The sequence below is a fragment of the Pseudophryne corroboree genome, unplaced genomic scaffold, assembly GCF_028390025.1.
Source record: "Pseudophryne corroboree isolate aPseCor3 unplaced genomic scaffold, aPseCor3.hap2 scaffold_946, whole genome shotgun sequence".
Lineage (NCBI taxonomy): Eukaryota > Metazoa > Chordata > Amphibia > Anura > Myobatrachidae > Pseudophryne > Pseudophryne corroboree.
In genome coordinates, this window is record NW_026970526.1 from 1 (window position 1) to 235396 (window position 235396).

At 42.0% G+C, this 235396-nt stretch overlaps 100 non-coding genes and 13 pseudogenes across 100 annotated transcripts; 52 read left to right on the forward strand and 61 right to left on the reverse strand.

The window, feature by feature from the left end:
* The first annotated feature begins 32657 nt into the window (after positions 1–32657).
* LOC135048226 (U1 spliceosomal RNA) lies at positions 32658–32836 on the forward strand (annotated as a pseudogene).
* A 14969-nt stretch (positions 32837–47805) lies between these two features.
* LOC135048227 (U1 spliceosomal RNA) lies at positions 47806–47984 on the forward strand (annotated as a pseudogene).
* A 76018-nt stretch (positions 47985–124002) lies between these two features.
* LOC135048241 (U5 spliceosomal RNA) lies at positions 124003–124118 on the reverse strand. Its single transcript, XR_010240161.1, has one exon. It is a non-coding gene; the product is annotated as a U5 spliceosomal RNA (small nuclear RNA).
* A 275-nt stretch (positions 124119–124393) lies between these two features.
* On the reverse strand, positions 124394–124509 carry LOC135048237 (U5 spliceosomal RNA). Its single transcript, XR_010240158.1, has one exon. It is a non-coding gene; the product is annotated as a U5 spliceosomal RNA (small nuclear RNA).
* A 274-nt stretch (positions 124510–124783) lies between these two features.
* LOC135048240 (U5 spliceosomal RNA) lies at positions 124784–124899 on the reverse strand. The gene has a single exon (XR_010240160.1). It is a non-coding gene; the product is annotated as a U5 spliceosomal RNA (small nuclear RNA).
* Positions 124900–125185: 286 nt separating this feature from the next.
* LOC135048231 (U5 spliceosomal RNA) lies at positions 125186–125301 on the reverse strand. The gene has a single exon (XR_010240152.1). It is a non-coding gene; the product is annotated as a U5 spliceosomal RNA (small nuclear RNA).
* Positions 125302–125571: 270 nt separating this feature from the next.
* On the reverse strand, positions 125572–125687 carry LOC135048232 (U5 spliceosomal RNA). The gene has a single exon (XR_010240153.1). It is a non-coding gene; the product is annotated as a U5 spliceosomal RNA (small nuclear RNA).
* Positions 125688–125831: 144 nt separating this feature from the next.
* On the forward strand, positions 125832–125994 carry LOC135048192 (U1 spliceosomal RNA). Its single transcript, XR_010240127.1, has one exon. It is a non-coding gene; the product is annotated as a U1 spliceosomal RNA (small nuclear RNA).
* A 671-nt stretch (positions 125995–126665) lies between these two features.
* Positions 126666–126829, forward strand: LOC135048260 (U1 spliceosomal RNA). The gene has a single exon (XR_010240179.1). It is a non-coding gene; the product is annotated as a U1 spliceosomal RNA (small nuclear RNA).
* Positions 126830–126981: 152 nt separating this feature from the next.
* LOC135048225 (U1 spliceosomal RNA) lies at positions 126982–127144 on the forward strand. Its single transcript, XR_010240151.1, has one exon. It is a non-coding gene; the product is annotated as a U1 spliceosomal RNA (small nuclear RNA).
* Positions 127145–127815: 671 nt separating this feature from the next.
* Positions 127816–127979, forward strand: LOC135048266 (U1 spliceosomal RNA). The gene has a single exon (XR_010240185.1). It is a non-coding gene; the product is annotated as a U1 spliceosomal RNA (small nuclear RNA).
* Positions 127980–139063: 11084 nt separating this feature from the next.
* Positions 139064–139242, reverse strand: LOC135048230 (U1 spliceosomal RNA; annotated as a pseudogene).
* Positions 139243–143015: 3773 nt separating this feature from the next.
* Positions 143016–143179, forward strand: LOC135048257 (U1 spliceosomal RNA). Its single transcript, XR_010240176.1, has one exon. It is a non-coding gene; the product is annotated as a U1 spliceosomal RNA (small nuclear RNA).
* A 152-nt stretch (positions 143180–143331) lies between these two features.
* LOC135048196 (U1 spliceosomal RNA) lies at positions 143332–143494 on the forward strand. Its single transcript, XR_010240131.1, has one exon. It is a non-coding gene; the product is annotated as a U1 spliceosomal RNA (small nuclear RNA).
* A 671-nt stretch (positions 143495–144165) lies between these two features.
* On the forward strand, positions 144166–144329 carry LOC135048285 (U1 spliceosomal RNA). Its single transcript, XR_010240203.1, has one exon. It is a non-coding gene; the product is annotated as a U1 spliceosomal RNA (small nuclear RNA).
* A 152-nt stretch (positions 144330–144481) lies between these two features.
* LOC135048204 (U1 spliceosomal RNA) lies at positions 144482–144645 on the forward strand. Its single transcript, XR_010240138.1, has one exon. It is a non-coding gene; the product is annotated as a U1 spliceosomal RNA (small nuclear RNA).
* Positions 144646–145315: 670 nt separating this feature from the next.
* Positions 145316–145479, forward strand: LOC135048282 (U1 spliceosomal RNA). Its single transcript, XR_010240200.1, has one exon. It is a non-coding gene; the product is annotated as a U1 spliceosomal RNA (small nuclear RNA).
* A 152-nt stretch (positions 145480–145631) lies between these two features.
* Positions 145632–145795, forward strand: LOC135048220 (U1 spliceosomal RNA). The gene has a single exon (XR_010240146.1). It is a non-coding gene; the product is annotated as a U1 spliceosomal RNA (small nuclear RNA).
* A 2424-nt stretch (positions 145796–148219) lies between these two features.
* Positions 148220–148383, forward strand: LOC135048209 (U1 spliceosomal RNA). Its single transcript, XR_010240142.1, has one exon. It is a non-coding gene; the product is annotated as a U1 spliceosomal RNA (small nuclear RNA).
* A 152-nt stretch (positions 148384–148535) lies between these two features.
* On the forward strand, positions 148536–148698 carry LOC135048169 (U1 spliceosomal RNA). Its single transcript, XR_010240106.1, has one exon. It is a non-coding gene; the product is annotated as a U1 spliceosomal RNA (small nuclear RNA).
* A 674-nt stretch (positions 148699–149372) lies between these two features.
* LOC135048265 (U1 spliceosomal RNA) lies at positions 149373–149536 on the forward strand. The gene has a single exon (XR_010240184.1). It is a non-coding gene; the product is annotated as a U1 spliceosomal RNA (small nuclear RNA).
* A 152-nt stretch (positions 149537–149688) lies between these two features.
* On the forward strand, positions 149689–149851 carry LOC135048270 (U1 spliceosomal RNA). Its single transcript, XR_010240189.1, has one exon. It is a non-coding gene; the product is annotated as a U1 spliceosomal RNA (small nuclear RNA).
* A 152-nt stretch (positions 149852–150003) lies between these two features.
* LOC135048175 (U1 spliceosomal RNA) lies at positions 150004–150166 on the forward strand. Its single transcript, XR_010240112.1, has one exon. It is a non-coding gene; the product is annotated as a U1 spliceosomal RNA (small nuclear RNA).
* A 674-nt stretch (positions 150167–150840) lies between these two features.
* On the forward strand, positions 150841–151004 carry LOC135048222 (U1 spliceosomal RNA). Its single transcript, XR_010240148.1, has one exon. It is a non-coding gene; the product is annotated as a U1 spliceosomal RNA (small nuclear RNA).
* Positions 151005–151156: 152 nt separating this feature from the next.
* LOC135048170 (U1 spliceosomal RNA) lies at positions 151157–151319 on the forward strand. Its single transcript, XR_010240107.1, has one exon. It is a non-coding gene; the product is annotated as a U1 spliceosomal RNA (small nuclear RNA).
* Positions 151320–151993: 674 nt separating this feature from the next.
* On the forward strand, positions 151994–152157 carry LOC135048252 (U1 spliceosomal RNA). Its single transcript, XR_010240172.1, has one exon. It is a non-coding gene; the product is annotated as a U1 spliceosomal RNA (small nuclear RNA).
* Positions 152158–152309: 152 nt separating this feature from the next.
* On the forward strand, positions 152310–152472 carry LOC135048176 (U1 spliceosomal RNA). The gene has a single exon (XR_010240113.1). It is a non-coding gene; the product is annotated as a U1 spliceosomal RNA (small nuclear RNA).
* Positions 152473–153146: 674 nt separating this feature from the next.
* On the forward strand, positions 153147–153310 carry LOC135048284 (U1 spliceosomal RNA). The gene has a single exon (XR_010240202.1). It is a non-coding gene; the product is annotated as a U1 spliceosomal RNA (small nuclear RNA).
* Positions 153311–153462: 152 nt separating this feature from the next.
* On the forward strand, positions 153463–153626 carry LOC135048205 (U1 spliceosomal RNA). The gene has a single exon (XR_010240139.1). It is a non-coding gene; the product is annotated as a U1 spliceosomal RNA (small nuclear RNA).
* Positions 153627–154296: 670 nt separating this feature from the next.
* Positions 154297–154460, forward strand: LOC135048174 (U1 spliceosomal RNA). The gene has a single exon (XR_010240111.1). It is a non-coding gene; the product is annotated as a U1 spliceosomal RNA (small nuclear RNA).
* A 152-nt stretch (positions 154461–154612) lies between these two features.
* On the forward strand, positions 154613–154776 carry LOC135048221 (U1 spliceosomal RNA). Its single transcript, XR_010240147.1, has one exon. It is a non-coding gene; the product is annotated as a U1 spliceosomal RNA (small nuclear RNA).
* A 2424-nt stretch (positions 154777–157200) lies between these two features.
* LOC135048253 (U1 spliceosomal RNA) lies at positions 157201–157364 on the forward strand. Its single transcript, XR_010240173.1, has one exon. It is a non-coding gene; the product is annotated as a U1 spliceosomal RNA (small nuclear RNA).
* A 152-nt stretch (positions 157365–157516) lies between these two features.
* On the forward strand, positions 157517–157679 carry LOC135048177 (U1 spliceosomal RNA). Its single transcript, XR_010240114.1, has one exon. It is a non-coding gene; the product is annotated as a U1 spliceosomal RNA (small nuclear RNA).
* Positions 157680–158353: 674 nt separating this feature from the next.
* Positions 158354–158517, forward strand: LOC135048233 (U1 spliceosomal RNA). The gene has a single exon (XR_010240154.1). It is a non-coding gene; the product is annotated as a U1 spliceosomal RNA (small nuclear RNA).
* A 152-nt stretch (positions 158518–158669) lies between these two features.
* LOC135048207 (U1 spliceosomal RNA) lies at positions 158670–158805 on the forward strand (annotated as a pseudogene).
* Positions 158806–159640: 835 nt separating this feature from the next.
* LOC135048206 (U1 spliceosomal RNA) lies at positions 159641–159804 on the forward strand. The gene has a single exon (XR_010240141.1). It is a non-coding gene; the product is annotated as a U1 spliceosomal RNA (small nuclear RNA).
* Positions 159805–160474: 670 nt separating this feature from the next.
* Positions 160475–160638, forward strand: LOC135048186 (U1 spliceosomal RNA). The gene has a single exon (XR_010240121.1). It is a non-coding gene; the product is annotated as a U1 spliceosomal RNA (small nuclear RNA).
* A 152-nt stretch (positions 160639–160790) lies between these two features.
* LOC135048223 (U1 spliceosomal RNA) lies at positions 160791–160954 on the forward strand. The gene has a single exon (XR_010240149.1). It is a non-coding gene; the product is annotated as a U1 spliceosomal RNA (small nuclear RNA).
* A 2424-nt stretch (positions 160955–163378) lies between these two features.
* LOC135048243 (U1 spliceosomal RNA) lies at positions 163379–163542 on the forward strand. Its single transcript, XR_010240163.1, has one exon. It is a non-coding gene; the product is annotated as a U1 spliceosomal RNA (small nuclear RNA).
* Positions 163543–163694: 152 nt separating this feature from the next.
* On the forward strand, positions 163695–163830 carry LOC135048184 (U1 spliceosomal RNA; annotated as a pseudogene).
* A 701-nt stretch (positions 163831–164531) lies between these two features.
* On the forward strand, positions 164532–164695 carry LOC135048254 (U1 spliceosomal RNA). The gene has a single exon (XR_010240174.1). It is a non-coding gene; the product is annotated as a U1 spliceosomal RNA (small nuclear RNA).
* Positions 164696–164847: 152 nt separating this feature from the next.
* LOC135048178 (U1 spliceosomal RNA) lies at positions 164848–165010 on the forward strand. Its single transcript, XR_010240115.1, has one exon. It is a non-coding gene; the product is annotated as a U1 spliceosomal RNA (small nuclear RNA).
* A 674-nt stretch (positions 165011–165684) lies between these two features.
* Positions 165685–165848, forward strand: LOC135048244 (U1 spliceosomal RNA). The gene has a single exon (XR_010240164.1). It is a non-coding gene; the product is annotated as a U1 spliceosomal RNA (small nuclear RNA).
* A 152-nt stretch (positions 165849–166000) lies between these two features.
* LOC135048208 (U1 spliceosomal RNA) lies at positions 166001–166136 on the forward strand (annotated as a pseudogene).
* A 701-nt stretch (positions 166137–166837) lies between these two features.
* Positions 166838–167001, forward strand: LOC135048274 (U1 spliceosomal RNA). Its single transcript, XR_010240192.1, has one exon. It is a non-coding gene; the product is annotated as a U1 spliceosomal RNA (small nuclear RNA).
* Positions 167002–167153: 152 nt separating this feature from the next.
* On the forward strand, positions 167154–167316 carry LOC135048188 (U1 spliceosomal RNA). The gene has a single exon (XR_010240123.1). It is a non-coding gene; the product is annotated as a U1 spliceosomal RNA (small nuclear RNA).
* A 674-nt stretch (positions 167317–167990) lies between these two features.
* On the forward strand, positions 167991–168154 carry LOC135048272 (U1 spliceosomal RNA). Its single transcript, XR_010240190.1, has one exon. It is a non-coding gene; the product is annotated as a U1 spliceosomal RNA (small nuclear RNA).
* Positions 168155–168305: 151 nt separating this feature from the next.
* Positions 168306–168468, forward strand: LOC135048286 (U1 spliceosomal RNA). Its single transcript, XR_010240204.1, has one exon. It is a non-coding gene; the product is annotated as a U1 spliceosomal RNA (small nuclear RNA).
* A 674-nt stretch (positions 168469–169142) lies between these two features.
* LOC135048256 (U1 spliceosomal RNA) lies at positions 169143–169306 on the forward strand. The gene has a single exon (XR_010240175.1). It is a non-coding gene; the product is annotated as a U1 spliceosomal RNA (small nuclear RNA).
* A 152-nt stretch (positions 169307–169458) lies between these two features.
* Positions 169459–169621, forward strand: LOC135048216 (U1 spliceosomal RNA). Its single transcript, XR_010240144.1, has one exon. It is a non-coding gene; the product is annotated as a U1 spliceosomal RNA (small nuclear RNA).
* Positions 169622–170449: 828 nt separating this feature from the next.
* LOC135048287 (U1 spliceosomal RNA) lies at positions 170450–170612 on the reverse strand. The gene has a single exon (XR_010240205.1). It is a non-coding gene; the product is annotated as a U1 spliceosomal RNA (small nuclear RNA).
* A 468-nt stretch (positions 170613–171080) lies between these two features.
* LOC135048187 (U1 spliceosomal RNA) lies at positions 171081–171243 on the forward strand. Its single transcript, XR_010240122.1, has one exon. It is a non-coding gene; the product is annotated as a U1 spliceosomal RNA (small nuclear RNA).
* An 821-nt stretch (positions 171244–172064) lies between these two features.
* On the reverse strand, positions 172065–172227 carry LOC135048179 (U1 spliceosomal RNA). The gene has a single exon (XR_010240116.1). It is a non-coding gene; the product is annotated as a U1 spliceosomal RNA (small nuclear RNA).
* Positions 172228–172379: 152 nt separating this feature from the next.
* On the reverse strand, positions 172380–172543 carry LOC135048259 (U1 spliceosomal RNA). Its single transcript, XR_010240178.1, has one exon. It is a non-coding gene; the product is annotated as a U1 spliceosomal RNA (small nuclear RNA).
* A 674-nt stretch (positions 172544–173217) lies between these two features.
* LOC135048171 (U1 spliceosomal RNA) lies at positions 173218–173380 on the reverse strand. Its single transcript, XR_010240108.1, has one exon. It is a non-coding gene; the product is annotated as a U1 spliceosomal RNA (small nuclear RNA).
* A 142-nt stretch (positions 173381–173522) lies between these two features.
* On the reverse strand, positions 173523–173686 carry LOC135048268 (U1 spliceosomal RNA). The gene has a single exon (XR_010240187.1). It is a non-coding gene; the product is annotated as a U1 spliceosomal RNA (small nuclear RNA).
* Positions 173687–174360: 674 nt separating this feature from the next.
* On the reverse strand, positions 174361–174523 carry LOC135048189 (U1 spliceosomal RNA). The gene has a single exon (XR_010240124.1). It is a non-coding gene; the product is annotated as a U1 spliceosomal RNA (small nuclear RNA).
* A 152-nt stretch (positions 174524–174675) lies between these two features.
* LOC135048275 (U1 spliceosomal RNA) lies at positions 174676–174839 on the reverse strand. The gene has a single exon (XR_010240193.1). It is a non-coding gene; the product is annotated as a U1 spliceosomal RNA (small nuclear RNA).
* Positions 174840–175513: 674 nt separating this feature from the next.
* LOC135048172 (U1 spliceosomal RNA) lies at positions 175514–175676 on the reverse strand. Its single transcript, XR_010240109.1, has one exon. It is a non-coding gene; the product is annotated as a U1 spliceosomal RNA (small nuclear RNA).
* A 152-nt stretch (positions 175677–175828) lies between these two features.
* Positions 175829–175992, reverse strand: LOC135048273 (U1 spliceosomal RNA). Its single transcript, XR_010240191.1, has one exon. It is a non-coding gene; the product is annotated as a U1 spliceosomal RNA (small nuclear RNA).
* A 698-nt stretch (positions 175993–176690) lies between these two features.
* Positions 176691–176826, reverse strand: LOC135048219 (U1 spliceosomal RNA; annotated as a pseudogene).
* Positions 176827–176978: 152 nt separating this feature from the next.
* On the reverse strand, positions 176979–177142 carry LOC135048276 (U1 spliceosomal RNA). Its single transcript, XR_010240194.1, has one exon. It is a non-coding gene; the product is annotated as a U1 spliceosomal RNA (small nuclear RNA).
* Positions 177143–177816: 674 nt separating this feature from the next.
* Positions 177817–177979, reverse strand: LOC135048200 (U1 spliceosomal RNA). Its single transcript, XR_010240135.1, has one exon. It is a non-coding gene; the product is annotated as a U1 spliceosomal RNA (small nuclear RNA).
* A 152-nt stretch (positions 177980–178131) lies between these two features.
* LOC135048246 (U1 spliceosomal RNA) lies at positions 178132–178295 on the reverse strand. The gene has a single exon (XR_010240166.1). It is a non-coding gene; the product is annotated as a U1 spliceosomal RNA (small nuclear RNA).
* A 674-nt stretch (positions 178296–178969) lies between these two features.
* On the reverse strand, positions 178970–179132 carry LOC135048183 (U1 spliceosomal RNA). Its single transcript, XR_010240120.1, has one exon. It is a non-coding gene; the product is annotated as a U1 spliceosomal RNA (small nuclear RNA).
* Positions 179133–179284: 152 nt separating this feature from the next.
* LOC135048261 (U1 spliceosomal RNA) lies at positions 179285–179448 on the reverse strand. The gene has a single exon (XR_010240180.1). It is a non-coding gene; the product is annotated as a U1 spliceosomal RNA (small nuclear RNA).
* A 698-nt stretch (positions 179449–180146) lies between these two features.
* LOC135048210 (U1 spliceosomal RNA) lies at positions 180147–180282 on the reverse strand (annotated as a pseudogene).
* A 152-nt stretch (positions 180283–180434) lies between these two features.
* Positions 180435–180598, reverse strand: LOC135048258 (U1 spliceosomal RNA). Its single transcript, XR_010240177.1, has one exon. It is a non-coding gene; the product is annotated as a U1 spliceosomal RNA (small nuclear RNA).
* Positions 180599–183838: 3240 nt separating this feature from the next.
* LOC135048168 (U1 spliceosomal RNA) lies at positions 183839–184002 on the reverse strand. Its single transcript, XR_010240105.1, has one exon. It is a non-coding gene; the product is annotated as a U1 spliceosomal RNA (small nuclear RNA).
* A 670-nt stretch (positions 184003–184672) lies between these two features.
* LOC135048173 (U1 spliceosomal RNA) lies at positions 184673–184835 on the reverse strand. The gene has a single exon (XR_010240110.1). It is a non-coding gene; the product is annotated as a U1 spliceosomal RNA (small nuclear RNA).
* Positions 184836–184977: 142 nt separating this feature from the next.
* On the reverse strand, positions 184978–185141 carry LOC135048269 (U1 spliceosomal RNA). Its single transcript, XR_010240188.1, has one exon. It is a non-coding gene; the product is annotated as a U1 spliceosomal RNA (small nuclear RNA).
* Positions 185142–185815: 674 nt separating this feature from the next.
* On the reverse strand, positions 185816–185978 carry LOC135048190 (U1 spliceosomal RNA). Its single transcript, XR_010240125.1, has one exon. It is a non-coding gene; the product is annotated as a U1 spliceosomal RNA (small nuclear RNA).
* Positions 185979–186130: 152 nt separating this feature from the next.
* LOC135048277 (U1 spliceosomal RNA) lies at positions 186131–186294 on the reverse strand. Its single transcript, XR_010240195.1, has one exon. It is a non-coding gene; the product is annotated as a U1 spliceosomal RNA (small nuclear RNA).
* Positions 186295–186968: 674 nt separating this feature from the next.
* Positions 186969–187131, reverse strand: LOC135048194 (U1 spliceosomal RNA). Its single transcript, XR_010240129.1, has one exon. It is a non-coding gene; the product is annotated as a U1 spliceosomal RNA (small nuclear RNA).
* Positions 187132–187283: 152 nt separating this feature from the next.
* LOC135048281 (U1 spliceosomal RNA) lies at positions 187284–187447 on the reverse strand. The gene has a single exon (XR_010240199.1). It is a non-coding gene; the product is annotated as a U1 spliceosomal RNA (small nuclear RNA).
* A 698-nt stretch (positions 187448–188145) lies between these two features.
* Positions 188146–188281, reverse strand: LOC135048217 (U1 spliceosomal RNA; annotated as a pseudogene).
* A 152-nt stretch (positions 188282–188433) lies between these two features.
* On the reverse strand, positions 188434–188597 carry LOC135048278 (U1 spliceosomal RNA). Its single transcript, XR_010240196.1, has one exon. It is a non-coding gene; the product is annotated as a U1 spliceosomal RNA (small nuclear RNA).
* Positions 188598–189271: 674 nt separating this feature from the next.
* Positions 189272–189434, reverse strand: LOC135048202 (U1 spliceosomal RNA). The gene has a single exon (XR_010240136.1). It is a non-coding gene; the product is annotated as a U1 spliceosomal RNA (small nuclear RNA).
* Positions 189435–189583: 149 nt separating this feature from the next.
* LOC135048249 (U1 spliceosomal RNA) lies at positions 189584–189747 on the reverse strand. Its single transcript, XR_010240169.1, has one exon. It is a non-coding gene; the product is annotated as a U1 spliceosomal RNA (small nuclear RNA).
* A 674-nt stretch (positions 189748–190421) lies between these two features.
* On the reverse strand, positions 190422–190584 carry LOC135048181 (U1 spliceosomal RNA). Its single transcript, XR_010240118.1, has one exon. It is a non-coding gene; the product is annotated as a U1 spliceosomal RNA (small nuclear RNA).
* Positions 190585–190736: 152 nt separating this feature from the next.
* LOC135048262 (U1 spliceosomal RNA) lies at positions 190737–190900 on the reverse strand. The gene has a single exon (XR_010240181.1). It is a non-coding gene; the product is annotated as a U1 spliceosomal RNA (small nuclear RNA).
* Positions 190901–191574: 674 nt separating this feature from the next.
* LOC135048191 (U1 spliceosomal RNA) lies at positions 191575–191737 on the reverse strand. Its single transcript, XR_010240126.1, has one exon. It is a non-coding gene; the product is annotated as a U1 spliceosomal RNA (small nuclear RNA).
* A 152-nt stretch (positions 191738–191889) lies between these two features.
* On the reverse strand, positions 191890–192053 carry LOC135048279 (U1 spliceosomal RNA). Its single transcript, XR_010240197.1, has one exon. It is a non-coding gene; the product is annotated as a U1 spliceosomal RNA (small nuclear RNA).
* Positions 192054–192727: 674 nt separating this feature from the next.
* On the reverse strand, positions 192728–192890 carry LOC135048195 (U1 spliceosomal RNA). The gene has a single exon (XR_010240130.1). It is a non-coding gene; the product is annotated as a U1 spliceosomal RNA (small nuclear RNA).
* A 152-nt stretch (positions 192891–193042) lies between these two features.
* LOC135048283 (U1 spliceosomal RNA) lies at positions 193043–193206 on the reverse strand. The gene has a single exon (XR_010240201.1). It is a non-coding gene; the product is annotated as a U1 spliceosomal RNA (small nuclear RNA).
* Positions 193207–193904: 698 nt separating this feature from the next.
* LOC135048211 (U1 spliceosomal RNA) lies at positions 193905–194040 on the reverse strand (annotated as a pseudogene).
* Positions 194041–194192: 152 nt separating this feature from the next.
* On the reverse strand, positions 194193–194356 carry LOC135048280 (U1 spliceosomal RNA). The gene has a single exon (XR_010240198.1). It is a non-coding gene; the product is annotated as a U1 spliceosomal RNA (small nuclear RNA).
* A 674-nt stretch (positions 194357–195030) lies between these two features.
* On the reverse strand, positions 195031–195193 carry LOC135048203 (U1 spliceosomal RNA). Its single transcript, XR_010240137.1, has one exon. It is a non-coding gene; the product is annotated as a U1 spliceosomal RNA (small nuclear RNA).
* Positions 195194–195345: 152 nt separating this feature from the next.
* LOC135048250 (U1 spliceosomal RNA) lies at positions 195346–195509 on the reverse strand. Its single transcript, XR_010240170.1, has one exon. It is a non-coding gene; the product is annotated as a U1 spliceosomal RNA (small nuclear RNA).
* Positions 195510–196183: 674 nt separating this feature from the next.
* LOC135048182 (U1 spliceosomal RNA) lies at positions 196184–196346 on the reverse strand. Its single transcript, XR_010240119.1, has one exon. It is a non-coding gene; the product is annotated as a U1 spliceosomal RNA (small nuclear RNA).
* A 152-nt stretch (positions 196347–196498) lies between these two features.
* Positions 196499–196662, reverse strand: LOC135048263 (U1 spliceosomal RNA). The gene has a single exon (XR_010240182.1). It is a non-coding gene; the product is annotated as a U1 spliceosomal RNA (small nuclear RNA).
* Positions 196663–197360: 698 nt separating this feature from the next.
* On the reverse strand, positions 197361–197496 carry LOC135048214 (U1 spliceosomal RNA; annotated as a pseudogene).
* A 152-nt stretch (positions 197497–197648) lies between these two features.
* LOC135048245 (U1 spliceosomal RNA) lies at positions 197649–197812 on the reverse strand. Its single transcript, XR_010240165.1, has one exon. It is a non-coding gene; the product is annotated as a U1 spliceosomal RNA (small nuclear RNA).
* Positions 197813–201052: 3240 nt separating this feature from the next.
* On the reverse strand, positions 201053–201216 carry LOC135048247 (U1 spliceosomal RNA). Its single transcript, XR_010240167.1, has one exon. It is a non-coding gene; the product is annotated as a U1 spliceosomal RNA (small nuclear RNA).
* A 671-nt stretch (positions 201217–201887) lies between these two features.
* Positions 201888–202050, reverse strand: LOC135048218 (U1 spliceosomal RNA). The gene has a single exon (XR_010240145.1). It is a non-coding gene; the product is annotated as a U1 spliceosomal RNA (small nuclear RNA).
* A 152-nt stretch (positions 202051–202202) lies between these two features.
* LOC135048248 (U1 spliceosomal RNA) lies at positions 202203–202366 on the reverse strand. Its single transcript, XR_010240168.1, has one exon. It is a non-coding gene; the product is annotated as a U1 spliceosomal RNA (small nuclear RNA).
* Positions 202367–203037: 671 nt separating this feature from the next.
* LOC135048215 (U1 spliceosomal RNA) lies at positions 203038–203200 on the reverse strand. Its single transcript, XR_010240143.1, has one exon. It is a non-coding gene; the product is annotated as a U1 spliceosomal RNA (small nuclear RNA).
* Positions 203201–203352: 152 nt separating this feature from the next.
* Positions 203353–203516, reverse strand: LOC135048264 (U1 spliceosomal RNA). The gene has a single exon (XR_010240183.1). It is a non-coding gene; the product is annotated as a U1 spliceosomal RNA (small nuclear RNA).
* Positions 203517–204187: 671 nt separating this feature from the next.
* On the reverse strand, positions 204188–204350 carry LOC135048193 (U1 spliceosomal RNA). The gene has a single exon (XR_010240128.1). It is a non-coding gene; the product is annotated as a U1 spliceosomal RNA (small nuclear RNA).
* Positions 204351–204494: 144 nt separating this feature from the next.
* LOC135048234 (U5 spliceosomal RNA) lies at positions 204495–204610 on the forward strand. Its single transcript, XR_010240155.1, has one exon. It is a non-coding gene; the product is annotated as a U5 spliceosomal RNA (small nuclear RNA).
* Positions 204611–204879: 269 nt separating this feature from the next.
* Positions 204880–204995, forward strand: LOC135048236 (U5 spliceosomal RNA). The gene has a single exon (XR_010240157.1). It is a non-coding gene; the product is annotated as a U5 spliceosomal RNA (small nuclear RNA).
* Positions 204996–205281: 286 nt separating this feature from the next.
* Positions 205282–205397, forward strand: LOC135048235 (U5 spliceosomal RNA). The gene has a single exon (XR_010240156.1). It is a non-coding gene; the product is annotated as a U5 spliceosomal RNA (small nuclear RNA).
* A 274-nt stretch (positions 205398–205671) lies between these two features.
* LOC135048238 (U5 spliceosomal RNA) lies at positions 205672–205787 on the forward strand. Its single transcript, XR_010240159.1, has one exon. It is a non-coding gene; the product is annotated as a U5 spliceosomal RNA (small nuclear RNA).
* A 275-nt stretch (positions 205788–206062) lies between these two features.
* LOC135048242 (U5 spliceosomal RNA) lies at positions 206063–206178 on the forward strand. The gene has a single exon (XR_010240162.1). It is a non-coding gene; the product is annotated as a U5 spliceosomal RNA (small nuclear RNA).
* A 4977-nt stretch (positions 206179–211155) lies between these two features.
* On the reverse strand, positions 211156–211319 carry LOC135048224 (U1 spliceosomal RNA). The gene has a single exon (XR_010240150.1). It is a non-coding gene; the product is annotated as a U1 spliceosomal RNA (small nuclear RNA).
* A 151-nt stretch (positions 211320–211470) lies between these two features.
* On the reverse strand, positions 211471–211634 carry LOC135048197 (U1 spliceosomal RNA). Its single transcript, XR_010240132.1, has one exon. It is a non-coding gene; the product is annotated as a U1 spliceosomal RNA (small nuclear RNA).
* Positions 211635–212304: 670 nt separating this feature from the next.
* Positions 212305–212468, reverse strand: LOC135048199 (U1 spliceosomal RNA). The gene has a single exon (XR_010240134.1). It is a non-coding gene; the product is annotated as a U1 spliceosomal RNA (small nuclear RNA).
* Positions 212469–212620: 152 nt separating this feature from the next.
* LOC135048267 (U1 spliceosomal RNA) lies at positions 212621–212784 on the reverse strand. The gene has a single exon (XR_010240186.1). It is a non-coding gene; the product is annotated as a U1 spliceosomal RNA (small nuclear RNA).
* Positions 212785–213455: 671 nt separating this feature from the next.
* Positions 213456–213618, reverse strand: LOC135048198 (U1 spliceosomal RNA). The gene has a single exon (XR_010240133.1). It is a non-coding gene; the product is annotated as a U1 spliceosomal RNA (small nuclear RNA).
* Positions 213619–213770: 152 nt separating this feature from the next.
* LOC135048251 (U1 spliceosomal RNA) lies at positions 213771–213934 on the reverse strand. The gene has a single exon (XR_010240171.1). It is a non-coding gene; the product is annotated as a U1 spliceosomal RNA (small nuclear RNA).
* Positions 213935–217695: 3761 nt separating this feature from the next.
* On the forward strand, positions 217696–217874 carry LOC135048229 (U1 spliceosomal RNA; annotated as a pseudogene).
* An 11739-nt stretch (positions 217875–229613) lies between these two features.
* On the forward strand, positions 229614–229776 carry LOC135048180 (U1 spliceosomal RNA). Its single transcript, XR_010240117.1, has one exon. It is a non-coding gene; the product is annotated as a U1 spliceosomal RNA (small nuclear RNA).
* A 2083-nt stretch (positions 229777–231859) lies between these two features.
* On the reverse strand, positions 231860–232038 carry LOC135048228 (U1 spliceosomal RNA; annotated as a pseudogene).
* Between the last annotated feature and the right edge of the window lie 3358 nt (positions 232039–235396).

Consider the following 235396-nt stretch of genomic DNA (forward strand, 5'->3'; position numbering starts at 1 on the left):
TTTAAAATTTTCATTCTAGTGTCTTTCGTTTGGGAGAAAAATGCAAAGGTACAATACAGCTTTTCCTTGCCGATATCTCTCTTTTGCAAAGAGCTAGGCATTGGAAAATTCAGGGCTATAACGTGTAGATGAAGCACTAACAGGAGGCTTTAAATTTTTCATTCTAGTGTCCTTCGTTTGGGAGAAAAATGCAAAGGTACAATACAGCTTTTCCTTGCCGATATCTCTCTTTTGCAAAGAGATAGGCATTGGAAAATTCAGGGCTATAACGTGTAGATGAAGCACTAACAGGAGGCTTTAAATTTTCATTCTAGTGTCTTTCGTTTGGGAGAAAAATGCAAAGGTACAATACAGCTTTTCCTTGCCGATATCTCTCTTTTGCAAAGAGATAGGCATTGGAAAATTCAGGGCTATAACGTGTAGATGAAGCACTAACAGGAGGCTTTAAATTTTTCATTCTAGTGTCCTTCGTTTGGGAGAAAAATGCAAAGGTACAATACAGCTTTTCCTTGCCGATATCTCTCTTTTGCAAAGAGATAGGCATTGGAAAATTCAGGGCTATAACGTGTAGATGAAGCACTAACAGGAGGCTTAAAATTTTCATTCTAGTGTCTTTCGTTTGGGAGAAAAATGCAAAAGTACAATGCAGCTTTTCCTTGCCGATATCTCTCTTTTGCAAAGAGATAGGCATTGGAAAATGCAGGGCTATAACGTGTAGATGAAGCACTAACAGGAGGCTTTAACATTTTCATTCTAGTGTACTTCGTTTGGGAGAAAAATGCAAAGGTACAATACAGCTTTTCCTTGCCGATATCTCTCTTTTGCAAAGAGATAGGCATTGGAAAATTCAGGGCTATAACGTGTAGATGAAGCACTAATAGGAGGTTATAAAATTTTCATTCTAGTGTCCTTCGTTTGGGAGAAAAATGCAAAGGTACAATACAGCTTTTCCTTGCCGATATCTCTCTTTTGCAAAGAGATAGGCATTGGAAAATTCAGGGCTATAACGTGTAGATGAAGCACTAACAGGAGGCTTTAAAATTTTCATTCTAGTGTCTTTCGTTTGGGAGAAAAATGCAAAGGTACAATACAGCTTTTTCTTGCCGATATCTCTCTTTTGCAAAGAGCTAGGCATTGGAAAATTCAGGGCTATAACGTGTAGATGAAGCACTAACAGGAGGCTTTAAAATTTTCATTCTAGTGTCTTTCGTTTGGGAGAAAAATGCAAAGGTACAATACAGCTTTTCCTTGCCGATATCTCTCTTTTGCAAAGAGATAGGCATTGGAAAATTCAGGGCTATAACGTGTATATGAAGCACTAACAGGAGGCTTTAAAATTTTCATTCTAGTGTCTTTCGTTTGGGAGAAAAATGCAAAGGTACAATACAGCTTTTCCTTGCCGATATCTCTCTTTTGCAAAGAGATAGGCATTGGAAAATTCAGGGCTATAACGTGTAGATGAAGCACTAACAGTAGACTAAAATTTTCATTCTAGTGTCTTTCGTTTGGGAGAAAAATGCAAAGGTACAATACAGCTTTTCCTTGCCAATATCTCTCTTTTGCAAAGAGCTAGGCATTGGAAAATTCAGGGCTATAACGTGTAGATGAAGCACTAACAGGAGGCTTTAAAATTTTCATTCTAGTGTCTTTCGTTCGGGAGAAAAATGCAAAGGTACAATACAGTTTTTCCTTGCCGATATCTCTCTTTTGCAAAGAGATAGGCATTGGAAAATTCAGGGCTATAACGTGTAGATGAAGCACTAACAGGAGGCTTTAAATTTTCATTCTAGTGTCCTTCGTTTGGGAGAAAAATGCAAAGGTACAATACAGCTTTTCCTTGCCAATATCTCTCTTTTGCAAAGAGCTAGGCATTGGAAAATTCAGGGCTATAACGTGTAGATGAAGCACTAACAGGAGGCTTTAAAATTTTCATTCTAGTGTCTTTCGTTTGGGAGAAAAATGCAAAGGTACAATACAGCATTTCCTTGCCGATATCTCTCTTTTGCAAAGAGATAGGCATTGGAAAATTCAGGGCTATTACGTGTAGATGAAGCACTAAAAGGAGGCTTTAAAATTTTCATTCTAGTGTCTTTCGTTTGGGAGAAAAATGTAAAAGTACAATGCAGCTTTTCCTTGCCGATATCTCTCTTTTGCAAAGAGATAGGCATTGGAAACGTGTAGATGAAGCACTAACAGGAGGCTTTAAAATTTTCATTCTAGTGTCTTTCGTTTGGGAGAAAAATGTAAAAGTACAATGCAGCTTTTCCTTGCCGATATCTCTCTTTTGCAAAGAGATAGGCATTGGAAAATTCAGGGCTATAACGTGTATATGAAGCACTAACAGGAGGCTTTAAATTTTTCATTCTAGTGTCTTTCGTTTGGGAGAAAAATGCAAAGGTACAATACAGCTTTTCCTTGCCGATATCTCTCTTTTGCTAAGAGATAGGCATTGGAAAATTCAGGGCTATAACGTGTAGATGAAGCACTAAAAGGAGGCTTTAAAATTTTCATTCTAGTGTCCTTCGTTTGGGAGAAAAATGCAAAGGTACAATACAGCTTTTCCTTGCCGATATCTCTCTTTTGCAAAGAGATAGGCATTGGAAAATTCAGGGCTATAACGTGTAGATGAAGCACTAATAGGAGGCTTTAAAATTTTCATTCTAGTGTCCTTCGTTTGGGAGAAAAATGCAAAGGTACAATACAGCTTTTCCTTGCCGATATCTCTCTTTTGCAAAGAGATAGGCATTGGAAAATTCAGGGCTATAACGTGTAGATGAAGCACTAACAGGAGGCTTTAAAATTTTCATTCTAGTGTCTTTCGTTTGGGAGAAAAATGCAAAGGTACAATACAGCTTTTCCTTGCCGATATCTCTCTTTTGCAAAGAGCTAGGCATTGGAAAATTCAGGGCTATAACGTGTAGATGAAGCACTAACAGGAGGCTTTAAAATTTTCATTCTAGTGTCTCTCGTTTGGGAGAAAAATGCAAAGGTACAATACAGCATTTCCTTGCCGATATCTCTCTTTTGCAAAGAGATAGGCATTGGAAAATTCAGGGCTATTACGTGTAGATGAAGCACTAAAAGGAGGCTTTAAAATTTTCATTCTAGTGTCTTTCGTTTGGGAGAAAAATGTAAAAGTACAATGCAGCTTTTCCTTGCCGATATCTCTCTTTTGCAAAGAGATAGGCATTGGAAAATTCAGGGCTATAACGTGTAGATGAAGCACTAATAGGAGGCTTTAAAATTTTCATTCTAGTGTCCTTCGTTTGGGAGAAAAATGCAAAGGTACAATACAGTTTTTCCTTGCCGATATCTCTCTTTTGCAAAGAGATAGGCATTGGAAAATTCAGGGCTATAACGTGTAGATGAAGCACTAACAGGAGGCTTTAAAATTTTCATTCTAGTGTCTTTCGTTTGGGAGAAAAATGCAAAGGTACAATACAGCTTTTCCTTGCCGATATCTCTCTTTTGCAAAGAGATAGGCATTTGAAAATTCAGGGCTATAACGTGTAGATGAAGCACTAACAGGAGGCTTTAAAATTTTCATTCTAGTGTCCTTCGTTTGGGAGAAAAATGCAAAGGTACAATACAGCTTTTCCTTGCCGATATCTCTCTTTTGCAAAGAGATAGGCATTGGAAAATTCAGGGCTATAACGTGTAGATGAAGCACTAATAGGAGGCTTTAAAATTTTCATTCTAGTGTCCTTCGTTTGGGAGAAACATGCAAAGGTACAATACAGCTTTTCCTTGCCGATATCTCTCTTTTGCAAAGAGATAGGCATTGGAAAGTTCAGGGCTATAACGTGTAGATGAAGCACTAACAGGAGGCTTTAAAATTTTCATTCTAGTGTCTTTCGTTTGGGAGAAAAATGCAAAGGTACAATACAGCTTTTCCTTGCCGATATCTCTCTTTTGCAAAGAGCTAGGCATTGGAAAATTCAGGGCTATAACGTGTAGATGAAGCACTAACAGGAGGCTTTAAAATTTTCATTCTAGTGTCTCTCGTTTGGGAGAAAAATGCAAAGGTACAATACAGCATTTCCTTGCCGATATCTCTCTTTTGCAAAGAGATAGGCATTGGAAAATTCAGGGCTATTACGTGTAGATGAAGCACTAAAAGGAGGCTTTAAAATTTTCATTCTAGTGTCTTTCGTTTGGGAGAAAAATGTAAAAGTACAATGCAGCTTTTCCTTGCCGATATCTCTCTTTTGCAAAGAGATAGGCATTGGAAAATTCAGGGCTATAACGTGTAGATGAAGCACTAATAGGAGGCTTTAAAATTTTCATTCTAGTGTCCTTCGTTTGGGAGAAAAATGCAAAGGTACAATACAGTTTTTCCTTGCCGATATCTCTCTTTTGCAAAGAGATAGGCATTGGAAAATTCAGGGCTATAACGTGTAGATGAAGCACTAACAGGAGGCTTTAAAATTTTCATTCTAGTGTCTTTCGTTTGGGAGAAAAATGCAAAGGTACAATACAGCTTTTCCTTGCCGATATCTCTCTTTTGCAAAGAGATAGGCATTTGAAAATTCAGGGCTATAACGTGTAGATGAAGCACTAACAGGAGGCTTTAAAATTTTCATTCTAGTGTCCTTCGTTTGGGAGAAAAATGCAAAGGTACAATACAGCTTTTCCTTGCCGATATCTCTCTTTTGCAAAGAGATAGGCATTGGAAAATTCAGGGCTATAACGTGTAGATGAAGCACTAATAGGAGGCTTTAAAATTTTCATTCTAGTGTCCTTCGTTTGGGAGAAACATGCAAAGGTACAATACAGCTTTTCCTTGCCGATATCTCTCTTTTGCAAAGAGATAGGCATTGGAAAGTTCAGGGCTATAACGTGTAGATGAAGCACTAACAGGAGGCTTTAAAATTTTCATTCTAGTGTCTTTCGTTTGGGAGAAAAATGCAAAGGTACAATACAGCTTTTCCTTGCCGATATCTCTCTTTTGCAAAGAGCTAGGCATTGGAAAATTCAGGGCTATAACGTGTAGATGAAGCACTAATAGGAGGCTTTAAAATTTTCATTCTAGTGTCTTTCGTTTGGGAGAAAAATGCAAAAGTACAATGCTGCTTTTCATTGCCGATATCTCTCTTTTGCAAAGAGATAGGCATTGGAAAATTCAGGGCTATAACGTGTAGATGAAGCACTAACAGGAGGCTTTAAAATTTTCATTCTAGTGTCCTTCGTTTGGGAGAAAAATGCAAAGGTACATTACAGCTTTTCCTTGCCAATATCTCTCTTTTGCAAAGAGCTAGGCATTGGAAAATTCAGGGCTATAACGTGTAGATGAAGCACCAACAGGAGGCTTTAAAATTTTCATTCTAGTGTCTTTCGTTTGGGAGAAAAATGCAAAGGTACAATACAGCATTTCCTTGCCGATATCTCTCTTTTGCAAAGAGATAGGCATTGGAAAATTCAGGGCTATTACGTGTAGATGAAGCACTAAAAGGAGGCTTTAAAATTTTCATTCTAGTGTCTTTCGTTTGGGAGAAAAATGTAAAAGTACAATGCAGCTTTTCCTTGCCGATATCTCTCTTTTGCAAAGAGATAGGCATTGGAAAATTCAGGGCTATAACGTGTAGATGAAGCACTAACAGGAGGCTTTAAAATTTTCATTCTAGTGTCTTTCGTTTGGGAGAAAAATGTAAAAGTACAATGCAGCTTTTCCTTGCCGATATCTCTCTTTTGCAAAGAGATAGGCATGAGAAAATTCAGGGCTATAAAGTGTATATGAAGCACTAACAGGAGGCTTTAAAATTTTCATTCTAGTGTCTTTCGTTTGGGAGAAAAATGCAAAGGTACAATACAGCTTTTCCTTGCCGATATCTCTCTTTTGCTAAGAGATAGGCATTGGAAAATTCAGGGCTATAACGTGTAGATGAAGCACTAACAGGAGGCTTTAAAATTTTCATTCTAGTGTCCTTCGTTTGGGAGAAAAATGCAAAGGTACAATACAGCTTTTCCTTGCCGATATCTCTCTTTTGCAAAGAGATAGGCATTGGAAAATTCAGGGCTATAACGTGTAGATGAAGCACTAATAGGAGGCTTTAAAATTTTCATTCTAGTGTCCTTCGTTTGGGAAAAAAATGCAAAGGTACAATACAGCTTTTCCTTGCCGATATCTCTCTTTTGCAAAGAGATAGGCATTGGAAAATTCAGGGCTATAACGTGTAGATGAAGCACTAACAGGAGGCTTTAAAATTTTCATTCTAGTGTCTTTCGTTTGGGAGAAAAATGCAAAGGTACAATACAGCTTTTCCTTGCCGATATCTCTCTTTTGCAAAGAGCTAGGCATTGGAAAATTCAGGGCTATAACGTGTAGATGAAGCACTAACAGGAGGCTTTAAAATTTTCATTCTAGTGTCTTTCGTTTGGGAGAAAAATGCAAAGGTACAATACAGTTTTTCCTTGCCGATATCTCTCTTTTGCAAAGAGATAGGCATTGGAAAATTCAGGGCTATAACGTGTAGATGAAGCACTAACAGGAGGCTTTAAAATTTTCATTCTAGTGTCCTTCGTTTGGGAGAAAAATGCAAAGGTACAATACAGCTTTTCCTTGCCAATATCTCTCTTTTGCAAAGAGCTAGGCATTGGAAAATTCAGGGCTATAACGTGTAGATGAAGCACTAACAGGAGGCTTTAAAATTTTCATTCTAGTGTCTTTCGTTTGGGAGAAAAATGCAAAGGTACAATACAGCATTTCCTTGCCGATATCTCTCTTTTGCAAAGAGATAGGCATTGGAAAATTCAGGGCTATAACGTGTAGATGAAGCACTAACAGGAGGCTTTAAAATTTTCATTCTAGTGTCTTTCGTTTGGGAGAAAAATGCAAAGGTACAATACAGCTTTTCCTTGCCAATATCTCTCTTTTGCAAAGAGCTAGGCATTGGAAAATTCAGGGCTATAACGTGTAGATGAAGCACTAACAGGAGGCTTTAAAATTTTCATTCTAGTGTCTTTCGTTTGGGAGAAAAATGCAAAGGTACAATACAGCTTTTCCTTGCCAATATCTCTCTTTTGCAAAGAGCTAGGCATTGGAAAATTCAGGGCTATAACGTGTAGATGAAGCACTAACAGGAGGCTTTAAAATTTTCATTCTAGTGTCTTTCGTTTGGGAGAAAAATGCAAAGGTACAATACAGTTTTTCCTTGCCGATATCTCTCTTTTGCAAAGAGATAGGCATTGGAAAATTCAGGGCTATAACGTGTAGATGAAGCACTAACAGGAGGCTTTAAAATTTTCATTCTAGTGTCCTTCGTTTGGGAGAAAAATGCAAAGGTACAATACAGCTTTTCCTTGCCAATATCTCTCTTTTGCAAAGAGCTAGGCATTGGACAATTCAGGGCTATAACGTGTAGATGAAGCACTAACAGGAGGCTTTAAAATTTTCATTCTAGTGTCTTTCGTTTGGGAGAAAAATGCAAAGGTACAATACAGCTTTTCCTTGCCGATATCTCTCTTTTGCAAAGAGCTAGGCATTGGAAAATTCAGGGCTATAACGTGTAGATGAAGCACTAACAGGAGGCTTTAAAATTTTCATTCTAGTGTCTTTCGATTGGGAGAAAAATGCAAAGGTACAATACAGCTTTTCCTTGCCAATATCTCTCTTTTGCAAAGAGCTAGGCATTGGAAAATTCAGGGCTATAACGTGTAGATGAAGCACTAACAGGAGGCTTTAAAATTTTCATTCTAGTGTCTTTCGTTTGGGAGAAAAATGCAAAGGTACAATACAGCTTTTCCTTGCCAATATCTCTCTTTTGCAAAGAGCTAGGCATTGGAAAATTCAGGGCTATAACGTGTAGATGAAGCACTAACAGGAGGCTTTAAAATTTTCATTCTAGTGTCTTTCGTTTGGGAGAAAAATGCAAAGGTACAATACAGTTTTTCCTTGCAGATATCTCTCTTTTGCAAATAGATAGGCATTGGAAAATTCACGGCTATAACGTGTAGATGAAGCACTAACAGGAGGCTTTAAAATTTTCATTCTAGTGTCCTTCATTTAGGAGAAAAATGCAAAGGTACAATACAGCTTTTCCTTGCCAATATCTCTCTTTTGCAAAGAGCTAGGCATTGGAAAATTCAGGGCTATACCGTGTAGATGAAGCACTAACAGGAGGCTTTTACATTTTCATTCTAGTGTCCTTCGTTTGGGAGAAAAATGCAAAGGTACAATACAGCTTTTCCTTGCCGATATCTCTCTTTTGCAAAGAGATAGGCATTGGAAAATTCAGGGCTATAACGTGTAGATGAAGCACTAATAGGAGACTTTAAAATTTTCATTCTAGTGTCCTTCGTTTGGGAGAAAAATGCAAAGGTACAATACAGCTTTTCCTTGCCGATATCTCTCTTTTGCAAAGAGATAGGCATTGGAAAATTCAGGGCTATAACGTGTAGATGAAGCACTAACAGGAGGCTTTAAAATTTTCATTCTAGTGTCTTTCGTTTGGTAGAAAAATGCAAAGGTACAATACAGCTTTTCCTTGCCGATATCTCTCTTTTGCAAAGAGCTAGGCATTGGAAAATTCAGGGCTATAACGTGTAGATGAAGCACTAACAGGAGGCTTTAAATTTTTCATTCTAGTGTCCTTCGTTTGGGAGAAAAATGCAAAGGTACAATACAGCTTTTCCTTGCCGATATCTCTCTTTTGCAAAGAGATAGGCATTGGAAAATTCAGGGCTATAACGTGTAGATGAAGCACTAACAGGAGGCTTTAAAATTTTCATTCTAGTGTCTTTCGTTTGGGAGAAAAATGCAAAGGTACAATACAGCTTTTCCTTGCCGATATCTCTCTTTTGCAAAGAGATAGGCATTGGAAAATTCAGGGCTATAACGTGTAGATGAAGCACTAACAGGAGGCTTTAAATTTTTCATTCTAGTGTCCTTCGTTTGGGAGAAAAATGCAAAGGTACAATACAGCTTTTCCTTGCCGATATCTCTCTTTTGCAAAGAGATAGGCATTGGAAAATTCAGGGCTATAACGTGTAGATGAAGCACTAACAGGAGGCTTTAAAATTTTCATTCTAGTGTCTTTCGTTTGGGAGAAAAATGCAAAAGTACAATGCAGCTTTTCCTTGCCGATATCTCTCTTTTGCAAAGAGATAGGCATTGGAAAATGCAGGGCTATAACGTGTAGATGAAGCACTAACAGGAGGCTTTAACATTTTCATTCTAGTGTACTTCGTTTGGGAGAAAAATGCAAAGGTACAATACAGCTTTTCCTTGCCGATATCTCTCTTTTGCAAAGAGATAGGCATTGGAAAATTCAGGGCTATAACGTGTAGATGAAGCACTAATAGGAGGTTATAAAATTTTCATTCTAGTGTCCTTCGTTTGGGAGAAAAATGCAAAGGTACAATACAGCTTTTCCTTGCCGATATCTCTCTTTTGCAAAGAGATAGGCATTGGAAAATTCAGGGCTATAACGTGTAGATGAAGCACTAACAGGAGGCTTTAAAATTTTCATTCTAGTGTCTTTCGTTTGGGAGAAAAATGCAAAGGTACAATACAGCTTTTTCTTGCCGATATCTCTCTTTTGCAAAGAGCTAGGCATTGGAAAATTCAGGGCTATAACGTGTAGATGAAGCACTAACAGGAGGCTTTAAAATTTTCATTCTAGTGTCTTTCGTTTGGGAGAAAAATGCAAAGGTACAATACAGCTTTTCCTTGCCGATATCTCTCTTTTGCAAAGAGATAGGCATTGGAAAATTCAGGGCTATAACGTGTATATGAAGCACTAACAGGAGGCTTTAAAATTTTCATTCTAGTGTCTTTCGTTTGGGAGAAAAATGCAAAGGTACAATACAGCTTTTCCTTGCCGATATCTCTCTTTTGCAAAGAGATAGGCATTGGAAAATTCAGGGCTATAACGTGTAGATGAAGCACTAACAGTAGACTAAAATTTTCATTCTAGTGTCTTTCGTTTGGGAGAAAAATGCAAAGGTACAATACAGCTTTTCCTTGCCAATATCTCTCTTTTGCAAAGAGCTAGGCATTGGAAAATTCAGGGCTATAACGTGTAGATGAAGCACTAACAGGAGGCTTTAAAATTTTCATTCTAGTGTCTTTCGTTCGGGAGAAAAATGCAAAGGTACAATACAGTTTTTCCTTGCCGATATCTCTCTTTTGCAAAGAGATAGGCATTGGAAAATTCAGGGCTATAACGTGTAGATGAAGCACTAACAGGAGGCTTTAAAATTTTCATTCTAGTGTCCTTCGTTTGGGAGAAAAATGCAAAGGTACAATACAGCTTTTCCTTGCCAATATCTCTCTTTTGCAAAGAGCTAGGCATTGGAAAATTCAGGGCTATAACGTGTAGATGAAGCACTAACAGGAGGCTTTAAAATTTTCATTCTAGTGTCTTTCGTTTGGGAGAAAAATGCAAAGGTACAATACAGCATTTCCTTGCCGATATCTCTCTTTTGCAAAGAGATAGGCATTGGAAAATTCAGGGCTATTACGTGTAGATGAAGCACTAAAAGGAGGCTTTAAAATTTTCATTCTAGTGTCTTTCGTTTGGGAGAAAAATGTAAAAGTACAATGCAGCTTTTCCTTGCCGATATCTCTCTTTTGCAAAGAGATAGGCATTGGAAACGTGTAGATGAAGCACTAACAGGAGGCTTTAAAATTTTCATTCTAGTGTCTTTCGTTTGGGAGAAAAATGTAAAAGTACAATGCAGCTTTTCCTTGCCGATATCTCTCTTTTGCAAAGAGATAGGCATTGGAAAATTCAGGGCTATAACGTGTATATGAAGCACTAACAGGAGGCTTTAAAATTTTCATTCTAGTGTCTTTCGTTTGGGAGAAAAATGCAAAGGTACAATACAGCTTTTCCTTGCCGATATCTCTCTTTTGCTAAGAGATAGGCATTGGAAAATTCAGGGCTATAACGTGTAGATGAAGCACTAAAAGGAGGCTTTAAAATTTTCATTCTAGTGTCCTTCGTTTGGGAGAAAAATGCAAAGGTACAATACAGCTTTTCCTTGCCGATATCTCTCTTTTGCAAAGAGATAGGCATTGGAAAATTCAGGGCTATAACGTGTAGATGAAGCACTAATAGGAGGCTTTAAAATTTTCATTCTAGTGTCCTTCGTTTGGGAGAAAAATGCAAAGGTACAATACAGCTTTTCCTTGCCGATATCTCTCTTTTGCAAAGAGATAGGCATTGGAAAATTCAGGGCTATAACGTGTAGATGAAGCACTAACAGGAGGCTTTAAAATTTTCATTCTAGTGTCTTTCGTTTGGGAGAAAAATGCAAAGGTACAATACAGCTTTTCCTTGCCGATATCTCTCTTTTGCAAAGAGCTAGGCATTGGAAAATTCAGGGCTATAACGTGTAGATGAAGCACTAACAGGAGGCTTTAAAATTTTCATTCTAGTGTCTCTCGTTTGGGAGAAAAATGCAAAGGTACAATACAGCATTTCCTTGCCGATATCTCTCTTTTGCAAAGAGATAGGCATTGGAAAATTCAGGGCTATTACGTGTAGATGAAGCACTAAAAGGAGGCTTTAAAATTTTCATTCTAGTGTCTTTCGTTTGGGAGAAAAATGTAAAAGTACAATGCAGCTTTTCCTTGCCGATATCTCTCTTTTGCAAAGAGATAGGCATTGGAAAATTCAGGGCTATAACGTGTAGATGAAGCACTAATAGGAGGCTTTAAAATTTTCATTCTAGTGTCCTTCGTTTGGGAGAAAAATGCAAAGGTACAATACAGTTTTTCCTTGCCGATATCTCTCTTTTGCAAAGAGATAGGCATTGGAAAATTCAGGGCTATAACGTGTAGATGAAGCACTAACAGGAGGCTTTAAAATTTTCATTCTAGTGTCTTTCGTTTGGGAGAAAAATGCAAAGGTACAATACAGCTTTTCCTTGCCGATATCTCTCTTTTGCAAAGAGATAGGCATTTGAAAATTCAGGGCTATAACGTGTAGATGAAGCACTAACAGGAGGCTTTAAAATTTTCATTCTAGTGTCCTTCGTTTGGGAGAAAAATGCAAAGGTACAATACAGCTTTTCCTTGCCGATATCTCTCTTTTGCAAAGAGATAGGCATTGGAAAATTCAGGGCTATAACGTGTAGATGAAGCACTAATAGGAGGCTTTAAAATTTTCATTCTAGTGTCCTTCGTTTGGGAGAAACATGCAAAGGTACAATACAGCTTTTCCTTGCCGATATCTCTCTTTTGCAAAGAGATAGGCATTGGAAAATTCAGGGCTATAACGTGTAGATGAAGCACTAACAGGAGGCTTTAAAATTTTCATTCTAGTGTCTTTCGTTTGGGAGAAAAATGCAAAGGTACAATACAGCTTTTCCTTGCCGATATCTCTCTTTTGCAAAGAGCTAGGCATTGGAAAATTCAGGGCTATAACGTGTAGATGAAGCACTAATAGGAGGCTTTAAAATTTTCATTCTAGTGTCTTTCGTTTGGGAGAAAAATGCAAAAGTACAATGCTGCTTTTCCTTGCCGATATCTCTCTTTTGCAAAGAGATAGGCATTGGAAAATTCAGGGCTATAACGTGTAGATGAAGCACTAACAGGAGGCTTTAAAATTTTCATTCTAGTGTCCTTCGTTTGGGAGAAAAATGCAAAGGTACATTACAGCTTTTCCTTGCCAATATCTCTCTTTTGCAAAGAGCTAGGCATTGGAAAATTCAGGGCTATAACGTGTAGATGAAGCACCAACAGGAGGCTTTAAAATTTTCATTCTAGTGTCTTTCGTTTGGGAGAAAAATGCAAAGGTACAATACAGCATTTCCTTGCCGATATCTCTCTTTTGCAAAGAGATAGGCATTGGAAAATTCAGGGCTATTACGTGTAGATGAAGCACTAAAAGGAGGCTTTAAAATTTTCATTCTAGTGTCTTTCGTTTGGGAGAAAAATGTAAAAGTACAATGCAGCTTTTCCTTGCCGATATCTCTCTTTTGCAAAGAGATAGGCATTGGAAAATTCAGGGCTATAACGTGTAGATGAAGCACTAACAGGAGGCTTTAAAATTTTCATTCTAGTGTCTTTCGTTTGGGAGAAAAATGTAAAAGTACAATGCAGCTTTTCCTTGCCGATATCTCTCTTTTGCAAAGAGATAGGCATGAGAAAATTCAGGGCTATAAAGTGTATATGAAGCACTAACAGGAGGCTTTAAAATTTTCATTCTAGTGTCTTTCGTTTGGGAGAAAAATGCAAAGGTACAATACAGCTTTTCCTTGCCGATATCTCTCTTTTGCTAAGAGATAGGCATTGGAAAATTCAGGGCTATAACGTGTAGATGAAGCACTAACAGGAGGCTTTAAAATTTTCATTCTAGTGTCCTTCGTTTGGGAGAAAAATGCAAAGGTACAATACAGCTTTTCCTTGCCGATATCTCTCTTTTGCAAAGAGATAGGCATTGGAAAATTCAGGGCTATAACGTGTAGATGAAGCACTAATAGGAGGCTTTAAAATTTTCATTCTAGTGTCCTTCGTTTGGGAGAAAAATGCAAAGGTACAATACAGCTTTTCCTTGCCGATATCTCTCTTTTGCAAAGAGATAGGCATTGGAAAATTCAGGGCTATAACGTGTAGATGAAGCACTAACAGGAGGCTTTAAAATTTTCATTCTAGTGTCTTTCGTTTGGGAGAAAAATGCAAAGGTACAATACAGCTTTTCCTTGCCGATATCTCTCTTTTGCAAAGAGCTAGGCATTGGAAAATTCAGGGCTATAACGTGTAGATGAAGCACTAACAGGAGGCTTTAAAATTTTCATTCTAGTGTCTTTCGTTTGGGAGAAAAATGCAAAGGTACAATACAGTTTTTCCTTGCCGATATCTCTCTTTTGCAAAGAGATAGGCATTGGAAAATTCAGGGCTATAACGTGTAGATGAAGCACTAACAGGAGGCTTTAAAATTTTCATTCTAGTGTCCTTCGTTTGGGAGAAAAATGCAAAGGTACAATACAGCTTTTCCTTGCCAATATCTCTCTTTTGCAAAGAGCTAGGCATTGGAAAATTCAGGGCTATAACGTGTAGATGAAGCACTAACAGGAGGCTTTAAAATTTTCATTCTAGTGTCTTTCGTTTGGGAGAAAAATGCAAAGGTACAATACAGCATTTCCTTGCCGATATCTCTCTTTTGCAAAGAGATAGGCATTGGAAAATTCAGGGCTATTACGTGTAGATGAAGCACTAAAAGGAGGCTTTAAAATTTTCATTCTAGTGTCTTTCGTTTGGGAGAAAAATGTAAAAGTACAATGCAGCTTTTCCTTGCCGATATCTCTCTTTTGCAAAGAGATAGGCATTGGAAAATTCAGGGCTATAACGTGTAGATGAAGCACTAACAGGAGGCTTTAAAATTTTCATTCTAGTGTCTTTCGTTTGGGAGAAAAATGTAAAAGTACAATGCAGCTTTTCCTTGCCGATATCTCTCTTTTGCAAAGAGATAGGCATTGGAAAATTCAGGGCTATAACGTGTATATGAAGCACTAACAGGAGGCTTTAAAATTTTCATTCTAGTGTCTTTCGTTTGGGAGAAAAATGCAAAGGTACAATACAGCTTTTCCTTGCCGATATCTCTCTTTTGCTAAGAGATAGGCATTGGAAAATTCAGGGCTATAACGTGTAGATGAAGCACTAAAAGGAGGCTTTAAAATTTTCATTCTAGTGTCCTTCGTTTGGGAGAAAAATGCAAAGGTACAATACAGCTTTTCCTTGCCGATATCTCTCTTTTGCAAAGAGATAGGCATTGGAAAATTCAGGGCTATAACGTGTAGATGAAGCACTAACAGGAGGCTTTAAAATTTTCATTCTAGTGTCTTTCGTTTGGGAGAAAAATGCAAAGGTACAATACAGCATTTCCTTGCCGATATCTCTCTTTTGCAAAGAGATAGGCATTGGAAAATTCAGGGGTATTACGTGTAGATGAAGCACTAAAAGGAGGCTTTAAAATTTTCATTCTAGTGTCTTTCGTTTGGGAGAAAAATGTAAAAGTACAATGCAGCTTTTCCTTGCCGATATCTCTCTTTTGCAAAGAGATAGGCATTGGAAAATTCAGGGCTATAACGTGTAGATGAAGCACTAACAGGAGGCTTTAAAATTTTCATTCTAGTGTCTTTCGTTTGGGAGAAAAATGTAAAAGTACAATGCAGCTTTTCCTTGCCGATATCTCTCTTTTGCAAAGAGATAGGCATTGGAAAATTCAGGGCTATAACGTGTATATGAAGCACTAACAGGAGGCTTTAAAATTTTCATTCTAGTGTCTTTCGTTTGGGAGAAAAATGCAAAGGTACAATACAGCTTTTCCTTGCCGATATCTCTCTTTTGCAAAGAGATAGGCATTGGAAAATTCAGGGCTATAACGTGTAGATGAAGCACTAACAGGAGGCTTTAAAATTTTCATTCTAGTGTCTTTCGTTTGGGAGAAAAATGCAAAGGTACAATACAGCTTTTCCTTGCCGATATCTCTCTTTTGCAAAGAGCTAGGCATTTGAAAATTCAGGGCTATAACGTGTAGATGAAGCACTAACAGTAGACTTTAAAATTTTCATTCTAGTGTCTTTCGTTTGGGAGAAAAATGCAAAGGTACAATACAGCTTTTCCTTGCCGATATCTCTCTTTTGCTAAGAGATAGGCATTGGAAAATTCAGGGCTATAACGTGTAGATGAAGCACTAAAAGGAGGCTTTAAAATTTTCATTCTAGTGTCCTTCGTTTGGGAGAAAAATGCAAAGGTACAATACAGCTTTTCCTTGCCGATATCTCTCTTTTGCAAAGAGATAGGCATTGGAAAATTCAGGGCTATTACGTGTAGATGAAGCACTAAAAGGAGGCTTTAAAATTTTCATTCTAGTGTCTTTCGTTTGGGAGAAAAATGTAAAAGTACAATGCAGCTTTTCCTTGCCGATATCTCTCTTTTGCAAAGAGATAGGCATTGGAAAATTCAGGGCTATAACGTGTAGATGAAGCACTAACAGGAGGCTTTAAAATTTTCATTCTAGTGTCTTTCGTTTGGGAGAAAAATGTAAAAGTACAATGCAGCTTTTCCTTGCCGATATCTCTCTTTTGCAAAGAGATAGGCATTGGAAAATTCAGGGCTATAACGTGTATATGAAGCACTAACAGGATGCTTTAAAATTTTCATTCTAGTGTCTTTCGTTTGGGAGAAAAATGCAAAGGTACAATACAGCTTTTCCTTGCCGATATCTCTCTTTTGCTAAGAGATAGGCATTGGAAAATTCAGGGCTATAACGTGTAGATGAAGCACTAAAAGGAGGCTTTAAAATTTTCATTCTAGTGTCCTTCGTTTGGGAGAAAAATGCAAAGGTACAATACAGCTTTTCCTTGCCGATATCTCTCTTTTGCAAAGAGATAGGCATTGGAAAATTCAGGGCTATAACGTGTAGATGAAGCACTAATAGGAGGCTTTAAAATTTTCATTCTAGTGTCCTTCGTTTGGGAGAAAAATGCAAAGGTACAATACAGCTTTTCCTTGCCGATATCTCTCTTTTGCAAAGAGATAGGCATTGGAAAATGCAGGGCTATAACGTGTAGATGAAGCACTAACAGGAGGCTTTAAAATTTTCATTCTAGTGTCTTTCGTTTGGGAGAAAAATGCAAAGGTACAATACAGCTTTTCCTTGCCGATATCTCTCTTTTGCAAAGAGCTAGGCATTGGAAAATTCAGGGCTATAACGTGTAGATGAAGCACTAACAGGAGGCTTTAAAATTTTCATTCTAGTGTCTTTCGTTTGGGATAAAAATGCAAAGGTACAATACTGTTTTCCTTGCCGATATCTCTCTTTTGCAAAGAGATAGGCATTGGAAAATTCAGGGCTATAACGTGTAGATGAAGCACTAACAGGAGGCTTTAAAATTTTCATTCTAGTGTCTTTCGTTTGGGAGAAAAATGCAAAGGTACAATACAGCTTTTCCTTGCCGATATCTCTCTTTTGCAAAGAGATAGGCATTTGAAAATTCAGGGCTATAACGTGTAGATGAAGCACTAACAGAAGGCTTTAAAATTTTCATTCTAGTGTCCTTCGTTTGGGAGAAAAATGCAAAGGTACAATACAGCTTTTCCTTGCCGATATCTCTCTTTTGCAAAGAGATAGGCATTGGAAAATTCAGGGCTATAACGTGTAGATGAAGCACTAATAGGAGGCTTTAAAATTTTCATTCTAGTGTCCTTCGTTTGGGAGAAACATGCAAAGGTACAATACAGCTTTTCCTTGCCGATATCTCTCTTTTGCAAAGAGATAGGCATTGGAAAATTCAGGGCTATAACGTGTAGATGAAGCACTAACAGGAGGCTTTAACATTTTCATTCTAGTGTCTTTCGTTTGGGAGAAAAATGCAAAGGTACAATACAGCTTTTCCTTGCCGATATCTCTCTTTTGCAAAGAGCTAGGCATTGGAAAATTCAGGACTATAACGTGTAGATGAAGCACTAATAGGAGGCTTTAAAATTTTCATTCTAGTGTCTTTCGTTTGGGAGAAAAATGCAAAAGTACAATGCTGCTTTTCCTTGCCGATATCTCTCTTTTGCAAAGAGATAGGCATTGGAAAATTCAGGGCTATTACGTGTAGATGAAGCACTAACAGGAGGCTTTAAAATTTTCATTCTAGTGTCCTTCGTTTGGGAGAAAAATGCAAAGGTACAATACAGCTTTTCCTTGCCAATATCTCTCTTTTGCAAAGAGCTAGGCATTGGAAAATTCAGGGCTATTACGTGTAGATGAAGCACTAACAGGAGGCTTTAAAATTTTCATTCTAGTGTCTTTCGTTTGGGAGAAAAATGCAAAGGTACAATACAGCATTTCCTTGCCGATATCTCTCTTTTGCAAAGAGATAGGCATTGGAAAATTCAGGGCTATTACGTGTAGATGAAGCACTAAAAGGAGGCTTTAAAATTTTCATTCTAGTGTCTTTCGTTTGGGAGAAAAATGTAAAAGTACAATGCAGCTTTTCCTTGCCGATATCTCTCTTTTGCAAAGAGATAGGCATTGGAAAATTCAGGGCTATAACGTGTAGATGAAGCACTAACAGGAGGCTTTAAAATTTTCATTCTAGTGTCTTTCGTTTGGGAGAAAAATGTAAAAGTACAATGCAGCTTTTCCTTGCCGATATCTCTCTTTTGCAAAGAGATAGGCATGAGAAAATTCAGGGCTATAACGTGTATATGAAGCACTAACAGGAGGCTTTAAAATTTTCATTCTAGTGTCTTTCGTTTGGGAGAAAAATGCAAAGGTACAATACAGCTTTTCCTTGCCGATATCTCTCTTTTGCTAAGAGATAGGCATTGGAAAATTCAGGGCTATAACGTGTAGATGAAGCACTAACAGGAGGCTTTAAAATTTTCATTCTAGTGTCCTTCGTTTGGGAGAAAAATGCAAAGGTACAATACAGCTTTTCCTTGCCGATATCTCTCTTTTGCAAAGAGATAGGCATTGGAAAATTCAGGGCTATAACGTGTAGATGAAGCACTAATAGGAGGCTTTAAAATTTTCATTCTAGTGTCCTTCGTTTGGGAGAAAAATGCAAAGGTACAATACAGCTTTTCCTTGCCGATATCTCTCTTTTGCAAAGAGATAGGCATTGGAAAATTCAGGGCTATAACGTGTAGATGAAGCACTAACAGGAGGCTTTAAAATTTTCATTCTAGTGTCTTTCGTTTGGGAGAAAAATGCAAAGGTACAATACAGCTTTTCCTTGCCGATATCTCTCTTTTGCAAAGAGCTAGGCATTGGAAAATTCAGGGCTATAACGTGTAGATGAAGCACTAACAGTAGACTTTAAAATTTTCATTCTAGTGTCTTTCGTTTGGGAGAAAAATGCAAAGGTACAATACAGCTTTTCCTTGCCGATATCTCTCTTTTGCAAAGAGCTAGGCATTGGAAAATTCAAGGCTATAACGTGTAGATGAAGCACTAACAGGAGGCTTTAAAATTTTCATTCTAGTGTCTTTCGTTTGGGAGAAAAATGCAAAGGTACAATACAGTTTTTCCTTGCCGATATCTCTCTTTTGCAAAGAGATAGGCATTGGAAAATTCAGGGCTATAACGTTTAGATGAAGCACTAACAGGAGGCTTTAAAATTTTCATTCTAGTGTCTTTCGTTTGGGAGAAAAATGCAAAGGTACAATACAGCTTTTCCTTGCCGATATCTCTCTTTTGCAAAGAGATAGGCATTTGAAAATTCAGGGCTATAACGTGTAGATGAAGCACTAACAGGAGGCTTTAAAATTTTCATTCTAGTGTCCTTCGTTTGGGAGAAAAATGCAAAGGTACATTACAGCTTTTCCTTGCCGATATCTCTCTTTTGCAAAGAGATAGGCATTGGAAAATTCAGGGCTATAACGTGTAGATGAAGCACTAACAGGAGGCTTTAAAATTTTCATTCTAGTGTCTTTCGTTTGGGAGAAAAATGCAAAGGTACAATACAGCTTTTCCTTGCCAATATCTCTTTTGCAAAGAGCTAGGCATTGGAAAATTCAGGGCTATAACGTGTAGATGAAGCACTAACAGGAGGCGAACATCCCCAAAGGGGAGTTCCTAAGATTAAAGAGGAACTGTTCGGATGAGGCAACCTACCGACACAAAAGTGAGGAGGTAGCGGCCCGTCTCAAGGAACGAGGCTACAGCAATAGATCCATTAAAAAGGCACGGAACTCCCTTTTGAAAACAACTAGGAATTCCCTCATCTTCCAAGAAAAGAAAGTGAAGGATCAAGATGACCTGAGATTTGTGGGAGACTTCTGTCAGGAGTGGAGACAACTTAAAGAAGGTATACAAAAACACTGGCATGTTCTGTTGTCTGACTCAGACCTAGCAACTAGCCTGGGAGACAAGGTCTCGATGAGCTGGAGAAGGTCACCCAACCTAAAGGACTATTGGGTACAAAGTCATTACCAACGACTCCCTTCCGTCTCTCCTTCAGTAAGAGGCACATACCCTTGTGGGACCTGCAGGGCCTGTGACTATATGAAGCCAACACAAGAAATCACAGACAAATTTGGTAACCAACACAGGATCTCCGATTACTTCAACTGCAAAACAACCAATGTGGTGTATTGCCTACAGTGCCTGTGTGGCAAAAGATATGTGGGAATAACCACACGGATGTTTAAACAACGGATTTTGGAACATGCAGGAACAATCCGAAACGTGGATAGGGATATGCAGAACTTCCGACAAATAACCACGGTGGCCAGACATTTTCATCTCCACCATAATGACAACACCCATCGAATGCAAGCTTTTGGCCTGGAAAAGGTCAAACTTGGAATCAGAGGGGGCGATGTAATGCAGGAACTACTCAAAAAGGAGAGCCAGTGGACCTACCTATTGGGAAGTTTAGCTCCATCAGGTCTCAACGAACACATAAACTATACGGTGTTCCTATGATGATTATTTACATGTGATATTGAGACACGCCATTTAGATCTCGATGGCGCCAATGTATGCGCTCTCTCTCTTTCTCTCTTTCCCCTTTCTTAACTCAACCTTTCCTTAGGCTCCAACAAATTCGTGCTACCCCGGCCTGCAAGACCTATTTTCATTACATGCTGTGTATCAGGCCACTTTTCATTAGATGTATCAACATAATAATTGCAATAGCAAATTAAATCACCAGTATATTTCAACAATATACAACTATTACCCCAATTTTTAACCTACTCCCCCCTTGGTGTCCTCCTTGACTCACCGTCCTTTCCCTTTCCTCCCCACTTTTCACCAGTTCTATTATTATCATTATTTTTATTTCTATAATTCTTACACATTCTGTACTCACTAGTATTCTTATTATTTGAATATACACACTCTTTAGACCGTTTTGAACAACAACTAGGTACACTTTTTGACATTACCTATCAAGGTAACATCTTTATCACCCACAAACATTTGTTTTGTGTTTTCTCACATGTGCACTTTTAATTTTGTGTTTAATGTCACTTTTTTCAATTTTGTCACTTTTATTCACATATTTTTCATCTCTGATACCACAACCATCAGGTCACAATTACATCTGCTCGATGATTTTTCGAGCAGACCTACACATAGAACCTAAATTAATCACCTGCAGTCAATTTCTACACAATCAGGTTTCATAACATTCACAATACAGAGCACCAACACTAATGATACACAACAACCAAACAAGCCTCCCCTGCACTGTAGTCACCCATTTCCCATTATTTAACCCTTTTTTTCCCCATTCTGTCATCCCTTCCCCCTCCCCTTCCAATTTTCCCTTCCCTCAATTACACCCCCCTTTTCTCCTCCCCCTTTTGTTTTCACTTCCCTCCCCCCCCCTCCCCCTTTCCCCCCTCTTTTTCCCCCCTCCCCCCCCCTCCCTTTTCCTCCCCCCCCCCCCTCCCCCGCTTTTTTCCCCCTGGTCCCTCCATACCCATTTCCCCCCCCCCCCTCCCAAACCCCCGCCCCCCCCACCCCCCTTTTATAAAAAAAAAAAAAATTATATTTATATTTATCTTTATAATCTCTAATCCTTAATTTTCATGTTTCATTTTTAATTTCTAATTTTATATTTATATTTATTCTTATTTTTACATTCTTTATATTTATTTTTATTTTACAGTTATATTTATTGTCTTATCTATACCTATCTCATACCCATTTACATTTATCATTATTATTACTATTATTTTCAAATTTATACTCATTTTTATTCTTATTTATTATTTTTTATTATTATCATTATTACTTTTATTTATTTTGCATTTTTCTCTCCTCCGTATTTCCCCAAATTTCAACTTCGTATTCATCAGTGCATAATTTTACTCTATACGGACTTTGGCGGGAAAGCCTAAACTTTAAGGTTATATTATCAAAGATGAATATTCGGCGAGGATAATGCACAATATTTCCATCTCCAGAACAAGATTTGTTCCTCTAAATAGAGTTTTATTTATTTATTATTTATCATAACCGTCTATTAATTAGTAAATTACAGTCACTTTTATCTTACTTACGACGATTGGGTCACCAACCTCTGTCACTGGCATATTTTGATTAACAGGTCGGTCATGTTTATATCTATTTTCATTATTTTTTATTATTATTTCCTATTATCCCTATTATGATTATTACTTTTATTTTGATATCACTATTATTATTAGTATTATCACAGGAGATATTTCCTCTTACTAATCAATTAATTTCTGCATTAAGAATGTCATAGCTTAAATCTCCTGAAACATATTGTCGATTCTAATTATGTTAAATGTATGTTTAGAAAACGCACATTGTCTTTAATCTTATTTTTCTGTTGGATTTTCAGCTTATATAACTGTGATTTGATTAACCATTATCCTCCATAAAAAAATTCTGTTTATTAATTAAACCGTTATTCGATATTTTTGATCTAACACACCATACGCTTTGAACATTACTTTAATTGATTCCATTGTGATCCACATATATTAACTTTCATTTATGGAGGTTTAATAGAATAAGCACTGCCTGGTGGATAGAATTGTTTAACAAAAATTATGCCATAATTAGTGGTCTACGTATATTAACTATTACTTATGGAGCTTCAATAGAATAAGCACAGCCAGGTGGATGGAAGCGCTGAACAAACCTATGCCATAATTAGGCAATTAAGAACTCAGGAAAGGGATTGGTTGATGATCCCCTTTTTAAATGCACCATCTGAACACCACCATAGGCTGCCAGGTGAGCAAGCCCAGGTGGTGAAACGTACGTCCAACTAACGGCCTCACGCACGGACTCCTCACTGCAGGAGGAGCCGTGACCAACAGCAGTCATTCAGAACGGCTGAGCGGCAATGATCCATCGAGTTCGGGGAGATCGCGAGTGGTAATGTACAATAACCTACGGGTCAGACTCACTCACCCGACACTCCCCACACACTCTCTCTCTTCCTGTCAACTTTCACTTTCACGGACAGACACCCGGTCTCCGGTGGCGCATCCGGACCCTGCAAGGCAAGTGGCAACAGGGTCCGCCTAACACCACATACGGCTTCTCAGGCTGCCGTCCGCTGCCTTTCTTTCCACGGCACAACCCACGATCCCACTCTCATCTGTCCTCCGCTCCAATGATGAGGTCAGACAGCAGATGGGATCAGTGAACTGGAGTGCCGACTATCCTTTGCCCTCAGAGTTACAGTCTCACACTTGACCAGTTACCTGCAGGTAATTTTGATAAAATAACAAGTACCAACGCATACAAAAACATGGCAATAAACAAGGCGCAATTATTGGGGATATAAACACCTGTGATTTTGTTTTAACTTGTGCCTATTAAGATAATATCAATTGTTACCTAGCAACAGCAATGTTTTTTATTAGGAGCAGGTCTGTTTTGTGCAATCTCATTGCACAATAAATGTTGTTAAATGATGCAGTGTTATTAACACAATTGTGATTTAGTCTATTACTGTGGGCCTTTTTATTTCATTTTCGGACTCTGGCTCAGACCCAAGTGGCGCATTTAGGACCCTGCAAGGCTCATAAGCATCAGGGCCCATCTAACACCACGTTGGGGTCTCTAGCCAGTGTGCCAGTTCTATCTTTTTTCTGTGACACAGTCGACGGTCCTACTCTCATCTTTCCTCCGCTCATGAATGAGGTTAGACAGCAGATGGGACTAGCAGACTAGAGTGTCACTATCTAATTTTCTACTATCCATGCCAGCATAATCTTGTTTTTTCTTTATTTGCATTTGTTACATACCTGACAAACAACACTAATGTGTCAGTTTTTCATTCAAGATACAAATGAATCATTTTGGAGACAGAATGTTGCAGTAAAACCCAATTGTAACTATGTATTCTCTAACAGACATGGATATTATTTTCTCTTTAACATGGAAGAGATGTTAAAACACAGATTTACTCTGTGAAATATGGGGAGAAGCTGATCTCACATACACAGCAGTATTTTTCTGCAAGGTGTAATTAATTATATCACCAATATCATCTCTGCTGCTCACAGGATATTTTTGATAGATTACTATCATTTTTTGTCATTAATTTCTGTGATTACTGCTGTTCATTGGATAAGTTTGATAGATTACTATCATTTTTCTTATCATCCATTGTTGAGCAAAATATACAAATAATTTTAAGATGATGATATTTGCTCTTTTTTGAATTATTCATATTTTTACCACTGTTTAAAAGGGGAATAAGTAATTGATACGTCTAATATACCCCTGTTATTTTATTTTAGTTGAGTATTGGATAAATAAAAGCTAAGTTTTAATTATAGACAGTTTTCATCTTTTTCACATCATTAATCATCAAAAGAGTGCTCCAAATATAGGAATTTCTTCTATTTGGTAAGATGTGGGCTCTTCCACACCCACCAAATCATTCTGTATCTGGTACACTATTCCTGGGAGCACCTCCAACGTCAGAATAGTTGCCCACTTGGGCTTGATATATTTTTTCTGTTTAGTTGGTTGTTTGAGATTTAGTCATTCAATTATAACCAGTCTGGTGCAGGGTAAACCAAGTTTTGCCACAAAAGTCAATACTGACAAAGGCTAATAATCATTCATCTAGAACGTTTCCTAGAAAAACTTTAAAAAGTCAATAATCTGGAGAATTTTTGTAAGAAACACATTGGTACTTTCCCATGATGAGTGAGTGCTTCAGGATTTCTTGCACTTACATGGGCTATTAACCAAAAGGTTGGTGGTTCAATCCCACCCAGGGATGTAATTGACCTTGTCATCAGATTTTGGTGATCTTTAAGTAGACAAGTCAAAATTTCAAACCCCCTCTTATGGTGTAGGGTACCTGGCCTTCTCTGACGTAATCAGAGTTAGATTTAATTAAGTGATTTTATAAAAAACAGCTAGGAAGCACAATTTAGCAGTGGGTTGCAGAGAAAAAAATAACATTTTAAACCTACCGGTAATTTTTTTTTCTCGTAGTCCGTAGAGGATGATGGGGACTCCGTAAGGACCATGGGGGATAGACGGGCTCCGCAGCAGACATGGGCACTTTAAGAAAGACTTTAGATCTGGGTGTGCACTGGCTCCTCCCTCTATGCCCCTCCTCCATACCTCAGTTAGAGAAACTGTGCCCAGAGGAGACGGACAGTACGAGGAAAGGATTTTTGTTAATCCAAGGTCAAGATTCATACCAGCCACACCAATCACACCGTATAACTTGTGATATACTACCCAGTTAACAGTATGAATCAAATCTAACTCTGATTACATCAGAGAAGGCCAGGTACCCTACACCATAGCAGGGGTTTTCGAAATTTTGACTTGTCTACTTAAAGATCAACAAAATCTGATAATAAGTTCAATTACATCCCTGGGTGGGATTGAACCACCAACCTTTTGGTTAATAGCCGTATACACTAACTGATTGCGCCACAGCGAAACTTTGCAAAAGTACATACTGACAAAGGCTAATAAGCATTCATCTAGAACGTTTCCTATAAAAACTTTAAATAGTCAATAATCTGGAGAGTTTTTGTAAGATGTTTCTTCCATCAACCAATGAAGAAACACATTGGTACTTTCCCATGATGAGTGAGTGCTTCAGGATCTCTTGCACTTACATGTGCAGCAGAGTACTGTAATGGAAGCATGCTGGGTCCATAACCCAGAGGTAGGCAGATTGAAACTATCCTCTGCTATATGACTTGTCTACTTAAATATTACCAAAATTTGATCACAAAGTCAATTACGTCCCTGGATGGGATTGAACCACCAACCTTTTGATTAATAGCTGAACACACTAACCGATTGCGCCACAGAGACACTTTGCAAAAAGTACATACTGACAAAGACTAATAAGCATTCATCTAGAACGTTTCCTAGAAAAACTTTAAAAAGTCAATAACCTGGAGAGTTTTTGTAAGATGTTTCTTCCAGCAACCAATGAAGAAACACATTGGTACTTTCCCATGATGAGTGAGTGCTTCAGGATCTCTTGCACTTACATGTGCAGCAGAGTACTGCAATGGAAGCATGCTGGGCCCATAACCCAGAGGTAGGCAGATTGATACTATCCTTTGCTATATGCATTTTTTTTGTTCATTAAAGTAATCCAAAACTGGGATTGATATTTTAGCTTTTATTTTTACTTAAAGTACAATAACTTTTACCATTTTAATTTGTTTTAATAGTATATTGACAGTGTTGTTTTCTTTCAAAAATCCAATTAATTTTCTTTACCCGATTATTAAAATGGTAAGTGACAAAAACAAACTACATTGTCACCAGAAGAGCAATACAAAATGTACAAGTGATATATTAAAATCATCTTTCCAGCTTGAATTTCAATGATGCATTGGGGCAACGATTTTGTGAGAAACATCTTCACCCTTAAATAAAGATTTTCTTAATTCCTTACCTGTGTGCTAATTAGATATCACCTTGTTTTCACATTAAACAGACTTCCACATGAGAAAGCAGCAAGGATGCAGTGGCGTTAATGTTTCCTGGTGTCAACCAGTATTATTTCAGTAGATATTGAAATGAGGATGCATCTTGCTGCCTTTCCAATGAAGCAAGTTTAATTTAGTAATAGGTGAAAAACCATCCCTACAAATATGTTAATCAGATACTTGGCTTTGTGGACACTTTTCAGAGAACAAATTAGTTAGCATAAAAATAAAGCCAGAAAATGAAGAGCTGTTTAATCACTCAATTGGATTTTTCTGCCAGCATATTTCTTTTTCTCTGCAACCCACTGCTAAATTGTGCTTCCAAGCTGTTTTTTTTATAAAATCACTGATTCAAATCTAACTCTGATTACATCAGAGTAGGCCAGGTACCCTACACCATAAGAAGGGGGTTTGAAATTTTGACTTGTCTACTTAAAGATCACCAAAATCTGATAACAAGGTCAATTACATCGCTGGGTGGGATTGAACCACCAACCCTTTGATTAATAACCAAACACACTAACCGATTGCGCCACAGAGACACTTTACAAACATACATACTGACAAAGGCTAATAAGCATTCATCTAGAACGTTTCCTAGAAAAACTTTAAAAAGTCAATAATCTGGAGAGTTTTTGTAAGATGTTTCTTCCATCAACCAACGAAGAAACACATTGGTACTTTCCCATGATGAGTGAGTGCTTCAGGATCTCTTGCACTTACATGTGCAGCAGAGTACTGCAATGGAAACATGCTGGGCCCATAACCCAGAGGTAGGCAGATTGAAACTATCCTCTGCTATATGCATTTTTTTTTGTTAATTAAAGTAATCCAAAACTGGGATTGATATTTTTGCTCTTTTATTTTTACTTAAAGTACAATAACTTTTACCATTTTATTTTGTTTTAATAGTATATTGACAGTATTGTTTTCTTTCAAAAATCCACTTAATTTTCTTTACCCTATTATTAAAATGGTAATTGACAAAAACAAACTACATTGTCACCAGAAGAGCAATACAAAATGTACAAGTGATATATTAAAATCATCTTTCCAGCTTGAATTTCAATGATGCATTGGGGCAACGATTTTGTGAGAAACACCTTCACCCTTAAATAAAGATTTTCTTAATTCCTTACCTGTGTGCTAATTAGATATCACCTTGTTTTCACATTAAACAGACTTCCACATGCGAAAGCAGCAAGGATGCAGTGGCGTTAATGTTTCCTGGTGTCAACCTGTATTATTTCAGTAGACATTGAAATGAGGATGCATCTTGCTGCCTTTCCAATGAAGCAAGTTTAATTCAGTAATAGGTGAAAAACCATTCCTACAAAGGTGTTAATCAGAGACTTGGCTTTGTGGACACTTTTCAGAGAGCAAATTTGTTAGCATAAACATAAAATCAGAAAATGAAGAGCTGTTTAAACAGCTACTGCCTGAGGGTCTCTTGACCTGGTGCAATACCTCTGTAGCTTTTTGTTGAGGCGGGACGCCATCATGTCTATCTGGAACAGTCCCCACCGACTTGCAATCTGTGCGAAGACTTCCTGATGGAGTCCCCACTCTCCTGGATGTAGGTCGTGTCTGCTGAGGAAGTCTGCTTCCCAGTTGTCCACTCCCGGAATGAACACTGCTGACAGTGCGCTTACATGATTCTCCACCCAGCGAAGAATTCTGGTGGCTTCCGCCATCGCCACTCTGCTCCTTGTGCCGCCTTGGCGGTTTACATGAACTACTGCGGTGACGTTGTCTGACTGGATCAGAACTGGTTGGTTGCGAAGTAAGGTCTCCGCTTGACATAGGGCGTTGTATATGGCCCTTAGCTCCAGGATGTTGATGTGAAGACAAGTCTCCTGACTTGACCAAAGACCTTGGAAATTTCTTCCCTGTGTGGCTGCTCCCCAACCTCGGAGGCTCGCGTTCGTGGTCACCAGGATCCAGTCCTGAATGCCGAACCTGCGGCCCTCTAGAAGGTGAGCACTCTGCAGCCACCACAGGAGAGATACCCTGGCCCTGGGGGACAGGGTGATCAACTGATGAATCTGTAGATGTGACCCGGACCACTTGTCCAGTAGGTCCCATTGCAAGATCCTCGCATGGAACCTGCCGAAGGGAATGGCCTCGTATGATGCCACCATCATTCCCAGGACTCGAGTGCAGTGATGCACTGACACCTGTTTTGGTTTCAATAGGTTCCTGACCAGAGTCATGAGTTCCTGGGCCTTTTCTATCGGAAGATAAACCCTTTTCTGGTCCGTATCCAGAATAATGCCCAAGCAAAGTCAGACGAGTCGTAGGAACCAACTGCGACTTCGGGATATTGAGAATCCAGCCGTTTTGCTGTAACACCTTCAATGAAAGTTATACGCTGTTCAGCAACTGCTCTCTTGATCTCGCTTTTATGAGGAGATCGTTCAAGTACGGGATAATTGTGACACCTTGCTTTCGCAGGAGCACCATAATTTCTGTCATTACCTTGGTGAAAATTCTCGGAGAAAATTCTGGAGAGACCAAACGGCAACGTCTGAAATTGGTAATGACAATACTGTACCGCAAATCTTAGGTACGCCTGATGAGGTGGATAAATGAGTACATGAAGGTATGCATCATTTATGTCCAGAGATATCATAAAATCCCCCCCTTCTAGGCTGGCGATGACCGCTCTTAGCGATTCCATCTTGAACTTGAACCTTTTCAAGTATAGGTTCAGGGATTTTAAATTTAATATGGGTCTGACCAAACCGTCCGGTTTTGGGACTACAAACAGGGTCGAATAATTTCCCTTTCCTTGTTGAAGCAGGGGAACCTTGACCACCACCTGTTGAAGATACAATTTGTGAATTGCATTTAACACTATCTCCCTTTCCTGGGGAGAAGATGGTAGGGCCGATTTGAAAAACCGGCGAGGAGGCACCTCTTCGAATTTCAGCTTGTAACCCTGAGAAACAATTTCTATTGCCTAGGGATCCACCTGCGAATGAACCCAGATGTGGCTGAAAACTCGAAGACGTGCCCCCAACTGGGCGGACTCCTTTAGCGGAGCCCCAGCGTCATGCGGTGGATTTTGTAGAGGCCGGGGAGGACTTCTGTTCCTGGGAACTAGCTGTGTTGTGCAGCTTCTTCCCTCTGCCCTTACCTCTGGCAAGAAAGGACGCACCTCGTACTTTCTTGTTTCTCTGTGATCGAAAGGACTGCATTTGATAATGTGGTGCTTTCTTAGGCTGTGAGGGAATATAAGGCAAAAAATTTGATTTACCAGCTGTAGCTGTGGAGACAAGGTCCGAGAGACCTTCCCCAAACAATTCCTCACCCCTGTAAGGTAAAACCTCCATATGCCTTTTTGAGTCGGCATCACCTGTCCATTGCCGGGTCCATAGGACTCGTCTAGCAGAAATCGACATAGCGTTTATTCTAGAACCCAGTAGACTAATGTCACTTTGAGCATCTCTCATATATAGGACAGCATCTTTTATATGCCCTATGGTCAATAACATAGCATCCTTATCTAGGGTCTCAATCTCTGCTGATAAGGTATCTGTCCATGCTGCCACCGCGCTACAACCTCGGCCGACGCAATTGCCGGTCTGAGTAAGGTACCAGAATGTGTGTAAATGGACTTTAGGGTAACCTCCTGCTTGCGGTCAGCAGGGTCCCTGATGGTAGCCGTATCCTGGGATGGCAGCGCTACCTTTTTGGATAAGCGTGTCAATGCTTTATCCACCCTAGGGGAGGATTCCCACCGTATCCTGTCCATTGGCGGGAAAGGATACGCCATAAGAATCCTTTTGGGAATCTGCAGCTTTTTGTCTGGAGATTCCCAAGCTTTTTCACATAATTCGTTCAACTCATGTGAGGGGGGAAAGGTTATCTCAGGTTTCTTTCCCTTATACATGTGTACCCTCGTGTCAGGGACAGGGGACTCTGTGATGTGCAAAACATCTTTTATTGCAATAATCATATATCGAATACATTTAGCCAATTTTGGTTGTAACTTTGCATCATCGTAGTCGACACTGGAGTCAGAATCCGTGTCGGTATCTGTGTCAACTATTTGGGATAGTGGGCGCTTTTGAGACCCCGAAGGTCCCTGCGACATAGGGACAGGCATGGGTTGACTCCCTGACTGTTCCCTAGCTTCAGCTTTGTCTAATCTCTTGTGTAATAAGTTTACATTAGCACTTAAAACATTCCACATATCCATCCAGTCAGGTGTCGGCGTTGTCGATGGAGACACCACATTAATTTGCTCCTGCTCCTCTCTAGGAGAGCCTTCTACCTCAGACATGTCGACACACGTGTACCGACACACCATACACTCAGGGAATCCTCTTATCTGAGGACAGTTCCCCAACAAGGCCCTTTGGAGAGACAGAGAGAGAAAGTATGCCAGCACACACCCCAGCGCTATATGACCCAGGAAAAAAACACAATCATTTTATGTTTACCCAGTAGCGCTGTATTTCCATATATATATGCGCCTAATTATGTGCCCTCTCTTCTTTAAGACCCTCTTTCTACCGTGGTATAAGCAGGGGAGAGTCCATGGAGCTTCCCCTCAGCGGTGCTGTGGAGAAAATGGCGCTGGTGAGTGCTGAGGGAGAAGCCCCACCCCCTCAGCGACGGGCTTCTGTCCCGCTCAAATATAGTAAAAAAATGGCGGGGGCTCTTATATATATATACAGTGCCTAGCTGCATATATATTTATTTTGCCAAAGAGAGGTCTATATTGCTGCCCAGGGCGTCCCCCCTGCGCCCTTCACCCTTACACTGACTGCCGTGTGTGAGGTGTATGGGAGCAATGGAGCACAGCTTTACTGCTGTGCGTTACCTCAGTGAAGATCATGAAGTCTTCCGCCGCCTCTGAAGTCTTCTTTTCTTCTCATACTCACCCGGCTTCTATCTTCCGGCTCTGCGAGGGGGACGGCGGCGCGGCTCTGGGACGGACGGCGAGGGTGAGACCTGCGTACCGATCCCTCTGGAGCTAATGCTGTACAGTAGCCTAAGAAGCAGAGCCTATCAACTCACAGAAGTAGGTGTGCATCTCTCCCCTCCGCCCCTCGATGCAGGGAGTCTGTTGCCAGCAGGCTCCCTGAAAATAAAAAAATCTAACAAATATACTTTCTGTCAGGAAACTCAGGAGAGCTCCCTGAAAAGCACCCAGTCTCCTCTGGGCACAGTAGTAAACTGAGGTCTGGAGGAGGGGCATAGAGGGAGGAGCCAGTGCACACCCAGATCTAAAGTCTTTCTTAAAGTGCCCATGTCTCCTGCGGAGCCCGTCTATCCCCCATGGTCCTTACGGAGTCCCCAGCATCCTCTAGGACGTAAGAGAAAAATTATGCTGGCAGAAAAATCCAATTGAGTGATTAAACAGCTCCAGAGCTGCTCTGTAAGGCAAGTAAAAGGGTGTGGGCCCTGCAGCACTACCTGTAGTTTGCATTGTGCATTGGAAGCCTAGTTTGCTGTCTGTTTCCACTTCTTTTTTCTTGAGCCCCTCCCGTCTATACCCTTGTGCACTATCCTGACTTCTCCTCCCGTCTGCTTACTTTGTGCCTTCCAATGCACAATGCAAACTACAGGTAGTGCTGCAGGGCCCACACCCTTTTACTTGCCTTACAGAGCAGCTCTTGAGCTGTTACAGTGCCCAGCTGCTGCAAGAAATCAGCGTGAATGCTTCAGGGGCTGGGGCATGGCCAACATGAGCCCCACACCGAAGGAGGGTGGGGGTGTTTAATGCGAACTAGGGGTCTCGCACAATGCGAACTACAGGTAGTGCTGCAGGGCCCACACCCTTTTACTTGCATTACAGAGCAGCTCTGGAGCTGTTACAGTGCCCAGCTGCTGCAAGAAATCAGCTTGAATCCTTCAGGGGCTGGGGCATAGCCAACATGAGCCCCACACCGACGGAGGGTGGAGGTGTTTAATGCGAACTAGGGGTCATCCAAGTGCCGCAAAAGGCCGCCATGCCCTGCACGCCCCTTTTCTCTTTTCATATGCAGACGAGGGTTGAAGCCAACTTTGACCCACTGCTTGGATGACATCGCCATATGCAAATCCATCTGCTGCAGGCCTTCCCCCAGGAATGCTTGCACTAGTTGTTGCATTTGGTTTGTTGTTTGGGGGTGCTTCAGTATTAGGCAGCCTTCTGCCCTCCCATGTTCATCTGAAAATATGTGTTCTCCCTGCAGTTGTTGTCCCCAGATGAGAGTTCCCTTGTGCTGCCTCAGTTGAATCTCCTTTACTTGACAGAGATGTGCCTGAGCAGCGGCCCTCCCCAGCCCTATCCCAAATCATACTTATTTTGCATAGGAGATACCATGGTCATGAAGACTGTTCTCCCAGGGTGCGGTTCATTCATTGCATTCTGGGTATGCTGACCCCTGTGATTTCCCCAAATGTGGGAAACTCGACTGCATTATTTAATGCGAACTAGGGGTCATCCAAGCACCGCAAAAGGCCGCCATGCCCTGCATACCCCTTTTCTCTTTTCATAAGCAGACGAGGTTTGAAGCCAACCTTGACCCACTGCTTGGATGACATCACTTGCTGCCTTTCCAATGAAGCAAGTTTAATTTAATAATAGGTGAAAAACCATCCCTACAAAGGTGATAATCAGATACTTGGCTTTGTGGACACTTTTCAGAGCACAAATTTGTTAGCATAAAAATAAAGCCAGAAAATGAAGAGCTGTTTAATCACTCAATTGGATTTTTCTGCCAGCATATTTCTTTTTCTCTGCAACCCACTGCTAAATTGTGCTTTGTGGCTGTTTTTTTTATAAAATCACTTAATCAAATCTAACTCTGATTACATCAGAGAAGGCCAGGTACCCTACACCATAAGAGGTGGTTTGAAATTTTTACTTGTCTACTTAAAGATCACCAAAATCTGATAACAAGGTCAATTACGTCCCTAGGTGGGATTGAACCACCAACCTTTTGGTTAACAACTGAACACGCTAACTGTTTGTGCCTCAGAGACACTTTGCGAAAGTACATACTGACAAAGGCTAATAAGCATTCATCTAGAACGTTTCCTAGAAAAACTTTAAAAAGTCAATAATCTGGAGAGTTTTTGTAAGATGTTTCTTCCATCAACCAATGAAGAAACACATTGGTACTTTCCCATGATGAGTGAGTGCTTCAGGATCTCTTGCACTTACATGTGCAGCAGAGTACTGTAATGGAAGCATGCTGGGTCCATAACCCAGAGGTAGGCAGATTGAAACTATCCTCTGCTATATGCATTGTTTTTTGTTAATTAAAGTAATCCAAAACTGGGATTGATATTTTTGCTCTTTTATTTTTACTTAAAGTACAATAACTTTTACCATTTTAATTTGTTTTAATAGTATATTGACAGTATTGTTTTCTTTCAAAAATCCACTTAATTTTCTTTACCCTATTATTAAAATGGTAATTGACAAAAACAAACTACATTGTCACCAGAAGAGCAGTACAAAATATACAAGTGATATATTAAAATCATCTTTCCAGCTTTAATTTCAATGATGCCTTGGTGCAACAATTTTGTGAGAAACATCTTCACCCATAAAGAAAGATTTTCTTAATTCCTTACCTGTGTGCTGATTAGATATCACCTTGTTTTCACATTAAACAGACTTCCCCTTGAGGAAGCAGCAAGGATGCAGTGACGTTTATGTTTCCTGGTGTCAACCTGTATTATTTCAGTAGACATTGAAATGAGGATGCATCTTGCTGCCTTTCCAATGAAGCAAGTTTAATTCAGTAATAGGTGAAAAACCATTCCTACTAAAGGTGTTAATCAGAGACTTGGCTTTGTGGACACTTTTCAGAGAGCAAATTTGTTAGCATAAACATAAAATCAGAAAATGAAGAGCTGTTTAATCACTCAATTGGACTTTTCTGCCAGCATAATTTTTTTTCTCTGCAACCCACTGCTAAATTGTGCTTCCTAGCTGTTTTTTATAAAATCACTTAATCAAATCTAACTCTGATTACATCAGAGAAGGCCGGGTACCCTACACCATAAGAGGGGGTTTGAAATTTTGACTTGTCTACTTAAAGATCACCAAAATCTGATAACAAGGTCAATTACGTCCCTGGGTGGGATTGAATCACCAACCTTTAGGTTAATAGCCATACACACTAACTGATTGCGCCATAGCGACACTTTGCGAAAGTACATACTGACAAAGGCTAATAAGCATTCATCTAGAACGTTTCCTAGAAAAACTTTAAAAAGTCAATAATCTGGAGAATTTTTGTAAGAAACACATTGGTACTTTCCCATGATGAGTGAGTGCTTCAGGATCTCTTGCACTTACATGGGCTATTAACCAAAAGGTTCCCACCCAGTGATGTAATTGACCTTGTGATCAGATTTTGGTGATCTTTAAGTAGACAAGTCAAAATTTCAAACCCCCTGTTATGGTGTAGGGTACCTGGCCTTCTCTGATGTAATCAGAGTTAGATTTGATTCAGTGATTTTATAAAAACAGCTAGGAAGCACAATTTAGCAGTGGGTTGCAGAGAAAAAGAAATATGCTGGCAAAAAAATCCAATTGAGTGATTAAACAGCTCTTCATTTTCTGGCTTTATTTTTATGCTAACAAATTTGTTCTCTGAAAAGTGTCCACAAAGCCAAGTCTCTGATTAACACCTTTGTAGGGATGGTTTTTCACCTATTACTAAATTAAACTTGCTTCATTGGAAAGGCAGCAAGATGCATCCTCATTTCAATGTCTACTGAAATAATACAGGTTGACACCAGGAAACATTAACGCCACTGCATCCTTGCTGCTTTCGCATGTGGAAGTCTGTTTAATGTGAAAACAAGGTGATATCTAATTAGCACACAGGTAAGGAATTAAGAAAATCTTTATTTAAGGGTGAAGGTGTTTCTCACAAAATCGTTGCCCCAATGCATCATTGAAATTCAAGCTGGAAAGATGATTTTAATATATCACTTGTACATTTTGTATTGCTCTTCTGGTGACAATGTCGTTTGTTTTTGTCAATTACCATTTTAATAATAGGGTAAAGAAAATTAAGTGGATTTTTGAAAGAAAACAATACTGTCAATATACTATTAAAACAAATTAAAATGGTAAAAGTTATTGTACTTTAAGTAAAAATAAAAGAGCAAAAATATCAATCCCAGTTTTGGATTACTTTAATTAACAAAAAAAAATGCATATAGCAGAGGATAGTTTCAATCTGCCTACCTCTGGGTTATGGGCCCAGCATTTTTCCATTGCAGTACTCTGCTGCACATGTAAGTGCAAGAGATCCTGAAGCACTCACTCATCATGGGAAAGTACCAATGTGTTTCTTCGTTGGTTGATGGAAGAAACATCTTACAAAAACTCTCCAGATTATTGACTTTTTAAAGTTTTTCTAGGAAACGTTCTAGATGAATGCTTATTAGCCTTTGTCAGTATGTACGTTTGTAAAGTGTCTCTGTGGCGCAATCTGTTAGTGTGTTTGGTTATTAATCAAAGGGTTGGTGGTTCAATCCCACCCAGGGATGTAATTGACCTTGTTATCAGATTTTGGTGATCTTTAAGTAGACAAGTCAAAATTTCAAACCCCCTTCTTATGGTGTAGGGTACCTGGCCTACTCTGATGTAATCAGAGTTAGATTTGAATAAGTGATTTTATAAAAAAAACAGCTAGGAAGCACAATTTAGCAGTGGGTTGCAGAGAAAAAGAAATATGCTGGCAGAAAAATCCAATTGAGTGATTAAACAGCTCTTCATTTTCTGGCTTTATTTTTATGCTAACGAATTTGTTCTCTGAAAAGTGTCCACAAAGCCAAGTATCTGATTAACATATTTGTAGGGATGGTTTTTCACCTATTACTAAATTAAACTTGCTTCATTGGAAAGGCAGCAAGATGCATCCTCATTTCAATATCTACTGAAATAATACAGGTTGACACCAGGAAACATTAACGCCACTGCATCATTGCTGCTTTCTCATGTGGAAGTCTGTTTAATGTGAAAACAAGGTGATATCTAATTAGCACACAGGTAAGGAATTAAGAAAATCTTTATTTAAGGGTGAAGATGTTTCTCACAAAATCGTTGCCCCAATGCATCATTGAAATTCAAGCTGGAAAGATGATTTTAATATATCACTTGTACATTTTGTATTGCTCTTCTGGTGACAATGTAGTTTGTTTTTGTCAATTACCATTTTAATAATCGGGTAAAGAAAATTAATTGGATTTTTGAAAGAAAACAATACTGTCAATATACTATTAAAACAAATTAAAATGGTAAAAGTTATTGTACTTTAAGTAAAAATAAAAGCTAAAATATCAATCCCAGTTTTGGATTACTTTAATGAACAAAAAAAAAATGCATATAGCAAAGGATAGTTTCAATCTGCCTACCTCTGGGTTATGGGCCCAGCATGCTTCCATTGCAGTACTCTGCTGCACATGTAAGTGCAAGAGATCCTGAAGCACTCACTCATCATGCGAAAGTACCAATGTGTTTCTTCATTGGTTGCTGGAAGAAACATCTTACAAAAACTCTCCAGATTATTGACTTTTTAAAGTTTTTCTAGGAAACGTTCTAGATGAATGCTTATTAGTCTTTGTCAGTATGTACTTTTCGCAAAGTGTCTCTGTGGCGCAATCGGTTAGTGTGTTCAGCTATTAATCAAAAGGTTAGTGGTTCAATCCCATCCAGGGACGTAATTGACCTTGTGATCAGATTTTGGTAATATTTAAGTAGACAAGTCAAAATTGCAAACCCCCTCTTATGGTGTAGGGTACCTGGCCTTCTCTGATGTAATCAGAGTTAGATTTCATTAAGTGATTTTATAAAAAAACAGCTAGGAAGCACAATTTAGCAGTGGGTTGCAGAGAAAAAGAAAAATGCTGGCAGAAAAATCCAATTGAGTGATTAAACAGCTCTTCATTTTCTGGCTTTATTTTTATGATAACAAATTTGTTCTCTGAAAAGTGTCCACAAAGCCAAGTATCTGATTAACATCTTTGTAGGGATGGTTTTTCACCTATTACTAAATTAAACTTGCTTCATTGGAAAGGCAGCAAGATGCATCCTCATTTCAATATCTACGGAAATAATACAGGTTGACACCAGGAAACATTAACGCCACTGCATCTTTGCTGTTTTCTCATGTGGAAGTCTGTTTAATGTGAAAACAAGGTGATATCTAATTAGCACACAGGTAAGGAATTAAGAACATCTTTATTTAAGGGTGAAGATGTTTCTCACAAAATCGTTGCCCCAATGCATCATTGAAATTCAAGCTGGAAAGATGATTTTAATATATCACTTGTACATTTTGTATTGCTCTTCTGGTGACAATGTAGTTTGTTTTTGTCAATTACCATTTTAATAATCGGGTAAAGAAAATTAATAGGATTTTTGAAAGAAAACAATACTGTCAATATACTATTAAAACAAATTAAAATGGTAAAAGTTATTGTACTTTAAGTAAAAATAAAAGAGCAAAAATATCAATCCCAGTTTTGGATTACTTTAATTAACAAAAAAAATGCATATAGCAGAGGATAGTTTCAATCTGCCTACCTCTGGGTTATGGACCCAGCATGCTTCCATTACAGTACTCTGCTGCACATGTAAGTGCAAGAGATCCTGAAGCACTCACTCATCATGGGAAAGTACCAATGTGTTTCTTCATTGGTTGATGGAAGAAACATCTTACAAAAACTCTCCACATTATTGACTTTTTAAAATGTTTCTAGGAATCGTTCTAGATGAATGCTTATTAGCCTTTGTCAGTATATTCTTTTGCAAAGTGTCGCTGTGGCGCAATCAGTTAGTGTGTAAGGCTATTAACCAAAAGGTTGGTGATTCAATCCCACCAAGGGACTTAATTGACCTTGTTATCAGATTTTGGTGATCTTTAAGTAGACAAGTCAAAATTTCAAACCCCCTATTATGGTGTAGGGTACCTGGCCTTCTCTAATGTAATCAGAGTTAGATTTGATTCAGTGATTTTATAAAAACAGCTAGGAAGAACAATTTAGCAGTGGGTTGCAGAGAAAAAGAAATATGCTGGCAGAAAAATCCAATTGAGTGATTAAACAGCTCTTCATTTTCTGGCTTTATTTTTATACTAACAAATTTGTTCTCTGAAAAGTGTCCACAAAGCCAAGTCTCTGATTAACACCTTTGTAGGGATGGTTTTTCACCTATTACTAAATTAAACTTGCTTCATTGGAAAGGCAGCAAGATGCATCTTCATTTCAATGTCTACTGAAATAATACAGGTTGACACCAGGAAACATTAACGCCACTGCATCCTTGCTGCTTTCGCATGTGGAAGTCTGTTTAATATGAAAACAAGGTGATATCTAATTAGCACACAGGTAAGGAATTAAGAAAATCTTTATTTAAGGGTGAAGATGTTTCTCACAAAATCGTTGCCCCAATGCATCATTGAAATTCAAGCTGGAAAGATGATTTTAATATATCACTTGTACATTTTGTATTGCTCTTCTGGTGACAATGTAGTTTGTTTTTGTCAATTACCATTTTAATAATCGGGTAAAGAAAATTAAGTGGATTTTTGAAAGAAAACAATACTGTCAATATACTATTAAAACAAATTAAAATGGTAAAAGTTATTGTACTTTAAGTAAAAATAAAAGAGCAAAAATATCAATCCCAGTTTTGGATTACTTTAATTAACAAAAAAAAATGCATATAGCAGAGGATAGTTTCAATCTGCCTACCTCTGGGTTATGGACCCAGCATGCTTCCATTACAGTACTCTGCTGCACATGTAAGTGCAAGAGGTCCTGAAGCACTCACTTATCATGGGAAAGTACCAATGTGTTTCTTCATTGGTTGATGGAAGAAACATCTTACAAAAACTCTCCACATTATTGACTTTTTAAAATGTTTCTAGGAATCGTTCTAGATGAATGCTTATTAGCCTTTGTCAGTATGTACTTTTGCAAAGTGTAGCTGTGGCGCAATCAGTTAGTGTGTAAGGCTATTAACCAAAAGGTTGGTTATTCAATCCCACCCAGGGACTTAATTGACCTTGTTATCAGATTTTGGTGATCTTTAAGTAGACAAGTCAAAATTTCAAACCCCCTGTTATGGTGTAGGGTACCTGGCCTTCTCTGATGTAATCAGAGTTAGATTTGATTCAGTGATTTTATAAAAACAGCTAGGAAGCACAATTTGGCAGTGGGTTGCAGAGAAAAAGAAATATGCTGGCAGAAAAATCCAATTGAGTGATTAAACAGCTCTTCATTTTCTGGCTTTATTTTTATGCTAACTAATTTGTTCTCTGAAAAGTGTCCACAAAGCCAAGTATCTGATTAACATATTTGTAGGGATGGTTTTTCACCTATTACTAAATTAAACTTGCTTCATTGGAAAGGCAGCAAGATGCATCCTCATTTCAATATCTACTGAAATAATACAGGTTGACACCAGGAAACATTAACGCCACTGCATCCTTGCTGCTTTCTCATGTGGAAGTCTGTTTAATGTGAAAACAAGGTGATATCTAATTAGCACACAGGTAAGGAATTAAGAAAATCTTTATTTAAGGGTGAAGATGTTTCTCACAAAATCGTTGCCCCAATGCATCATTGAAATTCAAGCTGGAAAGATGATTTTAATATATCACTTGTACATTTTGTATTGCTCTTATGGTGACAATGTAGTTTGTTTTTGTCAATTACCATTTTAATAATAGGGTAAAGAAAATTAAGTGGATTTTTGAAAGAAAACAATACTGTCAATATACTATTAAAACAAATTAAAATGGTAAAAGTTATTGTACTTTAAGTAAAAATAAAAGCTAAAATATCAATCCCAGTTTTGGATTACTTTAATGAACAAAAAAAAAATTCATATAGCAAAGGATAGTTTCAATCTGCCTACCTCTGGGTTATGGGCCCAGCATGCTTCCATTGCAGTACTCTGCTGCACATGTAAGTGCAAGAGATCCTGAAGCACTCACTCATCATGCGAAAGTACCAATGTGTTTCTTCATTGGTTGCTGGAAGAAACATCTTACAAAAACTCTCCAGATTATTGACTTTTTAAAGTTTTTCTAGGAAACGTTCTAGATGAATGCTTATTAGTCTTTGTCAGTATGTGCTTTTTGCAAAGTGTCTCTGTGGCGCAATCGGTTAGTGTGTTCAGCTATTTATCAAAAGGTTGGTGGTTCAATCCCACCCAGGGACGTAATTGACCTTGTGATCAGATTTTGGTGATATTTAAGTAGACAAGTCAAAATTGCAAACCCCCTCTTATGGTATAGGGTACCTGGCCTTCTCTGATGTAATCAGAGTTAGATTTGATTAAGTGATTTTATAAAAAAACAGCTAGGAAGCACAATTTAGCAGTGGGTTGCAGAGAAAAAGAAAAATGCTGGCAGAAAAATCCAATTGAGTGATTAAACAGCTCTTCATTTTCTGGCTTTATTTTTATGATTACAAATTTGTTCTCTGAAAAGTGTCCACAAAGCCAAGTATCTGATTAACATCTTTGTAGGGATGGTTTTTCACCTATTACTAAATTAAACTTGCTTCATTGGAAAGGCAGCAAGATGCATCCTCATTTCAATATCTACGGAAATAATACAGGTTGACACCAGGAAACATTAACGCCACTGCATATTTGCTGTTTTCGCATGTGAAAGTCTGTTTAATGTGAAAACAAGGTGATATCTAATTAGCACACAGGTAAGGAATTAAGAAAATCTTTATTTAAGGGTGAAGGTGTTTCTCACAAAATCGTTGCCCCAATGCATCATTGAAATTCAAGCTGGAAAGATGATTTTAATATATCACTTGTACATTTTGTATTGCTCTTCTGGTGACAATGTAGTTTGTTTTTGTCAATTACCATTTTAATAATAGGGTAAAGAAAATTAAGTGGATTTTTGAAAGAAAACAATACTGTCAATATACTATTAAAACAAATTAAAATGGTAAAAGTTATTGTACTTTAAGTAAAAATAAAAGAGCAAAAATATCAATCCCAGTTTTGGATTACTTTAATTAACAAAAAAAAATGCATATAGCAGAGGATAGTTTCAATCTGCCTACCTCTGGGTTATGGGCCCAGCATTTTTCCATTGCAGTACTCTGCTGCACATGTAAGTGCAAGAGCTCCTGAAGCACTCACTCATCATGGGAAAGTACCAATGTGTTTCTTCGTTGGTTGATGGAAGAAACATCTTACAAAAACTCTCCAGATTATTGACTTTTTAAAGTTTTTCTAGGAAACGTTCTAGATGAATGCTTATTAGCCTTTGTCAGTATGTACGTTTGTAAAGTGTCTCTGTGGCGCAATCTGTTAGTGTGTTTGGTTATTAATCAAAGGGTTGGTGGTTCAATCCCACACAGGGATGTAATTGACCTTGTTATCAGATTTTGGTGATCTTTAAGTAGACAAGTCAAAATTTCAAACCCCCTTCTTATGGTGTAGGGTACCTGGCCTACTCTGATGTAATCAGAGTTAGATTTGAATAAGTGATTTTATAAAAAAAACAGCTAGGAAGCACAATTTAGCAGTGGGTTGCAGAGAAAAAGAAATATGCTGGCAGAAAAATCCAATTGAGTGATTAAACAGCTCTTCATTTTCTGGCTTTATTTTTATGCTAACGAATTTGTTCTCTGAAAAGTGTCCACAAAGCCAAGTATCTGATTAACATATTTGTAGGGATGGTTTTTCACCTATTACTAAATTAAACTTGCTTCATTGGAAAGGCAGCAAGATGCATCCTCATTTCAATATCTACTGAAATAATACAGGTTGACACCAGGAAACATTAACGCCACTGCATCCTTGCTGCTTTCTCATGTTGAAGTCTGTTTAATGTGAAAACAAGGTGATATCTAATTAGCACACAGGTAAGGAATTAAGAAAATCTTTATTTAAGGGTGAAGATGTTTCTCACAAAATCGTTGCCCCAATGCATCATTGAAATTCAAGCTGGAAAGATGATTTTAATATATCCCTTGTACATTTTGTATTGCTCTTCTGGTGACAATGTAGTTTGTTTTTGTCAATTACCATTTTAATAATCGGGTAAAGAAAATTAATTGGATTTTTGAAAGAAAACAATACTGTCAATATACTATTAAAACAAATTAAAATGGTAAAAGTTATTGTACTTTATGTAAAAATAAAAGCTAAAATATCAATCCCAGTTTTGGATTACTTTAATGAACAAAAAAAAAAATGCATATAGCAAAGGATAGTTTCAATCTGCCTACCTCTGGGTTATGGGCCCAGCATGCTTCCATTGCAGTACTCTGCTGCACATGTAAGTGCAAGAGATCCTGAAGCACTCACTCATCATGCGAAAGTACCAATGTGTTTCTTCATTGGTTGCTGGAAGAAACATCTTACAAAAACTCTCCAGATTATTGACTTTTTAAAGTTTTTCTAGGAAACGTTCTAGATGAATGCTTATTAGTCTTTGTCAGTATGGACTTTTCGCAAAGTGTCTCTGTGGCGCAATCGGTTAGTGTGTTCAGCTATTAATCAAAAGGTTGGTGGTTCAATCCCATCCAGGGACGTAATTGACCTTGTGATCAGATTTTGGTAATATTTAAGTAGACAAGTCAAAATTGCAAACCCCCTCTTATGGTGTAGGGTACCTGGCCTTCTCTGATGTAATCAGAGTTAGATTTGATTCAGTGATTTTATAAAAATAATAATAATGCAATCTGTGCGAAGACTTCCTGATGGAGTCCCCACTCTCCTGGATGTAGGTCGTGTCTGCTTCCCAGTTGTCCACTCCCGGAATGAACACTGCTGACAGTGCGCTTACATGATTCTCCGCCCAGCGAAGAATTCTGGTGGCTTCCGCCATCGCCACTCTGCTCCTTGTGCCGCCTTGGCGGTTTACATGAACTACTGCGGTGACGTTGTCTGACTGGATCAGAACTGGTTGGTCGCGAAGTAAGGTCTCCGCTTGACATAGGGCGTTGTATATGGCCCTTAGCTCCAGGATGTTGATGTGAAGACAAGTCTCCTGACTTGACCAAAGACCTTGGAAATTTCTTCCCTGTGTGGCTGCTCCCCAACCTCGGAGGCTCGCGTTCGTGGTCACCAGGATCCAGTCCTGAATGCCGAACCTGCGGCCCTCTAGAAGGTGAGCACTCTGCAGCCACCACAGGAGAGATACCCTGGCCCTGGGGGACAGGGTGATCAACTGATGAATCTGTAGATGTGACCCGGACCACTTGTCCAGTAGGTCCCATTGCAAGATCCTCGCATGGAACCTGCCGAAGGGAATGGCCTCGTATGATGCCACCATCATTCCCAGGACTCGAGTGCAGTGATGCACTGACACCTGTTTTGGTTTCAATAGGTTCCTGACCAGAGTCATGAGTTCCTGGGCCTTTTCTATCGGAAGATAAACCCTTTTCTGGTCCGTATCCAGAATAATGCCCAAGCAAAGTCAGACGAGTCGTAGGAACCAACTGCGACTTCGGGATATTGAGAATCCAGCCGTTTTGCTGTAACACCTTCAATGAAAGTTATACGCTGTTCAGCAACTGCTCTCTTGATCTCGCTTTTATGAGGAGATCGTTCAAGTACGGGATAATTGTGACACCTTGCTTTCGCAGGAGCACCATAATTTCCGTCATTACCTTGGTGAAAATTCTCGGAGAAAATTCTGGAGAGACCAAACGGCAACGTCTGAAATTGGTAATGACAATACTGTACCGCAAATCTTAGGTACGCCTGATGAGGTGGATAAATGAGTACATGAAGGTATGCATCCTTTATGTCCAGAGATATCATAAAATCCCCCCCTTCTAGGCTGGCGATGACCGCTCTTAGCGATTCCATCTTGAACTTGAACCTTTTCAAGTATAGGTTCAGGGATTTTAAATTTAATATGGGTCTGACCAAACCGTCCGGTTTTGGGACTACAAACAGGGTCGAATAATTTCCCTTTCCTTGTTGAAGCAGGGGAACCTTGACCACCACCTGTTGAAGATACAATTTGTGAATTGCATTTAACACTATCTCCCTTTCCTGGGGAGAAGATGGTAGGGCCGATTTGAAAAACCGGCGAGGAGGCACCTCTTCGAATTTCAGCTTGTAACCCTGAGAAACAATTTCTATTGCCTAGGGATCCACCTGCGAATGAACCCAGATGTGGCTGAAAACAGGAAGACGTGCCCCCAACTGGGCGGACTCCTTTAGCGGAGCCCCAGCGTCATGCGGTGGATTTTGTAGAGGCCGGGGAGGACTTCTGTTCCTGGGAACTAGCTGTGTTGTGCAGCTTCTTCCCTCTGCCCTTACCTCTGGCAAGAAAGGACGCACCTCGTACTTTCTTGTTTCTCTGTGATCGAAAGGACTGCATTTGATAATGTGGTGCTTTCTTAGGCTGTGAGGGAATATAAGGCAAAAAATTTGATTTACCAGCTGTAGCTGTGGAGACAAGGTCCGAGAGACCTTCCCCAAACAATTCCTCACACCTGTAAGGTAAAACCTCCATATGCCTTTTTGAGTCGGCATCACCTGTCCATTGCCGGGTCCATAGGACTCGTCTAGCAGAAATCGACATAGCGTTTATTCTAGAACCCAGTAGACTAATGTCACTTTGAGCATCTCTCATATATAGGACAGCATCTTTTATATGCCCTATGGTCAATAACATAGCATCCTTATCTAGGGTCTCAATCTCTGCTGATAAGGTATCTGTCCATGCTGCCACCGCGCTACAACCTCGGCTGACGCAATTGCCGGTCTGAGTAAGGTACCAGAATGTGTGTAAATGGACTTTAGGGTAACCTCCTGCTTGCGGTCAGCAGGGTCCCTGATGGTAGCCGTATCCTGGGATGGCAGCGCTACCTTTTTGGATAAGCGTGTCAATGCTTTATCCACCCTAGGGGAGGATTCCCACCGTATCCTGTCCATTGGCGGGAAAGGATACGCCATAAGAATCCTTTTGGGAATCTGCAGCTTTTTGTCTGGAGATTCCCAAGCTTTTTCACATAATTCGTTCAACTCATGTGAGGGGGGAAAGGTTATCTCAGGTTTCTTTCCCTTATACATGTGTACCCTCGTGTCAGGGACAGGGGACTCTGTGATGTGCAAAACATCTTTTATTGCAATAATCATATATCGAATACATTTAGCCAATTTTGGTTGTAACTTTGCATCATCGTAGTCGACACTGGAGTCAGAATCTGTGTCGGTATCTGTGTCAACTATTTGGGATAGTGGGCGCTTTTGAGACCCCGAAGGTCCCTGCGACATAGGGACAGGCATGGGTTGACTCCCTGACTGTTCCCTAGCTTCAGCTTTGTCTAATCTCTTGTGTAATAAGTTTACATTAGCACTTAAAACATTCCACATATCCATCCAGTCAGGTGTCGGCGTTGTCGATGGAGACACCACATTAATTTGCTCCTGCTCCTCTCTAGGAGAGCCTTCTACCTCAGACATGTCGACACACGTGTACCGACACACCATACACTCAGGGAATCCTCTTATCTGAGGACAGTTCCCCAACAAGGCCCTTTGGAGAGACAGAGAGAGAAAGTATGCCAGCACACACCCCAGCGCTATATGACCCAGGAAAAAAACACAATCATTTTATGTTTACCCAGTAGCGCTGTATTTCCATATATATATGCGCCTAATTATGTGCCCCCTCTTCTTTAAGACCCTCTTTCTACCGTGGTATAAGCAGGGGAGAGTCCATGGAGCTTCCCCTCAGCGGTGCTGTGGAGAAAATGGCGCTGGGGAGTGCTGAGGGAGAAGCCCCACCCCCTCAGCGACGGGCTTCTGTCCCGCTCAAATAGCCCCCCCCATAAAAAAATGGCGGGGGCTCTTATATATATATACAGTGCCTAGCTGCATATATATTTATTTTGCCAAAGAGAGGTCTATATTGCTGCCCAGGGCGTCCCCCCTGCGCCCTTCACCCTTACACTGACTGCCGTGTGTGAGGTGTATGGGAGCAATGGAGCACAGCTTTACTGCTGTGCGTTACCTCAGTGAAGATCATGAAGTCTTCCGCCGCCTCTGAAGTCTTCTTTTCTTCTCATACTCACCCGGCTTCTATCTTCCGGCTCTGCGAGGGGGACGGCGGCGCGGCTCTGGGACGGACGGCGAGGGTGAGACCTGCGTACCGATCCCTCTGGAGCTAATGCTGTACAGTAGCCTAAGAAGCAGAGCCTATCAACTCACAGAAGTAGGTGTGCATCTCTCCCCTCCGCCCCTCGATGCAGGGAGTCTGTTGCCAGCAGGCTCCCTGAAAATAAAAAAATCTAACAAATATACTTTCTGTCAGGAAACTCAGGAGAGCTCCCTGAAAAGCACCCAGTCTCCTCTGGGCACAGTAGTAAACTGAGGTCTGGAGGAGGGGCATAGAGGGAGGAGCCAGTGCACACCCAGATCTAAAGTCTTTCTTAAAGTGCCCATGTCTCCTGCGGAGCCCGTCTATCCCCCATGGTCCTTACGGAGTCCCCAGCATCCTCTAGGACGTAAGAGAAAAATTATGCTGGCAGAAAAATCCAATTGAGTGATTAAACAGCTCCAGAGCTGCTCTGTAAGGCAAGTAAAAGGGTGTGGGCCCTGCAGCACTACCTGTAGTTTGCATTGTGCATTGGAAGCCTAGTTTGCTGTCTGTTTCCACTTCTTTTTTCTTGATCCCCTCCCGTCTATACCCTTGTGCACTATCCTGACTTCTCCTCCCGTCTGCTTACTTTGTGCCTTCCAATGCACAATGCAAACTACAGGTAGTGCTGCAGGGCCCACACCCTTTTACTTGCCTTACAGAGCAGCTCTTGAGCTGTTACAGTGCCCAGCTGCTGCAAGAAATCAGCGTGAATGCTTCAGGGGCTGGGGCATGGCCAACATGAGCCCCACACCGAAGGAGGGTGGGGGTGTTTAATGCGAACTAGGGGTCTTGCACAATGCGAACTACAGGTAGTGCTGCAGGGCCCACACCCTTTTACTTGCCTTACAGAGCAGCTCTGGAGCTGTTACAGTGCCCAGCTGCTGCAAGAAATCAGCTTGAATCCTTCAGGGGCTGGGGCATAGCCAACATGAGCCCCACACCGACAGAGGGTGGAGGTGTTTAATGCGAACTAGGGGTCATCCAAGTGCCGCAAAAGGCCGCCATGCCCTGCACGCCCCTTTTCTCTTTTCATATGCAGACGAGGGTTGAAGCCAACTTTGACCCACTGCTTGGATGACATCGCCATATGCAAATCCATCTGCTGCAGGCCTTCCCCCAGGAATGCTTGCACTAGTTGTTGCATTTGGTTTGTTGTTTGGGGGTGCTTCAGTATTAGGCAGCCTTCTGCCCTCCCATGTTCATCTGAAAATATGTGTTCTCCCTGCAGTTGTTGTCCCCAGATGAGAGTTCCCTTGTGCTGCCTCAGTTGAATCTCCTTTACTTGACAGAGATGTGCCTGAGCAGCGGCCCTCCCCAGCCCTATCCCAAATCATACTTATTTTGCATAGGAGATACCATGGTCATGAAGACTGTTCTCCCAGGGTGCGGTTCATTCATTGCATTCTGGGTATGCTGACCCCTGTGATTTCCCCAAATGTGGGAAACTCGACTGCATTATTTAATGCGAACTAGGGGTCATCCAAGCACCGCAAAAGGCCGCCATGCCCTGCATACCCCTTTTCTCTTTTCATAAGCAGACGAGGTTTGAAGCCAACCTTGACCCACTGCTTGGATGACATCACTTGCTGCCTTTCCAATGAAGCAAGTTTAATTTAATAATAGGTGAAAAACCATCCCTACAAAGGTGTTAATAAGATACTTGGCTTTGTGGACACTTTTCAGAGCACAAATTTGTTAGCATAAAAATAAAGCCAGAAAATGAAGAGCTGTTTAATCACTCAATTGGATTTTTCTGCCAGCATATTTCTTTTTCTCTGCAACCCACTGCTAAATTGTGCTTCGTGGCTGTTTTTTTTATAAAATCACTTAATCAAATCTAACTCTGATTACATCAGAGAAGGCCAGGTACCCTACACCATAACAGGGGTTTTCGAAATTTTGACTTGTCTACTTAAAGATCACCAAAATCTGATAACAAGGTCAATTACGTCCCTAGGTGGGATTGAACCACCAACCTTTTGGTTAACAACTGAACACGCTAACTGTTTGTGCCTCAGAGACACTTTGCGAAAGTACATACTGACAAAGGCTAATAAGCATTCATCTAGAACGTTTCCTAGAAAAACTTTAAAAAGTCAATAATCTGGAGAGTTTTTGTAAGATGTTTCTTCCATCAACCAACGAAGAAACACATTGGTACTTTCCCATGATGAGTGAGTGCTTCAGGATCTCTTGCACTTACATGTGCAGCAGAGTACTGCAATGGAAACATGCTGGGCCCATAACCCAGAGGTAGGCAGATTGAAACTATCCTCTGCTATATGCATTTTTTTTTGTTAATTAAAGTAATCCAAAACTGGGATTGATATTTTTGCTCTTTTATTTTTACTTAAAGTACAATAACTTTTACCATTTTAATTTGTTTTAATAGTATATTGACAGTATTGTTTTCTTTCAAAAATCCACTTAATTTTCTTTACCCTATTATTAAAATGGTAATTGACAAAAACAAACTACATTGTCACCAGAAGAGCAATACAAAATGTACAAGTGATATATTAAAATCATCTTTCCAGCTTGAATTTCAATGATGCATTGGGGCAACGATTTTGTGAGAAACACCTTCACCCTTAAATAAAGATTTTCTTAATTCCTTACCTGTGTGCTAATTAGATATCACCTTGTTTTCACATTAAACAGACTTCCACATGCGAAAGCAGCAAGGATGCAGTGGCGTTAATGTTTCCTGGTGTCAACCTGTATTATTTCAGTAGATATTGAAATGAGGATGCATCTTGCTGCCTTTCCAATGAAGCAAGTTTAATTTAGTAATAGGTGAAAAACCATCCCTACAAATATGTTAATCAGATACTTGGCTTTGTGGACACTTTTCAGAGAACAAATTAGTTAGCATAAAAATAAAGCCAGAAAATGAAGAGCTGTTTAATCACTCAATTGGATTTTTCTGCCAGCATATTTCTTTTTCTCTGCAACCCACTGCTAAATTGTGCTTCCTAGCTGTTTTTATAAAATCACTGAATCAAATCTAACTCTGATTACATCAGAGAAGGCCAGGTACCCTACACCATAACAGGGGGTTTGAAATTTTGACTTGTCTACTTAAAGATCACCAAAATCTGATAACAAGGTCAATTAAGTCCCTGGGTGGGATTGAACCACCAACCTTTTGGTTAACAGCCTTACACACTAACTGATTGCGCCACAGCGACACTTTGCAGAAGTACATACTGACAAAGGCTAATAAGCATTCATCTAGAACGATTCCTAGAAACATTTTAAAAAGTCAATAATGTGGAGAGTTTTTGTAAGATGTTTCTTCCATCAACCAATGAAGAAACACATTGGTACTTTCCCATGATGAGTGAGTGCTTCAGGATCTTTTGCACTTACATGTGCAGCAGAGAACTGTAATGGAAGCATGCTGGGTCCATAACCCAGAGGTAGGCAGATTGAAACTATCCTCTGCTATATGCATTTTTTTTTGTTAATTAAAGTAATCCAAAACTGGGATTGATATTTTTGCTCTTTTATTTTTACTTAAAGTACAATAACTTTTACCATTTTAATTTGTTTTAATAGTATATTGACAGTATTGTTTTCTTTCAAAAATCCAATTAATTTTCTTTACCCGATTATTAAAATGGTAATTGACAAAAACAAACTACATTGTCACCAGAAGAGCAATACAAAATGTACAAGTGATATATTAAAATCATCTTTCCAGCTTGAATTTCAATGATGCATTGGGGCAACGATTTTGTGAGAAACATCTTCACCCTTAAATAAAGATTTTCTTAATTCCTTACCTGTGTGCTAATTAGATATCACCTTGTTTTCACATTAAACAGACTTCCACATGAGAAAACAGCAAAGATGCAGTGGCGTTAATGTTTCCTGGTGTCAACCTGTATTATTTCCGTAGATATTGAAATGAGGATGCATCTTGCTGCCTTTCCAATGAAGCAAGTTTAATTTAGTAATAGGTGAAAAACCATCCCTACAAAGATGTTAATCAGATACTTGGCTTTGTGGACACTTTTCAGAGAACAAATTTGTAATCATAAAAATAAAGCCAGAAAATGAAGAGCTGTTTAATAACTCAATTGGATTTTTCTGCCAGCATTTTTCTTTTTCTCTGCAACCCACTGCTAAATTGTGCTTCCTAGCTGTTTTTTTATAAAATCACTTAATCAAATCTAACTCTGATTACATCAGAGAAGGCCAGGTACCCTATACCATAAGAGGGGGTTTGCAATTTTGACTTGTCTACTTAAATATCACCAAAATCTGATAACAAGGTCAATTAAGTCCCTGGGTGGGATTGAACCACCAACCTTTTGGTTAACAGCCTTACACACTAACTGATTGCGCCACAGCGACACTTTGCAAAAAGCACATACTGACAAAGACTAATAAGCATTCATCTAGAACGTTTCCTAGAAAAACTTTAAAAAGTCAATAATCTGGAGAGTTTTTGTAAGATGTTTCTTCCAGCAACCAATGAAGAAACACATTGGTACTTTCGCATGATGAGTGAGTGCTTCAGGATCTCTTGCACTTACATGTGCAGCAGAGTACTGCAATGGAAGCATGCTGGGCCCATAACCCAGAGGTAGGCAGATTGAAACTATCCTTTGCTATATGAATTTTTTTTTTTGTTCATTAAAGTAATCCAAAACTGGGATTGATATTTTAGCTTTTATTTTTACTTAAAGTACAATAACTTTTACCATTTTAATTTGTTTTAATAGTATATTGACAGTATTGTTTTCTTTCAAAAATCCACTTAATTTTCTTTACCCTATTATTAAAATGGTAATTGACAAAAACAAACTACATTGTCACCATAAGAGCAATACAAAATGTACAAGTGATATATTAAAATCATCTTTCCAGCTTGAATTTCAATGATGCATTGGGGCAACGATTTTGTGAGAAACATCTTCACCCTTAAATAAAGATTTTCTTAATTCCTTACCTGTGTGCTAATTAGATATCACCTTGTTTTCACATTAAACAGACTTCCACATGAGAAAGCAGCAAGGATGCAGTGGCGTTAATGTTTCCTGGTATCAACCTGTATTATTTCAGTAGATATTGAAATGAGGATGCATCTTGCTGCCTTTCCAATGAAGCAAGTTTAATTTAGTAATAGGTGAAAAACCATCCCTACAAATATGTTAATCAGATACTTGGCTTTGTGGACACTTTTCAGAGAACAAATTAGTTAGTATAAAAATAAAGCCAGAAAATGAAGAGCTGTTTAATCACTCAATTGGATTTTTCTGCCAGCATATTTCTTTTTCTCTGCAACCCACTGCCAAATTGTGCTTCCTAGCTGTTTTTATAAAATCACTGAATCAAATCTAACTCTGATTACATCAGAGAAGGCCAGGTACCCTACACCATAACAGGGGGTTTGAAATTTTGACTTGTCTACTTAAAGATCACCAAAATCTGATAACAAGGTCAATTAAGTCCCTGGGTGGGATTGAACAACCAACCTTTTGGTTAATAGCCTTACACACTAACTGATTGCGCCACAGCTACACTTTGCAAAAGTACATACTGACAAAGGCTAATAAGCATTCATCTAGAACGATTCCTAGAAACATTTTAAAAAGTCAATAATGTGGAGAGTTTTTGTAAGATGTTTCTTCCATCAACCAATGAAGAAACACATTGGTACTTTCCCATGATAAGTGAGTGCTTCAGGACCTCTTGCACTTACATGTGCAGCAGAGTACTGTAATGGAAGCATGCTGGGTCCATAACCCAGAGGTAGGCAGATTGAAACTATCCTCTGCTATATGCATTTTTTTTTGTTAATTAAAGTAATCCAAAACTGGGATTGATATTTTTGCTCTTTTATTTTTACTTAAAGTACAATAACTTTTACCATTTTAATTTGTTTTAAGAGTATATTGACAGTATTGTTTTCTTTCAAAAATCCACTTAATTTTCTTTACCCGATTATTAAAATGGTAATTGACAAAAACAAACTACATTGTCACCAGAAGAGCAATACAAAATGTACAAGTGATATATTAAAATCATCTTTCCAGCTTGAATTTCAATGATGCATTGGGGCAACGATTTTGTGAGAAACATCTTCACCCTTAAATAAAGATTTTCTTAATTCCTTACCTGTGTGCTAATTAGATATCACCTTGTTTTCACATTAAACAGACTTCCACATGAGAAAACAGCAAAGATGCAGTGGCGTTAATGTTTCCTGGTGTCAACCTGTATTATTTCCGTAGATATTGAAATGAGGATGCATCTTGCTGCCTTTCCAATGAAGCAAGTTTAATTTAGTAATAGGTGAAAAACCATCCCTACAAAGATGTTAATCAGATACTTGGCTTTGTGGACACTTTTCAGAGAACAAATTTGTAATCATAAAAATAAAGCCAGAAAATGAAGAGCTGTTTAATCACTTAATTGGATTTTTCTGCCAGCATTTTTCTTTTTCTCTGCAACCCACTGCTAAATTGTGCTTCCTAGCTGTTTTTTTATAAAATCACTTAATCAAATCTAACTCTGATTACATCAGAGAAGGCCAGGTACCCTACACCATAAGAGGGGGTTTGCAATTTTGACTTGTCTACTTAAATATTACCAAAATCTGATCACAAGGTCAATTACGTCCCTGGATGGGATTGAACCACCAACCTTTTGATTAATAGCTGAACACACTAACCGATTGCGCCACAGAGACACTTTGCGAAAAGTACATACTGACAAAGACTAATAAGCATTCATCTAGAACGTTTCCTAGAAAAACTTTAAAAAGTCAATAATCTGGAGAGTTTTTGTAAGATGTTTCTTCCAGCAACCAATGAAGAAACACATTGGTACTTTCGCATGATGAGTGAGTGCTTCAGGATCTCTTGCACTTACATGTGCAGCAGAGTACTGCAATGGAAGCATGCTGGGCCCATAACCCAGAGGTAGGCAGATTGAAACTATCCTTTGCTATATGCATTTTTTTTTGTTCATTAAAGTAATCCAAAACTGGGATTGATATTTTAGCTTTTATTTTTACTTAAAGTACAATAACTTTTACCATTTTAATTTGTTTTAATAGTATATTGACAGTATTGTTTTCTTTCAAAAATCCTATTAATTTTCTTTACCCGATTATTAAAATGGTAATTGACAAAAACAAACTACATTGTCACCAGAAGAGCAATACAAAATGTACAAGTGATATATTAAAATCATCTTTCCAGCTTGAATTTCAATGATGCATTGGGGCAACGATTTTGTGAGAAACATCTTCACCCTTAAATAAAGATTTTCTTAATTCCTTACCTGTGTGCTAATTAGATATCACCTTGTTTTCCAATGCCTAGCTCTTTGCAAAAGAGAGATATTGGCAAGGAAAAGCTGTATTGTACCTTTGCATTTTTCTCCCAAACGAAAGACACTAGAATGAAAATTTTAAAGCCTCCTGTTAGTGCTTCATCTGCACGTTATAGCCCTGCATTTTCCAATGCCTATCTCTTTGCAAAAGAGAGATATCGGCAAGGAAAAGCAGCATTGTACTTTTGCATTTTTCTCCCAAACGAAAGACACTAGAATGAAAATTTTAAAGCCTCCTGTTAGTGCTTCATCTACATGTTATAGCCCTGCATTTTCCAATGCCTATCTCTTTGCAAAAGAGAGATATCGGCAAGGAAAAGCAGCATTGTACTTTTGCATTTTTCTCCCAAACGAAAGACACTAGAATGAAAATTTTAAAGCCTCCTGTTAGTGCTTCATCTACACGTTATAGCCCTGAATTTTCCAATGCCTATCTCTTTGCAAAAGAGAGATATCGGCAAGGAAAAGCTGTATTGTACCTTTGCATTTTTCTCCCAAACGAAAGACACTAGAATGAAAATTTTAAAGCCTCCTGTTAGTGCTTCATCTACACGTTATAGCCCTGAATTTTCCAATGCCTATCTCTTTGCAAAAGAGAGATATCGGCAAGGAAAAGCTGTATTGTACCTTTGCATTTTTCTCCCAAACGAAAGACACTAGAATGAAAATTTTAAAGCCTCCTGTTAGTGCTTCATCTACACGTTATAGCCCTGAATTTTCCAATGCCTATCTTTTTGCAAAAGAGAGATATCGGCAAGGAAAAGCTGTATTGTACCTTTGCATTTTTCTCCCAAACGAAGGACACTAGAATGAAAATTTTAAAGCCTCCTATTAGTGCTTCATCTACACGTTATAGCCCTGAATTTTCCAATGCCTATCTCTTTGCAAAAGAGAGATATCGGCAAGGAAAAACTGTATTGTACCTTTGCATTTTTCTCCCAAACGAAAGACACTAGTATGAAAATGTTAAAGCCTCCTGTTAGTGCTTCATCTACACGTTATAGCCCTGAATTTTCCAATGCCTATCTCTTTGCAAAAGAGAGATATCGGCAAGGAAAAGCTGCATTGTACTTTTACATTTTTCTCCCAAACGAAAGACACTAGAAAGAAAATTTTAAAGCCTCCTTTTAGTGCTTCATCTACACGTAATAGCCCGGAATTTTCCAATGCCTATCTCTTTGCAAAAAGAGAGATATCGGCAAGGAAATGCTGTGTTGTACCTTTGCATTTTTCTCCCAAACGAAAGACACTAGAATGAAAATTTTAAAGTCTACTGTTAGTGCTTCATCTACACGTTATAGCCCTGAATTTTCCAATGCCTAGCTCTTTGCAAAAGAGAGATATCGGCAAGGAAAAGCTGTATTGTACCTTTGCATTTTTTCTCCCAAACGAAAGACACTAGAATGAAAATTTTAAAGCCTCCTGTTAGTGCTTCATCTACACGTTATAGCCCTGAATTTTCCAATGCCTATCTCTTTGCAAAAGAGAGATATCGGCAAGGAAAAGCTGTATTGTACCTTTGCATTTTTCTCCCAAACGAAGGACACTAGAATGAAAATTTTAAAGCCTCCTATTAGTGCTTCATCTACACGTTATAGCCCTGAATTTTCCAATGCCTATCTCTTTGCAAAAGAGAGATATCGGCAAGGAAAAGCTGTATTGTACCTTTGCATTTTTCTCCCAAACGAAGGACACTAGAATGAAAATTTTAAAGCCTCCTGTTAGTGCTTCATCTACACGTTATAGCCCTGAATTTTCCAATGCCTCTCTTAGCAAAAGAGAGATATCGGCAAGGAAAAGCTGTATTGTACCTTTGCATTTTTCTCCCAAACGAAAGACACTAGAATGAAAATTTTAAAGCCTCCTGTTAGTGCTTCATATACACGTTATAGCCCTGAATTTTCTCATGCCTATCTCTTTGCAAAAGAGAGATATCGGCAAGGAAAAGCTGTATTGTACCTTTGCATTTTTCTCCCAAACGAAAGACACTAGAATGAAAATTTTAAAGCCTCCTGTTAGTGCTTCATCTACACGTTATAGCCCTGAATTTTCCAATGCCTATCTCTTTGCAAAAGAGAGATATCGGCAAGGAAAAGCTGTATTGTACCTTTGCATTTTTCTCCCAAACGAAAGACACTAGAATGAAAATTTTAAAGCCTCCTGTTAGTGCTTCATCTACACGTTATAGCCCTGAATTTTCCAATGCCTATCTTTTTGCAAAAGAGAGATATCGGCAAGGAAAAGCTGTATTGTACCTTTGCATTTTTCTCCCAAACGAAGGACACTAGAATGAAAATTTTAAAGCCTCCTATTAGTGCTTCATCTACACGTTATAGCCCTGAATTTTCCAATGCCTATCTCTTTGCAAAAGAGAGATATCGGCAAGGAAAAACTGTATTGTACCTTTGCATTTTTCTCCCAAACGAAAGACACTAGAATGAAAATTTTAAAGCCTCCTGTTAGTGCATCATCTACACGTTATAGCCCTGAATTTTCCAATGCCTATCTCTTTGCAAAAGAGAGATATCGGCAAGGAAAAGCTGCATTGTACTTTTACATTTTTCTCCCAAACGAAAGACACTAGAATGAAAATTTTAAAGCCTCCTTTTAGTGCTTCATCTACACGTAATAGCCCTGAATTTTCCAATGCCTATCTCTTTGCAAAAGAGAGATATCGGCAAGGAAATGCTGTATTGTACCTTTGCATTTTTCTCCCAAAGGAAAGACACTAGAATGAAAATTTTAAAGCCTCCTGTTAGTGCTTCATCTACACGTTATAGCCCTGAATTTTCCAATGCCTATCTCTTTGCAAAAGAGAGATATCGGCAAGGAAAAGCTGTATTGTACCTTTGCATTTTTCTCCCAAACGAAAGACACTAGAATGAAAATTTTAAAGCCTCCTGTTAGTGCTTCATCTACACGTTATAGCCCTGAATTTTCCAATGCCTATCTTTTTGCAAAAGAGAGATATCGGCAAGGAAAAGCTGTATTGTACCTTTGCATTTTTCTCCCAAACGAAGGACACTAGAATGAAAATTTTAAAGCCTCCTATTAGTGCTTCATCTACACGTTATAGCCCTGAATTTTCCAATGCCTATCTCTTTGCAAAAGAGAGATATCGGCAAGGAAAAACTGTATTGTACCTTTGCATTTTTCTCCCAAACGAAAGACACTAGAATGAAAATTTTAAAGCCTCCTGTTAGTGCTTCATCTACACGTTATAGCCCTGAATTTTCCAATGCCTATCTCTTTGCAAAAGAGAGATATCGGCAAGGAAAAGCTGCATTGTACTTTTTACATTTTTCTCCCAAACGAAAGACACTAGAATGAAAATTTTAAAGCCTCCTTTTAGTGCTTCATCTACACGTAATAGCCCTGAATTTTCCAATGCCTATCTCTTTGCAAAAGAGAGATATCGGCAAGGAAATGCTGTATTGTACCTTTGCATTTTTCTCCCAAACGAAAGACACTAGAATGAAAATTTTAAAGCCTCTTGTTAGTGCTTCATCTACACGTTATAGCCCTGAATTTTCCAATGCCTAGCTCTTTGCAAAAGAGAGATATTGGCAAGGAAAAGCTGTATTGTACCTTTGCATTTTTCTCCCAAACGAAAGACACTAGAATGAAAATTTTAAAGCCTCCTGTTAGTGCTTCATCTACACGTTATAGCCCTGAATTTTCCAATGCCTATCTCTTTGCAAAAGAGAGATATCGGCAAGGAAAAGCTGTAATGTACCTTTGCATTTTTCTCCCAAACGAAGGACACTAGAATGAAAATTTTAAAGCCTCCTGTTAGTGCTTCATCTACACGTTATAGCCCTGAATTTTCAAATGCCTATCTCTTTGCAAAAGAGAGATATCGGCAAGGAAAAGCTGTATTGTACCTTTGCATTTTTCTCCCAAACGAAAGACACTAGAATGAAAATTTTAAAGCCTCCTGTTAGTGCTTCATCTAAACGTTATAGCCCTGAATTTTCCAATGCCTATCTCTTTGCAAAAGAGAGATATCGGCAAGGAAAAACTGTATTGTACCTTTGCATTTTTCTCCCAAACGAAAGACACTAGAATGAAAATTTTAAAGCCTCCTGTTAGTGCTTCATCTACACGTTATAGCCCTGAATTTTCCAATGCCTAGCTCTTTGCAAAAGAGAGATATTGGCAAGGAAAAGCTGTATTGTACCTTTGCATTTTTCTCCCAAACGAAAGACACTAGAATGAAAATTTTAAAGTCTACTGTTAGTGCTTCATCTACACGTTATAGCCCTGAATTTTCCAATGCCTAGCTCTTTGCAAAAGAGAGATATCGGCAAGGAAAAGCTGTATTGTACCTTTGCATTTTTCTCCCAAACGAAAGACACTAGAATGAAAATTTTAAAGCCTCCTGTTAGTGCTTCATCTACACGTTATAGCCCTGAATTTTCCAATGCCTATCTCTTTGCAAAAGAGAGATATCGGCAAGGAAAAGCTGTATTGTACCTTTGCATTTTTCTCCCAAACGAAGGACACTAGAATGAAAATTTTAAAGCCTCCTATTAGTGCTTCATCTACACGTTATAGCCCTGAATTTTCCAATGCCTATCTCTTTGCAAAAGAGAGATATCGGCAAGGAAAAGCTGTATTGTACCTTTGCATTTTTCTCCCAAACGAAGGACACTAGAATGAAAATTTTAAAGCCTCCTGTTAGTGCTTCATCTACACGTTATAGCCCTGAATTTTCCAATGCCTCTCTTAGCAAAAGAGAGATATCGGCAAGGAAAAGCTGTATTGTACCTTTGCATTTTTCTCCCAAACGAAAGACACTAGAATGAAAATTTTAAAGCCTCCTGTTAGTGCTTCATATACACGTTATAGCCCTGAATTTTCTCATGCCTATCTCTTTGCAAAAGAGAGATATCGGCAAGGAAAAGCTGTATTGTACCTTTGCATTTTTCTCCCAAACGAAAGACACTAGAATGAAAATTTTAAAGCCTCCTGTTAGTGCTTCATCTACACGTTATAGCCCTGAATTTTCCAATGCCTATCTCTTTGCAAAAGAGAGATATCGGCAAGGAAAAGCTGTATTGTACCTTTGCATTTTTCTCCCAAACGAAAGACACTAGAATGAAAATTTTAAAGCCTCCTGTTAGTGCTTCATCTACACGTTATAGCCCTGAATTTTCCAATGCCTATCTTTTTGCAAAAGAGAGATATCGGCAAGGAAAAGCTGTATTGTACCTTTGCATTTTTCTCCCAAACGAAGGACACTAGAATGAAAATTTTAAAGCCTCCTATTAGTGCTTCATCTACACGTTATAGCCCTGAATTTTCCAATGCCTATCTCTTTGCAAAAGAGAGATATCGGCAAGGAAAAACTGTATTGTACCTTTGCATTTTTCTCCCAAACGAAAGACACTAGAATGAAAATTTTAAAGCCTCCTGTTAGTGCATCATCTACACGTTATAGCCCTGAATTTTCCAATGCCTATCTCTTTGCAAAAGAGAGATATCGGCAAGGAAAAGCTGCATTGTACTTTTACATTTTTCTCCCAAACGAAAGACACTAGAATGAAAATTTTAAAGCCTCCTTTTAGTGCTTCATCTACACGTAATAGCCCTGAATTTTCCAATGCCTATCTCTTTGCAAAAGAGAGATATCGGCAAGGAAATGCTGTATTGTACCTTTGCATTTTTCTCCCAAACGAAAGACACTAGAATGAAAATTTTAAAGCCTCCTGTTAGTGCTTCATCTACACGTTATAGCCCTGAATTTTCCAATGCCTATCTCTTTGCAAAAGAGAGATATCGGCAAGGAAAAGCTGTATTGTACCTTTGCATTTTTCTCCCAAACGAAAGACACTAGAATGAAAATTTTAAAGCCTCCTGTTAGTGCTTCATCTACACGTTATAGCCCTGAATTTTCCAATGCCTATCTTTTTGCAAAAGAGAGATATCGGCAAGGAAAAGCTGTATTGTACCTTTGCATTTTTCTCCCAAACGAAGGACACTAGAATGAAAATTTTAAAGCCTCCTATTAGTGCTTCATCTACACGTTATAGCCCTGAATTTTCCAATGCCTATCTCTTTGCAAAAGAGAGATATCGGCAAGGAAAAACTGTATTGTACCTTTGCATTTTTCTCCCAAACGAAAGACACTAGAATGAAAATTTTAAAGCCTCCTGTTAGTGCTTCATCTACACGTTATAGCCCTGAATTTTCCAATGCCTATCTCTTTGCAAAAGAGAGATATCGGCAAGGAAAAGCTGCATTGTACTTTTACATTTTTCTCCCAAACGAAAGACACTAGAATGAAAATTTTAAAGCCTCCTTTTAGTGCTTCATCTACACGTAATAGCCCTGAATTTTCCAATGCCTATCTCTTTGCAAAAGAGAGATATCGGCAAGGAAATGCTGTATTGTACCTTTGCATTTTTCTCCCAAACGAAAGACACTAGAATGAAAATTTTAAAGCCTCTTGTTAGTGCTTCATCTACACGTTATAGCCCTGAATTTTCCAATGCCTAGCTCTTTGCAAAAGAGAGATATTGGCAAGGAAAAGCTGTATTGTACCTTTGCATTTTTCTCCCAAACGAAAGACACTAGAATGAAAATTTTAAAGCCTCCTGTTAGTGCTTCATCTACACGTTATAGCCCTGAATTTTCCAATGCCTATCTCTTTGCAAAAGAGAGATATCGGCAAGGAAAAGCTGTAATGTACCTTTGCATTTTTCTCCCAAACGAAGGACACTAGAATGAAAATTTTAAAGCCTCCTGTTAGTGCTTCATCTACACGTTATAGCCCTGAATTTTCAAATGCCTATCTCTTTGCAAAAGAGAGATATCGGCAAGGAAAAGCTGTATTGTACCTTTGCATTTTTCTCCCAAACGAAAGACACTAGAATGAAAATTTTAAAGCCTCCTGTTAGTGCTTCATCTAAACGTTATAGCCCTGAATTTTCCAATGCCTATCTCTTTGCAAAAGAGAGATATCGGCAAGGAAAAACTGTATTGTACCTTTGCATTTTTCTCCCAAACGAAAGACACTAGAATGAAAATTTTAAAGCCTCCTGTTAGTGCTTCATCTACACGTTATAGCCCTGAATTTTCCAATGCCTAGCTCTTTGCAAAAGAGAGATATCGGCAAGGAAAAGCTGTATTGTACCTTTGCATTTTTCTCCCAAACGAAAGACACTAGAATGAAAATTTTAAAGCCTCCTGTTAGTGCTTCATCTACACGTTATAGCCCTGAATTTTCCAATGCCTATCTCTTTGCAAAAGAGAGATATCGGCAAGGAAAAGCTGTATTGTACCTTTGCATTTTTCTCCCAAACGAAGGACACTAGAATGAAAATTTTAAAGCCTCCTATTAGTGCTTCATCTACACGTTATAGCCCTGAATTTTCCAATGCCTATCTCTTTGCAAAAGAGAGATATCGGCAAGGAAAAGCTGTATTGTACCTTTGCATTTTTCTCCCAAACGAAGGACACTAGAATGAAAATTTTAAAGCCTCCTGTTAGTGCTTCATCTACACGTTATAGCCCTGAATTTTCCAATGCCTATCTCTTAGCAAAAGAGAGATATCGGCAAGGAAAAGCTGTATTGTACCTTTGCATTTTTCTCCCAAACGAAAGACACTAGGATGAAAATTTTAAAGCCTCCTGTTAGTGCTTCATATACACGTTATAGCCCTGAATTTTCTCATGCCTATCTCTTTGCAAAAGAGAGATATCGGCAAGGAAAAGCTGCATTGTACTTTTACATTTTTCTCCCAAACGAAAGACACTAGAATGAAAATTTTAAAGCCTCCTGTTAGTGCTTCATCTACACGTTATAGCCCTGAATTTTCCAATGCCTATCTCTTTGCAAAAGAGAGATATCGGCAAGGAAAAACTGTATTGTACCTTTGCATTTTTCTCACAAACGAAAGACACTAGAATGAAAATTTTAAAGCCTCCTGTTAGTGCTTCATCTACACGTTATAGCCCTGAATTTTCCAATGCCTATCTCTTTGCAAAAGAGAGATATCGGCAAGGAAAAGCTGCATTGTACTTTTACATTTTTCTCCCAAACGAAAGACACTAGAATGAAAATTTTAAAGCCTCCTTTTAGTGCTTCATCTACACGTAATAGCCCTGAATTTTCCAATGCCTATCTCTTTGCAAAAGAGAGATATCGGCAAGGAAATGCTGTATTGTACCTTTGCATTTTTCTCCCAAACGAAAGACACTAGAATGAAAATTTTAAAGCCTCCTGTTAGTGCTTCATCTACACGTTATAGCCCTGAATTTTCCAATGCCTAGCTCTTTGCAAAAGAGAGATATTGGCAAGGAAAAGCTGTATTGTACCTTTGCATTTTTCTCCCAAACGAAAGACACTAGAATGAAAATTTTAAAGCCTCCTGTTAGTGCTTCATCTACACGTTATAGCCCTGAATTTTCCAATGCCTATCTCTTTGCAAAAGAGAGATATCGGCAAGGAAAAGCTGTAATGTACCTTTGCATTTTTCTCCCAAACGAAGGACACTAGAATGAAAATTTTAAAGCCTCCTGTTAGTGCTTCATCTACACGTTATAGCCCTGAATTTTCAAATGCCTATCTCTTTGCAAAAGAGAGATATCGGCAAGGAAAAGCTGTATTGTACCTTTGCATTTTTCTCACAAACGAAAGACACTAGAATGAAAATTTTAAAGCCTCCTGTTAGTGCTTCATCTACACGTTATAGCCCTGAATTTTCCAATGCCTATCTCTTTGCAAAAGAGAGATATCGGCAAGGAAAAGCTGCATTGTACTTTTACATTTTTCTCCCAAACGAAAGACACTAGAATTAAAATTTTAAAGCCTCCTTTTAGTGCTTCATCTACACGTAATAGCCCTGAATTTTCCAATGCCTATCTCTTTGCAAAAGAGAGATATCGGCAAGGAAATGCTGTATTGTACCTTTGCATTTTTCTCCCAAACGAAAGACACTAGAATGAAAATTTTAAAGCCTCCTGTTAGTGCTTCATCTACACGTTATAGCCCTGAATTTTCCAATGCCTAGCTCTTTGCAAAAGAGAGATATTGGCAAGGAAAAGCTGTATTGTACCTTTGCATTTTTCTCCCAAACGAAAGACACTAGAATGAAAATTTTAAAGCCTCCTGTTAGTGCTTCATCTACACGTTATAGCCCTGAATTTTCCAATGCCTATCTCTTTGCAAAAGAGAGATATCGGCAAGGAAAAGCTGTAATGTACCTTTGCATTTTTCTCCCAAACGAAGGACACTAGAATGAAAATTTTAAAGCCTCCTGTTAGTGCTTCATCTACACGTTATAGCCCTGAATTTTCAAATGCCTATCTCTTTGCAAAAGAGAGATATCGGCAAGGAAAAGCTGTATTGTACCTTTGCATTTTTCTCCCAAACGAAAGACACTAGAATGAAAATTTTAAAGCATCCTGTTAGTGCTTCATCTAAACGTTATAGCCCTGAATTTTCCAATGCCTATCTCTTTGCAAAAGAGAGATATCGGCAAGGAAAAACTGTATTGTACCTTTGCATTTTTCTCCCAAACGAAAGACACTAGAATGAAAATTTTAAAGCCTCCTGTTAGTGCTTCATCTACACGTTATAGCCCTGAATTTTCCAATGCCTAGCTCTTTGCAAAAGAGAGATATTGGCAAGGAAAAGCTGTATTGTACCTTTGCATTTTTCTCCCAAACGAAAGACACTAGAATGAAAATTTTAAAGTCTACTGTTAGTGCTTCATCTACACGTTATAGCCCTGAATTTTCCAATGCCTAGCTCTTTGCAAAAGAGAGATATCGGCAAGGAAAAGCTGTATTGTACCTTTGCATTTTTCTCCCAAACGAAAGACACTAGAATGAAAATTTTAAAGCCTCCTGTTAGTGCTTCATCTACACGTTATAGCCCTGAATTTTCCAATGCCTATCTCTTTGCAAAAGAGAGATATCGGCAAGGAAAAGCTGTATTGTACCTTTGCATTTTTCTCCCAAACGAAGGACACTAGAATGAAAATTTTAAAGCCTCCTATTAGTGCTTCATCTACACGTTATAGCCCTGAATTTTCCAATGCCTATCTCTTTGCAAAAGAGAGATATCGGCAAGGAAAAGCTGTATTGTACCTTTGCATTTTTCTCCCAAACGAAGGACACTAGAATGAAAATTTTAAACCTCCTGTTAGTGCTTCATCTACACGTTATAGCCCTGAATTTTCCAATGCCTATCTCTTAGCAAAAGAGAGATATCGGCAAGGAAAAGCTGTATTGTACCTTTGCATTTTTCTCCCAAACGAAAGACACTAGAATGAAAATTTTAAAGCCTCCTGTTAGTGCTTCATATACACGTTATAGCCCTGAATTTTCTCATGCCTATCTCTTTGCAAAAGAGAGATATCGGCAAGGAAAAGCTGCATTGTACTTTTACATTTTTCTCCCAAACGAAAGACACTAGAATGAAAATTTTAAAGCCTCCTGTTAGTGCTTCATCTACACGTTATAGCCCTGAATTTTCCAATGCCTATCTCTTTGCAAAAGAGAGATATCGGCAAGGAAAAGCTGCATTGTACTTTTACATTTTTCTCCCAAACGAAAGACACTAGAATGAAAATTTTAAAGCCTCCTTTTAGTGCTTCATCTACACGTAATAGCCCTGAATTTTCCAATGCCTATCTCTTTGCAAAAGAGAGATATCGGCAAGGAAATGCTGTATTGTACCTTTGCATTTTTCTCCCAAACGAAAGACACTAGAATGAAAATTTTAAAGCCTCCTGTTAGTGCTTCATCTACACGTAATAGCCCTGAATTTTCCAATGCCTAGCTCTCTGCAAAAGAGAGATATTGGCAAGGAAAAGCTGTATTGTACCTTTGCATTTTTCTCCCAAACGAAGGACACTAGAATGAAAATTTTAAAGCCTCCTGTTAGTGCTTCATCTACACGTAATAGCCCTGAATTTTCCAATGCCTATCTCTTTGCAAAAGAGAGATATCGGCAAGGAAAAGCAGCATTGTACTTTTGCATTTTTCTCCCAAACGAAAGAAACTAGAATGAAAATTTTAAAGCCTCCTATTAATGCTTCATCTACACGTTATAGCCCTGAATTTTCCAATGCCTATCTCTTAGCAAAAGAGAGATATCGGCAAGGAAAAGCTGTATTGTACCTTTGCATTTTTCTCCCAAACGAAAGACACTAGAATGAAAATTTTAAAGCCTCCTATTAGTGCTTCATCTACACGTTATAGCCCTGAATTTTCCAATGCCTATCTCTTTGCAAAAGAGAGATATCGGCAAGGAAAAGCTGTATTGTACCTTTGCATTTTTCTCCCAAACGAAGGACACTAGAATGAAAATTTTAAAGCCTCCTGTTAGTGCTTCATCTACACGTTATAGCCCTGAATTTTCCAATGCCTATCTCTTAGCAAAAGAGAGATATCGGCAAGGAAAAGCTGTATTGTACCTTTGCATTTTTCTCCCAAACGAAAGACACTAGAATGAAAATTTTAAAGCCTCCTGTTAGTGCTTCATATACACGTTATAGCCCTGAATTTTCTCATGCCTATCTCTTTGCAAAAGAGAGATATCGGCAAGGAAAAGCTGCATTGTACTTTTACATTTTTCTCCCAAACGAAAGACACTAGAATGAAAATTTTAAAGCCTCCTGTTAGTGCTTCATCTACACGTTATAGCCCTGAATTTTCCAATGCCTATCTCTTTGCAAAAGAGAGATATCGGCAAGGAAAAGCTGCATTGTACTTTTACATTTTTCTCCCAAACGAAAGACACTAGAATGAAAATTTTAAAGCCTCCTTTTAGTGCTTCATCTACACGTAATAGCCCTGAATTTTCCAATGCCTATCTCTTTGCAAAAGAGAGATATCGGCAAGGAAATGCTGTATTGTACCTTTGCATTTTTCTCCCAAACGAAAGACACTAGAATGAAAATTTTAAAGCCTCCTGTTAGTGCTTCATCTACACGTTATAGCCCTGAATTTTCCAATGCCTAGCTCTTTGCAAAAGAGAGATATTGGCAAGGAAAAGCTGTATTGTACCTTTGCATTTTTCTCCCAAACGAAAGACACTAGAATGAAAATTTTAAAGCCTCCTGTTAGTGCTTCATCTACACGTTATAGCCCTGAATTTTCCAATGCCTATCTCTTTGCAAAAGAGAGATATCGGCAAGGAAAAGCTGTAATGTACCTTTGCATTTTTCTCCCAAACGAAGGACACTAGAATGAAAATTTTAAAGCCTCCTGTTAGTGCTTCATCTACACGTTATAGCCCTGAATTTTCAAATGCCTATCTCTTTGCAAAAGAGAGATATCGGCAAGGAAAAGCTGTATTGTACCTTTGCATTTTTCTCCCAAACGAAAGACACTAGAATGAAAATTTTAAAGCATCCTGTTAGTGCTTCATCTAAACGTTATAGCCCTGAATTTTCCAATGCCTATCTCTTTGCAAAAGAGAGATATCGGCAAGGAAAAACTGTATTGTACCTTTGCATTTTTCTCCCAAACGAAAGACACTAGAATGAAAATTTTAAAGCCTCCTGTTAGTGCTTCATCTACACGTTATAGCCCTGAATTTTCCAATGCCTATCTCTTTGCAAAAGAGAGATATCGGCAAGGAAAAGCTGCATTGTACTTTTACATTTTTCTCCCAAACGAAAGACACTAGAATGAAAATTTTAAAGCCTCCTTTTAGTGCTTCATCTACACGTAATAGCCCTGAATTTTCCAATGCCTATCTCTTTGCAAAAGAGAGATATCGGCAAGGAAATGCTGTATTGTACCTTTGCATTTTTCTCCCAAACGAAAGACACTAGAATGAAAATTTTAAAGCCTCCTGTTAGTGCTTCATCTACACGTAATAGCCCTGAATTTTCCAATGCCTAGCTCTCTGCAAAAGAGAGATATTGGCAAGGAAAAGCTGTATTGTACCTTTGCATTTTTCTCCCAAACGAAGGACACTAGAATGAAAATTTTAAAGCCTCCTGTTAGTGCTTCATCTACACGTAATAGCCCTGAATTTTCCAATGCCTATCTCTTTGCAAAAGAGAGATATCGGCAAGGAAAAGCAGCATTGTACTTTTGCATTTTTCTCCCAAACGAAAGACACTAGAATGAAAATTTTAAAGCCTCCTATTAATGCTTCATCTACACGTTATAGCCCTGAATTTTCCAATGCCTATCTCTTAGCAAAAGAGAGATATCGGCAAGGAAAAGCTGTATTGTACCTTTGCATTTTTCTCCCAAACGAAAGACACTAGAATGAAAATTTTAAAGCCTCCTATTAGTGCTTCATCTACACGTTATAGCCCTGAATTTTCCAATGCCTATCTCTTTGCAAAAGAGAGATATCGGCAAGGAAAAGCTGTATTGTACCTTTGCATTTTTCTCCCAAACGAAGGACACTAGAATGAAAATTTTAAAGCCTCCTGTTAGTGCTTCATCTACACGTTATAGCCCTGAATTTTCCAATGCCTATCTCTTAGCAAAAGAGAGATATCGGCAAGGAAAAGCTGTATTGTACCTTTGCATTTTTCTCCCAAACGAAAGACACTAGAATGAAAATTTTAAAGCCTCCTGTTAGTGCTTCATATACACGTTATAGCCCTGAATTTTCTCATGCCTATCTCTTTGCAAAAGAGAGATATCGGCAAGGAAAAGCTGCATTGTACTTTTACATTTTTCTCCCAAACGAAAGACACTAGAATGAAAATTTTAAAGCCTCCTGTTAGTGCTTCATCTACACGTTATAGCCCTGAATTTTCCAATGCCTATCTCTTTGCAAAAGAGAGATATCGGCAAGGAAAAGCTGCATTGTACTTTTACATTTTTCTCCCAAACGAAAGACACTAGAATGAAAATTTTAAAGCCTCCTTTTAGTGCTTCATCTACACGTAATAGCCCTGAATTTTCCAATGCCTATCTCTTTGCAAAAGAGAGATATCGGCAAGGAAATGCTGTATTGTACCTTTGCATTTTTCTCCCAAACGAAAGACACTAGAATGAAAATTTTAAAGCCTCCTGTTAGTGCTTCATCTACACGTTATAGCCCTGAATTTTCCAATGCCTAGCTCTTTGCAAAAGAGAGATATTGGCAAGGAAAAGCTGTATTGTACCTTTGCATTTTTCTCCCAAACGAAAGACACTAGAATGAAAATTTTAAAGCCTCCTGTTAGTGCTTCATCTACACGTTATAGCCCTGAATTTTCCAATGCCTATCTCTTTGCAAAAGAGAGATATCGGCAAGGAAAAGCTGTAATGTACCTTTGCATTTTTCTCCCAAACGAAGGACACTAGAATGAAAATTTTAAAGCCTCCTGTTAGTGCTTCATCTACACGTTATAGCCCTGAATTTTCAAATGCCTATCTCTTTGCAAAAGAGAGATATCGGCAAGGAAAAGCTGTATTGTACCTTTGCATTTTTCTCCCAAACGAAAGACACTAGAATGAAAATTTTAAAGCATCCTGTTAGTGCTTCATCTACACGTTATAGCCCTGAATTTTCCAATGCCTAGCTCTTTGCAAAAGAGAGATATTGGCAAGGAAAAGCTGTATTGTACCTTTGCATTTTTCTCCCAAACGAAAGACACTAGAATGAAAATTTTAAAGTCTACTGTTAGTGCTTCATCTATACGTTATAGCCCTGAATTTTCCAATGCCTAGCTCTTTGCAAAAGAGAGATATCGGCAAGGAAAAGCTGTATTGTACCTTTGCATTTTTCTCCCAAACGAAAGACACTAGAATGAAAATTTTAAAGCCTCCTGTTAGTGCTTCATCTACACGTTATAGCCCTGAATTTTCCAATGCCTATCTCTTTGCAAAAGAGAGATATCGGCAAGGAAAAGCTGTATTGTACCTTTGCATTTTTCTCCCAAACGAAGGACACTAGAATGAAAATTTTAAAGCCTCCTATTAGTGCTTCATCTACACGTTATAGCCCTGAATTTTCCAATGCCTATCTCTTTGCAAAAGAGAGATATCGGCAAGGAAAAGCTGTATTGTACCTTTGCATTTTTCTCCCAAACGAAGGACACTAGAATGAAAATTTTAAAGCCTCCTGTTAGTGCTTCATCTACACGTTATAGCCCTGAATTTTCCAATGCCTATCTCTTAGCAAAAGAGAGATATCGGCAAGGAAAAGCTGTATTGTACCTTTGCATTTTTCTCCCAAACGAAAGACACTAGAATGAAAATTTTAAAGCCTCCTGTTAGTGCTTCATATACACGTTATAGCCCTGAATTTTCTCATGCCTATCTCTTTGCAAAAGAGAGATATCGGCAAGGAAAAGCTGCATTGTACTTTTACATTTTTCTCCCAAACGAAAGACACTAGAATGAAAATTTTAAAGCCTCCTGTTAGTGCTTCATCTACACGTTATAGCCCTGAATTTTCCAATGCCTATCTCTTTGCAAAAGAGAGATATCGGCAAGGAAAAGCTGCATTGTACTTTTACATTTTTCTCCCAAACGAAAGACACTAGAATGAAAATTTTAAAGCCTCCTTTTAGTGCTTCATCTACACGTAATAGCCCTGAATTTTCCAATGCCTATCTCTTTGCAAAAGAGAGATATCGGCAAGGAAATGCTGTATTGTACCTTTGCATTTTTCTCCCAAACGAAAGACACTAGAATGAAAATTTTAAAGCCTCCTGTTAGTGCTTCATCTACACGTAATAGCCCTGAATTTTCCAATGCCTAGCTCTTTGCAAAAGAGAGATATTGGCAAGGAAAAGCTGTATTGTACCTTTGCATTTTTCTCCCAAACGAAGGACACTAGAATGAAAATTTTAAAGCCTCCTGTTAGTGCTTCATCTACACGTAATAGCCCTGAATTTTCCAATGCCTATCTCTTTGCAAAAGAGAGATATCGGCAAGGAAAAGCAGCATTGTACTTTTGCATTTTTCTCCCAAACGAAAGACACTAGAATGAAAATTTTAAAGCCTCCTATTAATGCTTCATCTACACGTTATAGCCCTGAATTTTCCAATGCCTATCTCTTAGCAAAAGAGAGATATCGGCAAGGAAAAGCTGTATTGTACCTTTGCATTTTTCTCCCAAACGAAAGACACTAGAATGAAAATTTTAAAGCCTCCTATTAGTGCTTCATCTACACGTTATAGCCCTGAATTTTCCAATGCCTATCTCTTTGCAAAAGAGAGATATCGGCAAGGAAAAGCTGTATTGTACCTTTGCATTTTTCTCCCAAACGAAGGACACTAGAATGAAAATTTTAAAGCCTCCTGTTAGTGCTTCATCTACACGTTATAGCCCTGAATTTTCCAATGCCTATCTCTTAGCAAAAGAGAGATATCGGCAAGGAAAAGCTGTATTGTACCTTTGCATTTTTCTCCCAAACGAAAGACACTAGAATGAAAATTTTAAAGCCTCCTGTTAGTGCTTCATATACACGTTATAGCCCTGAATTTTCTCATGCCTATCTCTTTGCAAAAGAGAGATATCGGCAAGGAAAAGCTGCATTGTACTTTTACATTTTTCTCCCAAACGAAAGACACTAGAATGAAAATTTTAAAGCCTCCTGTTAGTGCTTCATCTACACGTTATAGCCCTGAATTTTCCAATGCCTATCTCTTTGCAAAAGAGAGATATCGGCAAGGAAAAGCTGCATTGTACTTTTACATTTTTCTCCCAAACGAAAGACACTAGAATGAAAATTTTAAAGCCTCCTTTTAGTGCTTCATCTACACGTAATAGCCCTGAATTTTCCAATGCCTATCTCTTTGCAAAAGAGAGATATCGGCAAGGAAATGCTGTATTGTACCTTTGCATTTTTCTCCCAAACGAAAGACACTAGAATGAAAATTTTAAAGCCTCCTGTTAGTGCTTCATCTACACGTAATAGCCCTGAATTTTCCAATGCCTAGCTCTTTGCAAAAGAGAGATATTGGCAAGGAAAAGCTGTATTGTACCTTTGCATTTTTCTCCCAAACGAAGGACACTAGAATGAAAATTTTAAAGCCTCCTGTTAGTGCTTCATCTACACGTAATAGCCCTGAATTTTCCAATGCCTATCTCTTTGCAAAAGAGAGATATCGGCAAGGAAAAGCAGCATTGTACTTTTGCATTTTTCTCCCAAACGAAAGACACTAGAATGAAAATTTTAAAGCCTCCTATTAGTGCTTCATCTACACGTTATAGCCCTGAATTTTCCAATGCCTATCTCTTAGCAAAAGAGAGATATCGGCAAGGAAAAGCTGTATTGTACCTTTGCATTTTTCTCCCAAACGAAAGACACTAGAATGAAAATTTTAAAGCCTCCTGTTAGTGCTTCATATACACGTTATAGCCCTGAATTTTCTCATGCCTATCTCTTTGCAAAAGAGAGATATCGGCAAGGAAAAGCTGCATTGTACTTTTACATTTTTCTCCCAAACGAAAGACACTAGAATGAAAATTTTAAAGCCTCCTTTTAGTGCTTCATCTACACGTAATAGCCCTGAATTTTCCAATGCCTATCTCTTTGCAAAAGAGAGATATCGGCAAGGAAATGCTGTATTGTACCTTTGCATTTTTCTCCCAAACGAAAGACACTAGAATGAAAATTTTAAAGCCTCTTGTTAGTGCTTCATCTACACGTTATAGCCCTGAATTTTCCAATGCCTAGCTCTTTGCAAAAGAGAGATATTGGCAAGGAAAAGCTGTATTGTACCTTTGCATTTTTCTCCCAAACGAAAGACACTAGAATGAAAATTTTAAAGCCTCCTGTTAGTGCTTCATCTACACGTTATAGCCCTGAATTTTCCAATGCCTATCTCTTTGCAAAAGAGAGATATCGGCAAGGAAAAGCTGTAATGTACCTTTGCATTTTTCTCCCAAACGAAGGACACTAGAATGAAAATTTTAAAGCCTCCTGTTAGTGCTTCATCTACACGTTATAGCCCTGAATTTTCAAATGCCTATCTCTTTGCAAAAGAGAGATATCGGCAAGGAAAAGCTGTATTGTACCTTTGCATTTTTCTCCCAAACGAAAGACACTAGAATGAAAATTTTAAAGCCTCCTGTTAGTGCTTCATCTAAACGTTATAGCCCTGAATTTTCCAATGCCTATCTCTTTGCAAAAGAGAGATATCGGCAAGGAAAAACTGTATTGTACCTTTGCATTTTTCTCCCAAACGAAAGACACTAGAATGAAAATTTTAAAGCCTCCTGTTAGTGCTTCATCTACACGTTATAGCCCTGAATTTTCCAATGCCTAGCTCTTTGCAAAAGAGAGATATTGGCAAGGAAAAGCTGTATTGTACCTTTGCATTTTTCTCCCAAACGAAAGACACTAGAATGAAAATTTTAAAGTCTACTGTTAGTGCTTCATCTACACGTTATAGCCCTGAATTTTCCAATGCCTAGCTCTTTGCAAAAGAGAGATATCGGCAAGGAAAAGCTGTATTGTACCTTTGCATTTTTCTCCCAAACGAAAGACACTAGAATGAAAATTTTAAAGCCTCCTATTAGTGCTTCATCTACACGTTATAGCCCTGAATTTTCCAATGCCTATCTCTTTGCAAAAGAGAGATATCGGCAAGGAAAAGCTGTATTGTACCTTTGCATTTTTCTCCCAAACGAAGGACACTAGAATGAAAATTTTAAAGCCTCCTGTTAGTGCTTCATCTACACGTTATAGCCCTGAATTTTCCAATGCCTATCTCTTAGCAAAAGAGAGATATCGGCAAGGAAAAGCTGTATTGTACCTTTGCATTTTTCTCCCAAACGAAAGACACTAGAATGAAAATTTTAAAGCCTCCTGTTAGTGCTTCATATACACGTTATAGCCCTGAATTTTCTCATGCCTATCTCTTTGCAAAAGAGAGATATCGGCAAGGAAAAGCTGCATTGTACTTTTACATTTTTCTCCCAAACGAAAGACACTAGAATGAAAATTTTAAAGCCTCCTGTTAGTGCTTCATCTACACGTTATAGCCCTGAATTTTCCAATGCCTATCTCTTTGCAAAAGAGAGATATCGGCAAGGAAAAACTGTATTGTACCTTTGCATTTTTCTCCCAAACGAAAGACACTAGAATGAAAATTTTAAAGCCTCCTGATAGTGCTTCATCTACACGTTATAGCCCTGAATTTTCCAATGCCTATCTCTTTGCAAAAGAGAGATATCGGCAAGGAAAAGCTGCATTGTACTTTTACATTTTTCTCCCAAACGAAAGACACTAGAATGAAAATTTAAAGCCTCCTTTTAGTGCTTCATCTACACGTAATAGCCCTGAATTTTCCAATGCCTATCTCTTTGCAAAAGAGAGATATCGGCAAGGAAATGCTGTATTGTACCTTTGCATTTTTCTCCCAAACGAAAGACACTAGAATGAAAATTTTAAAGCCTCCTGTTAGTGCTTCATCTACACGTTATAGCCCTGAATTTTCCAATGCCTAGCTCTTTGCAAAAGAGAGATATTGGCAAGGAAAAGCTGTATTGTACCTTTGCATTTTTCTCCCAAACGAAAGACACTAGAATGAAAATTTTAAAGCCTCCTGTTAGTGCTTCATCTACACGTTATAGCCCTGAATTTTCCAATGCCTATCTCTTTGCAAAAGAGAGATATCGGCAAGGAAAAGCTGTAATGTACCTTTGCATTTTTCTCCCAAACGAAGGACACTAGAATGAAAATTTTAAAGCCTCCTGTTAGTGCTTCATCTACACGTTATAGCCCTGAATTTTCAAATGCCTATCTCTTTGCAAAAGAGAGATATCGGCAAGGAAAAGCTGTATTGTACCTTTGCATTTTTCTCCCAAACGAAAGACACTAGAATGAAAATTTTAAAGCATCCTGTTAGTGCTTCATCTAAACGTTATAGCCCTGAATTTTCCAATGCCTATCTCTTTGCAAAAGAGAGATATCGGCAAGGAAAAACTGTATTGTACCTTTGCATTTTTCTCCCAAACGAAAGACACTAGAATGAAAATTTTAAAGCCTCCTGTTAGTGCTTCATCTACACGTTATAGCCCTGAATTTTCCAATGCCTAGCTCTTTGCAAAAGAGAGATATTGGCAAGGAAAAGCTGTATTGTACCTTTGCATTTTTCTCCCAAACGAAAGACACTAGAATGAAAATTTTAAAGTCTACTGTTAGTGCTTCATCTACACGTTATAGCCCTGAATTTTCCAATGCCTAGCTCTTTGCAAAAGAGAGATATCGGCAAGGAAAAGCTGTATTGTACCTTTGCATTTTTCTCCCAAACGAAAGACACTAGAATGAAAATTTTAAAGCCTCCTGTTAGTGCTTCATCTACACGTTATAGCCCTGAATTTTCCAATGCCTATCTCTTTGCAAAAGAGAGATATCGGCAAGGAAAAGCTGTATTGTACCTTTGCATTTTTCTCCCAAACGAAGGACACTAGAATGAAAATTTTAAAGCCTCCTATTAGTGCTTCATCTACACGTTATAGCCCTGAATTTTCCAATGCCTATCTCTTTGCAAAAGAGAGATATCGGCAAGGAAAAGCTGTATTGTACCTTTGCATTTTTCTCCCAAACGAAGGACACTAGAATGAAAATTTTAAAGCCTCCTGTTAGTGCTTCATCTACACGTTATAGCCCTGAATTTTCCAATGCCTATCTCTTAGCAAAAGAGAGATATCGGCAAGGAAAAGCTGTATTGTACCTTTGCATTTTTCTCCCAAACGAAAGACACTAGAATGAAAATTTTAAAGCCTCCTGTTAGTGCTTCATATACACGTTATAGCCCTGAATTTTCTCATGCCTATCTCTTTGCAAAAGAGAGATATCGGCAAGGAAAAGCTGCATTGTACTTTTACATTTTTCTCCCAAACGAAAGACACTAGAATGAAAATTTTAAAGCCTCCTGTTAGTGCTTCATCTACACGTTATAGCCCTGAATTTTCCAATGCCTATCTCTTTGCAAAAGAGAGATATCGGCAAGGAAAAGCTGCATTGTACTTTTACATTTTTCTCCCAAACGAAAGACACTAGAATGAAAATTTTAAAGCCTCCTTTTAGTGCTTCATCTACACGTAATAGCCCTGGATTTTTCAATGCCTATCTCTTTGCAAAAGAGAGATATTGGCAAGGAAAAGCTGTATTGTACCTTTGCATTTTTCTCCCAAACGAAAGACACTAGAATGAAAATTTTAAAGCCTCCTGTTAGTGCTTCATATACACGTTATAGCCCTGAATTTTCTCATGCCTATCTCTTTGCAAAAGAGAGATATCGGCAAGGAAAAGCTGCATTGTACTTTTACATTTTTCTCCCAAACGAAAGACACTAGAATGAAAATTTTAAAGCCTCCTGTTAGTGCTTCATCTACACGTTATAGCCCTGAATTTTCCAATGCCTATCTCTTTGCAAAAGAGAGATATCGGCAAGGAAAAGCTGCATTGTACTTTTACATTTTTCTCCCAAACGAAAGACACTAGAATGAAAATTTTAAAGCCTCCTTTTAGTGCTTCATCTACACGTAATAGCCCTGGATTTTTCAATGCCTATCTCTTTGCAAAAGAGAGATATTGGCAAGGAAAAGCTGTATTGTACCTTTGCATTTTTCTCCCAAACGAAAGACACTAGAATGAAAATTTTAAAGCCTCCTGTTAGTGCTTCATCTACACGTTATAGCCCTGAATTTTCCAATGCCTATCTCTTTGCAAAAGAGAGATATCGGCAAGGAAAAGCTGTAATGTACCTTTGCATTTTTCTCCCAAACGAAGGACACTAGAATGAAAATTTTAAAGCCTCCTGTTAGTGCTTCATCTACACGTTATAGCCCTGAATTTTCCAATGCCTATCTCTTTGCAAAAGAGAGATATCGGCAAGGAAAAGCTGTAATGTACCTTTGCATTTTTCTCCCAAACGAAGGACACTAGAATGAAAATTTTAAAGCCTCCTGTTAGTGCTTCATCTACACGTTATAGCCCTGAATTTTCAAATGCCTATCTCTTTGCAAAAGAGAGATATCGGCAAGGAAAAGCTGTATTGTACCTTTGCATTTTTCTCCCAAACGAAAGACACTAGAATGAAAATTTTAAAGCATCCTGTTAGTGCTTCATCTAAACGTTATAGCCCTGAATTTTCCAATGCCTATCTCTTTGCAAAAGAGAGATATCGGCAAGGAAAAACTGTATTGTACCTTTGCATTTTTCTCCCAAACGAAAGACACTAGAATGAAAATTTTAAAGCCTCCTGTTAGTGCTTCATCTACACGTTATAGCCCTGAATTTTCCAATGCCTAGCTCTTTGCAAAAGAGAGATATTGGCAAGGAAAAGCTGTATTGTACCTTTGCATTTTTCTCCCAAACGAAAGACACTAGAATGAAAATTTTAAAGTCTACTGTTAGTGCTTCATCTACACGTTATAGCCCTGAATTTTCCAATGCCTAGCTCTTTGCAAAAGAGAGATATCGGCAAGGAAAAGCTGTATTGTACCTTTGCATTTTTCTCCCAAACGAAAGACACTAGAATGAAAATTTTAAAGCCTCCTGTTAGTGCTTCATCTACACGTTATAGCCCTGAATTTTCCAATGCCTATCTCTTTGCAAAAGAGAGATATCGGCAAGGAAAAGCTGTATTGTACCTTTGCATTTTTCTCCCAAACGAAGGACACTAGAATGAAAATTTTAAAGCCTCCTATTAGTGCTTCATCTACACGTTATAGCCCTGAATTTTCCAATGCCTATCTCTTTGCAAAAGAGAGATATCGGCAAGGAAAAGCTGTATTGTACCTTTGCATTTTTCTCCCAAACGAAGGACACTAGAATGAAAATTTTAAAGCCTCCTGTTAGTGCTTCATCTACACGTTATAGCCCTGAATTTTCCAATGCCTATCTCTTAGCAAAAGAGAGATATCGGCAAGGAAAAGCTGTATTGTACCTTTGCATTTTTCTCCCAAACGAAAGACACTAGAATGAAAATTTTAAAGCCTCCTGTTAGTGCTTCATATACACGTTATAGCCCTGAATTTTCTCATGCCTATCTCTTTGCAAAAGAGAGATATCGGCAAGGAAAAGCTGCATTGTACTTTTACATTTTTCTCCCAAACGAAAGACACTAGAATGAAAATTTTAAAGCCTCCTGTTAGTGCTTCATCTACACGTTATAGCCCTGAATTTTCCAATGCCTATCTCTTTGCAAAAGAGAGATATCGGCAAGGAAAAGCTGCATTGTACTTTTACATTTTTCTCCCAAACGAAAGACACTAGAATGAAAATTTTAAAGCCTCCTTTTAGTGCTTCATCTACACGTAATAGCCCTGGATTTTTCAATGCCTATCTCTTTGCAAAAGAGAGATATCGGCAAGGAAATGCTGTATTGTACCTTTGCATTTTTCTCCCAAACGAAAGACACTAGAATGAAAATTTTAAAGCCTCCTGTTAGTGCTTCATCTACACGTAATAGCCCTGAATTTTCCAATGCCTAGCTCTTTGCAAAAGAGAGATATTGGCAAGGAAAAGCTGTATTGTACCTTTGCATTTTTCTCCCAAACGAAGGACACTAGAATGAAAATTTTAAAGCCTCCTGTTAGTGCTTCATCTACACGTAATAGCCCTGAATTTTCCAATGCCTATCTCTTTGCAAAAGAGAGATATCGGCAAGGAAAAGCAGCATTGTACTTTTGCATTTTTCTCCCAAACGAAAGACACTAGAATGAAAATTTTAAAGCCTCCTATTAGTGCTTCATCTACACGTTATAGCCCTGAATTTTCCAATGCCTAGCTCTTTGCAAAAGAGAGATATCGGCAAGGAAAAGCTGTATTGTACCTTTGCATTTTTCTCCCAAACGAAAGACACTAGAATGAAAATGTTAAAGCCTCCTGTTAGTGCTTCATCTACACGTTATAGCCCTGAATTTTCCAATGCCTATCTCTTTGCAAAAGAGAGATATCGGCAAGGAAAAGCTGTATTGTACCTTTGCATGTTTCTCCCAAACGAAGGACACTAGAATGAAAATTTTAAAGCCTCCTATTAGTGCTTCATCTACACGTTATAGCCCTGAATTTTCCAATGCCTATCTCTTTGCAAAAGAGAGATATCGGCAAGGAAAAGCTGTATTGTACCTTTGCATTTTTCTCCCAAACGAAGGACACTAGAATGAAAATTTTAAAGCCTTCTGTTAGTGCTTCATCTACACGTTATAGCCCTGAATTTTCAAATGCCTATCTCTTTGCAAAAGAGAGATATCGGCAAGGAAAAGCTGTATTGTACCTTTGCATTTTTCTCCCAAACGAAAGACACTAGAATGAAAATTTTAAAGCCTCCTGTTAGTGCTTCATCTACACGTTATAGCCCTGAATTTTCCAATGCCTATCTCTTTGCAAAAGAGAGATATCGGCAAGGAAAAACTGTATTGTACCTTTGCATTTTTCTCCCAAACGAAAGACACTAGAATGAAAATTTTAAAGCCTCCTGTTAGTGCTTCATCTACACGTTATAGCCCTGAATTTTCCAATGACTAGCTCTTTGCAAAAGAGAGATATTGGCAAGGAAAAGCTGTATTGTACCTTTGCATTTTTCTCCCAAACGAAAGACACTAGAATGAAAATTTTAAAGTCTACTGTTAGTGCTTCATCTACACGTTTTAGCCCTGAATTTTCCAATGCCTAGCTCTTTGCAAAAGAGAGATATCGGCAAGGAAAAGCTGTATTGTACCTTTGCATTTTTCTCCCAAACGAAAGACACTAGAATGAAAATTTTAAAGCCTCCTGTTAGTGCTTCATCTACACGTTATAGCCCTGAATTTTCCAATGCCTATCTCTTTGCAAAAGAGAGATATCGGCAAGGAAAAGCTGTATTGTACCTTTGCATTTTTCTCCCAAACGAAGGACACTAGAATGAAAATGTTAAAGCCTCCTATTAGTGCTTCATCTACACGTTATAGCCCTGAATTTTCCAATGCCTATCTCTTTGCAAAAGAGAGATATCGGCAAGGAAAAGCTGTATTGTACCTTTGCATTTTTCTCCCAAACGAAAGACACTAGAATGAAAATTTTAAAGCATCCTGTTAGTGCTTCATCTAAACGTTATAGCCCTGAATTTTCCAATGCCTATCTCTTTGCAAAAGAGAGATATCGGCAAGGAAAAACTGTATTGTACCTTTGCATTTTTCTCCCAAACGAAAGACACTAGAATGAAAATTTTAAAGCCTCCTGTTAGTGCTTCATCTACACGTTATAGCCCTGAATTTTCCAATGCCTAGCTCTTTGCAAAAGAGAGATATTGGCAAGGAAAAGCTGTATTGTACCTTTGCATTTTTCTCCCAAACGAAAGACACTAGAATGAAAATTTTAAAGTCTACTGTTAGTGCTTCATCTACACGTTATAGCCCTGAATTTTCCAATGCCTAGCTCTTTGCAAAAGAGAGATATCGGCAAGGAAAAGCTGTATTGTACCTTTGCATTTTTCTCCCAAACGAAAGACACTAGAATGAAAATTTTAAAGCCTCCTGTTAGTGCTTCATCTACACGTTATAGCCCTGAATTTTCCAATGCCTATCTCTTTGCAAAAGAGAGATATCGGCAAGGAAAAGCTGTATTGTACCTTTGCATTTTTCTCCCAAACGAAGGACACTAGAATGAAAATTTTAAAGCCTCCTATTAGTGCTTCATCTACACGTTATAGCCCTGAATTTTCCAATGCCTATCTCTTTGCAAAAGAGAGATATCGGCAAGGAAAAGCTGTATTGTACCTTTGCATTTTTCTCCCAAACGAAGGACACTAGAATGAAAATTTTAAAGCCTCCTGTTAGTGCTTCATCTACACGTTATAGCCCTGAATTTTCCAATGCCTATCTCTTAGCAAAAGAGAGATATCGGCAAGGAAAAGCTGTATTGTACCTTTGCATTTTTCTCCCAAACGAAAGACACTAGAATGAAAATTTTAAAGCCTCCTGTTAGTGCTTCATATACACGTTATAGCCCTGAATTTTCTCATGCCTATCTCTTTGCAAAAGAGAGATATCGGCAAGGAAAAGCTGCATTGTACTTTTACATTTTTCTCCCAAACGAAAGACACTAGAATGAAAATTTTAAAGCCTCCTGTTAGTGCTTCATCTACACGTTATAGCCCTGAATTTTCCAATGCCTATCTCTTTGCAAAAGAGAGATATCGGCAAGGAAAAGCTGCATTGTACTTTTACATTTTTCTCCCAAACGAAAGACACTAGAATGAAAATTTTAAAGCCTCCTTTTAGTGCTTCATCTACACGTAATAGCCCTGGATTTTTCAATGCCTATCTCTTTGCAAAAGAGAGATATTGGCAAGGAAAAGCTGTATTGTACCTTTGCATTTTTCTCCCAAACGAAAGACACTAGAATGAAAATTTTAAAGCCTCCTGTTAGTGCTTCATATACACGTTATAGCCCTGAATTTTCTCATGCCTATCTCTTTGCAAAAGAGAGATATCGGCAAGGAAAAGCTGCATTGTACTTTTACATTTTTCTCCCAAACGAAAGACACTAGAATGAAAATTTTAAAGCCTCCTGTTAGTGCTTCATCTACACGTTATAGCCCTGAATTTTCCAATGCCTATCTCTTTGCAAAAGAGAGATATCGGCAAGGAAAAGCTGCATTGTACTTTTACATTTTTCTCCCAAACGAAAGACACTAGAATGAAAATTTTAAAGCCTCCTTTTAGTGCTTCATCTACACGTAATAGCCCTGGATTTTTCAATGCCTATCTCTTTGCAAAAGAGAGATATTGGCAAGGAAAAGCTGTATTGTACCTTTGCATTTTTCTCCCAAACGAAAGACACTAGAATGAAAATTTTAAAGCCTCCTGTTAGTGCTTCATCTACACGTTATAGCCCTGAATTTTCCAATGCCTATCTCTTTGCAAAAGAGAGATATCGGCAAGGAAAAGCTGTAATGTACCTTTGCATTTTTCTCCCAAACGAAAGACACTAGAATGAAAATTTTAAAGCCTCCTGTTAGTGCTTCATCTACACGTTATAGCCCTGAATTTTCCAATGCCTATCTCTTTGCAAAAGAGAGATATCGGCAAGGAAAAGCTGTAATGTACCTTTGCATTTTTCTCCCAAACGAAGGACACTAGAATGAAAATTTTAAAGCCTCCTGTTAGTGCTTCATCTACACGTTATAGCCCTGAATTTTCCAATGCCTATCTCTTTGCAAAAGAGAGATATCGGCAAGGAAAAGCTGTATTGTACCTTTGCATTTTTCTCCCAAACGAAAGACACTAGAATGAAAATTTTAAATCATCCTGTTAGTGCTTCATCTAAACGTTATAGCCCTGAATTTTCCAATGCCTATCTCTTTGCAAAAGAGAGATATCGGCAAGGAAAAACTGTATTGTACCTTTGCATTTTTCTCCCAAACGAAAGACACTAGAATGAAAATTTTAAAGCCTCCTGTTAGTGCTTCATCTACACGTTATAGCCCTGAATTTTCCAATGCCTAGCTCTTTGCAAAAGAGAGATATTGGCAAGGAAAAGCTGTATTGTACCTTTGCATTTTTCTCCCAAACGAAAGACACTAGAATGAAAATTTTAAAGTCTACTGTTAGTGCTTCATCTACACGTTATAGCCCTGAATTTTCCAATGCCTAGCTCTTTGCAAAAGAGAGATATCGGCAAGGAAAAGCTGTATTGTACCTTTGCATTTTTCTCCCAAACGAAAGACACTAGAATGAAAATTTTAAAGCCTCCTGTTAGTGCTTCATCTACACGTTATAGCCCTGAATTTTCCAATGCCTATCTCTTTGCAAAAGAGAGATATCGGCAAGGAAAAGCTGTATTGTACCTTTGCATTTTTCTCCCAAACGAAGGACACTAGAATGAAAATTTTAAAGCCTCCTATTAGTGCTTCATCTACACGTTATAGCCCTGAATTTTCCAATGCCTATCTCTTTGCAAAAGAGAGATATCGGCAAGGAAAAGCTGTATTGTACCTTTGCATTTTTCTCCCAAACGAAGGACACTAGAATGAAAATTTTAAAGCCTCCTGTTAGTGCTTCATCTACACGTTATAGCCCTGAATTTTCCAATGCCTATCTCTTAGCAAAAGAGAGATATCGGCAAGGAAAAGCTGTATTGTACCTTTGCATTTTTCTCCCAAACGAAAGACACTAGAATGAAAATTTTAAAGCCTCCTGTTAGTGCTTCATATACACGTTATAGCCCTGAATTTTCTCATGCCTATCTCTTTGCAAAAGAGAGATATCGGCAAGGAAAAGCTGCATTGTACTTTTACATTTTTCTCCCAAACGAAAGACACTAGAATGAAAATTTTAAAGCCTCCTGTTAGTGCTTCATCTACACGTTATAGCCCTGAATTTTCCAATGCCTATCTCTTTGCAAAAGAGAGATATCGGCAAGGAAAAGCTGCATTGTACTTTTACATTTTTCTCCCAAACGAAAGACACTAGAATGAAAATTTTAAAGCCTCCTTTTAGTGCTTCATCTACACGTAATAGCCCTGGATTTTTCAATGCCTATCTCTTTGCAAAAGAGAGATATCGGCAAGGAAATGCTGTATTGTACCTTTGCATTTTTCTCCCAAACGAAAGACACTAGAATGAAAATTTTAAAGCCTCCTGTTAGTGCTTCATCTACACGTAATAGCCCTGAATTTTCCAATGCCTAGCTCTTTGCAAAAGAGAGATATTGGCAAGGAAAAGCTGTATTGTACCTTTGCATTTTTCTCCCAAACGAAGGACACTAGAATGAAAATTTTAAAGCCTCCTGTTAGTGCTTCATCTACACGTAATAGCCCTGAATTTTCCAATGCCTATCTCTTTGCAAAAGAGAGATATCGGCAAGGAAAAGCAGCATTGTACTTTTGCATTTTTCTCCCAAACGAAAGACACTAGAATGAAAATTTTAAAGCCTCCTATTAGTGCTTCATCTACACGTTATAGCCCTGAATTTTCCAATGCCTAGCTCTTTGCAAAAGAGAGATATCGGCAAGGAAAAGCTGTATTGTACCTTTGCATTTTTCTCCCAAACGAAAGACACTAGAATGAAAATGTTAAAGCCTCCTGTTAGTGCTTCATCTACACGTTATAGCCCTGAATTTTCCAATGCCTATCTCTTTGCAAAAGAGAGATATCGGCAAGGAAAAGCTGTATTGTACCTTTGCATGTTTCTCCCAAACGAAGGACACTAGAATGAAAATTTTAAAGCCTCCTATTAGTGCTTCATCTACACGTTATAGCCCTGAATTTTCCAATGCCTATCTCTTTGCAAAAGAGAGATATCGGCAAGGAAAAGCTGTATTGTACCTTTGCATTTTTCTCCCAAACGAAGGACACTAGAATGAAAATTTTAAAGCCTTCTGTTAGTGCTTCATCTACACGTTATAGCCCTGAATTTTCAAATGCCTATCTCTTTGCAAAAGAGAGATATCGGCAAGGAAAAGCTGTATTGTACCTTTGCATTTTTCTCCCAAACGAAAGACACTAGAATGAAAATTTTAAAGCCTCCTGTTAGTGCTTCATCTACACGTTATAGCCCTGAATTTTCCAATGCCTATCTCTTTGCAAAAGAGAGATATCGGCAAGGAAAAACTGTATTGTACCTTTGCATTTTTCTCCCAAACGAAAGACACTAGAATGAAAATTTTAAAGCCTCCTGTTAGTGCTTCATCTACACGTTATAGCCCTGAATTTTCCAATGACTAGCTCTTTGCAAAAGAGAGATATTGGCAAGGAAAAGCTGTATTGTACCTTTGCATTTTTCTCCCAAACGAAAGACACTAGAATGAAAATTTTAAAGTCTACTGTTAGTGCTTCATCTACACGTTATAGCCCTGAATTTTCCAATGCCTAGCTCTTTGCAAAAGAGAGATATCGGCAAGGAAAAGCTGTATTGTACCTTTGCATTTTTCTCCCAAACGAAAGACACTAGAATGAAAATTTTAAAGCCTCCTGTTAGTGCTTCATCTACACGTTATAGCCCTGAATTTTCCAATGCCTATCTCTTTGCAAAAGAGAGATATCGGCAAGGAAAAGCTGTATTGTACCTTTGCATTTTTCTCCCAAACGAAGGACACTAGAATGAAAATGTTAAAGCCTCCTATTAGTGCTTCATCTACACGTTATAGCCCTGAATTTTCCAATGCCTATCTCTTTGCAAAAGAGAGATATCGGCAAGGAAAAGCTGTATTGTACCTTTGCATTTTTCTCCCAAACGAAGGACACTAGAATGAAAATTTTAAAGCCTCCTTTTAGTGCTTCATCTACACGTTATAGCCCTGAATTTTCCAATGCCTATCTCTTAGCAAAAGAGAGATATCGGCAAGGAAAAGCTGTATTGTACCTTTGCATTTTTCTCCCAAACGAAAGACACTAGAATGAAAATTTTAAAGCCTCCTGTTAGTGCTTCATATACACGTTATAGCCCTGAATTTTCCAATGCCTATCTCTTTGCAAAAGAGAGATATCGGCAAGGAAAAGCTGCATTGTACTTTTAAATTTTTCTCCCAAACGAAAGACACTAGAATGAAAATTTTAAAGCCTCCTGTTAGTGCTTCATCTACACGTTATAGCCCTGAATTTTCCAATGCCTATCTCTTTGCAAAAGAGAGATATCGGCAAGGAAAAGCTGCATTGTACTTTTACATTTTTCTCCCAAACGAAAGACACTAGAATGAAAATTTTAAAGCCTCCTGTTAGTGCTTCATCTACACGTTATAGCCCTGAATTTTCCAATGCCTATCTCTTTGCAAAAGAGAGATATCGGCAAGGAAAAGCTGTATTGTACCTTTGCATTTTTCTCCCAAACGAAGGACACTAGAATGAAAATTTTAAAGCCTCCTTTTAGTGCTTCATCTACACGTTATAGCCCTGAATTTTCCAATGCCTATCTCTTAGCAAAAGAGAGATATCGGCAAGGAAAAGCTGTATTGTACCTTTGCATTTTTCTCCCAAACGAAAGACACTAGAATGAAAATTTTAAAGTCTACTGTTAGTGCTTCATCTACACGTTATAGCCCTGAATTTTCAAATGCCTAGCTCTTTGCAAAAGAGAGATATCGGCAAGGAAAAGCTGTATTGTACCTTTGCATTTTTCTCCCAAACGAAAGACACTAGAATGAAAATTTTAAAGCCTCCTGTTAGTGCTTCATCTACACGTTATAGCCCTGAATTTTCCAATGCCTATCTCTTTGCAAAAGAGAGATATCGGCAAGGAAAAGCTGTATTGTACCTTTGCATTTTTCTCCCAAACGAAAGATACTAGAATGAAAATTTTAAAGCCTCCTGTTAGTGCTTCATATACACGTTATAGCCCTGAATTTTCCAATGCCTATCTCTTTGCAAAAGAGAGATATCGGCAAGGAAAAGCTGCATTGTACTTTTACATTTTTCTCCCAAACGAAAGACACTAGAATGAAAATTTTAAAGCCTCCTGTTAGTGCTTCATCTACACGTTATAGCCCTGAATTTTCCAATGCCTATCTCTTTGCAAAAGAGAGATATCGGCAAGGAAATGCTGTATTGTACCTTTGCATTTTTCTCCCAAACGAAAGACACTAGAATGAAAATTTTAAAGCCTCCTGTTAGTGCTTCATCTACACGTTATAGCCCTGAATTTTCCAATGCCTAGCTCTTTGCAAAAGAGAGATATTGGCAAGGAAAAGCTGTATTGTACCTTTGCATTTTTCTCCCAAACGAAAGACACTAGAATGAAAATTTTAAAGTCTACTGTTAGTGCTTCATCTACACGTTATAGCCCTGAATTTTCCAATGCCTAGCTCTTTGCAAAAGAGAGATATCGGCAAGGAAAAGCTGTATTGTACCTTTGCATTTTTCTCCCAAACGAAAGACACTAGAATGAAAATTTTAAAGCCTCCTGTTAGTGCTTCATCTACACGTTATAGCCCTGAATTTTCCAATGCCTATCTCTTTGCAAAAGAGAGATATCGGCAAGGAAAAGCTGTATTGTACCTTTGCATTTTTCTCCCAAACGAAGGACACTAGAATGAAAATTTTAAAGCCTCCTATTAGTGCTTCATCTACACGTTATAGCCCTGAATTTTCCAATGCCTATCTCTTTGCAAAAGAGAGATATCGGCAAGGAAAAGCTGTATTGTACCTTTGCATTTTTCTCCCAAACGAAGGACACTAGAATGAAAATTTTAAAGCCTCCTGTTAGTGCTTCATCTACACGTTATAGCCCTGAATTTTCTCATGCCTATCTCTTTGCAAAAGAGAGATATCGGCAAGGAAAAGCTGCATTGTACTTTTACATTTTTCTCCCAAACGAAAGACACTAGAATGAAAATTTTAAAGCCTCCTGTTAGTGCTTCATCTACACGTTATAGCCCTGAATTTTCCAATGCCTATCTCTTTGCAAAAGAGAGATATCGGCAAGGAAAAGCTGCATTGTACTTTTACATTTTTCTCCCAAACGAAAGACACTAGAATGAAAATTTTAAAGCCTCCTTTTAGTGCTTCATCTACACGTAATAGCCCTGAATTTTTCAATGCCTAGCTCTTTGCAAAAGAGAGATATTGGCAAGGAAAAGCTGTATTGTACCTTTGCATTTTTCTCCCAAACGAAGGACACTAGAATGAAAATTTTAAAGCCTTCTGTTAGTGCTTCATCTACACGTAATAGCCCTGAATTTTCCAATGCCTATCTCTTTGCAAAAGAGAGATATCGGCAAGGAAAAGCAGCATTGTACTTTTGCATTTTTCTCCCAAACGAAAGACACTAGAATGAAAATTTTAAAGCCTCCTATTAGTGCTTCATCTACACGTTATAGCCCTGAATTTTCCAATGCCTAGCTCTTTGCAAAAGAGAGATATCGGCAAGGAAAAGCTGTATTGTACCTTTGCATTTTTCTCCCAAACGAAAGACACTAGAATGAAAATGTTAAAGCCTCCTGTTAGTGCTTCATCTACACGTTATAGCCCTGAATTTTCCAATGCCTATCTCTTTGCAAAAGAGAGATATCGGCAAGGAAAAGCTGTATTGTACCTTTGCATGTTTCTCCCAAACGAAGGACACTAGAATGAAAATTTTAAAGCCTCCTATTAGTGCTTCATCTACACGTTATAGCCCTGAATTTTCCAATGCCTATCTCTTTGCAAAAGAGAGATATCGGCAAGGAAAAGCTGTATTGTACCTTTGCATTTTTCTCCCAAACGAAGGACACTAGAATGAAAATTTTAAAGCCTTCTGTTAGTGCTTCATCTACACGTTATAGCCCTGAATTTTCAAATGCCTATCTCTTTGCAAAAGAGAGATATCGGCAAGGAAAAGCTGTATTGTACCTTTGCATTTTTCTCCCAAACGAAAGACACTAGAATGAAAATTTTAAAGCCTCCTGTTAGTGCTTCATCTACACGTTATAGCCCTGAATTTTCCAATGCCTATCTCTTTGCAAAAGAGAGATATCGGCAAGGAAAAACTGTATTGTACCTTTGCATTTTTCTCCCAAACGAAAGACACTAGAATGAAAATTTTAAAGCCTCCTGTTAGTGCTTCATCTACACGTTATAGCCCTGAATTTTCCAATGACTAGCTCTTTGCAAAAGAGAGATATTGGCAAGGAAAAGCTGTATTGTACCTTTGCATTTTTCTCCCAAACGAAAGACACTAGAATGAAAATTTTAAAGTCTACTGTTAGTGCTTCATCTACACGTTATAGCCCTGAATTTTCCAATGCCTAGCTCTTTGCAAAAGAGAGATATCGGCAAGGAAAAGCTGTATTGTACCTTTGCATTTTTCTCCCAAACGAAAGACACTAGAATGAAAATTTTAAAGCCTCCTGTTAGTGCTTCATCTACACGTTATAGCCCTGAATTTTCCAATGCCTATCTCTTTGCAAAAGAGAGATATCGGCAAGGAAAAGCTGTATTGTACCTTTGCATTTTTCTCCCAAACGAAGGACACTAGAATGAAAATGTTAAAGCCTCCTATTAGTGCTTCATCTACACGTTATAGCCCTGAATTTTCCAATGCCTATCTCTTTGCAAAAGAGAGATATCGGCAAGGAAAAGCTGTATTGTACCTTTGCATTTTTCTCCCAAACGAAGGACACTAGAATGAAAATTTTAAAGCCTCCTTTTAGTGCTTCATCTACACGTTATAGCCCTGAATTTTCCAATGCCTATCTCTTAGCAAAAGAGAGATATCGGCAAGGAAAAGCTGTATTGTACCTTTGCATTTTTCTCCCAAACGAAAGACACTAGAATGAAAATTTTAAAGCCTCCTGTTAGTGCTTCATATACACGTTATAGCCCTGAATTTTCCAATGCCTATCTCTTTGCAAAAGAGAGATATCGGCAAGGAAAAGCTGCATTGTACTTTTACATTTTTCTCCCAAACGAAAGACACTAGAATGAAAATTTTAAAGCCTCCTGTTAGTGCTTCATCTACACGTTATAGCCCTGAATTTTCCAATGCCTATCTCTTTGCAAAAGAGAGATATCGGCAAGGAAAAGCTGCATTGTACTTTTACATTTTTCTCCCAAACGAAAGACACTAGAATGAAAATTTTAAAGCCTCCTGTTAGTGCTTCATCTACACGTTATAGCCCTGAATTTTCCAATGCCTATCTCTTTGCAAAAGAGAGATATCGGCAAGGAAAAGCTGTATTGTACCTTTGCATTTTTCTCCCAAACGAAGGACACTAGAATGAAAATTTTAAAGCCTCCTTTTAGTGCTTCATCTACACGTTATAGCCCTGAATTTTCCAATGCCTATCTCTTAGCAAAAGAGAGATATCGGCAAGGAAAAGCTGTATTGTACCTTTGCATTTTTCTCCCAAACGAAAGACACTAGAATGAAAATTTTAAAGTCTACTGTTAGTGCTTCATCTACACGTTATAGCCCTGAATTTTCAAATGCCTAGCTCTTTGCAAAAGAGAGATATCGGCAAGGAAAAGCTGTATTGTACCTTTGCATTTTTCTCCCAAACGAAAGACACTAGAATGAAAATTTTAAAGCCTCCTGTTAGTGCTTCATCTACACGTTATAGCCCTGAATTTTCCAATGCCTATCTCTTTGCAAAAGAGAGATATCGGCAAGGAAAAGCTGTATTGTACCTTTGCATTTTTCTCCCAAACGAAAGATACTAGAATGAAAATTTTAAAGCCTCCTGTTAGTGCTTCATATACACGTTATAGCCCTGAATTTTCCAATGCCTATCTCTTTGCAAAAGAGAGATATCGGCAAGGAAAAGCTGCATTGTACTTTTACATTTTTCTCCCAAACGAAAGACACTAGAATGAAAATTTTAAAGCCTCCTGTTAGTGCTTCATCTACACGTTATAGCCCTGAATTTTCCAATGCCTATCTCTTTGCAAAAGAGAGATATCGGCAAGGAAATGCTGTATTGTACCTTTGCATTTTTCTCCCAAACGAAAGACACTAGAATGAAAATTTTAAAGCCTCCTGTTAGTGCTTCATCTACACGTTATAGCCCTGAATTTTCCAATGCCTAGCTCTTTGCAAAAGAGAGATATTGGCAAGGAAAAGCTGTATTGTACCTTTGCATTTTTCTCCCAAACGAAAGACACTAGAATGAAAATTTTAAAGTCTACTGTTAGTGCTTCATCTACACGTTATAGCCCTGAATTTTCCAATGCCTAGCTCTTTGCAAAAGAGAGATATCGGCAAGGAAAAGCTGTATTGTACCTTTGCATTTTTCTCCCAAACGAAAGACACTAGAATGAAAATTTTAAAGCCTCCTGTTAGTGCTTCATCTACACGTTATAGCCCTGAATTTTCCAATGCCTATCTCTTTGCAAAAGAGAGATATCGGCAAGGAAAAGCTGTATTGTACCTTTGCATTTTTCTCCCAAACGAAGGACACTAGAATGAAAATTTTAAAGCCTCCTATTAGTGCTTCATCTACACGTTATAGCCCTGAATTTTCCAATGCCTATCTCTTTGCAAAAGAGAGATATCGGCAAGGAAAAGCTGTATTGTACCTTTGCATTTTTCTCCCAAACGAAGGACACTAGAATGAAAATTTTAAAGCCTCCTGTTAGTGCTTCATCTACACGTTATAGCCCTGAATTTTCCAATGCCTATCTCTTAGCAAAAGAGAGATATCGGCAAGGAAAAGCTGTATTGTACCTTTGCATTTTTCTCCCAAACGAAAGACACTAGAATGAAAATTTTAAAGCCTCCTGTTAGTGCTTCATATACACGTTATAGCCCTGAATTTTCTCATGCCTATCTCTTTGCAAAAGAGAGATATCGGCAAGGAAAAGCTGCATTGTACTTTTACATTTTTCTCCCAAACGAAAGACACTAGAATGAAAATTTTAAAGCCTCCTGTTAGTGCTTCATCTACACGTTATAGCCCTGAATTTTCCAATGCCTATCTCTTTGCAAAAGAGAGATATCGGCAAGGAAAAGCTGCATTGTACTTTTACATTTTTCTCCCAAACGAAAGACACTAGAATGAAAATTTTAAAGCCTCCTTTTAGTGCTTCATCTACACGTAATAGCCCTGAATTTTCAAATGCCTAGCTCTTTGCAAAAGAGAGATATCGGCAAGGAAAAGCTGTATTGTACCTTTGCATTTTTCTCCCAAACGAAAGACACTAGAATGAAAATTTTAAAGCCTCCTGTTAGTGCTTCATCTACACGTTATAGCCCTGAATTTTCCAATGCCTATCTCTTTGCAAAAGAGAGATATCGGCAAGGAAAAGCTGTATTGTACCTTTGCATTTTTCTCCCAAACGAAAGATACTAGAATGAAAATTTTAAAGCCTCCTGTTAGTGCTTCATATACACGTTATAGCCCTGAATTTTCCAATGCCTATCTCTTTGCAAAAGAGAGATATCGGCAAGGAAAAGCTGCATTGTACTTTTACATTTTTCTCCCAAACGAAAGACACTAGAATGAAAATTTTAAAGCCTCCTGTTAGTGCTTCATCTACACGTTATAGCCCTGAATTTTCCAATGCCTATCTCTTTGCAAAAGAGAGATATCGGCAAGGAAATGCTGTATTGTACCTTTGCATTTTTCTCCCAAACGAAAGACACTAGAATGAAAATTTTAAAGCCTCCTGTTAGTGCTTCATCTACACGTTATAGCCCTGAATTTTCCAATGCCTATCTCTTTGCAAAAGAGAGATATCGGCAAGGAAAAGCTGTATTGTACCTTTGCATTTTTCTCCCAAACGAAGGACACTAGAATGAAAATTTTAAAGCCTCCTTTTAGTGCTTCATCTACACGTTATAGCCCTGAATTTTCCAATGCCTATCTCTTAACAAAAGAGAGATATCGGCAAGGAAAAGCTGTATTGTACCTTTGCATTTTTCTCCCAAACGAAAGACACTAGAATGAAAATTTTAAAGCCTCCTGTTAGTGCTTCATATACACGTTATAGCCCTGAATTTTCCAATGCCTATCTCTTTGCAAAAGAGAGATATCGGCAAGGAAAAGCTGCATTGTACTTTTACATTTTTCTCCCAAACGAAAGACACTAGAATGAAAATTTTAAAGCCTCCTGTTAGTGCTTCATCTACACGTTATAGCCCTGAATTTTCCAATGCCTATCTCTTTGCAAAAGAGAGATATCGGCAAGGAAAAGCTGCATTGTACTTTTACATTTTTCTCCCAAACGAAAGACACTAGAATGAAAATTTTAAAGCCTCCTTTTAGTGCTTCATCTACACGTAATAGCCCTGAATTTTCCAATGCCTATCTCTTTGCAAAAGAGAGATATCGGCAAGGAAATGCTGTATTGTACCTTTGCATTTTTCTCCCAAACGAAAGACACTAGAATGAAAATTTTAAAGCCTCCTGTTAGTGCTTCATCTACACGTTATAGCCCTGAATTTTCCAATGCCTAGCTCTTTGCAAAAGAGAGATATTGGCAAGGAAAAGCTGTATTGTACCTTTGCATTTTTCTCCCAAACGAAGGACACTAGAATGAAAATTTTAAAGCCTCCTGTTAGTGCTTCATCTACACGTTATAGCCCTGAATTTTCCAATGCCTATCTCTTTGCAAAAGAGAGATATCGGCAAGGAAAAACTGTATTGTACCTTTGCATTTTTCTCCCAAACGAAAGACACTAGAATGAAAATTTTAAAGCCTCCTGTTAGTGCTTCATCTACACGTTATAGCCCTGAATTTTCCAATGCCTAGCTCTTTGCAAAAGAGAGATATCGGCAAGGAAAAGCTGTATTGTACCTTTGCATTTTTCTCCCAAACGAAAGACACTAGAATGAAAATTTTAAAGCCTCCTGTTAGTGCTTCATCTACACGTTATAGCCCTGAATTTTCCAATGCCTATCTCTTTGCAAAAGAGAGATATCGGCAAGGAAAAGCTGTATTGTACCTTTGCATTTTTCTCCCAAACGAAGGACACTAGAATGAAAATTTTAAAGCCTCCTATTAGTGCTTCATCTACACGTTATAGCCCTGAATTTTCCAATGCCTATCTCTTTGCAAAAGAGAGATATCGGCAAGGAAAAGCTGTATTGTACCTTTGCATTTTTCTCCCAAACGAAGGACACTAGAATGAAAATTTTAAAGCCTCCTGTTAGTGCTTCATCTACACGTTATAGCCCTGAATTTTCCAATGCCTATCTCTTAGCAAAAGAGAGATATCAGCAAGGAAAAGCTGTATTGTACCTTTGCATTTTTCTCCCAAACGAAAGACACTAGAATGAAAATTTTAAAGCCTCCTGTTAGTGCTTCATATACACTTTATAGCCCAGAATTTTCTCATGCCTATCTCTTTGCAAAAGAGAGATATCGGCAAGGAAAAGCTGCATTGTACTTTTACATTTTTCTCCCAAACGAAAGACACTAGAATGAAAATTTTAAAGCCTCCTGTTAGTGCTTCATCTACACGTTATAGCCCTGAATTTTCCAATGCCTATCTCTTTGCAAAAGAGAGATATCGGCAAGGAAAAGCGGCATTGTACTTTTACATTTTTCTCCCAAACGAAAGACACTAGAATGAAAATTTTAAAGCCTCCTTTTAGTGCTTCATCTACACGTAATATCCCTGAATTTTCCAATGCCTATCTCTTTGCAAAAGAGAGATATCGGCAAGGAAATGCTGTATTGTACCTTTGCATTTTTCTCCCAAACGAAAGACACTAGAATGAAAATTTTAAAGCCTCCTGTTAGTGCTTCATCTACACGTTATAGCCCTGAATTTTCCAATGCCTAGCTCTTTGCAAAAGAGAGATATTGGCAAGGAAAAGCTGTAATGTACCTTTGCACTTTTCTCCCAAACGAAGGACACTAGAATGAAAATTTTAAAGCCTCCTGTTAGTGCTTCATCTACACGTTATAGCCCTGAATTTTCCAATGCCTATCTCTTTGCAAAAGAGAGATATCGGCAAGGAAAAGCAGCATTGTACTTTTGCATTTTTCTCCCAAACGAAAGACACTAGAATGAAAATTTTAAAGCCTCCTATTAGTGCTTCATCTACACGTTATAGCCCTGAATTTTCCAATGCCTAGCTCTTTGCAAAAGAGAGATATCGGCAAGGAAAAGCTGTATTGTACCTTTGCATTTTTCTCCCAAACGAAAGACACTAGAATGAAAATTTTAAAGCCTCCTGTTAGTGCTTCATCTACACGTTATAGCCCTGAATTTTCCAATGCCTATCTCTTTGCAAAAGAGAGATATCGGCAAGGAAAAGCTGTATTGTACCTTTGCATGTTTCTCCCAAACGAAGGACACTAGAATGAAAATTTTAAAGCCTCCTATTAGTGCTTCATCTACACGTTATAGCCCTGAATTTTCCAATGCCTATCTCTTTGCAAAAGAGAGATATCGGCAAGGAAAAGCTGTATTGTACCTTTGCATTTTTCTCCCAAACGAAGGACACTAGAATGAAAATTTTAAAGCCTCCTGTTAGTGCTTCATCTACACGTTATAGCCCTGAATTTTCAAATGCCTATCTCTTTGCAAAAGAGAGATATCGGCAAGAAAAAGCTGTATTGTACCTTTGCATTTTTCTCCCAAACGAAAGACACTAGAATGAAAATTTTAAAGCCTCCTGTTAGTGCTTCATCTACACGTTATAGCCCTGAATTTTCCAATGCCTATCTCTTTGCAAAAGAGAGATATCGGCAAGGAAAAACTGTATTGTACCTTTGCATTTTTCTCCCAAACGAAAGACACTAGAATGAAAATTTTAAAGCCTCCTGTTAGTGCTTCATCTACACGTTATAGCCCTGAATTTTCCAATGCCTAGCTCTTTGCAAAAGAGAGATATCGGCAAGGAAAAGCTGTATTGTACCTTTGCATTTTTCTCCCAAACGAAAGACACTAGAATGAAAATTCTAAAGCCTCCTGTTAGTGCTTCATCTACACGTTATAGCCCTGAATTTTCCAATGCCTATCTCTTTGCAAAAGAGAGATATCGGCAAGGAAAAGCTGTATTGTACCTTTGCATTTTTCTCCCAAACGAAGGACACTAGAATGAAAATTTTAAAGCCTCCTGTTAGTGCTTCATCTACACGTTATAGCCCTGAATTTTCCAATGCCTAGCTCTTTGCAAAAGAGAGATATTGGCAAGGAAAAGCTGTAATGTACCTTTGCATTTTTCTCCCAAACGAAGGACACTAGAATGAAAATTTTAAAGCCTCCTGTTAGTGCTTCATCTACACGTTATAGCCCTGAATTTTCCAATGCCTAGCTCTTTGCAAAAGAGAGATATCGGCAAGGAAAAGCTGTATTGTACCTTTGCATTTTTCTCCCAAACGAAAGACACTAGAATGAAAATTCTAAAGCCTCCTGTTAGTGCTTCATCTACACGTTATAGCCCTGAATTTTCCAATGCCTATCTCTTTGCAAAAGAGAGATATCGGCAAGGAAAAGCTGTATTGTACCTTTGCATTTTTCTCCCAAACGAAGGACACTAGAATGAAAATTTTAAAGCCTCCTGTTAGTGCTTCATCTACACGTTATAGCCCTGAATTTTCCAATGCCTAGCTCTTTGCAAAAGAGAGATATTGGCAAGGAAAAGCTGTAATGTACCTTTGCATTTTTCTCCCAAACGAAGGACACTAGAATGAAAATTTTAAAGCCTCCTGTTAGTGCTTCATCTACACGTTATAGCCCTGAATTTTCCAATGCCTATCTCTTTGCAAAAGAGAGATATCGGCAAGGAAAAGCAGCATTGTACTTTTGCATTTTTCTCCCAAACGAAAGACACTAGAATGAAAATTTTAAAGCCTCCTATTAGTGCTTCATCTACACGTTATAGCCCTGAATTTTCCAATGCCTAGCTCTTTGCAAAAGAGAGATATCGGCAAGGAAAAGCTGTATTGTACCTTTGCATTTTTCTCCCAAACGAAAGACACTAGAATGAAAATTTTAAAGCCTCCTGTTAGTGCTTCATCTACACGTTATAGCCCTGAATTTTCCAATGCCTATCTCTTTGCAAAAGAGAGATATCGGCAAGGAAAAGCTGTATTGTACCTTTGCATGTTTCTCCCAAACGAAGGACACTAGAATGAAAATTTTAAAGCCTCCTATTAGTGCTTCATCTACACGTTATAGCCCTGAATTTTCCAATGCCTATCTCTTTGCAAAAGAGAGATATCGGCAAGGAAAAGCTGTATTGTACCTTTGCATTTTTCTCCCAAACGAAGGACACTAGAATGAAAATTTTAAAGCCTCCTGTTAGTGCTTCATCTACACGTTATAGCCCTGAATTTTCAAATGCCTATCTCTTTGCAAAAGAGAGATATCGGCAAGAAAAAGCTGTATTGTACCTTTGCATTTTTCTCCCAAACGAAAGACACTAGAATGAAAATTTTAAAGCCTCCTGTTAGTGCTTCATCTACACGTTATAGCCCTGAATTTTCCAATGCCTATCTCTTTGCAAAAGAGAGATATCGGCAAGGAAATGCTGTATTGTACCTTTGCATTTTTCTCCCAAACGAAAGACACTAGAATGAAAATTTTAAAGCCTCCTGTTAGTGCTTCATCTACACGTTATAGCCCTGAATTTTCCAATGCCTAGCTCTTTGCAAAAGAGAGATATTGGCAAGGAAAAGCTGTAATGTACCTTTGCACTTTTCTCCCAAACGAAGGACACTAGAATGAAAATTTTAAAGCCTCCTGTTAGTGCTTCATCTACACGTTATAGCCCTGAATTTTCCAATGCCTATCTCTTTGCAAAAGAGAGATATCGGCAAGGAAAAGCAGCATTGTACTTTTGCATTTTTCTCCCAAACGAAAGACACTAGAATGAAAATTTTAAAGCCTCCTATTAGTGCTTCATCTACACGTTATAGCCCTGAATTTTCCAATGCCTAGCTCTTTGCAAAAGAGAGATATCGGCAAGGAAAAGCTGTATTGTACCTTTGCATTTTTCTCCCAAACGAAAGACACTAGAATGAAAATTTTAAAGCCTCCTGTTAGTGCTTCATCTACACGTTATAGCCCTGAATTTTCCAATGCCTATCTCTTTGCAAAAGAGAGATATCGGCAAGGAAAAGCTGTATTGTACCTTTGCATGTTTCTCCCAAACGAAGGACACTAGAATGAAAATTTTAAAGCCTCCTATTAGTGCTTCATCTACACGTTATAGCCCTGAATTTTCCAATGCCTATCTCTTTGCAAAAGAGAGATATCGGCAAGGAAAAGCTGTATTGTACCTTTGCATTTTTCTCCCAAACGAAGGACACTAGAATGAAAATTTTAAAGCCTCCTGTTAGTGCTTCATCTACACGTTATAGCCCTGAATTTTCAAATGCCTATCTCTTTGCAAAAGAGAGATATCGGCAAGAAAAAGCTGTATTGTACCTTTGCATTTTTCTCCCAAACGAAAGACACTAGAATGAAAATTTTAAAGCCTCCTGTTAGTGCTTCATCTACACGTTATAGCCCTGAATTTTCCAATGCCTATCTCTTTGCAAAAGAGAGATATCGGCAAGGAAAAACTGTATTGTACCTTTGCATTTTTCTCCCAAACGAAAGACACTAGAATGAAAATTTTAAAGCCTCCTGTTAGTGCTTCATCTACACGTTATAGCCCTGAATTTTCCAATGCCTAGCTCTTTGCAAAAGAGAGATATCGGCAAGGAAAAGCTGTATTGTACCTTTGCATTTTTCTCCCAAACGAAAGACACTAGAATGAAAATTCTAAAGCCTCCTGTTAGTGCTTCATCTACACGTTATAGCCCTGAATTTTCCAATGCCTATCTCTTTGCAAAAGAGAGATATCGGCAAGGAAAAGCTGTATTGTACCTTTGCATTTTTCTCCCAAACGAAGGACACTAGAATGAAAATTTTAAAGCCTCCTGTTAGTGCTTCATCTACACGTTATAGCCCTGAATTTTCCAATGCCTAGCTCTTTGCAAAAGAGAGATATTGGCAAGGAAAAGCTGTAATGTACCTTTGCATTTTTCTCCCAAACGAAGGACACTAGAATGAAAATTTTAAAGCCTCCTGTTAGTGCTTCATCTACACGTTATAGCCCTGAATTTTCCAATGCCTAGCTCTTTGCAAAAGAGAGATATCGGCAAGGAAAAGCTGTATTGTACCTTTGCATTTTTCTCCCAAACGAAAGACACTAGAATGAAAATTCTAAAGCCTCCTGTTAGTGCTTCATCTACACGTTATAGCCCTGAATTTTCCAATGCCTATCTCTTTGCAAAAGAGAGATATCGGCAAGGAAAAGCTGTATTGTACCTTTGCATTTTTCTCCCAAACGAAGGACACTAGAATGAAAATTTTAAAGCCTCCTGTTAGTGCTTCATCTACACGTTATAGCCCTGAATTTTCCAATGCCTAGCTCTTTGCAAAAGAGAGATATTGGCAAGGAAAAGCTGTAATGTACCTTTGCATTTTTCTCCCAAACGAAGGACACTAGAATGAAAATTTTAAAGCCTCCTGTTAGTGCTTCATCTACACGTTATAGCCCTGAATTTTCCAATGCCTATCTCTTTGCAAAAGAGAGATATCGGCAAGGAAAAGCAGCATTGTACTTTTGCATTTTTCTCCCAAACGAAAGACACTAGAATGAAAATTTTAAAGCCTCCTATTAGTGCTTCATCTACACGTTATAGCCCTGAATTTTCCAATGCCTAGCTCTTTGCAAAAGAGAGATATCGGCAAGGAAAAGCTGTATTGTACCTTTGCATTTTTCTCCCAAACGAAAGACACTAGAATGAAAATTTTAAAGCCTCCTGTTAGTGCTTCATCTACACGTTATAGCCCTGAATTTTCCAATGCCTATCTCTTTGCAAAAGAGAGATATCGGCAAGGAAAAGCTGTATTGTACCTTTGCATGTTTCTCCCAAACGAAGGACACTAGAATGAAAATTTTAAAGCCTCCTATTAGTGCTTCATCTACACGTTATAGCCCTGAATTTTCCAATGCCTATCTCTTTGCAAAAGAGAGATATCGGCAAGGAAAAGCTGTATTGTACCTTTGCATTTTTCTCCCAAACGAAGGACACTAGAATGAAAATTTTAAAGCCTCCTGTTAGTGCTTCATCTACACGTTATAGCCCTGAATTTTCAAATGCCTATCTCTTTGCAAAAGAGAGATATCGGCAAGGAAAAGCTGTATTGTACCTTTGCATTTTTCTCCCAAACGAAAGACACTAGAATGAAAATTTTAAAGCCTCCTGTTAGTGCTTCATCTACACGTTATAGCCCTGAATTTTCCAATGCCTATCTCTTTGCAAAAGAGAGATATCGGCAAGGAAAAACTGTATTGTACCTTTGCATTTTTCTCCCAAACGAAAGACACTAGAATGAAAATTTTAAAGCCTCCTGTTAGTGCTTCATCTACACGTTATAGCCCTGAATTTTCCAATGCCTAGCTCTTTGCAAAAGAGAGATATTGGCAAGGAAAAGCTGTATTGTACCTTTGCATTTTTCTCCCAAACGAAAGACACTAGAATGAAAATTTTAAAGTCTACTGTTAGTGCTTCATCTACACGTTATAGCCCTGAATTTTCCAATGCCTAGCTCTTTGCAAAAGAGAGATATCGGCAAGGAAAAGCTGTATTGTACCTTTGCATTTTTCTCCCAAACGAAAGACACTAGAATGAAAATTTTAAAGCCTCCTGTTAGTGCTTCATCTACACGTTATAGCCCTGAATTTTCCAATGCCTATCTCTTTGCAAAAGAGAGATATCGGCATGGAAAAGCTGTATTGTACCTTTGCATTTTTCTCCCAAACGAAGGACACTAGAATGAAAATTTTAAAGCCTCCTATTAGTGCTTCATCTACACGTTATAGCCCTGAATTTTCCAATGCCTATCTCTTTGCAAAAGAGAGATATCGGCAAGGAAAAGCTGTATTGTACCTTTGCATTTTTCTCCCAAACGAAGGACACTAGAATGAAAATTTTAAAGCCTCCTTTTAGTGCTTCATCTACACGTTATAGCCCTGAATTTTCCAATGCCTATCTCTTAGCAAAAGAGAGATATCGGCAAGGAAAAGCTGTATTGTACCTTTGCATTTTTCTCCCAAACGAAAGACACTAGAATGAAAATTTTAAAGCCTCCTGTTAGTGCTTCATATACACGTTATAGCCCTGAATTTTCCAATGCCTATCTCTTTGCAAAAGAGAGATATCGGCAAGGAAAAGCTGCATTGTACTTTTACATTTTTCTCCCAAACGAAAGACACTAGAATGAAAATTTTAAAGCCTCCTGTTAGTGCTTCATCTACACGTTATAGCCCTGAATTTTCCAATGCCTAGCTCTTTGCAAAAGAGAGATATTGGCAAGGAAAAGCTGTATTGTACCTTTGCATTTTTCTCCCAAACGAAGGACACTAGAATGAAAATTTTAAAGCCTCCTGTTAGTGCTTCATCTACACGTTATAGCCCTGAATTTTCCAATGCCTATCTCTTTGCAAAAGAGAGATATCGGCAAGGAAAAACTGTATTGTACCTTTGCATTTTCTCCCAAACGAAAGACACTAGAATGAAAATTTTAAAGCCTCCTGTTAGTGCTTCATCTACACGTTATAGCCCTGAATTTTCCAATGCCTAGCTCTTTGCAAAAGAGAGATATCGGCAAGGAAAAGCTGTATTGTACCTTTGCATTTTTCTCCCAAACGAAAGACACTAGAATGAAAATTTTAAAGCCTCCTGTTAGTGCTTCATCTACACGTTATAGCCCTGAATTTTCCAATGCCTATCTCTTTGCAAAAGAGAGATATCGGCAAGGAAAAGCTGTATTGTACCTTTGCATTTTTCTCCCAAACGAAGGACACTAGAATGAAAATTTTAAAGCCTCCTATTAGTGCTTCATCTACACGTTATAGCCCTGAATTTTCCAATGCCTATCTCTTTGCAAAAGAGAGATATCGGCAAGGAAAAGCTGTATTGTACCTTTGCATTTTTCTCCCAAACGAAGGACACTAGAATGAAAATTTTAAAGCCTCCTGTTAGTGCTTCATCTACACGTTATAGCCCTGAATTTTCCAATGCCTATCTCTTAGCAAAAGAGAGATATCAGCAAGGAAAAGCTGTATTGTACCTTTGCATTTTTCTCCCAAACGAAAGACACTAGAATGAAAATTTTAAAGCCTCCTGTTAGTGCTTCATCTACACGTTATAGCCCTGAATTTTCCAATGCCTATCTCTTTGCAAAAGAGAGATATCGGCAAGGAAATGCTGTATTGTACCTTTGCATTTTTCTCCCAAACGAAAGACACTAGAATGAAAATTTTAAAGCCTCCTGTTAGTGCTTCATCTACACGTTATAGCCCTGAATTTTCCAATGCCTAGCTCTTTGCAAAAGAGAGATATTGGCAAGGAAAAGCTGTAATGTACCTTTGCATTTTTCTCCCAAACGAAGGACACTAGAATGAAAATTTTAAAGCCTCCTGTTAGTGCTTCATCTACACGTTATAGCCCTGAATTTTCCAATGCCTATCTCTTTGCAAAAGAGAGATATCGGCAAGGAAAAGCAGCATTGTACTTTTGCATTTTTCTCCCAAACGAAAGACACTAGAATGAAAATTTTAAAGCCTCCTATTAGTGCTTCATCTACACGTTATAGCCCTGAATTTTCCAATGCCTAGCTCTTTGCAAAAGAGAGATATCGGCAAGGAAAAGCTGTATTGTACCTTTGCATTTTTCTCCCAAACGAAAGACACTAGAATGAAAATTTTAAAGCCTCCTGTTAGTGCTTCATCTACACGTTATAGCCCTGAATTTTCCAATGCCTATCTCTTTGCAAAAGAGAGATATCGGCAAGGAAAAGCTGTATTGTACCTTTGCATGTTTCTCCCAAACGAAGGACACTAGAATGAAAATTTTAAAGCCTCCTATTAGTGCTTCATCTACACGTTATAGCCCTGAATTTTCCAATGCCTATCTCTTTGCAAAAGAGAGATATCGGCAAGGAAAAGCTGTATTGTACCTTTGCATTTTTCTCCCAAACGAAGGACACTAGAATGAAAATTTTAAAGCCTCCTGTTAGTGCTTCATCTACACGTTATAGCCCTGAATTTTCAAATGCCTATCTCTTTGCAAAAGAGAGATATCGGCAAGGAAAAGCTGTATTGTACCTTTGCATTTTTCTCCCAAACGAAAGACACTAGAATGAAAATTTTAAAGCCTCCTGTTAGTGCTTCATCTACACGTTATAGCCCTGAATTTTCCAATGCCTATCTCTTTGCAAAAGAGAGATATCGGCAAGGAAAAACTGTATTGTACCTTTGCATTTTTCTCCCAAACGAAAGACACTAGAATGAAAATTTTAAAGCCTCCTGTTAGTGCTTCATCTACACGTTATAGCCCTGAATTTTCCAATGCCTAGCTCTTTGCAAAAGAGAGATATTGGCAAGGAAAAGCTGTATTGTACCTTTGCATTTTTCTCCCAAACGAAAGACACTAGAATGAAAATTTTAAAGTCTACTGTTAGTGCTTCATCTACACGTTATAGCCCTGAATTTTCCAATGCCTAGCTCTTTGCAAAAGAGAGATATCGGCAAGGAAAAGCTGTATTGTACCTTTGCATTTTTCTCCCAAACGAAGGACACTAGAATGAAAATTTTAAAGCCTCCTGTTAGTGCTTCATCTACACGTTATAGCCCTGAATTTTCCAATGCCTAGCTCTTTGCAAAAGAGAGATATTGGCAAGGAAAAGCTGTAATGTACCTTTGCATTTTTCTCCCAAACGAAGGACACTAGAATGAAAATTTTAAAGCCTCCTGTTAGTGCTTCATCTACACGTTATAGCCCTGAATTTTCCAATGCCTATCTCTTTGCAAAAGAGAGATATCGGCAAGGAAAAGCAGCATTGTACTTTTGCATTTTTCTCCCAAACGAAAGACACTAGAATGAAAATTTTAAAGCCTTCTATTAGTGCTTCATCTACACGTTATAGCCCTGAATTTTCCAATGCCTAGCTCTTTGCAAAAGAGAGATATCGGCAAGGAAAAGCTGTATTGTACCTTTGCATTTTTCTCCCAAACGAAAGACACTAGAATGAAAATTTTAAAGCCTCCTGTTAGTGCTTCATCTACACGTTATAGCCCTGAATTTTCCAATGCCTATCTCTTTGCAAAAGAGAGATATCGGCAAGGAAAAGCTGTATTGTACCTTTGCATGTTTCTCCCAAACGAAGGACACTAGAATGAAAATTTTAAAGCCTCCTATTAGTGCTTCATCTACACGTTATAGCCCTGAATTTTCCAATGCCTATCTCTTTGCAAAAGAGAGATATCGGCAAGGAAAAGCTGTATTGTACCTTTGCATTTTTCTCCCAAACGAAGGACACTAGAATGAAAATTTTAAAGCCTCCTGTTAGTGCTTCATCTACACGTTATAGCCCTGAATTTTCAAATGCCTATCTCTTTGCAAAAGAGAGATATCGGCAAGGAAAAGCTGTATTGTACCTTTGCATTTTTCTCCCAAACGAAAGACACTAGAATGAAAATTTTAAAGCCTCCTGTTAGTGCTTCATCTACACGTTATAGCCCTGAATTTTCCAATGCCTATCTCTTTGCAAAAGAGAGATATCGGCAAGGAAAAACTGTATTGTACCTTTGCATTTTTCTCCCAAACGAAAGACACTAGAATGAAAATTTTAAAGCCTCCTGTTAGTGCTTCATCTACACGTTATAGCCCTGAATTTTCCAATGCCTAGCTCTTTGCAAAAGAGAGATATTGGCAAGGAAAAGCTGTATTGTACCTTTGCATTTTTCTCCCAAACGAAAGACACTAGAATGAAAATTTTAAAGTCTACTGTTAGTGCTTCATCTACACGTTATAGCCCTGAATTTTCCAATGCCTAGCTCTTTGCAAAAGAGAGATATCGGCAAGGAAAAGCTGTATTGTACCTTTGCATTTTTCTCCCAAACGAAAGACACTAGAATGAAAATGTTAAAGCCTCCTGTTAGTGCTTCATCTACACGTTATAGCCCTGAATTTTCCAATGCCTATCTCTTTGCAAAAGAGAGATATCGGCAAGGAAAAGCTGTATTGTACCTTTGCATTTTTCTCCCAAACGAAGGACACTAGAATGAAAATTTTAAAGCCTCCTATTAGTGCTTCATCTACACGTTATAGCCCTGAATTTTCCAATGCCTATCTCTTTGCAAAAGAGAGATATCGGCAAGGAAAAGCTGTATTGTACCTTTGCATTTTTCTCCCAAACGAAGGACACTAGAATGAAAATTTTAAAGCCTCCTTTTAGTGCTTCATCTACACGTTATAGCCCTGAATTTTCCAATGCCTATCTCTTAGCAAAAGAGAGATATCGGCAAGGAAAAGCTGTATTGTACCTTTGCATTTTTCTCCCAAACGAAAGACACTAGAATGAAAATTTTAAAGCCTCCTGTTAGTGCTTCATATACACGTTATAGCCCTGAATTTTCCAATGACTAGCTCTTTGCAAAAGAGAGATATTGGCAAGGAAAAGCTGTATTGTACCTTTGCATTTTTCTCCCAAACGAAAGACACTAGAATGAAAATTTTAAAGTCTACTGTTAGTGCTTCATCTACACGTTATAGCCCTGAATTTTCCAATGCCTAGCTCTTTGCAAAAGAGAGATATCGGCAAGGAAAAGCTGTATTGTACCTTTGCATTTTTCTCCCAAACGAAAGACACTAGAATGAAAATTTTAAAGCCTCCTGTTAGTGCTTCATCTACACGTTATAGCCCTGCATTTTCCAATGCCTATCTCTTTGCAAAAGAGAGATATCGGCAAGGAAAAGCTGTATTGTACCTTTGCATTTTTCTCCCAAACGAAGGACACTAGAATGAAAATTTTAAAGCCTCCTATTAGTGCTTCATCTACACGTTATAGCCCTGAATTTTCCAATGCCTATCTCTTTGCAAAAGAGAGATATCGGCAAGGAAAAGCTGTATTGTACCTTTGCATTTTTCTCCCAAACGAAGGACACTAGAATGAAAATTTTAAAGCCTCCTTTTAGTGCTTCATCTACACGTTATAGCCCTGAATTTTCCAATGCCTATCTCTTAGCAAAAGAGAGATATCGGCAAGGAAAAGCTGTATTGTACCTTTGCATTTTTCTCCCAAACGAAAGACACTAGAATGAAAATTTTAAAGCCTCCTGTTAGTGCTTCATATACACGTTATAGCCCTGAATTTTCCAATGCCTATCTCTTTGCAAAAGAGAGATATCGGCAAGGAAAAGCTGCATTGTACTTTTACATTTTTCTCCCAAACGAAAGACACTAGAATGAAAATTTTAAAGCCTCCTGTTAGTGCTTCATCTGCACGTTATAGCCCTGAATTTTCCAATGCCTATCTCTTTGCAAAAGAGAGATATCGGCAAGGAAAAGCTGCATTGTACTTTTACATTTTTCTCCCAAACGAAAGACACTAGAATGAAAATTTTAAAGCCTCCTGTTAGTGCTTCATCTACACGTAATAGCCCTGAATTTTCCAATGCCTATCTCTTTGCAAAAGAGAGATATCGGCAAGGAAAAGCTGTATTGTACCTTTGCATTTTTCTCCCAAACGAAGGACACTAGAATGAAAATTTTAAAGCCTCCTTTTAGTGCTTCATCTACACGTTATAGCCCTGAATTTTCCAATGCCTATCTCTTAGCAAAAGAGAGATATCGGCAAGGAAAAGCTGTATTGTACCTTTGCATTTTTCTCCCAAACGAAAGACACTAGAATGAAAATTTTAAAGTCTACTGTTAGTGCTTCATCTACACGTTATAGCCCTGAATTTTCAAATGCCTAGCTCTTTGCAAAAGAGAGATATCGGCAAGGAAAAGCTGTATTGTACCTTTGCATTTTTCTCCCAAACGAAAGACACTAGAATGAAAATTTTAAAGCCTCCTGTTAGTGCTTCATCTACACGTTATAGCCCTGAATTTTCCAATGCCTATCTCTTTGCAAAAGAGAGATATCGGCAAGGAAAAGCTGTATTGTACCTTTGCATTTTTCTCCCAAACGAAAGACACTAGAATGAAAATTTTAAAGCCTCCTGTTAGTGCTTAATATACACGTTATAGCCCTGAATTTTCCAATGCCTATCTCTTTGCAAAAGAGAGATATCGGCAAGGAAAAGCTGCATTGTACTTTTACATTTTTCTCCCAAACGAAAGACACTAGAATGAAAATTTTAAAGCCTCCTGTTAGTGCTTCATCTACACGTTATAGCCCTGAATTTTCCAATGCCTATCTCTTTGCAAAAGAGAGATATCGGCAAGGAAACGCTGCATTGTACTTTTACATTTTTCTCCCAAACGAAAGACACTAGAATGAAAATTTTAAAGCCTCCTTTTAGTGCTTCATCTACACGTAATACCCCTGAATTTTCCAATGCCTATCTCTTTGCAAAAGAGAGATATCGGCAAGGAAATGCTGTATTGTACCTTTGCATTTTTCTCCCAAACGAAAGACACTAGAATGAAAATTTTAAAGCCTCCTGTTAGTGCTTCATCTACACGTTATAGCCCTGAATTTTCCAATGCCTATCTCTTTGCAAAAGAGAGATATCGGCAAGGAAAAGCTGTATTGTACCTTTGCATTTTTCTCCCAAACGAAGGACACTAGAATGAAAATTTTAAAGCCTCCTTTTAGTGCTTCATCTACACGTTATAGCCCTGAATTTTCCAATGCCTATCTCTTAACAAAAGAGAGATATCGGCAAGGAAAAGCTGTATTGTACCTTTGCATTTTTCTCCCAAACGAAAGACACTAGAATGAAAATTTTAAAGCCTCCTGTTAGTGCTTCATATACACGTTATAGCCCTGAATTTTCCAATGCCTATCTCTTTGCAAAAGAGAGATATCGGCAAGGAAAAGCTGCATTGTACTTTTACATTTTTCTCCCAAACGAAAGACACTAGAATGAAAATTTTAAAGCCTCCTGTTAGTGCTTCATCTACACGTTATAGCCCTGAATTTTCCAATGCCTATCTCTTTGCAAAAGAGAGATATCGGCAAGGAAAAGCTGCATTGTACTTTTACATTTTTCTCCCAAACGAAAGACACTAGAATGAAAATTTTAAAGCCTCCTTTTAGTGCTTCATCTACACGTAATAGCCCTGAATTTTCCAATGCCTATCTCTTTGCAAAAGAGAGATATCGGCAAGGAAATGCTGTATTGTACCTTTGCATTTTTCTCCCAAACGAAAGACACTAGAATGAAAATTTTAAAGCCTCCTGTTAGTGCTTCATCTACACGTTATAGCCCTGAATTTTCCAATGCCTAGCTCTTTGCAAAAGAGAGATATTGGCAAGGAAAAGCTGTATTGTACCTTTGCATTTTTCTCCCAAACGAAGGACACTAGAATGAAAATTTTAAAGCCTCCTGTTAGTGCTTCATCTACACGTTATAGCCCTGAATTTTCCAATGCCTATCTCTTTGCAAAAGAGAGATATCGGCAAGGAAAAACTGTATTGTACCTTTGCATTTTTCTCCCAAACGAAAGACACTAGAATGAAAATTTTAAAGCCTCCTGTTAGTGCTTCATCTACACGTTATAGCCCTGAATTTTCCAATGCCTAGCTCTTTGCAAAAGAGAGATATCGGCAAGGAAAAGCTGTATTGTACCTTTGCATTTTTCTCCCAAACGAAAGACACTAGAATGAAAATTTTAAAGCCTCCTGTTAGTGCTTCATCTACACGTTATAGCCCTGAATTTTCCAATGCCTATCTCTTTGCAAAAGAGAGATATCGGCAAGGAAAAGCTGTATTGTACCTTTGCATTTTTCTCCCAAACGAAGGACACTAGAATGAAAATTTTAAAGCCTCCTATTAGTGCTTCGTCTACACGTTATAGCCCTGAATTTTCCAATGCCTATCTCTTTGCAAAAGAGAGATATCGGCAAGGAAAAGCTGTATTGTACCTTTGCATTTTTCTCCCAAACGAAGGACACTAGAATGAAAATTTTAAAGCCTCCTGTTAGTGCTTCATCTACACGTTATAGCCCTGAATTTTCCAATGCCTATCTCTTAGCAAAAGAGAGATATCAGCAAGGAAAAGCTGTATTGTACCTTTGCATTTTTCTCCCAAACGAAAGACACTAGAATGAAAATTTTAAAGCCTCCTGTTAGTGCTTCATATACACTTTATAGCCCTGAATTTTCTCATGCCTATCTCTTTGCAAAAGAGAGATATCGGCAAGGAAAAGCTGCATTGTACTTTTACATTTTTCTCCCAAACGAAAGACACTAGAATGAAAATTTTAAAGCCTCCTGTTAGTGCTTCATCTACACGTTATAGCCCTGAATTTTCCAATGCCTATCTCTTTGCAAAAGAGAGATATCGGCAAGGAAAAGCGGCATTGTACTTTTACATTTTTCTCCCAAACGAAAGACACTAGAATGAAAATTTTAAAGCCTCCTTTTAGTGCTTCATCTACACGTAATAGCCCTGAATTTTCCAATGCCTATCTCTTTGCAAAAGAGAGATATCGGCAAGGAAATGCTGTATTGTACCTTTGCATTTTTCTCCCAAACGAAAGACACTAGAATGAAAATTTTAAAGCCTCCTGTTAGTGCTTCATCTACACGTTATAGCCCTGAATTTTCCAATGCCTAGCTCTTTGCAAAAGAGAGATATTGGCAAGGAAAAGCTGTAATGTACCTTTGCATTTTTCTCCCAAATGAAGGACACTAGAATGAAAATTTTAAAGCCTCCTGTTAGTGCTTCATCTACACGTTATAGCCCTGAATTTTCCAATGCCTATCTCTTTGCAAAAGAGAGATATCGGCAAGGAAAAGCTGTATTGTACCTTTGCATGTTTCTCCCAAACGAAGGACACTAGAATGAAAATTTTAAAGCCTCCTATTAGTGCTTCATCTACACGTTATAGCCCTGAATTTTCCAATGCCTATCTCTTTGCAAAAGAGAGATATCGGCAAGGAAAAGCTGTATTGTACCTTTGCATTTTTCTCCCAAACGAAGGACACTAGAATGAAAATTTTAAAGCCTCCTGTTAGTGCTTCATCTACACGTTATAGCCCTGAATTTTCAAATGCCTATCTCTTTGCAAAAGAGAGATATCGGCAAGGAAAAGCTGTATTGTACCTTTGCATTTTTCTCCCAAACGAAAGACACTAGAATGAAAATTTTAAAGCCTCCTGTTAGTGCTTCATCTACACGTTATAGCCCTGAATTTTCCAATGCCTATCTCTTTGCAAAAGAGAGATATCGGCAAGGAAAAACTGTATTGTACCTTTGCATTTTTCTCCCAAACGAAAGACACTAGAATGAAAATTTTAAAGCCTCCTGTTAGTGCTTCATCTACACGTTATAGCCCTGAATTTTCCAATGCCTAGCTCTTTGCAAAAGAGAGATATTGGCAAGGAAAAGCTGTATTGTACCTTTGCATTTTTCTCCCAAACGAAAGACACTAGAATGAAAATTTTAAAGTCTACTGTTAGTGCTTCATCTACACGTTATAGCCCTGAATTTTCCAATGCCTAGCTCTTTGCAAAAGAGAGATATCGGCAAGGAAAAGCTGTATTGTACCTTTGCATTTTTCTCCCAAACGAAAGACACTAGAATGAAAATTTTAAAGCCTCCTGTTAGTGCTTCATCTACACGTTATAGCCCTGAATTTTCCAATGCCTATCTCTTTGCAAAAGAGAGATATCGGCAAGGAAAAGCTGTATTGTACCTTTGCATTTTTCTCCCAAACGAAGGACACTAGAATGAAAATTTTAAAGCCTCCTGTTAGTGCTTCATCTACACGTTATAGCCCTGAATTTTCCAATGCCTAGCTCTTTGCAAAAGAGAGATATTGGCAAGGAAAAGCTGTAATGTACCTTTGCATTTTTCTCCCAAACGAAGGACACTAGAATGAAAATTTTAAAGCCTCCTGTTAGTGCTTCATCTACACGTTATAGCCCTGAATTTTCCAATGCCTATCTCTTTGCAAAAGAGAGATATCGGCAAGGAAAAGCAGCATTGTACTTTTGTATTTTTCTCCCAAACGAAAGACACTAGAATGAAAATTTTAAAGCCTCCTATTAGTGCTTCATCTACACGTTATAGCCCTGAATTTTCCAATGCCTAGCTCTTTGCAAAAGAGAGATATCGGCAAGGAAAAGCTGTATTGTACCTTTGCATTTTTCTCCCAAACGAAAGACACTAGAATGAAAATTTTAAAGCCTCCTGTTAGTGCTTCATCTACACGTTATAGCCCTGAATTTTCCAATGCCTATCTCTTTGCAAAAGAGAGATATCGGCAAGGAAAAGCTGTATTGTACCTTTGCATGTTTCTCCCAAACGAAGGACACTAGAATGAAAATTTTAAAGCCTCCTATTAGTGCTTCATCTACACGTTATAGCCCTGAATTTTCCAATGCCTATCTCTTTGCAAAAGAGAGATATCGGCAAGGAAAAGCTGTATTGTACCTTTGCATTTTTCTCCCAAACGAAGGACACTAGAATGAAAATTTTAAAGCCTCCTGTTAGTGCTTCATCTACACGTTATAGCCCTGAATTTTCAAATGCCTATCTCTTTGCAAAAGAGAGATATCGGCAAGGAAAAGCTGTATTGTACCTTTGCATTTTTCTCCCAAACGAAAGACACTAGAATGAAAATTTTAAAGCCTCCTGTTAGTGCTTCATCTACACGTTATAGCCCTGAATTTTCCAATGCCTATCTCTTTGCAAAAGAGAGATATCGGCAAGGAAAAACTGTATTGTACCTTTGCATTTTTCTCCCAAACGAAAGACACTAGAATGAAAATTTTAAAGCCTCCTGTTAGTGCTTCATCTACACGTTATAGCCCTGAATTTTCCAATGCCTAGCTCTTTGCAAAAGAGAGATATTGGCAAGGCAAAGCTGTATTGTACCTTTGCATTTTTCTCCCAAACGAAAGACACTAGAATGAAAATTTTAAAGTCTACTGTTAGTGCTTCATCTACACGTTATAGCCCTGAATTTTCCAATGCCTAGCTCTTTGCAAAAGAGAGATATCGGCAAGGAAAAGCTGTATTGTACCTTTGCATTTTTCTCCCAAACGAAAGACACTAGAATGAAAATTTTAAAGCCTCCTGTTAGTGCTTCATCTACACGTTATAGCCCTGAATTTTCCAATGCCTATCTCTTTGCAAAAGAGAGATATCGGCAAGGAAAAGCTGTATTGTACCTTTGCATTTTTCTCCCAAACGAAGGACACTAGAATGAAAATTTTAAAGCCTCCTATTAGTGCTTCATCTACACGTTATAGCCCTGAATTTTCCAATGCCTATCTCTTTGCAAAAGAGAGATATCGGCAAGGAAAAGCTGTATTGTACCTTTGCATTTTTCTCCCAAACGAAGGACACTAGAATGAAAATTTTAAAGCCTCCTTTTAGTGCTTCATCTACACGTTATAGCCCTGAATTTTCCAATGCCTATCTCTTAGCAAAAGAGAGATATCGGCAAGGAAAAGCTGTATTGTACCTTTGCATTTTTCTCCCAAACGAAAGACACTAGAATGAAAATTTTAAAGCCTCCTGTTAGTGCTTCATATACACGTTATAGCCCTGAATTTTCCAATGCCTATCTCTTTGCAAAAGAGAGATATCGGCAAGGAAAAGCTGCATTGTACTTTTACATTTTTCTCCCAAACGAAAGACACTAGAATGAAAATTTTAAAGCCTCCTGTTAGTGCTTCATCTACACGTTATAGCCCTGAATTTTCCAATGCCTATCTCTTTGCAAAAGAGAGATATCGGCAAGGAAAAGCTGCATTGTACTTTTACATTTTTCTCCCAAACGAAAGACACTAGAATGAAAATTTTAAAGCCTCCTTTTAGTGCTTCATCTACACGTTATAGCCCTGAATTTTCCAATGCCTAGCTCTTTGCAAAAGAGAGATATTGGCAAGGAAAAGCTGTATTGTACCTTTGCATTTTTCTCCCAAACGAAGGACACTAGAATGAAAATTTTAAAGCCTCCTGTTAGTGCTTCATCTACACGTTATAGCCCTGAATTTTCCAATGCCTATCTCTTTGCAAAAGAGAGATATCGGCAAGGAAAAACTGTATTGTACCTTTGCATTTTTCTCCCGAACGAAAGACACTAGAATGAAAATTTTAAAGCCTCCTGTTAGTGCTTCATCTACACGTTATAGCCCTGAATTTTCCAATGCCTAGCTCTTTGCAAAAGAGAGATATTGGCAAGGAAAAGCTGTATTGTACCTTTGCATTTTTCTCCCAAACGAAAGACACTAGAATGAAAATTTTAAAGTCTACTGTTAGTGCTTCATCTACACGTTATAGCCCTGAATTTTCCAATGCCTATCTCTTTGCAAAAGAGAGATATCGGCAAGGAAAAGCTGTATTGTACCTTTGCATTTTTCTCCCAAACGAAAGACACTAGAATGAAAATTTTAAAGCCTCCTGTTAGTGCTTCATATACACGTTATAGCCCTGAATTTTCCAATGCCTATCTCTTTGCAAAAGAGAGATATCGGCAAGGAAAAGCTGTATTGTACCTTTGCATTTTTCTCCCAAACGAAAGACACTAGAATGAAAATTTTAAAGCCTCCTGTTAGTGCTTCATCTACACGTTATAGCCCTGAATTTTCCAATGCCTAGCTCTTTGCAAAAGAGAGATATCGGCAAGGAAAAGCTGTATTGTACCTTTGCATTTTTCTCCCAAACGAAAGACACTAGAATGAAAATTTTAAAGCCTCCTATTAGTGCTTCATCTACACGTTATAGCCCTGAATTTTCCAATGCCTATCTCTTTGCAAAAGAGAGATATCGGCAAGGAAAAGCTGTATTGTACCTTTGCATTTTTCTCCCAAACGAAGTACACTAGAATGAAAATGTTAAAGCCTCCTGTTAGTGCTTCATCTACACGTTATAGCCCTGAATTTTCCAATGCCTATCTCTTTGCAAAAGAGAGATATCGGCAAGGAAAAGCTGTATTGTACCTTTGCATTTTTCTCCCAAACGAAAGACACTAGAATGAAAATTTTAAATCCTACTGTTAGTGCTTTATCTACACGTTATAGCCCTGAATTTTCCAATGCCTAGCTCTTTGCAAAAGAGAGATATCGGCAAGGAAAAGCTGTATTGTACCTTTGCATTTTTCTCCCAAACGAAGTACACTAGAATGAAAATGTTAAAGCCTCCTGTTAGTGCTTCATCTACACGTTATAGCCCTGAATTTTCCAATGCCTATCTCTTTGCAAAAGAGAGATATCGGCAAGGAAAAGCTGTATTGTACCTTTGCATTTTTCTCCCAAACGAAAGACACTAGAATGAAAATTTTAAATCCTACTGTTAGTGCTTTATCTACACGTTATAGCCCTGAATTTTCCAATGCCTAGCTCTTTGCAAAAGAGAGATATCGACAAGGAAAAGCTGTATTGTACCTTTGCATTTTTCTCCCAAACGAAAGACACTAGAATGAAAATTTTAAAGCCTCCTGTTAGTGCTTCATCTACACGTAATAGCCCTGAATTTTCCAATGCCTATCTCTTTGCAAAAGAGAGATATCGGCAAGGAAATGCTGTATTGTACCTTTGCATTTTTCTCCCAAACGAAAGACACTAGAATGAAAATTTTAAAGCCTCCTGTTAGTGCTTCATCTACACGTTATAGCCCTGCATTTTCCAATGCCTATCTCTTTGCAAAAGAGAGATATCGGCAAGGAAAAGTTGCATTGTACTTTTGCATTTTTCTCCCAAACGAAAGACACTAGAATGAAAATTGTAAAGCCTCCTGTTAGTGCTTCATCTACACGTTATAGCCCTGCATTTTCCAATGCCTATCTCTTTGCAAAAGAGAGATATCGGCAAGGAAAAGCTGTATTGTACCTTTGCATTTTTCTCCCAAACGAAAGACACTAGAATGAAAATGTTAAAGCCTACTGTTAGTGCTTCATCTACACGTTATAGCCCTGAATTTTCCAATGCCTATCTCTTTGCAAAAGAGAGATATCGGCAAGGAAAAGCTGTATTGTACCTTTGCATTTTTCTCCCAAACGAAAGACACTAGAATGAAAATTTTAAAGCCTCCTGTTAGTGCTTCATCTACACGTTATAGCCCTGAATTTTCCAATGCCTAGCTCTTTGCAAAAGAGAGATATCGGCAAGGAAAAGCTGTATTGTACCTTTGCATTTTTCTCCCAAACGAAAGACACTAGAATGAAAATTTTAAAGCCTCCTGTTAGTGCTTCATCTACACGTTATAGCCCTGAATTTTCCAATGCCTATCTCTTTGCAAAAGAGAGATATCGGCAAGGAAAAGCTGTATTGTACCTTTGCATTTTTCTCCCAAACGAAGGACACTAGAATGAAAATTTTAAAGCCTCCTATTAGTGCTTCATCTACACGTTATAGCCCTGAATTTTCCAATGCCTATCTCTTTGCAAAAGAGAGATATCGGCAAGGAAAAGCTGTATTGTACCTTTGCATTTTTCTCCCAAACGAAGTACACTAGAATGAAAATTTTAAAGCCTCCTGTTAGTGCTTCATCTACACGTTATAGCCCTGAATTTTCCAATGCCTATCTCTTTGCAAAAGAGAGATATCGGCAAGGAAATGCTGTATTGTACCTTTGCATTTTTCTCCCAAACGAAAGACACTAGAATGAAAATTTTAAAGCCTCCTGTTAGTGCTTCATCTACACGTTATAGCCCTGCATTTTCCAATGCCTATCTCTTTGCAAAAGAGAGATATCGGCAAGGAAAAGCTGCATTGTACTTTTGCATTTTTCTCCCAAACGAAAGACACTAGAATGAAAATTTTAAAGCCTCCTGTTAGTGCTTCATCTACACGTTATAGCCCTGAATTTTCCAATGCCTAGCTCTTTGCAAAAGAGAGATATTGGCAAGGAAAAGCTGTATTGTACCTTTGCATTTTTCTCCCAAACGAAAGACACTAGAATGAAAATTTTAAAGCCTCCTGTTAGTGCTTCATCTACACGATATAGCCCTGAATTTTCCAATGCCTATCTCTTTGCAAAAGAGAGATATCGGCAAGGAAAAGCTGTATTGTACCTTTGCATTTTTCTCCCAAACGAAGGACACTAGAATGAAAATTTTAAAGCCTCCTGTTAGTGCTTCATCTACACGTTATAGCCCTGAATTTTCCAATGCCTATTTCTTTGCAAAAGAGAGATATCGGCAAGGAAAAGCTGTATTGTACCTTTGCATTTTTCTCCCAAACGAAAGACACTAGAATGAAAATTTTAAAGCCTACTGTTAGTGCTTCATCTACACGTTATAGCCCTGAATTTTCCAATGCCTAGCTCTTTGCAAAAGAGAGATATCGGCAAGGAAAAGCTGTATTGTACCTTTGCATTTTTCTCCCAAACGAAAGACACTAGAATGAAAATTTTAAAGCCTCCTGTTAGTGCTTCATCTACACGTTATAGCCCTGAATTTTCCAATGCCTATCTCTTTGCAAAAGAGAGATATCGGCAAGGAAAAGCTGTATTGTACCTTTGTTTTTTTCTCCCAAACGAAAGACACTAGAATGAAAATTTTAAAGCCTCCTATTAGTGCTTCATCTACACGTTATAGCCCTGAATTTTCCAATGCCTATCTCTTTGCAAAAGAGAGATATCGGCAAGGAAAAGCTGCATTGTACTTTTGCATTTTTCTCCCAAACGAAAGACACTAGAATGAAAATTTTAAAGCCTCCTGTTAGTGCTTCATCTACACGTTATAGCCCTGAATTTTCCAATGCCTAGCTCTTTGCAAAAGAGAGATATTGGCAAGGAAAAGCTGTATTGTACCTTTGCATTTTTCTCCCAAACGAAAGACACTAGAATGAAAATTTAAAAGCCTCCTGTTAGTGCTTCATGTACGCGGTATAGCCCTGAATTTTCCAATGCCTAGCTCTTTGCAAAAGAGAGATATCGGCAAGGAAAAGCTGTATTGTACCTTTGCATTTTTCTCCCAAACGAAAGACACTAGAATGAAAATTTTAAAGCCTCCTGTTAGTGCTTCATCTACACGTTATAGCCCTGAATTTTCCAATGCCTATCTCTTTGCAAAAGAGAGATATCGGCAAGGAAATGCTGTATTGTACCTTTGCATTTTTCTCCCAAACGAAAGACACTAGAATGAAAATTTTAAAGCCTCCTGTTAGTGCTTCATCTACACGTTATAGCCCTGCATTTTCCAATGCCTATCTCTTTGCAAAAGAGAGATATCGGCAAGGAAAAGCTGCATTGTACTTTTGCATTTTTCTCCCAAACGAAAGACACTAGAATGAAAATTTTAAAGCCTCCTGTTAGTGCTTCATCTACACGTTATTGCCCTGAATTTTCCAATGCCTAGCTCTTTGCAAAAGAGAGATATTGGCAAGGAAAAGCTGTATTGTACCTTTGCATTTTTCTCCCAAACGAAAGACACTAGAATGAAAATGTTAAAGCCTCCTGTTAGTGCTTCATCTACACGTTATAGCCCTGAATTTTCCAATGCCTATCTCTTTGCAAAAGAGAGATATCGGCAAGGAAAAACTGTATTGTACCTTTGCATTTTTCTCCCAAACGAAAGACACTAGAATGAAAATTTTAAAGCCTCCTGTTAGTGCTTCATCTACACGTTATAGCCCTGAATTTTCCAATGCCTATCTCTTTGCAAAAGAGAGATATCGGCAAGGAAAAGCTGTATTGTACCTTTGCATTTTTCTCCCAAACGAAGGACACTAGAATGAAAATTTTAAAGCCTCCTATTAGTGCTTCATCTACACGTTATAGCCCTGAATTTTCCAATGCCTATCTCTTTGCAAAAGAGAGATATCGGCAAGGAAAAGCTGTATTGTACCTTTGCATTTTTCTCCCAAACGAAGTACACTAGAATGAAAATGTTAAAGCCTCCTGTTAGTGCTTCATCTACACGTTATAGCCCTGAATTTTCCAATGCCTATCTCTTTGCAAAAGAGAGATATCGGCAAGGAAAAGCTGTATTGTACCTTTGCATTTTTCTCCCAAACGAAAGACACTAGAATGAAAATTTTAAAGCCTCCTGTTAGTGCTTCATCTACACGTTATAGCCCTGAATTTTCCAATGCCTATCTCTTTGCAAAAGAGAGATATCGGCAAGGAAATGCTGTATTGTACCTTTGCATTTTTCTCCCAAACGAAAGACACTAGAATGAAAATTTTAAAGCCTCCTGTTAGTGCTTCATCTACACGTTATAGCCCTGCATTTTCCAATGCCTATCTCTTTGCAAAAGAGAGATATCGGCAAGGAAAAGCTGCATTGTACTTTTGCATTTTTCTCCCAAACGAAAGACACTAGAATGAAAATTTTAAAGCCTCCTGTTAGTGCTTCATCTACACGTTATAGCCCTGAATTTTCCAAAGCCTAGCTCTTTGCAAAAGAGAGATATTGGCAAGGAAAAGCTGTATTGTACCTTTGCATTTTTCTCCCAAACGAAAGACACTAGAATGAAAATTTTAAAGCCTACTGTTAGTGCTTCATCTACACGTTATAGCCCTGAATTTTCCAATGCCTAGCTCTTTGCAAAAGAGAGATATCGGCAAGGAAAAGCTGTATTGTACCTTTGCATTTTTCTCCCAAACGAAAGACACTAGAATGAAAATTTTAAAGCCTCCTGTTAGTGCTTCATCTACACGTTATAGCCCTGAATTTTCCAATGCCTATCTCTTTGCAAAAGAGAGATATCGGCAAGGAAAAGCTGTATTGTACCTTTGCTTTTTTCTCCCAAACGAAAGACACTAGAATGAAAATTTTAAAGCCTCCTATTAGTGCTTCATCTACACGTTATAGCCCTGAATTTTCCAATGCCTATCTCTTTGCAAAAGAGAGATATCGGCAAGGAAAAGCTGCATTGTACTTTTGCATTTTTCTCCCAAACGAAAGACACTAGAATGAAAATTTTAAAGCCTCCTGTTAGTGCTTCATCTACACGTTATAGCCCTGAATTTTCCAATGCCTAGCTCTTTGCAAAAGAGAGATATTGGCAAGGAAAAGCTGTATTGTACCTTTGCATTTTTCTCCCAAACGAAAGACACTAGAATGAAAATTTAAAAGCCTCCTGTTAGTGCTTCATCTACACGGTATAGCCCTGAATTTTCCAATGCCTAGCTCTTTGCAAAAGAGAGATATCGGCAAGGAAAAGCTGTATTGTACCTTTGCATTTTTCTCCCAAACGAAAGACACTAGAATGAAAATTTTAAAGCCTCCTGTTAGTGCTTCATCTACACGTTATAGCCCTGAATTTTCCAATGCCTATCTCTTTGCAAAAGAGAGATATCTGCAAGGAAATGCTGTATTGTACCTTTGCATTTTTCTCCCAAACGAAAGACACTAGAATGAAAATTTTAAAGCCTCCTGTTAGTGCTTCATCTACACGTTATAGCCCTGCATTTTCCAATGCCTATCTCTTTGCAAAAGAGAGATATCGGCAAGGAAAAGCTGCATTGTACTTTTGCATTTTTCTCCCAAACGAAAGACACTAGAATGAAAATTTTAAAGCCTCCTGTTAGTGCTTCATCTACACGTTATTGCCCTGAATTTTCCAATGCCTAGCTCTTTGCAAAAGAGAGATATTGGCAAGGAAAAGCTGTATTGTACCTTTGCATTTTTCTCCCAAACGAAAGACACTAGAATGAAAATTTTAAAGCCTCCTGTTAGTGCTTCATCTACACGTTATAGCCCTGAATTTTCCAATGCCTATCTCTTTGCAAAAGAGAGATATCGGCAAGGAAAAACTGTATTGTACCTTTGCATTTTTCTCCCAAACGAAAGACACTAAAATGAAAATTTTAAAGCCTCCTGTTAGTGCTTCATCTACACGTTATAGCCCTGAATTTTCCAATGCCTATCTCTTTGCAAAAGAGAGATATCGGCAAGGAAAAGCTGTATTGTACCTTTGCATTTTTCTCCCAAACGAAGGACACTAGAATGAAAATTTAAAAGCCTCCTGTTAGTGCTTCATCTACACGGTATAGCCCTGAATTTTCCAATGCCTATCTCTTTGCAAAAGAGAGATATCGGCAAGGAAAAGCTGTATTGTACCTTTGCATTTTTCTCCCAAACGAAAGACACTAGAATGAAAATTTTAAAGCCTCCTGTTAGTGCTTCATCTACACGTTATAGCCCTGAATTTTCCAATGCCTAGCTCTTTGCAAAAGAGAGATATTGTGCTTCCTAGCTGTTTTTTATAAAATCACTTAATTAAATCTAACTCTGATTACGTCAGAGAAGGCCAGGTACCCTACACCATAAGAGGGGGTTTGAAATTTTGACTTGTCTACTTAAAGATCACCAAAATCTGATGACAAGGTCAATTACATCCCTGGGTGGGATTGAACCTCCAACCTTTTGGTTAATAGCCCATGTAAGTGCAAGAAATCCTGAAGCACTCACTCATCATGGGAAAGTACCAATGTGTATCTTGATTATTGACTTTTTAAAGTTTTTCTAGGAAACGTTCTAGATGAATGATTATTAGCCTTTGTCAGTATTGACTTTTGCAAGGTGTCTCTGTGGCGCAATCAGTTAGTGTGTAAGGCTATTAACCAAAAGGTTGGTGGTTCAATCCCACCCAGGGACTTAATTGACCTTGTTATCAGATTTTGGTGATCTTTAAGTAGACAAGTCAAAATTTCAAACCCACTGTTATGGTGTAGGGTACCTGGCCTTCTCTGATGTTTAGATTTGATTCAGTGATTTTATAAAAACAGCTAGGAAGCACAATTTAGCAGTGGGTTGCAGAGAAAAAGAAATATGCTGGCAGAAAAATCCAATTGAGTGATTAAACAGCTCTTCATTTTCTGGCTTTATTTTTATACTAACAAATTTGTTCTCTGAAAAGTGTCCACAAAGCCAAGTCTCTGATTAACACCTTTGTAGGGATGGTTTTTCACCTATTACTAAATTAAACTTGCTTCATTGGAAAGGCAGCAAGATGCATCCTCATTTCAATGTCTACTGAAATAATACAGGTTGACACCAGGAAACATTAACGCCACTGCATCCTTGCTGCTTTCGCATGTGGAAGTCTGTTTAATGTGAAAACAAGGTGATATCTAATTAGCACACAGGTAAGGAATTAAGAAAATCTTTATTTAAGGGTGAAGATGTTTCTCACAAAATCGTTGCCCCAATGCATCATTGAAATTCAAGCTGGAAAGATGATTTTAATATATCACTTGTACATTTTGCATTGCTCTTCTGGTGACAATGTAGTTTGTTTTGTCAATTACCATTTTAATAATCGGGTAAAGAAAATTAATTGGATTTTTGAAAGAAAACAATACTGTCAATATACTATTAAAACAAATTAAAATGGTAAAAGTTATTGTACTTTAAGTAAAAATAAAAGAGCAAAAATATCAATCCCAGTTTTTGATTACTTTAATTAACAAAAAAAAATGCACATAGCAGAGGATAGTTTCGATCAATCAACCTCTGGGTTATGGGCCCAGCATGCTTCCATTGCACTACTCTGCTGCTCATGGAAGTGTAAGAGATCCTGAAGACTAAATTGATTAAAGGCCTAAAAGTACTGGACTATAAGGAAAGACTTACTAGGCTGAATATTTATACACTAGAAAAGAGGTGCCTAAGAGGAGATATTATTAATATCTTCAAATATGTAAAGATACATAACAAAGAGTTATCAGAGGAATTATTTATTAAACGAACACGTGGTCACTCGCTGCGACTGGAGGAAAGTTCAGAACGCAATGGAGGAAAGGTTTCTTCACTGTTAGGGCAATCAGGATGTGGAATTCCCTGCCAGGGAAGGTGGTAATGGCGGACTCTGTAATTGGATTTAAAAAAGGAATGGATACATTTCTGAATGAAAAAGCTATCCAAGGTTATAATACTTAAAATATCAACATGGTTAATCCGGGGGTAACATGAGTTATAGTAGCTAACTAGTCATAAAACATTATTCAGCAAGTATGTAGAATCATCACAACTTAAAACAGGTTGAACACGATGGGCAATTTGCCTCTATTCAACCTCAAAAACTATGTTACTATATTACTATGTTATTGTAGTATACAGAACACCACAATGCAATGAGCAGTGATAGTGAGCACTGATGAGGATACTAGAACTGACACTGAGCAGCAAGATGCAGCACTGGACTATTAGTAATGTACTGTAGTATGCTGAGCACCACAATGCAGCACAAGACAATGAGCAGTGATACTGAGCACTGATGAGGATACTACTGAGAACTGACACTGAGCAGGAGAGACACACTACTAGTATTACTGAGCAGCAATAAGTAACCACTGATACTGAGCACTGATATTGAGATTTCCACTGAGAGAACATAGCCACGTCCTCTCCGCTCTCTCTTCAATGCACGAGTAAAAATGGCAGCAACGCGCAGCTCTTTATATGGAATCCGAATCTCGCGAGAATCCGACAGCGGGATGATGACATTTTCCCTTGTTCAGGTTTTCCGAGTCAGGCGGGAACAACCGAGCCTGCCTCGGACCAGTGTAAACAACGTGGAGTTCGTGGGGAATTCGGTTCTCGGAGAACCGAACCCGCTCCTCTCTACCTTATACCCATCAATTTTTTTATTTTCAATCTAAGCCCCTGCAGTTTTCTGTAAGCATCTGCTTCGCTATGATGATCAACAAGTCACAAGGGCAAACACTCAGGGTTTGAGGCGTAGATCTTAGGACCAGCTGCTACAAGCATGGCAGAGGTGTCACTATCACTGGTGACACCCAGAGAGGTGGCGAGGGAGATTGTAATGCAGTGCGCGCAGATAAGCAGCGCAATGGTAAAAGGAGGCATGGTTTCATAGGTAGGGGCGTGGCCTGGTGGCCTGAATCTACATTTTGTTGCTCCGGGTGTCCCGGGGGTTGGGGGCTGCACCCGGGGACTAGTGTGTGAGCGGTGCTGGCTCCTGCACAGTGACAGGGCATGGCCACCCAGCATGACGCCTCCCTTCTTGACCATGCTGTAATTGCAGTCGCACTGCAGTTCAGCGTGATCATAAAAAATGGTGTAGGCTCCTGCTGGTGCAGACTGTATGTGCGCGCAGGAAGCCGCCACCATTTTTGTGATCACAGCGGCTGAATGTGATGTCATACAGCCGCTGTGACCACGCCCCCTGTGTCTCCTCCGTTGCAGACCCCATTTTGAAGCCTTGCCCCCGCACCGCTCCATCCCTGACTTGGAAATGGAGTGTTGCTGACCCACCTCTCCCCCCCTTCCCCGCCCCGATTGACAGGCAGAGGCGATCACATTCTCTGCGGGGTGCCGCAGAAAATGCAGGCACATGCGTATGCTCTTAGCAATTTTTGCAGTTGTATCGCTTATTGCGATTGCAATCCAACCTGAATCAGGCCCTATTACCTATCACAATGCGCTGCGGGCAGTACAAAATTGGGTTAATATAGGAGAAAAACCCCCAGACCTGTGCTCCTTAACTGTACCTGGTGGCTAGTGGAGCGGCTGCCCAGTAATCAGTGTCCACCGCAGTGCGCACACGGCCCACCCCCTACGGCCTCGCTCCCCTTCATCAGCGGCCTCGTGATCCGGAAGGGTGGTGTGTGTGTGACTGACCTTAGGATGAAACCGGAGCCTCCGCTGCAGTGACCCAGCAACCAGGGCACGGGAGTATACAGCGCCGCTGGGAGTGATGAAGCTGCAGTAAAGATGTCTATTAGACCTAGCCTGCTGCAGCCCTTGTAGATTCTCATAAAACAAGTTCTTCTTTTCTTGTCAAAATTAATAGCTAAGAATAGGCTGCCTGAGGCAGGCCCCTGTTAATTGGCCTGCTACTGAAGGCACCAACTACAAACTGAGCTCCCTGTTCATGGAAGCGGGGTTATAGAGGAGAATGCACTGAGCTTCTTGGGAACAGTCAAAAGCTTTGAGCCGGTTGGTGCCTCAGATCAAGATCCTACTCTACACCCCAATGTGAATCCTTGTGGAGTCCAGTGTACCCCACAGAAGAAATTAATGTGTCACACCCATTGGCAGCAACCTTAGAATAGCTGCTGACGGGCACAATTGAGAAAGGAAGGGGGGGGGGGACATTTGAATCCAGCACATAGATGCAATTCAAATATGTAATTTGTACCTTCCTATTTTAAAATATAATGGATGAACCTCACCCTGTGAGAACAATCTTCATGATCAAGAGATCTAATATGTAAAATAAGTATGAGTTGGGATAGGGCTGGGGAGGGTGGCAGCTCGGGCAGCCCCTCCCCCGTCAAGTTAAGGAGATTCAACTGAGGAAGCACAAGGGAACTCTCGTCTGGGGACAACAACTGCAGGGAGACCACATCTTTTCAGATGAACATGGGAGGGCGGAAGGCTGCCTAATACTGAAGCACCATCAAATATCAAACCATATCCAACAACTAGTACAAGCATTCCTGGGGGAAGGTCTGCAGCAGACGGATTTGCATACGGTGATGTCATCCAAGCAGTGGGCCAAAGTTGGCTGGAACCCTCATCTGCATATAAAAAGAGAAAAGGGGCATGCAGGGCATGGCGGCCTTTTGCAGTGCTTGGATGACCCCTAGTTCGCATTAAACACCCCCACCCTCCTTTGGTGTGGGGCTCATGTTGGCCATGCCCCATCCCCTGAAGCATTCATGCTGATTTCTTGCAGCAGCTGGGCACTGTAACAGCTCCAGAGCTGCTCTGTAAGGCAAGTAAAAGGGTGTGGGCCCTGCAGCACCACCTGTAGTTCGCATTGTGCGTTGGAAGGCACAAAGTAAGCAGACGGGAGGAGAAGTCAGGATAGTACACAAGGGCATCCTTTTCTCTTAGTCCGTAGAGGATGCTGGGGTCACATTAAGAACCATGGGGTATAGACGGGATCCGCAAGAGACATGGGCACTTTAAGACTTTCAAAGGGTGTGAACTGGCTCCTCCCTCTATGCCCCTCCTCCAGACTCCAGTTATAGGAACTGTGCCCAGGGAGACGGACATTTCGAGGAAAGGATTTATTGTTAAACTAAGGTGAGCATCTTACCAGCTCACACCTTAAGCATGCCGCAGAACGTGGCATTCAACAGAACACAAGCCAACGGCATGAACAATTGCAGCAAAAAGCTGACCAGAACCGTAACACAACATGTGTATAACCACAAGTAATAACTGCAGACACAGTATGGACTGGGACGGGTGCCCAGCATCCTCTACGTACTAAGAGAAAAGGATTTACCGGTAGGTATTAAAATCCTATTTTCTCATACGACCTAGAGGATGCTGGGGTCACATTAAGAACCATGGGGTTATACCAAAGCTCTTGAACGGGTGGGAGAGTGCGTACGACTCTGCAGCACCGAATGACCCAACTTGAGGTTATCATCAGCCAAGGTATCAAACTTGTAAAACTTAGCAAAAGTGTTTACTAAATAGCTGCTCTGCAAAGTTGCAATGCCGAGACTCCCCGACCAGCTGCCCAGGATGAACCCACCTTTCTAGTAGAATGGGTCTTCACCTAATTCAGTAACGGCAATCCTGCCGTGGAATGAGCACGCTGAATCTTACCACAGATCCAGCGCATAATGGTCTGCATGGAAGCAGGACACCCAATCATGTTGGGAGCATACAGGACAAACAGAGCCTCTGTTTTCCTAATCTGAACCGTTCTGGTGACATAAATTTTCAAAGTTCTGACCACAGCCAGAGACTTTGACTCAACGAAGGTGTCAGTGGCCAAAGGCACCATGTGGAAAGATGAACCACCTTCGGCAGAAATTGTTGACGTGTCCTCAATTCTGCTCTATCTTCATGAAAGATCAAATAAAGGCTCTTGTGATACTGCATGGTTTGTACTGTTTTCCATGTGCTCCCAGATCTTTCAAGCAAGTAGCATGGTCAAGAAAGTTCTGTTTGAAAAGAAACAAACATTTACTGTCATTGTTATGCAAATAAACTTACATTAAAGCTAACAAGAAAGCACACTCGTTCTGTCTTTAAACTGATAAAAGAAACCCCAATAATATGGGGCATGCAAAAATTGAGATAAAACTCAGTTTTGCTCCTCTCCACGGAAATCTTTAATAAAAGGCGAAATATTTGTTAGTTCTGAAGAGAAACCAGAGCATGACCAAGATTCCACCTGTCGCCTGAGTGCCATGCCAGCAGTTCTCATTCAGCTCAAAGTGAGCACCCAATTTGAATGAAAGAAAGCAGATTTCTCACCAGGCTTCCCCTTGCTATAAACATGGTTTGTACTCTTTTCCATGTGCTCCCAGATCTTTCAAACAATTAGTGTGGTCAAGAAAGTTCTGTTTGAAAAGAAACAAACATTTACTGTCATTTCTATGCAAATGAGCTTACATTAAAGCACACTCGTTCTATCTTTAAACCAATAAAATAAAACCCCAATAAGATGGGGCATGCAAAAATTGAGATAAAACTCAGTTTTGCTCCTCTCCACGGAAATCTTTAGTAAAAGGCGAAAGATTTGTTCGTTCTGAAGAGAAACCACAGCATGACCAAGATTCTACCTGTCGCCTGAGTGCCATGCCAGCAGTCCTCATTCAGCTCAAAGTGAGCACCCAATTTGAAAGAAAGAAAGCAGATTTCTCACCAGGCTTCCCCTTGCTATAAACATGGTTTGTACTCTTTTCCATGTGCTCCCAGATCTTTCAAGCAATTAGTATAGTCAAGAAAGTTCTGTTTGAAAAGAAACAAACATTTACTGTCATTTCTACGCAAATGAGCTTACATTAAAGCACACTCGTTCTATCTTTAAACTGATAAAAGAAACCCCAATAAGACGGGGCATGCAAAAATTGAGATAAAACTCAGTTTTGCTCCTCTCCATGGAAATCTTTAGTAAAAGGCGAAAGATTTGTTCGTTCTGAAGAGAAACCAGAGCATGACCAAGATTCCACCTGTCGCCTGAGTGCCGTGCCAGCAGTCCTCATTCAGCTCAAAGTGAGCACCCAATTTGAAAGAAAGAAAGCAGATTTCTCACCAGGCTTCCCCTTGCTATAAGCATGGTTTGTACTCTTTTCCATGTGCTCCCAGATCTTTCAAGCAATTAGTATGGTCAAGAAAGTTCTGCTTGAAAAGAAACAGACATTTATTGTCATTGTTATGCAAATAAACTTACATTAAAGCTAACAAGAAAGCACACTCGTTCTGTCTTTAATCCGATAAAAGAAACCCCAATAATATGGGGCATGCAAAAATTGAGATAAAACTCAGTTTTGCTCCTCTCCACGGAAATCTTTAGTAAAAGGCGAAAGATTTGTTCGTTCTGAAGAGAAACCAGAGCATGACCAAGATTCCACCTGTCGCCTGAGTGCCGTGCCAGCAGTCCTTATTCAGATCAAAGTGAGCGCCCAATTTGAAAGAAAGCAGATTTCTCACCTGTCTTCTCCTTGCTATAAGCATGGTTTGTACTGTATTCCATGTGCTCCCAGATCTTTCAAGCAAGTAGCATGGTCAAGAAAGTTCTGTTTGAAAAGAAACAAACATTTACTGTCATTTCTATGCAAATGAGCTTACATTAAAGCACACTCATTCTATCTTTAAACCGATAAAAGAAACCCCAAAAAGATGGGGCATGCAAAAATTGAGATAAAACTCGGTTTTGCTCCTCTCCACGGAAATCTTTAGTAAAAGGCGAAAGATTTGTTCGTTCTGAAGAGAAACCAGAGCATGACCAAGATTTTTATCTGAAAATATGTGTTCTCCCTGCAGTTGTTGTCCCCAGATGAGAGTTCCCTTGTGCTGCCTCAGTTGAATCTCCTTTACTTGACAGGGGGATGCTCGAGCAGCGACCCTCCCCAGCTCTAGCCCAACTCCTACTTACCTGCCAGGTGAGATACTATGATCATGAAGGTGCTTCTCCCAGGGCAAGGCTCACCCATTGCACTCTGGGTGTGCTGCTTCTGCGATTTCCCCAAATGTGGGAAACTTGACTGCATAATTTGTGTTTCCCCTGGTCGGCTCTCGTATAATTCAGATCTCTTTGTCTCAGGTCTCTCTCCAGCCTAGTTTGCTGTCTGTTTCTACTTCTCTTTTCTTGAGCCGCTCCCTTCTATGCCCTTGCGCACTATCCTGACTTCTCCCGTCTGCTTACTTCGTGCCTTCCAACGCACAATGCAAACTACAGGTAGTGCTGCAGGACCCACACCCTTTTACTTGCCTTACAGAGCGTCTCTGGAGCAGTTACAGTGCCCAGCTGCTGCAAGAAATCAGCTTGAATGCTTCAGGGGCTGGGGAATAGCCAACATGAGCCCCACACCGAAGGAGGGTGGAGGTGTGTAATGCGAACTAGGGGTCATCCAAGCGCCGCAAAAGGCCGCCATGCCCTGCACGCCCCTTGTCTCTTTTCATATGCAGACGAGGGTTGAAGCCAACTTTGACCCACTGTTTGGATGACATCACCATATGCAAATCCATCTGCTGCAGGCCTTCCCCCAGGAATGCTTGCACTAGTTGTTGCATTTGGTTTGTTGTTTGGGGGTGCTTCAGTATTAGGCAGCCTTCTGCCCTCCCATGTTCATCTGAAAATATGTGTTCTCCCTGCAGTTGTTGTCCCCAGATGAGAGTTCCCTTGTGCTGCCTCAGTTGAATCTCCTTTACTTGACAGAGATGTGCCTGAGCAGCGGCCCTCCCCAGCCCTATCCCAAATCATACTTATTTTGCATAGGCGATACCATGGTCATGAAGATTGTTCTCCCAGGGTGAGGTTCATTCATTGCATTCTGGGTATGCTGACCCCTGTGATTTCCCCAAATGTGGGAAACTCGACTGCATTATTTGTGGTAGTGGGGGACTGTGTTTGTGCTTTCCTCTGGTCAGCTCTGGTAAAAATCAGATTTCTTTATCTCAGATCTTCCTCTAGCCTTGTTCTTCTTTCGAGAGTTCCCTTGTGCTGCCTCAGTTGGATCTCTTTCACTTGACAGGGGGGTGCCCGAGCAGCGACCCTCCCCAGCTCTAGCCCAACTCCTACTTACCTGCCAGGTGAGATACTATGATCATGAAGGTGCTTCTCCCAGGGCAAGGCTCACCCATTGCACTCTAGTTGTGCTGCCCCTGTGATTTCCCCAAATGTGGGAAACTTGACTGCATAATTTGTGTTTCCCTTGGTCGGCTCTCGTATAATTCAGATCTCTTTGTCTCAGGTCTCTCTCCAGCCTAGTTTGCTGTCTGTTTCCACTTCTCTTTTCTTGAGCCGCTCCCTTCTATGCCCTTGCGCACTATCCTGACTTCTCCCGTCTGCTTACTTCGTGCCTTCCAACGCACAATGCAAACTACAGGTAGTGCTGCAGGGCCCACACCCTTTTACTTGCCTTACAGAGCAGCTCTGGAGCAGTTACAGTGCCCAGCTGCTGCAAGAAATCAGCTTGAATGCTTCAGGGGCTGGGGCATAGCCAACATGAGCCCCACACCGAAGGAGGGTGGAGGTGTGTAATGCGAACTAGGGGTCATCCAAGCGCCGCAAAAGGCCGCCATGCCCTGCACGCCCCTTTTCTCTTTTCATATGCAGACGAGGGTTGAAGCCAACTTTGACCCACTGCTTGGATGGCATCACCATATGCAAATCCATCTGCTGCAGGCCTTCCCCCAGGAATGCTTGCACTAGTTGTTGCATTTGGTTTGTTGTTTGGGGGTGCTTCAGTATTAGGCAGCCTTCTGCCCTCCCATGTTCATCTGAAAATATGTGTTCTCCCTGCAGTTGTTGTCCCCAGATGAGAGTTCCCTTGTGCTGCCTCAGTTGAATCTCCTTTACTTGACAGAGATGTGCCTGAGCAGCGGCCCTCCCCAGCCCTATCCCAAATCATACTTATTTTGCATAGGAGAGACCATGGTCTTGAAGATTGTTCTCCCAGGGTGAGGTTCATTCATTGCATTCTGGGTATGCTGACCCATGTGATTTCCCCAAATGTGGGAAACTCAACTGCATTATTTGTGGTAGTGGGGGACTGTGTTTGTGCTTTCCTCTGGTCAGCTCTAGTAAAAGTCAGATTTCTTTGTTTCAGTTCTTCCTCTAGCCTTGTTCTTCTTTCGAGAGTTCCCTTGTGCTGCCTCAGTGTGTATGGTTATTAATCAAAAGGTTGGTGGTTCAATCCCACTAAGGGACGTAATTGACCTTGTTATCAGATTTTGGTGATATTTAAGTAGACAAGTCAAAATTTCAAACCCCCTGTTATGGTGTAGGGTACCTGGCCTTCTCTGATGTAATCAGAGTTAGATTTGATTCAGTGATTTTATAAAAACAGCTAGGAAGCACAATTTAGCAGTGGGTTGCAGAGAAAAAGAAATATGCTGGCAAAAAAATCCAATTGAGTGATTAAACAGCTCTTCATTTTCTGGCTTTATTTTTATGCTAACAAATTTGTTCTCTGAAAAGTGTCCACAAAGCCAAGTCTCTGATTAACACCTTTGTAGGGATGGTTTTTCACCTATTACTAAATTAAACTTGCTTCATTGGAAAGGCAGCAAGATGCATCCTCATTTCAATGTCTACTGAAATAATACAGGTTGACACCAGGAAACATTAACGCCACTGCATCCTTGCTGCTTTCGCATGTGGAAGTCTGTTTAATGTGAAAACAAGGTGATATCTAATTAGCACACAGGTAAGGAATTAAGAAAATCTTTATTTAAGGGTGAAGGTGTTTCTCACAAAATCGTTGCCCCAATGCATCATTGAAATTCAAGCTGGAAAGATGATTTTAATATATCACTTGTACATTTTGTATTGCTCTTCTGGTGACAATGTAGTTTGTTTTTGTCAATTACCATTTTAATAATAGGGTAAAGAAAATTAAGTGGATTTTTGAAAGAAAACAATACTGTCAATATACTATTAAAACAAATTAAAATGGTAAAAGTTAGTGTACTTTAAGTAAAAATAAAAGAGCAAAAATATCAATCCCAGTTTTGGATTACTTTAATTAACAAAAAAAAATGCATATAGCAGAGGATAGTTTCAATCTGCCTACCTCTGGGTTATGGGCCCAGCATTTTTCCATTGCAGTACTCTGCTGCACATGTAAGTGCAAGAGATCCTGAAGCACTCACTCATCATGGGAAAGTACCAATGTGTTTCTTCGTTGGTTGATGGAAGAAACATCTTACAAAAACTCTCCAGATTATTGACTTTTTAAAGTTTTTCAAGGAAACGTTCTAGATGAATGCTTATTAGCCTTTGTCAGTATGTACGTTTGTAAAGTGTCTCTGTGGCGCAATCTGTTAGTGTGTTTGGTTATTAATCAAAGGGTTGGTGGTTCAATCCCACCCAGGGATGTAATTGACCTTGTTATCAGATTTTGGTGATCTTTAAGTAGACAAGTCAAAATTTCAAACCCCCTTCTTATGGTGTAGGGTACCTTGCCTACTCTGATGTAATCAGAGTTAGATTTGAATCAGTGATTTTATAAAAAAAACAGCTAGGAAGCACAATTTAGCAGTGGGTTGCAGAGAAAAAGAAATATGCTGGCAGAAAAATCCAATTGAGTGATTAAACAGCTCTTCATTTTCTGGCTTTATTTTTATGCTAACGAATTTGTTCTCTGAAAAGTGTCCACAAAGCCAAGTATCTGATTAACATATTTGTAGGGATGGTTTTTCACCTATTACTACATTAAACTTGCTTCATTGGAAAGGCAGCAAGATGCATCCTCATTTCAATATCTACTGAAATAATACAGGTTGACACCCGGAAACATTAACGCCACTGCATCCTTGCTGCTTTCTCATGTGGAAGTCTGTTTAATGTGAAAACAAGGTGATATCTAATTAGCACACAGGTAAGGAATTAAGAAAATCTTTATTTAAGGGTGAAGATGTTTCTCACAAAATCGTTGCCCCAATGCATCATTGAAATTCAAGCTGGAAAGATGATTTTAATATATCACTTGTACATTTTGTATTGCTCTTCTGGTGACACTGTAGTTTGTTTTTGTCAATTACCATTTTAATAATCGGGTAAAGAAAATTAATTGGATTTTTGAAAGAAAACAATACTGTCAATATACTATTAAAACAAATTAAAATGGTAAAAGTTATTGTACTTTAAGTAAAAAAAAAAGCTAAAATATCAATCCCAGTTTTGGATTATTTTAATGAACAAAAAAAAAATGCATATAGCAAAGGATAGTTTCAATCTGCCTACCTCTGGGTTATGGGCCCAGCATGCTTCCATTGCAGTACTCTGCTGCACATGTAAGTGCAAGAGATCCTGAAGCACTCACTCATCATGCGAAAGTAACAATGTGTTTCTTCATTGGTTGCTGGAAGAAACATCTTACAAAAACTCTCCAGATTATTGACTTTTTAAAGTTTTTCTAGGAAACGTTCTAGATGAATGCTTATTAGTCTTTGTCAGTATGCACTTTTCGCAAAGTGTCTCTGTGGCGCGATCGGTTAGTGTGTTCAGCTATTAATCAAAAGGTTGGTGGTTCAATCCCATCCAGGGACGTAATTGACCTTGTGATCAGATTTTGGTAATATTTAAGTAGACAAGTCAAAATTGCAAACCCCCTCTTATGGTGTAGGGTACCTGGCCTTCTCTGATGTAATCAGAGTTAGATTTGATTAAGTGATTTTATAAAAAAAACAGCTAGGAAGCACAATTTAGCAGTGGGTTGCAGAGAAAAAGAAAAATGCTGGCAGAAAAATCCAATTGAGTGATTAAACAGCTCTTCATTTTCTGGCTTTATTTTTATGATAACAAATTTGTTCTCTGAAAAGTGTCCACAAAGCCAAGTATCTGATTAACATCTTTGTAGGGATGGTTTTTCACCTATTACTAAATTAAACTTGCTTCATTGGAAAGGCAGCAAGATGCATCCTCATTTCAATATCTACGGAAATAATACAGGTTGACACCAGGAAACATTAACGCCACTGCATCTTTGCTGTTTTCTCATGTGGAAGTCTGTTTAATGTGAAAACAAGGTGATATCTAATTAGCACACAGGTAAGGAATTAAGAACATCTTTATTTAAGGGTGAAGATGTTTCTCACAAAATCGTTGCCCCAATGCATCATTGAAATTCAAGCTGGAAAGATGATTTTAATATATCACTTGTACATTTTGTATTGCTCTTCTGGTGACAATGTAGTTTGTTTTTGTCAATTACCATTTTAATAATCGGGTAAAGAAAATTAATAGGATTTTTGAAAGAAAACAATACTATTAAAACAAATTAAAATGGTAAAAGTTATTGTACTTTAAGTAAAAATAAAAGAGCAAAAATATCAATCCCAGTTTTGGATTACTTTAATTAACAAAAAAAATGCATATAGCAGAGGATAGTTTCAATCTGCCTACCTCTGGGTTATGGACCCAGCATGCTTCCATTACAGTACTCTGCTGCACATGTAAGTGCAAGAGATCCTGAAGCACTCACTCATCATGGGAAAGTACCAATGTGTTTCTTCATTGGTTGATGGAAGAAACATCTTACAAAAACTCTCCACATTATTGACTTTTTAAAATGTTTCTAGGAATCATTCTAGATGAATGCTTATTAGCCTTTGTCAGTAAGTACTTTTGCAAAGTGTCGCTGTGGCGCAATCAGTTAGTGTGTAAGGCTATTAACCAAAAGGTTGGTGGTTCAATCCCACCCAGGGACTTAATTGACCTTGTTATCAGATTTTGGTGATCTTTAAGTAGACAAGTCAAAATTTCAAACCCACTGTTATGGTGTAGGGTACCTGGCCTTCTCTGATGTTTAGATTTGATTCAGTGATTTTATAAAAACAGCTAGGAAGCACAATTTAGCAGTGGGTTGCAGAGAAAAAGAAATATGCTGGCAGAAAAATCCAATTGAGTGATTAAACAGCTCTTCATTTTCTGGCTTTATTTTTATACTAACAAATTTGTTCTCTGAAAAGTGTCCACAAAGCCAAGTCTCTGATTAACACCTTTGTAGGGATGGTTTTTCACCTATTACTAAATTAAACTTGCTTCATTGGAAAGGCAGCAAGATGCATCCTCATTTCAATGTCTACTGAAATAATACAGGTTGACACCAGGAAACATTAACGCCACTGCATCCTTGCTGCTTTCGCATGTGGAAGTCTGTTTAATGTGAAAACAAGGTGATATCTAATTAGCACACAGGTAAGGAATTAAGAAAATCTTTATTTAAGGGTGAAGATGTTTCTCACAAAATCGTTGCCCCAATGCATCATTGAAATTCAAGCTGGAAAGATGATTTTAATATATCACTTGTACATTTTGTATTGCTCTTCTGGTGACAATGTAGTTTGTTTTTGTCAATTACCATTTTAATAATCGGGTAAAGAAAATTAATTGGATTTTTGAAAGAAAACAATACTGTCAATATACTATTAAAACAAATTAAAATGGTAAAAGTTATTGTACTTTAAGTAAAAATAAAAGAGCAAAAATATCAATCCCAGTTTTGGATTACTTTAATTAACAAAAAAAAATGCATATAGCAGAGGATAGTTTCAATCTGCCTACCTCTGGGTTATGGACCCAGCATGCTTCCATTACAGTACTCTGTTGCACATGTAAGTGCAAGAGGTCCTGAAGCACTCACTTATCATGGGAAAGTACCAATGTGTTTCTTCATTGGTTGATGGAAGAAACATCTTACAAAAACTCTCCACATTATTGACTTTTTAAAATGTTTCTAGGAATCGTTCTAGATGAATGCTTATTAGCCTTTGTCAGTATGTTCTTTTGCAAAGTGTTGTTTTGGCGCAATCAGTTAGTGTGTAAGGCTATTAACCAAAAGGTTGGTGGTTCAATCCCACCCAGGGACTTAATTGACCTTGTTATCAGATTTTGGTGATCTTTAAGTAGACAAGTCAAAATTTCAAACCCCCTGTTATGGTGTAGGGTACCTGGCCTTCTCTAATGTAATCAGAGTTAGATTTGATTCAGTGATTTTATAAAAACAGCTAGGAAGAACAATTTAGCAGTGGGTTGCAGAGAAAAAGAAATATGCTGGCAGAAAAATCCAATTGAGTGATTAAACAGCTCTTCATTTTCTGGCTTTATTTTTATACTAACAAATTTGTTCTCTGAAAAGTGTCCACAAAGACAAGTCTCTGATTAACACCTTTGTAGGGATGGTTTTTCACCTATTACTAAATTAAACTTGCTTCATTGGAAAGGCAGCAAGATGCATCTTCATTTCAATGTCTACTGAAATAATACAGGTTGACACCAGGAAACATTAACGCCACTGCATCCTTGCTGCTTTCGCATGTGGAAGTCTGTTTAATGTGAAAACAAGGTGATATCTAATTAGCACACAGGTAAGGAATTAAGAAAATCTTTATTTAAGGGTGAAGATGTTTCTCACAAAATCGTTGCCCCAATGCATCATTGAAATTCAAGCTGGAAAGATGATTTTAATATATCACTTGTACATTTTGTATTGCTCTTCTGGTGACAATGTAGTTTGTTTTTGTCAATTACCATTTTAATAATCGGGTAAAGAAAATTAAGTGGATTTTTGAAAGAAAACAATACTGTCAATATACTATTAAAACAAATTAAAATGGTAAAAGTTATTGTACTTTAAGTAAAAATAAAAGAGCAAAAATATCAATCCCAGTTTTGGATTACTTTAATTAACAAAAAAAAATGCATATAGCAGAGGATAGTTTCAATTTGCCTACCTCTGGGTTATGGACCCAGCATGCTTCCATTACAGTACTCTGCTGCACATGTAAGTGCAAGAGGTCCTGAAGCACTCACTTATCATGGGAAAGTACCAATGTGTTTCTTCATTGGTTGATGGAAGAAACATCTTACAAAAACTCTCCACATTATTGACTTTTTAAAATGTTTCTAGGAATCGTTCTAGATGAATGCTTATTAGCCTTTGTCAGTATGTACTTTTGCTAAGTGTAGCTGTGGCGCAATCAGTTAGTGTGTAAGGCTATTAACCAAAAGGTTGGTTGTTCAATCCAACCCAGGGATTTAATTGACCTTGTTATCAGATTTTGGTGATCTTTAAGTAGACAAGTCAAAATTTCAAACCCCCTGTTATGGTGTAGGGTACCTGGCCTTCTCTGATGTAATCAGAGTTAGATTTGATTCAGTGATTTTATAAAAACAGCTAGGAAGCACAATTTGGCAGTGGGTTGCAGAGAAAAAGAAATATGCTGGCACAAAAATCCAATTGAGTGTTTAAACAGCTCTTCATTTTCTGGCTTTATTTTTATGCTAACTAATTTGTTCTCTGAAAAGTGTCCACAAAGCCAAGTATCTGATTAACATATTTGTAGGGATGGTTTTTCACCTATTACTAAATTAAACTTGCTTCATTGGAAAGGCAGCAAGATGTATCCTCATTTCAATATCTACTGAAATAATACAGGTTGACACCAGGAAACATTAACGCCACTGCATCCTTGCTGCTTTCTCATGTGGAAGTCTGTTTAATGTGAAAACAAGGTGATATCTAATTAGCACACAGGTAAGGAATTAAGAAAATCTTTATTTAAGGGTGAAGATGTTTCTCACAAAATCGTTGCCCCAATGCATCATTGAAATTCAAGCTGGAAAGATGATTTTAATATATCACTTGTACATTTTGTATTGCTCTTATGGTGACAATGTAGTTTGTTTTTGTCAATTACCATTTTAATAATAGGGTAAAGAAAATTAAGTGGATTTTTGAAAGAAAACAATACTGTCAATATACTATTAAAACAAATTAAAATGGTAAAAGTTATTGTACTTTAAGTAAAAATAAAAGCGAAAATATCAATCCCAGTTTTGGATTACTTTAATGAACAAAAAAAAAAATTCATATAGCAAAGGATAGTTTCAATCTGCCTACCTCTGGGTTATGGGCCCAGCATGCTTCCATTGCAGTACTCTGCTGCACATGTAAGTGCAAGAGATCCTGAAGCACTCACTCATCATGCGAAAGTACTAATGTGTTTCTTCATTGGTTGCTGGAAGAAACATCTTACAAAAACTCTCCAGATTATTGACTTTTTAAAGTTTTTCTAGGAAACGTTCTAGATGAATGCTTATTAGTCTTTGTCAGTATGTGCTTTTTGCAAAGTGTCGCTGTGGCGCAATCAGTTAGTGTGTATGGTTATTAACCAAAAGGTTGGTGGTTCAATCCCACCCAGGGACGTAATTGACCTTGTTATCAGATTTTGGTGATCTTTAAGTAGACAAGTCAAAATTTCAAACCCCCTGTTATGGTGTAGGGTACCTGGCCTTCTCTGATGTAATCAGAGTTAGATTTGATTCAGTGATTTTATAAAAACAGCTAGGAAGCACAATTTAGCAGTGGGTTGCAGAGAAAAAGAAATATGCTGGCAAAAAAATCCAATTGAGTGATTAAACAGCTCTTCATTTTCTGGCTTTATTTTTATGCTAACAAATTTGTTCTCTGAAAAGTGTCCACAAAGCCAAGTCTCTGATTAACACCTTTGTAGGGATGGTTTTTCACCTATTACTAAATTAAACTTGCTTCATTGGAAAGGCAGCAAGATGCATCCTCATTTCAATGTCTACTGAAATAATACAGGTTGACACCAGGAAACATTAACGCCACTGCATCCTTGCTGCTTTCGCATGTGGAAGTCTGTTTAATGTGAAAACAAGGTGATATCTAATTAGCACACAGGTAAGGAATTAAGAAAATCTTTATTTAAGGGTGAAGGTGTTTCTCACAAAATCGTTGCCCCAATGCATCATTGAAATTCAAGCTGGAAAGATGATTTTAATATATCACTTGTACATTTTGTATTGCTCTTCTGGTGACAATGTAGTTTGTTTTTGTCAATTACCATTTTAATAATAGGGTAAAGAAAATTAAGTGGATTTTTGAAAGAAAACAATACTGTCAATATACTATTAAAACAAATTAAAATGGTAAAAGTTATTGTACTTTAAGTAAAAATAAAAGAGCAAAAATATCAATCCCAGTTTTGGATTACTTTAATTAACAAAAAAAATGCATATAGCAGAGGATAGTTTCAATCTGCCTACCTCTGGGTTATGGGCCCAGCATTTTTCCATTGCAGTACTCTGCTGCACATGTAAGTGCAAGAGATCCTGAAGCACTCACTCATCATGGGAAAGTACCAATGTGTTTCTTCGTTGGTTGATGGAAGAAACATCTTACAAAAACTCTCCAGATTATTGACTTTTTAAAGTTTTTCTAGGAAACGTTCTAGATGAATGCTTATTAGCCTTTGTCAGTATGTACGTTTGTAAAGTGTCTCTGTGGCGCAATCTGTTAGTGTGTTTGGTTATTAATCAAAGGGTTGGTGGTTCAATCCCACCCAGGGATGTAATTGACCTTGTTATCAGATTTTGGTGATCTTTAAGTAGACAAGTCAAAATTTCAAACCCCCTTCTTATGGTGTAGGGTACCTGGCCTACTCTGATGTAATCAGAGTTAGATTTGAATCAGTGATTTTATAAAAAAAACAGCTAGGAAGCACAATTTAGCAGTGGGTTGCAGAGAAAAAGAAATATGCTGGCAGAAAAATCCAATTGAGTGATTAAACAGCTCTTCATTTTCTGGCTTTATTTTTATGCTAACGAATTTGTTCTCTGAAAAGTGTCCACAAAGCCAAGTATCTGATTAACATATTTGTAGGGATGGTTTTTCACCTATTACTAAATTAAACTTGCTTCATTGGAAAGGCAGCAAGATGCATCCTCATTTCAATATCTACTGAAATAATACAGGTTGACACCAGGAAACATTAACGCCACTGCATCCTTGCTGCTTTCTCATGTGGAAGTCTGTTTAATGTGAAAACAAGGTGATATCTAATTAGCACACAGGTAAGGAATTAAGAAAATCTTTATTTAAGGGTGAAGATGTTTCTCACAAAATCGTTGCCCCAATGCATCATTGAAATTCAAGCTGGAAAGATGATTTTAATATATCACTTGTACATTTTGTATTGCTCTTCTGGTGACAATGTAGTTTGTTTTTGTCAATTACCATTTTAATAATCGGATAAAGAAAATTAATTGGATTTTTGAAAGAAAACAATACTGTCAATATACTATTAAAACAAATTAAAATGGTAAAAGTTATTGTACTTTAAGTAAAAATAAAAGCTAAAATATCAATCCCAGTTTTGGATTACTTTAATGAACAAAAAAAAAATGCATATAGCAAAGGATAGTTTCAATCTGCCTACCTCTGGGTTATGGGCCCAGCATGCTTCCATTGCAGTACTCTGCTGCACATGTAAGTGCAAGAGATCCTGAAGCACTCACTCATCATGCGAAAGTACTAATGTGTTTCTTCATTGGTTGCTGGTGAAACATCTTACAAAAACTCTCCAGATTATTGACTTTTTAAAGTTTTTCTAGGAAACGTTCTAGATGAATGCTTATTAGTCTTTGTCAGTATGTGCTTTTTGCAAAGTGTCTCTGTGGCGCAATCGGTTAGTGTGTTCAGCTATTTATCAAAAGGTTGGTGGTTCAATCCCACCCAGGGACGTAATTGACCTTGTGATCACATTTTGGTGATATTTAAGTAGACAAGTCAAAATTGCAAACCCCCTCTTATGGTATAGGGTACCTGGCCTTCTCTGATGTAATCAGAGTTAGATTTGATTAAGTGATTTTATAAAAAAACAGCTAGGAAGCACAATTTAGCAGTGGGTTGCAGAGAAAAAGAAAAATGCTGGCAGAAAAATCCAATTGAGTGATTAAACAGCTCTTCATTTTCTGGCTTTATTTTTATGATTACAAATTTGTTCTCTGAAAAGTGTCCACAAAGCCAAGTATCTGATTAACATCTTTGTAGGGATGGTTTTTCACCTATTACTAAATTAAACTTGCTTCATTGGAAAGGCAGCAAGATGCATCCTCATTTCAATATCTACGGAAATAATACAGGTTGACACCAGGAAACATTAACGCCACTGCATCTTTGCTGTTTTCTCATGTGGAAGTCTGTTTAATGTGAAAACAAGGTGATATCTAATTAGCACACAGGTAAGGAATTAAGAAAATCTTTATTTAAGGGTGAAGATGTTTCTCACAAAATCGTTGCCCCAATGCATCATTGAAATTCAAGCTGGAAAGATGATTTTAATATATCACTTGTACATTTTGTATTGCTCTTCTGGTGACAATGTAGTTTGTTTTTGTCAATTACCATTTTAATAATCGGGTAAAGAAAATTAATTGGATTTTTGAAAGAAAACAATACTGTCAATATACTATTAAAACAAATTAAAATGGTAAAAGTTATTGTACTTTAAGTAAAAATAAAAGAGCAAAAATATCAATCCCAGTTTTGGATTACTTTAATTAACAAAAAAAAATGCATACAGCAGAGGATAGTTTCAATATGCCTACCTCTGGGTTATGGACCCAGCATGCTTCCATTACAGTACTCTGCTGCACATGTAAGTGCAAAAGATCCTGAAGCACTCACTCATCATGGGAAAGTACCAATGTGTTTCTTCATTGGTTGATGGAAGAAACATCTTACAAAAACTCTCCACATTATTGACTTTTTAAAATGTTTCTAGGAATCGTTCTAGATGAATGCTTATTAGCCTTTGTCAGTATGTACTTTTGCAAAGTGTCGCTGTGGCGCAATCAGTTAGTGTGTAAGGCTATTAACCAAAAGGTTGGTGGTTCAATCCCACCCAGGGACTTAATTGACCTTGTTATCAGATTTTGGTGATCTTTAAGTAGACAAGTCAAAATTTCAAACCCCCTGTTATGGTGTAGGGTACCTGGCCTTCTCTGATGTAATCAGAGTTAGATTTGATTCAGTGATTTTATAAAAACAGCTAGGAAGCACAATTTAGCAGTGGGTTGCAGAGAAAAAGAAATATGCTGGCAGAAAAATCCAATTGAGTGATTAAACATCTCTTCATTTTCTGGCTTTATTTTTATGCTAACAAATTTGTGCTCTGAAAAGTGTCCACAAAGCCAAGTATCTGATTAACACCTTTGTAGGGATGGTTTTTCACCTATTATTAAATTAAACTTGCTTCATTGGAAAGGCAGCAAGTGATGTCATCCAAGCATTGGGTCAAAGTTGGCTTCAAACCTCGTCTGCTTATGAAAAGAGAAAAGGGGTATGCAGGGCATGGCGGCCTTTTGCGGTGCTTGGATGACCCCTAGTTCGCATTAAATAATGCAGTCGAGTTTCCCACATTTGGGGAAATCACAGAGGTCAGCATACCCAGAATGCAATGAATGAACCGCACCCTGGGAGAACAGTCTTCATGACCATGGTATCTCCTATGCAAAATAAGTATGATTTGGGATAGGGCTGGGGAGGGCCGCTGCTCAGGCACATCTCTGTCAAGTAAAGGAGATTCAACTGAGGCAGCACAAGGGAACTCTCATCTGGGGACAACAACTGCAGGGAGAACACATATTTTCAGATGAACATGGGAGGGCAGAAGGCTGCCTAATACTGAAGCACCCCCAAACAACAAACCAAATGCAACAACTAGTGCAAGCATTCCTGGGGGAAGGCCTGCAGCAGATGGATTTGCATATGGCGATGTCATCCAAGCAGTGGGTCAAAGTTGGCTTCAACCCTCGTCTGCATATGAAAAGAGAAAAGGGGTGTGCAGGGCATGGCGGCCTTTTGCGGCACTTGGATGACCCCTAGTTCGCATTAAACACCTCCACCCTCCGTCGGTGTGGGGCTCATGTTGGCTATGCCCCAGCCCCTGAAGGATTCAAGCTGATTTCTTGCAGCAGCTGGGCACTGTAACAGCTCCAGAGCTGCTCTGTAAGGCAAGTAAAAGGGTGTGGGCCCTGCAGCAATACCTGTAGTTCGCATTGTGCGAGACCCCTAGTTCGCATTAAACACCCCCACCCTCCTTCGGTGTGGGGCTCATGTTGGCCATGCCCCAGCCCCTGAAGCATTCACGCTGATTTCTTGCAGCAGCTGGGCACTGTAACAGCTCAAGAGCTGCTCTGTAAGGCAAGTAAAAGGGTGTGGGCCCTGCAGCACTACCTGTAGTTTGCATTGTGCATTGGAAGGCACAAAGTAAGCAGACGGGAGGAGAAGTCAGGATAGTGCACAAGGGTATAGACGGGAGGGGCTCAAGAAAAAAGAAGTGGAAACAGACAGCAAACTAGGCTTCCAATGCACAATGCAAACTACAGGTAGTGCTGCAGGGCCCACACCCTTTTACTTGCCTTACAGAGCAGCTCTGGAGCTGTTTAATCACTCAATTGGATTTTTCTGCCAGCATAATTTTTCTCTTACGTCCTAGAGGATGCTGGGGATTCCGTAAGGACCATGGGGGATAGACGGGCTCCGCAGGAGACATGGGCACTTTAAGAAAGACTTTAGATCTGGGTGTGCACTGGCTCCTCCCTCTATGCCCCTCCTCCAGACCTCAGTTTACTACTGTGCCCAGAGGAGACTGGGTGCTTTTCAGGGAGCTCTCCTGAGTTTCCTGACAGAAAGTATATTTGTTAGATTTTTTTATTTTCAGGGAGCCTGCTGGCAACAGACTCCCTGCATCGAGGGGCGGAGGGGAGAGATGCACACCTACTTCTGTGAGTTGATAGGCTCTGCTTCTTAGGCTACTGTACAGCATTAGCTCCAGAGGGATCGGTACGCAGGTCTCACCCTCGCCGTCCGTCCCAGAGCCGCGCCGCCGTCCCCCTCGCAGAGCCGGAAGATAGAAGCCGGGTGAGTATGAGAAGAAAAGAAGACTTCAGAGGCGGCGGAAGACTTCATGATCTTCACTGAGGTAACGCACAGCAGTAAAGCTGTGCTCCATTGCTCCAATACACCTCACACACGGCAGTCAGTGTAAGGGTGAAGGGCGCAGGGGGGACGCCCTGGGCAGCAATATAGACCTCTCTTTGGCAAAATAAATATATATGCAGCTAGGCACTGTATATATATATATAAGAGCCCCCGCCATTTTTTTACTATATTTGAGCGGGACAGAAGCCCGTCGCTGAGGGGGTGGGGCTTCTCCCTCAGCACTCACCAGCGCCATTTTCTCCACAGCACCGCTGAGGGGAAGCTCCACGGACTCTCCCCTGCTTATACCACGGTAGAAAGAGGGTCTTAAAGAAGAGGGGGGCACATAATTAGGCGCATATATATATGGAAATACAGCGCTACTGGGTAAACATAAAATTATTGTGTTTTTTTCCTGGGTCATATAGCGCTGGGGTGTGTGCTGGCATACTCTCTCTCTCTGTCTCTCCAAAGGGCCTTGTTGGGGAACTGTCCTCAGATAAGAGGATTCCCTGAGTGTATGGTGTGTCGGTACACGTGTGTCGACATGTCTGAGGTAGAAGGCTCTCCTAGAGAGGAGCAGGAGCAAATTAATGTGGTGTCTCCATCGACAACGCCGACACCTGACTGGATGGATATGTGGAATGTTTTAAGTGCTAATGTAAACTTATTACACAAGAGATTAGACAAAGCTGAAGCTAGGGAACAGTCAGGGAGTCAACCCATGCCTGTCCCTATGTCGCAGGGACCTTCGGGGTCTCAAAAGCGCCCACTATCCCAAATAGTTGACACAGATACCGACACAGATTCTGACTCCAGTGTCGACTACGATGATGCAAAGTTACAGCCAAAATTGGCTAAATGTATTCGATATATGATTATTGCAATAAAAGATGTTTTGCACATCACAGAGTCCCCTGTCCCTGACACGAGGGTACACATGTATAAGGGAAAGAAACCTGAGATAACCTTTCCCTCCTCACATGAGTTGAACGAATTATGTGAAAAAGCTTGGGAATCTCCAGACAAAAAGCTGCAGATTCCCAAAAGGATTCTTATGGCGTATCCTTTCCCGCCAATGGACAGGATACGGTGGGAATCCTCCCCTAGGGTGGATAAAGCATTGACACGCTTATCCAAAAAGGTAGCGCTGCCATCCCAGGATACGGCTACCATCAGGGACCCTGCTGACCGCAAGCAGGAGGTTACCCTAAAGTCCATTTACACACATTCTGGTACCTTACTCAGACCGGCAATTGCGTCGGCCGGGGTTGTAGCGCGGTGGCAGCATGGACAGATACCTTATCAGCAGAGATTGAGACCCTAGATAAGGATGCTATGTTATTGACCATAGGGCATATAAAAGATGCTGTCCTATATATGAGAGATGCTCAAAGTGACATTAGTCTACTGGGTTCTAGAATAAACGCTATGTCGATTTCTGCTAGACGAGTCCTATGGACCCGGCAATGGACAGGTGATGCCGACTCAAAAAGGCATATGGAGGTTTTACCTTACAGGGGTGAGGAATTGTTTGGGGAAGGTCTCTCGGACCTAGTCTCCACAGCTACAGCTGGTAAATCAAATTTTTTGCCTTATATTCCCTCACAGCCTAAGAAAGCACCACATTATCAAATACAGTCCTTTCGATCACAGAGAAACAAGAAAGTACGAGGTGCGTCCTTTCTTGCCAGAGGTAAGGGCAGAGGGAAGAAGCTGCACAACACAGCTAGTTCCCAGGAACAGAAGTCCTCCCCGGCCTCTACAAAATCCACCGCATGACGCTGGGGCTCCGCTAAAGGAGTCCGCCCAGTTGGGGGCACGTCTTCGAGTTTTCAGCCACATCTGGGTTCATTCGCAGGTGGATCCCTAGGCAATAGAAATTGTTTCTCAGGGTTACAAGCTGAAATTCGAAGAGGTGCCTCCTCGCCGGTTTTTCAAATCGGCCCTACCATCTTCTCCCCAGGAAAGGGAGATAGTGTTAAATGCAATTCACAAATTGTATCTTCAACATATGCAGATGAGGGTTCCAGCCAACTTTGGCCCACTGCTTGGATGACATCACCGTATGCAAATCCGTCTTCTGCAGACCTTCTCCCAGGAATGCTTGTACTAGTTGTTGCATTTGGTTTGTTGTTTGGGCGTGCTTCAGTATTAGGCAGCCTTCTGCCCTCCCATGTTCATCTGAAAATATGTGTTCTCCCGGCAGTTGTTGTCCCCAGATGAGAGTTCCCTTGTGCTGCCTCAGTTGAATCTCCTTTACTTGACAGAGATGTGCCTGAGCAGCGGCCCTCCCCAGCCCTATCTCAAATCATACTTATTTTGCATAGGAGATACCATGGTCATAAAGATTGTTCTCCCAGGGTGAGGTTCATTCATTGCATTCTGGGTATGCTGACCCCTGTGATTTCCCCAAATGTGGGAAACTCAACTGCATTATTTGTGGTAGTGGGGGACTGTGTTTGTGTTTTCCTCTGGTCAGCTCTGGTAAAAGTCAGATTTCTTTGTCTCAGATCTTCCTCTAGCCTTGTTCTTCTTTCGAGAGTTCCATTGTGCTGCCTCAGTTTGACCTCCTTCACTTGACAGGGGGGTACCCGAGCAGCGACCCTCCCCAGCTCTAGCCCAACTCCTACATACCTGCCAGGTGAGATACTATGATCATGAAGGTGCTTCTCCCAGGGCAAGGCTCACCCATTGCACTCTGGGTGTGCTGCTCCTGCGATTTCCCCAAATGTGGGAAACTTGACTGCATAATTTGTGTTTCCCCTGGTCGGCTCTCGTATAATTCAGATCTCTTTGTCTCAGGTCTCTCTCCAGCCTAGTTTGCTGTCTGTTTCCACTTCTGTTTTCTTGAGCCGCTCCCTTCTATGCCCTTGCGCACTATCCTGACTTCTCCCGTCTGCTTACTTTGTGCCTTCCAACGCACAATGCGAACTACAGGTAGTGCTGCAGGGCCCACACCCTTTTACTTGCCGTACAGAGCAGCTCTGGAGCTGTTACAGTGCCCAGCTGCTGCAAGAAATCAGCTTGAATGCTTCAGGGGCTGGGGCATAGCCAACATGAGCCCCACACCGAAGGAGGGTGGAGGTATTTAATGCGAACTAGGGGTCATCCAAGCACCGCAAAAGGCCGCCATGCCCTGCATAACCCTTTTCTCTTTTCATATGCAGATGAGGGTTCCAGCCAACTTTGGCCCACTGCTTGGATGACATCACCGTATGCAAATCCGTCTTCTGCAGACCTTCTCCCAGGAATGCTTTTACTAGTTGTTACATTTGGTTTGTTGTTTGGGGGTGCTTCAGTATTAGGCAGCCTTCTGCCCTCCCATGTTCATCTGAAAATATGTGTTCTCCCTGCAGTTGTTGTCCCCAGATGAGAGTTCCCTTGTGCTGCCTCAGTTGAATCTCCTTTACTTGACAGAGATGTGCCTGAGCAGCGGCCCTCCCCAGCCCTATCCCAAATCATACTTATTTTGCATAGAAGTTTCCATGGTCATGAAGATTGTTCTCCCAGGGTGAGGTACATTCATTGCATTCTGGGTATGCTGACCCCTGTGATTTCCCCAAATGTGGGAAACTCGACTGCATTAATTGTGGTAGTGGGGGACTGTGTTTGTGCTTTCCTCTGGTCAGCTCTGGTAAAAGTCAGATTTCTTTGTCTCAGATCTTCCTCTAGCCTTGTTCTTTTTTCGAGAGTTTCCTTGTGCTGCCTCAGTTGGATCTCCTTCACTTGACAGGGGGGTGCCCGAGCAGCGACCCTCCCCATCTCTAGCCCAACTCCTACTTACCTGCCAGGTGAGATACTATGATCAGGAAGGTGCTTCTCCCAGGGCAAGGCTCACCCATTGCACTCTGGGTGTGCTGCTCCTACGATTTCCCCAAATGTGGGACACTTGACTGCATAATTTGTGTTTCCTCTAGTCGGCTACTCGTATAATTCAGATCTCTTTGTCTCAGGTCTCTCTCCAGCCTAGTTTGCTGTCTGTTTCCACTTCTCTTTTCTTGAGCCGCTGCCTTCTATGCCCTTGTGCACTCTCCTGACTTCTCCTGTCTGCTTACTTTGTGCCTTCCAACGCACAATGCAAACTACAGGTAGTGCTGCAGGGCCCACACCCTTTTACTTGCCTTTCAGAGCAGCTCTGGAGCTGTTACAGTGCCCAGCTGCTGCAAGAAATCAGCTTGAATGCTTCAGGGGCTGGTGCATAGCCAACATGAGCCCCACACCGACGGAGGGTGGAGGTGTTTAATGCGAACTAAGGGTCATCCAAGCGCCGCAAAAGGCCGCCATGCCCTGCATACCCCTTTTCTCTTTTCATATGCAGATGAGGGTTCCAGCCAACTTTGGCCCACTGCTTGGATGACATCACCGTATGCAAATCCGTCTTCTGCAGACCTTCCCCCAGGAATGCTTGTACTAGTTGTTGCATTTGGTTTGTTGTTTGGGGTGCTTCAGTATTAGGCAGCCTTCAGCTCTCCCATGTTCATCTGAAAATATGTGTTCTCCCTGCAGTTGTTGTCCCCAGATGAGAGTTCCCTTGTGCTGCCTCAGTTGAATCTCCTTTACTTGAAAGAGATGTGCCTGAGCAGCGGCCCTCCCCAGCCCTATCCCAAATCATACTTATTTTGCATAGGAGATACCATGGTCATGAAGATTGTTCTCCCAGGGTGAGGTTCATTCATTGCATTCTGGGTATGCTGACCCCTGTGATTTCCCCAAATGTGGGAAACTCGACTGCATTATTTGTGGTAGTGGGGGACTGTGTTTGTGCTTTCCTCTGGTCAGCTCTGGTAAAAGTCAGATTTCTTTGTCTCAGATCTTCCTCTAGCCTTGTTCTTTTTTTGAGAGTTTCCTTGTGCTGCCTCAGTTGGATCTCCTTCACTTGACAGGGGGGTGCCCGAGCAGCGACCCTCCCCAGCTCAAGCCCAACTCCTACTTACCTGCCAAGTGAGATACTATGATCAGGAAGGTGCTTCTACCAGGGCAAGGCTCACCCATTGCACTCTGGGTGTGCTGCTCCTACGATTTCCCCAAATGTGGGACACTTGACTGCATAATTTGTGTTTCCTCTGGTCGGCTACTCGTATAATTCAGATCTCTTTGTCTCAGGTCTCTCTCCAGCCTAGTTTGCTGTCTGTTTCCACTTCTCTTTTCTTGAGCCCCTGCCTTCTATGCCCTTGTGCACTCTCCTGACTTCTCCTGTCTGCTTACTTTGTGCCTTCCAACGCACAATGCAAACTACAGGTAGTGCTGCAGGGCCAACACCCTTTTACTTGCCTTACAGAGCAGCTCTGGAGCTGTTACTGTGCCCAGCTGCTGCAAGAAATCAGCTTGAATGCTTCAGGGGCTGGGGCATAGCCAACATGAGCAGCAAGATGCAGCACTGGACTATTAGTAATGTACTGTTGTATGCTGAGCACCACAATGCAGCACAAGACAATGAGCAGTGATACTGAGCACTGATGAGGATACTACTGAGAACTGACACTGAGCAGGAGAGACACACTACTAGTATTACTGAGCAGCAATAAGTAACCACTGATACTGGGCACTGATATTGAGATTTCCACTGAGAGAACATAGCCACGTCCTCTCCGCTCTCTCTTCAATGCACGAGTAAAAATGGCGGCAACGCGCAGCTCTTTATATGGAATCCGAATCTCGCGAGAATCTGACAGCGGGATGATGACATTTTCCCTTGTTCAGGTTTTCATAGTCAGGCGGGAACAACCGAGCCTGCCACGGACCAGTGTAAACCACGTGGAGTTCGTCGGGAATTCGGTTCTCGGAGAACCGAACCCGCTCCTCTATATATACTATATTACTATGTTACTGTAGTATACAGAACACCACAATGCAATGAGCAGTGATAGTGAGCACTGATGAGGATACTAGAACTGACACTGAGCAGCAAGATGCAGCACTGGACTATTAGTAATGTACTGTAGTATGCTGAGCACCACAATGCAGCACAAGACAATGAGCAGTGATACTGAGCACTGATGAGGATACTACTGAGAACTGACACTGAGCAGGAGAGACACACTACTAGTATTACTGAGCAGCAATAAGTAACCACTGATACTGAGCACTGATATTGAGATTTCCACTGAGAGAACATAGCCACGTCCTCTCCGCTCTCTCTTCAATGCACGAGTAAAAATGGCAGCAACGCGCAGCTCTTTATATGGAATCCGAATCTCGCAAGAATCCGACAGCGGGATGATGACATTTTCCCTTGTTCAGGTTTTCCGAGTCAGGCGGGAACAACCGAGCCTGCCTCGGACCAGTGTAAACCACGTGGAGTTCGTGGGGAATTCGGTTCTCGGAGAACCGAACCCGCTCCTCTCTACCTTATACCCATCAATTTTTTTATTTTCAATCTAAGCCCCTGCAGTTTTCTGTAAGCATCTGCTTCGCTATGATGATCAACAAGTCACAAGGGCAAACACTCAGGGCTTGAGGCGTAGATCTTAGGACCAGCTGCTACAAGCATGGCAGAGGTGTCACTATCACTGGTGACACCCAGAAAGGTAGCGAGGGAGATTGTAATGCAGTGCGCGCAGATAAACAGCGCAATGGTAAAAAGGAGGCATGGTTTCATAGGTAGGGGCGTGGCCTGGTGGCCTGAATCTACATTTTGTTGCTCCGGGTGTCCCGGGGGTTGGGGGCTGCACCCGGGGACTAGTGTGTGAGCTGTGCTGGCTCCTGCACAGTGACAGGGCATGGCCACCCAGCATGACGCCTCCCTTCTTGACCATGCTGTAATTGCAGTCGCACTGCAGTTCAGCGTGATCATAAAAAATGGTGTAGGCTCCTGCTGGTGCAGGCTGTAGAGAAAAGCTGCTGTGACCACGCCCCCTGTGTCTCCTCCGTTGCAGACCCCATTTTGAAGCCTTGCCCCCGGACTAAGAGAAAAGTATGCCCTTGCGCACTATCCTGACTTCTCCTCCCGTCTGCTTAATTTGTGCCTTCCAACGCACAATGCGAACAACAGGTGGTGCTGCAGGGCCCACACCCTTTTACTTGCCTTACAGAACAGCTCTGGAGCTGTTACAGTGCCCAGCTGCTGCAAGAAATCAGCTTGAATGCTTCAGGGGATGGGGCATGGCCAACATGAGCCCCACACCAAAGGAGGGTGGTGGTGTTTAATGCGAACTAGGGGTCATCCAAGCACTGCAAAAGGCCGCCATGCCCTGCATGCCCCTTTTCTCTTTTCATATGCAGATGAGGGTTCCAGTCAACTTTGGCCCACTGCTTGGATAACATCACCGTATGCAAATCCGTCTGCTGCAGACCTTCCCCAAGGAGTGCTTGTACTAGTTGTTGCATATGGTTTGATATTTGATGGTGCTTCAGTATTAGGCAGCCTTCCGCCCTCCCATGTTCATCTGAAAAGATGTGGTCTCCCTGCAGTTGTTGTCCCCAGATGAGAGTTCCCTTGTGCTGCCTCAGTTGAATCTCCTTTACTTGACAGAGATGTGCCTGAGCAGCGGCCCTCACCAGCCCTATCCCAAATCATACTTATTTTGCATAGGAGATACCATGGTCATGAAGATTGTTCTCCCAGGGTGAGGTTCATTCATTGCATTCTGGGTATGCTGACCCCTGTGATTTTCCCAAATGTGGGAAACTCGACTGCATTATTTGTGGTAGTGGGGGACTGTGTTTGTGCTTTCCTCTGGTCAGCTCTGGTAAAAGTCAGATTTCTTTGTCTCAGATCTTCCTCTAGCCTTGTTCTTCTTTCGAGAGTTCCCTTGTGCTGCCTCAGTTGGATCTCTTTCACTTGACAGGGGGGTGCCCGAACAGCGACCCTCCCCAGCTCTAGCCCAACTCCTACTTACCTGCCAGGTGAGATACTATGATCATGAAGGTGCTTCTCCCAGGGCAAGGCTCACCCATTGCACTCTGGGTGTGCTGCCCCTGCGATTTCCCCAAATGTGGGAAACTTGACTGCATAATTTGTGTTTCCCCTGGTCGGCTCTCGTATAATTCAGATCTCTTTGTCTCAGGTCTCTCTCCAGCCTAGTTTGCTGTCTGTTTCCACTTCTCTTTTCTTCAACCGCTCCCTTCTATACCCTTGTGCACTATCCTGACTTCTCCTCCCGTCTGCTTACTTTGTGCCTTCCAATGCACAATGCAAACTACAGGTAGTGCTGCAGGGCCCACACCCTTTTACTTGCCTTACAGAGCAGTTCTGGAGCTGTTACAGTGCCCAGCTGCTGCAAGAAATCAGCTTGAATGCTTCAGGGGATGGGGCATGGCCAACATGAGCCCCACACCAAAGGAGGGTGGAGGTGTTTAATGCGAACTAGGGGTCATCCAAGCACCACAAAAGGCCGCCATGCCCTGCACGCCCCTTTTCTCTTTTCATATGCAGATGAGGGTTGAAGCCAACTTTGACCCACTGCTTGGATGACATCACCGTATGCAAATCCGTCTTCTGCAGAACTTCCCCCAGGAATGCTTGCACTAGTTGTTGCATTTGGTTTGTTGTTTGGGGGTGCTTCAGTATTAGGCAGCCTTCTGCCCTCCCATGTTCATCTGAAAATATGTGTTCTCCCTGCAGTTGTTGTCCCCAGATGAGAGTTCCCTTGTGCTGCATCAGTTGAATCTCCTTTACTTGACAGAGATGTGCATGAGCAGCGGCCCTCCCCAGCCCTATTCCAAATCATACTTATTTTGCATAGGAGATACCATGGTCATGAAGATTGTTCTCCCAGGGTGAGGTTCATTCACTGCATTTTGGGTATGCTGACCCCTGTGATTTCCCCAAATGTGGGAAACTTGACTGCATTATTTGTGGTAGTGGGGGACTGTGTTTGTGCTTTCCTCTGGTCAGCTCTGGTAAAAGTCAGATTTCTTTGTCTCAGATTTTCCTCTAGCCTTGTTCTTCTTTCGAGAGTTCCATTGTGCTGCCTCAGTTGGATCTCCTTCACTTGACAGGGGGGTACCCGAGCAGCGACCCTCCCCAGCTCTAGCCCAACTCCTACTTACCTGCCAGGTGAGATACTATGATCATGAAGGTGCTTCTCCCAGGGCAAGGCTCACCCATTGCACTCTGGGTGTGCTGCCCCTGCGATTTCCCCAAATGTGGGAAACTTGACTGCATTATTTGTGGTAGTGGGGGACTGTGTTTGTGCTTTCCTCTGGTCAGCTCTGGTAAAAGTCAGATTTCTTTGTCTCAGATTTTCCTCTAGCCTTGTTCTTCTTTCGAGAGTTCCATTGTGCTGCCTCAGTTGGATCTCCTTCACTTGACAGGGGGGTACCCGAGCAGCGACCCTCCCCAGCTCTAGCCCAACTCCTACTTACCTGCCAGGTGAGATACTATGATCATGAAGGTGCTTCTCCCAGGGCAAGGCTCACCCATTGCACTCTGGGTGTGCTGCCCCTGCGATTTCCCCAAATGTGGGAAACTTGACTGCATAATTTGTGTTTCCCCTGGTCGGCTCTCGTATAATTCAGATCTATTTGTCTCAGGTCTCTCTCCAGCCTAGTTTGCTGTCTGTTTCCACTTCTCTTTTCTTCAGCCGCTCCCTTCTATACCCTTGTGCACTATCCTGACTTCTCCTCCCGTCTGCTTACTTTGTGCCTTCCAATGCACAATGCAAACTACAGGTAGTGCTGCAGGGCCCACACCCTTTTACTTGCCTTACAGAGCAGCTCTGGAGCTGTTACAGTGCCCAGCTGCTGCAAGAAATCAGCTTGAATGCTTCAGGGGATGGGGCATGGCCAACATGAGCCCCACACCAAAGGAGGGGGGAGGTGTTTAATGCGAACTAGGGGTCATCCAAGCACTGCAAAAGGCCGCCATGCCCTGCATGCCCCTTTTCTCTTTTCATATGCAGATGAGGGTTCCAGTCAACTTTGGCCCACTGCTTGGATAACATCACCGTATGCAAATCCGTCTGCTGCAGACCTTCCCCCAGGAGTGCTTGTACTAGTTGTTGCATATGGTTTGATATTTGATGGTGCTTCAGTATTAGGCAGCCTTCCGCCCTCCCATGTTCATCTGAAAAGATGTGGTCTCCCTGCAGTTGTTGTCCCCAGATGAGAGTTCACTTGTGCTGCCTCAGTTGAATCTCCTTTACTTGACAGAGATGTGCCTGAGCAGCTGCCCTCACCAGCCCTATCCCAAATCATACTTATTTTGCATAGGAGATACCATGGTCATGAAGATTGTTCTCCCAGGGTGAGGTTCATTCATTGCATTCTGGGTATGCTGACCCCTGTGATTTTCCCAAATGTGGGAAACTCGACTGCATTATTTGTGGTAGTGGGGGACTGTGTTTGTGCTTTCCTCTGGTCAGCTCTGGTAAAAGTCAGATTTCTTTGTCTCAGATCTTCCTCTAGCCTTGTTCTTCTTTCGAGAGTTCCCTTGTGCTGCCTCAGTTGGATCTCTTTCACTTGACAGGGGGGTGCCCGAACAGCGACCCTCCCCAGCTCTAGCCCAACTCCTACTTACCTGCCAGGTGAGATACTATGATCATGAAGGTGCTTCTCCCAGGGCAAGGCTCACCCATTGCACTCTGGGTGTGCTGCCCCTGCGATTTCCCCAAATGTGGGAAACTTGACTGCATAATTTGTGTTTCCCCTGGTCGGCTCTCGTATAATTCAGATCTCTTTGTCTCAGGTCTCTCTCCAGCCTAGTTTGCTGTCTGTTTCCACTTCTCTTTTCTTCAACCGCTCCCTTCTATACCCTTGTGCACTATCCTGACTTCTCCTCCCGTCTGCTTACTTTGTGCCTTCCAATGCACAATGCAAACTACAGGTAGTGCTGCAGGGCCCACACCCTTTTACTTGCCTTACAGAGCAGCTCTGGAGCTGTTACAGTGCCCAGCTGCTGCAAGAAATCAGCTTGAATGCTTCAGGGGATGGGGCATGGCCAACATGAGCCCCACACCAAAGGAGGGTGGAGGTGTTTAATGCGAACTAGGGGTCATCCAAGCACCGCAAAAGGCCGCCATGCCCTGCACGCCCCTTTTCTCTTTTCAAATGCAGATGAGGGTTGAAGCCAACTTTGACCCACTGCTTGGATGACATCACCGTATGCAAATCCGTCTTCTGCAGAACTTCCCCCAGGAATGCTTGCACTAGTTGTTGCATTTGGTTTGTTGTTTGGGGGTGCTTCAGTATTAGGCAGCCTTCTGCCCTCCCATGTTCATCTGAAAATATGTGTTCTCCCTGCAGTTGTTGTCCCCAGATGAGAGTTCCCTTGTGCTGCCTCAGTTGAATCTCCTTTACTTGACAGAGATGTGCATGAGCAGCGGCCCTCCCCAGCCCTATTCCAAATCATACTTATTTTGCATAGGAGATACCATGGTCATGAAGATTGTTCTCCCAGGGTGAGGTTCATTCATTGCATTTTGGGTATGCTGACCCCTGTGATTTCCCCAAATGTGGGAAACTTGACTGCATTATTTGTGGTAGTGGGGGACTGTGTTTGTGCTTTCCTCTGGTCAGCTCTGGTAAAAGTCAGATTTCTTTGTCTCAGATTTTCCTCTAGCCTTGTTCTTCTTTCGAGAGTTCCATTGTGCTGCCTCAGTTGGATCTCCTTCACTTGACAGGGGGGTACCCGAGCAGCGACCCTCCCCAGCTCTAGCCCAACTCCTACTTACCTGCCAGGTGAGATACTATGATCATGAAGGTGCTTCTCCCAGGGCAAGGCTCACCCATTGCACTCTGGGTGTGCTGCCCCTGCGATTTCCCCAAATGTGGGAAACTTGACTGCATAATTTGTGTTTCCCCTGGTCGGCTCTCGTATAATTCAGATCTATTTGTCTCAGGTCTCTCTCCAGCCTAGTTTGCTGTCTGTTTCCACTTCTCTTTTCTTCAGCCGCTCCCTTCTATACCCTTGTGCACTATCCTGACTTCTCCTCCCGTCTGCTTACTTTGTGCCTTCCAATGCACAATGCAAACTACAGGTAGTGCTGCAGGGCCCACACCCTTTTACTTGCCGTACAGAGCAGCTCTGGAGCTGTTACAGTGCCCAGCTGCTGCAAGAAATCAGCTTGAATGCTTCAGGGGCTGGGGCATAGCCAACATGAGCCCCACACCGAAGGAGGGTGGAGGTATTTAATGCGAACTAGGGGTCATCCAAGCACCGCAAAAGGCCGCCATGCCCTGCATAACCCTTTTCTCTTTTCATATGCAGATGAGGGTTCCAGCCAACTTTGGCCCACTGCTTGGATGACATCACCGTATGCAAATCCGTCTTCTGCAGACCTTCTCCCAGGAATGCTTTTACTAGTTGTTACATTTGGTTTGTTGTTTGGGGGTGCTTCAGTATTAGGCAGCCTTCTGCCCTCCCATGTTCATCTGAAAATATGTGTTCTCCCTGCAGTTGTTGTCCCCAGATGAGAGTTCCCTTGTGCTGCCTCAGTTGAATCTCCTTTACTTGACAGAGATGTGCCTGAGCAGCGGCCCTCCCCAGCCCTATCCCAAATCATACTTATTTTGCATAGAAGTTTCCATGGTCATGAAGATTGTTCTCCCAGGGTGAGGTTCATTCATTGCATTCTGGGTATGCTGACCCCTGTGATTTCCCCAAATGTGGGAAACTCGACTGCATTAATTGTGGTAGTGGGGGACTGTGTTTGTGCTTTCCTCTGGTCAGCTCTGGTAAAAGACAGATTTCTTTGTCTCAGATCTTCCTCTAGCCTTGTTCTTTTTTCGAGAGTTTCCTTGTGCTGCCTCAGTTGGATCTCCTTCACTTGACAGGGGGGTGCCCGAGCAGCGACCCTCCCCATCTCTAGCCCAACTCCTACTTACCTGCCAGGTGAGATACTATGATCAGGAAGGTGCTTCTCCCAGGGCAAGGCTCACCCATTGCACTCTGGGTGTGCTGCTCCTACGATTTCCCCAAATGTGGGACACTTGACTGCATAATTTGTGTTTCCTCTAGTCGGCTACTCGTATAATTCAGATCTCTTTGTCTCAGGTCTCTCTCCAGCCTAGTTTGCTGTCTGTTTCCACTTCTCTTTTCTTGAGCCGCTGCCTTCTATGCCCTTGTGCACTCTCCTGACTTCTCCTGTCTGCTTACTTTGTGCCTTCCAACGCACAATGCAAACTACAGGTAGTGCTGCAGGGCCCACACCCTTTTACTTGCCTTTCAGAGCAGCTCTGGAGCTGTTACAGTGCCCAGCTGCTGCAAGAAATCAGCTTGAATGCTTCAGGGGCTGGGGCATAGCCAACATGAGCCCCACACCGACGGAGGGTGGAGGTGTTTAATGCGAACTAAGGGTCATCCAAGCGCCGCAAAAGGCCGCCATGCCCTGCATACCCCTTTTCTCTTTTCATATGCAGATGAGGGTTCCAGCCAACTTTGGCCCACTGCTTGGATGACATCACCGTATGCAAATCCGTCTTCTGCAGACCTTCCCCCAGGAATGCTTGTACTAGTTGTTGCATTTGGTTTGTTGTTTGGGGTGCTTCAGTATTAGGCAGCCTTCAGCTCTCCCATGTTCATCTGAAAATATGTGTTCTCCCTGCAGTTGTTGTCCCCAGATGAGAGTTCCCTTGTGCTGCCTCAGTTGAATCTCCTTTACTTGAAAGAGATGTGCCTGAGCAGCGGCCCTCCCCAGCCCTATCCCAAATCATACTTATTTTGCATAGGAGATACCATGGTCATGAAGATTGTTCTCCCAGGGTGAGGTTCATTCATTGCATTCTGGGTATGCTGACCCCTGTGATTTCCCCAAATGTGGGAAACTCGACTGCATTATTTGTGGTAGTGGGGGACTGTGTTTGTGCTTTCCTCTGGTCAGCTCTGGTAAAAGTCAGATTTCTTTGTCTCAGATCTTCCTCTAGCCTTGTTCTTTTTTTGAGAGTTTCCTTGTGCTGCCTCAGTTGGATCTCCTTCACTTGACAGGGGGGTGCCCGAGCAGCGACCCTCCCCAGCTCAAGCCCAACTCCTACTTACCTGCCAAGTGAGATACTATGATCAGGAAGGTGCTTCTACCAGGGCAAGGCTCACCCATTGCACTCTGGGTGTGCTGCTCCTACGATTTCCCCAAATGTGGGACACTTGACTGCATAATTTGTGTTTCCTCTGGTCGGCTACTCGTATAATTCAGATCTCTTTGTCTCAGGTCTCTCTCCAGCCTAGTTTGCTGTCTGTTTCCACTTCTCTTTTCTTGAGCCCCTGCCTTCTATGCCCTTGTGCACTCTCCTGACTTCTCCTGTCTGCTTACTTTGTGCCTTCCAACGCACAATGCAAACTACAGGTAGTGCTGCAGGGCCAACACCCTTTTACTTGCCTTACAGAGCAGCTCTGGAGCTGTTACAGTGCCCAGCTGCTGCAAGAAATCAGCTTGAATGCTTCAGGGGCTGGGGCATAGCCAACATGAGCAGCAAGATGCAGCACTGGACTATTAGTAATGTACTGTTGTATGCTGAGCACCACAATGCAGCACAAGACAATGAGCAGTGATACTGAGCACTGATGAGGATACTACTGAGAACTGACACTGAGCAGGAGAGACACACTACTAGTATTACTGAGCAGCAATAAGTAACCACTGATACTGGGCACTGATATTGAGATTTCCACTGAGAGAACATAGCCACGTCCTCTCCGCTCTCTCTTCAATGCACGAGTAAAAATGGCGGCAACGCGCAGCTCTTTATATGGAATCCGAATCTCGCGAGAATCTGACAGCGGGATGATGACATTTTCCCTTGTTCAGGTTTTCATAGTCAGGCGGGAACAACCGAGCCTGCCACGGACCAGTGTAAACCACGTGGAGTTCGTCGGGAATTCGGTTCTCGGAGAACCGAACCCGCTCCTCTATATATACTATATTACTATGTTACTGTAGTATACAGAACACCACAATGCAATGAGCAGTGATAGTGAGCACTGATGAGGATACTAGAACTGACACTGAGCAGCAAGATGCAGCACTGGACTATTAGTAATGTACTGTAGTATGCTGAGCACCACAATGCAGCACAAGACAATGAGCAGTGATACTGAGCACTGATGAGGATACTACTGAGAACTGACACTGAGCAGGATAGACACACTACTAGTATTACTGAGCAGCAATAAGTAACCACTGATACTGAGCACTGATATTGAGATTTCCACTGAGAGAACATAGCCACGTCCTCTCCGCTCTCTCTTCAATGCACGAGTAAAAATGGCAGCAACGCGCAGCTCTTTATATGGAATCCGAATCTCGCAAGAATCCGACAGCGGGATGATGACATTTTCCCTTGTTCAGGTTTTCCGAGTCAGGCGGGAACAACCGAGCCTGCCTCGGACCAGTGTAAACCACGTGGAGTTCGTGGGGAATTCGGTTCTCGGAGAACCGAACCCGCTCCTCTCTACCTTATACCCATCAATTTTTTTATTTTCAATCTAAGCCCCTGCAGTTTTCTGTAAGCATCTGCTTCGCTATGATGATCAACAAGTCACAAGGGCAAACACTCAGGGCTTGAGGCGTAGATCTTAGGACCAGCTGCTACAAGCATGGCAGAGGTGTCACTATCACTGGTGACACCCAGAAAGGTAGCGAGGGAGATTGTAATGCAGTGCGCGCAGATAAACAGCGCAATGGTAAAAAGGAGGCATGGTTTCATAGGTAGGGGCGTGGCCTGGTGGCCTGAATCTACATTTTGTTGCTCCGGGTGTCCCGGGGGTTGGGGGCTGCACCCGGGGACTAGTGTGTGAGCTGTGCTGGCTCCTGCACAGTGACAGGGCATGGCCACCCAGCATGACGCCTCCCTTCTTGACCATGCTGTAATTGCAGTCGCACTGCAGTTCAGCGTGATCATAAAAAATGGTGTAGGCTCCTGCTGGTGCAGGCTGTAGAGAAAAGCTGCTGTGACCACGCCCCCTGTGTCTCCTCCGTTGCAGACCCCATTTTGAAGCCTTGCCCCCGGACTAAGAGAAAAGTATGCCCTTGCGCACTATCCTGACTTCTCCTCCCGTCTGCTTAATTTGTGCCTTCCAACGCACAATGCGAACAACAGGTGGTGCTGCAGGGCCCACACCCTTTTACTTGCCTTACAGAACAGCTCTGGAGCTGTTACAGTGCCCAGCTGCTGCAAGAAATCAGCTTGAATGCTTCAGGGGATGGGGCATGGCCAACATGAGCCCCACACCAAAGGAGGGTGGTGGTGTTTAATGCGAACTAGGGGTCATCCAAGCACTGCAAAAGGCCGCCATGCCCTGCATGCCCCTTTTCTCTTTTCATATGCAGATGAGGGTTCCAGTCAACTTTGGCCCACTGCTTGGATAACATCACCGTATGCAAATCCGTCTGCTGCAGACCTTCCCCAAGGAGTGCTTGTACTAGTTGTTGCATATGGTTTGATATTTGATGGTGCTTCAGTATTAGGCAGCCTTCTGCCCTCCCATGTTCATCTGAAAATATGTGTTCTCCCTGCAGTTGTTGTCCCCAGATGAGAGTTCCCTTGTGCTGCCTCAGTTGAATCTCCTTTACTTGACAGAGATGTGCATGAGCAGCGGCCCTCCCCAGCCCTATTCCAAATCATACTTATTTTGCATAGGAGATACCATGGTCATGAAGATTGTTCTCCCAGGGTGAGGTTCATTCATTGCATTTTGGGTATGCTGACCCCTGTGATTTCCCCAAATGTGGGAAACTTGACTGCATTATTTGTGGTAGTGGGGGACTGTGTTTGTGCTTTCCTCTGGTCAGCTCTGGTAAAAGTCAGATTTCTTTGTCTCAGATTTTCCTCTAGCCTTGTTCTTCTTTCGAGAGTTCCATTGTGCTGCCTCAGTTGGATCTCCTTCACTTGACAGGGGGGTACCCGAGCAGCGACCCTCCCCAGCTCTAGCCCAACTCCTACTTACCTGCCAGGTGAGATACTATGATCATGAAGGTGCTTCTCCCAGGGCAAGGCTCACCCATTGCACTCTGGGTGTGCTGCCCCTGCGATTTCCCCAAATGTGGGAAACTTGACTGCATAATTTGTGTTTCCCCTGGTCGGCTCTCGTATAATTCAGATCTATTTGTCTCAGGTCTCTCTCCAGCCTAGTTTGCTGTCTGTTTCCACTTCTCTTTTCTTCAGCCGCTCCCTTCTATACCCTTGTGCACTATCCTGACTTCTCCTCCCGTCTGCTTACTTTGTGCCTTCCAATGCACAATGCAAACTACAGGTAGTGCTGCAGGGCCCACACCCTTTTACTTGCCTTACAGAGCAGCTCTGGAGCTGTTACAGTGCCCAGCTGCTGCAAGAAATCAGCTTGAATGCTTCAGGGGATGGGGCATGGCCAACATGAGCCCCACACCAAAGGAGGGGGGAGGTGTTTAATGCGAACTAGGGGTCATCCAAGCACTGCAAAAGGCCGCCATGCCCTGCATGCCCCTTTTCTCTTTTCATATGCAGATGAGGGTTCCAGTCAACTTTGGCCCACTGCTTGGATAACATCACCGTATGCAAATCCGTCTGCTGCAGACCTTCCCCCAGGAGTGCTTGTACTAGTTGTTGCATATGGTTTGATATTTGATGGTGCTTCAGTATTAGGCAGCCTTCCGCCCTCCCATGTTCATCTGAAAAGATGTGGTCTCCCTGCAGTTGTTGTCCCCAGATGAGAGTTCACTTGTGCTGCCTCAGTTGAATCTCCTTTACTTGACAGAGATGTGCCTGAGCAGCTGCCCTCACCAGCCCTATCCCAAATCATACTTATTTTGCATAGGAGATACCATGGTCATGAAGATTGTTCTCCCAGGGTGAGGTTCATTCATTGCATTCTGGGTATGCTGACCCCTGTGATTTTCCCAAATGTGGGAAACTCGACTGCATTATTTGTGGTAGTGGGGGACTGTGTTTGTGCTTTCCTCTGGTCAGCTCTGGTAAAAGTCAGATTTCTTTGTCTCAGATCTTCCTCTAGCCTTGTTCTTCTTTCGAGAGTTCCCTGGTGCTGCCTCAGTTGGATCTCCTTCACTTCACAGGGGGGAACCCGAGCAGCGACCCTCCCCAGCTCTAGCCCAACTCCTACTTACCTGCCAGGTGAGATACTATGATCATGAAGGTGCTTCTCCCAGGGCAAGGCTCAACCATTGCACTCTGGGTGTGCTGCTCCTGCGATTTCCCCAAATGTGGGAAACTTGACTGCATAATTTGTGTTTCCCCTCGTCGGCTCTCGTATAATTCAGATCTCTTTGTCTCAGGTCTCTCTCCAGCCTAGTTTGCTGTCTGTTTCCACTTCTCTTTTCTTCAGCCGCTCCCTTCTATACCCTTGTGCACTATCCTGACTTCTCCTCCCGTCTGCTTACTTTGTGCCTTCCAATGCACAATGCAAACTACAGGTAGTGCTGCAGGGCCCACACCCTTTTACTTGCCTTACAGAGCAGCTCTGGAGCTGTTACAGTGCCCAGCTGCTGCAAGAAATCAGCTTGAATGCTTCAGGGGCTGGGGCATAGCCAACATGAGCCCCACACCAAAGGAGGGTGGAGGTGTTTAATGCAAACTAGGGGTCAGCCAAGCGCCGCAAAAGGCCACCATGCCCTGCACGCCCCTTTTCTCTTTTCATATGCAGACGAGGGTTGAAGCCAACTTTGACCCACTGCTTGGATGACATCACCATATGCAAATCCATCTGCGGCAGGCCTTCCCCCAGGAATGCTTGCACTAGTTGTTGCATTTGGTTTGTTGTTTGGGGGTGCTTCAGTATTAGGCAGCCTTCTGCCCTCCCATGTTCATCTTCAGGGGATGGGGCATGGCCAACATGAGCCCCACACCAAAGGAGGGTGGAGGTGTTTAATGCGAACTAGGGGTCATCCAAGCACCGCAAAAGGCCGCCATGCCCTGCACGCCCCTTTTCTCTTTTCATATGCAGATGAGGGTTGAAGCCAACTTTGACCCACTGCTTGGATGACATCACCGTATGCAAATCCGTCTTCTGCAGAACTTCACTTGACAGGGGGGTGCCCGAGCAGCGACCCTCCCCATCTCTAGCCCAACTCCTACTTACCTGCCAGGTGAGATACTATGATCAGGAAGGTGCTTCTCCCAGGGCAAGGCTCACCCATTGCACTCTGGGTGTGCTGCTCCTACGATTTCCCCAAATGTGGGACACTTGACTGCATAATTTGTGTTTCCTCTAGTCGGCTACTCGTATAATTCAGATCTCTTTGTCTCAGGTCTCTCTCCAGCCTAGTTTGCTGTCTGTTTCCACTTCTCTTTTCTTGAGCCGCTGCCTTCTATGCCCTTGTGCACTCTCCTGACTTCTCCTGTCTGCTTACTTTGTGCCTTCCAACGCACAATGCAAACTACAGATAGTGCTGCAGGGCCCACACCCTTTTACTTGCCTTTCAGAGCAGCTCTGGAGCTGTTACAGTGCCCAGCTGCTGCAAGAAATCAGCTTGAATGCTTCAGGGGCTGGGGCATAGCCAACATGAGCCCCACACCGACGGAGGGTGGAGGTGTTTAATGCGAACTAAGGGTCATCCAAGCGCCGCAAAAGGCCGCCATGCCCTGCATACCCCTTTTCTCTTTTCATATGCAGATGAGGGTTCCAGCCAACTTTGGCCCACTGCTTGGATGACATCACCGTATGCAAATCCGTCTTCTGCAGAACTTCCCCCAGGAATGCTTGTACTAGTTGTTGCATTTGGTTTGTTGTTTGGGGTGCTTCAGTATTAGGCAGCCTTCAGCTCTCCCATGTTCATCTGAAAATATGTGTTCTCCCTGCAGTTGTTGTCCCCAGATGAGAGTACCCTTGTGCTGCCTCAGTTGAATCTCCTTTACTTGAAAGAGATGTGCCTGAGCAGCGGCCCTCCCCAGCCCTATCCCAAATCATACTTATTTTGCATAGGAGATACCATGGTCATGAAGATTGTTCTCCCAGGGTGAGGTTCATTCATTGCATTCTGGGTATGCTGACCCCTGTGATTTCCCCAAATGTGGGAAACTCGACTGCATTATTTGTGGTAGTGGGGGACTGTGTTTGTGCTTTCCTCTGGTCAGCTCTGGTAAAAGTCAGATTTCTTTGTCTCAGATCTTCCTCTAGCCTTGTTCTTTTTTTGAGAGTTTCCTTGTGCTGCCTCAGTTGGATCTCCTTCACTTGACAGGGGGGTGCCCGAGCAGCGACCCTCCCCAGCTCAAGCCCAACTCCTACTTACCTGCCAAGTGAGATACTATGATCAGGAAGGTGCTTCTACCAGGGCAAGGCTCACCCATTGCACTCTGGGTGTGCTGCTCCTACGATTTCCCCAAATGTGGGACACTTGACTGCATAATTTGTGTTTCCTCTGGTCGGCTACTCGTATAATTCAGATCTCTTTGTCTCAGGTCTCTCTCCAGCCTAGTTTGCTGTCTGTTTCCACTTCTCTTTTCTTGAGCCCCTGCCTTCTATGCCCTTGTGCACTCTCCTGACTTCTCCTGTCTGCTTACTTTGTGCCTTCCAACGCACAATGCAAACTACAGGTAGTGCTGCAGGGCCAACACCCTTTTACTTGCCTTACAGAGCAGCTCTGGAGCTGTTACAGTGCCCAGCTGCTGCAAGAAATCAGCTTGAATGCTTCAGGGGCTGGGGCATAGCCAACATGAGCAGCAAGATGCAGCACTGGACTATTAGTAATGTACTGTTGTATGCTGAGCACCACAATGCAGCACAAGACAATGAGCAGTGATACTGAGCACTGATGAGGATACTACTGAGAACTGACACTGAGCAGGAGAGACACACTACTAGTATTACTGAGCAGCAATAAGTAACCACTGATACTGGGCACTGATATTGAGATTTCCACTGAGAGAACATAGCCACGTCCTCTCCGCTCTCTCTTCAATGCACGAGTAAAAATGGCGGCAACGCGCAGCTCTTTATATGGAATCCGAATCTCGCGAGAATCCGACTGCGGGATGATGACATTTTCCCTTGTTCAGGTTTTCCGAGTCAGGCGGGAACAACCGAGCCTGCCACGGACCAGTGTAAACCACGTGGAGTTCGTCGGGAATTCGGTTCTCGGAGAACCGAACCCGCTCCTCTATATATACTATATTACTATGTTACTGTAGTATACAGAACACCACAATGCAATGAGCAGTGATAGTGAGCACTGATGAGGATACTAGAACTGACACTGAGCAGCAAGATGCAGCACTGGACTATTAGTAATGTACTGTAGTATGCTGAGCACCACAATGCAGCACAAGACAATGAGCAGTGATACTGAGCACTGATGAGGATACTACTGAGAACTGACACTGAGCAGGAGAGACACACTACTAGTATTACTGAGCAGCAATAAGTAACCACTGATACTGAGCACTGATATTGAGATTTCCACTGAGAGAACATAGCCACGTCCTCTCCGCTCTCTCTTCAATGCACGAGTAAAAATGGCAGCAACGCGCAGCTCTTTATATGGAATCCGAATCTCGCAAGAATCCGACAGCGGGATGATGACATTTTCCCTTGTTCAGGTTTTCCGAGTCAGGCGGGAACAACCGAGCCTGCCTCGGACCAGTGTAAACCACGTGGAGTTCGTGGGGAATTCGGTTCTCGGAGAACCGAACCCGCTCCTCTCTACCTTATACCCATCAATTTTTTTATTTTCAATCTAAGCCCCTGCAGTTTTCTGTAAGCATCTGCTTCGCTATGATGATCAACAAGTCACAAGGGCAAACACTCAGGGCTTGAGGCGTAGATCTTAGGACCAGCTGCTACAAGCATGGCAGAGGTGTCACTATCACTGGTGACACCCAGAAAGGTGGCGAGGGAGATTGTAATGCAGTGCGCGCAGATAAACAGCGCAATGGTAAAAAGGAGGCATGGTTTCATAGGTAGGGGCGTGGCCTGGTGGCCTGAATCTACATTTTGTTGCTCCGGGTGTCCCGGGGGTTGGGGGCTGCACCCGGGGACTAGTGTGTGAGCTGTGCTGGCTCCTGCACAGTGACAGGGCATGGCCACCCAGCATGACGCCTCCCTTCTTGACCATGCTGTAATTGCAGTCGCACTGCAGTTCAGCGTGATCATAAAAAATGGTGTAGGCTCCTGCTGGTGCAGGCTGTAGAGAAAAGCTGCTGTGACCACGCCCCCTGTGTCTCCTCCGTTGCAGACCCCATTTTGAAGCCTTGCCCCCGGACTAAGAGAAAAGTATGCCCTTGCGCACTATCCTGACTTCTCCTCCCGTCTGCTTAATTTGTGCCTTCCAACGCACAATGCGAACAACAGGTGGTGCTGCAGGGCCCACACCCTTTTACTTGCCTTACAGAACAGCTCTGGAGCTGTTACAGTGCCCAGCTGCTGCAAGAAATCAGCTTGAATGCTTCAGGGGATGGGGCATGGCCAACATGAGCCCCACACCAAAGGAGGGTGGGGGTGTTTAATGCGAACTAGGGGTCATCCAAGCACTGCAAAAGGCCGCCATGCCCTGCATGCCCCTTTTCTCTTTTCATATGCAGATGAGGGTTCCAGTCAACTTTGGCCCACTGCTTGGATAACATCACCGTATGCAAATCCGTCTGCTGCAGACCTTCCCCAAGGAGTGCTTGTACTAGTTGTTGCATATGGTTTGATATTTGATGGTGCTTCAGTATTAGGCAGCCTTCCGCCCTCCCATGTTCATCTGAAAAGATGTGGTCTCCCTGCAGTTGTTGTCCCCAGATGAGAGTTCCCTTGTGCTGCCTCAGTTGAATCTCCTTTACTTGACAGAGATGTGCCTGAGCAGCGGCCCTCACCAGCCCTATCCCAAATCATACTTATTTTGCATAGGAGATACCATGGTCATGAAGATTGTTCTCCCAGGGTGAGGTTCATTCATTGCATTCTGGGTATGCTGACCCCTGTGATTTTCCCAAATGTGGGAAACTCGACTGCATTATTTGTGGTAGTGGGGGACTGTGTTTGTGCTTTCCTCTGGTCAGCTCTGGTAAAAGTCAGATTTCTTTGTCTCAGATCTTCCTCTAGCCTTGTTCTTCTTTCGAGAGTTCCCTTGTGCTGCCTCAGTTGGATCTCTTTCACTTGACAGGGGGGTGCCCGAACAGCGACCCTCCCCAGCTCTAGCCCAACTCCTACTTACCTGCCAGGTGAGATACTATGATCATGAAGGTGCTTCTCCCAGGGCAAGGCTCACCCATTGCACTCTGGGTGTGCTGCCCCTGCGATTTCCCCAAATGTGGGAAACTTGACTGCATAATTTGTGTTTCCCCTCGTCGGCTCTCGTATAATTCAGATCTCTTTGTCTCAGGTCTCTCTCCAGCCTAGTTTGCTGTCTGTTTCCACTTCTCTTTTCTTCAACCGCTCCCTTCTATACCCTTGTGCACTATCCTGACTTCTCCTCCCGTCTGCTTACTTTGTGCCTTCCAATGCACAATGCAAACTACAGGTAGTGCTGCAGGGCCCACACCCTTTTACTTGCCTTACAGAGCAGCTCTGGAGCTGTTACAGTGCCCAGCTGCTGCAAGAAATCAGCTTGAATGCTTCAGGGGATGGGGCATGGCCAACATGAGCCCCACACCAAAGGAGGGTGGAGGTGTTTAATGCGAACTAGGGGTCATCCAAGCACCGCAAAAGGCCGCCATGCCCTGCACGCCCCTTTTCTCTTTTCATATGCAGATGAGGGTTGAAGCCAACTTTGACCCACTGCTTGGATGACATCACCGTATGCAAATCCGTCTTCTGCAGAACTTCCCCCAGGAATGCTTGCACTAGTTGTTGCATTTGGTTTGTTGTTTGGGGGTGCTTCAGTATTAGGCAGCCTTCTGCCCTCCCATGTTCATCTGAAAATATGTGTTCTCCCTGCAGTTGTTGTCCCCAGATGAGAGTTCCCTTGTGCTGCCTCAGTTGAATCTCCTTTACTTGACAGAGATGTGCATGAGCAGCGGCCCTCCCCAGCCCTATTCCAAATCATACTTATTTTGCATAGGAGATACCATGGTCATGAAGATTGTTCTCCCAGGGTGAGGTTCATTCATTGCATTTTGGGTATGCTGACCCCTGTGATTTCCCCAAATGTGGGAAACTTGACTGCATTATTTGTGGTAGTGGGGGACTGTGTTTGTGCTTTCCTCTGGTCAGCTCTGGTAAAAGTCAGATTTCTTTGTCTCAGATTTTCCTCTAGCCTTGTTCTTCTTTCGAGAGTTCCATTGTGCTGCCTCAGTTGGATCTCCTTCACTTGACAGGGGGGTACCCGAGCAGCGACCCTCCCCAGCTCTAGCCCAACTCCTACTTACCTGCCAGGTGAGATACTATGATCATGAAGGTGCTTCTCCCAGGGCAAGGCTCACCCATTGCACTCTGGGTGTGCTGCCCCTGCGATTTCCCCAAATGTGGGAAACTTGACTGCATAATTTGTGTTTCCCCTGGTCGGCTCTCGTATAATTCAGATCTATTTGTCTCAGGTCTCTCTCCAGCCTAGTTTGCTGTCTGTTTCCACTTCTCTTTTCTTCAGCCGCTCCCTTCTATACCCTTGTGCACTATCCTGACTTCTCCTCCCGTCTGCTTACTTTGTGCCTTCCAATGCACAATGCAAACTACAGGTAGTGCTGCAGGGCCCACACCCTTTTACTTGCCTTACAGAGCAGCTCTGGAGCTGTTACAGTGCCCAGCTGCTGCAAGAAATCAGCTTGAATGCTTCAGGGGATGGGGCATGGCCAACATGAGCCCCACACCAAAGGAGGGGGGAGGTGTTTAATGCGAACTAGGGGTCATCCAAGCACTGCGAAAGGCCGCCATGCCCTGCATGCCCCTTTTCTCTTTTCATATGCAGATGAGGGTTCCAGTCAACTTTGGCCCACTGCTTGGATAACATCACCGTATGCAAATCCGTCTGCTGCAGACCTTCCCCCAGGAGTGCTTGTACTAGTTGTTGCATATGGTTTGATATTTGATGGTGCTTCAGTATTAGGCAGCCTTCCGCCCTCCCATGTTCATCTGAAAAGATGTGGTCTCCCTGCAGTTGTTGTCCCCAGATGAGAGTTCACTTGTGCTGCCTCAGTTGAATCTCCTTTACTTGACAGAGATGTGCCTGAGCAGCTGCCCTCACCAGCCCTATCCCAAATCATACTTATTTTGCATAGGAGATACCATGGTCATGAAGATTGTTCTCCCAGGGTGAGGTTCATTCATTGCATTCTGGGTATGCTGACCCCTGTGATTTTCCCAAATGTGGGAAACTCGACTGCATTATTTGTGGTAGTGGGGGACTGTGTTTGTGCTTTCCTCTGGTCAGCTCTGGTAAAAGTCAGATTTCTTTGTCTCAGATCTTCCTCTAGCCTTGTTCTTCTTTCGAGAGTTCCCTGGTGCTGCCTCAGTTGGATCTCCTTCACTTCACAGGGGGGAACCCGAGCAGCGACCCTCCCCAGCATTAGCCCAACTCCTACTTACCTGCCAGGTGAGATACTATGATCATGAAGGTGCTTCTCCCAGGGCAAGGCTCAACCATTGCACTCTGGGTGTGCTGCTCCTGCGATTTCCCCAAATGTGGGAAACTTGACTGCATAATTTGTGTTTCCCCTCGTCGGCTCTCGTATAATTCAGATCTCTTTGTCTCAGGTCTCTCTCCAGCCTAGTTTGCTGTCTGTTTCCACTTCTCTTTTCTTCAGCCGCTCCCTTCTATACCCTTGTGCACTATCCTGACTTCTCCTCCCGTCTGCTTACTTTGTGCCTTCCAATGCACAATGCAAACTACAGGTAGTGCTGCAGGGCCCACACCCTTTTACTTGCCTTACAGAGCAGCTCTGGAGCTGTTACAGTGCCCAGCTGCTGCAAGAAATCAGCTTGAATGCTTCAGGGGCTGGGGCATAGCCAACATGAGCCCCACACCAAAGGAGGGTGGAGGTGTTTAATGCAAACTAGGGGTCAGCCAAGCGCCGCAAAAGGCCACCATACCCTGCACGCCCCTTTTCTCTTTTCATATGCAGACGAGGGTTGAAGCCAACTTTGACCCACTGCTTGGATGACATCACCATATGCAAATCCATCTGCGGCAGGCCTTCCCCCAGGAATGCTTGCACTAGTTGTTGCATTTGGTTTGTTGTTTGGGGGTGCTTCAGTATTAGGCAGCCTTCTGCCCTCCCATGTTCATCTGAAAATATATGTTCTCCCTGCAGTTGTTGTCCCAAGATGAGAGTTCCCTTGTGCTGCCTCAGTTGAATCTCCTTTACTTGACAGAGATGTGCATGAGCAGCGGCCCTCCCCAGCCCTATTCCAAATCATACTTATTTTGCATAGGAGATACCATGGTCATGAAGATTTTTCTCCCAGGGTGAGGTTCATTCATTGCATTTTGGGTATGCTGACCCCTGTGATTTCCCCAAATGTGGGAAACTTGACTGCATTATTTGTGGTAGTGGGAGACTGTGTTTGTGCTTTCCTCTGGTCAGCTCTGGTAAAAGTCAGATTTCTTTGTCTCAGATTTTCCTTTAGCCTTGTTCTTTTTTCGAGAGTTCCCTTGTGCTGCCTCAGTTGGATCTCCTTCACTTTACAGGGGGGTACCCGAGCAGCGACCCTCCCCAGCTCTAGCCCAACTCCTACTTACCTGCCAGGTGAGATACTATGATCATGAAGGTGCTTCTCCCAGGGCAAGGCTCACCCATTGTACTCTGGGTGTGCTGCTCCTGCGATTTCCCCAAATGTGGGAAACTTGACTGCATAATTTGTGTTTCCCCTGGTCGGCTCTCGTATAATTCAGATCTCTTTGTCTCAGGTCTCTCTCCAGCCTAGTTTGCTGTCTGTTTCCACTTCTCTTTTCTTCAGCCGCTCCCTTTTATACCCTTGTGCACTATCCTGACTTCTCCTCCCGTCTGCTTACTTTGTGCCTTCCAATGCACAATGCAAACTACAGGTAGTGCTGCAGGGCCCACACCCTTTTACTTGCCTTACAGAGCAGCTCTGGAGCTGTTACAGTGCCCAGCTGCTGCAAGAAATCAGCTTGAATGCTTCAGGGGATGGGGCATGGCCAACATGAGCCCCACACCAAAGGAGGGTGGAGGTGTTTAATGCGAACTAGGGGTCATCCAAGCACCGCAAAAGGCCGCCATGCCCTGCACGCTCCTTTTCTCTTTTCATATGCAGATGAGGGTTGAAGCCAACTTTGACCCACTGCTTGGATGACATCACCGTATGCAAATCCGTCTTCTGCAGAACTTCCCCCAGGAATGCTTGCACTAGTTGTTGCATTTGGTTTGTTGTTTGGGGGTGCTTCAGTATTAGGCAGCCTTCTGCCCTCCCATGTTCATCTGAAAATATGTGTTCTCCCTGCAGTTGTTGTCCCCAGATGAGAGTTCCCTTGTGCTGCCTCAGTTGAATCTCCTTTACTTGACAGAGATGTGCCTGAGCAGCGGCCCTCCCCAGCTCTATCCCAAATCATACTTATTTTGCATAGGAGATACCATGGTCATGAAGATTATTCTCCCAGGGTGAGGTTCATTCATTGCATTATGGGTATGCTGACCCCTGTGATTTCCCCAAATGTGGGAAACTCGACTGCTTTATTTGTGGTAGTGGGGGACTGTGTTTGTGTTTTCCTCTGGTCAGCTCTGGTAAAAGTCAGATTTCTTTGTTCAGATCTTCCTCTAGCCTTGTTCTTCTTTCGAGAGTTCCCTTGTGCTGCCTCAGTTGGATCTCCTTCACTTGACAGGGGGGTGCCCAAGCAGAGACCCTCCCCAGCTCTAGCCCAACTCCTACTTACCTGCCAGGTGAGATACTATGATCATGAAGGTGCTTCTCCCAGGGCAAGGCTCACCCATTGCACTCTGGGTGTGCTGCCCCTGCGATTTCCCCAAATGTGGGAAACTTGACTGCATAATTTGTGTTTCCCCTGGTCGGCTCTCGTGTAATTCAGATCTCTTTGTCTCAGGTCTCTCTCCAACCTAGTTTGCTGTCTGTTTCCACTTCTCTTTTCTTCAGCCGCTCCCTTCTATACCCTTGTGCACTATCCTGACTTCTCCTCCCGTCTGCTTACTTTGTGCCTTCCAATGCACAATGCAAACTACAGGTAGTGCTGCAGGGCCCACACCCTTTTACTTGCCTTACAGAGCAGCTCTGGAGATGTTACAGTGCCCAGCTGCTGCAAGAAATCAGCTTGAATGCTTCAGGGGATGGGGCATGGCCAACATGAGCCCCACACCAAAGGAGGGTGGAGGTGTTTAATGCGAACTAGGGGTCATCCAAGCACCGCAAAAGGCCGCCATGCCCTGCACGCTCCTTTTCTCTTTTCATATGCAGATGAGGGTTGAAGCCAACTTTGACCCACTGCTTGGATGACATCACCGTATGCAAATCCGTCTTCTGCAGAACTTCCCCCAGGAATGCTTGCACTAGTTGTTGCATTTGGTTTGTTGTTTGGGGGTGCTTCAGTATTAGGCAGCCTTCTGCCCTCCCATGTTCATCTGAAAATATGTGTTCTCCCTGCAGTTGTTGTCCCCAGATGAGAGTTCCCTTGTGCTGCCTCAGTTGAATCTCCTTTACTTGACAGAGATGTGCATGAGCAGCGGCCCTCCCCAGCCCTATTCCAAATCATACTTATTTTGCATAGGAGATACCATGGTCATGAAGATTGTTCTCCCAGGGTGAGGTTCATTCATTGCATTTTGGGTATGCTGACCCCTGTGATTTCCCCAAATGTGGGAAACTTGACTGCATTATTTGTGGTAGTGGGGGACTGTGTTTGTGCTTTCCTCTGGTCAGCTCTGGTAAAAGTCAGATTTCTTTGTCTCAGATTTTCCTCTAGCCTTGTTCTTCTTTCGAGAGTTCCCTTGTGCTGCCTCAGTTGGATCTCCTTCAGTTTACAGGGGGGTACCCGAGCAGCGATCCTCCCCAGCTCTAGCCCAACTCCTACTTACCTGCCAGGTGAGATACTATGATCATGAAGGTGCTTCTCCCAGGGCAAGGCTCACCCATTGCACTCTAGGTGTGCTGCTCCTGCGATTTCCCCAAATGTGGGAAACTTGACTGCATAATTTGTGTTTCCCCTGGTCGGCTCTCGTATAATTCAGATCTCTTTGTCTCAGGTCTCTCTCCAGCCTAGTTTGCTGTCTGTTTCCACTTCTCTTTTCTTCAGCCGCTCCCTTCTATACCCTTGTGCACTATCCTGACTTCTCCTCCCGTCTGCTTACTTTGTGCCTTCCAATGCACAATGCAAACTACAGGTAGTGCTGCAGGGCCCACACCCTTTTACTTGCCTTACAGAGCAGCTCTGGAGCTGTTACAGTGCCCAGCTGCTGCAAGAAATCAGCTTGAATGCTTCAGGGGCTGGGGCATAGCCAACATCAGCCCCACACCGAAGGAGGGTGGAGGTGTTTAATGCAAACTAGGGGTCAGTCAAGCGCCGCAAAAGGCCACCATGCCCTGCACGCCCCTTTTCTGTTTTCATATGCAGATGAGGGTTGAAGCCAACTTTGACCCACTGCTTGGATGACATCACCATATGCAAATCCATCTGCGGCAGGCCTTCCCCCAGGAATGCTTGCACTAGTTGTTGCATTTGGTTTGTTGTTTGGGGGTGCTTCAGTATTAGGCAGCCTTCTGCTGCACCCTGCTTTGGTGTGGGGCTCATGTTGGCCATGCCCCATCCCCTGAAGCTTTCAAGCAGATTTCTTGCAGCAGCTGGGCACTGTAACAGCTCAAGAGCTGCTCTGTAAGGCAAGTAAAAGGGTGTGGGCCCTGCAGCACTACCTGTAGTTTGCATTGTGCATTGGAAGGCACAAAGTAAGCAGACGGGAGGAGAAGTCAGGATAGTGCACAAGGGTATAGAAGGGAGCGGCTGAAGAAAAGAGAAGTGGAAACAGACAGCAAACTAGGCTGGAGAGAGATCTGAGACAAAGAGATCTGAATTATACGATAGCCGACCAGGGGAAACACAAATTATGCAGTCAAGTTTCCCACATTTGGGGAAATCGCAGGGGCAGCACACCCAGAGTGCAATGGGTGAGCCTTGCCCTGGGAGAAGCACCTTCATGATCATAGTATCTCACCTGGCAGGTAAGTATGAGTTGGGCTAGAGCTGGGGAGGGTCGCTGCTCGGGCACCCCCCTGTTAAGTGAAGGAGATCCAACTGAGGCAGCACAAGGGAACTCTCAAAAGAAGAACAAGGCTAGAGGAAGATCTGAAACAAAGAAATCTGACTTTTACCAGAGCTGACCAGAAGAAAACACAAACACAGTCCCCCACTACCACAAATAAAGCAGTCGAGGTGAGGTTCATTCATTGCATTTTGGGTATGCTGACCCCTGTGATTTCCCCAAATGTGGGAAACTCGACTGCTTTATTTGTTGTAGTGGGGGACTGTGTTTGTGTTTTCTTCTGGTCAGCTCTGGTAAAAGTCAGATTTCTTTGTTTCAGATCTTCCTCTAGCCTTGTTCTTCTTTTGAGAGTTCCCTTGTGCTGCCTCAGTTGGATCTCCTTCACTTAACAGGGGGGTGCCCGAGCAGCGACCCTCCCCAGCTCTAGCCCAACTCCTACTTACCTGCCAGGTGAGATACTATGATCATGAAGGTGCTTCTCCCAGGGCAAGGCTCACCCATTGCACTCTGGGTGTGCAGCCCCTGCGATTTCCCCAAATGTGGGAAACTTGACTGCATAATTTGTGTTTCCCCTGGTCGGCTCTCGTATAATTCAGATCTCTTTGTCTCAGATCTCTCTCCAGCCTAGTTTGCTGTCTGTTTCCACTTCTCTTTTCTTCAGCCGCTCCCTTCTATACCCTTGTGCACTATCCTGACTTCTCCTCCCGTCTGCTTACTTTGTGCCTTCCAATGCACAATGCAAACTACAGGTAGTGCTGCAGGGCCCACACCCTTTTACTTGCCTTACAGAGCAGCTCTGGAGCTGTTACAGTGCCCAGCTGCTGCAAGAAATCTGCTTGAATGCTTCAGGGGATGGGACATGGCCAACATGAGCCCCACACCAAAGGAGGGTGGAGCAGAAGGCTGACTAATACTGAAGCACCCCCAAACAACAAACCAAATGCAACAACTAGTGCAAGCATTCCTGGGGGAAGGCCTGCCGCAGATGGATTTGCATATGGTGATGTCATCCAAGCAGTGGGTCAAAGTTGGCTTCAACCCTCGTCTGCATATGAAAACAGAAAAGGGGCATGCAGGGCATGGTGGCCTTTTGCGGCGCTTGACCGACCCCTAGTTTGCATTAAACACCTCCACCCTCCTTCGGTGTGGGGCTCTTGTTGGCTATGCCCCAGCCCCTGAAGCATTCAAGCTGATTTCTTGCAGCAGCTGGGCACTGTAACAGCTCCAGAGCTGCTCTGTAAGGCAAGTAAAAGGGTGTGGGCCCTGCAGCACTACCTGTAGTTTGCATTGTGCATTGGAAGGCACAAAGTAAGCAGACGGGAGGAGAAGTCAGGATAGTGCACAAGGGTATAGAAGGGAGCGGCTGAAGAAAAGAGAAGTGGAAACAGACAGCAAACTAGGCTGGAGAGAGACAAAGAGATCTGAATTATACGAGAGCCGACCAGGGGAAACACAAATTATGCAGTCAAGTTTCCCACATTTGGGGAAATCGCAGGAGCAGCACACCCAGAGTGCAATGGGTGAGCCTTGCCCTGGGAGAAGCACCTTCATGATCATAGTATCTCACCTGGCAGGTAAGTAGGAGTTGGGCTAGAGCTGGGGAGGGTCGCTGCTCGGGTACCCCCCTGTCAAGTGAAGGAGATCCAACTGAGGCAGCACAAGGGAACTCTCGAAAGAAGAACAAGGCAAGAGGAAAATCTGAGACAAAGAAATCTGACTTTTACCAGAGCTGACCAGAGGAAAGCACAAACACAGTCCCCCACTACCACAAATAATGCAGTTGAGTTTCCCACATTTGGGGAAATCACAGGGGTCAGCATACCCAAAATGCAATGAATGAACCTCACCCTGGGAGAACAATCTTCATGACCATGGTATCTCCTATGCAAAATAAGTATGATTTGGAATAGGGCTGGGGAGGGCCGCTGCTCTGGCACATCTCTGTCAAGTAAAGGAGATTCAACTGAGGCAGCACAAGGGAACTCTCATCTGGGGACAACAACTGCAGGGAGAACACATATTTTCAGATGAACATGGGAGGGCAGAAGGCTGCCTAATACTGAAGCACCCCCAAACAACAAACCAAATGCAACAACTAGTGCAAGCATTCCTGGGGGAAGTTCTGCAGAAGACGGATTTGCATACGGTGATGTCATACAAGCAGTGGGTCAAAGTTGGCTTCAACCCTCATCTGCATATGAAAAGAGAAAAGGGGCGTGCAGGGCATGGCGGCCTTTTGCGGTGCTTGGATGACCCCTAGTTCGCATTAAACACCTCCACCCTCCTTTGGTGTGGGGCTCATGGTGGCCATGCCCCATCCCCTGAAGCATTCAAGCAGATTTCTTGCAGCAGCTGGGCACTGTAACAGCTCCAGAGCTGCTCTGTAAGGCAAGTAAAAGGGTGTGGGCCCTGCAGCACTACCTGTAGTTTGCATTGTGCATTGGAAGGCACAAAGTAAGCAGACGGGAGGAGAAGTCAGGATAGTGCACAAGGGTATAGAAGGGAGCGGCTGAAGAAAAGAGAAGTGGAAACAGACAGCAAACTAGGCTGGAGAGAGACCTGAGACAAAGAGATCTGAATTATACGAGAGCCGACCAGGGGAAACACAAATTATGCAGTCAAGTTTCCCACATTTGGGGAAATCGCAGGGGCAGCACACCCAGAGTGCAATGGGTGAGCCTTGCCCTGGGAGAAGCACCTTCATGATCATAGTATCTCACCTGGCAGGTAAGTAGGAGTTGGGCTAGAGCTGGGGAGGGTCTCTGCTCGGGCACCCCCCTGTCAAGTGAAGGAGATCCAACTGAGGCAGCACAAGGGAACTCTCAAAAGAAGAACAAGGCTCTGAAACAAAGAAATCTGACTTTTACCAGAGCTGACCAGAGGAAAACACAAACACAGTCCCCCACTACCACAAATAAAGCAGTCGAGTTTCCCACATTTGGGGAAATCACAGGGGTCAGCATACCCAGAATGCAATGAATGAACCTCACCCTGGGAGAATAATCTTCATGACCATGGTATCTCCTATGCAAAATAAGTATGATTTGGGATAGAGCTGGGGAGGGCCGCTGCTCAGGCACATCTCTGTCAAGTTAAGGAGATTCAACTGAGGCAGCACAAGGGAACTCTCATCTAGGGACAACAACTGCAGGGAGAACACATATTTTCAGATGAACATGGGAGGGCAGACGGCTGCCTAATACTGAAGCACCCCCAAACAACAAACCAAATGCAACAACTAGTGCAAGCATTCCTGGGGGAAGGCCTGCCGCAGATGGATTTGCATATGGTGATGTCATCCAAGCAGTGGGTCAAAGTTGGCTTCAACCCTCGTCTGCATATGAAAACAGAAAAGGGGCGTGCAGGGCATGGTGGCCTTTTGCTGCGCTTGTCTGACCCCTAGTTTGCATTAAACACCTCCACCCTTCTTCGGTGTGGGGCTCATGTTGGCTATGCCCCAGCCCCTGAAGCATTCAAGCTGATTTCTTGCAGCAGCTTGGCACTGCAACAGCTCCAGAGCTGCTCTGTAAGGCAAGTAAAAGGGTGTGGGCCCTGCAGCACTACCTGTAGTTTGCATTGTGCATTGGAAGGCACAAAGTAAGCAGACGGGAGGAGAAGTCAGGATAGTGCACAAGGGTATAGAAGGGAGCGGCTGAAGAAAAGAGAAGTGGAAACAGACAGCAAACTAGGCTGGAGAGAGACCTGAGACAAAGAGATCTGAATTATACGAGAGCCGACCAGGGGAAACACAAATTATGCAGTCAAGTTTCCCACATTTGGGGAAATCGCAGGAGCAGCACACCCAGAGTACAATGGGTGAGCCTTGCCCTGGGAGAAGCACCTTCATGATCATAGTATCTCACCTGGCAGGTAAGTAGGAGTTGGGCTAGAGCTGGGGAGGGTCGCTGCTCGGGTACCCCCCTGTAAAGTGAAGGAGATCCAACTGAGGCAGCACAAGGGAACTCTCGAAAGAAGAACAAGGCTAAAGGAAAATCTGAGACAAAGAAATCTGACTTTTACCAGAGCTGACCAGAGGAAAGCACAAACACAGTCTCCCACTACCACAAATAATGCAGTCAAGTTTCCCACATTTGGGGAAATCACAGGGGTCAGCATACCCAAAATGCAATGAATGAACCTCACCCTGGGAGAAAAATCTTCATGACCATGGTATCTCCTATGCAAAATAAGTATGATTTGGAATAGGGCTGGGGAGGGCCGCTGCTCATGCACATCTCTGTCAAGTAAAGGAGATTCAACTGAGGCAGCACAAGGGAACTCTCATCTTGGGACAACAACTGCAGGGAGAACATATATTTTCAGATGAACATGGGAGGGCAGAAGGCTGCCTAATACTGAAGCACCCCCAAACAACAAACCAAATGCAACAACTAGTGCAAGCATTCCTGGGGGAAGGCCTGCCGCAGATGGATTTGCATATGGTGATGTCATCCAAGCAGTGGGTCAAAGTTGGCTTCAACCCTCGTCTGCATATGAAAAGAGAAAAGGGGCGTGCAGGGCATGGTGGCCTTTTGCGGCGCTTGGCTGACCCCTAGTTTGCATTAAACACCTCCACCCTCCTTTGGTGTGGGGCTCATGTTGGCTATGCCCCAGCCCCTGAAGCATTCAAGCTGATTTCTTGCAGCAGCTGGGCACTGTAACAGCTCCAGAGCTGCTCTGTAAGGCAAGTAAAAGGGTCTGGGCCCTGCAGCACTACCTGTAGATCGCATTGTGCGTTGGAAGGCACAAAGTAAGCAGACAGGAGGAGAAGTCAGGATAGTGCGCAAGGGCATAGAAGGGAGCGGCTCAAGAAAAGAGAAGTGGAAACAGACAGCAAACTAGGCTGGAGAGAGACCTGAGACAAAGAGATCTGAATTATACGAGAGCCGACCAGGGGAAACACAAATTATGCAGTCAAGTTTCCCACATTTGGGGAAATCGCAGGGGCAGCACACCCAGAGTGCAATGGGTGAGCCTTGCCCTGGGAGAAGCACCTTCATGATCATAGTATCTCACCTGGCAGGTAAGTAGGAGTTGGGCTAGAGCTGGGGAGGGTCGCTGTTCGGGCACCCCCCTGTCAAGTGAAAGAGATCCAACTGAGGCAGCACAAGGGAACTCTCGAAAGAAGAACAAGGCTAGAGGAAGATCTGAGACAAAGAAATCTGACTTTTTCCAGAGCTGACCAGAGGAAAGCACAAACACAGTCCCCCACTACCACAAATAATGCAGTCGAGTTTCCCACATTTGGGGAAATCACAGGGGTCAGCATACCCAGAATGCAATGAATGAACCTCACCTTGGGAGAACAATCTTCATGACCATGGTATCGCCTATGCAAAATAAGTATGATTTGGGATAGGGCTGGGGAGGGCCGCTGCTCAGGCACATCTCTGTCAAGTAAAGGAGATTCAACTGAGGCAGCACAAGGGAACTCTCATCTGGGGACAACAACTGCAGGGAGAACACATATTTTCAGATGAACATGTGAGGGCAGAAGGCTGCCTAATACTGAAGCACCCCCAAACAACAAACCAAATGCAACAACTAGTGCAAGCATTCCTGGGGGAAGGCCTGCAGCAGATGGATTTGCATATGGTGATGTCATCCAAGCAGTGGGTCAAAGTTGGCTTCAACCCTCGTCTGCATATGAAAAGAGAAAAGGGGCGTGCAGGGCATGGCGGCCTTTTGCAGCGCTTGGATGACCCCTAGTTCGCATTACACACCTCCACCCTCCTTCGGTGTGGGGCTCATGTTGGCTATGCCCCAGCCCCTGAAGCATTCAAGCTGATTTCTTGCAGCAGCTGGGCACTGTAACTGCTCCAGAGCTACTCTGTAAGGCAAGTAAAAGGGTGTGGGCCCTGCAGCACTACCTGTAGTTCGCATTGTGCGTTGGAAGGCACGAAGTAAGCAGACGGGAGAAGTCAGGATAGTGCGCAAGGGCATAGAAGGGAGCGGCTCAAGAAAAGAGAAGTGGAAACAGACAGCAAACTAGGCTGGAGAGAGACCTGAGACAAAGAGATCTGAATTATACGAGAGCCGACGAGGGGAAACACAAATTATGCAGTCACGTTTCCCACATTTGGGGAAATCGCAGGAGCAGCACACCCAGAGTGCAATGGTTGAGCCTTGCCCTGGGAGAAGCACCTTCATGATCATAGTATCTCACCTGGCAGGTAAGTAGGAGTTGGGCTAGAGCTGGGGAGGGTCGCTGCTCGGGTTCCCCCCTGTGAAGTGAAGGAGATCCAACTGAGGCAGCACCAGGGAACTCTCGAAAGAAGAACAAGGCTAGAGGAAGATCTGAGACAAAGAAATCTGACTTTTACCAGAGCTGACCAGAGGAAAGCACAAACACAGTCTCCCACTACCACAAATAATGCAGTCAAGTTTCCCACATTTGGGGAAATCACAGGGGTCAGCATACCCAAAATGCAATGAATGAACCTCACCCTGGGAGAAAAATCTTCATGACCATGGTATCTCCTATGCAAAATAAGTATGATTTGGAATAGGGCTGGGGAGGGCCGCTGCTCATGCACATCTCTGTCAAGTAAAGGAGATTCAACTGAGGCAGCACAAGGGAACTCTCATCTTGGGACAACAACTGCAGGGAGAACATATATTTTCAGATGAACATGGGAGGGCAGAGGACTGCCTAATACTGAAGCACCCCCAAACAACAAACCAAATGCAACAACTAGTGCAAGCATTCCTGGGGGAAGGCCTGCCGCAGATGGATTTGCATATGGTGATGTCATCCAAGCAGTGGGTCAAAGTTGGCTTCAACCCTCGTCTGCATATGAAAAGAGAAAAGGGGCGTGCAGGGCATGGTGGCCTTTTGCGGCGCTTGGCTGACCCCTAGTTTGCATTAAACACCTCCACCCTCCTTTGGTGTGGGGCTCATGTTGGCTATGCCCCAGCCCCTGAAGCATTCAAGCTGATTTCTTGCAGCAGCTGGGCACTGTAACAGCTCCAGAGCTGCTCTGTAAGGCAAGTAAAAGGGTGTGGGCCCTGCAGCACTACCTGTAGTTCGCATTGTGCGTTGGAAGGCACAAAGTAAGCAGACAGGAGGAGAAGTCAGGATAGTGCGCAAGGGCATAGAAGTAAGCGGCTCAAGAAAAGAGAAGTGGAAACAGACAGCAAACTAGGCTGGAGAGAGATCTGAGACAAAGAGATCTGAATTATACGAGAGCCGACCAGGGGAAACACAAATTATACAGTCAAGTTTCCCACATTTGGGGAAATCGCAGGAGCAGCACACCCAGAGTGCAATGGGTTAGCCTTGCCCTGGGAGAAGCACCTTCATGATCATAGTATCTCACCTGGCAGGTAAGTAGGAGTTGGGATAGAGCTGGGGAGGGTCGCTGCTAGGGTACCCCCCTGTAAAGTGAAGGAGATCCAATTAAGGCAGCACAAGGGAACTCTCGAAAGAAGAACAAGGCTAGAGGAAAATCTGAGACAAAGAAATCTGACTTTTACCAGAGCTGACCAGAGGAAAGCACAAACACAGTCCCCCACTACCACAAATAATGCAGTTGAGTTTCCCACATTTGGGGAAATCACAGGGGTCAGCATACCCAAAATGCAATGAATGAACCTCACCCTGGGAGAAAAATCTTCATGACCATGGTATCTCCTATGCAAAATAAGTATGATTTGGAATAGGGCTGGGGAGGGCCGCTGCTCATGCACATCTCTGTCAAGTAAAGGAGATTTAACTGAGGCAGCACAAGGGAACTCTCATCTGGGGACAACAACTGCAGGGAGAACACATATTTTCAGATGAACATGGGAGGGCAGAAGGCTGCCTAATACTGAAGCACCCCCAAACAACAAACCAAATGCAACAACTAGTGCAAGCATTCCTGGGGGAAGTTCTGCAGAAGACGGATTTGCATACGGTGATGTCATCCAAGCAGTGGGTCAAAGTTGGCTTCAACCCTCATCTGCATATGAAAAGAGAAAAGGGGCGTGCAGGGCATGGCGGCCTTTTGCGGTGCTTGGATGACCCCTAGTTCGCATTAAACACCTCCACCCTCCTTTGGTGTGGGGCTCATGTTGGCCATGCCCCATCCCCTGGAGCATTCAAGCTGATTTCTTGCAGCAGCTGGGCACTGTAACAGCTCCAGAGCTGCTCTGTAAGGCAAGTAAAAGGGTGTGGGCCCTGCAGCACTACCTGTAGTTTGCATTGTGCATTGGAAGGCACAAAGTAAGCAGACGGGAGGAGAAGTCAGGATAGTGCACAAGGGTATAGAAGGGAGCGGCTGAAGAAAAGAGAAGTGAAAACAGACAGCAAACTAGGCTGGAGAGAGACCTGAGACAAAGAGATCTGAATTATACGAGAGCCGACCAAGTGAAACACAAATTATGCAGTCAAGTTTCCCACATTTGGGGAAATCGCAGGGGCAGCACACCCAGAGTGCAATGGGTGAGCCTTGCCCTGGGAGAAGCACCTTCATGATCATAGTATCTCACCTGGCAGGTAAGTAGGAGTTGGGCTAGAGCTGGGGAGGGTCGCTGTTCGGGCACCCCCCTGTCAAGTGAAAGAGATCCAACTGAGGCAGCACAAGGGAACTCTCGAAAGAAGAACAAGGCTAGAGGAAGATCTGAGACAAAGAAATCTGACTTTTTCCAGAGCTGGCCAGAGGAAAGCACAAACACAGTCCCCCACTACCACAAATAATGCAGTCGAGTTTCCCACATTTGGGGAAATCACAGGGGTCAGCATACCCAGAATGCAATGAATGAACCTCACCCTGGGAGAACAATCTTCATGACCATGGTATCGCCTATGCAAAATAAGTATGATTTGGGATAGGGCTGGGGAGGGCCGCTGCTCAGGCACATCTCTGTCAAGTAAAGGAGATTCAACTGAGGCAGCACAAGGGAACTCTCATCTGGGGACAACAACTGCAGGGAGAACACATATTTTCAGATGAACATGTGAGGGCAGAAGGCTGCCTAATACTGAAGCACCCCCAAACAACAAACCAAATGCAACAACTAGTGCAAGCATTCCTGGGGGAAGGCCTGCAGCAGATGGATTTGCATATGGTGATGTCATCCAAGCAGTGGGTCAAAGTTGGCTTCAACCCTCGTCTGCATATGAAAAGAGAAAAGGGGCGTGCAGGGCATGGCGGCCTTTTGCAGCGCTTGGATGACCCCTAGTTTGCATTACACACCTCCTCCCTCCTTCTGTGTGGGGCTCATGTTGGCTATGCCCCAGCCCCTGAAGCATTAAAGCTGATTTCTTGCAGCAGCTGGGCACTGTAACTGCTCCAGAGCTACTCTGTAAGGCAAGTAAAAGGGTGTGGGCCCTGCAGCACTACCTGTAGTTCGCATTGTGCGTTGGAAGGCACGAAGTAAGCAGACGGGAGAAGTCAGGATAGTGCGCAAGGGCATAGAAGGGAGCGGCTCAAGAAAAGAGAAGTGGAAACAGACAGCAAACTAGGCTGGAGAGAGACCTGAGACAAAGAGATCTGAATTATACGAGAGCCGACGAGGGGAAACACAAATTATGCAGTCAAGTTTCCCACATTTGGGGAAATCGCAGGAGCAGCACACCCAGAGTGCAATGGTTGAGCCTTGCCCTGGGAGAAGCACCTTCATGATCATAGTATCTCACCTGGCAGGTAAGTAGGAGTTGGGCTAGAGCTGGGGAGGGTCGCTGCTCGGGTTCCCCCCTGTGAAGTGAAGGAGATCCAACTGAAGCAGCACCAGGGAACTCTCGAAAGAAGAACAAGGCTAGAGGAAGATCTGAGACAAAGAAATCTGACTTTTACCAGAGCTGACCAGAGGAAAGCACAAACACAGTCCCCCACTACCACAAATAATGCAGTCGAGTTTCCCACATTTGGGAAAATCACAGGGGTCAGCATACCCAGAATGCAATGAATGAACCTAACCCTGGGAGAACAATCTTCATGACCATGGTATCTCCTATGCAAAATAAGTATGATTTGGGATAGGGCTGGTGAGGGCCGCTGCTCTGGCACATCTCTGTCAAGTAAAGGAGATTCAACTGAGGCAGCACAAGGGAACTCTCATCTGGGGACAACAACTGCAGGGAGACCACATCTTTTCAGATGAACATGGGAGGGCGGAAGGCTGCCTAATACTGAAGCACCATCAAATATCAAACCATGGCCCTCATTCCGAGTTGATCGCTCGCAAGGCGATTTTAGCAGAGTTACACACGCTAAGCCGCCGCCTACTGGGAGTGAATCTTAGCTTCTTAAAATTGCGACCGATGTATTCGCAATATTGCGATTACAAACTACTTAGCAGTTTCAGAGTAGCTTCAGACTTACTCTGCATCTGCGATCAGTTCAGTGCTTGTCGTTCCTGGTTTGACGTCACAAACACTCCCAGAGTTCGCCCAGACACTCCCCCGTTTCTCCGGCCACTCCTGCGTTTTTTCCGGAAACTGTAGCGTTTTTTCCCACACGCCCATAAAACGGCCTGTTTCCGCCCAGTAACACCCATTTCCTGTCAATCACATTACGATCGCCGGAGCGAAGAAAAAGCCGTGAGTAAAAATACTTTCTTCATTGTAAAATTACTTGGCGCAGTCGCAGTGCGAATATTGCGCATGCGTACTAAGCAGAATTTCACTGCGATGCGATGAAATTTACAGAGCGAACGACTCGGAATGAGGGCCCATATGCAACAACTAGTACAAGCACTCCTGGGGGAAGGTCTGCAGCAGACGGATTTGCATACGGTGATGTAAATCCAAGCAGTGGGCCAAAGTTGACTGGAACCCTCATCTGCATATGAAAAGAGAAAAGGGGCATGCAGGGCATGGCGGCCTTTTGCAGTGCTTGGATGACCCCTAGTTCGCATTAAACACCCCCACCCTCCTTTGGTGTGGGGCTCATGTTGGCCATGCCCCATCCCCTGATGCATTCAAGCTGATTTCTTGCAGCAGCTGGGCACTGTAACAGCTCCAGAGCTGTTCTGTAAGGCAAGTAAAAGTGTGTGGGCCCTGCAGCACCACCTGTTGTTCGCATTGTGCGTTGGAAGGCACAAATTAAGCAGACGGGAGGAGAAGTCAGGATAGTGCGCAAGGGCATTCTTTTCTCTTAGTCCGGGGGCAAGGCTTCAAAATGGGGTCTGCAACGGAGGAGACACAGGGGGCGTGGTCACAGCAGCTTTTCTCTACAGTCTGCACCAGCAGGAGCCTACACCATTTTTTATGATCACGCTGAACTGCAGTGCGACTGCAATTACAGCATGGTCAAGAAGGGAGGCGTCATGCTGGGTGGCCATGCCCTGTCACTGTGCAGGAGCCAGCACCGCTCACACACTAGTCCCCGGGTGCAGCCCCCAACCCCCGGGACACCCGGAGCAACAAAATGTAGATTCAGGCCACCAGGCCACGCCCCTACCTATGAAACCATGCCTCCTTTTTACCATTGCGCTGTTTATCTGCGCGCACTGCATTACAATCTCCCTCGCCACCTCTCTGGGTGTCACCAGTGATAGTGACACCTCTGCCATGCTTGTAGCAGCTGGTCCTAAGATCTACGCCTCAAGCCCTGAGTGTTTGCCCTTGTGACTTGTTGATCATCATAGCGAAGCAGATGCTTACAGAAAACTGCAGGGGCTTAGATTGAAAATAAAAACAATTGATGGGTATAAGGTAGAGAGGAGTGGGTTCGGTTCTCCGAGAACCGAATTCCCCACGAACTCCACGTGGTTTACATTGGTCCGAGGCAGGCTCGGTTGTTCCTGCCTGACTCGGAAAACCTGAACAAGGGAAAATGTCATCATCCCGCTGTCAGATTCTCGTGAGATTCGGATTCCATATAAAAAGCTGCGCGTTGCTGCAATTTTTACTCGTGCATTGAAGAGAGAGCGGAGAGGACGTGGCTATGTTCTCTCAGTGGAAATCTCAATATCAGTGCTCAGTATCAGTGGTTACTTATTGCTGCTCAGTAATACTAGTAGTGTGTCTCTCCTGCTCAGTGTCAGTTCTCAGTAGTATCCTCATCAGTGCTCAGTATCACTGCTCATTGTCTTGTGCTGCATTGTGGTGCTCAGCATACTACAGTACATTACTAATAGTCCAGTGCTGCATCTTGCTGCTCAGTGTCAGTTCTAGTATCCTCATCAGTGCTCACTATCACTGCTCATTGCATTGTGGTGTTCTGTATACTACAGTAACATAGTAATATAGTATATATAGAGGAGCGGGTTCGGTTCTCCGAGAACCGAATTCCCGACGAACTCCACGTGGTTTACACTGGTCCGAGGCAGGCTCAGTTGTTCCTGCCTGACTCGGAAAACCTGAACAAGGGAAAATGTCATCATCCCGCTGTCGGATTCTCGCGAGATTCGGATTCCATATAAAGAGCTGCGCGTTGCCACCATTTTTACTCGTGCATTGAAGAGAGAGCGGAGAGGACGTGGCTATGTTCTCTCAGTGGAAATCTCAATATCAGTGCTCAGTATCAGTGGTTACTTATTGCTGCTCAGTAATACTAGTAGTGTGTCTCTCCTGCTCAGTGTCAGTTCTCAGTAGTATCCTCATCAGTGCTCAGTATCACTGCTCATTGTCTTGTGCTGCATTGTGGTGCTCAGCATACTACAGTACATTACTAATAGTCCAGTGCTGCATCTTGCTGCTCAGTGTCAGTTCTAGTATCCTCATCAGTGCTCACTATCACTGCTCATTACATTGTGGTGTTCTGTATACTACAGTAACATAGTAATATAGTAACATATGGTAACATAGTTTTTGAGGTTGAATAGAGGCAAATTGCCCATCGTGTTCAACCTGTTTTAAGTTGTGATGATTCTACATACTTGCTGAATAATGTTTTATGACTAGTTAGCTACTATAACTCATGTTACCCCCGGATTAACCATGTTGATATTTTAAGTATTATAACCTTGGATAGCTTTTTCATTCAGAAATGTATCCATTCCTTTTTTAAATCCAATTACAGAGTCCGCCATTACCACCTTCCCTGGCAGGGAATTCCACATCCTGATTGCCCTAACAGTGAAGATCATAGTATCTCACCTGGCAGGTAAGTAGGAGTTGGGCTAGAGCTGTGGAGGATTGCTGCTCGGGCACCCCCTGTCAAGTGAAGGAGATCCAACTGAGGCAGCACAAGGGAACTCTCGAAAGAAGAACAAGGCTAGAGGAAGATCTGAGACAAAGAAATCTGACTTTTACCAGAGCTGACCAGAGGAAAGCACAAACACAGTCCCCCACTACCACAAATAATGCAGTCGAGTTTCCCACATTTGGGGAAATCACAGGGGTCAGCATACCCAGAGTGCAATGAATGAACCTCACCCTGGGAGAACAATCTTCATGACCATGGTATCTCCTATGCAAAATAAGTATGATTTGGGATAGGGCTGGGGAGGGCCGCTGCTCAGGCACATCTCTGTCAAGTAAAGGAGATTCAACTGAGGCAGCACAAGGGAACTCTCATCTGGGGACAACAACTGCAGGGAGAACACATATTTTCAGATGAACATGGGAGGGCAGAAGGCTGCCTAATACTGAAGCACCCCCAAACAACAAACCAAATGCAACTACTAGTGCAAGCATTCCTGGGGGAAGGCCTGCAGCAGACGGATTTGCATATGGTGATGTCATCCAAGCAGTGGGTCAAAGTTGGCTTCAACCCTCGTCTGCATATGAAAATAAAAAAGGGGTGTGCAGGGCATGGCTGCCTTTTGCGGCGCTTGGATGACCCCTAGTTCGCATTAAACACCTCCACCCTCCTTCGGTGTGGGGCTCATGTTGGCTATGCCCCAGCCCCTGAAGCATTCAAGCTGATTTCTTGCAGCAGCTGGGCACTGTAACAGCTCCAGAGCTGCTCTGTAAAGCAAGTAAAAGGGTGTGGGCCCTGCAGCACTACCTGTAGTTTGCATTGTGCGATGGAAGGCACAAAGTAAGCAGACGGGGAAGTCAGGATAGTGCACAAGGGCATAGAAGGGAGCGGCTGAAGAAAAGAGAAGTGGAAACAGACAGCAAACTAGGCTGGAGAGAGACCTGAGACAAAGAGATCTGAATTATACGAGAGCCGACCAGGGGAAACACAAATTATGCAGTCAAGTTTCCCACATTTGGGGAAATCGCAGGGGCAGCACACCCAGAGTGCAATGGGTGAGCCTTGCCCTGGGAGAAGCACCTTCATGATCATAGTATCTCACCTGGCAGGTAAGTAGGAGTTGGGCTAGAGCTGGGGAGGGTCTCTGCTCGGGCACCCCCCTGTCAAGTGAAGGAGATCCAACTGAGGCAGCACAAGGGAACTCTCAAAAGAAGAACAAGGCTCTGAAACAAAGAAATCTGACTTTTACCAGAGCTGACCAGAGGAAAACACAAACACAGTCCCCCACTACCACAAATAAAGCAGTCGAGTTTCCCACATTTGGGGAAATCACAGGGGTCAGCATACCCAGAATGCAATGAATGAACCTCACCCTGGGAGAATAATCTTCATGACCATGGTATCTCCTATGCAAAATAAGTATGATTTGGGATAGAGCTGGGGAGGGCCGCTGCTCAGGCACATCTCTGTCAAGTTAAGGAGATTCAACTGAGGCAGCACAAGGGAACTCTCATCTAGGGACAACAACTGCAGGGAGAACACATATTTTCAGATGAACATGGGAGGGCAGAAGGCTGCCTAATACTGAAGCACCCCCAAACAACAAACCAAATGCAACAACTAGTGCAAGCATTCCTGGGGGAAGGCCTGCCGCAGATGGATTTGCATATGGTGATGTCATCCAAGCAGTGGGTCAAAGTTGGCTTCAACCCTCGTCTGCATATGAAAACAGAAAAGGGGCGTGCAGGGCATGGTGGCCTTTTGCTGCGCTTGTCTGACCCCTAGTTTGCATTAAACACCTCCACCCTCCTTCGGTGTGGGGCTCATGTTGGCTATGCCCCAGCCCCTGAAGCATTCAAGCTGATTTCTTGCAGCAGCTTGGCACTGCAACAGCTCCAGAGCTGCTCTGTAAGGCAAGTAAAAGGGTGTGGGCCCTGCAGCACTACCTGTAGTTTGCATTGTGCATTGGAAGGCACAAAGTAAGCAGACGGGAGGAGAAGTCAGGATAGTGCACAAGGGTATAGAAGGGAGCGGCTGAAGAAAAGAGAAGTGGAAACAGACAGCAAACTAGGCTGGAGAGAGACCTGAGACAAAGAGATCTGAATTATACGAGAGCCGACCAGGGGAAACACAAATTATGCAGTCAAGTTTCCCACATTTGGGGAAATCGCAGGAGCAGCACACCCAGAGTACAATGGGTGAGCCTTGCCCTGGGAGAAGCACCTTCATGATCATAGTATCTCACCTGGCAGGTAAGTAGGAGTTGGGCTAGAGCTGGGGAGGGTCGCTGCTCGGGCACCCCCCTGTAAAGTGAAGGAGATCCAACTGAGGCAGCACAAGGGAACTCTCGAAAGAAGAACAAGGCTAAAGGAAAATCTGAGACAAAGAAATCTGACTTTTACCAGAGCTGACCAGAGGAAAGCACAAACACAGTCTCCCACTACCACAAATAATGCAGTCAAGTTTCCCACATTTGGGGAAATCACAGGGGTCAGCATACCCAAAATGCAATGAATGAACCTCACCCTGGGAGAAAAATCTTCATGACCATGGTATCTCCTATGCAAAATAAGTATGATTTGGAATAGGGCTGGGGAGGGCCGCTGCTCATGCACATCTCTGTCAAGTAAAGGAGATTCAACTGAGGCAGCACAAGGGAACTCTCATCTTGGGACAACAACTGCAGGGAGAACATATATTTTCAGATGAACATGGGAGGGCAGAAGGCTGCCTAATACTGAAGCACCCCCAAACAACAAACCAAATGCAACAACTAGTGCAAGCATTCCTGGGGGAAGGCATGCCGCAGATGGATTTGCATATGGTGATGTCATCCAAGCAGTGGGTCAAAGTTGGCTTCAACCCTCGTCTGCATATGAAAAGAGAAAAGGGGCGTGCAGGGCATGGTGGCCTTTTGCGGCGCTTGGCTGACCCCTAGTTTGCATTAAACACCTCCACCCTCCTTTGGTGTGGGGCTCATGTTGGCTATGCCCCAGCCCCTGAAGCATTCAAGCTGATTTCTTGCAGCAGCTGGGCACTGTAACAGCTCCAGAGCTGCTCTGTAAGGCAAGTAAAAGGGTCTGGGCCCTGCAGCACTACCTGTAGATCGCATTGTGCGTTGGAAGGCACAAAGTAAGCAGACAGGAGGAGAAGTCAGGATAGTGCGCAAGGGCATAGAAGGGAGCGGCTCAAGAAAAGAGAAGTGGAAACAGACAGCAAACTAGGCTGGAGAGAGACCTGAGACAAAGAGATCTGAATTATACGAGAGCCGACCAGGGGAAACACAAATTATGCAGTCAAGTTTCCCACATTTGGGGAAATCGCAGGGGCAGCACACCCAGAGTGCAATGGGTGAGCCTTGCCCTGGGAGAAGCACCTTCATAATCATAGTATCTCACCTGGCAGGTAAGTAGGAGTTGGGCTAGAGCTGGGGAGGGTCGCTGTTCGGGCACCCCACTGTGAAGTGAAGGAGATCCAACTGAGGTAGCACAAGGGAACTCTCGAAAGAAGAACAAGGCTAGAGGAAGATCTGAGACAAAGAAATCTGACTTTTTCCAGAGCTGACCAGAGGAAAGCACAAACACAGTCCCCCACTACCACAAATAATGCTGTCGAGTTTCCCACATTTGGGGAAATCACAGGGGTCAGCATACCCAGAATGCAATGAATGAACCTCACCTTGGGAGAACAATCTTCATGACCATGGTATCGCCTATGCAAAATAAGTATGATTTGGGATAGGGCTGGGGAGGGCCGCTGCTCAGGCACATCTCTGTCAAGTAAAGGAGATTCAACTGAGGCAGCACAAGGGAACTCTCATCTGGGGACAACAACTGCAGGGAGAACACATATTTTCTGATGAACATGTGAGGGCAGAAGGCTGCCTAATACTGAAGCACCCCCAAACAACAAACCAAATGCAACAACTAGTGCAAGCATTCCTGGGGGAAGGCCTGCAGCAGATGGATTTGCATATGGTGATGTCATCCAAGCAGTGGGTCAAAGTTGGCTTCAACCCTCGTCTGCATATGAAAAGAGAAAAGGGGCGTGCAGGGCATGGCGGCCTTTTGCAGCGCTTGGATGACCCCTAGTTCGCATTACACACCTCCACCCTCCTTCGGTGTGGGGCTCATGTTGGCTATGCCCCAGCCCCTGAAGCATTCAAGCTGATTTCTTGCAGCAGCTGGGCACTGTAACTGCTCCAGAGCTACTCTGTAAGGCAAGTAAAAGGGTGTGGACCCTGCAGCACTACCTGTAGTTCGCATTGTGCGTTGGAAGGCACGAAGTAAGCAGACGGGAGAAGTCAGGATAGTGCGCAAGGGCATAGAAGGGAGCGGCTCAAGAAAAGAGAAGTGGAAACAGACAGCAAACTAGGCTGGAGAGAGACCTGAGACAAAGAGATCTGAATTATACGAGAGCCGACGAGGGGAAACACAAATTATGCAGTCAAGTTTCCCACATTTGGGGAAATCGCAGGAGCAGCACACCCAGAGTGCAATGGTTGAGCCTTGCCCTGGGAGAAGCACCTTCATGATCATAGTATCTCACCGGGCAGGTAAGTAGGAGTTGGGCTAGAGCTGGGGAGGGTCGCTGCTCGGGTTCCCCCCTGTGAAGTGAAGGAGATCCAACTGAGGCAGCACCAGGGAACTCTTGAAAGAAGAACAAGGCTAGAGGAAGATCTGAGACAAAGAAATCTGACTTTTACCAGAGCTGACCAGAGGAAAGCACAAACACAGTCTCCCACTACCACAAATAATGCAGTCAAGTTTCCCACATTTGGGGAAATCACAGGGGTCAGCATACCCAAAATGCAATGAATGAACCTCACCCTGGGAGAAAAATCTTCATGACCATGGTATCTCCTATGCAAAATAAGTATGATTTGGAATAGGGCTGGGGAGGGCCGCTGCTCATGCACATCTCTGTCAAGTAAAGGAGATTCAACTGAGGCAGCACAAGGGAACTCTCATCTTGGGACAACAACTGCAGGGAGAACATATATTTTCAGATGAACATGGGAGGGCAGAAGGCTGCCTAATACTGAAGCACCCCCAAACAACAAACCAAATGCAACAACTAGTGCAAGCATTCCTGGGGGAAGGCCTGCCGCAGATGGATTTGCATATGGTGATGTCATCCAAGCAGTGGGTCAAAGTTGGCTTCAACCCTCGTCTGCATATGAAAAGAGAAAAGGGGCGTGCAGGGCATGGTGGCCTTTTGCGGCGCTTGGCTGACCCCTAGTTTGCATTAAACACCTCCACCCTCCTTTGGTGTGGGGCTCATGTTGGCTATGCCCCAGCCCCTGAAGCATTCAAGCTGATTTCTTGCAGCAGCTGGGCACTGTAACAGCTCCAGAGCTGCTCTGTAAGGCAAGTAAAAGGGTGTGGGCCCTGCAGCACTACCTGTAGTTCGCATTGTGCGTTGGAAGGCACAAAGTAAGCAGACAGGAGGAGAAGTCAGGATAGTGCGCAAGGGCATAGAAGGGAGCGGCTCAAGAAAAGAGAAGTGGAAACAGACAGCAAACTAGGCTGGAGAGAGACCTGAGACAAAGAGATCTGAATTATACGAGAGCCGACCAGGGGAAACACAAATTATACAGTCAAGTTTCCCACATTTGGGGAAATCGCAGGAGCAGCACACCCAGAGTGCAATGGGTTAGCCTTGCCCTGGGAGAAGCACCTTCATGATCATAGTATCTCACCTGGCAGGTAAGTAGGAGTTGGGCTAGAGCTGGGGAGGGTCGCTGCTCGGGTACCCCCCTGTAAAGTGAAGGAGATCCAACTAAGGCAGCACAAGGGAACTCTCGAAAGAACAAGGCTAGAGGAAAATCTGAGACAAAGAAATCTGACTTTTACCAGAGCTGACCAGAGGAAAGCACAAACACAGTCCCCCACTACCACAAATAATGCAGCTGAGTTTCCCACATTTGGGGAAATCACAGGGGTCAGCATACCCAAAATGCAATGAATGAACCTCACCCTGGGAGAAAAATCTTCATGACCATGGTATCTCCTATGCAAAATAAGTATGATTTGGAATAGGGCTGGGGAGGGCCGCTGCTCATGCACATCTCTGTCAAGTAAAGGAGATTTAACTGAGGCAGCACAAGGGAACTCTCATCTGGGGACAACAGCTGCAGGGAGAACACATATTTTCAGATGAACATGGGAGGGCAGAAGGCTGCCTAATACTGAAGCACCCCCAAACAACAAACCAAATGCAACAACTAGTGCAAGCATTCCTGGGGGAAGTTCTGCAGAAGACGGATTTGCATACGGTGATGTCATCCAAGCAGTGGGTCAAAGTTGGCTTCAACCCTCATCTGCATATGAAAAGAGAAAAGGGGCGTGCAGGGCATGGCGGCCTTTTGCGGTGCTTGGATGACCCCTAGTTCGCATTAAACACCTCCACCCTCCTTTGGTGTGGGGCTCATGTTGGCCATGCCCCATCCCCTGAAGCATTCAAGCTGATTTCTTGCAGCAGCTGGGCACTGTAACAGCTCCAGAGCTGCTCTGTAAGGCAAGTAAAAGGGTGTGGGCCCTGCAGCACTACCTGTAGTTTGCATTGTGCATTGGAAGGCACAAAGTAAGCAGACGGGAGGAGAAGTCAGGATAGTGCACAAGGGTATAGAAGGGAGCGGCTGAAGAAAAGAGAAGTGGAAACAGACAGCAAACTAGGCTGGAGAGAGACCTGAGACAAAGAGATCTGAATTATACGAGAGCCGACCAAGGGAAACACAAATTATGCAGTCAAGTTTCCCACATTTGGGGAAATCGCAGGGGCAGCACACCCAGAGTGCAATGGGTGAGCCTTGCCCTGGGAGAAGCACCTTCATGATCATAGTATCTCACCTGGCAGGTAAGTAGGAGTTGGGCTAGAGCTGGGGAGGGTCGCTGTTCGGGCACCCCCCTGTCAAGTGAAAGAGATCCAACTGAGGCAGCACAAGGGAACTCTCGAAAGAAGAACAAGGCTAGAGGAAGATCTGAGACAAAGAAATCTGACTTTTTCCAGAGCTGGCCAGAGGAAAGCACAAACACAGTCCCCCACTACCACAAATAATGCAGTCGAGTTTCCCACATTTGGGGAAATCACAGGGGTCAGCATACCCAGAATGCAATGAATGAACCTCACCCTGGGAGAACAATCTTCATGACCATGGTATCGCCTATGCAAAATAAGTATGATTTGGGATAGGGCTGGGGAGGGCCGCTGCTCAGGCACATCTCTGTCAAGTAAAGGAGATTCAACTGAGGCAGCACAAGGGAACTCTCATCTGGGGACAACAACTGCAGGGAGAACACATATTTTCAGATGAACATGTGAGGGCAGAAGGCTGCCTAATACTGAAGCACCCCCAAACAACAAACCAAATGCAACAACTAGTGCAAGCATTCCTGGGGGAAGGCCTGCAGCAGATGGATTTGCATATGGTGATGTCATCCAAGCAGTGGGTCAAAGTTGGCTTCAACCCTCGTCTGCATATGAAAAGAGAAAAGGGGCGTGCAGGGCATGGCGGCCTTTTGCAGCGCTTGGATGACCCCTAGTTTGCATTACACACCTCCTCCCTCCTTCGGTGTGGGGCTCATGTTGGCTATGCCCCAGCCCCTGAAGCATTCAAGCTGATTTCTTGCAGCAGCTTGGCACTGCAACAGCTCCAGAGCTGCTCTGTAAGGCAAGTAAAAGGGTGTGGGCCCTGCAGCACTACCTGTAGTTTGCATTGTGCATTGGAAGGCACAAAGTAAGCAGACGGGAGGAGAAGTCAGGATAGTGCACAAGGGTATAGAAGGGAGCGGCTGAAGAAAAGAGAAGTGGAAACAGACAGCAAACTAGGCTGGAGAGAGACCTGAGACAAAGAGATCTGAATTATACGAGAGCCGACCAGGGGAAACACAAATTATGCAGTCAAGTTTCCCACATTTGGGGAAATCGCAGGAGCAGCACACCCAGAGTACAATGGGTGAGCCTTGCCCTGGGAGAAGCACCTTCATGATCATAGTATCTCACCTGGCAGGTAAGTAGGAGTTGGGCTAGAGCTGGGGAGGGTCGCTGCTCGGGCACCCCCCTGTAAAGTGAAGGAGATCCAACTGAGGCAGCACAAGGGAACTCTCGAAAGAAGAACAAGGCTAAAGGAAAATCTGAGACAAAGAAATCTGACTTTTACCAGAGCTGACCAGAGGAAAGCACAAACACAGTCTCCCACTACCACAAATAATGCAGTCAAGTTTCCCACATTTGGGGAAATCACAGGGGTCAGCATACCCAAAATGCAATGAATGAACCTCACCCTGGGAGAAAAATCTTCATGACCATGGTATCTCCTATGCAAAATAAGTATGATTTGGAATAGGGCTGGGGAGGGCCGCTGCTCATGCACATCTCTGTCAAGTAAAGGAGATTCAACTGAGGCAGCACAAGGGAACTCTCATCTTGGGACAACAACTGCAGGGAGAACATATATTTTCAGATGAACATGGGAGGGCAGAAGGCTGCCTAATACTGAAGCACCCCCAAACAACAAACCAAATGCAACAACTAGTGCAAGCATTCCTGGGGGAAGGCCTGCCGCAGATGGATTTGCATATGGTGATGTCATCCAAGCAGTGGGTCAAAGTTGGCTTCAACCCTCGTCTGCATATGAAAAGAGAAAAGGGGCGTGCAGGGCATGGTGGCCTTTTGCGGCGCTTGGCTGACCCCTAGTTTGCATTAAACACCTCCACCCTCCTTTGGTGTGGGGCTCATGTTGGCTATGCCCCAGCCCCTGAAGCATTCAAGCTGATTTCTTGCAGCAGCTGGGCACTGTAACAGCTCCAGAGCTGCTCTGTAAGGCAAGTAAAAGGGTCTGGGCCCTGCAGCACTACCTGTAGATCGCATTGTGCGTTGGAAGGCACAAAGTAAGCAGACAGGAGGAGAAGTCAGGATAGTGCGCAAGGGCATAGAAGGGAGCGGCTCAAGAAAAGAGAAGTGGAAACAGACAGCAAACTAGGCTGGAGAGAGACCTGAGACAAAGAGATCTGAATTATACGAGAGCCGACCAGGGGAAACACAAATTATGCAGTCAAGTTTCCCACATTTGGGGAAATCGCAGGGGCAGCACACCCAGAGTGCAATGGGTGAGCCTTGCCCTGGGAGAAGCACCTTCATAATCATAGTATCTCACCTGGCAGGTAAGTAGGAGTTGGGCTAGAGCTGGGGAGGGTCGCTGTTCGGGCACCCCCCTGTGAAGTGAAGGAGATCCAACTGAGGTAGCACAAGGGAACTCTCGAAAGAAGAACAAGGCTAGAGGAAGATCTGAGACAAAGAAATCTGACTTTTTCCAGAGCTGACCAGAGGAAAGCACAAACACAGTCCCCCACTACCACAAATAATGCTGTCGAGTTTCCCACATTTGGGGAAATCACAGGGGTCAGCATACCCAGAATGCAATGAATGAACCTCACCTTGGGAGAACAATCTTCATGACCATGGTATCGCCTATGCAAAATAAGTATGATTTGGGATAGGGCTGGGGAGGGCCGCTGCTCAGGCACATCTCTGTCAAGTAAAGGAGATTCAACTGAGGCAGCACAAGGGAACTCTCATCTGGGGACAACAACTGCAGGGAGAACACATATTTTCAGATGAACATGTGAGGGCAGAAGGCTGCCTAATACTGAAGCACCCCCAAACAACAAACCAAATGCAACAACTAGTGCAAGCATTCCTGGGGGAAGGCCTGCAGCAGATGGATTTGCATATGGTGATGTCATCCAAGCAGTGGGTCAAAGTTGGCTTCAACCCTCGTCTGCATATGAAAAGAGAAAAGGGGCGTGCAGGGCATGGCGGCCTTTTGCAGCGCTTGGATGACCCCTAGTTCGCATTACACACCTCCACCCTCCTTCGGTGTGGGGCTCATGTTGGCTATGCCCCAGCCCCTGAAGCATTCAAGCTGATTTCTTGCAGCAGCTGGGCACTGTAACTGCTCCAGAGCTACTCTGTAAGGCAAGTAAAAGGGTGTGGACCCTGCAGCACTACCTGTAGTTCGCATTGTGCGTTGGAAGGCACGAAGTAAGCAGACGGGAGAAGTCAGGATAGTGCGCAAGGGCATAGAAGGGAGCGGCTCAAGAAAAGAGAAGTGGAAACAGACAGCAAACTAGGCTGGAGAGAGACCTGAGACAAAGAGATCTGAATTATACGAGAGCCGACGAGGGGAAACACAAATTATGCAGTCAAGTTTCCCACATTTGGGGAAATCGCAGGAGCAGCACACCCAGAGTGCAATGGTTGAGCCTTGCCCTGGGAGAAGCACCTTCATGATCATAGTATCTCACCTGGCAGGTAAGTAGGAGTTGGGCTAGAGCTGGGGAGGGTCGCTGCTCGGGTTCCCCCCTGTGAAGTGAAGGAGATCCAACTGAGGCAGCACCAGGGAACTCTTGAAAGAAGAACAAGGCTAGAGGAAGATCTGAGACAAAGAAATCTGACTTTTACCAGAGCTGACCAGAGGAAAGCACAAACACAGTCTCCCACTACCACAAATAATGCAGTCAAGTTTCCCACATTTGGGGAAATCACAGGGGTCAGCATACCCAAAATGCAATGAATGAACCTCACCCTGGGAGAAAAATCTTCATGACCATGGTATCTCCTATGCAAAATAAGTATGATTTGGAATAGGGCTGGGGAGGGCCGCTGCTCATGCACATCTCTGTCAAGTAAAGGAGATTCAACTGAGGCAGCACAAGGGAACTCTCATCTTGGGACAACAACTGCAGGGAGAACATATATTTTCAGATGAACATGGGAGGGCAGAAGACTGCCTAATACTGAAGCACCCCCAAACAACAAACCAAATGCAACAACTAGTGCAAGCATTCCTGGGGGAAGGCCTGCCGCAGATGGATTTGCATATGGTGATGTCATCCAAGCAGTGGGTCAAAGTTGGCTTCAACCCTCGTCTGCATATGAAAAGAGAAAAGGGGCGTGCAGGGCATGGTGGCCTTTTGCGGCGCTTGGCTGACCCCTAGTTTGCATTAAACACCTCCACCCTCCTTTGGTGTGGGGCTCATGTTGGCTATGCCCCAGCCCCTGAAGCATTCAAGCTGATTTCTTGCAGCAGCTGGGCACTGTAACAGCTCCAGAGCTGCTCTGTAAGGCAAGTAAAAGGGTGTGGGCCCTGCAGCACTACCTGTAGTTCGCATTGTGCGTTGGAAGGCACAAAGTAAGCAGACAGGAGGAGAAGTCAGGATAGTGCGCAAGGGCATAGAAGGGAGCGGCTCAAGAAAAGAGAAGTGGAAACAGACAGCAAACTAGGCTGGAGAGAGACCTGAGACAAAGAGATCTGAATTATACGAGAGCCGACCAGGGGAAACACAAATTATACAGTCAAGTTTCCCACATTTGGGGAAATCGCAGGAGCAGCACACCCAGAGTGCAATGGGTTAGCCTTGCCCTGGGAGAAGCACCTTCATGATCATAGTATCTCACCTGGCAGGTAAGTAGGAGTTGGGCTAGAGCTGGGGAGGGTCGCTGCTCGGGTACCCCCCTGTAAAGTGAAGGAGATCCAACTAAGGCAGCACAAGGGAACTCTCGAAAGAAGAACAAGGCTAGAGGAAAATCTGAGACAAAGAAATCTGACTTTTACCAGAGCTGACCAGAGGAAAGCACAAACACAGTCCCCCACTACCACAAATAATGCAGCTGAGTTTCCCACATTTGGGGAAATCACAGGGGTCAGCATACCCAAAATGCAATGAATGAACCTCACCCTGGGAGAAAAATCTTCATGACCATGGTATCTCCTATGCAAAATAAGTATGATTTGGAATAGGGCTGGGGAGGGCCGCTGCTCATGCACATCTCTGTCAAGTAAAGGAGATTTAACTGAGGCAGCACAAGGGAACTCTCATCTGGGGACAACAACTGCAGGGAGAACACATATTTTCAGATGAACATGGGAGGGCAGAAGGCTGCCTAATACTGAAGCACCCCCAAACAACAAACCAAATGCAACAACTAGTGCAAGCATTCCTGGGGGAAGTTCTGCAGAAGACGGATTTGCATACGGTGATGTCATCCAAGCAGTGGGTCAAAGTTGGCTTCAACCCTCATCTGCATATGAAAAGAGAAAAGGGGCGTGCAGGGCATGGCGGCCTTTTGCGGTGCTTGGATGACCCCTAGTTCGCATTAAACACCTCCACCCTCCTTTGGTGTGGGGCTCATGTTGGCCATGCCCCATCCCCTGAAGCATTCAAGCTGATTTCTTGCAGCAGCTGGGCACTGTAACAGCTCCAGAGCTGCTCTGTAAGGCAAGTAAAAGGGTGTGGGCCCTGCAGCACTACCTGTAGTTTGCATTGTGCATTGGAAGGCACAAAGTAAGCAGACGGGAGGAGAAGTCAGGATAGTGCACAAGGGTATAGAAGGGAGCGGCTGAAGAAAAGAGAAGTGGAAACAGACAGCAAACTAGGCTGGAGAGAGACCTGAGACAAAGAGATCTGAATTATACGAGAGCCGACCAAGGGAAACACAAATTATGCAGTCAAGTTTCCCACATTTGGGGAAATCGCAGGGGCAGCACACCCAGAGTGCAATGGGTGAGCCTTGCCCTGGGAGAAGCACCTTCATGATCATAGTATCTCACCTGGCAGGTAAGTAGGAGTTGGGCTAGAGCTGGGGAGGGTCGCTGTTCGGGCACCCCCCTGTCAAGTGAAAGAGATCCAACTGAGGCAGCACAAGGGAACTCTCGAAAGAAGAACAAGGCTAGAGGAAGATCTGAGACAAAGAAATCTGACTTTTTCCAGAGCTGGCCAGAGGAAAGCACAAACACAGTCCCCCACTACCACAAATAATGCAGTCGAGTTTCCCACATTTGGGGAAATCACAGGGGTCAGCATACCCAGAATGCAATGAATGAACCTCACCCTGGGAGAACAATCTTCATGACCATGGTATCGCCTATGCAAAATAAGTATGATTTGGGATAGGGCTGGGGAGGGCCGCTGCTCAGGCACATCTCTGTCAAGTAAAGGAGATTCAACTGAGGCAGCACAAGGGAACTCTCATCTGGGGACAACAACTGCAGGGAGAACACATATTTTCAGATGAACATGTGAGGGCAGAAGGCTGCCTAATACTGAAGCACCCCCAAACAACAAACCAAATGCAACAACTAGTGCAAGCATTCCTGGGGGAAGGCCTGCAGCAGATGGATTTGCATATGGTGATGTCATCCAAGCAGTGGGTCAAAGTTGGCTTCAACCCTCGTCTGCATATGAAAAGAGAAAAGGGGCGTGCAGGGCATGGCGGCCTTTTGCAGCGCTTGGATGACCCCTAGTTTGCATTACACACCTCCTCCCTCCTTCGGTGTGGGGCTCATGTTGGCTATGCCCCAGCCCCTGAAGCATTCAAGCTGATTTCTTGCAGCAGCTGGGCACTGTAACTGCTCCAGAGCTACTCTGTAAGGCAAGTAAAAGGGTGTGGGCCCTGCAGCACTACCTGTAGTTCGCATTGTGCGTTGGAAGGCACGAAGTAAGCAGACGGGAGAAGTCAGGATAGTGCGCAAGGGCATAGAAGGGAGCGGCTCAAGAAAAGAGAAGTGGAAACAGACAGCAAACTAGGCTGGAGAGAGACCTGAGACAAAGAGATCTGAATTATACGAGAGCCGACGAGGGGAAACACAAATTATGCAGTCAAGTTTCCCACATTTGGGGAAATCGCAGGAGCAGCACACCCAGAGTGCAATGGTTGAGCCTTGCCCTGGGAGAAGCACCTTCATGATCATAGTATCTCACCTGGCAGGTAAGTAGGAGTTGGGCTAGAGCTGGGGAGGGTCGCTGCTCGGGTTCCCCCCTGTGAAGTGAAGGAGATCCAACTGAAGCAGCACCAGGGAACTCTCGAAAGAAGAACAAGGCTAGAGGAAGATCTGAGACAAAGAAATCTGACTTTTACCAGAGCTGACCAGAGGAAAGCACAAACACAGTCCCCCACTACCACAAATAATGCAGTCGAGTTTCCCACATTTGGGAAAATCACAGGGGTCAGCATACCCAGAATGCAATGAATGAACCTCACCCTGGGAGAACAATCTTCATGACCATGGTATCTCCTATGCAAAATAAGTATGATTTGGGATAGGGCTGGTGAGGGCCGCTGCTCAGGCACATCTCTGTCAAGTAAAGGAGATTCAACTGAGGCAGCACAAGGGAACTCTCATCTGGGGACAACAACTGCAGGGAGACCACATCTTTTCAGATGAACATGGGAGGGCGGAAGGCAGCCTAATACTGAAGCACCATCAAATATCAAACCATGGCCCTCATTCCGAGTTGATCGCTCGCAAGGCGATTTTAGCAGAGTTACACACGCTAAGCCGCCGCCTACTGGGAGTGAATCTTAGCTTCTTAAAATTGCGACCGATGTATTCGCAATATTGCGATTACAAACTACTTAGCAGTTTCAGAGTAGCTTCAGACTTACTCGGCATCTGCGATCAGTTCAGTGCTTGTCGTTCCTGGTTTGACGTCACAAACACTCCCAGAGTTCGCCCAGACACTCCCCCGTTTCTCCGGCCACTCCTGCGTTTTTTCCGGAAACTGTAGCGTTTTTTCCCACACGCCCATAAAACGGCCTGTTTCCGCCCAGTAACACCCATTTCCTGTCAATCACATTACGATCGCCGGAGCGAAGAAAAAGCCGTGAGTAAAAATACTTTCTTCATTGTAAAATTACTTGGCGCAGTCGCAGTGCGAATATTGCGCATGCGTACTAAGCAGAATTTCACTGCGATGCGATGAAATTTACAGAGCGAACGACTCGGAATGAGGGCCCATATGCAACAACTAGTACAAGCACTCCTGGGGGAAGGTCTGCAGCAGACGGATTTGCATACGGTGATGTAAATCCAAGCAGTGGGCCAAAGTTGACTGGAACCCTCATCTGCATATGAAAAGAGAAAAGGGGCATGCAGGGCATGGCGGCCTTTTGCAGTGCTTGGATGACCCCTAGTTCGCATTAAACACCTCCACCCTCCTTTGGTGTGGGGCTCATGTTGGCCATGCCCCATCCCCTGATGCATTCAAGCTGATTTCTTGCAGCAGCTGGGCACTGTAACAGCTCCAGAGCTGTTCTGTAAGGCAAGTAAAAGGGTGTGGGCCCTGCAGCACCACCTGTTGTTCGCATTGTGCGTTGGAAGGCACAAATTAAGCAGACGGGAGGAGAAGTCAGGATAGTGCGCAAGGGCATTCTTTTCTCTTAGTCCGGGGGCAAGGCTTCAAAATGGGGTCTGCAACGGAGGAGACACAGGGGGCGTGGTCACAGCAGCTTTTCTCTACAGTCTGCACCAGCAGGAGCCTACACCATTTTTTATGATCACGCTGAACTGCAGTGCGACTGCAATTACAGCATGGTCAAGAAGGGAGGCGTCATGCTGGGTGGCCATGCCCTGTCACTGTGCAGGAGCCAGCACCGCTCACACACTAGTCCCCGGGTGCAGCCCCCAACCCCCGGGACACCCGGAGCAACAAAATGTAGATTCAGGCCACCAGGCCACGCCCCTACCTATGAAACCATGCCTCCTTTTTACCATTGCGCTGTTTATCTGCGCGCACTGCATTACAATCTCCCTCGCCACCTCTCTGGGTGTCACCAGTGATAGTGACACCTCTGCCATGCTTGTAGCAGCTGGTCCTAAGATCTACGCCTCAAGCCCTGAGTGTTTGCCCTTGTGACTTGTTGATCATCATAGCGAAGCAGATGCTTACAGAAAACTGCAGGGGCTTAGATTGAAAATAAAAACAATTGATGGGTATAAGGTAGAGAGGAGCGGGTTCGGTTCTCCGAGAACCGAATTCCCCACGAACTCCACGTGGTTTACATTGGTCCAAGGCAGGCTCGGTTGTTCCTGCCTGACTCGGAAAACCTGAACAAGGGAAAATGTCATCATCCCGCTGTCAGATTCTCGTGAGATTCGGATTCCATATAAAGAGCTGCGCGTTGCTGCCATTTTTACTCGTGCATTGAAGAGAGAGCGGAGAGGACGTGGCTATGTTCTCTCAGTGGAAATCTCAATATCAGTGCTCAGTATCAGTGGTTACTTATTGCTGCTCAGTAATACTAGTAGTGTGTCTCTCCTGCTCAGTGTCAGTTCTCAGTAGTATCCTCATCAGTGCTCAGTATCACTGCTCATTGTCTTGTGCTGCATTGTGGTGCTCAGCATACTACAGTACATTACTAATAGTCCAGTGCTGCATCTTGCTGCTCAGTGTCAGTTCTAGTATCCTCATCAGTGCTCACTATCACTGCTCATTGCATTGTGGTGTTCTGTATACTACAGTAACATAGTAATATAGTATATATAGAGGAGCGGGTTCGGTTCTCCGAGAACCGAATTCCCGACGAACTCCACGTGGTTTACACTGGTCCGAGGCAGGCTCGGTTGTTCCCGCCTGACTCGGAAAACCTGAACAAGGGAAAATGTCATCATCCCGCTGTCGGATTCTCGCGAGATTCGGATTCCATATAAAGAGCTGCGCGTTGCCGCCATTTTTACTCGTGCATTGAAGAGAGAGCGGAGAGGACGTGGCTATGTTCTCTCAGTGGAAATCTCAATATCAGTGCTCAGTATCAGTGGTTACTTATTGCTGCTCAGTAATACTAGTAGTGTGTCTCTCCTGCTCAGTGTCAGTTCTCAGTAGTATCCTCATCAGTGCTCAGTATCACTGCTCATTGTCTTGTGCTGCATTGTGGTGCTCAGCATACTACAGTTCATTACTAATAGTCCAGTGCTGCATCTTGCTGCTCAGTGTCAGTTCTAGTATCCTCATCAGTGCTCACTATCACTGCTCATTACATTGTGGTGTTCTGTATACTACAGTAACATAGTAATATAGTAACATATGGTAACATAGTTTTTGAGGTTGAATAGAGGCAAATTGCCCATCGTGTTCAACCTGTTTTAAGTTGTGATGATTCTACATACTTGCTGAATAATGTTTTATGACTAGTTAGCTACTATAACTCATGTTACCCCCGGATTAACCATGTTGATATTTTAAGTATTATAACCTTGGATAGCTTTTTCATTCAGAAATGTATCCATTCCTTTTTTAAATCCAATTACAGAGTCCGCCATTACCACCTTCCCTGGCAGGGAATTCCACATCCTGATTGCCCTAACAGTGAAGATCATAGTATCTCACCTGGCAGGTAAGTAGGAGTTGGGCTAGAGCTGTGGAGGATTGCTGCTCGGGCACCCCCTGTCAAGTGAAGGAGATCCAACTGAGGCAGCACAAGGGAACTCTCGAAAGAAGAACAAGGCTAGAGGAAGATCTGAGACAAAGAAATCTGACTTTTACCAGAGCTGACCAGAGGAAAGCACAAACACAGTCCCCCACTACCACAAATAATGCAGTCGAGTTTCCCACATTTGGGGAAATCACAGGGGTCAGCATACCCAGAGTGCAATGAATGAACCTCACCCTGGGAGAACAATCTTCATGACCATGGTATCTCCTATGCAAAATAAGTATGATTTGGGATAGGGCTGGGGAGGGCCGCTGCTCAGGCACATCTCTGTCAAGTAAAGGAGATTCAACTGAGGCAGCACAAGGGAACTCTCATCTGGGGACAACAACTGCAGGGAGAACACATATTTTCAGATGAACATGGGAGGGCAGAAGGCTGCCTAATACTGAAGCACCCCCAAACAACAAACCAAATGCAACTACTAGTGCAAGCATTCCTGGGGGAAGGCCTGCAGCAGACGGATTTGCATATGGTGATGTCATCCAAGCAGTGGGTCAAAGTTGGATTCAACCCTCGTCTGCATATGAAAATAAAAAAGGGGTGTGCAGGGCATGGCTGCCTTTTGCGGCGCTTGGATGACCCCTAGTTCGCATTAAACACCTCCACCCTCCTTCGGTGTGGGGCTCATGTTGGCTATGCCCCAGCCCCTGAAGCATTCAAGCTGATTTCTTGCAGCAGCTGGGCACTGTAACAGCTCCAGAGCTGCTCTGTAAAGCAAGTAAAAGGGTGTGGGCCCTGCAGCACTACCTGTAGTTTGCATTGTGCATTGGAAGGCACAAAGTAAGCAGACGGGAGAAGTAAGGATAGTGCGCAAGGCCATAGAATGGAGCGGCTTAAGAAAAGAGAAGTGGAAACAGACAGCAAACTAGGCTGGAGAGAGACCTGAGACAAAGAGATCTGAATTATACGAGAGCCGACCAGGGGAAACACAAATTATGCAGTCAAGTTTCCCACATTTGGGGAAATCGCAGGGGCAGCAAATCCAGAGTGCAATGGGTGAGCCTTGCCCTGGGAGAAGCACCTTCATGATTATAGTATCTCACCTGGCAGGTAAGTAGAAGTTGGGCTAGAGCTGGGGAGGGTCGCTGCTCGGGCACCCCCCTGTCAAGTGAAGGAGATCCAACTGAGGCAGCACAAGGGAACTCTCGAAAGAAGAACAAGGCTAGAGGAAGAACTGAAACAAAGAAATCTGACTTTTACCAGAGCTGACCAGAGGAAAGCACAAACACAGTCCCCCACTACCACAAATAATGCAGTTGAGTTTCCCACATTTGGGGAAATCACAGGGGTCAGCATACCCAGAATGCAATGAATGAACCTCACCCTGGGAGAACAATCTTCAAGACCATGGTCTCTCCTATGCAAAATAAGTATGATTTGGGATAGGGCTGGGGAGGGCCGCTGCTCAGGCACATCTCTGTCAAGTAAAGGAGATTCAACTGAGGCAGCACAAGGGAACTCTCATCTGGGGACAACAACTGCAGGGAGAACACATATTTTCAGATGAACATGGGAGGGCAGAAGGCTGCCTAATACTGAAGCACCCCCAAACAACAAACCAAATGCTACAACTAGTGCAAGCATTCCTGGGGGAAGGCCTGCAGCAGATGGATTTGCATATGGTGATGCCATCCAAGCAGTGGGTCAAAGTTGGCTTCAACCCTCGTCTGCATATGAAAAGAGAAAAGGGGCGTGCAGGGCATGGCGGCCTTTTGCGGCGCTTGGATGACCCCTAGTTAGCATTACACACCTCCACCCTCCTTCGGTGTGGGGCTCATGTTGGCTATGCCCCAGCCCCTGAAGCATTCAAGCTGATTTCTTGCAGCAGCTGGGCACTGTAACTGCTCCAGAGCTGCTCTGTAAGGCAAGTAAAAGGGTGTGGGCCCTGCAGCACTACCTGTAGATTGCATTGTGCGTTGGAAGGCACGAAGTAAGCAGACGGGAGAAGTCAGGATAGTGCGCAAGGGCATAGAAGGGAGCGGCTCAAGAAAAGAGAAGTGGAAACAGACAGCAAACTAGGCTGGAGAGAGACCTGAGACAAAGAGATCTGAATTATACGAGAGCCGACCAAGGGAAACACAAATTATGCAGTCAAGTTTCCCACATTTGGGGAAATCACAGGGGCAGCACAACCAGAGTGCAATGGGTGAGCCTTGCCCTGGGAGAAGCACCTTCATGATCATAGTATCTCACCTGGCAGGTAAGTAGGAGTTGGGCTAGAGCTGGGGAGGGTCGCTGCTCGGGCACCCCCCTGTCAAGTGAAAGAGATCCAACTGAGGCAGCACAAGGGAACTCTCGAAAGAAGAACAAGGCTAGAGGAAGATCTGAGATAAAGAAATCTGATTTTTACCAGAGCTGACCAGAGGAAAGCACAAACACAGTCCCCCACTACCACAAATAATGCAGTCGAGTTTCCCACATTTGGGGAAATCACAGGGGTCAGCATACCCAGAATGCAATGAATGAACCTCACCCTGGGAGAACAATCTTCATGACCATGGTATCGCCTATGCAAAATAAGTATGATTTGGGATAGGGCTGGGGAGGGCCGCTGCTCAGGCACATCTCTGTCAAGTAAAGGAGATTCAACTGAGGCAGCACAAGGGAACTCTCATCTGGGGACAACAACTGCAGGGAGAACATATATTTTCAGATGAACATGGGAGGGCAGAAGGCTGCCTAATACTGAAGCACCCCCAAACAACAAACCAAATGCAACAACTAGTGCAAGCATTCCTGGGGGAAGGCCTGCAGCAGATGGATTTGCATATGGTGATGTCATCCAAACAGTGGGTCAAAGTTGGCTTCAACCCTCGTCTGCATATGAAAAGAGACAATGTGCGTGCAGGGCATGGCGGCCTTTTGCGGCGCTTGGATGACCCCTAGTTCGCATTACACACCTCCACCCTCCTTCGGTGTGGGGCTCATGTTGGCTATTCCCCAGCCCCTGAAGCATTCAAGCTGATTTCTTGCAGCAGCTGGGCACTGTAACTGCTCCAGAGACGCTCTGTAAGGCAAGTAAAAGGGTGTGGGTCCTGCAGCACTACCTGTAGTTTGCATTGTGCGTTGGAAGGCACAAAGTAAGCAGACGGGAGAAGTCAGGATAGTGCGCAAGGGCATAGAAGGGAGCGGCTCAAGAAAAGAGAAGTAGAAACAGACAGCAAACTAGGCTGGAGAGAGACCTGAGACAAAGAGATCTGAATTATACGAGAGCCGACCAGGGGAAACACAAATTATGCAGTCAAGTTTCCCACATTTGGGGAAATCGCAGAAGCAGCACACCCAGAGTGCAATGGGTGAGCCTTGCCCTGGGAGAAGCACCTTCATGATCATAGTATCTCACCTGGCAGGTAAGTAGGAGTTGGGCTAGAGCTGGGGAGGGTCGCTGCTCGAGCATCCCCCTGTCAAGTAAAGAAGATTCAACTGAGGCAGCACAAGGGAACTCTCATCTGGGGACAACAACTGCAGGGAGAACACATATTTTCAGATAAAAATCTTGGTCATGCTCTGGTTTCTCTTCAGAACGAACAAATCTTTCGCCTTTTACTAAAGATTTCCGTGGAGAGGAGCAAAACCGAGTTTTATCTCAATTTTTGCATGCCCCATCTTTTTGGGGTTTCTTTTATCGGTTTAAAGATAGAATGAGTGTGCTTTAATGTAAGCTCATTTGCATAGAAATGACAGTAAATGTTTGTTTCTTTTCAAACAGAACTTTCTTGACCATGCTACTTGCTTGAAAGATCTGGGAGCACATGGAATACAGTACAAACCATGCTTATAGCAAGGAGAAGACAGGTGAGAAATCTGCTTTCTTTCAAATTGTCGCTCACTTTGATCTGAATGAGGACTGCTGGCACGGCACTCAGGCGACAGGTGGAATCTTGGTCATGCTCTGGTTTCTCTTCAGAACGAACAAATCTTTCGCCTTTTACTAAAGATTTCCGTGGAGAGGAGCAAAACTGAGTTTTATCTCAATTTTTGCATGTCCCATATTATTGGGGTTTCTTTTATCGGATTAAAGACAGAACGAGTGTGCTTTCTTGTTAGCTTTAATGTAAGTATATTTGCATAACAATGACAATAAATGTCTGTTTCTTTTCAAGCAGAACTTTCTTGACCATACTAATTGCTTGAAAGATCTGGGAGCACATGGAAAAGAGTACAAACCATGCTTATAGCAAGGGGAAGCCTGGTGAGAAATCTGCTTTCTTTCTTTCAAATTGGGTGCTCACTTTGAGCTGAATGAGGACTGCTGGCATGGCACTCAGGCGACAGGTGGAATCTTGGTCATGCTCTGGTTTCTCTTCAGAACGAACAAATCTTTCGCCTTTTACTAAAGATTTCCGTGGAGAGGAGCAAAACTGAGTTTTATCTCAATTTTTGCATGCCCCGTCTTATTGGGGTTTCTTTTATCAGTTTAAAGATAGAACGAGTGTGCTTTAATGTAAGCTCATTTGCGTAGAAATGACAGTAAATGTTTGTTTCTTTTCAAACAGAACTTTCTTGACTATACTAATTGCTTGAAAGATCTGGGAGCACATGGAAAAGAGTACAAACCATGTTTATAGCAAGGGGAAGCCTGGTGAGAAATCTGCTTTCTTTCTTTCAAATTGGGTGCTCACTTTGAGCTGAATGAGGACTGCCGGCATGGCACTCAGGCGACAGGTAGAATCTTGGTCATGCTGTGGTTTCTCTTCAGAACGAACAAATCTTTCGCCTTTTACTAAAGATTTCCGTGGAGAGGAGCAAAACTGAGTTTTATCTCAATTTTTGCATGCCCCATCTTATTGGGGTTTTATTTTATTGGTTTAAAGATAGAACGAGTGTGCTTTAATGTAAGCTCATTTGCATAGAAATTACAGTAAATGTTTGTTTCTTTTCAAACAGAACTTTCTTGACCACACTAATTGTTTGAAAGATATGGGAGCACATGGAAAAGAGTACAAACCATGTTTATAGCAAGGGGAAGCCTGGTGAGAAATCTGCTTTCTTTCATTCAAATTGGGTGCTCACTTTGAGCTGAATGAGAACTGCTGGCATGGCACTCAGGCGACAGGTGGAATCTTGGTCATGCTCTGGTTTCTCTTCAGAACTAACAAATATTTCGCCTTTTATTAAAGATTTCCGTGGAGAGGAGCAAAACTGAGTTTTATCTCAATTTTTGCATGCCCCATATTATTGGGGTTTCTTTTATCAGTTTAAAGACAGAACGAGTGTGCTTTCTTGTTAGCTTTAATGTAAGTTTATTTGCATAACAATGACAGTAAATGTTTGTTTCTTTTCAAACAGAACTTTCTTGACCATGCTACTTGCTTGAAAGATCTGGGAGCACATGGAAAACAGTACAAACCATGCAGTATCACAAGAGCCTTTATTTGATCTTTCATGAAGATAGAGCAGAATTGAGGACACGTCAACAATTTCTGCCGAAGGTGGTTCATCTTTCCACATGGTGCCTTTGGCCACTGACACCTTCGTTGAGTCAAAGTCTCTGGCTGTGGTCAGAACTTTGAAAATTTATGTCACCAGAACGGTTCAGATTAGGAAAACAGAGGCTCTGTTTGTCCTGTATGCTCCCAACATGATTGGGTGTCCTGCTTCCATGCAGACCATTATGCGCTGGATCTGTGGTAAGATTCAGCATGCTCATTCCACGGCAGGATTGCCGTTACTGAATTAGGTGAAGACCCATTCTACTAGAAAGGTGGGTTCATCCTGGGCAGCTGGTCGGGGAGTCTCGGCATTGCAACTTTGCCGAGCAGCTATTTAGTAAACACTTTTGCTAAGTTTTACAAGTTTGATACCTTGGCTGATGATAACCTCAAGTTGGGTCATTCGGTGCTGCAGAGTCGTACGCACTCTCCCACCCGTTCAAGAGCTTTGGTATAACCCCATGGTTCTTAATGTGACCCCAGCATCCTCTAGGTCGTATGAGAAAATAGGATTTTAATACCTACCGGTAAATCCTTTTCTCTTAGTACGTAGAGGATGCTGGGCACCCGTCCCAGTCCATACTGTGTCTGCAGTTATTACTTGTGGTTATACACATGTTGTGTTACGGTTCTGGTCAGCTTTTTGCTGCAATTGTTCATGCCGTTGGCTTGTGTTCTGTTGAATGCCACGTTCTGCGGCATGCTTAAGGTGTGAGCTGGTAAGATGCTCACCTTAGTTTAACTATAAATCCTTTCCTCGAAATGTCCGTCTCCCTGGGCACAGTTCCTATAACTGGAGTCTGGAGGAGGGGCATAGAGGGAGGAGCCAGTTCACACCCTTTGAAAGTCTTAAAGTGCCCATGTCTCTTGCGGATCCCGTCTATACCCCATGGTTCTTAATGTGACCCCAGCATCCTCTACGGACTAAGAGAAAAGGATGCCCTTGTGTACTATCCTGACTTCTCCTCCCGTCTGCTTACTTTGTGCCTTCCAACGCACAATGCGAACTACAGGTGGTGCTGCAGGGCCCACACCCTTTTACTTGCCTTACAGAGCAGCTCTGGAGCTGTTACAGTGCCCAGCTGCTGCAAGAAATCAGCTTGAATGCTTCAGGGGATGGGGCATGGCCAACATGAGCCCCACACCAAAGGAGGGTGGGGGTGTTTAATGCGAACAAGGGGTCATCCAAGCACTGCAAAAGGCCGCCATGCCCTGCATGCCCCTTTTCTCTATGGAATCCGAATCTCGCAAGAATCCGACAGCGGGATGATGACATTTTCCCTTGTTCAGGTTTTCCGAGTCAGGCGGGAACAACCGAGCCTGCCTCGGACCAGTGTAAACCACGTGGAGTTCGTGGGGAATTCGGTTCTCGGAGAACCGAACCCGCTCCTCTCTACCTTATACCCATCATTTTTTTTATTTTCAATCTAAGCCCCTGCAGTTTTCTGTAAGCATCTACTTCGCTATGATGATCAACAAGTCACAAGGGCAAACACTCAGGGTGTGAGGCGTAGATCTTAGGACCAGCTGCTACAAGCATGGCAGAGGTGTCACTATCACTGGTGACACCCAGAGAGGTGGCGAGGGAGATTGTAATGCAGTGCGCGCAGATAAGCAGCGCAATGGTAAAAAGGAGGCATGGTTTCATAGGTAGGGGCGTGGCCTGGTGGCCTGAATCTACATTTTGTTGCTCCGGGTGTCCCGGGGGTTGGGGGCTGCACCCGGGGACTAGTGTGTGAGCGGTGCTGGCTCCTGCACAGTGACAGGGCATGGCCACCCAGCATGACGCCTCCCTTCTTGACCATGCTGTAATTGCAGTCGCACTGCAGTTCAGCGTGATCATAAAAAATGGTGTAGGCTCCTGCTGGTGCAGACTGTATGTGCGCGCAGGAAGCCGCCACCATTTTTGTGATCACAGTGGCTGAATGTGATGTCATACAGCCGCTGTGACCACGCCCCCTGTGTCTCCTCCGTTGCAGACCCCATTTTGAAGCCTTGCCCCCGCACCGCTCCATCCCTGACTTGGAAATGGAGTGTTGCTGACCCACCTCTCCCCCCCTTCCCCACCCCGATTGACAGGCAGAGGCGATCACATTCTCTGCGGGGTGCCGCAGAAAATGCAGGCACATGCGTATGCTCTTAGCAATTTTTGCAGTTGGATCGCTTATTGTGATTGCAATCCAACCTGAATCAGGCCCTATTACCTATCACAATGCGCTGCGGGCAGTACAAAATTGGGTTAATATAGGAGAAAAACCCCCAGACCTGTGCTCCTTAACTGTACCTGGTGGCTAGTGGAGTGGCTGCCCAGTAATCAGTGTCCACCGCAGTGCGCACACGGCCCACCCCCTACGGCCTCGCTCCCCTTCATCAGCGGCCTCGTGATCCGGAAGGGTGGTGTGTGTGTGACTGACCTTAGGATGAAACCGGAGCCTCCGCTGCAGTGACCCAGCAACCAGGGCACGGGAGTATACAGCGCCGCTGGGAGTGATGAAGCTGCAGTAAAGATGTCTATTAGACCTAGCCTGCTGCAGCCCTTGTAGATTCTCATAAAACAAGTTCTTCTTTTCTTGTCAAAATTAATAGCTAAGAATAGGCTGCCTGAGGCAGGCCCCTGTTAATTGGCCTGCTACTGAAGGCACCAACTACAAACTGAGCTCCCTGTTCATGGAAGCGGGGTTATAGAGGAGAATGCACTGAGCTTCTTGGGAACAGTCAAAAGCTTTGAGCCGGTTGGTGCCTCAGATCAAGATCCTACTCTACACCCCAATGTGAATCCTTGTGGAGTCCAGTGTACCCCACAGAAGAAATGAATGTGTCACACCCATTGGCAGCAACCTTAGAATAGCTGCTGACGGGCACAATTGAGAAAGGAAGGGGGGGGGGACATTTGAATCCAGCACATAGATGCAATTCAAATATGTAATTTGTACCTTCCTATTTTAAAATATAATGGATGAACCTCACCCTGTGAGAACAATCTTCATGATCAAGAGATCTAATATGTAAAATAAGTATGAGTTGGGATAGGGCTGGGGAGGGTGGCAGCTCGGGCAGCCCCTCCCCCGTCAAGTTAAGGAGATTCAACTGAGGAAGCACAAGGGAACTCTCGTCTGGGGACAACAACTGCAGGGAGACCACATCTTTTCAGATGAACATGGGAGGGCGGAAGGCTGCCTAATACTGAAGCACCATCAAATATCAAACCATATCCAACAACTAGTACAAGCATTCCTGGGGGAAGGTCTGCAGCAGAAGGATTTGCATACGGTGATGTCATCCAAGCAGTGGGCCAAAGTTGGCTGGAACCCTCATCTGCATATAAAAAGAGAAAAGGGGCATGCAGGGCATGGCGGCCTTTTGCAGTGCTTGGATGACCCCTAGTTCGCATTAAACACCCCCACCCTCCTTTGGTGTGGGGCTCATGTTGGCCATGCCCCATCCCCTGAAGCATTCATGCTGATTCGGATTCCATAGAGAAAAGGGGCATGCAGGGCATGGCGGCCTTTTGCAGTGCTTGGATGACCCCTAGTTTGCATTAAACACCCCCACCCTCCTTTGGTGTGGGGCTCATGTTGGCCATGCCCCATCCCCTGAAGCATTCAAGCTGATTTCTTGCAGCAGCTGGGCACTGTAACATATAAAGAGCTGCGCGTTGCTGCCATTTTTACTCGTGCATTGAAGAGAGAGCGGAGAGGACGTGGCTATGTTCTCTCAGTGTTAATCTCAATATCAGTGCTCAGTATCAGTGGTTACTTATTGCTGCTCAGTAATACTAGTAGTGTGTCTCTCCTGCTCAGTGTCAGTTCTCAGTAGTATCCTCATCAGTGCTCAGTATCACTGCTCATTGTCTTGTGCTGCATTGTGGTGCTCAGCATACTACAGTACATTACTAATAGTCCAGTGCTGCATCTTGCTGCTCAGTGTCAGTTCTAGTATCCTCATCAGTGCTCACTATCACTGCTCATTGCATTGTGGTGTTCTGTATACTACAGTAACATAGTAATATAGTATATATAGAGGAGCGGGTTCGGTTCTCCGAGAACCGAATTCCCGACGAACTCCACGTGGTTTACACTGGTCCGAGGCAGGCTCGGTTGTTCCCGCCTGACTCGGAAAACCTGAACAAGGGAAAATGTCATCATCCCGCTGTCGGATTCTCGCGAGATTCGGATTCCATATAAAGAGCTGCGCGTTGCCGCCATTTTTACTCGTGCATTGAAGAGAGAGCGGAGAGGACGTGGCTATGTTCTCTCAGTGGAAATCTCAATATCAGTGCCCAGTATCAGTGGTTACTTATTGCTGCTCAGTAATACTAGTAGTGTGTCTCTCCTGCTCAGTGTCAGTTCTCTGTAGTATCCTCATCAGTGCTCAGTATCACTGCTCATTGTCTTGTGCTGCATTGTGGTGCTCAGCATACAACAGTACATTACTAATAGTCCAGTGCTGCATCTTGCTGCTCATGTTGGCTATGCCCCAGCCCCTGAAGCATTCAAGCTGATTTCTTGCAGCAGCTGGGCACTGTAACAGCTCCAGAGCTGCTCTGTAAGGCAAGTAAAAGGGTGTTGGCCCAGCAGCACTACCTGTAGTTTGCATTGTGCGTTGGAAGGCACAAAGTAAGCAGACAGGAGAAGTCAGGAGAGTGCACAAGGGCATAGAAGGCAGGGGCTCAAGAAAAGAGAAGTGGAAACAGACAGCAAACTAGGCTGGAGAGAGACCTGAGACAAAGAGATCTGAATTATACGAGTAGCCGACCAGAGGAAACACAAATTATGCAGTCAAGTGTCCCACATTTGGGGAAATCGTAGGAGCAGCACACCCAGAGTGCAATGGGTGAGCCTTGCCCTGGTAGAAGCACCTTCCTGATCATAGTATCTCACTTGGCAGGTAAGTAGGAGTTGGGCTTGAGCTGGGGAGGGTCGCTGCTCGGATACCCCCCTGTCAAGTGAAGGAGATCCAACTGAGGCAGCACAAGGAAACTCTCGAAAAAAAACAAGGCTAGAGGAAGATCTGAGACAAAGAAATCTGACTTTTACCAGAGCTGACCAGAGGAAAGCACAAACACAGTCCCCCACTACCACAAATAATGCAGTCGAGTTTCCCACATTTGGGGAAATCACAGGGGTCAGCATACCCAGAATGCAATGAATGAACCTCACCCTGGGAGAACAATCTTCATGACCATGGTATCTCCTATGCAAAATAAGTATGATTTGGGATAGGGCTGGGGAGGGCCGCTGCTCAGGCACATCTCTGTCAAGTAAAGGAGATTCAACTGAGGCAGCACAAGGGAACTCTCATCTGGGGACAACAACTGCAGGGAGAACACATATTTTCAGATGAACATGGGAGAGCAGAAGGCTGCCTAATACTGAAGCACCCCAAACAACAAACCAAATGCAACAACTAGTACAAGCATTCCTGGGGGAAGGTCTGCAGAAGACGGATTTGCATACGGTGATGTCATCCAAGCAGTGGGCCAAAGTTGGCTGGAACCCTCATCTGCATATGAAAAGAGAAAAGGGGTATGCAGGGCATGGCGGCCTTTTGCGGCGCTTGGATGACCCTTAGTTCGCATTAAACACCTCCACCCTCCGTCGGTGTGGGGCTCATGTTGGCTATGCCCCAGCCCCTGAAGCATTCAAGCTGATTTCTTGCAGCAGCTGGGCACTGTAACAGCTCCAGAGCTGCTCTGAAAGGCAAGTAAAAGGGTGTGGGCCCTGCAGCACTACCTGTAGTTTGCATTGTGCGTTGGAAGGCACAAAGTAAGCAGACAGGAGAAGTCAGGAGAGTGCACAAGGGCATAGAAGGCAGCGGCTCAAGAAAAGAGAAGTGGAAACAGACAGCAAACTAGGCTGGAGAGAGACCTGAGACAAAGAGATCTGAATTATACGAGTAGCCGACTAGAGGAAACACAAATTATGCAGTCAAGTGTCCCACATTTGGGGAAATCGTAGGAGCAGCACACCCAGAGTGCAATGGGTGAGCCTTGCCCTGGGAGAAGCACCTTCATGATCATAGTATCTCACCTGGCAGGTAAGTAGGAGTTGGGCTAGAGATGGGGAGGGTCGCTGCTCGGGCACCCCCCTGTCAAGTGAAGGAGATCCAACTGAGGCAGCACAAGGAAACTCTCGAAAAAAGAACAAGGCTAGAGGAAGATCTGAGACAAAGAAATCTGTCTTTTACCAGAGCTGACCAGAGGAAAGCACAAACACAGTCCCCCACTACCACAATTAATGCAGTCGAGTTTCCCACATTTGGGGAAATCACAGGGGTCAGCATACCCAGAATGCAATGAATGAACCTCACCCTGGGAGAACAATCTTCATGACCATGGAAACTCCTATGCAAAATAAGTATGATTTGGGATAGGGCTGGGGAGGGCCGCTGCTCAGGCACATCTCTGTCAAGTAAAGGAGATTCAACTGAGGCAGCACAAGGGAACTCTCATCTGGGGACAACAACTGCAGGGAGAACACATATTTTCAGATGAACATGGGAGGGCAGAAGGCTGCCTAATACTGAAGCACCCCCAAACAACAAACCAAATGTAACAACTAGTAAAAGCATTCCTGGGAGAAGGTCTGCAGAAGACGGATTTGCATACGGTGATGTCATCCAAGCAGTGGGCCAAAGTTGGCTGGAACCCTCATCTGCATATGAAAAGAGAAAAGGGTTATGCAGGGCATGGCGGCCTTTTGCGGTGCTTGGATGACCCCTAGTTCGCATTAAATACCTCCACCCTCCTTCGGTGTGGGGCTCATGTTGGCTATGCCCCAGCCCCTGAAGCATTCAAGCTGATTTCTTGCAGCAGCTGGGCACTGTAACAGCTCCAGAGCTGCTCTGTACGGCAAGTAAAAGGGTGTGGGCCCTGCAGCACTACCTGTAGTTCGCATTGTGCGTTGGAAGGCACAAAGTAAGCAGACGGGAGAAGTCAGGATAGTGCGCAAGGGCATAGAAGGGAGCGGCTCAAGAAAACAGAAGTGGAAACAGACAGCAAACTAGGCTGGAGAGAGACCTGAGACAAAGAGATCTGAATTATACGAGAGCCGACCAGGGGAAACACAAATTATGCAGTCAAGTTTCCCACATTTGGGGAAATCGCAGGAGCAGCACACCCAGAGTGCAATGGGTGAGCCTTGCCCTGGGAGAAGCACCTTCATGATCATAGTATCTCACCTGGCAGGTATGTAGGAGTTGGGCTAGAGCTGGGGAGGGTCGCTTCTCGGGTACCCCCCTGTCAAGTGAAGGAGATCAAACTGAGGCAGCACAATGGAACTCTCGAAAGAAGAACAAGGCTAGAGGAAGATCTGAGACAAAGAAATCTGACTTTTACCAGAGCTGACAAGAGGAAAACACAAACACAGTCCCCCACTACCACAAATAATGCAGTTGAGTTTCCCACATTTGGGGAAATCACAGGGGTCAGCATACCCAGAATGCAATGAATGAACCTCACCCTGGGAGAACAATCTTTATGACCATGGTATCTCCTATGCAAAATAAGTATGATTTGAGATAGGGCTGGGGAGGGCCGCTGCTCAGGCACATCTCTGTCAAGTAAAGGAGATTCAACTGAGGCAGCACAAGGGAACTCTCATCTGGGGACAACAACTGCCGGGAGAACACATATTTTCAGATGAACATGGGAGGGCAGAAGGCTGCCTAATACTGAAGCACGCCCAAACAACAAACCAAATGCAACAACTAGTACAAGCATTCCTGGGAGAAGGTCTGCAGAAGACGGATTTACATACGGTGATGTCATCCAAGCAGTGGGCCAAAGTTGGCTGGAACCCTCATCTGCATATGTTGAAGATACAATTTGTGAATTGCATTTAACACTATCTCCCTTTCCTGGGGAGAAGATGGTAGGGCCGATTTGAAAAACCGGCGAGGAGGCACCTCTTCGAATTTCAGCTTGTAACCCTGAGAAACAATTTCTATTGCCTAGGGATCCACCTGCGAATGAACCCAGATGTGGCTGAAAACTCGAAGACGTGCCCTCAACTGGGCGGACTCCTTTAGCGGAGCCCCAGCGTCATGCGGTGGATTTTGTAGAGGCCGGGGAGGACTTCTGTTCCTGGGAACTAGCTGTGTTGTGCAGCTTCTTCCCTCTGCCCTTACCTCTGGCAAGAAAGGACGCACCTCGTACTTTCTTGTTTCTCTGTGATCGAAAGGACTGCATTTGATAATGTGGTGCTTTCTTAGGCTGTGAGGGAATATAAGGCAAAAAATTTGATTTACCAGCTGTAGCTGTGGAGACTAGGTCCGAGAGACCTTTCCCAAACAATTCCTCACCCCTGTAAGGTAAAACCTCCATATGCCTTTTTGAGTCGGCATCACCTGTCCATTGCCGGGTCCATAGGACTCGTCTAGCAGAAATCGACATAGCGTTTATTCTAGAACCCAGTAGACTAATGTCACTTTGAGCATCTCTCATATATAGGACAGCATCTTTTATATGCCCTATGGTCAATAACATAGCATCCTTATCTAGGGTCTCAATCTCTGCTGATAAGGTATCTGTCCATGCTGCCACCGCGCTACAACCCCGGCCGACGCAATTGCCGGTCTGAGTAAAGTACCAGAATGTGTGTAAATGGACTTTAGGGTAACCTCCTGCTTGCGGTCAGCAGGGTCCCTGATGGTAGCCGTATCCTGGGATGGCAGCGCTACCTTTTTGGATAAGCATGTCAATGCTTTATCCACCCTAGGGGAGGATTCCCACCGTATCCTGTCCATTGGCGGGAAAGGATACGCCATAAGAATCCTTTTGGGAATCTGCAGCTTTTTGTCTGGAGATTCCCAAGCTTTTTCACATAATTCGTTCAACTCATGTGAGGGGGGAAAGGTTATCTCAGGTTTCTTTCCCTTATACATGTGTACCCTCGTGTCAGGGACAGGGGACTCTGTGATGTGCAAAACATCTTTTATTGCAATAATCATATATCGAATACATTTAGCCAATTTTGGCTGTAACTTTGCATCATCGTAGTCGACACTGGAGTCAGAATCTGTGTCGGTATCTGTGTCAACTATTTGGGATAGTGGGCGCTTTTGAGACCCCGAAGGTCCCTGCGACATAGGGACAGGCATGGGTTGACTCCCTGACTGTTCCCTAGCTTCAGCTTTGTCTAATCTCTTGTGTAATAAGTTTACATTAGCACTTAAAACATTCCACATATCCATCCAGTCAGGTGTCGGCGTTGTCGATGGAGACACCACATTAATTTGCTCCTGCTCCTCTCTAGGAGAGCCTTCTACCTCAGACATGTCGACACACGTGTACCGACACACCATACACTCAGGGAATCCTCTTATCTGAGGACAGTTCCCCAACAAGGCCCTTTGGAGAGACAGAGAGAGAGAGTATGCCAGCACACACCCCAGCGCTATATGACCCAGGAAAAAAACACAATAATTTTATGTTTACCCAGTAGCGCTGTATTTCCATATATATATGCGCCAAATTATGTGCCCCCCTCTTCTTTAAGACCCTCTTTCTACCGTGGTATAAGCAGGGGAGAGTCCGTGGAGCTTCCCCTCAGCGGTGCTGTGGAGAAAATGGCGCTGGTGAGTGCTGAGGGAGAAGCCCCACCCCCTCAGCGACGGGCTTCTGTCCCGCTGAAATATAGTAAAAAAATGGCGGGGGCTCTTATATATATATACAGTGCCTAGCTGCATATATATTTATTTTGCCAAAGAGAGGTCTATATTGCTGCCCAGGGCGTCCCCCCTGCGCCCTTCACCCTTACACTGACTGCCGTGTGTGAGGTGTATTGGAGCAATGGAGCACAGCTTTACTGCTGTGCGTTACCTCAGTGAAGATCATGAAGTCTTCCGCTGCCTCTGAAGTCTTCTTTTCTTCTCATACTCACCCGGCTTCTATCTTCCGGCTCTGCGAGGGGGGCGGCGGCGCGGCTCTGGGACGGACGGCGAGGGTGAGACCTGCGTACCGATCCCTCTGGAGCTAATGCTGTACAGTAGCCTAAGAAGCAGAGCCTATCAACTCACAGAAGTAGGTGTGCATCTCTCCCCTCCGCCCCTCGATGCAGGGAGTCTGTTGCCAGCAGGCTCCCTGAAAATAAAAAAATCTAACAAATATACTTTCTGTCAGGAAACTCAGGAGAGCTCCCTGAAAAGCACCCAGTCTCCTCTGGGCACAGTAGTAAACTGAGGTCTGGAGGAGGGGCATAGAGGGAGGAGCCAGTGCACACCCAGATCTAAAGTCTTTCTTAAAGTGCCCATGTCTCCTGCGGAGCCCGTCTATCCTTACGGAGTCCCCAGCATCCTCTAGGACGTAAGAGAAAAATTATGCTGGCAGAAAAATCCAATTGAGTGATTAAACAGCTCCAGAGCTGCTCTGTAAGGCAAGTAAAAGGGTGTGGGCCCTGCAGCACTACCTGTAGTTTGCATTGTGCATTGGAAGCCTAGTTTGCTGTCTGTTTCCACTTCTTTTTTCTTGAGCCCCTCCCGTCTATACCCTTGTGCACTATCCTGACTTCTCCTCCCGTCTGCTTACTTTGTGCTTTCCAATGCACAATGCAAACTACAGGTAGTGCTGCAGGGCCCACACCCTTTTACTTGCCTTATAGAGCAGCTCTTGAGCTGTTACAGTGCCCAGCTGCTGCAAGAAATCAGCGTGAATGCTTCAGGGGCTGGGGCATGGCCAACATGAGCCCCACACCGAAGGAGGGTGGGGGTGTTTAATGCGAACTAGGGGTCTCGCACAATGCGAACTACAGGTAGTGCTGCAGGGCCCACACCCTTTTACTTGCCTTACAGAGCAGCTCTGGAGCTGTTACAGTGCCCAGCTGCTGCAAGAAATCAGCTTGAATCCTTCAGGGGCTGGGGCATAGCCAACATGAGCCCCACACCGACGGAGGGTGGAGGTGTTTAATGCGAACTAGGGGTCATCCAAGTGCCGCAAAAGGCCGCCATGCCCTGCACGCCCCTTTTCTCTTTTCATATGCAGACGAGGGTTGAAGCCAACTTTGACCCACTGCTTGGATGACATCGCCATATGCAAATCCATCTGCTGCAGACCTTCCCCCAGGAATGCTTGTACTAGTTGTTGCATTTGGTTTGTTGTTTGGGGGTGCTTCAGTATTAGGCAGCCTTCTGCCCTCCCATGTTCATCTGAAAATATGTGTTCTCCCTGCAGTTGTTGTCCCCAGATGAGAGTTCCCTTGTGCTGCCTCAGTTGAATCTCCTTTACTTGACAGAGATGTGCCTGAGCAGCGGCCCTCCCCAGCCCTATCCCAAATCATACTTATTTTGCATAGGAGATACCATGGTCATGAAGACTGTTCTCCCAGGGTGCGGTTCATTCATTGCATTCTGGGTATGCTCACCCCTGTGATTTCCCCAAATGTGGGAAACTCGACTGCATTATTTAATGCGAACTAGGGGTCATCCAAGCACCGCAAAAGGCCGCCATGCCCTGCATACCCCTTTTCTCTTTTCATAAGCAGACGAGGTTTGAAGCCAACTTTGACCCACTGCTTGGATGACATCACTTGCTGCCTTTCCAATGAAGCAAGTTTAATTTAATAATAGGTGAAAAACCATCCCTACAAAGGTGTTAATCAGATACTTGGCTTTGTGGACACTTTTCAGAGCACAAATTTGTTAGCATAAAAATAAAGCCAGAAAATGAAGAGCTGTTTAATCACTCAATTGGATTTTTCTGCCAGCATATTTCTTTTTCTCTGCAACCCACTGCTAAATTGTGCTTCCTAGCTGTTTTTATAAAATCACTGAATCAAATCTAACTCTGATTACATCAGAGAAGGCCAGGTACCCTACACCATAACAGGGGGTTTGACATTTTGACTTGTCTACTTAAAGATCACCAAAATCTGATAACAAGGTCAATTAAGTCCCTGGGTGGGATTGAACCACCAACCTTTTGGTTAATAGCCTTACACACTAACTGATTGCGCCACAGCGACACTTTGCAAAAGTACATACTGACAAAGGCTAATAAGCATTCATCTAGAACGATTCCTAGAAACATTTTAAAAAGTCAATAATGTGGAGAGTTTTTGTAAGATGTTTCTTCCATCAACCAATGAAGAAACACATTGGTACTTTCCCATGATGAGTGAGTGCTTCAGGATCTTTTGCACTTACATGTGCAGCAGAGTACTGTAATGGAAGCATGCTGGGTCCATAACCCAGAGGTAGGCAGATTGAAACTATCCTCTGCTATATGCATTTTTTTTTGTTAATTAAAGTAATCCAAAACTGGGATTGATATTTTTGCTCTTTTATTTTTACTTAAAGTACAATAACTTTTACCATTTTAATTTGTTTTAATAGTATATTGACAGTATTGTTTTCTTTCAAAAATCCAATTAATTTTCTTTACCCGATTATTAAAATGGTAATTGACAAAAACAAACTACATTGTCACCAGAAGAGCAATACAAAATGTACAAGTGATATATTAAAATCATCTTTCCAGCTTGAATTTCAATGATGCATTGGGGCAACGATTTTGTGAGAAACATCTTCACCCTTAAATAAAGATTTTCTTAATTCCTTACCTGTGTGCTAATTAGATATCACCTTGTTTTCACATTAAACAGACTTCCACATGAGAAAACAGCAAATATGCAGTGGCGTTAATGTTTCCTGGTGTCAACCTGTATTATTTCCGTAGATATTGAAATGAGGATGCATCTTGCTGCCTTTCCAATGAAACAAGTTTAATTTAGTAATAGGTGAAAAACCATCCCTACAAAGATGTTAATCAGATACTTGGCTTTGTGGACACTTTTCAGAGAACAAATTTGTAATCATAAAAATAAAGCCAGAAAATGAAGAGCTGTTTAATCACTCAATTGGATTTTTCTGCCAGCATTTTTCTTTTTATCTGCAACCCACTGCTAAATTGTGCTTCCTAGCTGTTTTTTTATAAAATCACTTAATCAAATCTAACTCTGATTACATCAGAGAAGGCCAGGTACCCTATACCATAAGAGGGGGTTTGCAATTTTGACTTGTCTACTTAAATATCACCAAAATCTGATCACAAGGTCAATTACGTCCCTGGGTGGGATTGAACCACCAACCTTTTGATAAATAGCTGAACACACTAACCGATTGCGCCACAGAGACACTTTGCAAAAAGCACATACTGACAAAGACTAATAAGCATTCATCTAGAACGTTTCCTAGAAAAACTTTAAAAAGTCAATAATCTGGAGAGTTTTTGTAAGATGTTTCTTCCAGCAACCAATGAAGAAACACATTGGTACTTTCGCATGATGAGTGAGTGCTTCAGGATCTCTTGCACTTACATGTGCAGCAGAGTACTGCAATGGAAGCATGCTGGGCCCATAACCCAGAGGTAGGCAGATTGAAACTATCCTTTGCTATATGATTTTTTTTTTTTTGTTCATTAAAGTAATCCAAAACTGGGATTGATATTTTAGCTTTTATTTTTACTTAAAGTACAATAACTTTTACCATTTTAATTTGTTTTAATAGTATATTGACAGTATTGTTTTCTTTCAAAAATCCACTTAATTTTCTTTACCCTATTATTAAAATGGTAATTGACAAAAACAAACTACATTGTCACCATAAGAGCAATACAAAATGTACAAGTGATATATTAAAATCATCTTTCCAGCTTGAATTTCAATGATGCATTGGGGCAACGATTTTGTGAGAAACATCTTCACCCTTAAATAAAGATTTTCTTAATTCCTTACCTGTGTGCTAATTAGATATCACCTTGTTTTCACATTAAACAGACTTCCACATGAGAAAGCAGCAAGGATGCAGTGGCGTTAATGTTTCCTGGTGTCAACCTGTATTATTTCAGTAGATATTGAAATGAGGATGCATCTTGCTGCCTTTCCAATGAAGCAAGTTTAATTTAGTAATAGGTGAAAAACCATCCCTACAAATATGTTAATCAGATACTTGGCTTTGTGGACACTTTTCAGAGAACAAATTAGTTAGCATAAAAATAAAGCCAGAAAATGAAGAGCTGTTTAATCACTCAATTGGATTTTTCTGCCAGCATATTTCTTTTTCTCTGCAACCCACTGCCAAATTGAGCTTCCTAGCTGTTTTTATAAAATCACTGAATCAAATCTAACTCTGATTACATCAGAGAAGGCCAGGTACCCTACACCATAACAGGGGGTTTGAAATTTTGACTTGTCTACTTAAAGATCACCAAAATCTGATAACAAGGTCAATTAAGTCCCTGGGTGGGATTGAACAACCAACCTTTTGGTTAATAGCCTTACACACTAACTGATTGCGCCACAGCTACACTTTGCAAAAGTACATACTGACAAAGGCTAATAAGCATTCATCTAGAACGATTCCTAGAAACATTTTAAAAAGTCAATAATGTGGAGAGTTTTTGTAAGATGTTTCTTCCATCAACCAATGAAGAAACACATTGGTACTTTCCCATGATAAGTGAGTGCTTCAGGACCTCTTGCACTTACATGTGCAGCAGAGTACTGTAATGGAAGCATGCTGGGTCCATAACCCAGAGGTAGGCAGATTGAAACTATCCTCTGCTATATGCATTTTTTTTTGTTAATTAAAGTAATCCAAAACTGGGATTGATATTTTTGCTCTTTTATTTTTACTTAAAGTACAATAACTTTTACCATTTTAATTTGTTTTAATAGTATATTGACAGTATTGTTTTCTTTCAAAAATCCACTTAATTTTCTTTACCCGATTATTAAAATGGTAATTGACAAAAACAAACTACATTGTCACCAGAAGAGCAATACAAAATGTACAAGTGATATATTAAAATCATCTTTCCAGCTTGAATTTCAATGATGCATTGGGGCAACGATTTTGTGAGAAACATCTTCACCCTTAAATAAAGATTTTCTTAATTCCTTACCTGTGTGCTAATTAGATATCACCTTGTTTTCACATTAAACAGACTTCCACATGAGAAAACAGCAAAGATGCAGTGGCGTTAATGTTTCCTGGTGTCAACCTGTATTATTTCAGTAGACATTGAAATGAAGATGCATCTTGCTGCCTTTCCAATGAAGCAAGTTTAATTTAGTAATAGGTGAAAAACCATCCCTACAAAGGTGTTAATCAGAGACTTGGCTTTGTGGACACTTTTCAGAGAACAAATTTGTTAGTATAAAAATAAAGCCAGAAAATGAAGAGCTGTTTAATCACTCAATTGGATTTTTCTGCCAGCATATTTCTTTTTCTCTGCAACCCACTGCTAAATTGTTCTTCCTAGCTGTTTTTATAAAATCACTGAATCAAATCTAACTCTGATTACATTAGAGAAGGCCAGGTACCCTACACCATAACAGGGGGTTTGAAATTTTGACTTGTCTACTTAAAGATCACCAAAATCTGATAACAAGGTCAATTAAGTCCCTTGGTGGGATTGAACCACCAACCTTTTGGTTAATAGCCTTACACACTAACTGATTGCGCCACAGCGACACTTTTCAAAAGAACATACTGACAAAGGCTAATAAGCATTCATCTAGAACGATTCCTAGAAACATTTTAAAAAGTCAATAATGTGGAGAGTTTTTGTAAGATGTTTCTTCCATCAACCAATGAAGAAACACATTGGTACTTTCCCATGATGAGTGAGTGCTTCAGGATCTCTTGCACTTACATGTGCAGCAGAGTACTGTAATGGAAGCATGCTGGGTCCATAACCCAGAGGTAGGCAGATTGAAACTATCCTCTGCTATATGCATTTTTTTTGTTAATTAAAGTAATCCAAAACTGGGATTGATATTTTTGCTCTTTTATTTTTACTTAAAGTACAATAACTTTTACCATTTTAATTTGTTTTAATAGTATATTGACAGTATTGTTTTCTTTCAAAAATCCTATTAATTTTCTTTACCCGATTATTAAAATGGTAATTGACAAAAACAAACTACATTGTCACCAGAAGAGCAATACAAAATGTACAAGTGATATATTAAAATCATCTTTCCAGCTTGAATTTCAATGATGCATTGGGGCAACGATTTTGTGAGAAACATCTTCACCCTTAAATAAAGATGTTCTTAATTCCTTACCTGTGTGCTAATTAGATATCACCTTGTTTTCACATTAAACAGACTTCCACATGAGAAAACAGCAAAGATGCAGTGGCGTTAATGTTTCCTGGTGTCAACCTGTATTATTTCCGTAGATATTGAAATGAGGATGCATCTTGCTGCCTTTCCAATGAAGCAAGTTTAATTTAGTAATAGGTGAAAAACCATCCCTACAAAGATGTTAATCAGATACTTGGCTTTGTGGACACTTTTCAGAGAACAAATTTGTTATCATAAAAATAAAGCCAGAAAATGAAGAGCTGTTTAATCACTCAATTGGATTTTTCTGCCAGCATTTTTCTTTTTCTCTGCAACCCACTGCTAAATTGTGCTTCCTAGCTGTTTTTTTATAAAATCACTTAATCAAATCTAACTCTGATTACATCAGAGAAGGCCAGGTACCCTACACCATAAGAGGGGGTTTGCAATTTTGACTTGTCTACTTAAATATTACCAAAATCTGATCACAAGGTCAATTACGTCCCTGGATGGGATTGAACCACCAACCTTTTGATTAATAGCTGAACACACTAACCGATTGCGCCACAGAGACACTTTGCGAAAAGTCCATACTGACAAAGACTAATAAGCATTCATCTAGAACGTTTCCTAGAAAAACTTTAAAAAGTCAATAATCTGGAGAGTTTTTGTAAGATGTTTCTTCCAGCAACCAATGAAGAAACACATTGGTACTTTCGCATGATGAGTGAGTGCTTCAGGATCTCTTGCACTTACATGTGCAGCAGAGTACTGCAATGGAAGCATGCTGGGCCCATAACCCAGAGGTAGGCAGATTGAAACTATCCTTTGCTATATGCATTTTTTTTTTGTTCATTAAAGTAATCCAAAACTGGGATTGATATTTTAGCTTTTATTTTTACTTAAAGTACAATAACTTTTACCATTTTAATTTGTTTTAATAGTATATTGACAGTATTGTTTTCTTTCAAAAATCCAATTAATTTTCTTTACCCGATTATTAAAATGGTAATTGACAAAAACAAACTACATTGTCACCAGAAGAGCAATACAAAATGTACAAGGGATATATTAAAATCATCTTTCCAGCTTGAATTTCAATGATGCATTGGGGCAACGATTTTGTGAGAAACATCTTCACCCTTAAATAAAGATTTTCTTAATTCCTTACCTGTGTGCTAATTAGATATCACCTTGTTTTCACATTAAACAGACTTCCACATGAGAAAGCAGCAAGGATGCAGTGGCGTTAATGTTTCCTGGTGTCAACCTGTATTATTTCAGTAGATATTGAAATGAGGATGCATCTTGCTGCCTTTCCAATGAAGCAAGTTTAATTTAGTAATAGGTGAAAAACCATCCCTACAAATATGTTAATCAGATACTTGGCTTTGTGGACACTTTTCAGAGAACAAATTCGTTAGCATAAAAATAAAGCCAGAAAATGAAGAGCTGTTTAATCACTCAATTGGATTTTTCTGCCAGCATATTTCTTTTTCTCTGCAACCCACTGCTAAATTGTGCTTCCTAGCTGTTTTTTTTATAAAATCACTTATTCAAATCTAACTCTGATTACATCAGAGTAGGCCAGGTACCCTACACCATAAGAAGGGGGTTTGAAATTTTGACTTGTCTACTTAAAGATCACCAAAATCTGATAACAAGGTCAATTACATCCCTGTGTGGGATTGAACCACCAACCCTTTGATTAATAACCAAACACACTAACAGATTGCGCCACAGAGACACTTTACAAACGTACATACTGACAAAGGCTAATAAGCATTCATCTAGAACGTTTCCTAGAAAAACTTTAAAAAGTCAATAATCTGGAGAGTTTTTGTAAGATGTTTCTTCCATCAACCAACGAAGAAACACATTGGTACTTTCCCATGATGAGTGAGTGCTTCAGGATCTCTTGCACTTACATGTGCAGCAGAGTACTGCAATGGAAAAATGCTGGGCCCATAACCCAGAGGTAGGCAGATTGAAACTATCCTCTGCTATATGCATTTTTTTTTGTTAATTAAAGTAATCCAAAACTGGGATTGATATTTTTGCTCTTTTATTTTTACTTAAAGTACAATAACTTTTACCATTTTAATTTGTTTTAATAGTATATTGACAGTATTGTTTTCTTTCAAAAATCCACTTAATTTTCTTTACCCTATTATTAAAATGGTAATTGACAAAAACAAACTACATTGTCACCAGAAGAGCAATACAAAATGTACAAGTGATATATTAAAATCATCTTTCCAGCTTGAATTTCAATGATGCATTGGGGCAACGATTTTGTGAGAAACACCTTCACCCTTAAATAAAGATTTTCTTAATTCCTTACCTGTGTGCTAATTAGATATCACCTTGTTTTCACATTAAGCAGACTTTCACATGCGAAAACAGCAAATATGCAGTGGCGTTAATGTTTCCTGGTGTCAACCTGTATTATTTCCGTAGATATTGAAATGAGGATGCATCTTGCTGCCTTTCCAATGAAGCAAGTTTAATTTAGTAATAGGTGAAAAACCATCCCTACAAAGATGTTAATCAGATACTTGGCTTTGTGGACACTTTTCAGAGAACAAATTTGTAATCATAAAAATAAAGCCAGAAAATGAAGAGCTGTTTAATCACTCAATTGGATTTTTCTGCCAGCATTTTTCTTTTTCTCTGCAACCCACTGCTAAATTGTGCTTCCTAGCTGTTTTTTTATAAAATCACTTAATCAAATCTAACTCTGATTACATCAGAGTAGGCCAGGTACCCTACACCATAAGAAGGGGGTTTGAAATTTTGACTTGTCTACTTAAAGATCACCAAAATCTGATAACAAGGTCAATTACATCCCTGTGTGGGATTGAACCACCAACCCTTTGATTAATAACCAAACACACTAACAGATTGCACCACAGAGACACTTTACAAACGTACATACTGACAAAGGCTAATAAGCATTCATCTAGAACGTTTCCTAGAAAAACTTTAAAAAGTCAATAATCTGGAGAGTTTTTGTAAGATGTTTCTTCCATCAACCAACGAAGAAACACATTGGTACTTTCCCATGATGAGTGAGTGCTTCAGGATCTCTTGCACTTACATGTGCAGCAGAGTACTGCAATGGAAAAATGCTGGGCCCATAACCCAGAGGTAGGCAGATTGAAACTATCCTCTGCTATATGCATTTTTTTTTGTTAATTAAAGTAATCCAAAACTGGGATTGATATTTTTGCTCTTTTATTTTTACTTAAAGTACAATAACTTTTACCATTTTAATTTGTTTTAATAGTATATTGACAGTATTGTTTTCTTTCAAAAATCCACTTAATTTTCTTTACCCTATTATTAAAATGGTAATTGACAAAAACAAACTACATTGTCACCAGAAGAGCAATACAAAATGTACAAGTGATATATTAAAATCATCTTTCCAGCTTGAATTTCAATGATGCATTGGGGCAACGATTTTGTGAGAAACACCTTCACCCTTAAATAAAGATTTTCTTAATTCCTTACCTGTGTGCTAATTAGATATCACCTTGTTTTCACATTAAGCAGACTTTCACATGCGAAAACAGCAAATATGCAGTGGCGTTAATGTTTCCTGGTGTCAACCTGTATTATTTCCGTAGATATTGAAATGAGGATGCATCTTGCTGCCTTTCCAATGAAGCAAGTTTAATTTAGTAATAGGTGAAAAACCATCCCTACAAAGATGTTAATCAGATACTTGGCTTTGTGGACACTTTTCAGAGAACAAATTTGTAATCATAAAAATAAAGCCAGAAAATGAAGAGCTGTTTAATCACTCAATTGGATTTTTCTGCCAGCATTTTTCTTTTTCTCTGCAACCCACTGCTAAATTGTGCTTCCTAGCTGTTTTTTTATAAAATCACTTAATCAAATCTAACTCTGATTACATCAGAGTAGGCCAGGTACCCTACACCATAAGAAGGGGGTTTGAAATTTTGACTTGTCTACTTAAAGATCACCAAAATCTGATAACAAGGTCAATTACATCCCTGGGTGGGATTGAACCACCAACCCTTTGATTAATAACCAAACACACTAACAGATTGCGCCACAGAGACACTTTACAAACGTACATACTGACAAAGGCTAATAAGCATTCATCTAGAACGTTTCCTAGAAAAACTTTAAAAAGTCAATAATCTGGAGAGTTTTTGTAAGATGTTTCTTCCATCAACCAACGAAGAAACACATTGGTACTTTCCCATGATGAGTGAGTGCTTCAGGATCTCTTGCACTTACATGTGCAGCAGAGTACTGCAATGGAAAAATGCTGGGCCCATAACCCAGAGGTAGGCAGATTGAAACTATCCTCTGCTATATGCATTTTTTTTTTGTTAATTAAAGTAATCCAAAACTGGGATTGATATTTTTGCTCTTTTATTTTTACTTAAAGTACAGTAACTTTTACCATTTTAATTTGTTTTAATAGTATATTGACAGTATTGTTTTCTTTCAAAAATCCACTTAATTTTCTTTACCCTATTATTAAAATGGTAATTGACAAAAACAAACGACATTGTCACCAGAAGAGCAATACAAAATGTACAAGTGATATATTAAAATCATCTTTCCAGCTTGAATTTCAATGATGCATTGGGGCAACGATTTTGTGAGAAACACCTTCACCCTTAAATAAAGATTTTCTTAATTCCTTACCTGTGTGCTAATTAGATATCACCTTGTTTTCACATTAAACAGACTTCCACATGCGAAAGCAGCAAGGATGCAGTGGCGTTAATGTTTCCTGGTGTCAACCTGTATTATTTCAGTAGACATTGAAATGAGGATGCATCTTGCTGCCTTTCCAATGAAGCAAGTTTAATTTAGTAATAGGTGAAAAACCATCCCTACAAAGGTGTTAATCAGAGACTTGGCTTTGTGGACACTTTTCAGAGAACAAATTTGTTAGCATAAAAATAAAGCCAGAAAATGAAGAGCTGTTTAATCACTCAATTGGATTTTTTTGCCAGCATATTTCTTTTTCTCTGCAACCCACTGCTAAATTGTGCTTCCTAGCTGTTTTTATAAAATCACTGAATCAAATCTAACTCTGATTACATCAGAGAAGGCCAGGTACCCTACACCATAACAGGGGGTTTGAAATTTTGACTTGTCTACTTAAAGATCACCAAAATCTGATAACAAGGTCAATTACGTCCCTGGGTGGGATTGAACCACCAACCTTTTGGTTAATAACCATACACACTAACTGATTGCGCCACAGCGACACTTTGCAAAAGTACATACTGACAAAGGCTAATAAGCATATATCTAGAACGTTTCCTAGAAACATTTTAAAAAGTCAATAATGTGGAGAGTTTTTGTAAGATGTTTCTTCCATCAACCAATGAAGAAACACATTGGTACTTTCCCATGATAAGTGAGTGCTGCAGGACCTCTTGCACTTACATGTGCAGCAGAGTACTGTAATGGAAGCATGCTGGGTCCATAACCCAGAGGTAGGCAGATTGAAACTATCCTTTGCTATATGCATTTTTTTTTGTTAATTAAAGTAATCCAAAACTGGGATTGATATTTTTGCTCTTTTATTTTTACTTAAAGTACAATAACTTTTACCATTTTAATTTGTTTTAATAGTATATTGACAGTATTGTTTTCTTTCAAAAATCCAATTAATTTTCTTTACCCGATTATTAAAATGGTAATTGACAAAAACAAACTACATTGTCACCAGAAGAGCAATACAAAATGTACAAGTGATATATTAAAATCATCTTTCCAGCTTGAATTTCAATGATGCATTGGGGCAACGATTTTGTGAGAAACATCTTCACCCTTAAATAAAGATTTTCTTAATTCCTTACCTGTGTGCTAATTAGATATCACCTTGTTTTCACATTAAACAGACTTCCACATGAGAAAGCAGCAAGGATGCAGTGGCGTTAATGTTTCCTGGTGTCAACCTGTATTATTTCTGTAGATATTGAAATGAGGATGCATCTTGCTGCCTTTCCAATGAAGCAAGTTTAATTTAGTAATAGGTGAAAAACCATCCCTACAAAGGTGTTAATCAGAGACTTGGCTTTGTGGACACTTTTCAGAGAACAAATTTGTTAGCATAAAAATAAAGCCAGAAAATGAAGAGCTGTTTAATCACTCAATTGGATTTTTTTGCCAGCATATTTCTTTTTCTCTGCAACCCACTGCTAAATTGTGCTTCCTAGCTGTTTTTATAAAATCACTGAATCAAATCTAACTCTGATTACATCAGAGAAGGCCAGGTACCCTACACCATAAGAGGGGGTTTGAAATTTTGACTTGTCTACATAAAGATCACCAAAATCTGATAACAAGGTCAATTACGTCCCTGGGTGGGATTGAACCACCAACCTTTTGGTTAATAGCCTTACACACTAACTGATTGCGCCACAGCGACACTTTGCAAAAGCATATACTGAAAAAGGCTAATAAGCATTCATCTAGAACGTTTCCTAGAAACATTTTAAAAAGTCAATAATGTGGAGAGTTTTTGTAAGATGTTTCTTCCATCAACCAATGAAGAAACACATTGGTACTTTCCCATGATGAGTGAGTGCTTCAGGATCTCTTGCACATACATGTGCAGCAGAGTACTGTAATGGAAGCATGCTGGGTCCATAACCCAGAGGTAGGCAGATTGAAACTATCCTCTGCTATATGCATTTTTTTTGTTAATTAAAGTAATCCAAAACTGGGATTGACATTTTTGCTCTTTTATTTTTACTTAAAGTACAATAACTTTTACCATTTTAATTTGTTTTAATAGTATATTGACAGTATTGTTTTCTTTCAAAAATTCACTTAATTTTCTTTTCTGTGTGCTAATTAGATATCACCTTGTTTTCACATTAAATAGACTACCACATGAGAAAGCAGCAAGGATGCAGTGGCGTTAATGTTTCCTGGTGGTAGTGGGGTACTGTGTTTGTGCTTTCCTCTGGTCAGCTCTGGTAAAAGTCAGATTTCTTTGTCTCAGATCTTCCTCTAGCCTTGTTCTTCTTTCGAGAGTTCCCTTGTGCTGCCTCAGTTGGATCTCCTTCACTTGACAGGGGCGTACCCGAGCAGCGACCCTCCCCAGCACTAGCCCAACTCCTACTTACCTGCCAGGTGAGATACTATGATCATGAAGGTGCTTCTCCCAGGGCAAGGCTCACCCATTGCACTCTGGGTGTGCTGCTCCTGCGATTTCCCCAAATGTGGGAAACTTGACTGCATAATTTGTGTTTCCCCTGGTCGGCTCTCGTATAATTCAGATCTCTTTGTCTCAGGTCTCTCTCCAGCCTAGTTTGCTGTCTGTTTCCACTTCTCTTTTCTTAAACCGCTCCCTTCTATGCCCTTGCGCACCTTAATTAAATCTAACTCTGATTACGTCAGAGAAGGCCAGGTACCCTACACCATAAGAGGGGGTTTGAAATTTTGACTTGTCTACTTAAAGATCACCAAAATCTGATCACAAGGTCAATTACATCACTGGGTGGGAACCTTTTGGTTAATAGCCCATGTAAGTGCAAGAGATCCTGAAGCACTCACTCATCATGGGAAAGTACCAATGTGTTTCTTACAAAAATTCTCCAGATTATTGACTTTTTAAAGTTTTTCTAGGAAACGTTCTAGATGAATGCTTATTAGCCTTTGTCAGTATGTACTTTCGCAAAGTGTCGCTATGGCGCAATCAGTTAGTGTGTATGGCTATTAACCTAAAGGTTGGTGATTCAATCCCACCCAGGGACGTAATTGACCTTGTTATCAGATTTTGGTGATCTTTAAGTAGACAAGTCAAAATTTCAAACCCCCTCTTATGGTGTAGGGTACCCGGCCTTCTCTGATGTAATCAGAGTTAGATTTGATTAAGTGATTTTATAAAAAACAGCTAGGAAGCACAATTTAGCAGTGGGTTGCAGAGAAAAAAAATTATGCTGGCAGAAAAGTCCAATTGAGTGATTAAACAGCTCTTCATTTTCTGATTTTATGTTTATGCTAACAAATTTGCTCTCTGAAAAGTGTCCACAAAGCCAAGTCTCTGATTAACACCTTTAGTAGGAATGGTTTTTCACCTATTACTGAATTAAACTTGCTTCATTGGAAAGGCAGCAAGATGCATCCTCATTTCAATGTCTACTGAAATAATACAGGTTGACACCAGGAAACATAAACGTCACTGCATCCTTGCTGCTTCCTCAAGGGGAAGTCTGTTTAATGTGAAAACAAGGTGATATCTAATCAGCACACAGGTAAGGAATTAAGAAAATCTTTCTTTATGGGTGAAGATGTTTCTCACAAAATTGTTGCACCAAGGCATCATTGAAATTAAAGCTGGAAAGATGATTTTAATATATCACTTGTATATTTTGTACTGCTCTTCTGGTGACAATGTAGTTTGTTTTTGTCAATTACCATTTTAATAATAGGGTAAAGAAAATTAAGTGGATTTTTGAAAGAAAACAATACTGTCAATATACTATTAAAACAAATTAAAATGGTAAAAGTTATTGTACTTTAAGTAAAAATAAAAGAGCAAAAATATCAATCCCAGTTTTGGATTACTTTAATTAACAAAAAACAATGCATATAGCAGAGGATAGTTTCAATCTGCCTACCTCTGGGTTATGGACCCAGCATGCTTCCATTACAGTACTCTGCTGCACATGTAAGTGCAAGAGATCCTGAAGCACTCACTCATCATGGGAAAGTACCAATGTGTTTCTTCATTGGTTGATGGAAGAAACATCTTACAAAAACTCTCCAGATTATTGACTTTTTAAAGTTTTTCTAGGAAACGTTCTAGATGAATGCTTATTAGCCTTTGTCAGTATGTACTTTCGCAAAGTGTCTCTGAGGCACAAACAGTTAGCGTGTTCAGTTGTTAACCAAAAGGTTGGTGGTTCAATCCCACCTAGGGACGTAATTGACCTTGTTATCAGATTTTGGTGATCTTTAAGTAGACAAGTAAAAATTTCAAACCACCTCTTATGGTGTAGGGTACCTGGCCTTCTCTGATGTAATCAGAGTTAGATTTGATTAAGTGATTTTATAAAAAAAACAGCCACAAAGCACAATTTAGCAGTGGGTTGCAGAGAAAAAGAAATATGCTGGCAGAAAAATCCAATTGAGTGATTAAACAGCTCTTCATTTTCTGGCTTTATTTTTATGCTAACAAATTTGTGCTCTGAAAAGTGTCCACAAAGCCAAGTATCTGATTAACACCTTTGTAGGGATGGTTTTTCACCTATTATTAAATTAAACTTGCTTCATTGGAAAGGCAGCAAGTGATGTCATCCAAGCAGTGGGTCAAGGTTGGCTTCAAACCTCGTCTGCTTATGAAAAGAGAAAAGGGGTATGCAGGGCATGGCGGCCTTTTGCGGTGCTTGGATGACCCCTAGTTCGCATTAAATAATGCAGTCGAGTTTCCCACATTTGGGGAAATCACAGGGGTCAGCATACCCAGAATGCAATGAATGAACCGCACCCTGGGAGAACAGTCTTCATGACCATGGTATCTCCTATGCAAAATAAGTATGATTTGGGATAGGGCTGGGGAGGGCCGCTGCTCAGGCACATCTCTGTCAAGTAAAGGAGATTCAACTGAGGCAGCACAAGGGAACTCTCATCTGGGGACAACAACTGCAGGGAGAACACATATTTTCAGATGAACATGGGAGGGCAGAAGGCTGCCTAATACTGAAGCACCCCCAAACAACAAACCAAATGCAACAACTAGTGCAAGCATTCCTGGGGGAAGGCCTTCTAGGCTGGCGATGACCGCTCTTAGCGATTCCATCTTGAACTTGAACCTTTTCAAGTATAGGTTCAGGGATTTTAAATTTAATATGGGTCTGACCAAACCGTCCGGTTTTGGGACTACAAACAGGGTCGAATAATTTCCCTTTCCTTGTTGAAGCAGGGGAACCTTGACCACCACCTGTTGAAGATACAATTTGTGAATTGCATTTAACACTATCTCCCTTTCCTGGGGAGAAGATGGTAGGGCCGATTTGAAAAACCGGCGAGGAGGCACCTCTTCGAATTTCAGCTTGTAACCCTGAGAAACAATTTCTATTGCCTAGGGATCCACCTGCGAATGAACCCAGATGTGGCTGAAAACTCGAAGACGTGCCCCCAACTGGGCGGACTCCTTTAGCGGAGCCCCAGCGTCATGCGGTGGATTTTGTAGAGGCCGGGGAGGACTTCTGTTCCTGGGAACTAGCTGTGTTGTGCAGCTTCTTCCCTCTGCCCTTACCTCTGGCAAGAAAGGACGCACCTCGTACTTTCTTGTTTCTCTGTGATCGAAAGGACTGCATTTGATAATGTGGTGCTTTCTTAGGCTGTGAGGGAATATAAGGCAAAAAATTTGATTTACCAGCTGTAGCTGTGGAGACAAGGTCCGAGAGACCTTCCCCAAACAATTCCTCACCCCTGTAAGGTAAAACCTCCATATGCCTTTTTGAGTCGGCATCACCTGTCTATTGCCGGGTCCATAGGACTCGTCTAGCAGAAATCGACATAGCGTTTATTCTAGAACCCAGTAGACTAATGTCACTTAGAGCATCTCTCATATATAGGACAGCATCTTTTATATGCCCTATGGTCAATAACATAGCATCCTTATCTAGGGTCTCAATCTCTGCTGATAAGGTATCTGTCCATGACCTTGTTATCAGATTTTGGTGATCTTTAAGTAGACAAGTCAAAATTTCAAACCCCCTTCTTATGGTGTAGGGTACCTGGCCTTCTCTGATGTAATCAGAGTTAGATTTGATTAAGTGATTTTATAAAAAAAACAGCTAGGAAGCACAATTTAGCAGTGGGTTGCAGAGAAAAAGAAAAATGCTGGCAGAAAAATCCAATTGAGTGATTAAACAGCTCTTCATTTTCTGGCTTTATTTTTATGATAACAAATTTGTTCTCTGAAAAGTGTCCACAAAGCCAAGTATTTGATTAACATCTTTGTAGGGATGGTTTTTCACCTATTACTAAATTAAACTTGCTTCATTGGAAAGGCAGCAAGATGCATCCTCATTTCAATATCTACGGAAATAATACAGGTTGACACCAGGAAACATTAACGCCACTGCATCTTTGCTGTTTTCTCATGTGGAAGTCAGTTTAATGTGAAAACAAGGTGATATCTAATTAGCACACAGGTAAGGAATTAAGAACATCTTTATTTAAGGGTGAAGATGTTTCTCACAAAATCGTTGCCCCAATGCATCATTGAAATTCAAGCTGGAAAGATGATTTTAATATATCACTTGTACATTTTGTATTGCTCTTCTGGTGACAATGTAGTTTGTTTTTGTCAATTACCATTTTAATAATCGGGTAAAGAAAATTAATAGGATTTTTGAAAGAAAACAATACTATTAAAACAAATTAAAATGGTAAAAGTTATTGTACTTTAAGTAAAAATAAAAGAGCAAAAATATCAATCCCAGTTTTGGATTACTTTAATTAACAAAAAAAATGCATATAGCAGAGGATAGTTTCAATCTGCCTACCTCTGGGTTATGGACCCAGCATGCTTCCATTACAGTACTCTGCTGCACATGTAAGTGCAAGAGATCCTGAAGCACTCACTCATCATGGGAAAGTACCAATGTGTTTCTTCATTGGTTGATGGAAGAAACATCTTACAAAAACTCTCCACATTATTGACTTTTTAAAATGTTTCTAGGAATCGTTCTAGATGAATGCTTATTAGCCTTTGTCAGTATGTTCTTTTGCAAAGTGTCGTTTTGGCGCAATCAGTTAGTGTGTAAGGCTATTAACCAAAAGGTTGGTGGTTCAATCCCACCCAGGGACTTAATTGACCTTGTTATCAGATTTTGGTGATCTTTAAGTAGACAAGTCAAAATTTCAAACCCCCTGTTATGGTGTAGGGTACCTGGCCTTCTCTAATGTAATCAGAGTTAGATTTGATTCAGTGATTTTATAAAAACAGCTAGGAAGAAAAATTTAGCAGTGGGTTGCAGAGAAAAAGAAATATGCTGGCAGAAAAATCCAATTGAGTGATTAAACAGCTCTTCATTTTCTGGCTTTATTTTTATACTAACAAATTTGTTCTCTGAAAAGTGTCCACAAAGCCAAGTCTCTGATTAACACCTTTGTAGGGATGGTTTTTCACCTATTACTAAATTAAACTTGCTTCATTGGAAAGGCAGCAAGATGCATCTTCATTTCAATGTCTACTGAAATAATACAGGTTGACACCAGGAAACATTAACGCCACTGCATCCTTGCTGCTTTCGCATGTGGAAGTCTGTTTAATGTGAAAACAAGGTGATATCTAATTAGCACACAGGTAAGGAATTAAGAAAATCTTTATTTAAGGGTGAAGATGTTTCTCACAAAATCGTTGCCCCAATGCATCATTGAAATTCAAGCTGGAAAGATGATTTTAATATATCACTTGTACATTTTGTATTGCTCTTCTGGTGACAATGTAGTTTGTTTTTGTCAATTACCATTTTAATAATCGGGTAAAGAAAATTAAGTGGATTTTTGAAAGAAAACAATACTGTCAATATACTATTAAAACAAATTAAAATGGTAAAAGTTATTGTACTTTAAGTAAAAATAAAAGAGCAAAAATATCAATCCCAGTTTTGGATTACTTTAATTAACAAAAAAAATGCATATAGCAGAGGATAGTTTCAATCTGCCTACCTCTGGGTTATGGACCCAGCATGCTTCCATTACAGTACTCTGCTGCACATGTAAGTGCAAGAGGTCCTGAAGCACTCACTTATCATGGGAAAGTACCAATGTGTTTCTTCATTGGTTGATGGAAGAAACATCTTACAAAAACTCTCCACATTATTGACTTTTTAAAATGTTTCTAGGAATCGTTCTAGATGAATGCTTATTAGCCTTTGTCA